The 263,149-nt window shown below is 42.0% G+C and overlaps 2 long non-coding RNA genes across 6 annotated transcripts; one reads left to right on the top strand and one right to left on the bottom strand.

Moving 5' to 3' along the window:
* Positions 1 to 92,309: 92,309 nt before the first annotated feature.
* LOC129058634 (uncharacterized) lies at positions 92,310 to 257,253 on the top strand. 3 transcript variants are annotated; one of them, XR_010139355.1, is made up of 3 exons: positions 92,310 to 94,540; positions 216,141 to 216,260; positions 255,865 to 257,253. It is a non-coding gene; the product is annotated as an uncharacterized LOC129058634 (long non-coding RNA). The 3 variants fall into 3 exon arrangements; XR_008523898.2 differs by lacking the exon at positions 92,310 to 94,540 and adding an exon at positions 212,280 to 212,491; XR_008523897.2 differs by lacking the exons at positions 92,310 to 94,540; positions 216,141 to 216,260 and adding exons at positions 219,270 to 219,969; positions 247,894 to 248,106.
* LOC129058633 (uncharacterized) lies at positions 242,089 to 261,549 on the bottom strand. 3 transcript variants are annotated; one of them, XR_008523896.2, is made up of 7 exons: positions 260,948 to 261,549; positions 259,629 to 259,951; positions 257,245 to 257,376; positions 251,505 to 251,639; positions 246,694 to 247,030; positions 243,006 to 243,122; positions 242,089 to 242,297 (listed from the first exon to the last, which is right to left on the bottom strand). It is a non-coding gene; the product is annotated as an uncharacterized LOC129058633 (long non-coding RNA). The 3 variants fall into 3 exon arrangements; XR_008523894.2 differs by lacking the exon at positions 251,505 to 251,639 and having other exon boundaries at positions 242,090 to 242,297; positions 260,948 to 261,410; XR_008523895.2 differs by lacking the exon at positions 246,694 to 247,030 and having other exon boundaries at positions 242,090 to 242,297; positions 260,948 to 261,403.
* Positions 261,550 to 263,149: the final 1,600 nt, after the last annotated feature.

The raw sequence follows: 263,149 nt of genomic DNA, 5'->3' as shown, positions 1-263,149 counted from the left end.
TTGTATTCTGTAAAAAGGCTTCTTTTAGAAAATTCCTCTATTAGCTCTTCTTCAGATAACAGGACAGATTTATTGGTCTGCTGCTTTTATATATGCCTTGCCAGCACCCCAGCAGATCCTAGATTTAATGAATTTATTTGTGTGACTCAAGTTTACAAGATCAGCCGTCCCTTCTCTCTGCTGCTGATCTTCCTGATCTCATTTGGCTGCCACTTTACATCCCAGTTAATTCCATTTCAGTTTCCTCAGGGACTGCAGGACCAGTTTTTCCCTGGGAAAAGGAAAGCTGATGACTGTGAGTCCATTTGGGGGCCCAAAAAAAGAATGCAAATGTCAAAGGTGCTAATTTCTGATTTTCTCACCAGGACTGCTTAGACTAAATCCTTTGTATAAGAAAGCCACAAGTACAAGCCTTTTTGGAGGGTTTCAGGATAGCTATGTATGTGCAGGTGCCAGGGAGTGGCTTCTGTTCTAGAAGGGCCCCACAGCTCAGCATTTCCTCCCACATGCTTTCCTGAATATGCAAGCTGCATATATATTTATAACTCTGCAGGAAAAATGTGAACTTTATTAGCAGAGATAACTGTCATAATTCAAGCAGTTGCACTCTATAGAGCAACCAGAGACTACAGTCATCAGGATTATGTATGTTCAGTCAAATTATATGCAAATGTAGGGGAATTATGAGATACTAACTAGGGATGAATGAGGAAAAAGGAAGGGCTAGAGTTGACCGTGCCTGTGGGGGACTGTAGGAGTCTAGAGAACATGTCTGAATGCTCTTCCAGGGAATATATGTCCTTGAGGGCAGTAAATTCATCATGCATTTTTGCATTCTCCCATCCTAGTAGCAACCCTCAATAAATATTTGTTAAGTGAAGGAGTGAATGAAATGTTGACCTTGGCAATGCACAATAACTTCTGAATTGCTCTATGTGTATGCACATTTCCTCCCCTTCCTATTTAAACATTTATTCTAAATCAGTGGAGCCACAGCTGTCCAAGTTAAGAGTCATACTTACAGTCACTATTAACCAAGTGAGGCTCCAAGCCAGTGGTTCTCAACATTGGCTACATGTTACAGTGACTTAGGGGTCATTTCAAAATTCCAGTGCTCAGGCTTCATCTCGGACTAGAAAAACAATCTCTGAGCTGAGGCGCAGGCATCAGAATTCCAAGGCTGAGTACCACTACTCTAAGCTAGCATGGAAACTGCCCTATCTGTGGAATTAGGAGACCTAGAAGAAATCCCACAGCACAAAAAAGTGCTAGTGCCACTTTCACTGATGTTCAAAGTGCAGAAAAGTTGGGGAAAAAATTCTGATGGGAGTTAGAAATGTGTTTTATTTATTTATTGTATTGTATTGTATTTTTTTTAAGATGGAATCTTGCTCTGTCACCCAGGCTGGAGTGCAGTGGCGTGATCTTGGCTCACTGCAGCCTCCGCTTCCTAGGTTCAAGCCATTCTCCTGACTCAGCCTCATGAGTAGCTGGGGTTACAGGCGTGCACCACCGTACCTGGCTAATTTTTGAATTTTTAGTAGAGATGGAGTTTCACCATGTTGGTCAGGCTGGTCTTGAACTCCTGACCTCGGGTAATCTGCCAGCCTCGGCCTCCCAAAGTGCTGGGATTACAGGCATGAGCCACCGTGCTTGGCCAGGAATGTGTTTTTGTGCTCATCTGGAACTTGAGGACTGGAAGGTGTGTCACATGTCTGGGAATACATAACACTACAAACAACAAAATGATGCCACACTGTGAAAAGAGATGGGAAGCTATTGAATATCCCTGTCCTGCCCTGGCTAGTGACCCCTCCCCAGCATTCAGGCTGCAGGAACACCTGAGCTCTGGGGCTCTCTGCCTGATACCCAGTGGTGGCCTTATTTATTCCACTGCCGAGTTCTCTCTGGCAAACTTGTACCATTCTTGGGAAAGGTTGGGGAAGCAATAGGTAAATGTTGTTTTGGTTTGTAGACATCTTTTGGTGGGGACGGGGGAGCAGCTGTGCTGGAACTGGGGGAAGGGGAGCTGTGACTCGGGAAATTCTAAGTTGCTACAAGCTGCAGCAAGTGTGTGTCAGTGGGAGGTGAGAAAGGCAAACAGAGGGCTGAAAACGGAGCCAGGAACCTGCCTAGTGGATAATCAAAACTTGACTATAAATAACTAATGGAACGATGAACGTGTTTAGTGAAGTTATTTTCTAAAGCAGCGTACAGGCAAAATGAGTGCATTCCTGGAGCAAATCCTCAAGCTGTTCCAGAAGGGTGAGTAAAAATATAGGAACACCTGTCTGGCAGTGGTGATTTTACAAAAATAATTTTTCCAGATAACTGAAAGCTGCCTTGTAAATGCCAAAACCCTGAAAATTTTAGTTGTGTAAGGGAAATTTTTCTAAAATGGGTTATGTTTTCTTCAGAGGTGGCGAACAGAGTACATTTCATTTACTGGCTTTTGGTGGTTCAGGATTTGGTAGCAGAACCTGGATTTCCTTCTTCACCACCCTTTTCACATACCCTCAGTTTCAGCTCCAGGCATGGAGCATGAGACATAGGCTTAAAGCCATCAATGTCTCCTTTTGCTTGGTTACAGATGATGAGCTCTAATGCATGGGCTTTGTGACAACTATTTCCCCTTGTTTTGAGCCCTCTTCTGGCTCCCATGCACTCAGATATGTTTTGGATAGATATAGTCACTGTGAGTCTGGCCTCTGTTTAGGAGAGTTACTGAAGTGAATGTATTTTATTTTATCTTATTTTTTAGCGCTCTTAAAATTCACTTTGGTTTTTGAATATTTTTAAAAGACTCATGAGACTGTTCATATTTCATGACCTGCGAGTATACTAAGGAGAAACAGCTCAGAAAAGTAATTTAAAATAATTCATACCTAATTTCGGTCTCATTTCTGAAAATATTTTGCGCACAATCCTACCCTGCCCTGGTACCCTAGACATCACAAAGAGTGGCACAAAGTAACATAAGATACCATACCGTGTATCCAGCAATCAGCTTTTATGAGACTTGCATCATTATAAACCTATAAGAAAAAAGCCTGTGCATAACGGAAACATTTGCACAAAACTCTGTGTACCTGACTCATTGTGAACACCCAATTCCTTGGTTTGAAATAGTGGGTGAAGCAAAGGCCAATGATGGGTCAAATTCCTGTACTTGTTTCATTGCTGAGGTAGTGAAGGGAGCAGGGATGCTGTCAGAAGCTACCACATCAAGATGTGAGAGAGAAGCAGCAGCCAAATCACACGCCAGCTGTAGAGATGCCAGTATGGGGAAGATTGCTCCATGAGCCCACCAGGTCCTGTTTTAAGGGCATCATTATTGTAACCCAGAATGACAAATAAAGTTCACAATTGCAACCTTGTGCCGTTAAGAGAAGTCTACAATGACGCCCACGTGGCTTTTTTCTAAGGTAGAGAAGTGTGTAATATCTTTTAGAAAACTTTACATTCTTTAATGATTAAGTATGGGCATTTATTATTTATTTATTTATTTACTTATTTTTACTTTTTATTTTAGAGATATGGCCTTGCTCTGTCACCCAGGCTGGAGTACAGTGGCACGATCACAGCTCAGTGCAGCCTCTACTTCCTGGGCTTAAGCAATCCTCCCACCTCCACCTCCTAAGTAATTGGGACTACAGATGTGCACTGCCATGCCTGGCTATTTTTAAAAATTGTTTATGGATGGGGTCTCACTATGCTGCCCAGGCTGGTCTAAAAGTACAGGCCTCAAATGGTCCTCCTGCCTTTGTCTCTTAAAGTGTTGAGATTACAGGCATGAGCCACTGCATCTAGCCAGGTATGGACATTTAAAGTGGCAAATTTGTCCAGACGCGATGGCTCACGCTTGTAATCCCAGCACTTTGAGGGGCCGAGGTGGGCAGATCACGAGGTCAGGAGTTCGAGACCAGCCTGGCCAACACAAAGAAACCCCGTCTCTACTAAAAATGCAAAAAAATTAGCTGGGTGTGGTGCGGGCGCCTGTAATCCCAACTGCTCAGGAGGCTGAGACAAGAGAATCGCTTGAACCCAGGAGGTGGAGGTTACTGCAAGCCAAGATCACGCCACTGCACTCCAGCCTGGGCGACAGAGCCAGACTCCATCTCAATAAATAAATAAATAAACAAAGTGGAAAATTTGAAGTATCTGGGAAAATCACTTATGCAGATTTCTTCAATTTGAATTAATAGAATGGAAAATGAAAAAGAGAAGAAATAAAGCTTTCAGTTGTAGTTGTGTTATTAACTAGCTATGCAATCTAGAAGCTCCGTTTTCTTATTTTTAAACTGGAAAGGCCTTGATTTATACTGCCTGCTATGGTAGTCATTTGCTACATATGGCTATTTAAATTGATTTCAAATAAATGAAAATTATGATCAAACACAGATATAGGAAAACTGAGGCAGGAAATTAACTGAAACAAAAGTTATCAGTTTGGGACCATAGGCAACAGCTATAAAAATGCTGAGGTAGGGCAAGATTACATAATTAGCCAGAGACAGCCCAGCCTGAACCAGTGGTTAGGAGACAAATGAGAAAGTGTCAAAATTCACACAATATGACAAGTCAGAAAGCAAGGCAATAGATCAAAATGGTTCCGTGCAGACACAGGAAACACCTTGCTTGCTTAAGACCAGCATGGTATGAATGAAAGAATTAGGAGTCCACGATGTCTCCTGTTAAAAGTCCTCCCTCCATAATCATTGTGGTAGACAGACTAGACGCTAGTGTGGTTTCATTTTCATGACTCTATAATCCCTTCCTCTGAGTGTGGGTGGGACCAAGAACTTGCTTCTAACCAATATAAAATGTGGTGGGAAAGTGATGGAAAGTCATTCTTATCATTACATTATTGTATTGATATATAACTCTGTGTAGCTGGCATGCATTAGAAAGACTCTTTACATTGCTGCCTTGAAGAAGTAAGCTGCCACATCATGAGAGGGCCTATAGAGGGGGCCAATGGCAAGGAACTGCAGGTGGCCTATATTTGCTGAGAGTGGCCCCCAACTGACATCCAGCAACAAAACAGGGCCTCAGTCCTACAACCACAAGGAGATGAATTCTGCCAATGACATGAAGAAGCTTGGAAGTTCTTTCCCCAGTCTAGCCTCTGATGAACCCACAGCCTTGACCAACATCTGGATTGCAGCCTTTTGAGACCCAGAGCAGAGGGCACTGCTAAGCTGAATCTGGACTTTTGACCTATGGAAACTGTGAGATAACGAGTATTGTTTTGAGGCTCTAAGTTTTTGGTAATTGGTTATGCAGCAATAAAAAACGAATATGTCCATTTACCATGGTCAATCACGGTAGTTTTCAAGGCTTTCTTTAGTTATGGAGACCTGTTTTTAAGCAAAAGCACACATGGAAGCCCAATATGTAAACAAAGAAAGGTAGAATGTCTCCATTTACAGCTGGATAGAAGGAATGGATCCCTTCCTACCTGGGTTCTCCTGAACTTATAGGGCCACAAGAGGAAACTCTGTGAACAGTCTGAAAACTTAAATAAATTGAAGAAGGACTAGAACATGCTGACCCAGACACACACTTCAGGCTGCAGGGAAGAGACACACTCAGGTGTCCTTCTGTGATGGAGCACAATGGATAATGTTGATGCACTTTGAGAATTCTCAAATCTCTTTACAGTTTCTGGTTACTCCTCCCCAGTTGCAGTATGCTTTTTTGCCTTCAAGAGTTACAGGTCTGTACCTGTAACTCTTCTTATGAGAACTCTCGTTGGGTTACTGGAACTGTTTTACCTACTATAGGTAACTACTGTAGTTACAGTAACTGCTGTATGACCTCCCTTACCTAGAGTTGGGACTACCTCTGGTGTGTAACTTATACTCCCTTCTAGCCATATCAGGTGGAAACCACCCCAGCCTCTCTCTGTCGGACTGCCTGAAATCACACCATACTTGGTTTTCTCCCTTTGCTGTCTTCCTTCCCCCACTTCCAACCCAGCTTCTGGGAACACTTCTTTAATTATTGCTTTGCACATTACTCCTCATTTCAGTGCCTATTTCAAAGAACCCAACGTGAAGCATAGAGACTTCCTGGGAAGATACATGGACACCTGAGACATCTCAGCATTTCTGGTGCCCAGTGTTTCCAAGTCCCTCATTGGTCACATTCAGTTTGGGCTCCAGTGCCCTACCTGCCCTTGTGGTTCTGGCATTTATCCTTTCCAAAGGATAATTTGATCGGCCTGATGCCACTATGCACCACAAAAATCCTCTAACGGGTAGAGCTTTACTCCAGGCCACCTCAAAGGCAGTTGACCCATTTCCACTTAATTGTCTTTAGCTCAGCTATTGACCCCCGTTCCTACCAAAGTGGAGTCAGGATATCCATGTGGGGTCATTCAAATCACATGGCAGGAGCCACAGGAGCATTTTGCTGAAAGAACAGCTCGGGGACATTTTCCTCAGAAGAGAGTGGTAGGTGAGGCAGGTACTTTCTTATCGACTCCCTGGAGAGTCCTCTTCAGGGCACACAGCTTTTATAACTCCAAAGAAGTGTGACACTCAGGTGTATCATTCAGGGTGGCTTGTGGAAGCAGAGAAAGAGTGAACAAGGCAAGGACACAGTGCAACAAGTCTCAATCTTGTTCCCGCAAGATTGAGGATATGGTAAATAGAAGTGGTTGGTATAAAACTGGATCTGTTCTGAGGACACAGAAATAATTTCAAATACTGTATATATATAAATGGGCTACCTGATATGCTAAAAAGAAGCTTATCAAAGATGATGTAAATTCAAGAGCATGAGTCAATTAGTCCATTAGGTTTTTAGGTTTTGTTTTGTTTTCTGAGACTAAGTCTTGCTCTGCCACCCAGGTTGGAGTGCAGTGGCACGATCTCAGTTCACTGCAACCTTGCCTCCCAGGTTCAAGCAATTCTTCTGCCTTAGCCTCCCAAGTAGCTGGAATTACAGGTGTGCACCACCACACTTGGCTAATTTTTGTATTTTTAGTAGAGACAAGGTTTCGTCATGTTGGCCAGGTTAGTCTTGAACTCCGGCCTCAAGTGATCTGCCTACCTCAGCCTCCCAAACTGCTGGGATTACAGGCATGAGCCACCGTGCCTGGCAGTCCATTAGGTTTTAAAAGGATGGGCAAAAGTCTTCAGAAACTTATATAGAAATTTGCCCTCAGAACCCTTAATGTTTCAGTTAATCTACTGCCATGTAGCCAACTACACCAAAATTTAGTGGCTCAAGGTAACAGCTATTTTATTTCCCATTTGTGATTCTGTAACTTAGGCAGGACTCAGCGGGGGAGGCTCATCTTTGCTCCATGCAGTGTCAGATGCGGTAGCTTGACTGAGGCTGGAGGATCCACTTCTAAGACGGTCTCAATCATATGCCTGGCAGTTTGGTGCGGCTATTGAGTGAGAACTCAGTGGGAGCTGATGGCCAGGAATATTAATTCCAAATTCTTACATGGTTGCTGGCTTAACACAAAAGCAGAAGCTGCCAGGCCTTCTTAAGCATCTGACTCAGCATCACTTCAAATGGTTGAAGTAGGTCACATGACCAGCTCAGCTTCATGGGGAATAGATTACAAGGGTGTGAATAGATTACAAGGTTGTGAATATATAGGGAGGCCTGAGTGATTGGGGGCTACCAACATAATAGTCTATCACATTTGACAATGCTGCAAAGACGTTGCTTTTGTTTATTCAGTCTAACCACTAACTGAAGAGAAATAGCTAAAAAGTTAAATGTAGATAAAGACTCATCTAAATTTAGATAAAGTGTTAGTCCTTAATGACTTAGTGGCTAGGGAATCTTAAGGCCCTCAACAGCTCACTGGTGTGGAGGGTACTGGAAGGCATGTGTCATTTACTTGGAGGTAAATGGAAGCTTATTTTTTCTTTACATCTGCCTGTTCAGGCTGAGGTTCTTTTTTTTTTTTTTTTTTTTTTTTTTTTTTGAGACAGACTTTGGCTCTGTTGCCCAGGCTGGAGTGTAGCGGCCTGATTATTGGCTCACTGCAGCCTCGACTTCCCGGACTTAACCGATCTTCCCACCTCAGCCACTGGAGTTAGCTGGAGCTATCGGCATGCACCAGCACACCTGGCTAATTCTTTTGTATTTTTTGTAGAGATGGGGTTTCACCATGTTGCCCAGGCTATTCTCAAACTCCTGGGCTCAAGTGATCCACCTGCCTTGGCCTCCCAAAGTGCTGGGATGATAGGTGTGAGCCACTGCGCCCATCCCAGGCTGAAGTTTTTGACAAGTGTTGTCAATGGAAATACTGACCAGGTGCAGTGGCTCACACCTATAATCCCAGCACTTTGGGAGGCTGAGGCAGGTGGATCACCTAAGGTTAGGAGATTGAGACCAGCCTGGCCAACATGGTAAAACCCCATCTCTACTAAAAATACAAAAAGTTAGCCAGGCGTGGTTGTGCGTGCTTGTAGTCCCGGCTACTCAGGAGACTGCAGCAGGAGAATCACTTGAGCCTGGGAGGCGGAGGTTGCAGTTAGCAAAGAGCATGCCATTGCACTCTAGCCTGGGTGACAGAGGGAGACTTTGTCTCAAAAAAAAAAAAAAGAAATATAATGTGAGCCACATATATAATGTAAAATTTTCTGGTAGCCATATTTTTAAAAATAATTTTTTAAAGTTATTAAATTAAATTAATTTTTTATTTTAATTTTAGCTTTTTCTGAGATAGGATCTTGCTCTGTTGCTCAAGCTGGAGTGCAGTGGCACAATCACAGGTCACTGCAGCCTCGACCTCCTGGGCTCAAGCGATCCTCCCACCTCATGCTCTCAAGTAGCTGGGTGCACAGGTGCATGCCACCACACTCAGCTAATTTGTTAATTTTTTGTCGAGACACAGTCTCACTGTATTGCCCAGGCTGGTCTCGAACTCCTGGGCTCGATGATCCTCCCACCTTGGCCTCCCAAAGTGCTGAAATTACAGGTGTGAGCCACTTCGCCCAGCCAAGTTAATTTTAATAACAATTTATTTAACAAAATAATTTCATAAGAAACCAACATTGAAAATGTTAATGATATCTTTTACATCATTTATGTATTTATTTATGAGACAGAGTCTCACTCTGTCGCCCAGGCTGGAGTACAGCGGCACAATCTGGGCTCACTGCAACCTCTGCCTCCCAGGTTAAAGAAATTCTCCTGCCTCAGCCTCCCAAGTAGCTGGGACTACAGGCACGTGCCACCATGCCTGGCTAATTTTTGTATTTTTAGTGGAGATGGGTTTTTGCCATGTTGGCCAGGTTGGTCTTGAATTCCTGGCCTCAAGTGATTCACCTGCCTTGGCCTCCCAAAGTGCTGGGATTACAGGCGTGAACCACAGTGCCTGGCCAGTATTTATTTATTTTTTTGAGACAGGGTCTTGCTCTGTTGCCCAGGAGTGCTGTGGCATGATCTTGGCTCACTGCAGTCCCCCAGGCTGAGGTGATCCTTTCACCTTAGTCTCCCGAGTAGCTGGGACTGAAGGCACGTGCCACCATACCCAGCTAATTTTTGTATTAATTTTTTTTTTTGTGGAGACAGGGTTTCACTGTGTTGCCCAGGCTAGTCTGGAACTCCTGGGCTCAAGTGATCTGCCCACCTTGGCCTCCCAAAGTGCTAGGATTACAGGCATGAGCCACGGTGCCCAGCCTACATTATTCTAAAATACTATATCTTTGGATTTCAGTGTATGTTTTATATACTTACAGCATATGTCAATGTAGACACTAAATTTTCACCAGAAATATTTGATCTGTATTAGGTCTTATAAAATTTACAATTGAAAAAGTAGATTACACACCCACATAGTTCCAAACATGTTTAGAAGTTTTTCAAGCCAGGCCCGGTGGCTCATGCCTGTAATCCCAGCACTTTGGGAGGCTGAGGCAGGCAGATCACCTGAGGTCAGGAGTTCGAGACCAGCTTGACTAACATGGTGAAACCCCGTCTCTACTAAAAACTACAAAAATTAGCCAGCCATGGTGGCACACGCCTGTAATCCCAGCTACTCGGGAGGCTGAGGCAGGAGAATCACTTGAACCCAGGAGGCTGAGGTTGCAGTGAGCCAAGATCGTGCCACTGCACTCCAGCCTGGGCAACAGAGCGAGACTCCGTCTCAAAAAAAAAAAAAAGTTTTCCAATAACTTGAGTATCAGTTTTAAAAAATTATAATTAAATGAAATCATTTACACTAGCCACGTTTCAGTTGCTCAGCAGCCACCTGTAACTAGTGGGCACAATTTTATTTATTTATTTAAGAGAGACAGGGTCTTGCTCTGTAGCCCAGGCTGGAGTACAGTGGTGCAATCATAGATCATTTTAACCTGGACTTCCTGGGCTCAAGTGATCCTCCAGCCTTAGCCTCCTAAGTAGCTAGGACTACAGGTGCACAGGTGCTTGCCACCATGTATAGCTAATTTTTTTTTTGGGGGGGATGGTGTCTCGCTCTGTTGCCCAGGCTGGAGTGCAGTGGCATGATGTCAGCTCCCTGCAACCTCCGCCTCCTGGGTTGAAACCATTCTCCTGCCTCAGCCTCCCGAGTAGTTGGGGGTACAGGTGTACACCACTATGTCCAGCTAATTTTTGTATTTTTAGTAGAGATGGGGTTTTGCCATGTTGGCCAGGCTGGTCATGAACTCCTGACCTCAAGTGATCCACCTGCCTTGGCCTCCCAATGTTCTGGGATTATAGGCGTGAGCCACCGCACCTGGCGCCTGGCTAATTTTTAAACATTTTTTTGTAGAGACAGGGTCTCATTATGTTGCTTAGGCTGGTGGGTACCATTTTAGACAGTGTAGCTCTAATCCTCATCCCTCACCTTTGGACTTGGCTCTGGTGCCCTGTAGGCTGATGAAAGTGGAGAGGAGACCCCAGTGTAAGTCATGTTGAGCTGGTGTTGACATCGTGCTTGGGATCCTGAAAATAGGAATTTTGTCCTGCCGCTCATTCATATATCCCAAGAGCACTGTCTCAGATTAGAAATAGAGCCTGAGACAAATTTCAGGCACACCAAATTTATTGAGGGATGCTCTGGAAAGAAGCTCTAAGGGAGTGAGAGAAGCAGGCGAGACAGGGAAAGGAGTCTAGCAGGGATGTGTTCTCAGGTAAATTCTAGCCTTGACTTGATCCATGGGGACTCTGGAGTGCAAATGCAAATTGTACTATGGAGTTGTCCCACCTTGAGGCAGGGGGACCATGCTTTTGTGCCCCTATATCTATCAGTCATTGGCTGCATACCAAGCTTTTCTAGGTAAGACAGCTCATTCAAGAGCAGTTGTCCAAAGAAGGTCACAGGTAGAAGCTTTTAGTCGTAGCACAGTGTGTATTGGCTAGTGAGGAGATTTTGGCAGGACATCAACAGCCTACAGTGACCTAAGCATAGAGGAACAGGCCAGGACCAGAACATTTTATTACTTCCTGGCAATATGTTCTCAAGCCTCAGTGTGGAATCATAGTGAGCAGGGCTGGACCCTGTGGGAACACAAGGCTCCCTGGCATAGAGGCTTCAGGCCTAGAATCTAAACAGGTCAGGCATTCTCCTTGGCTCTTTTTTCCTAGGTAAACATTAAATCTCAGACTTCTGTATCACACTTTTTGGATGCCAAAGAAAAGTGAAAATAAGGAAAAGCAAAGAGAATCCCCAAAGGGAGATACTAAACCCTAACAGCATGGCCCACTATGAAGCAAATCCTTGTTCTTCATTCATTCCACTAAAGAATATTTAGTTGAGTGCCTATGCTGGGCTGGGCACTGTGTGAGGCTATGAAGACAAATTCCAAGAAGCAGTTCCAAGGCCATTTTGAGCAATGGCAACATGACTAAAATAAGTGCTGCTGTGGGGTCTTAGGTATCCACAAGAAGGGACAGGCCAAAAAAGGTGGGGCTTGGGGAAGCTGTAGGTCAGTGGAGAGTACTGGAAAGTATAGCAACAGGGCACAGCCAGCCTGCCAGGGACTCTAAGGGAAAAGCTGAGGTCAGAATCTGGGGCACTGGCCAAGTCTGAGAAAGCAAGTTAAGGTCAGCATTCAGAGCCTAGGCCAGGACGAAGGGCTCAGGCAGAGGCATGGGCAGTGCCAGGTGCTGGCTGAAGGAAAATGATAACGTATTTGGCACCTACTATTTGCCAGGCACTTTGAATACATTTAATCCTCACAATAACCTTGCAAGATAAGTATGAGTTTCAGAAAGAAGAAAACAGTGCTTCTCAAACTTTAATGAGCGTATGAATCAGCCGTGGATCATGTTAAAATGCAGATTCTGATGCAACAGGTCTAGGGTGGGGCCCAAGATTGTACATTTCTGACAGGCTCCCAGGTGATACTGATACTGCTGGTCCACAAATCGTACTTGGAGTAGTAAGAGGTTAAAATCCTGACCATGATGTCAATGCTTTTATTAGGAAGGAAAAGGGAGAGAATGACGGGCAAGAAGACAAAAGTAGTCTAGTTTGAGAGACTAGTCTTCCAAACAAAGTCATGGCAATAGGCCCTGGACTGTGACTGTCTGCACTCATGAATGAAGGCAGGTGTGGGCAGTTGTGGACAGGGAGGTATGCTGCTCTGAAGGGTGGAGAGGCCCCCTCTGGATGCTTGGAAAGTAGGAGTGGGGACCTCTGGAAAGAGTTCTTCTGGGGTGACTATACCTATTTCAATGCATCTGATCCATTGTATTTTATAGTCATCATTCATACTTGGCTTAATGATCAGTTAATTTGGATAATATATTGTGGTGGAAATAACATTCCAGCAACTACTTAGCCTCAGAATGAAAACAAAACCCTTTTTCAGTAGTTCTCTTGACCTTTTTTTTTGTTTTTAAATGGTCTGTTCTTTAAGACCTTCTCATGACCTTATTATTAAATTTTCTCCTCTATCTTATTATGGATATTGGTGCTAAGGCTTATTGAGACATTGCTTTGGGGCCCTGGCTAGTTTTTAAATTAAGATAATTATGATTGTATATTTTTAAAAAAGACATTGCATTGATAAGATGCTTTATTGTTTCTAGAATACTTTCATTGACATTTTCTTCCTTTTGATTTTCATGCAACCCAGGAGGTCAGTGTTATCATTCCAGTTTATAGAGAAGGAAATGGTGGCATAGAAAGTTGAGTAAATTGCCCAGGGTCATGTGGCTATGTAAGTAGTGGAGATAACATCTTAAAAGTATTTGCTGGCATCATACACTGTGCTAAGAGCTTTATATGTAGCAGGACATTTACTTCTTGCCCCAATTCCATTATTATCCCCATTTTATAGATGAGAACACTGAGGCCTAGAGGAATTACCTACTTATTCAAAGTCACAGGGCTAGCCAGGCATGGAGCCATGGTCTGAACCAAGGCACTCTAGTTCTAGCACTAATACTTCTGACTACTACACTAGAAAGGGCATGCAGCAATGTTCGGGGCCATAGCAAAAGCAAAAACATTTGTGATAATTTTTCCAGTCCTGTTCCAGAATAATGGTGCCCTCACTGGCCACAGCAAGGACATTAAGAGGCTTGGACTTTTCATTCTCATATAAAAGGAGGGTTTTGTTATTCTTATATGGGAAGAAGAGGCTACTAAAATAGGTGGATGATACATAAGACCTCCTAAAATCATCTGTTGGGCTCAGCCAGCACCACAATTGGAAAATATCTGACACTTATATTTTGGTGCAGAGCCAGCTCCCAAATAATCCCACCCCAGTTTTCCTTGTACTAGGTCTTCTGACACACCCTTGCCCAGCCTCTTCAAGTACATGTGCATCATTTGGGTGCCTACAATCGCAGCATGAAACCAAGTTCACCCTAGATGGTACAAATGAAAACTCCTTAATGAAGGAACTGCTTATATAGAGATATAATCCAAGTTAAAGGAACAAGTGGGATTTGAGGCATCCAAAGACCAGCAGCTTGGAAAGTGCAAAGGGAAGGGAGAGTGTCACTAGAGCTTTTGTGAGCTAGAGCCTTGGAGGAACTGTAGCTTGACTTCCTGGGCTCAAGTAACCCCAGGAAGGACACAGACAAGGCCAGAGATGTGGTGCAAAGAGGGAGAGAGAGGGAAGAAATATCCCGAATTCTCTGTCTTCCTACATTCCATTTGCCTGCCAGGACATCTCATTGCTGTGTCCAGTCAGAAGCCAAACTGATTAGCAAGCCTGGGTGATGCAGTCTACTGAGGTCAGCCCCCTGAACACAGAAAAGGGCAGAGACATGTAGAGAGGGCATGGAAGAGGGCAGGGGGCACACAGAGAGTACAGCACAGGATCTTGTTGGTTCTTTCCTTCCATTCCAGCGGTACTAGGCACACCCTTCTCTCCAGCCTACTGTAATTCCCTTTGCGGGGCCACAATTCCTGATCCAGTGTAACTTGCCTAATTTATTTCCTTGGCTCTGGGTTTTCTGACCTAAAGTTCTTTTTCTAATGAGACTTCCTTGCTATAAGGAAAATGGAAGACGGGCCAACAGGAGGGTCCTGGTTTGCTTGCATGTCAACTTTCTGGATGTGTAAGCCAGTTTTCAGGATTTGCATTGCTCCAGTAGGAAGCTGAGTGTGAGCCACGCCTGAGTGATGGAGGACCAGAAGTTACAGACTGAGAGAGGCAGTGGTGAAGCAGATGTTGTACCAGCGTGCCTGTGGTGCCAGTGGCTTCATGGCCCCCTGGAAAAAAATACAGGCATGTGGTGGAAACTCAAATAACAGGAAATATCACGAATCAGATTGGTAAATCTATCTGGTATATCTATCTGCACCTTGCATTTCAGTTTCACCAAGAATCAGTCAGCTGTGGTCAAACTTGATATCTTTAAATTGGTGAAGATTTATTGACCACCTGATCTAGCTCTCTCCGGGAGAATGTCTAATGATTTAATGCCCCACCAAATTCACATCTAAAGCTTTTCCAAAAGCGATTTCAATTGACTTGGTGTTTGACTAAATATTTGAGAAGATGTTTTAAAAAACCAGTTTAAGAAAATTTCCTAAAATATTATTTTCTCCATTGGAAAAATTAGGAAATAATATTCCTGAATGACAAAATTATTCTGAAAAACAAACCCAAAGTGTCTGGCACATGGTGCTCAATAAATATAAGCTATCATTATTGTTACCTCTGATTTTACCTTTGAAAATTTTGACAGGGTTATATAAAAATGTATATTTAGTATTTCAGCTGCTTTGAGAAATCGGGTTCTAGTTTTGGATAATTAAACTGTAAGTCTGTTAATAAATATAGGGTTTATTTACTTTTTTCTTTATTTTTTTATTATTATTATACTTTAAGTTTTAGGGTACATGTGCACAACGTGCAGGTTTGTTACATATGTATACATGTGCCATGTTGATGTGCTGCAACCATTAACTCGTCATTTAGCATTAGGTATATCTCCTAATGCTATCCCTCCCCCCTCCCCCCACCCCACAACAGTCCCTGGTGTGTGATATTCCCCTTCCTGTCTCCATGTGTTCTCATTGTTCAATTCCCACCTATGAGTGAGAACATGCGGTGTTTGGTTTTTTGTCCTTGCAATAGTTTGCTGAGAATGATGGTTTCCAGCTTCATCCATGTCCTACAAAGGACATGAACTCATCATTTTTTATGGCTGCATAGTATTTCATGGTGTATATGTGCCACATTTTCTTAATCCAGTCTATCACTGTTGGACATTTGGGTTGGTTCCAAGTCTTTGCTATTGTGAATAGTGCCGCAATAAACATACGTGTGCATGTGTCTTTATAGCAGCATGATTTGTAATCCTTTGGGTATATACCCAGTACTGGGATTGCTGGGTCAAATGGTATTTCTAGTTCTAGATCCCTGAGGAATCCCCACACTGACTTCCACAATGGTTGAACTAGTTTACAGTCCCACCAACAGTGTAAAAGTGTTCCTTTTTCTCCACATCCTCTCCAGCACCTGTTGTTTCCTGACTTTTTAATGATTGCCATTCTAACTGGTGTGAGATGGTATCTCATTGTGGTTTTGATTTGCATTTCTCTGATGGCCAGTGATGGTGAGCATTTTTTCCTGTGTTTTTTGGCTGCATAAATGTCTTCTTTTGAGAAGTGTCTGTTCACATCCTTCGACCACTTTTTGATGGGGTTGTTTGTTTTTTTCTTGTAAATTTGTTGGAGTTCTTTGTAGATTCTGGATATTAGCCCTTTGTCAGATGAGTAGGTTGCAAAAATTTTCTCCCATTCTGTAGGTTGCCTGTTCACTCTGATGGTGGTTTCTTCTGCTGTGCAGAAGCTCTTTAGTTGAATTAGATCCCATTTGTCAATTTTGGCTTTTGTTGCCATTGCTTTTGGTGTTTTAGACATGAAGTCCTTGCCCATGCCTATGTCCTGAATGGTATTGCCTAGGTTTTCTTCTAGGGATTTTATGGTTTTAGGTCTAACATGTAAGTCTTTAATCGATCTTGAATTAATTTTTGTATAAGGTGTAAGGAAGGGATCCAGTTTCAGCTTTCTACATATAGCTAGCCAGTTTTCCCAGCACCATTTATTAAATAGCGAATCCTTTCCCCATTGCTTGTTTTTGTCAGGTTTGTCAAAGATCAGATAGTTGTAGATATGTGGCATTATTTCTGAGGGCTCTGTTCTGTTCCATTGATCTATATCTCTGTTTTGGTACCAGTACCATGCTGTTTTTGTTACTGTAGCCTTGTAGTATAGTTTGAAGTCAGGTAGCGTGATGCCTCCAGCTTTGTTCTTTTGGCTTAGGATTGACTTGGCGATGCGGGCTCTTTTTTGGTTCCATATGAACTTTAAAGTAGTTTTTTCCAATTCTATGAAGAAAGTCATTGGTCGCTTGATGGGGATGGCATTGAATCTATAAATTACCTTGGGCAGTATGGCCATTTTCACGATATTGATTCTTCCTACCTATGAGCAGGGAATGTTCTTGCATTTGTTTGTATCCTCTTTTATTTCCTTGAGCAGTGGTTTGTAGTTCTCCTTGAAGAGGTCCTTCACATCCCTTGTAAGTTGGATTCTTAGGTATTTTATTCTCTTTGAAGCAACTGTGAATGGGAGTTCGCTCATGATTTGGCTCTCTGTTTGTCTGTTATTGGTGTATAAGAATGCTTGTGATTTTTGCACATTGATTTTGTATCCTGAGACTTTGCTGAAGTTGCTTATCAGCTTAAGGAGATTTTGGGCTGAGACAATGGGGTTTTCTAGATATACAATCATGTCATCTGCAAACAGGGACAATTTGACTTCCTCTTTTCCTAATTGAATACCCTTTATTTCCTTCTCCTGCCTGATTGCCCTGGCCAGAACTTCCAACACTATGTTGAATAGGAGTGGTGAGAGAGGGCATCCCTGTCTTGTGCCAGTTTTCATCAATACCTAATTTATTGAGACTTTTTGGCATGAAGGGCTGTTGAATTTTGTCAAAGGCTTTTTCTGCATCTGTTGAGATAATCATGTGGTTTTTGTCTGTGGTTCTGTTTATATGCTGGATTACGTTCATTGATTTTCATATGTTGAACCAGCCTTGCATCCCAGGGATGAAGCCCACTTGATCATGGTGGATAAGCTTTTTGATGTGTTGCTGGATTCAGTTTGCCAGTATTTTATTGAGGATTTTTGCATCAATGTTCATCAAGGATATTGGTCTAAAATTCTCTTTTTTTATTGTGTCTCTGCCAGGCTTTGGTATCAGGATGATGCTGGCCTTATAAAATGAGTTAGGGAGGATTCCCTCTTTTTCTATTGATTGGAATAGTTTCAGAAGGAATGGTACCAGCTCCTCCTTGTACCTCTGGTAGAATTCGGCTGTGAATCCATCTGGTCCTGGACTTTTTTCGGTGGGTAAGCTATTAATTATTGCCTCAATTTCAGAGCCTGTTATTGGTCTATTCAGAGATTCAACTTCTTCCTGGTTCAGTCTTGGGAGAGTGTATGTGCCGAGGAATTTATCCATTTCTTCTAGATTTTCTAGCTTATTTGCGTACAGGTGTTTATAGTATTCTCAGAAGGTAGTTTGTATTTTTGTGGGATCGGTGGTGATCTCCCCTTTGTCATTTTTTATTGCGTCTATTTTATTCTTCTCTCTTTTCTTCTTTATTAGTCTTGCTAGCGGTCTGTGAATTTTGTTGATCTTTTCAAAAAACCAGCTCCTGGATTCATTGATTTTTTTGAAGGGTTTTTTGTGTCTCTATTTCCTTCAGTTCTGCTCTGATCTTAGTTATTTCTTGTCTTCTGCTAGCTTTTGAATGTGTTTGCTCTTGCTTCTCTAGCTCTTTTCATTGTGATGTTAGGGTGTCAATTTTAGGTCTTTCCTGCTTTCTCTTGTGGGCATTTAGTGTTATAAATTTCCCTCTACACACTGCTTTGAATGTGTCCCAGAGATTCTGGTATGTTGTGTCTTGGTTCTCATTGGTTTCAAAGAACATCTTTATTTCTGCCTTCATTTCGTTATGTACCCAGTAGTCATTCAGGAGCAGGTTGTTCAGTTTCCATGTAGTTGAGCGGTTTTGAGTGAGTTTCTTAATCCTGAGTTCTAGTTTGATTGCACTGTGGTCTGAGAGACAGTTTGTTATAATTTCTGTTCTTTTACATTTGCTGAGGAGTGCTTTACTTCCAACTATGTGGTCAATTTTGGAATAGGTGTGGTGTGGTGCTGAAAAGAATGTATAGTCTGTTGATTTGGGGTGGAGAGTTCTGTAGATGTTTATTAGGTCCGCTTGGTGCAGAGCTGAGTTCAATTCCTGGATATCCTTGTTAACTTTCTACCTTGTTGATCTATCTAATGTTGACAGTGGGGTGTTAAAGTCTCCCATTATTATTGTATGGGAGTCTAAGTCTCTTTGTAGGTCACTAAGGACTTGCTTTATGAATCTGGGTGCTCCTGTATTGGGTGCATATATATTTAGGATAGTTAGTTCTTGTTGCATTGATCCCTTTACCATTATGTAATGGCCTTCTTTGTCTCTTTTGATCTTTGTTGGTTCAAAGTCTGTTTTATCCGAGACTAGGATTGCAACTCCTGCCTTTTTTTGTTTTCAATTTGCCTGGTAGATCTTCCTCCATCCCTTTATTTTGAGCCTATGTGTGTCTCTGCTCGTGAGATGGGTTTCCTGAATATAGCACACTGATGGGTCTTGACTCTTTATCCAATTTACCAGTCTGTGCCTTTTAATTGGAGCATTTAGCCCATTTACATTTAAGGTTAGTATTGTTATGGGTGAATTTGATCCTGTCATTATGATGTTAGCTGGTTATTTTGCTTGTTAGTTGATGCAGTTTCTTCCTAGCGTTGATGGTCTTTACAATTTGGCATGTTTTTGCAGTGGCTGGTACCGGTTATTCCTTTCCATGTTTAGTGCTTCCTTCAGGAGCTCTTGTAAGGCAGGCCTGGTGGTGACAAAATATCTCAGCATTTGCTTGTCTGTAAAGGATTTTATTTGTCCTTCACTTATGAAGCTTAGTTTGGCTGGATATGAAATTCTGGGTTGAAAATTCTTTTCTTTAAGAATGTTGAATATTGGCCCCCATTCTCTTCTGGCTTGTAGAGTTTCTGCCGAGAGATCTGCTGTTAGTCTGATGGGCTTCCCTTTGTGGATAACCTGACCTTTCTCTCTGGCTGCCCTTAACATTTTTTCCTTCATTTCAACTTTGGTGAATCTGACAATTATGTGTCTTGGACTTGCTCTTCTCAAGGAGTATCTTTGTGGTGTTCTCTGTATTTCCTGAATCTGAATGTTGACCTGCCTTGCTAGATTGGGGAAGTTCTCCTGGATAATATCCTGCAGAGTGTTTTCCAACTTGTTTCCATTCTCCCCGTCACTTTCAGGTACACCAATCAGAGGCAGATTTGGTCTTTTCACATAGTCCCATATTTCTTGGAGGCTTTGTTCGTTTCTTTTTATTCTTTTTTCTCTAAACCTCTCTTCACGCTTCATTTCATTCATTTCATCTTCCATCACTGATACCCTTTCTTCCAGTTGATTGCATCAGTTACTGAGGCTTGTGCATTCGTCATGTAGTTCTCGTGCCGTGGTTTTCAGCTCCATCAGGTCCTTTAAGGACTTCTCTGCATTGGTTATTCTAGTTATCCATTCGTCTAATTTTTTTTCAAAGTTTTTAACTTCTTTGCCATTGGTTCGAACTTCCTCCTTTAGCTCGGAGTAGTTTGATCTTCTTAAGCCTTCCTCTCTCAATTCATCAAAGTCATTCTCCGTCCAGCTTTGTTCTGTTGCTGGTGAGGAGCTGTATTCCTTTGGAGGAGGAGAGGCACTCTGATTTTTAGAGTTTCTGGTTTTTCTGCTCTGTTTTTTCCCCATCTTTGTGGTTTTATCCACCTTTGGTCTTTGACGATGGTGACATACAGATGGGTTTTTGGTGTGGCTGTCCTTTCTGTTTGTTAGTTTTCCTTCTAACAGTCAGGACCCTCAGCTGCAGGTCTGTTGGAGTTTACTGGAGGTCCACTCCAGACCCTGTTTGCCTGGGTAACAGCAGCGGTGGCTGCAGAACAGCGGATATTGGTGAACCGCAAGTGCTGCTGCCTGATCATTCATCTGGAAGTTTTGTCTCAGAGGAGTACCTGGCCGTGTGAGGTGTCAGTCCACCCCTACTCAGGGGTGCCTCCCAGTTAGGCTACTCGGGGGTCAGGGACCCACTTCAGGAGGCAGTCTGCCCATTCTCAGATCTCAAGCTGCGTGCTGGGAGAACCACTACTCTCTCCAAAGCTGTCAGACAGGGACATTTAAGTCTGCAGAGGTTATTGCTGTCTTTTGTTTGTCTGTGCCCTGCCCCCAGCAGCGGAGCCTACAGAGGCAGGTAGGCCTCCTTGAGCTGTGGTGGGCTCCACCCAGTTCGAGCTTCCTGGCCACTTTGTTTACCTACTCAGGCCTGAGAAATGGCGGGCTCCCCTCACCCAGCCTCACTGCTGCCTTGCAGTTTGATCTCAGACTGCTGTGCTAGCAATGAGCGAGGCTCCGTGGGCGTAGGACCCTCCAAACCAGGTGCGGGATATAATTTCCTGGTGTGCCATTTGATAAGCCAGTTGGAAAAGCGCAGTATTAGGGTGGGAGTGACCCGATTTTCCAGGTGCCGTCTGTCACCCCTTTCTTTGACTAGGAAAGGGAATTCCCTGACCCCTTGAGCTTCCTGGGTGAGGCGATGCCTCACCCTGCTTCGGCTCATGCACGGTGCGCTGCACCCACTGTCCTGCACCCCCTGTCCGGCACTCCCCAGTGAGATGAACCCAGTACCTCAGTTGGAAATGCAGAAATCACCCGTCTTCTGAGTTGCTCACGCTGGGAGCTGTAGACTGGAGCTGTTCCTATTTGGCTCCACCCCCTGTTTACTTTTTTATTTAGTTTTGATACAGAATCTTGCTCTGTCCCTCAGGCTAGAGTGCAGTGGCATGACCTTGGCTCACTGCAACCTCTGCCTCCTGAGTTCAAGTGATTCTGGTGCTTCATCCTCCAAAGTAGCTTGGATTACAGGCATGTGCCACCAAGTGCAGCTAATTTTTTTATTTTTAGTAGAGACGGGGTTTTGCTGTGTTGCCCAGGCTGGTCTGGAACTCCTGGTTCAAGTGATCTGCCTGCCACAGCTTCCCAAAGTGCTGGGATTATAGGCATGAGCCACCTCACCTGGCCTGGGGTTTATGTATATAAATCAATATTACAGATGGAGGTATACAGTATTATTATGAAATCATTTTATCAAAACATTAAGTCTTAATTTTATCAAGTCACTAGCTCCAACTACCAAGATAAAGAAAATATAGAGGAGATAAGAACATGTTAAACAACACCATGGGGATGCAATCAACAAATCCAGACTGTAGATTTTATGAACTGAATTACATCCCTCAAAATTCATATATTAAAGCCCTAACCCCAAATGTGACTGTGTTTGGTGATAGGGCTCTTGTATTGGTCTGTTTTCACACTGCTATTATATAAGAACTACCAAGACTGGGTAATTTATGAAGAAAGAGGTTTGATTGACTCACAGTTCTGTAGGCTTAACAGGAAGTATGACTGGGAAGCCCCAGGAAACTTACAATCATGGTAGAAGGCAAAGGGGAAGCAGGCACGTCTTACCATGGTGGAGCGGGAGAGAGAGAATGAGAGTGAGAGGGTGAAGAGGGAGGTGCCACACACCTTCAAACAACCAGATTTCATGAGAACTCACTCACTATCAGGAGAACAGCAAGTGGGAGGTCCGTCCCCATGATTCAGTTACTTCCCACTGGGCCCCTGCCCCAACGTGTGGGGATTACGATTTGAGATGAGATTTGGATGGAGACATAGAGCCAAACCATATCAGCTTTTAAGAAGGTAATTAAGGTTAAATGGCATTGTAAGGATGGAGCCCTAAATCCAACAGGACTATTGTCTTTGTAAGAAGAGGGAGAGATATCAGAGCTTGCACCAGCCACCTCCCCCTTGCCTCACCAATCCCCCTTCTACCATGCACCCACAAAGAGAAGGCCATGTGAGAACACAGTAAGGAGGTGCTGTCTATAAGTCAGGAAGAGAGGCCTCACCAGAAAGCAACCCTGCTGGCACCTTGATCTTGGACTTTCAGCCTCCAGAGCTGTGGGAAAATACATTTCTGCAGTTTAGACTACCCATTAGGTGGTATGGTGGGCCCTCCATATCCATGGGTTCTGTTTCTGTGGATTCAACCAACAAAAGATGGAAAAATATTTGAAAAAGAAAATTGCATCTGAGGGTCAAGTCTGGTGGCTGATGCCTGTAATCCCAGCACGTTGGGAGGCCAAGGTGGGAAGATTGCTTCAGGCCAGGAGTTCGAGACCAGCCTGGGTGACAGTGAGACCCCAGTCTCTGTAAAAAAGAATTTTTTGGGCTGGGTGTGGGGGCTCACACCTGTAATCCCAGCACTTTGGGAGGCCGTGGCAGGTGGATCACCTGAGGTCAGGAGTTCAAGACCAGTCTGGCCAACATGGTAAAACCCCGTCTCTACTAAAAACACAAAAATTAGCTGGGTGCAGTAGTGTATGCCTATAATCCCAGCTACTGGGGAGGCTGAGGCAGGAGAATCACTTGAACCTGAGAGGCGGAGGTTGCATTGAGCCAAGATCATGCCACTGTACTCCAGCCTGGGTGACAGAGCAAAACTCTGTCTCAAAAAAAAAAATTTTTTTTTTTTAATTAGCTGAGGGTGGTGGCACACACCTGTAATCCCAGTTAGGAGGCTGAGGACGGAGGATTGCTTGAGCCCAGGGGATGAAGGCTACAGTGAGCTATGATTGTGCCACAGCACTCCAGCCTGGGTGACGGAGCAAGACCCCGACTCTAAAAAGAAAAAAAAATTGCATCTGTACTGGGCTTGCACAGACTTTTTTTCTTGTCATATGGTAAACAATATAGTATAACAACTATTTATAATATTTAAATTGTGTTATGTACTATAGAGATTACTAGACTAGATTACTCCAAGTAATCTAGAGATGATTTAAAGTGTACAGGTGGATGTGTGTAGCTTATAGGAAAATACTACATTATTTTATATAAGGGACTTGAGCATCTGCAGATTTTTGTATTCAAGAGAGGTCCTGGAACCAATCCCTTGTGAATAAGGAGAGACTACTGCGTTTTGTTATGGCTGCCCAAGCAAACTAATACAGTAGGAAACTTTACAGGACTATCTAGCTTCTTTAACAAGTAAGTTACACCTAGCACGGTGGCTCACGCCTGTAATCCCAGCACTTTGGGAGGCCAAGGTGGGCGGATCATGAGGTCAGGAGATCGAGACAATCCTGGCTACCACAGTGAAACCTCATCTCTACTAAAAATACAAAAAAATTAGCCGGGCTTGGTGGCGCGCGCCTGTAGTCCCAGCTACTCTGGAGGCTGAGGCAGGAGAATGGCGTGAACCTGGGAGGCGGAGCTTGCAGTAAGCCGAGATGACGCCACTGCACTCTAGCCTGGGCGACAGAGCAAGACTCCGTCTCAAAAAAAAAAAAACCAAGTAAGTTGCAACAAGAAAGTGCGCATGTGTGTGTGTGTGTGTGTGTGTGGGAGAGAGAGAGAGAGAGAGAGCTAGATTAGGGGGGACCTTACAGATTAAAGACACTTAAAAGATAGACAGATTAAAGATACTTAAAAGATACAACCACCGGTAACAATGTGTCGGCCTTATTTGGGTACTGATGCAAACAAACTGGAAGGAGGAAAAAGAGAGAAAGATGGAAAGAGACAACTATACTATGACATTTGTGAGACAATTGTAAATTTGAACACTGGATATGTTATAATATTAAGAAGGAATTTTTTATTTCTTTTAAGCATAATCAAGTTTATTCAGGTACACACAAAGTTTTACAGATAATATGATGTCTGGAACTGGCTTTAAAAATATAGGGGGATGTGGAAATTTAAAAAGTTGATCTCATAGAATAGAGAGTAGAATAGTGGTTACTAGAGGTGGGGAAGAGTAGAGAAGAGATAGGGAGAGGTTGTCTAAAAGATACACACAGCTAAATAGAAGTAAGTTCTAGTGTTCTATAGCATTGTAGGGTGATTATAGTTAACAATTTTTTGTGTATTTTCAAATAGCTAGAAGAGAGGATTTTGAATGTTCCCAACACAAATAAATGTTTGAGGTGATAGATTTGCTAATCACCCTGATTTGCCCATTACAGATTCCACCCGTGTATTGAAATATCACACTGTACCTCATAAATATGTATAATTATTATGTCAGTTAAAAATAATAAAATATTTAAAAATATCATGTAGCAGGTGATAGAATAAATGAAACAAGATTGGCTGTGAATTGATAGTTGTTAAAGCTGGTAAAGGGTTCATGTGGGTTCATTATACATTTTCTCTACTTTGGTACATGTTTAAATTATCCATAATAAAAAGTTTAAAAATGGTTTTATAAGAACTAGAAAAATTATTTTCTCTCAAACTCAGAAATATCTAGAAATACCACTTATTTATGATTTATTGACAATGAAAGGATTTTACAAACAAGGGAGACCTTGCTAGGAAGGTTTGCTGGATATATAAAAGCTTCCATGAAAGCACGTGCAAGAAGAGTTCTTGATATTAGCATTCAATAAATGTTTATTAAGCATCTACTACAGTGAGTTATATTCCTGGGTGCTACCAACAAGATGGACACAGTCCTTGACCTCTCAGGGCCTAAAGTCTAGCAGAGCTGATTGACTAAAAGCAAGTAAGCTGATAGATTTTTAAAATATTTTTGAGTTATCATAAGTGTTATACCACTGACAAGGACTGAGATAGGCTCGTTTAGATGGGGGCTGAAAAGAAAAACCTTTCCACAAGAGTGTCATTCAAGCAGAGAGACACCCACAAGATGAGATAAAAGAGCCAGTCCTGGGGGCAGTGTAGAGAGAACATTCAAGTGAGGAAACTGGACAAACTGATGGGGAGTTTGGTTTGTCGGAGGAACTGAAGAAAGCCAGTACGGCTGAGGTGTGATGACCTGAGGAAACATGAAGTAAAATATCTGAGATGAGGTGAGAGACCTAGGTAGGGGCTAAATCATGCATCACCTTTTAGGCCACAGTGAGGAGCCTGGATTTTATCCTAGGACCTATGAAATCCATTGGGGATTCTAAGAAAGGAGCTTGATTTGCCACAGGAGTAGAATGGAAGTTTGAGGAAGGTTGACCTGGAAGAGAGAGCTTGAAGGAGCAGGGGAAGAGGGCCATTAAGGCCCTGGAGCTCCCTCGAGGACTCATGAGACAGCAGTGGGATCTTCCAAGGTCACCCTGTGTCAGCAGCCTCAAGAGATGGGGTATCCCTGACTTGCCCAGTGCTCCGGCAGCTGGTTAAGTAGGAGGATATTCTTGTAATTTGTTGTTGTGTAACAGACCATCCCAAAATATAGTGGCTTAATGCCATAGACATTTCTCATGAATCTGCAATTTGGACCTGAAGGGATGATTTGTCCCTGCTCCATGCCACATCTGGGGCCTCAGCTGGGATGATGGAAATGGCTGAGGCTGGCACAGCCGAGGGCTAGTTGGGCCTCTCACTCTCTCTTCGTGTAGTCTCAGGGCCACTCTGTGAGGTTTCTTGTGTAGTCTTTCCAGTGCGATAGCCTCAGGTGAGTTGGACATCTTATGTCACAATTCAGAGCTGCAAAAGCAGGTGCTCCCACAGAACACAGTGGATTTTTCAAGGACATTTGGATCTAACTCTAGAGTTACACAGTCTATTTCTCCCTGATTCTATTTGTCACATGGGGTCAGCTCTAATTCTTTATGGAAAGGGACCACCTCAGGGCATGATCATTGATAGTGAGCAGCTTGGAAGCTGGCTAACAAAAGTTTCTACATTTGTATACACTGAATGTGGGGCTCCCAAAGGGACATGCTCAGAGAAACATAGATGATCATGGTTGTATTACCCCTGTGGGAGAGATCTGATTTACCCTGGTGGCGAATCTGTATGGGTCTGCAGCAACTTCAATTCTTGCCTACTCAGAATAAAGAATTCGACTGAGGGGCATAAGACAGAAAAAGAGACTGAGACAAGTTCCAGAGCAAAAGTGGAAGTTTATTTAAAAGGCCTTAGAACAGGAAAGAAAGGAAAGTTCACTTGGAAGAGATCTAAGAGGGCATGTAAAGGTTAAAGAGAAGTGTCTGTTCATGTCCTTCACCCACTTTTTGATGGGGTTGTTTGTTTTTTTCTTGTAAATTTGTTGGAGTTCATTGTAGATTCTGGATATTAGCCCTTTGTCAGATGAGTAGGTTGCAAAAATTTTCTCCCATTTTGTAGTTGCCTGTTCACTCTGATGGTAGTTTCTTTTGCTGTGCAGAAGCTCTTGAGTTTAATTAGATCCCATTTGTCAATTTTGGCTTTTGTTGCCATTGCTTTTGGTGTTTTAGACATGAAGTCCTTGCCCATGCCTATGTCCTGAATGGTAATGCCTAGGTTTTCTTCTAGGGTTTTTATGGTTTTAGGTCTAACATGTAAGTCTTTAATCCATCTTGAATTGATTTTTGTATAAGGTGTAAGGAAGGGATCCAGTTTCAGCTTTCTACATATGGCTAGCCAGTTTTCCCAGCACCATTTATTAAATAGGGAATCCTTTCCCCATTGCTTGTTTTTCTCAGGTTTGTCAAAGATCAGATAGTTGTAGATATGTAACGTTATTTCTGAGGGCTCTGTTCTGTTCCATTGATCTATATTTCTGTTTTGGTACCAGTACCATGCTGTTTTTGTTACTGTAGCCTTGTAGTATAGTTTGAAGTCGGGTAGCGTGATGCCTCCAGCTTTGTTCTTTTGGCTTAGGATTGACTTGGCAATGCGGGCTCTTTTTTGGTTCCATATGAACTTTAAAGTAGTTTTTTCCAATTCTGTGAAGAAAGTCATTGGTAGCTTGATGGGGATGGCATTGAATCTGTAAATTACCTTGGGCAATATGGCCATTTTCACAATATTGATTCTTCTTACCCATGAGCATGGAATGTTCTTCCATTTGTTTGTATCCTCTTTTATTTCCTTGAGCAGTGGTTTGTAGTTCTCCTTGAAGAGATCCTTCACGTCCCTTGTAAGTTAGATTCCTAGGTATTTTATTCTCTTTGAAGCAATTGTGAATGGGAGTTCACTCATGATTTGGCTCTCTGTTTGTCTGTTGTTGGTGTATAAGAATGCTTGTGATTTTTGTACATTGATCTTTTATCCTTAGACTTTGCTGAAGTTGCTTATCAGCTTAAGGAGATTTTGGGCTGAGACAGTGGGGTTTTCTAGATATACCATCATGTCGTCTGCAAACAGGGACAATTTGACTTCCTCTTTTCCTAATTGAATACCCATTATTTCCTTCTCCTGCCTAATTGCCCTGGCCAGAACTTCCAACACTATGTTGAATAGGAGTGGTGAGAGAGGGCATCCCTGTCTTGTGCCAGTTTTCAAAGGGAATGCTTCCAGTTTTTGTCCATTCAGTATGATATTGGCTGAGACACTTATCAAAAGAAGACATTTATGCAGCCAAAAAACACATGAAAAAATGCTCACCATCACTGGCCATCAGAGAAATGCAAATCAAAACCACAATGAGATACCATCTCACACCAGTTAGAATGGCAGTCATTAAAAAATCAGGAAACAACAGGTGCTGGAGAGGATGTGGAGAAATAGGAACACTTTTACACTGTTAGTGGGACTGTAAACTAGTTCAACCATAGTGGAAGTCAGTGTGGCGATTCCTCAGGGATCTAGAACTAGAAATACCATTTGACCCAGCCATCCCATTACTGGGTATATACCCAAAGGACTGTAAATCATGCTGCTATAAAGACACATGCACACGTATGTTTATTGTGGCATTATTCACAATAGCAAAGACTTGGAACCAACCCAAATGTCCAACAATGATAGACTGGATTAAGAAAATGTGGCACATATACACCATGGAATACTATGCAGCCATAAAAAATGATGAGTTCATATCCTTTGTAGGGACATGGATGAAATTGGAAACCATCATTCTCAGTAAACTATCGCAAGAACAAAAAACCAAACACCGCATATTCTCACTCATAGGTGGGAATTGAACAATGAGAACACATGGACACAGGAAGGGGAACATCACACTCTGGGGACTGTTGTGGGGTGGGGGGAGGGGGGAGGGATAGCATTGGGAGATATACCTAAAGTATAAAAAAAAAAAAAAAAATGGTGGTAGACACAGCCAAAAATCCAAGGTTGCAGTTTTCTGTTTAATAAATAACCACTACTACAAAAAAAAAAAAAAAAAAGTTTAAGGAGAGAGAGTAGGTCAAGTGCCCCCTTTAACCATGGTACTAGGACTTTTATAGGCTTGCCTCTTTCCCATGATTCTTCCCTCACGGTGGGCTGCTCACATGTGCAGAGCCCTCCTTACCCTAGGGAAGTGAGCATGTACAGTGAGTTTAGGAAGCTGTACATGTGCCCATCTGAGGCTTTCTTCCTTTTTCCTGTGGAGTGTACCCGGACAATCATACTTTGCCATTTTTGCCTGTTAATGTGCATGCACAGGAAATTTCTTCTCCCTGGGGTCTGCCTTTAATTAACCCTTTAATGTTAGCAGGTGTGGACCATCAAGAAATGGCACCTCCCTGGCACTGGCTACCAATTTATCACTTTTAGAGAGGCAATGTGATAATGGCCGAGCCATCACCTGACATTTCTAGTAGATCGGGGGAAAGCCCGCTCCTGCCTGGCTCAGCCTACCTATAACAGTTGGGCCAACTCTTAGCCTTCCATTTTGCAGAGTGGATTGTCACAATTTGAAAAGAGCTGAAGTATCTGGGACAGCAGACAGGATTTCAGAGGCTATTGGGGAAGACATGATAAGAGCTGAGAGGGCTGACTGAAGAGGATTCTGAAGGGAACCAAGATGACTAATGAGGAATTTGAGAAGTCTTTGCTTTGTGGTGTATGAAGTCAATCCCCTTTCCCTTCCCTTCACGAAAATCTTCAGTAAATTGCTATTTTGTTAACACACTGTGGATCTGTTTTGAGGGATCCGTCAAATGCTGAGTTCTGTTTTCAGGAAGGTTTGGGATGAGAACAGATACTGCCCAAGGGAGCCACACTTGGCATACTAGCGAACAAAGGAAAAGCTAAATAATGAATGGATGGATAAATGGATCCTAGAATTCCTATAACCTTCCACTGGCTAATTATAACCCCTGGCAAACCTGGAATCACTTCTACCTAGCCTCCAGACAAATTCTGGAACTGGCCATTTCTGATCTCTTTCTATCCCAACTTCCCTTTTGCTTGTTTTTTCCCACTATTGCATTGTGAATTTGGGAGTTGAAATAGTTTCTGTAGTATCAGCTCTCTGTTTACTTATTCTTTAACTCTTTGACGTGTATTGAGTGCTGTGTCAGATGCAGTGCTATGTGCAGTGAAGAATTCTGCGAAAAAGTGGAACTCATAGCCAGAGGTCAAACTGGAAGAAGCAGTGCCACAGAAAGGCAAGAATCAAATGCTATAACTGTTCAGAGTTGGGGTGTCACTGAGGACAGTGGAGGGTAGAAGGTTGTGAAAAGCTTCACAGAAATGGTGGGCATCTAAGCCAAACCTTAAATAAAGAGTGACATTTACACATGAAGAGATAAAGATTGGGGGTTTTGAGACGGAGTAAGGAAGTAATCCCTGGCCAACCCACTCAGTCTTCCCCATCAAGGTGCTGCTGACTTGTATCCATGCCCTCTTGGATCTTTCCTTAGTGCTTTCCTGGCCGCAAAGGCAGCTAGCTGCATTGGTATTTTAATAAAAATGGCTCCAGGCTTCTCCATCCACATATCTCTCAAGGTTCCTTATCAACTATAATCTGGGAACAGCTCTCCTGCTGAAACAGTGAGTAGAATGAATGGCACTAGTAGAGGCCTGGGCTATGAGAAGGGAAACTGAGGTCCAGAGAAAGAACACTGATGCTGTGTTTACTTATCTGTTCTCAACAAATAAATATATTCATGTGTATGTCTGTTTGTTTCCCCACCTAGACTATGAGCTCCTCAAGGGCATGAACTGAGTTTCACCCATCTCAGTACACTCAGCGTAGAGCGTGGTATATTGTAAGTGTTCATATTTGGTAGCTGAAATGGCATTCTAGAGCTTAAGGCAGTGATTCTGGAAGTATGATCCTTGGACCTATAGCATGAGCTGGGAACTTGGTGGAAATGCAAATTCATGGGCCCTCATCCCAGACCTACTAAATTAGAAATTATGGAGACAGAGTCCAGCAGCCTGTGTTTTAACAAGCCCTCCAGGAGATTCTGATGCAGGTTAAAGTTTGAGAATCATTGCTTTAGGATATTTGAGCCTAGACTAAGACTTGCTCTGGCCTCGTTTGGGACTTCAAGAACTAAGCTTCTCTTTATCTTATAACAGACACATCCTTATTTTCTTCTTTTACCCCCTGCCCCTTAACAAAAGAAAAGTGGTAGAAGGAGAAAAGAAAAAAAATACCATAAAGGTATTGCCAGTGACCAGGGAAAATAAGTAAGTAATGGCAAGTTGCTTTCCTTCCTGAAAAAAACAAAAACTTTGCCTGTAAAAAATATATTCAATGATTTTAAAAACAGATTTTTTATAGAATAGGAAGAGAGCAAATAAAAATTTATATATATATTAAAAAAGCACTTTGGTTTTATGTGAAAGTGCTATTCCTCCCAGACAAAACCACATGCTCATTCTCTTTGTCAATCTCCATTGTCATCCCTGATAATTCCCAGAAGCTGCCACGAGAATGTTTCTTTCTTGAGTGGAGAATCTTGTAAAATTCATTATTTTCTTGGGCACTCACAATGCTCCCAGACTGATGGGACAGTCAGAATTGATGGGATCCTCTGCCCTGTGCATGCTTGTACCTGGCAGATAAGGACAACAAAGAATATTTGTGTATATCCATACAAGATCAATCCCCATGTAACCTGGATCCTCACTATGTGGTCAATACTGAGGCTGGCTTTGTACCAGCATACATATATAGTTGTGATTTTATTCATATCCTCAAGGAACCCAAAATCTGTTGGGATGGTGTGATAAATACACACAAAATTGACTTCATCCTAAGATCAGGGCTTTTCGAGTTTACACAGTGTTTTCACATACAGTTTCATTTGATCCTTAGAGCAGTTCCTGGGAGCAGCACATGATGGCTGCAGCAAGGTGAGTCCCAAACTTGGATCTGTAGAATGAGCTTGTAATAATCTAAAAGGAACTCTTCCTGACTTATGATTGTTAATTGGGTGGCTAAAGAGTTGAGTGTAGTCTCAGGAAGGCAAGAGAGGATTGTGACTGTATCTAAGAGAGCTTAATCCAATCAGTTACACAAGACATGATTTGAAGGGGGAAAAAAAGAATGTTTATGAAATGTGTCCTTTTAACTGACCCCCACTTGGGGAATTATTACAATAGTGTTTAGTTTATAGGAGACAATATTTACTGCTTCTTCCAATGCTTCTAGTGAAAGCATACGTCAAAGAGGGTGGAAGGAATCTAACAGTGTTAGTATATCTGCCAATTTTCGAGTGTTGGCAACAGACTCAAAAAGTTTTAATACGCCACATTGTCCAAATGAAACCACCAATTTGCAAGCCATACTCTAGAATTGATAATGAAGAAGACATTCTGAAAGAAGACTAGCCAGTTTAGCAGATGTGCTGTTTTCTCTGTAAAATATACTGATGAATATCCACATCTCTAAAATCTTCTGATAGTCCATTTTCTTCTATGCTCAGCACTTCTGCTCTGACCAATTACGTTATGTGCTTTCTTCCTAGAGTCAGTTGAGTTCGTTCCCAAACCTGCTTATGCCAGTTGTACTATTTTATAATTATACAGCTAAATAAAATACTAGGCCAACCAATTAAATAATAGATACAAAAAATGAGTTCTTGCTTTTATGAAAATTAAGTTGGATGCTATGAAAAGACTTGACAAAAGTGTTTTGATTAAAATGAAGTTGCAGCCTGGGTGCCTTGGCTCAAGCCTGTAATCCTAGCACTTTGAGAAGCTGAGGCGGGAGGATCACTTTGAGCTCAGGAGTTTGAGACCAGCCTGGGCAACATGGTGAAACTCCATCTCTATAAAAAAAATATGAAAATTAGCTGGGTGTGGTGGCTTGCGCCTGTGGTCCCAGCTACTTGGGAGGCTGAGGTGGGAGGACTGCTTGAGCCCAGGAGGTGGAGGTTGCAGTAAGCCAAGATTGTGGTACTGCCCTCCAGCCTGGGTGACAGAGTGAGACCCTGCCTCAAAAAATAAATATATATATAAAATGAAGTTGCTATTGAATAATATGTAAGTGAGACAATGGTGATTGTGGCAAGAATTGTAAAAATCTGGAAGAATTCTGCTCTGAAGTTGTTTCACAAGGGTCTTTATATTCTTGATCCACTTTAAATAATTTCAATAACTGGAAATTTTAGATGATACCTTATTGGTGGGCTTTATGTAAGAGAAATGAGGTCAATTTTAAAGAAAAGGCCTTAGCCATATATTTAAAAATTGTCAATTAAGGCCGGGCACGGTGGCTTACGCCTATAATCCCAGCACTTTGGGAGGCCGAGGAGGGAGATCACCTGAGGTCAGGAGTTCGAGACCAGCCTGACCAACATGGAGAAACCCTGTCTCTACTAAAAATACAAAATTAGCCAGGTATGGTGGCGCATGCCTGTAATCCCAGCTACTCGGGAGGCTGAGGCAGGAGAATCGCTTGAACCCGAGAGGTAGACATTGCGGTGAGCTGAGATCACGCCATTGCACTCCAGCCTGGGCAACAAGAGCAAAACTCTGTCTCAGAAAAAAAAAAAAAAAAGGCAATTAAGGTACAGTTAAATGCTGCAGTCTAAAATGTTAAACATATTCTTTTTTATGATTTCCTCATTTTTTCCAATTATCTTTTTTTGAATTTAGTTTTAAAAATTCTGTTGACGGCTGGGCGCAGTGGCTCACTCCGGTAATCCCAGCACTTTGGGAGGCTGAGAGGGGCAGATCACAAGGTCAGGTGTTCCAGACCAGCCTGACCAACATGGTGAAACTCCGTCTTTACTAAAAATACAAACATTAGCCGGGTATGGTGGCATGCATCTGTAAGCCCAGCTACTCAGAAGGCTGAGGCAGGAAAATTGCCTGAACCCGGGAGGCGGAGGTTGCAGTGAGCTGAGATCACGCCACCGCACTCCAGCCTGGGCGACAGAGTGAGACTCCATCTCAAAAAAAAAAAAAAAAAATTCTTCTGACAAACTACATTTCTCCACTTTGTTAAACAAGAGGACTTGTACTGAACTACATCTGCATGGATCTTAGACAAATAAGAGACAAGGCTTCAAAAGAATAAAAAGTTGGTGGTGTTCTCCAGTGCTGACTTGAATAACTGTCCCTTGGAGCTCTCTCTAGTGCAGGGTATGGTTGTTTGAGTTCAATGACGTCATGCCATTGATGTCATTGGCCACAATGCTTTGTGTGAACCCTGAAATACGAGGTACTAACATCAGGTAGCACAGTAGGCAGCTGCACCAAGGGGAGTTAAGCATGCCTTCTATGATACTTCAACAGCTAACAGCAATGAAAATTATTGATTATTGGTGTTTATCATGTATGAGTTTAATTAATTGAATGCATTTAAAATGCATTTAATTTTTACAGCAAACATAAAGAAATTGAGGCTTGGAGATGTGAGGCAATTTACCCAAGGTCATATAATTAGTAAGTTGGAGAGACCAGGATTCAAAATCAGATTTAGCCTGGCTCCAAAGTCCTTGCCATTGACCACCTTGAGCATATATCTCTCAGTTATAGTAACCACCTGTTGAGTGTAGTAGCCACTTGTCTTGTATTCGGCGCAACACTAAATGCGTCATATACTTAAACACACTAACATGTGATTATATTTCATTAAGTGCGTATAGGGTGTTCTAGAACACTTTGAATATCTCTTGGTTACAGCTGGTTCATTTGTTGGTTAGAATAGCATGATGGAGATGCAAGGATTTGATCTTAGCCAATGTATTTTGTAAGTTACCAAATTTTAGAGAGACAATGTGATATGGGGCAAAAATGTGGTCTTTGTAGTAAGACTGTTCTGTTTGCATCCTGGCTTTGCCACTTTCTGGTGAAGTAGCCTTTATAATTCGTGTTACTTCTCTGGGCCTCAGAGCTCTCATCTGTAATAATGAGTATGATGGTATTTGTTTTGCAGAGTTCTTGTGGAAACAAAAGATGATACTTCTAAGGCCTAGTGAAGCTTTTGGAACATTATAGGAACTCAATAAATGAAAATTTCAGCCAGGCACAGTGGCTCACACCTGTAATCCCAACACTTTGGGAGGCCGGGGTGGGTGGATCATTTAAGGTCAGGAGTTCAAGACCAGCCTGGCCAACATGGCAAAACCCCGTCTCTACTAAAAATACAAAAATTAGCCAGGCATGGTGGTATGTGCCTGTAATTCCACCTACTGCGGAGGCTGAGGCACAAGAATCGCTTGAACCCGAGAGGCAGAGCTTGCAGTGAGCCGAGGTCATGCCACTGCACTCAAGCCTGAGTGATGGAGTGAGACTCTGTCTTAAATAAATAAATAAATGAAAATTTTAAATGTGTGATACACTGCATGGCTCATTGAGGGCATTTGAGAAATGGTAACCATTATGGTTGACACCTGTGTTGTAATTGTGTGTTGACTTTTTCCTTCACTTGGTTGATTGATTCATTCATTCAACAAATATTTATTCACCACCCACTGTATGCAGGCACAGAGGTAAGTGGGACATAAAATAGTGTGATTAGCTAAACATGTTTTTGTCCTCAAGGAGTTTACATTCCGTTGAGGAAGACAGAAAATAAAAAATGTATTAATATATAAAACACTGACAGTGCTGTAAGGAAACCCAGGATGTGCTGACATGGGAAAGTGGGTTGGGTAAGCGGACCCAACTGAAATAAGTGGTTGGAAAAGCCTCCCCTGAGAAGGTAACATTTAAGCTGATATCCAAAGGATGGGAAGCGTGGGATAAGCTTCCCAGGAAGAAGGCAGTCTGGAGTCCTGAGGACTGGAGAAGTGGTCTGTGTGGAGGGAGGAGGAGGGCAATGGAGCAGAAAGGAAAGTTGGAGACAGACAGGGACTAGATCTTGTGGGGCTTTGCAGGCCATGGTGAGAGGATAGGATTTTACTCTGAAACTCTACTCTGTAGAGTTGTGGGTGAGGAATGATGGTGCCTTGGACTAGAGTGACCAGCAGAGGTGGAGAAGTGGATAACTCTCAGGTACATTTTAAGATTGTGCACAACTCAAGGGCAGGAACTGACTCCGATTTAATTTGGGGTCACAATGAGTAGTGAGGTGCTTACATTGTGGCCATTCAATAAGTGTTCTTGAAATTAGATAGTAGGAATTAGTTATTCTATGATAAGACGAATTATCTCTGCTATCATATAAGCTTCCAGTATAATATAAACTTAAGAGTGTGGGCTTGGAGTTTAGCAGACTCCCACTTACTGGTTGTGTAACTCTATGTTTTATTTTCTTCATCTGTAAATTAAAGATATTTGTTGACAAAGATGAAATGACATGATGCACCTAAAATGCTTTAAAATGTGTCTGGTACATGTAAAATGTTCTTCACCTTAAGTGAAATTCAGGCAGGTCTCCCTTTCAGTACACACTAACTTGTAGCACTTGGGAGTACAATTTGCTCATTTTCCCTTTTCATATTTGCCATGGAGTCTAGGAGCATTTTATAAAAATCAGTCTCCTGTCAATTCTAAGTCATTGCTCCTCCTCCCTCATAAAAATAAGCAAGATAAACAAGTGAGAGAATACTTCTCCTTTCAAGCAAATACCATTTGAACATAGAAACCTCCACTCTTCCTGGCCATTTCATATTCTTCCTGATAATGCACAAACATTTTTTATGACCTAACTCCTCTTTTCTTTTAATTAGTTTTGCTGAATAAAGCAGGCAATTTATGCTACATGGCTGGCTTCTTCCTGAAGATGCTCAAATAATTTATTTTGAGGAATCTGTCCTCTGTAATGTTAAAGCAAGTAAATTATGAACACTGTAAGGTGTCATGATAATGATAATTACAGTTTATTGAGGCTACTCTGTGCCAGGCACTTTACTAAGCACTTTATATATCCTGTTTGATTACTTTACTTCAATTGTATGAGGTATATAAAGAGTTATCAGATATCCCTAAAAACTGTAAGCCAACATAGGAATAAAGGTATGACTTCCATACATTGATTGAAGCATAACTGGAAAGAAACTGTAGGAAAGAGGGATGAAAAAAAATTAAATCAGTGGAGCAGAATAGATTCCCAGAAGCAGCCCCATACATGGATGGGAACTTTATATGCAATAGATCTGGCATTGTAGATTGGTGGAAAAATAGGGCCCATTAAATAATTGATGTTAAGAAAATCAGATGTCCTTATGAAAAAAATTGGTCCTATCTTACACCTTACCAATAATCAATTCTAAGTAAATCAAATAATCTGAGTGTGAGAAACAAAACTTCAGAATTTTAGAAGAAAATATAAGAGACTATGTGTCTGACATCAGTGTAGGAAATAATTTCCTAAACGAAGAACAAAAAGTGCAAAACATGAAGGAAAGTATTGTCAAACTTAGCTCTATTAAAATCAAGAACTTGTGTTTATTGAAAGATGGCAGAAAGAATGTGAAAGTCAGGCTATGATCTGGGAGAAGAAATATGCAAAACATATAACAAAGGAATTTTACCCAGAAAAAATGTATATATTATATATATATATATATATATATATTTATTTATTTATTTATTTATTTTATTTTTTTTCTGAGATAAAGTCTCACTCTGTCACCCAGGCTGGAGTGCAGTGGCATGATCTCGGTACACTGCATCCTCCACCTCCTGGGTTCAAGCGATTCTCCTGTCTCGGCCTCCTGAGTAGCTGGGATTACAGGCACACACCACCTTGCCCGGCTAATTTTTTTTGTATTTTTAGTAGAGACGGGGTTTCACTATGTTGGCCAGGCTGGTATCAAACTCTCCTGACCTCAGGTGCTCCACCCACCTCAGCCTCCCAAAGTGTTGGAATTATAGGTGTGAGCAACCACACCCAGCTTATAATGTATATTTTTATACATGATACATAGATACATTTTATAACACGTGCATGTATCATATACAACAAATATATTAAAAATAAATAAGAAAAAGTCAGTAGAAAAAATACACAAAGGGTATTGCACAGAAGAGAACCAAGTATGTCCAATAAACAATAGGCAAACATGCTGAAGCTCATTTATAATTAGGACAATGCATATTAAACCAGAATGAGAGACTACTGTATATCCCCAAAATTGATAATTTTTTTTTCCTTTCTTGAGATTGAGTCTCACTCTGTCACCCAGGCTGGAGTGCAGTGGTGCGATCTCAGCTCACTGCAACCTCCATCTCCTGGGTTCAAGTGATTCTCCTGTTTCAGCCTCCTGAGTAGCTGAGATTACAGGTGTGTGCCACCACACCCAGCTAATTTTTGTATTTTTAGTAGAGACAGGGTTTCACCATGTTGGCCAGGCTGGTCTCGAATCCCTGACTTCAGGTGATCCATTGGCCTTGACCTCCCAAAGTGTTGGGATTACAATCATAAGACACCACACCAAGCCGTTAAGATATAAAAAAAAAATGTTGGTGAAGCTGTGGAATAACAGAAACTCTTATACACTGTTGGTGGGAGTATAAATTATTTCAACCACTTTTGAAAGTAATTTGACATTGTCTAATCAAGTTGAGTATAGGCATAAAATGTTCCATGAGCCAGCAATTCCTAGGGATGTGTGTGTACATGCACAAATGCATGCATACACACACACAGAGCCCTTAGACCAACTCTTGCCCATGTGTAACATGAGCCATGGGCAAAAATGTTCATAATAATTTCTTTTTGTAGTAACAAAACAATAAGAAACAATTTAAAAGGCTATTGATAGGAGAATGGATAATTTTTGCTATACTTATTCAATGAATACCTTGCTTCACTGAAAGTGAATGAACTTCAGCTATGTGTATCAATATGAATGAGTCTTCCAAATAAAATGCCAGGTGAAAAAATCCTTACAGAAAATATATACAATGTAACATTTATATAAGTGTAAAAACAGGTAAAATGGAACCATTTATTGTTTAAGGTGTGTGGCAAAAGTAATGGGATGATAAAACAAAATTACTTTTGGGAGAAGAGAAGGCAGGAGAATGGCACAGAGGAGGGGCATAGAGGGGATTTCAAAAGAACTAATATCATTATCGTTCTTGCTTATATCTAGGGGGGTTCATATTGTTATTGTTAATACTTTATATATTTTATACATTGTTGTAAGTATGAAATGAGGAAGAAAAATGGAGATAAGAGATGAGATGACTAGAATGAATGGCTATATAGGTAATAACCCAAAGAAGCAATATCTTTTGAAGATACCAGCCAAATATTCACTTTTATCTTCTCTATAACACTTTCTCTTTCCTTCTGCTTTCCTCTACCAAAAACAAAAACAAAAAAGGAAATCAAATAAATAAATAACATATAATAAGGGTAGAATCAATTATTTAAAAAGCAAATAAAATACTGATCTGTAAAATCAAGATAACCAAATAGAAGATGCCCTTCTGAAGGCTGAGGGAAATGTTCTGCTGTGACATTGACTCTTCATAGCCAGGTTGTATTGGGCCATTCTTGTGTTACTAAATACTTGGGCTAGGTAATTTATAAAGAAACAAGGTCTATGGCTGGGTGCAGTGGCTCATGCCTGTAATCCCAGCACTTTGGGAGGCTGAGGCGGGTGGATCACTTGAGGCCAGGAGTTTGAGACTAGCCTGGCCAACATGGTGAAACCCCGTCTCTACTAAAAATACAAAAATTAGCTGGGCATAGTGGAGCATGCCTGTAATCCCAGCTACTTGGGATGCTGAGGCAGGAGAATCACTTGAACCTGGGAGGCAGAGGTTGCAGTGAGCCGAGATCACACCACTGCATTCCAGACTGGGTGACAGAGCAAGACTTTGTCTTCCCCCAACCGCCTCCCCCCAAAAAAGTTTAATTGGTTCGCAGGCTGTGTAATAAGCTTGGCACTGGCATCTGCTCGGCTTCTGGGAAGGCCTCAGGGAGCTTTTACTCATGGCAGAAGGTGAAGCGGGAGCAGGCACTTCACATGGTAAAGGCAGGAGCAAGAGAGGAGAGTGGCAGGGAAGGGAGATGCCACACTTTACAACAAGATCTCATGAGAACTCACTCATGATCCCAGGACAGCACCAAGCCATGAGGGATCTGCCACCATGACCCAGACACCTCCCACCAGGCCCCACCTTCAGCACTGGGATTACAATCCAACATGAGATTTCGGTGGGGACAAATATCCAGACTATGTCACAAGTATACCCTGTACTGTATGATGTGAACATCAGGCGGTGATAATCTGGTGAAATGTAGTTATATAGAGAGAAACCTTGGAGTAAGAGTCTCAAAGAGCTTGTTGTTTAACCCTCAGAGTGTTTTTGCTCAGAATAACTCAATAGCTGGCTACAAAGTCTGGAGTATCTCTGTGCAGCATGCAGATACTTATGCATTCATCCATTTATCCATCCTTTATCTTTCCTCCAGCATTCATTGAGTTTGCCCTTTATGGCAGGGATAAGGAGATGCTAGAGATGACAAAAAGAAAAGGCAGAACTAATTACCCTGCAGGATGATGGTGTGAGATTGGAGTCAAGTCTCCAGCAGAGTTGGGGGCGTGAGGTCATAGGGGTTACCTCTGCCTGCTGAGAGGTAACAGAGGCCTTCATCACTGACCAGATGACTCTGTGCCCTGATGTGTCTTGAAAGACAGAGAAAAAGCTTTCAGACCTGAGGTCTTCAAATGTTTATGTTTTGCTCGTGGATTTCTACAGGAAATCTGAAATAGCTATGCACTGCTCACAGTTTTCATGCTGACATCTAAAATTTTTTTATCATAAGTTTAAGTAATTGTAAAGAAATTATCTGTTACAACAAGTATTGGCATTTCAAAACAAGCCCCTCATATTTTAAAAATGTTTCCAGTGGAATCTACATACTAATTTGATATATATTCATCCTTTTTTAAAAAAATACAACAAGCTCTTCTTAATATATTGACATTTTATATATCATGTAGGAAATGTTTCTAATGGAATCTATATACCAAATGATTTCATCATCTTTTTACAAGTAGCAGAACAAGCTCTTCTTAAATTTTACGTCATTCTTTCTTCTCCTTGGATTTGTATTTCCATTTCTTTAGCTTACAGAACTTTATCCTATGAAACATACCTTGTGTCATATTTCTCTGTAACAATGAACAAGGGTATACAGTCTATAAAGCTCTAAGTGTTAAAACATCTCTTCTGCATTGAGTCATTATGATGATTATTGGTATACAATTGGTCAAAACAACATAAATATATGTTTTGATGATTATGAAAGAAAATTTTTATTGGAAGTTGATCTCTTAATTAGATAGGTGGAGTTGTTTTTCTTTGCTCTCTCTTTTTTGGCAATTATATTTATTGTTGGCTATTATTGCTAGAATGAAGTAGTATTCAGCGTCAATATTCACCCTATTTTTTTCTTTTTTTAATTAGATATAAATGCTGAGAAATTTCATTCATATTTAAGCAGTGGAATTGGAAGTTTTGTTTAGAAATATCATTAAGGCCGGGCACTATGGCTCACGCCTGTAATCCTAGGACTTTGGGATGCCAAAGCAGGTGGATCACCTGAGGTCAGGAGTTCAAGACCAGCCTGGCCAACATGGCAAAACCCTGTCTCTACTAAGAATACAAAAATCAGCCAGGCATGGTGGCAGGTGCCTGTCATCCCAGCTACTTGGGAAGCTGAGGCAGGAAAATCTCTTGAACCCAGGGGGTGGAGGTTGCAGTGAGCCATGATGGTGTTGCTGCACTCCAGCCTGGGTGAAAGAGCAAGACTCCGTCTCAAAAAGAAAAGAAATGTCATTTAATTATTGAATTATTTTTGAGTTAAAAAGCAAAAATTATTTAGTGATTTTTCTCTTAAAATTATTTTTTAAACAGCTGTTATTATATAATTCGTATCTCTTGTAACTTTGTTGACAGCAATGACTCAATACCAGTTGACTTGTGAAAGTATTTGTAACCAGTTATGAGAGTTAGTAACTTTCTCAACAATAATACCAGTAGACCTAAAAGGAAGAAGCTAAGGCAAAATTACTATAGAGAGTTTATTTGGGCCAAGTTTGAAGACTGCACCCCAGGACATACTTCCAGGTTGCCTTGGAGAGTGCTGTGGGGAATACAGGAGAAGCTCAAGTTTTTACAGATAAAAGGAACAAATCAAAAGAGTGGGTAATTCTTCAGGAATTCTCATTGGTTTACAGAAATAACATTTGTTAGTGATTGGCTATACCTTGTTGGACTGTAGGATGTATGGCACTTTATGGCTACTTGGCATTAGTCTAGAGCCTGCATAGCAAATGGCTTCAAAAGGTAATTATCTAGCTCAAGGAGGAGTGAGACATGACTACTGTTACATCTTCAATGCCTCTCTGGGCCTGATAATTTAAAGGGCCCACATACCTCAGATAAAAAGCTTTTTTTTCCTCATATGAATATTTCAAATTGTTCCTTTGCTTGGGAACCTGGAGGTGTTTTCACCCTGAGGCAACAACACACCACTGTAAGATGTGGGATGTAAGAGAGAAGAGCCTTTCTTCTGTAAAGTGGGAAGAAATCCATTGTAAAAGGGCAACTTACAGCTTGACCTCACTGTCTCTTAGATTTTAGGAAAGAGTACGAATAGGCTTTGAGGATCTGGAAATTGATTTCCTTAAAACAACTCAAGATTCCACATGTAAAGTTTCCAGATTGTTGCTACTTTTAGCGTGGTCTGTGGGCCGGCAACATTGGCATACCTGGGAGCTGTTAGAAATGCAGAATCTCAGCCCCAGCCTAGACCTCCTGAAGCTGAATCTGCAAAATCCCAGGGCGATTCACTAGCACATTAAAGTCCAGATTGCTGCCACTTCCTTCCCCTCAAAACCGTGTAGTGCACACATTGGCTGTTATGCAGATTCCTTCCCAGTGTAGGAGTCATTTACATACCTCTTGAGCAGCCTCTGCTCATAATTTTGGCTTTGGTTCTCCAAGAAGTCACTTGGTTTAGTTTCCAGCAGTCTGTGAGGCCTACTGGGCTGGGCTTTCTGACTCTGCAAACAATTTAAACATGTTTATCATGGTCCCTAAGGAACCCTCAGTAAGTGGTAGCTGATAGTTATCATTTTCCTCTCACTAATGGTCAGATTTGAGTAAGAGATCCTTTTTCCTCCTTGAGTGTCACTCGAGCCTGTGATTTTGAATTACTGGATGTTAAGATTGGCAAGACCTGTGTGTGTCATGGAGAGGTTTCCTCCTATCATCCCAGTGAACATTGTGACCTTGTCATTAGGAGAGCTATAAATAGAAGAATTTTTTTTAAGGAAAATAAAAGCCTATTCAAACAGAGCATCAAAAGCTGCTGGTTCTAGCAAGAAGAAAATGGCTGATTGTATTTTTTGAAATGTCTTTGCCTTTCCCTGTATTTTTGCTGTGTTAACAGTTGTGCCATCCAGGCTTGACCTAGCCCTTGGCCCTCCCTCTTGGCTTTGCATTGACTTTTTGTATATGTGGGATTCCAGATTTGTAAACAAGGGGGCCCAGTGCCAAAGTCTCCCTCTTGGGTGCAAACACCCAAGTGTCAGTGGTGTTTGGAAGCAGAGTAGCAGTCCGTGGGAGGAAGCATTCCCTGACATTATTCTCACTTTGCACCCCCAACAGGAAATCCTGCAGTATCCTGGGAAGAACAAGGATGCTCAGTGTTCAAATCCTGCCTGGTTACCTAAACTGCCTGGACTTCTGTGTCTCTATCTCTAAAATGACCATCAACTCAAATGGCTATGGGAAAATTAAATGAGACTAAGCATATGTGTAGATAAGTGGATGCTCTAAAAAAGTGATTTTCCTCCTCCTTTCGAACAAACAGACAGTGCTTCTTAAAATCAATGCTTCATAAAATCATAGGCTCTTAGGCTGGAGAATATTATTTAAAATCATGACATTTGCTGTAGAAGAAACTAGAGGGAAAAAAATGAACCTACACTGATGACCCAAGTTTCAGATTTTACAATAGTGCCTGTGCACTAATGGTAATTTAAGATGATGGTGTCCAGGAAGGGACCCATTTCTCTACAGCTGATTAGCCACAGATCAGTGCTATGGGTTATAGAACTAGGAAGGCAGAACATGAATAGACAGACAGATAATATGTAGAGCAGAAGGAGCACAATACTGAGAGTCCTTGAATGCACTTTATTTGCTGCTTTGAGCAGCACTTTGAATAGCAAAATTATGCATTAATATCAGTGGTTCACAAAACGTGGTCCCTGATCAGCAGCATCAGCATCACCTGGGAACTTGTTAGAAATGCAAATTATCTGGCCTCACCCCAGATCTGCTGAATCAGAAACCCTGGGAGTGAGGCCAGCAATCAGTGTTTTAAGCAAGCTTTGCATGTGATTCAGATGAATGCTAGAGTTTGGGAATTACTGGTTTACATTTTAACAGCTTACAACCATCTTTTCCAATGCAAAGCAAAGTGGAATCATAAATGTCTTAGCATTTTAGATTCCTTACCTCCTTGACATATACTGTGAAAATTCCCAGATATTACTGTCTTCTGATTCTTGCAGATATATGCATGAGCACAGTCACCAGGTAGAACTTCCTCAGTTGCCTTGGGTGGCTGTTGTTTAATTATGAAGCAGTAATATAAAAGAAGGATTCTGAAAATTAAGCAAATGAATCTGCTGTCACTTCTGTTCTTTAGAAATACCTTTCCTAGTCTGGATGCAGTGGTTCATGCCTGTAATCCTAGCACTTTAGGAGGCTGAGGCAAGAGGATAACTTGAGACCAAAAGTTTGAGACCAGCCTGGGCAACATAGTGAGACCCCGTCTCTAACAAAAAACCCCAAAATTACCTTTCCTCTAGAGTTACAATACATTTATAACCTTATAACAAATTGTATACAAATCACTATGTTTTTATTTCTACACCTTCACAATCCTGTCTCTAGAAGCAGTTACACCAAAACCCTGTGTTGTCTGGAGGTGTGAAGACAGACACTCTGGGCCCCTCCAAAGGATGTCATCACTCAGGCCCAACTTCTGCTTAATTTGAATTTCCCATTTGATGGTTAAAAGTCAAGAAGGCCAGAAGTTAAAAGCTTGTACCACATTCTGCCTCTTATTCATATTCTGTATCATCATTGGTGTTTATGTGTCTGCCTCAGTCTCCCAGATTGGGGCTCATCAGGGGCAAGAGTCATCTGTCTCATTCCCCTTCTACAAAATAGGCATGCAGTAGATGTTCACGGACAGGACGACACCGAAGCCAGCAAGGCTGAGCAGCTGGTGGAAGGCTGGGGAGCTCTTCCGAGCATCCACAGCTACTCCCTCCTGCTCACTTTATTACACCATCTCTGTTTATCGGGTGTTTATTACTTACTTGATTTCCACGTGTCATTCTCTAGAGACTTTGTAAGTGACTGTGTTCACCCCTAAAACTTTGCAGAAGTCAGGCTTTGTAAATATAGTGGAAGAAAGGAGATTCACAGCTAAGAGCTTCCTAATGAGGACACTGTGAACATGTTATTTTCAACATTCAACTCCTAAGTTTGAATAATTCATGAAAAAAAATCTGTTGAACTAGAAGTGACTGGGCTATTTTAATGAAAGTAGAGATTTGGAATGTTTTAGAGCTGCAGATCAACACCCTCAGTTTTCATGAGAGAACTGAAGGCAGGGAGAGGAAATGACCAGCCCACAACTCAGTGAATTAGTGAGCTCAGGTCTTCTGTGTCCCTTGCCCTCAAGGTCACACAGTGGCTAGTGGTCAATCTGAAACTAGAACTCAGGCCTTGAGATTCACACACCCAGTTCTTTCCATGGAGCCACCACAACTTGTCACAGGGACACCAGAGAGTAGGCAGGTCCAAGGTCCCTCTCTCCTGCACTTCTGGGTCACAGAAGACACAGGGAGATCATATTTCCTTTCCTTTTCCATCTTCAATGATCAAGCCCAACTGCTTTCTGCTCTGGCTGCATATTAGACCCCCGGGGAGCTTTTTAAAAATTCTGATGCTCAAAACCCACCCTAGGTCAATTAAATCCATCTGGTGGTGGGGCCGAGGCTTCAGTGTTTTAAAGCCCCCTAGGTGGTTCCAATCTGCAGCTAAATTTGAGAAACATTGGGTCTAGATTGTCCCTCTCGTTTCTCCTATTCTCTTGAAGGCCAGCATCCTTCCCTTGCTCCCTGTGTTTCCTTTTTGCTAATCCTTGTGTTGTTTTTGTTTTGTTTTGTTTTGGAGAGGGAGTTTCACTCTTGTTGCCCAGGCTGAAGTGCAATGGTGTGATCTCAGTTCACCACAACCTCCATCTCCCAGGTTCAAGTGATTCTTCTGTCTCAGCCTCCCGAGTAGCTGGGACTACAGGTGCATGCCACCACGCCCGGCTAATTTTTGTATTTTTAGTAGAGATGGGGTTTCATCATATTTGTCAGGCTGCTCTCGAATTCCTGACCTCATGACCCACCCGCCTTGGCCTCCCAAAGTGCTGGGATTACAGGCGTGAGCCACCGCACCTGGCCTAATCCTCAGGGTTTAGCATTGCAATCACATGGTTAAGTTCAGGCTGCTGCCATTCCAAGCCATTTAAGACATTAGCCAAAAACTTAGCTTTGTGGTCCCCTTCTCATCTACTCCTCTCTGTCTCAGCTTGGCTGGGTCTTTGCTTCCTTTACCACTGCCTCCCCTCAGCCCCCACCCAGGCCTTACTCTCCCAGGAGGGGCTACCATTTGTAGCCCTTCTCTCAAAGCCTCTCTCCTCCTTGGCTTCATCCCCAGATTACTGTGAGGCTGGACTAGAGGAACTGGGAGCTCAGGCTGGATGGAAAGCTTTGGGGATGCTGTTCCTATGATTATTGGTCCCAGATGAATAATTCTTCCAGCAGCTCTTCTTTTTTTCTTGCTGGCTAAGTGTGTGGGTGTGCAGCAGGCATTTGCTAGGGAACGTCAGCAAAAAATAAAACTTTTCAAGCTTCAATTCTGCAGACAGATTGAGAGGCCTCCCAACAGTTCAGAATTGCTGAATCTGGCTCCATCCACCCACTTACCCCCCCAGGAAGTGGTAGGTCGAGTTCGATGTGTTTTGATTTGTTAACAGTGGCCTAGCTTATGGGAGTTTAACTCATAAGGGTGATGCTTTAAAATAAACTAGTCAACAAATAATTATTGAACATTCATTGCATGCAGGGCACTGTGCTAGGCACTGATAAAACCCAAATGGAAGGTCACCTCTGCTAAACGTATTTTGTGGGCAATGGAAGGAGACAGGAAGAGAGGGGAATAGGAATAGGAAGGAAATAAAAATCCATAAAAGGGAAAAGGGTTAGGAGTGGCAGGGTGACAGCTGTGTGTTTAACTTCCCAGGACTTAAAGTCCTGAACTATATGTCCAGTCCATTCTCACCAACCATATTGGAGCCACCATATTGTTTTAATCTTGCCATTTGACCTCCAAGATACTTTGGGGGCCCCTCAGGGAGCTTAACAAACATTATCCTAAGACAGCTGCAGCTTCTTTCTCAATCCGTCTCCATCTCCCTCGCGCGTGTGTCTTTTTGTCACTTTCTAACTCCCACACTTTATCTCCCTTGCTATCTCTTAGATACATAACATATTTTCATGAATACATAAAGAAATAAATCCAAGCTCTCAGCCATTTATCAAACTAATAATGAATATTACTGGTAGAAATGACCAGCACAAATTAACAGCTAAAACTACACATAGAAAAAAATGGTTATTGATGAAAAATTGCCTGAAGAATCAAATCTTCTTGACAAAATGTAGACATCCAAATATGATCAAGAAAAATTGGATTTGGTAGAAATAATGGCCACAAAGTAAAATCCATTAAGACAGATGTTATAATTGGTAAAATTTGACATGGACAAAAACTTGATAACGAATCCAATTTTGTCAGGAAATTTAAACAGAGGCAGGAGGATTGCTTGAGGCCAGGAGTTCAAAATCAGCCTGGGCAACATAGTGAGACTCCATCTCTATTTAAAAAAAAAAAAGAGGCTGTACGCAGTGGCTCATGCCTATAATCCCAGCACTTTGGGAGGCCGAGGTGGGTGGATCACTTGAGGTCAGGAGTTCAAGACCATCCTGGCCAATATGGTGAAACCCCATCTCTACTTAAAAAAAACACAAAAATTAGCCAGATGTGGTGGCGGTGCATGTAATCCAAGCTACTCGGGAGGCTGAGGCAAGAGAATCACTTAAACCCAGGAGGTGGAAGTTGCAGTGAGCCAAGATAGCCCCACTGCACTCCAGCCTGGGCGACGGAGCAAGACTGTCTCAAAAAAAAAAAAAAAAAATTGATGCCAATTAAGATAACATCAATTAAATATATATAAAATGGTAAAAACTAGAAACTGTACCGTATGAAAAATTGATCAGTGAATTTCATTACTAATGACATTTGTTCTAGAAACTCACTTTCTTGATGGAAGTCTGTCGATGTTGGCATAATTCTGATGAAAATATTTATAGTCAAATTTCCACTGAGGTAACAATAACAGTGAAAAAAATCATGACCCCACAGGAGCTGCCTGATGAACAGGCAGCAAGGCGAAAGCTAGATCACCACCCACAGAGTGGGGCTTAGGAATCTCTTTCTTTAAACAAACAAAAACGAAAACAAAAATCCTCCATCTTTTGAGCTATAATGTAAACGAACCAACTATTAACAAAATGTTTGGGGAACAACCAGAAAAATTTGAACACGGACAAGATGCTAGAGAGTATTAAGCCGTTATTATTATTATAGGCATGATGATGATGTTGTGGTCATATTTTTTATAGTCCTATTGTGGACTGAATATATTCCCCCAAAATTCACATATTGAAGCCTGAACCCCCATTGTGACTGTATTAGAAGAAGGACCTTTAAATAGGTTACTGGGGCTAAATGAGGACCTAATCTAGTGGGAGCGGGGTGGGGTCCTAAGTGTCCTTATAAGAAGAAGAGCCATGGGGTAGGGCACTAGCATAAAGAAAAGGCTATGTGGGGACACAGTGAAAAGGTGGCCATCTGCAAGGCAAGAAGGCCGACCTCAGGAGAAACCAACCCTGCCAGCACCTTCATCTGGACTTCTAGCCTCTAAAAATGAGAGGAAAATATTGTCTATTGTTTTAGCCACCGAGGCTATGGTATTTGTTATGGAAGCACTAGCAAACTAAGATGAATCCTTATATACTAGAGATACCCACTGAATTATTTATGAGTGGAATAATATGATGTCTAAAGTTTGCTTTAAAATACTCCAGAAATAAAAATTGAGGATAGCAGATAGATAAAACAAGACTGGCTAAGGTTGACAGTTGTTGGAGCTGGCTAACAAGTACTTGGAGGTACATTGTACTATTCTCTTCTACTGTGGACTATGTTTGAAAATATTCAAATAAGTTTTAACAAATTGACATGGACAATTGTACAGGTGATTTTTATGTATATTCAAATAGATAATTAACAAGAAAAGGTTTCCCATAATCTTGTATTGTAACCTGGGCTGCTGTGGCCTGGAATAAAATGTGTCACAAATATATATTTATAAATAAAACAGTCACTAAATATAATAAGAGAAAAGGATAAAAATGCCTACTGCAGACAGTGGAACTGTGGGCAAGGGGCAAGCAGTCAGAGAAGGAGGAATCAGCATTCACTGAGTGCCTAATACATACCAGGTGCTTTGTAAACATTGTCTTTGGATACTCACATAGGTCTATGAAGTAGACTTATAATTTTCAGTCCTTTAAAAACATTTTAATATGAAGAAACTAAGGCCCAGGGAGGAGGAATGAATTCCTAAGATCACACACTAGGAAGTGGCTGAGCTGGGATTTTAATCCTATCTGTCTGCTTCCAAAACTTGCATTCTTTTCTCTGTACAATACCTTTTCCCTAGATATTGCCAAATATCAGATCATAAAGGACAGAGGAATTCTGAAGAGGTAAAATCGTAGAGAGAACATTACCAAAGGAGTTGAACTTGGAGGTAAGTCCTGGAAGTGGAGAAAAGACATGCAAGCAACCTAGGAGTGAGGAGGGATGGCAAGATGCAGAAACTTGGTAGCAGGTGGAGAATGGGGTAAGAATGAGAGGCCACCACTGCAGGCTCATATTTCTTGAATGAAGGGATAGACCAGATGATCTTTCAAATCTAAAATTCTGTCAACCCTCATCTGAGCCTTTCTACTAGGATGTTCCACCTTCATCTCCAGTTCTACATTTTTAAAACTAGATTCATTACTTTCTCTCCTCCCCACCTGAAACAATTTCTTCCTGGATTCCCTCACCTGCTGATAGGATTACCTCACCCACCTACATTTAACACCCGTCATCTTTACCAATCTTGTCCAGGCCCAAGTCTTGGGACAGCACTGGTAAAAGAATCCTGTTAAAAGGTTGTGTCACTCCTTTGCTCAAAACTCTAGGAGCTCCCCTATCTGTTCCTTGAATACCTAAGCCATGTTCTGGCCTCAGAGCCTTTGCACTGGCAATTCTCTCTACCCAGAAGGCTCTTCTGCCGGATAGCCATCTTAGTCCCCTTTAAGATTATATTCAATGTCACCATCCCAATGAGACCTTCCTTGACCACCTGTTTTAAGTTGCACCTACCTCCATCTTCCCCTGCTGCATGCCTAATCTCTTATACCCTGATCTACTATTTTTCCCTCAGCACTTGTTTCTTTTTAACACACTATTTGTTTTTCTTTTCTCTTAAAAATTGTGTATCTCCCTTCATTAGAATAGAAGTCAGACAAGGGCAGGGCTTTTGTCCAATTTGTTCACTTCTCTAACCCTAAGAATTAACAACAATGCCTGGGCGCATAGAAATTTCTCAATGAATGAATGAATCCATGTTTTATAAATGAAGTACAGCATAACATAGAAACTAATAAATAAAGACATGGATAAAGTTCTGGGGAACAAAAATGGCTGTCAGTTCTACCCACCTGGGAGTGTCAGGAAAAGTTTCACACAAGAGGTGACAATTGAGCTGAGACTTAAAGGTAAGTGGGCCAAGGCAGATGGGGTAGGTGAATAATGGTCCCCAAAGAGATCAAGTCCTAATCCCTGGAGCCTGGGGTTATATGATGTATTAGTTCTTTCTCAGGCTGCTATAAGGGCATACCCAAGACAGGGTAACTTATAAAGAAAAGAGGTTTAATTGACTCATAATTCTGCAAGGCTGGGGAGACTTCAGGAAACCTTACAATCATGGTGGAAGGGGAAGCAAATATATCTTTCTTCACATGGTAGCAAGAGAGTGAAATGAGAGTTGAGTAAAGGAGGAAGCCCCTTGTAAAACCATCAGATCTCATGAGAACTCACTCACTATCATGAGAACAGTATGGGGGAAACTGCTCCCATGATTCAATTATGTCCACCTGGTCCTGCCCTTGACACGTGGGGATTATTACAATTCAAGATGAGATTTTGGGTGGGGATGTGTCTGGAATTTATTCCTTCCAGTGGGTTCTTGGTCTTGCTGACTTCAAGAATGAAGCCATGGACCCTCACTGTGAGTGTTACAGCTCTTAAAGATGGTGTGTCTGGAGTTCCTTCAGATGTTCAGATGTGTCTGGAGTTTCTTCCTTCTGGTGGGTTCGTGTTCTCGCTGACTTCAGGAATGAAGCTGCAGACCTTCACAGTGAGTGCTACAGCTCTTAAAGGTGGCACGTCCAGAGTTGTTTATTCCTCCTGGTGGGTTCATGGTCTTGCTGACTTCAGGAATGAAGCCACAGACCCTCGTGGTGAGTGTTACAGCTCATAAAGGTTGTGCGGACCCAAAGAGTGAGGAGCAGCAAGATTTATTGTGAAGAGTGAAAGAACAAAGCTTCCATGGCATGGAAGGGGACCTGAGCGGGTTGCTGCTGCTGGCTCAGGTGGCCAGCTTTTATTCCCTTATTTGGCCCCACCCACATCCTGCTGATTGGTCCATTTTACAGAGTGCTGATTGGTGCATTTTTACAGAGTGCTGATTGATGCATTTACAATCCTTTAGCTAGACACAGAGTGCTGATTGGTGCATTTTTACAGAGTGCTGATTGGTGTATTTACAATCCTTTAGCTAGACACAGAGCGCTGATTGGTGCGTTTTTAGAGTGCTGATTGGTGCATTTATAATCCTTTAGCTAGACACAGAGTGCTGAGTGGTGCATTTACAATCCTCTAGCTAGACAGAAAAGTTCTCCAAGTCCCCACCCAACCCAGAAGCCCAGCTGGCTTCACCTCTCAGGGACACAGCAAAACCATATAATGTGGCAAAAGAGACTTAACAGATGTGACTAAGCTAAGTAACTTGAGATGGAAATATTATTCTGTATTATTCAGCGGGACCATAAATGCAATCACAAGTATTCTTATAAGGGAGAGGCAAAGGTAGATTTAGCAGCAGCAGCATAAGCAGAAGTTGATGTGACACTAGAAGATGCTGTGCTTCTGGCTTTAAAGATGGAGGAAGGAGTCATGAGCCAAGGAATGCAAATAATGTGGCTCTAGAAGCTGGAAAGGGCAAGAAAACAGATTCTTCCCTCCAGCTTGTGGAGGGAGCACAGCCCTGCTGACAGCTTGATTTCAGCTCAGTAAAACTGATTTTGGACTCTGACCTCCAGGAATTGTAAAAGAATAAATGTGTATTGTTTTAAGCCACCAAGTTTGTGGTAATTGGTTACCGCAGCCATTAAAAACTAATACAGAAGGTGAGGGCATCCTATTAAGAGGGAATAGTATGTACAAATTGTGAAAGTGACAGCACTTTCAAGACACCTCTGGGAAACTTAATGTACTTGGGTTAAGCAGTAGGGAGTAGAGAAAGATGGGGTTGGAGACGTGGCAGGGGCTAGATTGTGAAGGGCCTTGCATGTCATGTAGAGGAGTTGGGTGGTATTCTATTGGTATAGGGAAATGTAATGACCTTCAGTCCTGAATGGCATATTTTCCTGGCTGCAGGGAGTGCTGCTGGTAGATGGCCCTTACTTGCAACTCTCTTCTGGAATCTCTTTTTTATGCATGCAGCTGTCTATCCCAAGCTCATACCAGCTTCCTGGGGCAACCAATCAGTGGTCTACACAGAAGTAGACTCTGTCATTTCACTCCAATTCAGAAGAACTCTGAAGGGCCATCCCAACTTCAGAGCTTCCCAGGAGGTTAGCTAAAGCTTTGTTGTGATGACTTTGGAGCTCAACTTCCCTGTGTGTCCAATCCTGCCTCCTTCTCTCTCTTCTACAGGTATTAATCCCAAGAGCCCTCCCTAATAAACACCCTGCCTGCTAATCTTTGTCTCATTTGGCCTCCTTGGGAACTCACCCTGCCAATGGGGGTTAAATGGTCTTTAAGTAAGAGAATGAAAGGTAAGATTGGTTTGGGTGGTGATAACTCAGACCAGTGTGAGGATGCGCTAGGCTGGGGAGAGACTGGAGGAGAGATCAGTTAGGAAACTGGAGCAAGATTCCAGGTGAGAGATGATGAAATCCTGGGCAAAGGTAGAGGCAAAAGCAACTCTATGCATGGTCATCAGCTTTCCTGTGAACAGCCTCTTGGAGCCTAGTCCATAGCATGTTAACTAAAAGAAGTTCTTCGTCATAGGCAACACAAGGGAAAATAGACAAATTAGATTATATCAAACTAAAAAGCTTCTGCACAACAAAAGAAAGAATCAACAGGGTGAAGAGACAACCTATGGAGTGGGAGAAAATTGGAAACCCATCTGATAAAGGGTTAATATCCAAAGTATATTAGGAGCCCAAACAACTCAATAGCAAGAAAACAACCTGATTTTTAAAATGGGCAAAGGACCTGAATAGACATTTCTCAAAAGAAGACATACAAGTGGCTAACAGATATATGAAAAGATACCCACATCACTAATCATCAGAGAAATGCTGGTTAAAACCACAATGAGATATCTCCTTACACCTGTTAGAATGGCTACTATCAAAGACAAAAGATGTTGGTGAGGATGTGGAGAAAAGAAACAATTGCACGCTGTTAGTGAAAAATTAAACTAGTACAGCTATTATGGAAAACAGTATAGAGGTTCCTCAAAAAAATAAAAACAGGACTACCATATGATTCAGCCATCCTACTACTGGGTATATGTTCAAAGGACATGATATCAGTATGTTGAAAATATATCTGAACTCCCATGTTAACTGCAGCACTGTTCACAACAGCCAGATATGGAAACAACCTAAGAGTCCATCAATGGATGAATGGATTTAGAAAATGTGACATATTTATAAGAAAGGCATGTTGAAAGCTGAGATGAGCCAAAAGCTAAGCCTCTTACACCAGTTAGTCAATTAGTAAATGCAAAGGAAAAGTTCTTGAAGAAAATTGCAAGTACTACTTCACTAAACACATGAATAATAAGAAAGTGAAACAGCCTTACTGTTGATGTGGAGAAAGTTTGAGTGGTCTGGATAGAAAACCAAACAGCTACAACATTCCCTTAAGCCAAAGCCTAATCCAGAGCAAATCCTAAGTTTCTTCAATTTTATGAAAGCTGAGAGAGGTGAGGAAGGTGCAGAAGAAAAGTTGAAAGCTGGCAGTGGTTGGTTTATAAAGTTTAAGGAAAGAAGCCATCTCCATAACATAAAAGTGCAAGGTGAAGCAGCAAGTGCTGATGTAAAAGCTGCAGCAAGTTATCCAGAAGATCAAGCTAAGATAATTGATAAAACTGGCTACACTAAACAACAGATTTTTAATGTAGACAAACAGGCTTCTATTGGAAAAAGATGCCATCTAGGACTTTCATAGCTAGAGAGAAGTCAATGCCTGCCTTCAAAGTTTCAAAAGATAGGCTGACTCTCTTGTTAGGGACTAATGTAGCCGATGACTTTACCCTTGACACCAATGCTCATGTCGCATTCCAAAAATCCTAGGATCCTTAAGAATCATGCTAAATCTACTCTGCCTGTGCTCTATAAATGAAACAGTAAAGCCTGGATGATGGCACATCTGTTTACAGCATGGTTTACTAAATATTTTAAGCCCACTGTTGAGACCTACTGTGCAGAAAAAAGATTCCTTTCAAAATACTAATGCTCATTGACAATGTACTTGGTCACCCAAGAACTCTTATAGAAATGTACAAGGTGATTAACATTGTTTTCAGGCCTGGTAACACAACATTTATTCTCTAGCCCAAGGATCAAGAAGTAATTTGGACTTTCAAGTCTTATTATTTAAGAAATACTTTTAGGCCAGGCGCAGTGGCTCATGCCTGTAATCCCAGCACTTTGGGAGGCCAAGGTGGGCAGATCACGAGATCAGGAGATTGAGACCATCCTGGCTAACACGGTGAAACCCCATCTCTACTAAAAATCCAAAAAAAAAAAAAAAAAAAAATTAGCCAGGCGTGATGGCAGGCGCCTATAGTCCCAGCTACTTGGGAGGCTGAGGCAGGAGAATGGCGTGAACCTGGGAGGCAGAGCTTGCAGTGAGCCGATACTGCACCACTGCACTCCAGCCTGGGTGACAGAGCGAGACTCCATCTCAAAAAAAAAGAAAAAGAAAAAGAAGTACTTTTAATAAGGCTATAGGTGCCATAGATAGTGAATCCTCTGATATATGTGGGCAAAATAAATTAAAAACCTTCTGGAAAAAATTCACCATACTAGATGCCATTAAGAACAGTTGTGATTCATTGGAGGAAGTCAAAATAACAGCATTAACAAGAGTTTGGAAGAAGTTGATTCCCCTCACAAATGATTCTAAGGTGTTTAAGATTTCAGTGGAGGAAGTAACTGCAGATGTGGTAGAAATACTAAGAGAACTAGAATTAAAAGTGGAACCTGAATATGTGACTGAATTCCTGCAATCTCATGATAAAACTTTAATGGATGAGGAGTTACTTCTTATGGATGAGCAAAGAAAGTGATTTCATGAGATGGAGTCTACTCCTGGTGAATATGCTGTGAACATTGTTGAAATGACAACAAAGGATTTAAAATATTACATAAACACAGTTGATACAGCAGCAACAGGATTTGAGAGCACTAACACCAATTTTGAAAGAAGTTCTGGCCCGGCGCCGTGTCTCATGCCTGCAATCCCAGCCTTTGGAAGGCTGAGGTGGGCAGATGGTGAGGTCAGGAGATTAAGACCATCCTGGCTAATAGGGTGAAACCCTGTTTCTACTAAAAATACAAAAAATTAGCCAGGTGTGGTGGCACGCCCCTGGAGTCCCAGTACTCGGGAGGCTGAGGCAGGAGAATTGCTTGAACCTGGGAGGCAAGCAGTGAGCCGAGACTGCACCACTGCACTCCAGCCTGGGCGACAGAGCAAGACTCTGTCAAAAAAAAAAAGGAAGGTCTACTGTGGGTGAAATCCTATCAAACAGCATCACATCTACAGAGAAATCTTTCATAAAAGGAAGAGTTCATTGATGTGGCAAACTTCATTGTTGTCTTCCTTTAAGAAATTACCACAGCCACCCCAACCTTCAGCAACCGCCACCCTGATCCAGTCATCAGCCATTAACATGGAGGCAAGACTCTACACCAGCAAAGATTACAACTCAATAAAGGCTCACATGATTGTTAGCATGTTTTTAGCAATAAAGTATTTTTAAGTTAAGCTATATACTTTTTTTAGAGATAAAACTATCGCACATTTAATAGACTATGGTATTATATATATATATACATGTATAGTGTAAACATAACTTTTATATGCACTGGGAAAATAACAAATTTGTATGACTCACTTTATTGTGATATTTGCTTTAATAGAGTGATCTGGACTTGAACCTTCACTATTTCCATGGTATACCTGTATTCTTGAAAACCCCTGACAGTAGATTTTAAGTGTTCTCACCCTAAAAAAATGATAAATCTGGGAGGTAGTACATTTGTTAATTAGCTCAATTTAGCCAGTCCACAATTTATACATATTTTAAAACTTCATGTTGTACAAAATAAATATATAAAGTTTTTACTTGTCAATTAAACAATAATTTAAAAAAGAAGTCTTTCTTTATTATGGCCCAAATCTGTTCATTTTGTCATTCATTTCTAATCCAGCTTTGTGGAACATGTCTACTTTCTTACCAAAAATATCTTCTCTGTTTCCCGGGCGAACAGTCAGCTTCAACAAGCAACAGGTTTGACCAACCATTCTTCTCAGAGCAAGAAACCTACTATACTGGAAAGTGTTCTTCTTTCCATTTCTCCTTGAATGTCTCCAGTGTCAGAAAGCTCATTGTCTTACAAGGCTGTGTATTCTCATTGATATGGTTTGGCTGTGTCCCTACCCAAATCTCATCTTGAATTGTAGTTCCCATAATCCCCATGTGTCATGGGAGGGACCGGGTGGGAGGTAATTGAGTTGTGGGGGTGGTTACCCCCCATGCTGCTGTTTTCATGATAGTGAGTGAGTTCTCACAAGATCTGATGGTTTTATAAGGGGCTTTTCCCTCTTTGTTCGGCATTTCTTCCTGCTATCATGTGAAGAAGGACGTGTTTGCTTCCCCTTCCACCATGATTGTAAGTTTCCTGAGGCCTCCCCAGTCTAGCAGAACTGTGAGTCAATTAAACCTCTTTCCTTTGTAAATTATCCAGTCTCAGGCAGCTCTCTATAGCAGTGTGAGAATGTACTAATATGCTCAGTCTCAGCTGAGAGCCTTATACTAAGCCTGAAACTACTCATAGCTTTCACTTGGTTCTAGTTGAGACATATCATCAGCATGGAATGTGTTTAGAGGTCCTAGTTTTGGAGTCAAACAGAAATTGGTTCAAATCCGGATTCTGCTACTTAAAGTGACCTTGGTCCTTTTATGTCAACTAGTTTGCTCAACTGTAAAATGGGGACAAAAATAGAATCTACCTCATAAAGTTACCGTTAAAAAAAATATGTTGGCTGGGCGCGGTGGCTCGCGCCTGTAATCCCAGCACTTTGGGAGGCCGAGGCTGGCGGATCACGAGGTCAGGAGATCAAGACCATCCTGGCTAACACGGTGAGACCCTGTCTCTACTAAAAATACAAAAAATTAGCCGGGCATGGTGGTGGGCACCTGTAGACCCAGCTACTCGGGAGGCTGAGGCAGGAGAATGGCGTGAACCCCAGGGGGTGGAGCCTGCAGTGAGCCGAGATCGCGCCACTGCACTCCAGCCTGGGCGACAGCGAGACTTCGTCTCAAAAAATAAAAAAATAAAAAAAAAAAATATATATATATATATATATATATATATATATATAAAGCATGATGCCTGGCATGCTGTAAATACTTAATAAGTGCTAGATATTATTATGGATGTTAGATGTCAGTTGAATATGTCTCTCCAAAATGCATTGCATTATGATATGTGCCCTCTTCAGGGGTGGCAGGGGAAGCAGCAAAAAGAAGTTCTGTCTCCTTATTGAGTTGTGAGTGGATGCATACCTGACCTCTTTGAATAAAATGCATGTTAAGCACAGTAATCCTGTGTAGACTCTCATTCAGGACATGAAGCTGTAATCAAGGTGCCTCCCATGGCCTATATCTGCCTACTTAGGAGGAAAAAAGAATTTGTTTTCCATTTACCAAACAGCAGCCCTGCATAATAAGAAGGGATTGATTTTCTCAGCATTCCATTAGCTCTGAGTATTTCAAGAGAGCATAATGCATTCCAGTGGGGGATATGAATTGCATCATCAGGGAGCTGGAAAGGGACCTGGAGAGGAATCAGGCTGGGGTAGCAGCTTTCAAAGGGAGTAATCTCACTCTTCTCCACATTTTCCTTATATGTTTTTTCAAAATCTTTGAAGTGTGGCATTTTGTATCCACATTTCTGATCCAGACACGTTTCATAACCAGCTCAACTGCTGACCCAGTTAAATAATAATGAGTGGATTCTCATAAATCTCAACTTTTTCTCTCAGAAGAACCCAGTGGAAGAGGCTACAGAGTGGTGGCTGTGGGAGAAGTCATCAGTGGTGATGTCAAAACCCATTGCTTGATTGGTGGTGCTAAAGATGAGCTGTCTGCACATCAAAATCACCAGTAGGAGAGAAAGAAAAATTTAGTTAATCTATTGGTTGTTTTGTCTACCTGGTATTCACACAAGTAGAAAAAACAGAGAGAAGAAAATACTGTCTTCCACAGAATGGAGTGATTTTTTTTCCTCATAGAAGAAAGGTTGCTTCCTGGAGGTTTTTTTGGGAAATATAGTATAACCAGTAGTGTGATGGCAAATGTTTAACACAGACGCTAGCAGGTGAAGGGAGCCTGAGCTGGTAGAAAGTGCTCATTTCTGTGGTGTATATGTTCTCACCATAGTCAATTTCAAGCTACCAACACAACATCACTGAGTGCGGTATTGGGAGAGATGAGCAGAAGCACACCATTCTGTAGTGTTTCCACCATCCCTAACCTGTGAGATCACTACTCACTCACACTCACTCAGTCATTCATCTCTTATTTATTCAACAAACATTTATTGAGCACCTGCTGGGCACTGGAAATACTGAAATGGACAAGAGGATCTCAAGATAGACAAGAGAGCTGATGACTACAGGGGAATGTAATAAATATACGACAGAGTTAGGAACGGGCAAGGTGACTGGGAGGAAGAGTGGCCTCTTGGACTGGCCATTCAGTCCTCCAGCTGCTTCATTGGAGAGTTTGACAGTAGATCCCTTTCCCCAGCTTGATACACTCTCTTTCCTTGGCCTCCAGGACACCATTCTCTCCTGGTTTTTCTCCTGTCTTGTTGGCAGCTCCTTCTCAGTCTCCTTTGTTGCTTCCTCCTTAGCTCTATGACCTCTAAATGTTGCAGTGTCTCAGATTCCAATCCTTGGATGTCTTCTCTTTTCTACCTCCTCACCCAATGGTAATTTATCCAGTGTCAAGATTGTAGATCATCCACGGCCCCCAACTGTAGATCCTTCTGCAACCCTGAACACCAGACTCATCTGTCCAGCGGCCTATTTGAAAACCCCCATATGGCTAACAAATGTCTCCAACTTAACATGCTCAAAGTTGAACCCCTGACCTCTGTCCTCTGAAACTTGCTCCTCCTCCATCTTCTCCACCCCAGGAAATGGCCACTCTACCCCTCCACTTGTTCAGGGGCTCAAAACCTATGAGTCATTCTTTCCTTCTCTAACGCCCCAAATTTAATCCATTGGCAAAGATTGTGGACTGTCTTCCAAACATCAAGGAAGCAACCGTGCCTCACCCCCTCCACCACCTTCACCATGGATCATGCCACCATCGCTCACTTGATTTATTGTATGACCTCCAAATACGTCTTCCTGCCTCCACTCTTGTCCACTGCTGCCCCACCCACAACACACACCTATATTCAATTCTCAACATAGCAGCCCAAGTGGTCCTGTTGAAAAATAGGTTAGATCATTTCATTAACCTCATAGGATTGTTGTGGGTATTGCAATGTCTGGCACATGACAAACATTCAGTTTTTGTTAGCTATTATTGTTGCATTTAAATTAAGAGGCTATTCATTATACTATGTGATTTCTTTTTGTTTGTTTGTTTTCGGAGACGGAGTCTCACTCTGTCGCCCAGCCTGGAGTGCAGTGGTGCGATCTCGGCTCACTGCAAGCTCCGCCTCCCGAGTTCACGCCATTCTCCTGCCTCAGCCTCCCGTGTAGTTGGGACTACAGGCACCCGCCACCACGCCTGGCTAATTTTCTTCTTCTTTTTTTTTTTTTTGGTACTTTTAGTAGAGACAGGGTTTCACCGTGTTAGCCAGGATGGTCTCGATCTCCTGACCTCGTGATCTGCCCACCTCAGACTCCCAAAGTGCTGGGATTACAGGCGTGAGCCACCACCCCTGGCCTATACTACGTGATTTCTAATATCCAATTTTGTTAGTTCTCACAGACAAGTAGCTTGTGCTTCGAACATAGCACCCACAATCATGAAGGTAGCAGGTCTTCAGTTCAGAGCAGAGGAGATGTTGAGCTGCAATACAAATGAGGCCCTCAGAAGGTCTATTTTAATAATGGAGACTAATTTAGTTTAGAAAGCAAAAAATTTCCAATTTGGCAAATTAAGGTATAATTAACATGCAGTAAAAATTATGCTTTTTTTTTTTTTTGGAGATAGGTCTCGCGCTGTCACCCAGGCTCAAGCCACCTCTGCCTCCCAGGTTCAAGCCATCCTCCCATTTCAGTCTCTTGAATAGCTGGGACTGTAGGTGCACATCACCACGCCCAGCTAATTTTTGTATTTTTTGTAAAGACAGGGTTTCACTATGTTGCCCAGGCTGGTCCTGAACTCCTGAGCTCAAAGGATCCCCCCGCCTCAGCCTCTCAAAGTGCTGGGATTACAGGTATGAGCCACTGCGCCTAGCCAATTTATCCTTTTTAGTGTACAGTTCCATGAGCTTTGACAAATGCATACAGTTAGGTAACTGTGTCACAGGTACTTTATCACAACTTGATAAAGTTTCCATTTCTCTTGAGTAAAATTGGGATTACTGGGTCTACCTGTGTTGTGGGAAAACTTACATTTTAGATTATTCTTGAATAAATGTAGAACTATTACTCTCGGATTCATGATGTGAAAATAAGTAATTCAAAATCTAAGCTGTTGGAACTATAAAATATTTTGAGCCTTAAGGGAATGTGATTATGGGACCTGAGTCACAAAAACAGGCAGCTATAACCTTTTGTGTCTCTGATTATAGATTAGCCTTTTTTCCTTACCTACATTATTTTGTAATATGTTGGAAATTACTAACGGGCACCAAGGTAGGAACCCCTTCTCTCTTAACTATTGATCTTTGTTGTAGGTTAACTTCCCTCTTTCTTCTCTCAAACAGACTTCTTGACTATCATATGGTCTAAGATGAAATGTTAAATATATTACTTTAAATTGGAAAGGAGAAAAAAAGCTGGATATAAAAGAAAAACTGTAATTAAATTGCTAACTCATAAACCAACCTTGTATAGAAAATGTTATAATCCTATTACATTTTTTTGTTTTCTGCCTATATAAGCAAGACCTTAATTTTTAACTTTGGAGTACTGACCCCATTCCTTTGAAGCCTGTGTTATCCAAATCCAAATGGCCATTCTCAGCTTTGCGCTTGAATAAACTTTTTTTTTGAGACAGGGTCTCACTCTGTCACCCAGACTGGAGTGCAGTGGCACAATCTCGGCTCACTGCAGCCTCCACCTCCCAGGCTCAAGTGATTCTCCTGCCTCAGTCTCCTGAATACCTGGGAATACAGGTGTGCGCCACTACCCCCCGGGCTAATTTTTGTATTTTTAGTGGAGATGAGGTTTCACCATGTTGGCTGGGCTGGTCTTGAACTCCTGACCTCAAATGATCCACACACCTCAGCCTCCCAAACTTCTGGGTTTACACGCCCAGCCAATAGACTTTTTTAAACTGAATTCTGGTCCTTTTGATTATTTCAGGTTGATGATGTAATGGTTGATTTTATACATCAACTTTACTGGGCTAAGGGATGCCAGATAGTTGGTAAAACATTATGTCTGGGTGTGTCTGGGAGAGTGTTTCTGGAAGAGGTCAGCGTTTGAATTGACGAACTGAGTAAAGCAGGTTATCCTCCTCAATGTGGGTGACCATCATCCAATCCTTTCAGAACCTGTATAGAATAAAAAGGCAGAGGAAGGGCAGTGAATTTTTGCTCTCTTTTTGAGCTGGGACATCCATCTTCTGCCTGTGAACGTCAGTGCTCCTGGTTCTCCAGCTTGCAGACAGCAGATATCTTGGCCTCCATAATTGCATGAGCCAATTCTTACACTCTCTCTCCCCGCAAACTCCTGTCTCTATATATATCATCTGAGTTCTGTTGCTCTGGAGAACCCTGACTAATACACATGACAAATACTGATGTAAAGGGTAAAATCAGTCTGTGCCTTGGAGGATCTTCTGTGTTTCAATCAGTAGGAGGAGTGATGTGTAAATTAGCAAAGTCATCATTTGCAAATGGCTCTTTTCAAAATAATTTTTTAAGTACTTAAAAATACTTTGTTGGCTTTCCTTCTTATGAAAGATAAACATTTCCTTTGTTTACACATATTGATTTGCTTTATAAGCAAATCTACTGAGTGCAATTTCTACTGAGAGTGCAAAAGTCCAGCCTGCTTAAACACTGTGATTACCTTGTAGTGCATGAGGTCTTGCCATGCTCTTCCAGGTCACTATTCCATAACCAAATTGGGCCTAATCCCGACTAAGGTGCTCTCTGCTCATTTTAATTTAATTTATTTTTTTAATTAGCAAAAAGTTTTTTTTAAAAAAATAACAAGCTTTTTAAAAAAGAAATTAGCAAAAAAATTTTAAAAAATAATTTAGCTATCTGCTTGTTAAACACATCGTTAAAAAAAGTTTTGGAGATCTTTCCTTGGAAGGGTGGGCAAAGCTGGAGGCGGCCTACTGTAGGAAGAAGATCCCAGGCCAGAAGTTAGAAGATATGTAGTAGTTCTAGCTCTGATCACAACTAGTTATGTTAACTTGGCCTCTTTGGCTATTAGTTTTGGATAGGACAAGGGTAAAGTGAGAGGGATACCTAGGCTGGAGAATTTAAGGATATACTCTCAGGACTGACTGCACTTACTTTATCCTGAAAATGAGTGCCTGCTTAAATATTGTGCCTTAGTTTCTCATTTGTCTTTCTCTAGCCCTAGGTTTACTCAGTTTCCTCATGTGTAAAATGAGGAGCCAGGCTTTGTTACCTCTGTAATCCTTCCCAGGGCTAACATTTTATGTCTCAAACCTAAAGCTTAGGCCAACATAGAACCAGTCAAAGTAAGACATGTGTAATTATCCAGTCGAACCTGGTCAATAGTCTAGCTGAATAATTCAGGGCAAAAGTACCCTGTTTTTGTGCAATAGGAGGGTGGATTTTCTTTGCTCTGCAGTTCAAGAAGGTTGTAGGAGCAGTCCTAAGTTACCCTCTATCTTAATTATATAAACAGTCCTAGCTCACTGGCTCCATTGCTTTTTTCTGACTTGTAGCCCAGGCCATCCACAAATTGCCATGCCATCTCTTGCCCTGTGATGATACATTCACTTGTGCAATCCAGAAATTCTCAAATGTGTGTGTTGGTGAGGGAGGGTAGTGTTAAGGTGTACAACTAGCTGTGCCCTAGGGGTGATATTTATTTTATTTTAAATTTCACGTAACTTGAAAGGAAGACCTGTCAGTGGCACGCAGAATCCACTCCTACTGGTTGGTGAGAGTGACTGTTAAAATTTCAAGAATTTAGCGAGCTGCTTGTTAAACACAACATCATTAAAAATTAGATAAACTTACAATTAAATAAATTATATTAAAAACGAAGGTAATAAATAGCAAAATTTCTTCACTTCCTAATTGTTTTACTACATTAACTATTACGTTCTTGAGGTTATTTACATCTATTATATATGTATAGTAGAAATACTAAATAACCATGTGCTACTGCACATCTCTTCTCAACTCTATATTCAGTCACATCATATGGTAGCTGGAAATCAGACACACTGGGAGCATTTACACCATGGAAATTGGCAGATGCTTTGCTAGGGCTTTGCCACGGGTTTTCACTTGCTTGGGTTAACTAAAAAGTTGAAAAATATGTTACTTGTGATTTATCCTTGCCCTATCTATATAAAGCAGCTTCATGTAGTGGAAAGAGTTCTGCATGGACTGGTTCTGCTAGTAGTTTGAGAATACCACCTCTGTCCTTCAACTTCCCCCCTCTCTGGGGCAGGCAAAAGTATAATATTTTCCCTTGTTATCTCATAAGATTATTAGGATAATAAATGATCATTTTTGAAACAAAACTTTATTTTTTAACTCTTAAAAATTGTTTGGTGGTTTATGATTTGTAGTTTAATAAAAAGGCTTAAAAAAAGTGAATACCTTTGTCTTAGTCCTTTTCGTGCTGCTATAATAGAATATCACAGCCACAGTAATTTATAAACAATTGATTTTTTGTGTGTGTGTGTGATGGAATCTTGCTCTGTCAGCCAGACTGGAGTGCAGTGAAATGATCATGACTCACTGCAGCCCCAACCACCCGGGCCCAAGTGATTCCCCCACCTCAGCATCCCGAGCAGCTGGGATAACAGGTGTGCGCCACCACGCCCAACTAATTTTTAAATTATTTGTAGATATGAGGTCTCGCTATGTTGCCCAGGCTGGTCTCAAACTCCAAGGCTCAAATGATCTTCTCACCTAGACCTCCCAAAGTGATGGGATTACAGGCATGAGCCACTGTCCCTGACCAACAATAGAAGTTTATTTGGCTCATTTTTCTGAAGGCCATGAAGGCCAAGATCAAGAGGCCACATCTTGTAAGGGGCTTCTTGCACCATAGTAACATGGCAGAAGGCATCGTATGGCAAGAGAGTGCATGTGAGAGAGGAAAGAGAGTCAAACTCACTCATTATAAGGATGCTGCTCCTATGGTAATGGCATAAATCCACTCATGAGGGCAGAGCCCTAATGACCTAATCCTTAAACGTCCTACCTCTCAACACTGTTGCTTTGTTGATTAAATTTCCAACACATGAACTTTGGAGGACACATTCAACCCATAGCAACCTTATATAAACACAACGCATTGTTGCAAAAGATCACACAGTTGCAAGAGAATGGTTAGTAGATATGAAGGCATAAAGCTAGAAAATAAAAAATTAAAAATGCATGGGTAAGACGAAAGGTTATTAATAACTCAGAATTTTATGTTAAAATTATTCATTTGTACGCATTTTTTTCTCCACACACAAAAAATGTGTGAACAAAATGTAAAGGGATTCATTTAGCACCTAATGCTGTGATTTATTTGTTGGAGCACAGTGGTAGAGTGCCACCTTACCTCCTTCCTCAAGTCTCACACTTGATCTGCTGTTGCAAACTGTAAGCTTGGGCCAGAGAGAGACAATGTCTACTCTCTATTTCTGCCCACTTGAGGCCATTAGACATAACCTTGAGTGGTTATGTCTGAACCCAGCTGTGGACTATAAACTCATCGTGTGGGGGTGGGGGTGGGTCACAAAGTTATGATACAATAATAAGAAGTCTGAATTCATTTCAATCCCAAAAGCTTTGTTTGTAGAATAAAGAATGATTGTTTTTTAAATGCATCTAGACACTGTTGTTATGAATCAAACACAATTTCACTTCAAAGCCCTACTGAATCCGTAGTGTCTTTCTGTTACCAGTGCTAAAGCTGAGCTCTAGCCAAGAGCACCCAGCTGAGGGGCCTCATACAAGGGCTGGAAGCAGTCACAACTCTCCTCCATGAGCCATTTGTCCTATTTTGGTGCTGAGTCATCCCTGAGAGAAAGCACTACCATTTTCTAATGGATCCATATAATTGATCCTCTTTTACTTCATTTCATAAAGCCATGCAAATAGTAGCAAGGACTCTGTAGGAATTATGTATGTTCTTAATCAACAGATATTAACAAACCACCACCAGAGTACAAGTGTTTTTGCTATCAGAAAAAGAGGTGTTTATGTCTAAATGGTTTGGAAAACCCTGGGTTGAGATTTTTGAGTCTGTCTGGACTAATATTTCCAATTCTCCTCCAAAATGTGTGTCTGTTTGTGTGTGTGTGTGAGAGAGAGAGAGACAGAGAGAGAGAGAGAGAAAGAGGGATCTATCTATCTATCTATCATCTATCTATCTATCTATCTATCTATCTATCTATCTATCTATCTATCGAGAGAATGAGATTGCAAAGCTCACCCCCAATATAGATCAGGGTAGCTGGATTTTACCAGTCTCTGTTCTTTCTCAGACTCTGGTGAAGATTCTGCTAATATGATGTTTGTCATAGATTCGTCCACAATCTACCAGTTAGCTTTTACTGCAGAGTAAGACACCTTAAAATGTATGTTAAAACAACAAACATTTATTATTTCTCACAAATTTGTGGGTCAGCTGGACCAGCTCATTTGGGGCTAGGTGGTCTAGAATGGCCTCACTTACATTATCTGATGGTTGGCTGGGGCAGTGGGGATACTTGGCCAGGTACTTTTCATCATCCAGCAGGCTAGTGTGGGCTTACTTACATGGTAATGGTCTCAAGGCTCCCAAGAGCAGCCAGAGAGCAAGCCCTGGTGTGTAAGTGTGCAAGTAGTGTGACATCCTCTGCCTGTATTCTGTTTGCTAAATTCCCATTGAAAAAGTAACGTGTCCAGCCCAGAGTCAGAGTGGGAGGACACAAAAAGAGCATGGATAGAAATTGTGATCATGATCGCAAATTATCACGCTCATTGATTTTAAAGACATTAGGGAACAAAATCCTATTTCCAATTTCCATTAGAGAAAAAGAACTGTTTTCTGCTTTGCCTAACATTATGGCTATGTAATTTTGAATTTTCTATAACAATAAAAAGGAAATAGCACTAATTTTTATAGTGTATTTTATATAATCCAATGTATTTATGTAATTCAATGTTATTATTTCAGTATGTAATCAATATAAAGACTTAGGAGGTCTTTTTCTTTTTTTAATGTGAGCCTCTCAAACCTAGTGTGTACTTCATACTTACAACATACCAGAATTTGGACTTGCAACATTTTAAATGCAATGGACCCATGTGGTTAATGGCTACCACACTAGATGGCACAACTTGATAATATAGACTTCATTTCTTTATTTACGTGAGAAAATTGAGGCTTAGAGAGGATAAGTAGCTTTCCCAAGGTCACATGGCTGTTCAGTGGTTGGGCTAGAATTCAGCTCCACACTGATTTGACATGGAAGGCTTTGCTCTTTCCACTATACCACATGGGCTGCATCAACAGGCTTTTGATGAGATGGGTAGAAAGCACTTGTGCCACAATCCTCCTTTTGAAATATAAACTACTCACCTTTCCCTTAGACTGCTGGATCTAATTCTTTGACTTCCAGGGCTTTCCACGATTTAGCCTTTATCCTATTCATTCATTTGTCTCCTTTCCCAAAATACATCATGTTAACCTGGGAATTGGAAGACATGTTTCACTCCTGTACTACCTCCCTTTGGGCCTCCGTTCATCAACACTTTGATATGTATGTGCTCTTCTTTCTTGGTGGTTCTCAGGAGCAAGAGCTATGTCAATGATTTCTCTTTTATTCTCCTACTCTGTATGCTTATTCTTGTACTTTGTAAGCTCTGATGTACAGCATTTTGTACAGTTCTTTTTTGGGAGTGGGAGCTCAATAAGTCAGTTACCCATCTGAGCTGACATCAGAGAAAGGACCAAGGCTGCTCCACAGAAGGATCTAATGTCCCAAGGGATGTAAATCTAGGGATGTTAGATGATGGCCTCCAAGGACCTGCTTCCTCTGGAAGGAAGGAAGGCAGCTGGCTGACACATGGCTATGCCATGAACCCGGGGTAGCCTGGCACATCACAGGCCCTCAATAGATGTTTGTTGGAAGAACAGATTCCATGTACTTCTAAGCTGATTTGAGCTCAAAGCAAGGAGGGATTGACACACTGTCCTCCATCCTCACAAAATTGATAAACATAGTATTTTTATAACATTAGGTAAATTCTGAACGTAAACTTAGTGGCAGAATACAACTGGATATTATTGATTGACAATTAAAATAGCAATTAAAAACTGCCCAGTATCTAACTGATCTTTTTCAACATTACATCTATTTTTCTATCTGAACAGAATATATATATTTTTCAACTTCTTTTATGTTCCCCTGATGAAAAAAATAGCAGTTATAACAGACTGCTTCACTCTGATTAATCCTTTCCAATATTTTATCTGTTTTTCTGTTTGAAGAGACTGTATTTTAAAGCTCCCTGTGTATTCCTTTGATGAAATATTGGAGCAGTTTTGGTTCCTGAGGTTTCTTTTTTTCTTTCCATTTAATTAAGCTGATTAGTATCCCATATGGAGTGGAAACAATTGTTTTCAGATATGCTAGTATACAGTTACCCAAGGAGCTGCAGTTGTTTACATGTTTCTAATTTCCTTATGGAAATTCTTAGACTTTGTTAGATAAAGATCTGGCAGACTCTAATTTTGAACATTACAGCCTTTGGTTATCAGACATGGCTATATCCTGTTCAGTGGCCTCTGGGATAAAATATTCTACAATTTTCGTTCCATAGAATGAACTTTCAAAAGCCTACCCAGCATCCATTTCCTCTTGCCTGTTTCTAACAGCACCCTGATTTTTGTTCAGGAATACCTCTATCTTCATGCAGAGCTGAGGTTTAGGGAAGCTGACCCTGCCTCCAGCTGCAGTGTGGGCCTCACTGTTCTATGGGTAATTCTACTCCTTTGCCACAGTGGAATCCAGACCTCAGATGATCTATAGGTGGCATTCTCAGGTCAAGGGGATTGGTTCAGGAATGGGCATGTGACCAAATTTTGACTAATAAGATAGAAGGTTTTGTAAGAGTTTCAGGATAGGAGGATTCCTAAAGAGTGGGGTTACTGGATAAGATGGTCCCTCTTCCTGTGGACGTTGTTATGGCTAGGAAATGCTATTGTCACTTCGCTGGTGGCCCGAGTACGTTGCCAAGCCACAGAAGAGGAAGGGGCCAAGCAAATCATAGAGAGGCAGTTTTGGAGGCTGATGGAGCCACACCTGACAGCTACCCAGCATCTGGACTCTTTCAGTTAAATGAACCAATAAATCCCCTTTAGGGTATGAGCCAGTTGGAATAGAGTTTTCTATTACTCACAGCCAAATGCATCCTTGCCAATATAGACAATTTCACCAAAGAATTGTGAATCATAAAATAAGAACTCAGTCCTAGGAAATAAAACATAAATGTGTGAGTGAATACAGAAAAGAAAATACAGAGCAGGCCTGGATGTAATACAGTCCTCCTTTCTTCTATCTTCCAAATGAAGAAACAAGTTCAGAGAGTTCTGACAAAGCTTGCAAGTTACAGAGCCAGAATTCCTGCTGGGCTTATAAGTCATACACACACACACACATATATATATACATATGTACACACACACACGTGTATATATATATGTATGTACACACACACACACACACACACACTGAGCTGTACTTTGACAAATTCCTTCAGAGAAACCCAATGGGCAATCTGGTACCAGACCCTACTTTGACCTAATCAAACAGCTAAGCCGAAGGCTTGCTACTCTTGCTATAGTTCTTATAAAATATTTGAACAGAAAATAGTTCTGTGTATCTTCTTATTTTTCTATACAAGTTTCTGTCTCAACAACCTCACCATTTTTCTTTAAGTGACTTGGCTTTTTTTTTTTTTAACAATTTATGTTCTGATTGCTTTATTCGTAATGCATAGAGCTGGTAAAAGGGGTCAATGAAAAGAAGATAAATAGAAACTGATTACAGCACAAATCAAATGTGTAAATAAACATCATAATCTCATTTTGACATCCCAGGCTTGTGGTCAGGTATCATGGTCACATGTCATCCATCTTTGGTAGGCAGTTCAGCAATCTCCAGTCATTCCCTAAGTGGGCTCAGTAGTGACCATCTGGCACTGGTGGACCACCAAGCAGATGCCTGGTTGATGAACATTCCCATCATGTCTCTTCCAGGCCCTGAGACCTACACTGCTCTCAGAGCAAATTTAAAAATTTCTGGCCTGGTATGCCAGGTTCTTGGTGTCCTCATTCCACTTTCCTCTCCAGCTTGTGGAAATGATTTTATTTTCTCTCTCTCTCTCTCACTCTGTTTCTCTCTCTCTCTCTCTCTACCTCTATTTCTAGCTCTATCTACCCTGTTATCCTTCTTCTCTTCTAAATGCCATGCTCTTATTTTCCTATGCTTCTTATTCTTTTTTTTCACTACTAAAAATCTATCCTTTCTTCTGTCTGTCATAATAAGACTACCTCTTATTGATTTCATAATGAGAACGTCCAACAATCTATTTGTCCCTTTATCTCAACCTTTTTGGTTAAACAATTCAATTTTTTTTTTTTTTGAGACAGTCTGGCTGTGTTGCCCACGCTGGAGTGCAGAGGCACAATCTCGGCTCACTGCAAGCTCTGCCTCTTGGGTTCACGCCATTCTCCTGCCTCAGCCTCCCGAGTAGCTGGGACTACAGGTTCCCGCCACCACGCCTGGCTAATTTTTTGTATTTTTAGTAGAGATGGGGTTTCACTGTATTAGCCAGGATGGTCTTGATCTCCTGACCTCGTGATCCACCTACCTCGGCCACCCAAAGTGCTGGGATTACAGGTGTGAGCCACTGTGCCTGGCCAACAATTCAATTTTTAATGTTAGAACATCTCAATATTTTCTTAAGATGATTCAGGTATTTAAAAATAATTTCCCTAAACAATTATAGAATTTTTAAAAGTCTCTCTTTTTCTATTTTCTAATACCTTCCAGAATTGGATAATTAGAAGATGTTTTTGAATTTTTTAAAAAATTCTTTTTATTTTCTTTTTTTAAAATTTTTATTTTTTTATTTCAATAGGTTTTTGGGGAACAGGTGGTGTTTGATTACATGAATAAGTTCTTTAGTGGTGATTTCTGAGATTTTGGTGCATCCCTCACCCAAGCAGTGTATACTATACCCAGTGTGTAGTCTGTTATCCCTTGTCACCCCCCCACCCTTTCCCCTGAGTCCCCAAAGTCCAAGGTATCACTCTTATGCCTTTGCGTCCTCATAGCTTAGCTCCCACTTATAAGTAGGACATATGATGTTTGGTTTTCCATTCCTGAGTTACTTCACTTAGAATAATAGTCTCCAATTCCATCCAGGTTGCTGCAAATACCATTATTTTGTTCCTTTTTATGGCTGAGTAGTATTCCAAGGTGTATATATACTAGATTTTCTTTATCCACTCATTGGTTGATGGGCATTTGGGTTGGTTCCATATTTTTGCAATTGCAAGTTGTGCCGCTATAAACCTGCATGTGCAAATGTCTTTTTCATATAATGACTTGTTTTCCTCTAGGTAGATACCTAGTAGGGGATTGCTGGATCAAATGGTAGATCCACTTTTAGTTCTTTAAGCAATTTCTCACACTGTTTTCCATAATGGTTGTACTAGTTTTCATTCCTACCAGCAGTGTAAAAGTGTTCCCTTTTCACCACATCCACACCAACATCTATTAAAAAAAATTTTTTTTGATTATGGCCATTCTTGCAGAAGTGAGATGGTATTGCATTCCACTTGTATATCTTCTTTTGAGAATTGTCTATTCATGTACTTAGCTCAATTTTTGGTGGGATTCTTTGTTTTTTTTCTTGCTGATTTGTTTGAGTTCTTTGTAGATTCTGGATATTAGTCCTTTGTCAGATGTATAGGTTGCAAAGATTTTCTCCCACTCTGTGGGTTGTCTGTTAATTCTGCTGATTATTTGTTTTGCTGTATAGTTTTTCAGTTTACTTAAGTTCCATCTATTTGTTTTTGTTGCATTTGCTTTTGGGTTCTTAGTCATGAAGTCTTTGCCTAAGCCAATGTCTAGAAGGGTTTTTCCAGTGTTATTATCTAGAATCTTTATGGTTTCAGGTCTCAGATTTAAGTCTTTGATCCATCTTGAATTGATTTTTGTATAAGGTGAGAGATGAGTATCCAGCTTCATTCTCCATGTGGCTTGCCAATTATCCCAGAAGCTTGTTTTTTTTTTTTTTTTTTTTTTTTTTTTTTAAATGAAGAAATGGTAAAGAAGGTAAGTCCTCCACTAGACTAAATATGAGCATGGCACCCTGATACAAATAATGTAGTCAAATTCTTACCTGGACTTCATTGTCTACCCCCAGGTAATTTGTCAAGTTATTTTCCTAAATACAGAGTTTTCCTGCCAAGAATTCTGGTGGCAGTTGTCAGGCAATAAAATTGTAATTTCCTGGCTATAAATGAATGGTCTTTCCACTGACAGATGACATCATATTGTATAGATTCATTCTTGAAGAATGTATTGCAGCCCTAAAGTACTACTACCTTTGCCTTTTAAAGGGGCTCTGAACTTTCTGAAGCTTAATAACTAAAAGGATATTTTAAAAACTTCAATAATGGGTATTATATCATTATTTACCATGCAAGTATTATTGTGGCACATTGCAAAGCACTGGTAATATGGCCATCGCAGAGTTATCTTGCCTAATCATTTAATCCTAAGGTTTCTTTTAAAAAAAATGGCTCATGATCCACAAAGACAGTAAGCACATAAGATTTCAGAGGAGAAAACAATCACTGTAGCCTAGAATAACTGAGGTTTCAGCAGTGAAATCAGAGTTGGCCAGGTAGGATTCAGCTGGGAGAGAGGAAGCAGAAAGCTACTCTTGTCTAAGTGAATAGTGCGGACAAATCTGCGGTGATGAGAACGCATAAAGCATGCTTCAGGGAACAGTCAGTTGAGTAGTCTAGCTGGGGTAGAGTATACTGTTGTAGAAAATCTTAAAACTCAAGCAAGATAGTTTGCATTTTTTTCCTTCTGTGAACATATGGGAACCTAGCACTGGAGGCTAGGAGGGAGTGATGAGAGCTTTAAGAAGGTGAACCTGATTGCAGAATGCGTGGCTCTGGAGGCTGGGGGTCCATTTTAGATGAAATGAAGTTGTCTATGTGCAACTGCAACAGCTTGACTGAAGGAGGGAAAGGGAGAGTGGAAATGATGAGTCAGAGGGGGAGATGTTAGGAAGAAAAAGAGTCAGCAGCTCTTGGGGACCAACTGGAAAAGGAAGTCCAGATGGAGAGGGTGTCCAAAATGATTCCAAAGTTTGCAGCCTTCATCATGGTGGAAGAAACTACCCTTGGAAAAATCAGGAAAGAAAAGGGAGCCAGGATTAGGAGGTAAAAAAAGGAATTTGTTCCCTAATAGACTGAGTTTGAGGTGACAGTAAGATAATGAGGTGGTGCTGTTCAGAAGGCAGTGGGGAAGAAATAACTGAGTTGAGAAAACCAGTCAGGGCTGGAAATAAGGATCTGGGAGTTGTTCCCTCCTCAGAATGGTCCTCTTTCCTTCCTAATAGAATCCCACCTGTGTTTGGGCTGCCATGTGCCCAGATGGAAAGGATAAGCCATGACTGGCCAAACCCCAAATATGGTATCTCATTTCCCTTTGGTTAAGTGGTGAGAGTGTGATTCAGTTCTGCCCAATGAGGCTAAAGGGCTCTAGGGGAGATTTTTTTTTTTTTTTTTTTTTTTTCCTCCTGGTAAAGAGACCACCATAGGGCGGAGCCCTGAGCTTCCATCTTCCTCCTTCCTGCTAGCGAGCTTGGCCAGGGGGGCTTGGACACTTTGGAGAGGGGCTGACACACGGATGATGACAAAACAGATAGATAGTAAGAGCCTCTGGTTCCTAGTGGCCTTGTGGATTTGCTGAACCAAGCCTTGATGTGCTGACCTCCAGACTCGTTACACATAACATTTATTAAATGTCTTTATTACTTAAGTCACTGTTGGTTGGTATTTTATGATTTTCAGCTGGTTATCTTAACTGATATGGATATAATTACTAATGCTTGTGAGAATGGATGAGCCCTGAGAAGGGGAAGAGAAAGACAAAGCCTGGAAACTTTTTTTAGGAGATGGAAACCTTTTGCTAATTAAACCTTAAGGTTTTTAATTTTAAAAGCTACATAGAAAACTTGTTTTAATTTTGAAAACATAATACTCCTCCTCCCCCAACACGCGCACCGGACAACCTCTCTCCTTAAACCACTCCGGGTGCATTTTCCAGAGAGCATGTGTTTCAAATGAAAGGTCAAAAAGGAGATCGGTTTCAGTTTGGAGCTAAGGGAGAGTGATTATTTCTCTAATGTGAGCTGCTTCCTGTTGCTAAAACACTGCCCCTTCAAACGAGATTGTTTGCTAAATGAGGCATCTCCTTCCTCTTTCTTCCTTGGATGAATTAGCAAGCAAGAAGAGTCAGTCTGAGGCTCCTCAGACGGACTGAGGAGCTTTATTTACTCTCTGTGGATAGTGGCCTGCCACCAGAGAGGCCACAGGCGATGGAGCTGACCCATAGGGTAAGGAGAAAATGGCCTGGATCGTTGACAGAGGTAAGCAGTGTCCAATTCCTCCTAGGCGGGGGAGGGAGAGGTTATGGCAAAGAAAGCCATTTCTATTCCACTGGGCAATTAATGCCACCATTTTTCTTGAAAAAGCATTTTTTTTTTCTTAAGCCGTTGAGGATAATTTAGCCCCCATCTTGACAGGATGTACTAATGACCGCTAATGGATACATTCTTTTAATAAATGAAGAGGCACAAGAAAATTGCCAGATATTAAACAGAGTCCCACATGTCTTATCTGAGACTATAATGGCCCTATCAAGTGACCCAAGTGAAAGAAATGTGACTCTTCAGAGGTTAGAGGAGTCTATTTTTTCTTAGTGCAATATAAATTCATGGCTAGAAAGAACAGTAATTCTTTGGTCTACCCTAGGAAATATTTAAAGGGGGCTGTCTCTCAAATGATGCATTTTCTATTGGTAGTAAAGGAAATATGAAATAGGTACCTCTGTGCACTGTGGATTTATGTAAATGGCTTTTTACCAGGTAATGTAGCTTAAAGCTCTGTCAAGTCTCTAACACTTGGAATTTTTGGCAAAGAAATGAAAGAACCTGTAAGTTATCATTATTTTATTTTATTTTTTTCAATACCTTCCAGGGTGGTCTTTTTGTTTGGTAATTTTAAACTACATTCTTGAAAAAGTTTCTCAAGATTCAAGCAATTCCTAGGACTGTACACTTGGGGAACATTTCTTAAAATACATAACAAATTCAAATTAATAAGAAAAAGACAACCCAGAAGAAAAATGGACACGTGAATTAATCAGAAACTCAAGAGGTAATGGCCAATAATCCTATGAAAAGGTGAATGATGCGTATGGTGGTCTTCTGCAACTTGCCTTTCTGCCTTTCTTTCTTTCCTTCCTTCCTCTCTCTTTCTTTCTCTCTCTCTCTCTCTTTTTTTTTTTTTTTTTTTGAGACAGAGTCTCACCGCTCTGTTGCCCAGGCTAGAGTGCGGTGGCGCAATCTCGGCTCACTTTAACCTCCGCGTCCGGGGTTCAAGTGATTCTTGTGCCTCAGCCTCCTGAGTAGCTGGGACCACCAGCCTGCACCACCACGCCGGCTAATTTAAGAAGGTGAACCTGATTGCAGAGTGTGTGGCTCTGGAGGCTGGGGACCCATTTTAGATGAAATGAAGTCGTTCATGTGCAACTGCAACAGTTTGACTGAAGGAGTGAAAGGAAGAGTGGAAATGATGAGTCAGAATGGCAGACTTTTGACAAGGTTTTGACGTGTTGGCCAGGCTTGTCTCAAAACGCCCGACCTCAAGTGATCCGCTCGCCTTGGCCTCCCGAAGTGCTGGGATTACAGTTGTGAGCCACCGCGCCTGGCCCAACTGCCATTTTCTTTTTCTTTCTTTCTTTTTTTATCCTGAGACGGAGTCTCACTCTGTCACCAGGCTGGAGTGCTGTGGCGCGATTTCGGCTCTCTGAAACCTCCACCTCCTGGGTTAGAGGGATTTTCCTGCCACAGCCTTCTGGGTAGCTGGGACTACAGGTGCACACCACCATGCCCGGCTAATTTTTTGTATTTTTAGTAGAGACGGGGTTTCGCCATGTTGGTCAGGTTGGTCTCGATCTCCTGACCTCGTGATCCACCCGCCTGGGCCTCCGAAAGTGCCAGGATTACAAGCGTGAGCCACCGCACCCGGCCCCAACTGCCATTTTCAATATAACACTATGCCTCTGCACTTGGTCCATCCATGGTATCGTGTGTAGCAACATCATTTTCACTATGGTAATTATTCAGTGGAGGAATATTCCACAATTTTGTTCTCCCTACATGCAGCATGGTTCTGTGTCTGGAATTGGTGGGTTCTTGGTCTCACTGACTTCAAGAATGAAGCCATGGACCCTAGCGGTGAGTGTTAACAGCTCTTAAGGCAGTGCCTCTGGAGTTGTTCCTTCCTCCCAGTGGGCTCGTGGTCTTGCTGGCTTCAGGAGTGAAGCTGCAGATCTTCGCGGTGAGTGTTACAGCTCATAAAAGCAGTGTGGACCCGAAGAGTGAGCAGTAGCAAGATTTATTGCAAAGAGTGAAAGAACAAATCTTCCACAGTGTGGAAGGGGACCCGAGCGGGTTGCCACTGCTGGCTGGGGCAGCCTGCTTTTATTCTCTTATTTGGCCCCACCCACATCCTGCTGATTGGTGGAGCTGAGTGGTCTGTTTTGACAGGGTGCTGATTGGTGTGTTTGCAATCCCTGAGCTAGACACAAAGGTTCTCCACCTCCCCACTAGATTAGCTAGATACAGAGTGTGGACACAAAGGTTCTCCAAGTCCCCATCAGAGAAGCTAGATACAGAGTGTTGATTGGTGCATTTGCAAACCCTGAGCTAGACACAGGGTGCTGATTGGTGTGTTTACAAACCTCGAGCTAGATACAGAGTGCCAGTTGGTGTATTTACAATCCCTGAGCTAGACATAAAGGTTCTCCAAGTCCCCACCAGACTCAGGAGCCCCAGCTGGCTTCACCCAGTGGATCCCCCCACGGGGGCTGCAGGTGGAGCTGCCTGCCAGTCCCACGCCATGTGCCCACACTCCTCAGCCCTTGGGTGGTCGATGGGACTGGGCACCATGGAGCAGGGGGCAGCGCTCACTGGGGAGGCTGGGGCAGCACAGGAGCCCACGGAGGGGGTGGGAGGCTCAGGCATGGTGGGCTGCAGGTCCCGAGCCTGCCCCACGGGAAGGCAGCTAAGGCCCGGTGAGAAATCGAGTGCAGCGCTGGTGGGCTGGCACTGCTGGGGTACCCAGTACACCCTCGGCAGCCGCTGGCCTGGGTGCTAAGCCCCTCATTGCCCGGGGCCGGCAGGGCCAGCCAGCTGCTCCGAGTGCGGGGCCCACCAAGCCCACGCCCACCCGGAACTCCAGCTGGCCCGCAAGCGCAGCGTGCAGCCCCGGTTCCCGCTGGCGCCTCTCCCTCCACACCTCCCTGCAAGCTGAGGGAGCCGGCTCTGGCCTTGGCCAGCCCAGAAAGGGGCTCCCACAGTGCAGCGGTGGGCTGAAGGGCTCCTCAAGTGCCACCAAAGTGGGAGCCCAGGCAGAGGAGGCACCGAGAGTGAGCGAGGGCTGTGAGGACTGCCAGCACGCTGTCACCTCTCAGTTCCATATTTAGAAAGCTCAAAAACAGCTTAAAATTATAAAATGGATTATGTATGGATATATACATACCTGACAAAACTGCTTAAAACAAGCAAAATCACAATAAAAACAATCTTCAAGATAATATTTTCTTCATGGAGAGGGAGACTGACACTGAGGAGAGGATGGGAAATGTATCAGTTATCTATAGCTATGTAAAGACCCACCCTAAAATAGTGGCTTAAAACAACCAGTTATTGTTCATGATTCTCTGGGTCAAGACTTCAGGCAAGGCTTGGTGGGGATGGCTTGTCTCTGGCTCACTCATGTGTCTGTGTTCAGCTGGGCTGGTAGGTCCAAGATGGCCTCACCCTCAAGGCTGGGGCCTTGGTGCTGTGTGTTGGCTGGAGTTCCTCAGACTTCCTCCATGTGGCTTCTCTCTTCATGTAGAGTTTCATCTTTTGTTCCATGTTCTTTTCCCTCCAAGAGGTTAGCCTGGAGTTCTTTACAAGGAGAAATCATCCACTAATATTTGTATAACTAAAACTTGATGGCAATTTAAATATATTAGCAAAGGTGTGCTCTGTGGTCCAATATTGTCGGGAAATGTTGCATATGGCTTCTCCTTGTGGAGCTTCCACTGCAAACAAAACAGAAAGCTTACTAAAGTCTCTGAGAGGTCTTGCATGGAGCAAAGAAAGACAAAAGGCGAGATGCTATGTCTTTTTTCCAGGGATATATAAAGGAAGGGCTGGGTTAGATAAAGCCAGAAGGCTTTGGCTTGCCTTATGAGAACATCATCATCATCTTAACTCTGCTATTCCTGTGCCCATCAGAGTCCCAGTATAACTGCAGGTGGCTCCAACTGCCAAGGCGTCTGAACACTCCTAAAACCTGTAGGGAGTAGCGACAAGGCCAAAGGGTCAACAGTGCTTTTCCAGGAGTCAGGTCATTTATGTTTCTGCCTCTGTCCACCGTCCTGCCAGTGACCTTGTCTTGAATTAGTTCACCTACTTAACTCCTGTCTCTTGTTTGCTTTAACCCCCATGACCTGCTTTGATCAATTACCAGCTTGTCCCTGATGCTTGATGACCATAAGTTCCTTGGATTCTTTCCTTTGAAAGTTAGTCCATGTTAGTTGTGACAAACTCAAATAATACCAAAAAGCGAAAGCCTTCCCTTATCTGTTTCAATCCCCCAGTCCCACCATTAACAGTTGAGCAGTTCAGTTTCCTCCTAGATGATTTTCCATGTTTATGTAAACACATGTGCATATATATTTGAACAAAATGGGTATCAACATGTTCATATAGTTCTGTAATCTTTTTCATTTAATATATCATGCATATTATTACATGTCAGTACATATAGATTGATCTCTTTTTAATAGTGTCAGTGGGTGGACTCACGTCTATAATCCCAACAGTTTCGGAGGCCGAGCGGGGAGGATTGCTTGAATCCAGGAATAAGTACAAGACCAGCCTGGGAAACATAGTGAGACTCCTTTCTACAAAACCATAACTAAAAAATTAGGTGGGCATGGTGGCACATGCCTGTAGTCCCAGTTACTCAGGAGGCTGAAGCAGGAGGATGGCTTGAGCCCATGAGTTTGAAGCTGCAGTGAGCTGTGATTGTGCCACTGTACTCCAGCCTGGGCAACAGAATGAGTGTCAAAAAAAAAGTGTCATTACACCGAAGTATGGAAGTTCCTTTGTTTATTCAGCTCTTTTCCTCTGGATCAATGTTCATGTTGCTCCTTATTATTATTATTATTAGGCTATTATAAACAATGTGGCTGTGACTGCCTCCCCACCCACTCCATGTATCTGAATCTTTGTACATTCACACCAGCTAATGTTCTGAGGAATACGTTTCCAGAAGGGCAGTGCTGGATCTTAAGGCATGCCTGGCCTCCTCTCTCTCATTATCCTTTTGACCCTGATATCCTAGAGACCTCTGTTGTTACTTGTCTGCCTGCCCAGATCAGTCTGTGGTTCCCTTGTTCCAGGGCTCCTCAGAGAGTCAGTCGCTTATACATGCTCTCTGAAGCTTTGTCCAGGCAGCCTAGGTTGCTCACATCAGTTGACAGCTATGCTCAATTACAGCACTTGCCACGTTGTGTTATAATTGTTTTTCTACTTGTCTAATTTCTCCACTAGATTGGAACTTTCCAAAGGCATCCTCAGTGTCTGGCACAAGACTTAGCACTCAGACCAAATTCGTTAGCAAATTTTATTGAACTCACACTGTGTGCTAAACACTAGCACTGTGTACATAGAGCTATGGACAAAATCAAATTCCCTGCTTGAGTGGGCAGAGACACACAATCCACAAACAATCATAAATAATTTGTTAGATGGAAAGTGCTATATAAAGAAAAATAAGGCACAGTACAGCCTTAGAGAATGCTGCTGTTCACAGGTGGCATATATTTGAGCATGGATCTAAATGAGGTGAAGGATTGAGATGGCTGCTTGGGGAAGAACTTTCCAGGCATGAATGAATGCCTGAATTGAGCATCTCCACTCCCTGATATGAGAGAAGAGACGTAACAAAGATTCCCCCAGAACCAAAAGGATCCGAGATAAGGTTAACTTGATTAAGGAGCTTAATGTGAATGCCACACCTTGGGTTTCCCAGGAAGAAGACTCCCAGATGAAGACCAGTGTTTAGGAAGCTTATTAGGAATGCTTGCGGGATCAACACCTGTTGGGGAAGAAAGGCAGCAAGATTGGGCAGAGGACAGAGTTGGGCTATGGTGCAGTCTCAGTGGAGGTTTCCATCAGCCATTGGGAGTTCTGAAGCTGGGCTGGCCCTTCGGGGTGGTCCCAAGTTGGGGGCTGGATCTTTATGCCTCGACTTAGTCCATCATTAGATGTTGGCCACCCCAGGAAGGAGTATGACCTTGGGTGAGGTGGCTCCCCTCTGCCACAGTAGTCCTTGGCAGCTGAGGGCTACTTAAATGATTTCAACTTCTTCCTTTTGTTCCCCCAGCACCAGGAGTGGAGGGAGGGAGTCCTTCCTTCCTGAAAGGGTTCTGGGTGGGCCAGTTCAGTGTTCATCACCATGAGACAAGGTGGCACATGGTGATGGGGAGCACAACATGCTGGGGTGGGTGGGGGAGGGCAGTCAATAGATGCAGGTCTAAACCTTGCTGCATTGGAGAGAAGATAAGAGAAAAAGTTGCTGAGACGGTTTCCTGGGCCTTTGTGCTCTCAGAGTCCTTTCCTTTTCTTAGCTTGCCCAGTCGTGCTGACACCTGCAGGCTGCATCTCTCAAACTCCCCATCAGTTGGTTTCTGGCAGGTTTGACCAGGAGAAACCACTGATCAGACATAAGCAGGAGGAAACCAGAGAAACCAGAGTATTTCCATCCTTCCTCTTTGCCTTGGGCAGGAACTGCATTAGCAGCTTGTCTTCTCTCTTGTTCTAACTCTCCTATGCAGGCTCACTGTGGTTCCAGCTCCCATAAAGGAATCTCTCAGTTCCTGGCTCTGGCCACACTACTGTGGTAGATGTGAGGTACTCAGGTCCTCTTTAAGGAAGGACTTGCTGCCCAGCGGCAGGTGGTGCAGCCAGCATCCAGCTGTCAGCTCCTACAGGGTCAGCCTTACTTGCAGAGAACCACCTTGCTCGAGGTCATGCCCTTCCTGAAGCAGCTGGCATCCAGTAAGTGGAAGAGGCGGGGTGTTGAATGCCCTGCCATTCTGGCTTGTTGGAGGACACGGGTGGGCTGAGGTTTCATTGGGTCTGCATAACTGTGTGGCTTCTGCCTCTGCCCATTCTGTTGCTTCTCCTTCCCCTTCCCAGGTGTTGACCACTCATGAACACCTTGCACTCCAGTATATTTCTAAGTGCTTCTGAGAACCCAACCTGCAACACCACTTCTCCCCTCTGCCTCCAGCCTAGAGATGGGAATGGCTTCCTGCTGGTGCTAATCTTTAGGTGGCCTCACCATGTCCCATTTGGACACTCTGCTCTTGCATCATCCATGTAATCAATTAACTGCATTAAATCCCCATCTCTTTAAATAAAGTAGGTTCTGACACAGCCAACGTTATACTGAATGGCGAAAAGTTGAAAGCGTTCCCCCTGAGAACTGGAACAAGACAAGGATGCTCCCTTTCACCACTTCTATTCAACGTAGAACTGGAAGTCCTAGCCAGAGCAATCAGACAAGAGAAGGCAATAAAGGACATCCAAATAAGTAAAGAGGAAGTCAAACTGTCACTGTTTGCTGATGATATGATTGTATACCTAGAAAACCCTAAGAACTTATCCAAAAAGCTCCTAGAACTGGTAAATGAATTCAGTAAAGTTTCAGGATACAGAATTAATGTACACAAGTCAGTAGCACTGCTATACACCAACAGTAACCAAGCTGAGACTCAAATCAAGAACTTAGCCTCTTTTACAATAGCTGCAAAAAATAAAATAAAATACTTAGGAATATACCTGTTACCAAGGAGGTGAAAGACCTCTACAATGAAAACTATAAAACACTGCTGAAAGAAATCATAGATGACACAAACAAATGGGAACACATCCCATGCTCATGGATGGGTAGAATCAATATTGTGAAAATGACCACACTGCCAAAAGCAATCTACAAATTCAGTGCAATTCCTATCACGGTATCACCAACATTCTTCACAAAGCTGGAAAAAGCAATCCTAAAATTCATATGGAACAAAAAAAGAGCCCACATAGCCAAAGCAATACTAAGCAAAAAGAACAAATCTGGAGGCAGCACATTACCTGACTTCAAACTATACTATAAGGCCATAGTCACCAAAACAGCATGGTACTGGTATAAAATAGGTACATAAACCAATGGAACAGAATAGAGAACCCAGAAATAAAGCCGGATACTTATAGCTAACGAGTCTTCAACAAAGCAAACAAAATAAAGTGGGGAAAGGACACCCCATTCAACAAATGGTGCTGGGATAATTGTCAAGCCACATGTAGAAAAAATGAAACTGGATCCTCATCTCTCATTTTATACAAAAATCAACTCAAGATGGATCAAAGACTTAAGTCTAAGACCTGAAACCATAAAAATTCTAGAAGATAACATTGGAAAAACCCTTCTAGACATTGGTATACGCAAAGACTTCACAACCAAGAACCCAAAAGAAAATGCAACAAAAACAAAGATAGATAGGTAGGATTTAATTAAACTAAATTACTTCTACACAGCAAAAGAAATTATCAGTATAGACCACCCACAGAGTAGGAGAAAATCTTTGCAATCTATACATCTGACAAAGGATTAATATCCAGAATCTACAAGGAACTCAGATCAGCAAGAAAAAAAACAAAGAATCCCATCAAAACATGGGCTAAGGACATGAATAAACAATTCTCAAAAGATGTACAAAGGGCCAACAAACATATGAAAAAATGTTCAACATCACTAATTATCAGGGAAATGCAGATCAAAACCACAATGAGATGCTACCTCACTCCTACAAGAATGGCCATAATCAAAAGATCAAAAATAATAGATGTTGGCATGGATGTGAAGAAAAGGGAACACTTTTACACTGCTAGTGGGAATGTAAACTAGTACAACCACTATGGAAAACAGTGTGGAGATTCCTTAAAGAACGAAAAATAGATGTACCATTTGATCCAGTGATCCCACTACTAGGTATCCACCCAGAGGAAAAGAAGTTACTATACGAAAAAGATACTTGCACATGGATGTTTATAGCAGCACAATTCTCAATTGCAAAAATATGGAACCAGCCCACATGCCCATCAGTCAATGAGTGGATAAAGAAAATGTGAGGGATAAAAGACTACACATTGGGTACAGTGTATACTGCTTGTGTGAAGGGTGCACCAAAATCCCAGAAGTCACCACTGAAGGACTTATTCATGTAACCGAACACCACCTGCTCCCCAAAAATCTATTGAAATGGAAAATAAATAAATAAAGTAGGTTCTGTTTTCCTGGCTAGACACTGCCTAATATACTGAGTTTTACATCTACACTTCAGTTTATATTCTCATTTCCCTTGCTAATCTAGTATTTTACAAGGGGGCCCTCAACTCACAAATATATATTAATATATATATGTTTGTGTGTATATATTCCTCATCTGCAACCAAACGCAGATCGAAAATACAGTATTCCTGGAATGTGAAACCCACGTATATCAATGGCCGGCTTTTCATATATGCATGTTCCTCAGGGCTCAACTGCAGGACTTAAGTATATGGAAATCTGGATATGTGAGGGGGTCCTGGAACCAATCCCTTGTGGATACCAAGAGATGACTGTATATATTTGCTCCAACAGTGAAGATGCAGCATACATAAGTGTTTTGCCGTGACTATGCCAAATGTCATACTTGGGGTCAGGATGAAGCCCATGCTGAGGTCCAAGGGGAGTGGGTGGATGGGCACATAGCTGTAAGAACACTTGGAGGGCCTTAAGCAGGTGAAAAATAGGTTTATTCAGCAGCTCTCCCATCAGCAGCTCTCTCACCCTGTCTGCCTTTATCTTGGTTGTGTGCTGTGACTCTGTGGCTCCTCTCAGCAGTCGGCTCTGCACCTCTGGCTGCTTCCACACACAGGTGTATGGCCAGCTTTCCCTTCCTTCAGGGTCAGCAGCTTAACTCTTTCCCTCTGGGCACAAACTGGTTTCTGGCTCCCCTCTGCCCGCTTTCAAGGTGACTGGCTCTCCCTTACAGGGATCAGAAGCGTTACTCTTCGGGCCCCAGTATGCATGCTGTGTTGAGCCATGTTTAGCCATGCCCCAGAGTGCCTGTATGGTGTCAGCAGGGCAGTTATACCTTTTCCAAACAATAGTGGCTTTGAGCCAAATATGAGCTTACACAAACAGGTTATATAACAAGTAGAGTATGCACCTGCACCCTAAACTTGCCGAGTCATGCAGGCCTGGATGTCTGCCTCGGCCTAATTCTTGACCAAAGCACATTGATGTACCTTACAGTAAGTAAGCCCAGCAAGCAGCAGATGATCCATAACCCATATGATCCTCAGGCGGGTCCTCAGCCAGCACTGCTCCTCACCACCACTTGCTCTCAGCTATATCCCTGTGACCCCAGCTAAAGTTGGACATGTTTGGCACCAGCAATCCCCAAGCTGGCCTCTGGCTGTTTTGCACTGACCTTCCTCCTTCTCCTCTTCTTCCATTATCTTTGTGTCTGGCTCTGGCATCACTTCCCTGGATTTCTCCTGAGGGCAGAGCTCGGAGTAGGCTGAGGCAAGACAGGAGCCAAGGGCACACAAGTTAAGGACACATTCACTTCTTAGGTTGTGCAAGTGCAGGCCGGGCAGTTCTTCTCTTTGGAGGGTTAAGATGGGAAGCTGTTACACAGGAGGCTGAGTCAGGAGGATTGCTTGAGCCCAGGAATTTGAGGTTGCAGTGAATTATGATTGCACCACTGCACTCCAGAGTGAGACCCTGTATCTGTCTCAAAAAAAAAAAAGGAAACTGGGACTGAGCTTGAGGCTTCCTGGCCAGAAGCAGAGGTAGAGGGTAACCCTTGTATGTCAGGGTACAATCAGGAGACACATCACACCATGTTTTTTGTTGTTGTTGGTTTTTCTTTTGTTTTGTTTTTTAACAGGATTTAATAGAATTAATTGTTAATTAGGTAACTGAAAAGGCAAACTTGATAGAACTCTAGAACTCGAAGGTATCATGGAAGTAGCAACTGCAAGAAGTAGCCACCACTCCTTGGGCTAGGGGAGCAAAAGGAGGAGGTGGGAAATATTAAAACGTATAGAGGGTCCTGAGGGCTGAGACCCAAACCTCTGAGGAGCAGGTGCTACTCTTCTGGTGCCAGTGTCTCAAGGAGCACCATGAGGCTGGTTCTACAAGTGTTGAAATTGCAAGCTAGACTCAGCAGCTGCTACAGGAGCTGCCGCAGCTGGGGTCAATGTTGCTGGGGTAAAGCTCATAGAAATGGGAAGAAATGGAGACAGACAAGGAGGAAGTCCCTGCCTCCCCCGTCCAGTCCCGCGGTCTCCCTCTAACGCCCCCTATCGGCATAGCCTACCAAGGAGTCACAGAGAAAGCAGGAATTTGGTTTGCAGAGTCCCAGCCCCAGTAGGACAAAGCTGAGCACAGAAGGATAGGTTTGGAGCCCGCCCTACACTGAAGTGGAGGGGATTGGACAGAGGCACGAATACAAGGATTTGGGGCGGATTGGGAGCCATTTTAGAGGCTGCCTGCTACAGTTGCCTTTCTCACTATGACCCCTGGAGATAGTTGCATTGACTTTTTTAAGAGTAGTAGATAGCCGTTCTGCCCGAATGACAAACTACGAAGGCTCAATTCATCTTGAGACTTCTGTTCTAACCAAATTACACTTTATAACAGAGTTAATTTAAGGCACATATAATGATACACATAAGTATTATGGCACCATATGGTAATTAGGCATCCGTGTGGTGGAAAGCTCACAGAAATGACTGTAATTATTATTACTTCTATGCGGCCAAACCCATTTAACTTTTTATAGTCCCATTTGTTTGGGTCGCCAGTATGTATCAACAGCCTCCACGTTGATAGTTTTCTCCAGTACCACCTACCATTTAATTATCACCCCACATGCAAACTCTGACACTCACATAAACTAAATGACAAAGATCCAAACTAGTATCATGCAATCGTTGGGTGCTCTGCCTCTGCCTCCTTCTTTCCAGTGTTTTCCATTTCTCCCTATTCCCCAAATGAAAACCGAGCAGGAGGAGGCTTGAGGTAGTAACAACTGGATCAGGAGGCTGTGACCTGAATTTCTTAAGAAAGGTGCTGATATATTAAAAGACCTGGTGAGAACAGCTTAAACTATTCTCATTTCAGAATGGTGTACTTGAATTATTAAAGCAGGCAGCCCATAGATCTCCCCTCACAAGTTGCAGATTGCTTGAGGGTAATTTTAGTAGGGAATAAAGTCTTTCAACTTTCAATAACAACAAAAAAGTTGGCTGGGTGCAGTGGCTCACGCCTGTAATTCCAGTACTGTGTGAGGCTGAGGCGGGTGGATCACGATGTCAGGAGATTGAGACCATCCTGGCCAACATGGTGAAACCTCATCTCCACTAAAAATACAAAAATTAGCTTGGGTGTGGTGGCGCATGCCTGTAATCCTAGCTACGCGGGAGGCTGAGTCACGAGAATTGCTTGAATCCAGGAGGCGGAGGTTGCAGTGAGCCGAGATCACGCCACTGCACCCCAGCCTGGCGACAGGGAGATAGTCTGTCTCAAAAAAAAAAAAAAAAGTAAATATGCAAATCGAGGCAAGAGAACATATTAGTATTTAATGAGCTCCAATTCTTTGGAAATTGTTGTTGGATCCTTTCTTGTATTGATGAGGAAGAATGAGGGCCAGAAGAGGGGGAAAGGGGAAAGCAAATCACCAGGGGCAGGGATGGGATGGGACATATTGGGGAACTGTGAACTAGAAACCTACAAGGTAGGGTTGCCAGATAAAATACAGGATATCCAGTTAAATTTGAATGACCAGATTTAGCAAATAAAAAATATGGGACTCAGTTAAATTTGAATTTTAGATACACAGTGAAAAATATTTTAGCATAAATATATCCCATACAATACTTGGGACATACTTATTCTAAACATTATTGTTGTGTATCTGCAATGCAAATTAATCGAGAGTCCTTTATTTTTATGTGCTAAAGCTGGCAACATTACTACAAGGCTAACTTCTCACTTTCATCCTGGAAGTTGTTTTGTCATTATCTCTGAGGGTCATGTTGCTGTGGGGCCAAAGCGACTTCATGCCCTTTTGGATAGCCATGGGTCTGACATTCATCCTGCCTTCCCCTGCTGCTCTCTGCCTCCTGCCTCTGGTCCCTCAGGCCTCAAAGCCCCTATGCCAGCAGACACAGGGCAGCATGTGGAGGGAGAAGATTCTGCACACTCATTTGAGGCCCACCTGACCCTGTCTCCCTCACATGTTCAATAGCACTTGGACCCACCCTCAGCTTCTGGAATGTTGTGCCTCCAAGTCTCTAAGCACCACAATGTGTGTGTAAATCTAGCAAGATAGACAGATTTTGAGACTAAATGGGGACTCTGGGTATGGATTTACACATGGGCAAAATTTTTATTGCTGAGCAGTTTGTGTTAAATGGGATGTAGTTTGCTCCTTGGTGATCAGTCTGGGAGGGTAGTTGGAAATCTACCCCTGTACGGGCTTCTCCTGAAGTTGCTCTTTCAGATTTTACAGTATCATGGATCCTTTTTTAGTGGCCAAGTTTTGGGGCTAGCAAAGCAGATAAAGCTACACGGAATATTCACATTTTCATTGTGGAAGGAGAAAACAAAATATGTGTCTCCAAGATTTCTAATAAACCAGAAAAAAACAAAATGGGTTCCATTCAATGCTAATCTCTTCTTCTGCTTTTCTCTCTATCCTTCTATCTAATTGCAGTATGGGTGAAACTATTGCCCACTACTGGGAGAAGACTATTTTCTTTGCCAATTGTCCAAACAATGGAAATTTCCTGCATTCTTTGCTGTAGTTTCTCAAAGTTAATGGGCATATGCTGACTTTTAAAAAACTAGCTGTTACTAGGAGTGAAAAGAGTTACAAGAGAAAAAATGCTTACCTTCAGACTCTCCAGTGTTGGCAAAAAATTCTTTCTAAAGAAATGAATACCAATGACAAAAATGTCCATGCTGTTCTTCATAAATTTGGACCCTGGTTCTCATACTGCGACTTACCAGATCCCAGATGTAATGCCAGGACAGGGAGGATAAAAGGAGAAAGGCAGGATCTAATTATTAGAGGTTCAATGTTGTACCAAATGGTTCCTGCTACAAGGCTAACCTCATTCTCCATTCTTCCTCCTTTTCCCTCTGCTCTGACAACCTGAGCTGTTCATTGCCCTCTGAGTACTGCAGCTGTTTCTCCCCTCTGTGCTCATACCTTTGCTGCCCTCCCGCCTTTTTTTTTTTTTTTTTTTCTTGAGACGGAGTCTCACTCTGTTGCCCAGACTGGAGTGCAGTGGCAAGTGCTGGGATTACAGGTGTGAGCCACAGCACCTGGCCCCTTGCTGCCCCGTCTGTCCAGCTATTCCCATTTCATTTAGCTGACTACTTCCTATCCTTTAACATTCAACATGGGAAATGTCTCGTCCAGCCAATGCCCCATCGTGGCCCTTCCAAGTTGAGTAATGTGTCCTTCCAATGTGTCCTCCATAGAGGTTGCTGTGTGTTCCCATAGCAACCTCTGCCAAGCTCCATCATTGTGTGAACCACAGTATAAGTACTTGTTGGTTTTGGTCTCCGTCTCCTCTGCCTGGTTCACATCAGACTGGTGGGTGCTCAGTGGATAGCTGAGGTACAATGACTTTGAAATCCTTGATAATAAATTCTAACATGCTGGCTGGAGGACCTCAACTTAATCAAGCCCATCTGAGGCTTGTGACAATAGTAACATGGGCCTGTGCACTATTTTCAAGATTTTCAAATGCCCACTGGATATCACACATTTACCTGGGGTAAGAAACTTTCTTGTCAAAAATGCCCTCTTGCATTATTTCTGGGTGGAGTTCTATTAACCCTCTCTGACGACCCCATTTTTTTTTTCATGAAGAACAATAGATGTAAGTGGCTGCTAGTATATACTTGTCCTTTAAAAAAAAAAGTCCAAATGATCACTTAAATGCAATTTTGGGGGGAATGGGGAACAGTAAGTAAAATCACCACTAGGTTGCACATAACAAATAAATGTTTTCTTTGGTGGTGAAAAGGTGAGATGCCAACTTTATGTCATTATTCATTACTTACTCAAATTTACTGAACACCTGTTACATACCAGGCATGGCTTTAGGAGCTCCAGAAATGTATGGGCTCCATATATGTTATTGCATAGTGAGTGATCCTCTGCCCACCATTCTTCTTGCGTAAGGTCGGGGCAGTTCCTGCCAGTGTGGATCACAGGGCCCCAGCTGGGGAGAACAGAGAGAGGCCACTGATTTCCTTGCAGAGTCTGGCATTGAGAGAGGGTTCAGGGCCTCAGGGACTGGGTGAGTGAGCATCATGCCTCAGCCATCCCTTTCAAGGCTTCATGTTTGGGCTGCTTATTTTCTGTGCTTATGGGAATCTGAGAACAGACTTGGTTGAATTCATTCTTATCACTCAGCTGCACAATAATTTCTGGGCAAAAGGAAGCTTCTAATTAAGAGTTCAAATCCCCCAGAAGCCATATGCCAAGCCACATATGTGACAAAATCCCTGGCTGCCTTCTCTGGTATAGGGACGATAACAGCTAACTGGCGTGCTGCTCCGGGCCAGCTGGGCCTTTAACTCAAACAAAACAACATTCACAACTACAAAAATCTGCTGCAGCTGCTGGTTTAAGGGATAGGTTATTCAAGGGCCCATCTCCCACCAGCTACTTTGCATCTTCTCTTTTGTTAGGACCTGAGATACTTGAGGTCATTGAAGACTCTGGGCCTGCTTTATATCAAATATCTAAAATTCTGCTCACATTCCACATTAGGTATAGTATATTTTGCTCTTGCTCTAAAACATTTGAGAGAGTTTTGTTTCAGTTAGCTAATGCTGTGTAACAAATGACTTCAAAAACATAGCGGCTTAAAGCAACAATGTATTCTATTTCATGGCCTGGTTTTCTTTGGTTTCAAGTGGTATTAGCTGGGAACAGTGGGTGACTGCAGTCATCCCAAGTTTTGATTAACAGCTCAGCTGAGGTTGAAATGTCTGAAATACCTGGGCTTTAGGAGTCAGATGGAGCTTGACTGGAATTTCAGCTGCGGGCCTTGATTCTTCTCCATATGAGCCTCCCCATGTGGCTGCCTGGGCCACCTCACAGCATGGTGGCTGATGTCCAACAAGAACTGTTCCAAGAGCAAGCATTCTAAGAGGGAGGAAGCAGAAGCTGCCAGGTCAGTTAAGGACTAGTCCTGGAATTGGCATAGTACCACTTCCTCTATATTAGTCAAGGGAGTGGCAAGCCCGGCTCACAGTCAGCGTGGGAGGGAACTATACAAGGGCATGAATACTGGGGAACGTGTTCATCTGGATCATCAAAATAACAGTCTATGGCAAGTTTTGATTATTTTGGTACTTAAAAAAAAAAACCCAGAATTACCATATGCCCCAGCAGTTCCACTTCTGGGTGCATACCCAAAAGAACTGAAAGCAGGGACGTGAAAAGATATTTGTATACCCATGTTCATAGCAGCATTTTCACAATAGCCAAAAGGTAGAAACAACCCAAGTGTCCATTGCCGGATGAATGGATAAAGAAAACATGTATTGTCTTAGCCCATTCAGGCTGCTGTAACAATGTCATAGACTGGGTGGTTTATAAACAACAGACATTTGTTTCCCACAGTCTAGAGGCAGGGAAGTCCAATATCAAGGCACCAGCAGATTCAGTGACTGGTGAGATCCCTCTTTATAGAGAGCCATCTTTTCTCTGTGTCCTCACATGGTCAAAGGGGTAAGCAATCTCTCTGGTGTCTCTTATATTAATATGAGGGTCCTAATCCCATTCATGGCCCTTACGATCCAATAACTGCCCAAAGGCCCCACCTTCTAATACCATCACCTTAGGGGTTAGGATTTCAACATAGGGATTTGTGAGGGAGGCAAGCATTCAGACCATAGTAGGCACATACATACAATGGAATATTGGTCAGCCTTTAAAAGGAATCCAATTTGGACACATGCTACAACATGAGTGACCCTTGAAGATATTATGTTAAGTAAAATAAGCCAGGCACAAAAAGACAAATATTGCATGATTCTACTTATATGAGGCACCTAGAGGAGTCAAATTCATAGACACAGAGTGGAATAGTGCTTGCTAGGGGCTGGGGAGAGAAGGAAATAGGGAATTATTGTTTAATGGGCCCAGAGTTTCATTTTGAAGAGATGGAAAAGTTCTGGAGATGAATAGTGATGATGGTTGCACAACAGTGTGAATGTGTTTAATGCCTCTGAACTATATGCTCAAAATTGGGTAAAATGGTAAATTTTATGCATATTTTTATCACCATAAAATTTTTATTTTGAATTTTATAAAAGTAAAATGTTCATTTTATTTTGAGATGGAGTCTCTCTCTGTCACCCAGGCTAGAGTGCAGTGGTGCAATCTTGGCTCACTGCAACCTCCGCCTCCTGGGTTCACGCCATTCTCCTGTCTCAGCCTCCTGAGTAGCTGAGACTACAGGCGCCTGCCACCATGCCCGGCTAATTTTTGTATTTTTAGTAGAGACAGGGTTTTGCCACATTGCCCAGGCTAGTCTCGAACTCCTGACTTCAAATGATCCACCCATCTCGGCCTCCCAAAGTGCTGGGATTACAGGCGTGAGGCACTGAGCCTGGCCATTCATTTTATTTTCTTGTTGTTTTTTTTTTTTTAAATTATATTTATAACTATGTAAGAGTTCAGTTGAGCTGCAATTAACTATTTCTTTGCTATTCAAAGTCAAGGGACTAGAAAGCATTGGCATTACCTGGGAGCTTGTTAGAAATGTAGACTCTCAGGCCTCACCCCAGATCTACTAAATCATAATCTGCAGTCGGACAAGATCCCCAAGTGTTTTGTACGCTTATTAATGTTTAAGAAATGCTGAATTACTTGACATAATCCTTGTTTTGTAAACATTTAATTAAACATTTATTGATTTTAATTATGTAATTTTCTGTTTTGCATTTTGGAATCATCATACATTTTTCAAGCCCTCAAAAAATTTTATAGGATTTTGAGATGCTCTCAGGCCCTAGACCCCATGTCTAGAATGCCCTGGAGATGAATCTGGTAAATTTTGCACATAGTCACGTCCCTTTTGTCTCTAATTCCTGACTTTCTCTTCCATAGTTACAGTTCTTCAGATCATCTATCTGGTTTTTACATGAGTTCTTCTCTGAGATGCTGCTAAGATGGCTCTCTAGGCTTTCAGAACCACAGGCCATGGAAAAGAAAGCCCTACCCTCAATGCAGACACAGGTTTCTCTCTAGGATACCATATCCCAGGCCCATATAACCTTATTGCTGCAATTACTAAATTATTAAAATCAACCGTAAAGCTTCCTACTGAAGAAAACTTCCTAGTTCATTTTTTCTTTAACTATTTACTGAAGCATAATATACATGCAGAAAAGTGCAAAAATAAGTTTACAACCAATACATTTTAATACATTAGCACTCTCTTATGACAAACCTTCAAATCAAGGAATAGAATATTAACAGTACCCAGGAAATCCTCTGTGTCACTACTACCCCATCTCCCACAAATTAACCACTATTTGAACTAATAGCATAGATTACTTTTAACCAGTTTTTTTCTTTGTATAAACACAATGCCATAATATATTCTCTTTTGTGTCTAACTTCTTTTGTTCGACTTTACATTTATGAGGCTCATCCATATTGTTGTAATTGTAGTTTGTATTCTTATTGTTGTGCAGTGTTCCATTGCATGAATGTACTACAATTTAAATTCATTATATTATTGATGGGTATTAGGGCAATTTCCAGTTTGGGGCTATTACAAATAGTGCAGCTAGGTACATCTTAATACTTTTGTCAGGGAAACACATGCCACATTTCTGTGGGAATTAGGAGTGAGATTGCTGGGTCATAGGGTGTGTCTATGTTTAGCTTTAGTGATACTGTCAAGCAGTTTTCCAAACTGTAAGCCCCATTCTTAATGTAAAAGTGAATGCTTCTGCCCCTGTTCTATCCCTTCCTAAGAGTTGTGACAAATCTCAAACAGGACATTACTTTCACATAGAAGGTTTATGAATTTCTGCCAAAACGTTGGTGCTCACATTTCAAAATAAATAAATGCATCCATGAAATCCTCACCAGCGGCAGACTGAAAAAGCAAAGAATCCAGATGACAGCCATAATGCTGAGATGCTAAGATGGTTTTCTTTGTTGCCTAGAGCGCTGGGAGTCTTTTGCAAAAGCTGCTGCCAATCAGGCTTGCCTATCTTTGCAGGGCTAATTAACAGCACTTGGGCAAGCAAGAGGGCGGACGCCTGCACGATGATGCGAATGGAGCCATCCCAAGGCTTATGACTAATTATAAACACAAAGCACTTAAGGGCCGAGATTAATAATGAAAAAAAAAAAAAAACCGAAACACAAAGCTGAAAAACCTCTTCAGAATTCTAATGCCAGCATGTTTGTGGTTGCGTGGCTTAGGGCAGGGGTGCTGGCAGAAATCTCCGGACTAAATCACACAGCGCCTATGTCATGCAGCCAGCCTCCCAGTCATGTGCTACAGAAGGGCTTCCTTTGTGTCACGCAGGATTTCAGGGGAGTGTGTCAGCTCCATTTCCAGGGTGCCCTGGGCCCTAGCATGATAAATCTGTTATTCTCTTGCCCTCCTTCAGCATGGAAGAGCAGACTGGGGTAATTCAGGCCCCTACAGGAGTGGGTGGGGTGGGGTTGTGTGTGCAAGCTCTGATCCCCTTAGCTACAAACCAGAAATAATCCATAAAGTATGCAAATTAGCTCCCAATTAATAGCACTTATTAACATCTTGAACTGTGTAAGGAGAAGCTGTGTTTGCCAGAGAGGAAAGCAACACTCATGAACCTCGTTGCAAAACACGTCGGTCAGGCGAAAAACCTGGACTTGCTGGGAGGCAGAGAAGAATGAAGTTGAAACTGAAAGACTGCTTTGGTGCCCTCAGGTCATCTGGAAAAGTGTCCACACAGTTCAGGCTTGAGGAGTAATTTGATGTGAGATGAGGAATCAGATGAGAATGAGTTTCCCTGCTTCCCCTTTCCTTGGGGCACTGCTTGGTCCAGGCCCTAATGAGTTCTGAATGTTCAACTACAGGTCCTCCCACCAACCTCTGAGAAGAGAACAGGACAACCCAATACCCCCAGAAAACTGGAAGTAAGGGTCAAGGGTTGAGGCGAGGGTGGTGGGGGAAGGGAGGAGAAAACAAACTATTACTTTAAAAAAGTGGTGAAAAATTGTTTGCCATTATCTGTTATTTTTTTCCTATAATAGCCATTCTGACTGGTGTGAGATAGTATCTCATTGTCATTTTGATTTGCAGTCTCTCTGATGATGACTTATTTTGAGCATTTTTTAACGTTTGTTGGCCAATTGTATGTCCTCTTTTGAGAAGTGTTGGTTCATGTCTTTTGCCTACTTTTTGATGTTTTTTTTTTTTCTTGTTGGTTTGTTTAAATTCCTTATATATTCTGGGTATTAGTCCTTCATTAGATACATAGTTTACAAACATTTTCTCCCATTCTGTTTGTGTCTGTTTACTCTGCTGATAGTTTCTTTTACTGTGTGGAAGCTCTTTAGTTTAATCAGGTCTCACTTGTCAATTTTTGTTTTTGTTTCATTTGCTTTTAAGGTCATCATAATTTTTTTTGCCTAAGCCAGTGTCTGGAAGAATATTTCCTAGATTTTCTCCTAGAATTTTTGTAGTTTGAGGTTTTACATTTAAGTCTTTAATCTATTTTGAGTTAATTTTTGTATATGGTAAATGGTCCAGTTTCATTCTTCTGCGTATGGTTAGCCAGTTTTCCCAGCACCATTTATTGAATAGGGTGTCCTTCCTCATTGCTTATTTTTGTTGACTTTGTTGAAGATGAGTTGGTTGTAAGTGTGCAGCTTTATTTCAGGGGTCTCTATTCTCTTCCTTTGGTCTATGTGTCTATTTTTGTAGCAGTACCATGCTGTTTTGCTTACTGTGGCCTTGTATATCATTTGAAGCTGGGTAATGTGGTGCTTCTGGCTTTGGTTTTTTTTTTTTTTTTTTTTTTGCTTAGGATTGCTTTGGACTTTTTTTTGGGTTCTATATGAATTTTAGAATAGTCTTTTTCTAATTCTGTGAAAAATGACATTGGTAGTTTGACAGGAACAGCATTAAATCTTGCAGATTGCTTTGGGCAATATTGGCATTTTAATAATATTGATTCTTCCAACACATGACCATAGGATGCTTTTCCATTTGTTTCCGTTTGTGTAGTCTATAATTTCTTTTAGCAGTGTTTTGTAGTCCTCCTCATAGAGCTCTTTCACCTCCTTAGTTAGATGTATTCCTAGATATTTTATTTTATTTTTGTGTGTGGCTATTGTAAATGGAATTGCATTCTTGCTTTGGTTCTCAGCTTAAGTGTTATTAATGTATAGAAATGCTACTGATTTTTGCACATTGATTTTGTATCCTGAGACTTTGCTGAAGTCACTTATCAGGTCTAGGAGCTTTTTTGGCAGACTATGGGGTTTTCTAGGTATCGAATCATACTGTCAGTGAAGAGAAATGACGTTCTCTTTTTCTATTTGGATGCCTTTTATTTCTTTCTCTTGCCTGATTGCTCTGGCTAGGACTTCTAGTACTATAATATGTTTAATAGAAGTAGTGAAAGTGGGCATTCTTGTCTTGTTCCAGTTCTTAAAGGGAATGCTTCCAGCTTTTGCCCATTCAGTATAATGTTGGCTGTGAGGTTGTCATAGATAGTTCTTATTATTTTGAGGTATGTTCCTTTGATGTCTAGTTTGTTGAGGGTTTTTTAACATGAAAGGATATTGGATTTTATCAAATGCTTTTTCAGAATCTATTAATACAATCATATGTTTTTTGTTTTTAAATCTGTTTATGTGGTTAATCACATTGATTTGCATATGTTGAAGCAACCTTGCATCCCAGGAATAAAGCCCACTTGATCATGGTAAGTTAACTTTTTGATGTGCTGCTGTATTTAGTTTGCTAGTATTTTGTTAAGGATTTTTGTGTCTTTGTTCATCAGGAATATTAGACTGTAGTTTTCTTTTTTGTTGTTGTGTCTTTGTCAGATTTTGGTATCAGGATGATACTGGTTTCATAGAATGAGTTAGGGAGGAGTCCCTCCTCAATTTTTTGAGAATAGATTCAGTAGGACTAGTACCAGGTCTTCATTGTATGTCTGGTAAAATTTGGCTATTAGTCCATCTGCTCCAGGGCTTTTTTGGTTGGTAGGCATTTTTATAACGGATTCAATTTTGTTACTCATCATTAGTCTATTTAGAATTTCTGTTTCTTCCTGGTTTGATCTTTGGAGGTTGTGTTTCCAGGAATTTATCCATTTCCTGTGGATTATCTGTGCATATAGAGATGTTCATAATAGTCTCTGAAGATCTTTTGTATTTCTGTGGGATTGGTTGTGATGTCATCTTTATTATTTCTGATTGTGTTTATTTGGATCTTCTCTCTTTTTTCTTTGTTAATCTAGCTAGTAAAACCCCATCTCTACTAAAACTATAAAAATTAGCTGGGCATGGTGGTGGGTGCCTATAATCCCAGCTACTCGGGAGGCTGAGGCAGAAAATCACCTGAACATACTAGGTAGAGGCTGCAGTGAGTCGAGATCGTGCCATTGCACTCCAGCCTGGGTGACAAGAGTGAAACTCTGTCTCAAAAAAAAAAAAAAAAATTGAATTGAGATGAAGCCAAGATTCATTCATTCATCCATTTATCTATTATGAATTTACTGAGCACAGAAGCACCATGTTAGGGGTGAAACCATCTGTAACGATTCTGTGGTTTGCTGATGGCAGATAGTTGTCCACCAAGGATTTGTTCTCTCCTTCCATATAGTAGAGTGGTTTCTGGTAGGTTGCTGCCAAGTCAGGGATCACATGTGCCTCCCCCTTGTATCTTGTAAAGTGGGGTGTGATATTGTGAATCCTCATCAATACAATGTGAGTAGAAGTGAAGTGTCCCGGCCAAGACTTTAAAAAAAAAAGTGTTTTAGAGCAGTTTTAGAGTCAGGCAAAATTGAGAGGGAGGTACAGAGATTTCCCATATACACCATGCTCCTCCATACACAGCCTCCTCTGCTATCAACATCCACCACCAGAAGGGTAAATTTGTTACAACTGATGAACCCACAATGACAATTGTTATCACCCAAAGTCCATAGTTTACATTAGGATTCACTATTGGTGTATATCCTATGGGTTTTGACAAATGTGTAATGACATTATCTGTCATTATCATATCATACAGAGTAGTTTAACAACCGTAAAATTCCTCTGTACATCACCTATTCATCCTTCCCTCCCCCTAGCCCCTAGGAACCACTGATCCTTTTACTGTCTTCATAGTTTTGACTTTTCCAGAATGTTACGAATTTGGAATCATATGATATGTAGCCTTTTCAGATTGGGTTTCTTTCACTTAACTATGCTTTTTAGTTTCCTCCATGTTTCTTCATAGCTTGATAGCTCATTTCTTTTTTGCTCTGAGTAATAGTCTATTGTCTGGATGTATCACCATTTATTTATCCATTCATTTACTGTATTAGTACATTTTCATGCTGCTGATAAAGACATACCTGAGACTGGGAAGAAAAAGAGGTTTAATGGACTTACAGTTCACATGGCTGGGGAGGCCTCCCAATCATGGTGGAAGGCAAGGAGGAGCAAGTTACATCTTACATGGATGGCAAGCAGGTAAAGAGAGAGCTTGTGCAGGGAAACTCCTGTTTTCAAATCCATTAGATCTCGTGAGACTCATTCACTATCCTGAGAACAGTGCAGGAAAGACCTGCCCCCATAATTCAGTCACCTCCTACTGGGTTCCTCCCACAACATGTAGGAATTGTGGGAGTTACAATTCAAGATGAGATTTAGGTGGGGACACAGCCAAACTATATCATCGCACCCTTGGCTCCTCCCAAATCTCATGTCCTTACATTTCAAAACCAATCATGCCTTCCTAACAGTTCTCCAAAGCTTTAAGTCATTTCAGCATTAATTCAAAAGTCCACAGTTCATCATCTCATCTGAGACAAGTCAAGTCCCTTCTGTGTCCAGAATTAGTGGGTTCTTGGTCTCACTGACTTCAAGAATGAAGCCGCGGACCGTCGCGGTGAGCGTTACAGCTCTTAAGGTGGCGCGTCTGGAGTTTGTTCCTTCTGATGTTCGGATGTGTTCGGAGTTTCTTCTTTCTGGTGAGTTCACGGTCTCGCTGGCTCAGGAGTGAAGCTGCAGACCTTCGCGGTGAGTGTTACAGCTCTTAAGTGGCACGTCTGGAGTTGTTCATTCCTCCCGGTGGGCTCGTGGTCTCGCTGGCTTCAGGAGTGAAGCTGCAGACCTTTGCGGTGAGTGTTACAGCTCATAAAAGCAGTGTGGACCCAAAGAGTGAGCAGTAGCAAGATTTATTGCAAAGAGCGAAAGAACAAAGCTTCCACAGTGTGGAAGGGGACCCGAGCGGGTTGCCACTGCTGGCTCGGGCAGCCTGCTTTTATTCTCTTATCTGGCCCCACCCACATCCTGCTGATTGGTAGAGCCGAGTGGTCTGTTTTGACAGGGCGCTGATTGGCGCATTTACAATCCCTGAGCTAGACATAAAGGTTCTCCACGTCCCCAACAGATCAGTTAGATACAGAGTTTCGACACACAGGTTCTCCAAGGCCCCACCAGAGCAGCTAGATACAGAGTGTCGATTGGTGCACTCACAAACCCTGAGCTAGACACAGGGTGCTGATTGGTGTGTTTACAAACCTTGAGCTAGATACAGAGTGCCGATTGGTGTATTTACAATCCCTGAGCTAGACATAAAGGTTCTCCAATGCCCCACCAGAGCAGCTAGTTACAGAGTGTCGATTGGTGCACTCACAAACCCTGCGCTAGACACAGGGTGCTGACTGGTGTGTTTACAATCCCTGAGCTAGACATAAAGACTCTCCACGTCCCCACCAGAGTCAGGAGCCCAGCTGGCTTCACCCAGTGGATCACGCACTGGGGTGCAGGTGGAGCTACCTGCCAGTCCTGCGCCATGTGCTCACACTCCTCAGCCCTTGGGCGGTCGATGGGACTGGGCACCGTGGAGCAGGGGGTGGCACTCATTGGGGAGGCTTGGGCTGCACAGGAACTCATGGAGGCGGGGGAAGGCTCAGGCATGGCGGGCTGCAGTCCCAAGGCCTGCCCCGTGGGAAGGCAGCTAAGGCCCGGTGAGAAATCGAATGCAGCGCTGGTGGGCTGGCACCGCTGGGGGACCCAGTACACCCTCCGCAGCCGCTGGCCCAGGTGCTAAGTCCCTCATTGCCTGGGGCCAGCAGGGCCAGCCGGCTGCTCTGAGTGCGGGGTCCACCAAGCCCACTCCCACCCGGAACTCCAGCTGGCCCACAAGAACCACACGCAGCCCCGGTTCCCGCTCAGGCCTCTCCCTCCACACCTCCCTGCAAGCTGAGGGAGCCGGCTCTGGCCTTGGCCAGCCCAGAAATGGGCTCCCACAGTGCAGCGGTGGGCTGAAGAGCTCCTTAAGTGCTGCCAAAGTGGGAGCCCAGGCAGAGGAGGTGCCGAGAGCGAGCGAGGGCTGTGAGGACTGCCAGCAGGCTGTCACCTCTCACTTCCACCTATGAGCCTGTAAAATCAAAAGCAAGTTAGTTACTTCCTAGATATAATGGGGGTAGTGGCATTGGGTAAATACAGTCATTCCAAATAGGAGAAATTGGCCAAAACAAAGGGGCTACAGGCCCCATGCAAGTCCAAAATCCAGTGGGGCAGTCAAATCTTAAAGCTCCAAAATGATCTCCTTTGACTCCATGTCTCATATCCAGGTCACACTGATGCAAGAGGTAGGTTCCTATGGTCTTGGGCAGCTCCACTCCTGTGGCTTTGCAGGGTACAGCTTCCCTCCTGGCTGCTTTCATGGGCTGGCGTTGAGTGTCTGCGGCTTTTCCAGGTGCATGGTGCAAGCTGTCAGTGGATCTGCCATCTAGGGCCTGGAGGATACTTGCCCTCCACTCACAGCTCCACTAGGCAGTGCCCCAATAGGGACTCTGTGTGGGGGCTCCAACCGCACATTTCTCTTCCACACTGCTTTAGCAGAGGTTCTCCATGAGAGCCCTACCCCTGCAGCAAACTTCTGCCTGGACATTCAGGTGTTTCCATACATCCTCTGAAATCTAGGCAGAGATTCCCAAACCTCAATTCTTGACTTTTGTGCACTCATAGGCTCAACACCATGTGGAAGTTGCCAAGGCTTGAGGCTTGCACCCTCTGAAGCCATGGCCCTGAGCTCTACGTTGGCCGTAGCTGGAGTGGCTGGGACGCAGTGAACCAAGTCCCTAGACTGCACACAGCACGTGGACTCTGGGCCTGGCCCACAGAACCACTTTTTCCTCCTAGGCCTCTGGGCCTGTGATGGGAGGGGCTGCTGTGAAGACCTCTGACATGCCCTACAGACATTTTACCCATTGTCTTGGGGATTAACATTTAGCTCCTCGTTACTTATGCAAATTTCTGCAGCTGGCTTGAATTTCTCCTCAGAAAATGGGATTTTCATTTCTGTCATATTATCAGGCTGCAAATTTTCCGAACTTTTATGCTCTGCTTCCCTTATAAAACTTAATACCTTTAGCAGCACCCAAGTCACCTCTTGAATGCTTTGCTGCTTAACAATTTCTTCCACCAGATACCCTAAATCATCTCTTTCAAGTTCAAAGGTCCACAAATCTCTAGGGCAGGGGAAAAATGCATCAGTCTTTTTGCTAAAACAACAAGAGTCACCTTTGCTCCAGTTCCCAAGTTCCTCTTTCCATCTTAGACCATCTCAACCAATACTTTATTGTCCATATCACTATCAGCATTTTTGTGAATGCCATTCAACAAGTCTCTAGGAGGTTCCAAGCTTTCCCACATTTTCCTGTCTTCTTCTGAGCTCTCCAAACTGTTCCAACCCCTGCCTGTTACCCAGTTCCAAAGTTGCTTCCACATTTTCAGGTATCTACAGCAGTGCCCAACTCTACTGGTACCAATTTACTGTATTAGTCTGTTTTCATGCTGCTGATAAAGGCATACCTGAGACCGGAAAGAAAAAGAGGTTTAATGGACTTACAGTTCCACATGGCTGGGGAGGCTTCACAATCATGACAGAAGGCAAGGAGGAGCAAGTCACATCTTACATGGATGGCAAGCAGGCAAAGAGAGATTTTTGCAGGGAAACTCCCATTTTTAAAACCATCACCTCATGAGACTCTTTCACTATCACAAGAACAGTGTAGGAAAGACCCACTCCCATAATTCAATCACCTCCCACCAGGTTCCCCCCATGACATGTGGGAATTGTGGCAGTTACAATTCAAGATGAGATTTGGGTGAGGACACAGAGCCAAACCATATCACATACTGAAAGACATCTTGGTTGCTTCCAGGTTTTAGCAATTATGAGTAAAACTCTATAAACATTCATGTGCAGGTTTTTGCAGGAATGTAAGTTTCGACTCTTTTGGGTAAATACCAAGGAGTGCAATTGCTGGATCTTATTGTAAGAGTATGTTTAGTTTTGTCTTCCAAAGTAGCTGTGTTTATTTTGCATTCCTACCACAATCAATGAGAGTTCCTGTTGTTCCACATCTTCACCAGTAGTTGGTGTTGTCAGTGTTCTGGATTTTGCTCAAATAGGTATGTAGTAGTATTTCATTTTTCTTTTAATTTGTGTTTCTCTGATGACATATAATATGGAGCATCTTTTCATATGCTTAATTTGTCATTAGTATATCTTCTTTGATGAAGTGTCTGCTGAGGTCTTTGGTTCATTTTTTAATTGAATTATTTTTAATTTTTATTTTTTAGGCAGAGCCTCACTTTGTCACCCAGTCTGGAGTGCAGTGGTATTATCTTGGCTCACTGCAACCTCTGCCTCCTGGGCTTAAGTGATCCTCCCACCTCAGCCTCCAGAGTAGCTGGGACTATAGGTGTGTACCACAATGCCCGGCTAATTTTTGTATTTTTTGTAGAGACAAAGGGTTTTGTCATGTTTTATCATGTTGCGCAGGCTGGTCTTGAACTCTTGAACTCAAGCAATCTGCCTGCCTTAGCCTCCCAAAGTGCTGTTATTACAGGCTTGAGCCACCATGCCTGGCTGATTTTTTAAAAGAAAATCATTGAATTTTCTAATTCCTTGAATAGTTTAGATGACAGTCCTTTATCAGATACATCTTTTGCAGATATTTTTTCCAGTCTGTGGGAGAAAATATATCTTTCTTCTCAAGCCTGTTGCTTGATTTCTATTTCTCTTGACAATGTCTTTCACAGAGCAGAAACATTTAATTTTACTGAATACTAGTTTGTTCTTTCTTTTGTGTGTCATGCCTTTGATGTTGTATCTAAAAAGTCATTGCCATACCCAAGGTCATCTAAGTGTTCTCCTATATCATCTGTTCACTTTTTCTAGCACCATTTGTTAAAAATACTATTTTTGCTCAATTATATTTCCTTTGCTCCTCTGTCAAAGATCAGTAGACTATATCTATATGAGTCTTTCTGGGCTCTCTATTCTGTTCCATTGATTTATATGTCTGTTCTTTCACCAATACCACACTGTCTTGATTACTGTAGCTTTATAGTAAGTCTTAAAGTTGGATATTGTCAGTCCTCTGATGTTGTTCTTCTCCTTCATTATTGTATTGACTATTCTGGGTCTTTTGCTTCTCCATATAAACTTTCTAATCAGTTTGTCTACATCTATAAAATAACTTGCTGGGGTTTTGACAGGGCTTGGATTGAATCTATAGATCAATTTGGGAAGAACTGACATCTTGACAATATCGAGTCTTCCTATCCATGATCATGGAATATCTCTCCATTTATTTAGTTTTCCTTTGATTTCTTTTATCAGAGTTATGTAGTTTTTCTCATTTATATCTTCTACATACCAATATCCCCAACTTATGATGGTTTGACTTACAATTTTTCAACTTTATAATGGTGAGAAAATGGTACACGCTCAATAGAAGCCGTACTTCAAATTTTGAATTTCGACCTTTCCTTGGATTAGTGATATGACATTCTGCTTCAGTGCTCCACAGTGCAGTGGCTTGCAGTCAGCCACATGATCACCAGGGTAAACAACTGATACAATCATTCTGCTTTTCACTTTCAGTATGGTAGTCAATAAATTACATGAGATATTTAACACTTTATTATAAAATAGGGTTTGTATTAGATAATTTTGCCCAACTGTAGGCTAGTGTAAGTATTCTGAGCACATTTAGGGTAGGCTAGGCTAAGCTATGATGTTTGGTAGGTTAGATTAAATGCACTTTCAACTTAACGATATTTTCAACTTAGGTTGGAGTTGTTGGAACATAACCTCATTCTAAGTCAAGAAGCATCTGTACTTTGTAAGATTTATAACTAAATGCTTCATTTTTTTGAGTGCTAATGTAAATGTTATTGTGTTTTAGTTTTAAATTTTGCTTGTTCATTGCTGGTGTACAGGAAAAGGATTGATTTTGGTATATTAACTTTGTCTCTTGCAAATCTTGCTATAATCACTTAATAGTTCCAGGAGTTTTTTAAGATTCTTTCAGATTTTCTACATAGATGATTATGTCATCTGTGAACAAAGATAGTTTTAATTTTTTCTTCCTAATAAGTATACCTTTCCTATTGCATTAGCTAATATTTCCAGTACAATGTTGAAAAGAAGTTGTAAGAGGGAACATCCTTGATTGTTTCTGATCTTAGTAGGAAAGCTTGGAGTTTCTTACCATTAAGTATAACGTTAACTGTTTTCTATAGATGTTCTTTATCAATTTGAGGAAATTTCCCTCTATTCTTAGTTTGCTGAGAATTTTGTTTTTTTTTAAATGATCAATGGGTGTTACATTTTGTCAAGTGCTTTTTCTACAGCTATTATTATGATCATGTAATTTTTCTTCTTTAGCCTCTTGATATGATGGTTTACATAATTTGATATTTGAATATTGAACCAGCCTTGCATACCTGGGATAGATCCCACTTAGTTGTGGTATATAATTCTTTTTATACATTGTTGGTTCAATTTGCCAATATTTTGTTGAGGATTTATGCATCTATGTTCATGAAGGATATTGGTCTGTAGTTTTCTTTTCTTCAAACACATTTGTTTGGTTTTGGTATTAGGGTAGTGGTGGCCTCAAGGAATGAGTTAGGAAGTATTTCCTCTGCTTCTATCTCCTGGAAGAGAATTGGTGTGATTTCTTCTTTGAATGTTTGATGGAATTTACCAGTGGACCCACCTGAGCCTGCCTGGTGCTTTCTGTTTTAGAATGTTGTTAATTATCTATTCCATTTTTTTAAATAGATGTAGGCCTATTCAGACTGTTGATTTCTTCATGTGTGAGTTTTGGCACATTGTGTCTTTCAAGGAATTGGTCCATTTCATCAAGGTGATCAAATTTGTGGACATATCATTGCTCATAATATTCTTTTTTTTTTTTGAGGCAGGATCTGGCTCTGTCATCCAGGCTGGAGTGCAGTGGTATGATCAAAGCTCAAGCAATCTTTCTACCTCACCCTCCTGAGTAGCTGGGACTACATGCGTGTGCTGCTATGTCTGGCTAATTTTTAATTTTTTTGTAGTGATGGAGTCTCACTAGGTTGCCCAGGCTGTTCTCCAACTCCTGGGCTCAAGCAATCCTCTTGCCGTGGCCTCTCAAAATGCTGGCATTACAGGTGTGAGCCACTATGCTTGCCCTTGTATTATTCTTTTAATGTCTGTAGGTTCTGCAGTAATATTCCCTCTTTCATTTATGATATTAGTAATTTGTGCCCTCTTTTTTCTTAGCCTAGCTAGAGAATTATTGATTTCACTGATGTATTCTAAGAACCAGCTTTTGTTTTTTTTATTCTCTATCAATTTCCTGTTTTCAATTTCATTGATCTCTCTTCTAATTTTTGTCATTCCTTTTCCTTTGTTTACTTTGGAATTAATTTGCTCTTTTTCTAGTTTTCTGAGAGGGAAACAAATTTTCATACATTGTATTAGTCAAAATATTTAAAAATATCTCCTCAGATATCTTCTTGACCCATGTGTTATTCAGAAGTGTGTTGTTCAATCTCCAAATATTTTGGGATTTTTCAGCTATCTTTCTGTTATTGATTTCTAGTTTAATTCCATTGTGGTCCAAGAGTAGACATCATATGATTTTTATCCTTTTAAATTTGTTAAGTTGTGTTTGATGGCCTAGAATGCAGTCTACTTTGATGAATGTTCCATGCAAGTTTGAGAACACTGTGTATTCTGCTGCTGTTGAATAAAATAGCTTATACATGTTCATTATATCCAGTTGATTGATGGTGTTAAGTTCAATTATGTTCTTACTGATATTCTGCCTGCTAGATCTGTTTATTTATGATAGAGGGGTGTTGTAGTCTCCAATTATGAGAGTGGATTCATTTATTTGTCCTTGTATATATATATTTGCATCTAATATATTGATGCAGTGTTATTAGGTACCTACACATTAAGGATTGTTATGTCTTCTTGAAGAATTGACCCATTTATCATTATGTGATGCTTCTTCTTCTTTTTTTTTTTTTTTTTTTTTTTTTGAGATGGAGTCTCGCTCTGTCACCCAGGCTGGAGTGCAGTGGCGCTATCTTGGCTCACTGAAAGCTCTGCCTCCCAGGTTCACGCCATTCTCCTGCCTCAGCCTCCCTCAGCCTCCCGAATAGCTGGGACTACAGGCATCTGCCACCATGCCTGGCTAATTTTTTGTACTTTTAGTAGAGATGGGGTTTCACCGTGTTAGCCAGGATGGTCTGGATCTCCTGATTTTGTGATCCGCCTGCCTTAGCCTCCCAAAATGCTGGGATTACAGGTGTTGAGTCACCGCGCCTGGCCTATGTGATGCTTCTTTTTATCTCTGATAACTTCTCTTACTCTGAAGAGTATTCTGTATGAAATTAATATAAGTATGCCTACTTTTTTTGGATTAGTGTTAGCATAGTATAGCTTTCTCCATCCCTTCACTTTTCATCTACATGTGTCCTTATAGTTAAAATAGATTTCTTGTAGACAATGTATAGTTGGGTTTCTTGTTTTTGATCCACTGTTGCAATTTTTGTGTATTAATTGGTGTACTTAGACAACTGAGGTTTAAAGTGATTATTATTATAGTTGGATTCATATCTACCATATTAATTCCTGTTTTCTACTTGTTGCCATTGTCCTTTGTTCCTATTTTTGTCTTCTACTCTTTTTGTCCCTTTTTTTCATTTTATAGGAGTCTACTTTCTCTCCTTTCTTAGTGTATCTGTTATACTTTTTGTTTTAGTGGTTGCTCTAGAGTTTATAATGTACATTTACAACTAATCCAAGTCTACTTTTATAAAATACAATACCATTTCATGGATAGTGGGAGTATCTTATAATAATAAAACAATTCCAATTCTTCTTTTTGTTTCTTATATCATTGCTGTCATTTATTTTATTTATACATAAACATACATAAGCGCACACACATGCACACAAATATACAGCATACAATCAAATACATAGTTGCTATTATTATTCTCAACAAACTGTTGTCTTTTGGATCAATTAATTTTTTTTAAAAGATTTTATTTTACCTTCACTTGTTCCTTCTTAGATACTCTTCCTTTCTTTAAGAAGTTCCAAGTTTCCTACCTATGTAATTTACTTGTCTCTGAAGAACTTCTTTTAACATTTCTTGCAAAGCAGATCTAATGGCAACAGATTCTCTCAGTGTTTTTTTGTCTGAGAAAGTCCTTATTTCTCCTTCACGTTTGAAGGATAGTTTTGCAGGGTGCAGAATTTTAGGTTGGTGGTATTTTTCTCTCAACACTTTAAATATTCCACTTCACTGTTTTTTGTTTGTTTGTTTGTTTGTTTGTGTGGTTTCTGGGGGAAGCCAGATAGAATTCTCATCTTTGCTTCTGTATAGGGAAGATTTTTTTCCCCTTTGTCCTCATTAAATATTTATTTTTATTTTTTATTTTCTGCAGTTTGAATATGATATATCTACATGTGAGAGGTTTTTTATTTGTTTTTGTTTGTTTGTTGTTGTTGTTGGTATTTATCATGCTTGGAGTTCTCTTCCTGGATTTTTGGTGTCTGACATTAATTTGGGGATAATTCTCAGTCATTATTGCTTCAAATATTTCTTTGGTTCCCTTCTCTCTTTCTTCTCCTCTGATATTCCTATTACACATATTTTATATCTTTTGTTGCTGTCTAGTCATGGATTTTTGCCATGTCTAGTCTACTAATATGCCCATCAAAGGCATTCTTCATTTCTGTTATTGTGTTTTTGATTTTTTCTTATAATTTCATCTATCTGCTTACATTGACCAACCTTTATTGCATGCTGTCTTCTTTGTCTATTAGAACACTTAGCATATTAATCATAATTGTTTTAAATTCCTGGCTTGATAATTCCAACATCTCTGCCATGTCTGATTCTGGTTCTGATTTTTTCTTTGTCTCTTCAGACTGTATTTTTTGGCTTTTAGTTTGGCTTTTAGTATGCCTTGTAATTTTTTCTTGATAGCCAGACATGATGTACTAGGTAAAAAGAACTACTGTAAATAGGCCTCTAGTAACGTGGTGGTGAGGTGTTGGTGGAGGGGAAGTGTTCTGTACCCTATGATTTGGTCTCAGTCTTGTAGTGAGCCTGTGCCTCTGGACTGTGAACTTCACAAGTGCTTCTTAGATGCCCCCTCCCCTTACTTGGGACAGGATGGCTAGAATGGGCTGAGGTTGGGCATTTCCGTTCCCCTAGGTTAGTTAGACTCTGAAAAAGCTCCAGTCATTTAGGCTCTAGTAAAATAGTTTCTCTTTAGGGCAGGTCTTTTTAAGAACAGCGTGTATTTCAGAATGGTTCCTTTTCTCCTCTCCTTGTTGAAAACATGAGGGGATTACAAAAAAATATTATTGTGAGAACCTGGTTGAGCTCTTACGGGTAAAACTTGCAAGAGTGTGGGGCTTCCCCTATGACTGAGTCCCCTTGGAGCTTTTAACTCTTAGTGTCCACACTGAGCCTCCAGCAGTTCATCAATTACAGTTTAGGTGTTCCTATCCTGGCGCTGGTTCCTGAGATTCCTGCTTGTGGATTTCTACTACAGCAAGTTATGCTTCTTATGTTCTCGTTTCTGTTGCTTCCATTTTAGGGGCAGCAGTTTGCCCTGTGACCATGCTTCTCTAAGAAGAGTTGTTGATTTTTAGTTTATTCAGCTTTTTACTTGTTAGGATGGAGTGATTATTTCTAAGCTTTTTACAGGAATAACTGTTGGTTATTACTTTTAATAGGAATCATGGCCATTTACATACTCATGAACCTTCAGGCCACGACTTTTAAGAAGTGGACATTCCTTTTTCACTCTTTTTCTTCTCCTATCTACCAGTTGAATTTTAAAGAAGTCAGCCTGGTTCTCAGAGTGACTACAGAGAATATATCATTCCCATCCCCCTTCCAGTATTACCAAGATCCATTTTGGCTTTTACAGGATTAAGTAATAAGCTCTCATTGTGCTAAACCATTGAGATTTTGGGGTTTGTCTGTTACAGCAGCTAGTGTGTTATGTGAACTAATGTGACAGGCAGTGCTTGGGGATGCTCCCTGGGGATCTCCATTTCTCTACTCATCATGGATGTTATGGCAGATATTGCAGACTGGCTCACTCGCCTCCATTCCAAACCTTTTGTAGTATGCAAGGTAAATTGTAGAAAGGCAAAGATATTTCCTTATTTCCCCAGACACCCATTTTTAGTTCAGGTTTCACAGGAGACAGATTTTGCCAAGCAGATGTACTTGTGTGAAATTTGAGAAACAGCAATGAACATAGTGAGGTGGAGGTTGTGCTTTCACTATTACTACTGTTTCTTCTGGCAAGCATGTTTGTGAAATTGAAAGTAGTAGGAAACCCACCTACAGTGGTGTAAGCAAATAGAAGCCTATTTTTCTCAGATAGCAAGAAGTTTGGATGTAGGCAATCATTGGATTTGTTCATGAGTTTACCAATATCAGGATCAGTATCTGTGCAGTTTTTTCGAATTTTCCTTCATGGTTACAAGACCATTGTTGGAGCTGCTTTATTCAAGGCAAAACAAACAAACAAAAAAACAATAGAAAAGGAAAACAGTAACATCAACTATGTCTGCCTGTTTTATCAGAAGACAGGTTTTCCCAGAAGCCCTCAAAACCAGCTTACCCAAGGTCTCACTGTCCAAATTTGGGCATGTTACCACCTGAAGATTAGGATTCTACTGGCAAGGAAAAAGGAGGGAAAGTTATGGGAGTGCCATAATGCATAGAACTCATAGTCTCTGCTCTCAAGGATCTAATGATGGCTTCTAGAGCAAAACATATGCATGGATATTTGAATAATAGTATGAGAGTTAAGAAAAAATATAAGGTAATAATAACATAAGTAATAGAGCAGACATTTTAGAGGAAGTGGACACTTTAGCATTCAAATGCAGCCTATCTCCATTTTAAGGAGGGCTGACATGAAGGGATTCTGTGTTTTAGTTGGACCTGCAGGCAGCTTCTTCCTTGCTGCACGGTGTCATGCTGATGTCACCTGCCAGAGCAAAAGAGTGTTCTGAGAAAATGTCCAAATGAAGTGCCTTCTACAGTGTTGACGGGCAGGAAGTGAGTGAACTTAGCCTCATCCCAGGTGGATTAAAGGGCACTGTAGGAATTGAGGAAAGTTTCCAAACACAAGTCTAGAAGTTTATTTTGTGAGTAGAATGTTTCTCTGGATGCTGGAAACAATAAAGCCAACCACTTGCCTGTAATTAGCCTGGGCCCCGTAAGTCACACAGACATAATACCAAGCTCTAAAATTGCCTTCAGAGTAAGGGGCCAGCACCCTGGAGTTACCGGCACCTGCTTTTTTGGCACCAGATTTATTGACATTAATGATCCCAATCCCATATGGAGTTCCCTGGACTGTTTAGATAATGAATTTGCCTTATGACAGCAGTGCTCCTTCTAATGAAGAATGAGTATTTTCTATAAGTTTTTATTTTAATGTGGTGACTCTTGTGATATTGATCCCTGGATCATGTTCTGTTCAAGCTGAGCTTTAATTTTCTCGATAACATGGTTCACCAATCCGTTGGGATGCTGGTTTAAACAAGGACAGAATTCTACACAACTGCCTCTCCCATATCCCTAGGGCCCTCATTGTGCCTCAGGTCAAATTCCAACTGCCAGTATATGCATCTCTTGCCTGAGGGCTTTCTTTGAAATTATGTGAGGACTTTGTCTGCCCACTCTGCAGGCCGGAAGTGTCAAAAGATTAATGTCACCCTTCCTCTGGAATAGCTCTCAACCAAAGATTGATGGGATTTGATGGCTCCTCTAGTGGGAGATTGCTAAGGCTTGTATTCTCCACTTTTCCCAGAGTGTCTTCCTAGCATTAAGCTACAGTAGCCCATGATGGTTGCTGGTTTACTAATACACCCTTGATTGAAGATGCCCCTTCCCTGTTTCACTTTCCCCTGCTCCTCTGCACTGATTTCCTCTGAGCAGGCTCACATTTCAAGCAAGGAACGTCAATGTTATTAATTGACTGTGAAAAAGAAAAAGCCCTGGCAACCCCAAGAAGACCAAAAGAAAGAAACACGGCTATTTCCAAGTTTTATCGATGACACAGGGAAGGTTCCCCCAGAGAGAGTCTGCCAGAGGGAGAAATGCAAAGGGCTGATGGGTAACAATCTATGAATGGTATTATAATAAGTATTAATAATTCTGCTCCTTTGCCACCCCAATAACAACTTTCACTCAAATCCTTGTCTCGGAGTCTGCTTCTTAGGGACCCAAGTTAATTCATGAAGATTGCTCAGATTTTTTTTTCTTGCAGACTGTTTTTTTTTTACTACAACTGTCTCTTCTGTGATGAACATCCAAGTGTTTCAGAGGAAACATAACCTAAAGTGAGCCCCAGTATACTAGTCATGAAGAAAGGACATTTGATTGGCTTCTCTGATTTACCCAAAGGAGAAACATGCACAAGGGACAAAATCAGAAAAATGAACATAGCATGTTGATTCCAAGCTCTTTCTGGAGACCTCTATGCCTGGTAAACTAGTTTATACCATGTGATATCCCTGGACCATGTCTACAGTATACACAGATCACATGGCCTCTTTGTGTCCTTTACAAAGGACACTCAAAGCAGGAAGCAGCCACAGGTCTTTTTTGGCTTCCTGACTCCAGGGGGAATAAGATGACAACATTCTGAAGAGACAAAGTCAAGAGAGACATGTCCTAGTGGAAGCCCAAATATTTATTTAAACTTTTAGCTCATCACCCCTAAACACTGTGACTTGACTCATTTATATTTGTTCTCTTTCCTTGGTGTACACTTGAAGATGGTGACTTTATTGGTTTGCAGGAGTTGCCATAACAAAGTACCACAAACTGGGTGCCTTAAATGACAGAAATTTGTTGTCTCCTAGTTCAAGAGTAAGGCGTTAACAAGGTTGGTTCCTTCTGATGGCTGTGAGGAAAGATCTCTTCCATGTCTCTCTCCTAGCTTCTGGAAGTTTGTTGGCAATCTTTGGTGTTCCTTGGTTTATAGATGCATGACCCAGATCTCTGCCTTTATGTTCCCATGGTGCTCTCCCAGTGTGTGTGTTTATGTCCAAATTTCCCCTTTGTATAAGGACAACAGTCATAATGGATTAGGAGCCCACCCTACTCCAATATGACCTTGTCATAACTTATTAATTATGTCTACAATGACCCTATTTCTAAATAAGGTCACATTCGAGATACTGGAGGTTAAGACCTCAAAATATGATTTTTTGGGGGGACACAATTCAGTGAATAACAGTGACCCAAGCAGGGAGTACAGTATAATGGTTAAGAAGTAGGACTTGGAGATGAAACTGACTTGGTTGAAATTTTAACTGTACTACTTACTTGCTCAATGATTTTGAGCAACCTATTTAATCTTTCTGAATTTTAGTTTCCTCATCTATACAACGGAGATGATAATAGCTACCTCAGAGAATTCTTGAAAGAATTAAATTCAATAAGATTGTAAATGCAGAGTAAGTGAGAATAAATAACAATTCTTATTACTATTCATAGCCCCTTGCCCACCAGCCCTTTGCACTTTCGTCTCTGGCAGAGTCTATCAGAGAAGCTCTTTGGGTCAGAGCTCTCTTTTCATCATCAATAAAACTTGGAAATGGCAGTGTTTCTCCCCCTTGATCTGTTTGGGGTTACCAGAACTTTTCCATTTTTAGAGTCAATTGATAACATTGATGTTCCTCACACAATGTGTGGGCCTGCTGGGGGAAGGTAGTGCAGGCCCAGATAGGAGAGATGGTCTTTATAAACCAAAAAAACATACTCTACTACCTAACCTTTTGAATTTTCCCTAGTACATCCTGCTGGAAAAGAGAAACCAGTTCTTAAATTTTAGTGCTGTTCTTTGGTCAACTTTAACCTGAAAGAGATTATAAATTTTCATTATTTCATAGTACTTTTATTAACACAGGTGAACACTGTTTTTCATAGGCAGTCTTTTACTCTATGATACACAGAAATACCCAGAATTTGCTGAATTGGATAAACTGGCTGTCTAAAGACTTGGGCAAAACTGATGATCAGTAGACTTAGAGGGTCAGAGAGACAGAAAATTCCTTGAATATTAGGAGTCAAGACGGAGATTCTTAGGCACTCAGAAAAATTGTAGAGGGGTAGAGATTTAGGGGGAAAAAAAGGAAACATTTGTTAACTATCTACTCTAAACAGAACACTTGGCAACGTACAGTGGCTAATGCCTGTAGTCCCAGCACTTTGAGAGGCCAAGGCGGGCTGATTGCTTGAGCCCAGGAGTTTGAGAACAGCTTGGGCAACATGAAGAGACATCATCTCTACAAAAAATACAAAAATTAGCCGAGTGTGGTGGCACACACCTGTAGTCCCAGCTACTTGGGAGTCTGAGGTGGGAGGATCATTTGAGCCTCAGGGGTGGAGGTTGCAGTGAACAGAGAATGGAGATCATGCCACTGCACTCCAGCCTGGGTGACAGAGCAAGACTCCATCTCAAAAACAAAACAAAACAAAACAAAAACAAACCCAAGAACACTTAGTGTTTTTTTTCTTTTTTCTTTTTTTTACCAGTTTTGCCACTGTCTTAATTGGCTATCCCCTCCCCTGTCTCTCAGAGCCTGGGTTTCCTGCCTCTAGGGAAAGCCATTCACATCTTCATGAGGAGAATGGAAAGCACAGTCTCCTGGAATTTCCCCGTTTTTTGGAATTTTTGCAGACCACCTTCCATTCACCCATGATGACCCACTGCTCCTTGCCTCTGCATTCTTAGCTCTTGGGCCTTCATTTGTCTCTTTCAGTTTCTGATAAAGGGACCTTCACCACCATTTCTTTTGATGACCCATTTTGGGCATAGTTCTTTGACTTAACTGTCCTTTCCCTCAGCTGCAAGCCTGGCCCCATCCCCAGCGATCACCCTGCTTCCTGTTCCTGCTTTAAATAACTATCTGGGATTCTCACTGGGGGGATCAGTCAGACATAGCTTTACAACCATGCTTATGTTTAGTCCTCAAAGATATTGGGCAGTGTGCTCTAGAAAGGAGTCTATCACTGTACAAATGGGAAGATACTCTGGGTTTGGAGTCTTTTAACTAATATTTTCATGTTCACCAGAACTTCTGAAGTTGGCATGTACCTTTGTCTAGTGAGGTCATGCTGGGCCATCTCCATTTGTTTCTTCTCTGGACACGCTTTGGATAGATCCTGCAAGATGGGGAAGGTTATCAACTTAGAAAGACAACAAGGATATTTGTTCACACCAAACAACTTTATTGAATAAACCCCTTGTTGTGCATTCTTCTTCTTAAGATGGTTGGATTCAGTGGTTTTACTGTAGCAGAAATGCTGTGGAAAAGGGGGTGACAGATATATATTGATGAGATATTACCAAAATAATGCTGTGTAACAAACCATTCCAAGAATCAATGGCTTAAAACAATATTTTAAAAAATATTTATGACTTGGCAGGCCAACTACGACTTAGCTGGGCTGGCATTCTGTTCCAGTCTCCAGGCTGCAGATTGGATTCAGGCAAGCTCTATGTGTTTTAATCTGGGGCCCAGGCCAAAGAGGCAGCAGCTATCTGGAGTAATCGTTCTCATCATAAATAACTAGAGTGCAAAAGAGCAGCCCAGCAATACAAACATATTTCAAGCCTCTGTTCATTTCATATGATCCAGCCCGAAGTGAAGAGGGAGGTATCTACTCTTCATGAAGCTATAGCAAGATGGTGGATGATTCCACTACAGGAGAATGATATATTTGGACATGTATCTTCAAATAAAATTTATTTTATTTATGTTATCTTCAAATATGTATATGTATCTTCAAATACATATATGTATTTTATTTATATGTATCTTCAAATATGTATATGTATCTTAAAATAAATTTATTTATATTTATCCAAAGTAGCCAAAATAAATGTCTATGTCAAGAATAGCAGCTTTACATCCTCAGGATACTAGGTATCTACAACTCTGTGTAGCTGTGTTGCTGTATGTGTCTATGTGTTGGATTAGGAAATGCAAAAAGGACTTAAAAGTTGTAAAACTGCTTTAGAGTTCATTCATTAACTTCTGAAAAGACAGGCAAATGCTAAAAGTGTGTAAAAGGAGTACAAGGTACACAGAATTTTTTTTCATTTTGTTTGCCTAAGCAGTGTTTTTGAGGAAAAAGTAGGCATCATTAGCTAAGATGTTGCAAAAACTCAACTAGAAATTTCACTTACAGCTGATCAGTCTTTTGGGTAATTAACAAAATGGGGTAGGAGGAGAAATTAATGGTTGTGCCAATATTTGCTGGCAATTTTGACTTATTTTTCAGTAGCCCCCAATTGATAAAATTATCACTATTCCAAAAAAACTTACAAATAGTCCCTATCAATGGGAAAAAAGAAAACCTGAGAGTGTCAGAGACCCTGAGAGTGTCAGAGACAACTACAAAAAGAAGTGCTTGGGTTTTTAATTTTTGTTTTTGTTTTAAATATAGCAACTTCATGTGGTTCAGTGCTCTGGGATACTTTTCTTCTGTCAGCATCCCTTCTGCATTCAGACTCTGCTTCTGTTTGTCATACCAACCACTCTGATTGTGTAGTTCACATGAGCAACAGCATAGTCTTGAGACCCTCTGCTATACAACCTTCGTCATTTATTGTCTCAAGCCAAGATAAATTACACACTTTAGAACAGGGCCTTAACCATAAATACTTAATGATTTTCACCTTCAAAGCACTGTGCAAGCATATGTAGCCTCGTTTGGGGGTGATGATTTGCATCTGTAATCTTTTATGACATAATTTCTTTGTTTTTAAAATACTGTCATACCCTTTATTATTAATCTTAATACAAAGCTGAGTTGTTTTCTATAATAGTTTTACTGATATATAATTCACATAACCATAAAATTCACCCTTTCGAAGTATGCCATTCAGTGTTTTTTTTTAGTATATTCAGAGTTGTGCAACCATCATCACTATCTAATTTTAGAACATCATAACTCCAAAAAGAAACCCCATATCCATTAGGAGTCACTCCCCATTCCGCCTCCCTCATCCTATCTCTGGCCAAACTGTATAGCCTTTGGCAATCACTCATCTATTTTCTGCCTCTATGCTTTTGCCTATTCTGAACACATCGTATAAATGGAATCATATAATACATGGGCTTTTGTGGCTGACTTCTTTCATATAGCATTATGTTTTTGAGTTTCATCCATAGTGTAACATGCATCAGTACCTCATTCTTTTTTATTGTTAAATTACATTCCATTGTATGGATATACCAAATTTTGGTTATTGATTCATCAGTAGATGAATATTTGGGTACATGCTATGAACATGCATGTATAAGTTTTTGTGTGAACATATTTTTCCAATCCTTTTGGGTATGTTTCCAAGAGTGAAATTACTAGATCATGTGATAACTCTATATTTAACATTAAAAAAAACTCCCAAATGTTTTTCTAAAGTGGCTGCACTATTGTACATTCCACCAGAAATGTGTGAATGTTCCAGTTTCTCCACATCGTTGCCAACACTTGTTATTGCCTATCCTTTCAATTTTAGAAATCTCTAAAATGTGAAATAGTATTTCATTGTGATTTTGCTTTGCATTTCCTTGATGACTAATGATGGCAAATATCTTTTCATGTCTTTATAAGTGATTTGAATATCTTATTTGAAAAAGGGCCTATTGAAATCATCTACCCACTTAAAAATCCATTTTGAGTTAATTTTTTATAAATGGTGTGAGGTAGCTGTATTAGTCCGTTTTTGTGCTGCTGATAAAGACATACCTGAGACTGGAAAGAAAAAGTCGTTTTAATGGACTGACAGTTCCACGTGGCTAGGGAAGCCTCACAATCATGGCAAAGGCAAGGAGAGCAAGTCTTGTCTTACATGGATGATAGCAGGCAAAAAGAGAGAGTGTGTGGGCCGGGCATGGTGGCTCATGCCTGTAATCCCAGCACTCTGGGGGGCCTGGCGAGCGGATCACCTGAGGTCAGGAGTTCAAGACCAGCCTGGCCAACATGGCAAAAACCCATCTCTACTAAACATACAAAAAATTAGCTGAGTGTGGTGGTGGGTGCCTGTAATCCCAGCTGCTAGGGAGGCTGAGGCAGGAGAATCACTTGAACCTGGGAGGTGGGGGCTTGCAGTAAGCTGAGATTGCACCACTGCACTCCAGCCTGGGTGACAACATCGAAACTCTGTCTCAAAAAAAAAAAAAAAAAAGAGAGAGAGCATGTGAAGGGAAACTCCTGTTTTTAAAACTGTCAGATCTTGTGAGACTTATTTACTATCATAACAACATGGGAAAGACCCTCCCTCATGATTCAATTATCTCCCACTGGGCTCCTCCCACAACACGTGGGAATTATGGGAACTACAAGATGAGATTTGGGTGGGGACCCAGAGCCAAACCATATCAGTAGGGGTCTGTCTTTATTCTTTTGCATATTGATATCCTGTGTCTCAGCACAATTTGTTGGAAAGACTGTTGTTTCCCCATCGAATTGTGTTGGCACCTGTGTCAAAAATCAATTAATCATAAATATGATGGTTTATTTTTAGACTCTCAATTCTATTTCAATGATCTGTATGTTTATTCTTATGCCAGTACCACACCATTTTGATTACTATAATTTTATAGCTTTGAAATTGGGAAATGTGAGTCCTCCCACTCTAAGAATGGAACTTTTACAGGGAGCTTCCAGATAGGTCAAATAGTGACAATTATCTGAGGATAGACCTTCTGGAGGAACCCCAAACCCGTTCTGTACCCTCCAGTGTCTATTAGGCTGCTGGTTTTCACGGCTATTATGATTGTGAGGCTATTGGTTTTCACAGTAATTGTGGAACCAGGGAGAAGGGAATGGGAAGAGATCAAACCACAAAGCTTCTAATTCTTACCAAGATTCAGCCATTTTTTCTTGAAATTTTCCTTGAATTTTTGCAAGCTTTTGATTAATTTCCAGAGTTCTGAAAAAGTTGATTTTGCCAGTTTTTGCCAGTGTTCTGATTGCTTTATGGAAGAGTAGATTTTTGGAGGTCCTTATCCATCATCCTGGAAGTGCTACTTTTATGTTATTTTTAAAGAGATCCATGTGATAGATGGGAGTAGGAGACTAGGAAACTATAGGGTAACTACAATTCCAAGTTATCTTGTCAGTGTTACATGTAATAGATAAATATGTTGATACAGGGTGTACATGATGTCAGAAACTACTTAGGTGTTTACACTTAGTTGTACAACAAAAGCCAAAGTCAATCAAATAATCATTTCTTGAGTAGCTGCTATGATGGGATAAGCACTGTACCATAGAGAATAACAAAGATGAGTAAAAGTGTGTTATTTAAGATTCTCTCTGCAGAAGCAAACATAAACCTAGCTTGAACTTGTGTAGGCAAATGAAAGACCTTTATAGGGAGAATTTTGGGGTGCCTTTTGTAATCAAAGCCAAGGTTGGACAACCAATCTTTGGGTAGTATGGCAATAAGGCTTTGAGATGGAGCCTCATATACTGGAACCAGGGCTTTGAAACCTCCAATGCTCTCTGCCTTCCTCTCATCTCTATTCTCTCTCTGAAGCTTCATTCTCTGTCCTCATGGGACAGCCTCCTCCATCTGACAGGAATGATGGCAGTGGCAGATTTTATCATTGATCCCAATTCTTCGTCCCTTCGTGGATCCACATCCTTTGCCATGTGACTTTGCAGTTCCTCCCACTGAAGGGGTAGAATGTATTCTCCATCCTTGACTTTGGGAACAGTCAAGTGACTTGCTTTAGCCAGTTGAATTAGGTATAAGTGACAGAGTTCTATTAAGAACTGTAAAGGTTATGAGATTTTATCCTACTTATAAATATTCAGTTAGCATGCCACCATTTTATTGATGTAGGCAGAAGACAAGAGATTCCTGTGACAGAAACAAAGGACTTTATTACTCATGACACAGCAAGCAGCATGAGCTTCATGTTCGCATCAGTTCTCCTTGCCTCCCACGAAATTGCATTAGGATGATGTGGAGGGACCTAGGTGGATGATGCATTTGCAGTAGGTGTGTCAAGCTGAAGAACCCTGAGGTTAGGGAACCCAAATCTTTTATAATGGACAGTAAGCCTGTCTGATCTTTGTCCAAGAGGGAGACATTATTATACTAACAATAAGCTTGTCTGCCTTTTGCTTTAGGGGGAGACACTATCTTTATCCTCCAAGACTGTAAGTATATCTGCTTCTTGATCTGGAGGGTGACAATATCTCTATCTTCCAGGGCCATTTGCTATACAAAGTTTGGAACAAGGTGCAGTCAATGCCTTGCTAGCAGGATGTACAGAAATGTGAGAGACCCATGGAGAATTGTCTAACAACAAGTTCAAGTGTCTAAGCTTAGATCTTGAGACGCCTCACATGCTTCCACTTGCTTTCTTTCTCTTCCACCTGCCTCCATGGGAAAAACATTCCATGGCTAGCACGTTTATCCCAGGAGGAGGATAAAAGACACGTGGAACAGAACTTCCCGCATGAGCCTAGTCAGAAGCAACTGATTCTTAAATGACTCAAGGAAGCATGAACTAAATGAATGCTTCTGGTACAAAGGTCTTGTGGTTGTTTGTTATGCAGCAGTATCTACTGATGCAATGACCATTGATGGCAGCTCAGTTTTCCATTTTGTGTCTTCCGTCACCCAAGAAGGACTGTCACAAGTAGTTTCTGGTCTGGTAAAGACCTCTGATTGGCTCATCCCTAATTGTAAATTAACAAGTTAGCAGCCAGGCATAGTGGCACACGCCTGTAATCCCAGAACTTTGGGAGGCCACGGCGGGTGGATCACCTGAGGTCAGGAGTTCAAGACCAGCCTGGCCGACAGGGAGAAACCCCGTCTCTACTAAAAAATGCAAGAAAAAAAATTAGCCAGGCATGGTGGCACACACCTGTAATCCCAGCTACTTGGGAGACTGAGGCAGGAGACTCACTAGAACTCGGGAAGCGGAGGTTTCAGCGAGCTGAGATCACGCCACTGCACTCCAGCCTGGGCAACAGAGTAAGACTTCATCTCAAAAAACAAAAACAAAAACAAAAACAAACAAGTTAGGCTGGTTGGGCATGGTTGCTCATATCTGTAATCCTAGCACTTTGGGAGGCCCACTGGGATCACTTGAGGCCAGAAATTTGAGACCAGCCTGGGCAACATAGTGAAACCTCATCTCTACCAAAAAAAAAAAAAAAAAAAAATTAATGTAAAAAAATCAGTAGCATATCTATACACCAATAATGTTCAAGCCAAGAGCCAGCCAAATCCTATTTAAAATGAGAACACAGTCCCACAATACAATAACAGCACACACTCAAAATACCTAGGAATACATCTCTAACAAAGGAGGTGAAATATCTCTACAAGAAGAACTATAAAAAATCACTGAAAAAAACATAGATGATGCAAACGAGTAGAAAAGAATTCCATGCTCATTGATTGGAAGAATCAATATTGTTAAAATGGCTATATTGCCCAAAGCAATCTATAAAATTTAATGCTATTCTTATCAAACTACCAATGTCATTTTTCACAGAATTAGAACTATTCTAAAATTAATATGGAACCAAACAAGATCCTGAATAGCCAAAGCAATCCTAAGCAAAAAGAACAAAGCCGGAGACATCACATTATCTGACTTCAAACTATACCATAAGGCTATAGTAACCAAAATAGCATGGTAGTGGTACAAAAACAGACACAAAGACCAATGGAACAGAATGTAGAACCCAGAAATAAAGCCACACACCTATGGCCATCTGATCTTTGACAAAGTTGACAGACGTAAACAATGGAGAGAGGGCTCCCTATTCAATAAATGGTGCTGGGGAAACTGGTCAGCAATATGCAAAAGAATGAAACTGGACCCTACCATTCACCATATACAAAAATTAACTCAAGATGGATTAAATATTTAAATGTAAGACTTCAAACTATAAGAATCCTAGAAGAAAGTCTAGGAAACACCATTGTGGACATCAGGCTTGGGAAAGAACTTATGACTAAGTCCTCAAAAGCAATTGCAACAAAAACAAAAATTGACAAGTGGGACCTAAATAAACTAAAGAGCTTCTGCACAGCAAAGGTAACTATCAACAGAGTAAATGGACAACCTATAGAATGGGAGAAAATATCAGCAAACTATGCATCTGACAGAGGTCTAATACCCAGACTCTATAAGGAACTTAACCAATTCAACAAGCAAAAAAACAAGTAATCCCATTAAAAAGTGGGCAAAAGACGTGGACAGTTCTCCAAAGAAGTATGCAATTGGCCAAAAAACATGAAAAAATGCTCAACATCAGTAATCATTAGACAGATGCAAATTAAAACCACAATGAGATACCATCTCACGCCAGTCAGAATGGCCATTACTAAAAAGTCAAAAAACAGATGCTGGCAAGGCTGCAGAGAAAAGGAAATGCTTATACCCTGCTGGTGGGAATGCAAATTAGTTCAGCCACTGTGGAAAGCCATTTGAAGATTTCTCAAATAACTTCAGACAGGAGTACCATTTGACCCAGCAATTCCATTACTAGGTATATACCCAAAGGAAAATTGATCATTTTACCAAAAGACACATGCACTTGTACGTTCATTGCAGCACTATTCACAATAGCAAAAACACGGAATCAGCCTAGGTGCTCATCAGTGGTGGACTGGGTAAAGAAAATGTATACACCATAGAATACTATGCAGCCATAAAAAGAATGTAATCATGTCATTTGCACAACATGGATACAGCTAGAGGCCATTATCCTAAGCAAGTAAATGCAGGAAAAGAAAATCAGATACCACAGATTCTCACTTATAAGTGGAAGCTAAACATTGGGTACTCATGGACATAAAGATGGCAACAATAGATACTGGAAACTACTAGAAGGCGGGGGAGGAGGTAAGTGCTGAAAAACTGGTACTATGCTTGCTACTTGGGGGACGGGATCATTCATATCCCAAACCTCAGCCCCACGCAATATGCCCTTGTAACAAATCTGTCCCTGTACCCCCGCTTCTAAACGAAAGTTGAATTATAAAAATGAATAAATGAATAAATAAATAGAAAAAATATTAGCTAGGCATGGTGGGGTATGCCTGAAGTCCCAGCTACTAGAGAGAGTGAGGTGGGAGGATTACTTGAAGCCAGGAGTTTGAGGCTGCAGTGAGCTAAGATTGCCCCACTGCACTCCAGCCTGGGTGATACAGCAAGACCCTGTCTGTTAAAACAAACAAACAAACGAACAAACAAACAAAGCTCAGCCTGCCACAGTTTCATGGCAGTAAGCCAATAAAATGTGCTAATGTAGTCATGGGAAAACATAGTCAATACTGTCATCACTATCACCATGTAAATGAGTAAGGGACAATTCCTAGGGAAGGAAAGAGGTGCTGGGCATCTAGTACAGGCATTCGTGGTGTAGGAGGGACAATGAGGTCCTATTTAAATAGAGTGCAGTTGAGTTCTAGACATGTTTTACTTATGCTAATTCAATCATTCCTGTGTATTTGTGTGTGTGGGGGTCGGGGGGTGGTATGAAAGGCATGAATCTGCGGTTGACTCAGCCTCAATTCCAAGTCATCACTCCAAAGTTTAAGTCATTTGCTACACTAAGTATGATTCTAGGTATTTTTGGAATATCTATTTTATAGTATATAATGGCGTACATTATACAATATATTTACTCATGCTTCTTCCTGTATAGGGTTGGATTTCAAAATCATATATACTGTACTTTATGGAAAATTTTGGAAATTTTTAAGTGTAATTGGCTTGTTCCTTTTCATATCCTCATAAGCTCCTTCTCCAGAAATTAGATGTTTCTTAGAAAAGGAGAGGGGGCTGGTCATAGTGGCTCATATCTGTAATCCCAACTACACTGGAGGTTGAGATGGGAGGATTACTTGAGGCCAGGAATTTCAGACCAGCCTGGGCAACATAACGAGATCCCATCTCTGAAAGAAAAAAAAGAAAAAAGAAAGAAAGATGAAAGGAAGGAAGGATAAAAGGAGGGAAGAAAGGAAGGAAGGAAGGAAAAGAAAGAGGGAGGGAGGGGAAAGAACCTGAATAGGCAAAAATTGTTTTATCATCTCATAGAATAGATGCTTGAAGTAGAAATTAGGTACAGTTTTTGAAAAAATAAGTCATGGTTTTTTTTTTTTAAATGCAGTTGAATTGGTAGATGGAGACACATGCTTGTGACTCTAGCCTTCCTCATCAGTCTGGTATGCTATTATAGAAATAAAATATCATGGAGGTACAAAGGAATGCTATTAGTAATGACAAAGGATAAATTACTGTATATGGAACAACATGGATGGGCCTTACAAACACAATGTTGAATGAAAGAAACAAAATTTATGAGAGTATTTATTTTATATTTCATTTATAGTAAGTTCAAAACCATGGAAAACTAATCAATAAAGTTAGAAATCAGGAGTCACATGAGGAAGCAAAGAGAGCTTAGGCCCTGGCAGAATGCCTGAAATGTAGTCTTGCCTCCTGGGTTCTCCTTCACTAGATTGAGGCCCTAGGGAAGACAATGATGGAAACACCAAAACACAGGGGAGTCTGTGTGCCGTGTCCTGGGGACAGTCTGGAAATTCAGCAAGGGTTTGGGGATTTTCTTTCACAGATCAGAGGAAATATCTGAGTAGATGAATGTTATATGTTGCCAGTAAAGCTTCTGTGCTTCAGAGGTGGAGAGGAGGAGCAGAATATTCTGGCACAGGTAGGAGTGGTGTGGATATGGTTCAGAGAGTTGATGGTGTTGGATTGTTCTTGTTGCCTGGACAAGGATGGCCCAGCAGTGTCCTGCTTGGATCAATAATTAAAGGTTGTGTGGAAATGAGGCTATCTGAACCAATGCCAGTGTGGAGAGAAGATGAGATCTAGAGAGGGATTCTTCCCTGCGCTTCTGTCAACCCCTATGCCTTGGCATCTTTGGCAGCAAATGGGGATTCTGGAACTCTGGGTGATTCAGTTTCTACCACTTGAAAGTTCTTTTAAAAAATAAGGAAGTATTTTTTTGCAGACTTGAATTTGTAGCCTGAAATTTGTTCCTACATTCCTTAAATTTGCATAAAGTTAGTGTTACGACAATTCCATTTTATTCATAAAAATATTTTGTGGGTATTTTCCAAGGTCTTTAATCTGATTTTGTGGTATATTTCATCAAATGCATGTGCCATAATTTATTTTGGCTATTCATGTGGGACATAGATTTTGTTTCTAATTTTTATTATTAACCATGCTGCTGTGATACATGTCCTTCACATTAAACTCCCTGTCATGTTTTTGCTGTATCATCATCACTCCTGCACTCATCATATCTTATTCTCATTTTGTCTTTGTCCCAGTGGAGAATTCAATTAAATTTGTTATTTGTACTGTATTATATATATATTTTAAAAGATTTTATTTGTAAGAGCAGGTTTAGGTTCACACCAATATTGAGCAGAAGGTTCAGAGATTTCCCATTTACTTCTTGCTCCCACACATGAATAACCTCTGTCATCATCCACATCCCATACCAGAGTGGTACAATTGTTATAATTCATGAACCTATAATTGACACATCATTATCACCTAGAGTCCATCATTTACATTACAGTTCACTCTTGCTGTTGTAAGTTCTACGGGTTTTAACAAATTCATAATGACGTATACTTAATTGCAGTATCATATACAATAGTTCAGTTCTTTTTTTCATGAGTCATGCCTTTGTGTTATATCTAAAAAGTCATGGCCAAACCCAAGGTCCAAGGTCATCTAGGTTTTTCCTGTTATTTTCTAGGAGCTTCATAGTTTTGTGTTTTACATCTTAGGTCTGTGATTCATTTTGAGTTAATTTTTGTGAAAGGCTATAAGGTCTGTGTGTAGATTCATTTTTGTGTGTGTGTGCATGTGGGTGTCCAGTTGCTGCAGCACCATTTGTTGAGAAGACTCTTTGACTCTTTTCTCCATTGTATTGCCTTTGCTCCTTTGACAAAGATCAGTTGACTGTTTTCATGTAAGCATCATATATGTTTTTAATGAGGTGCTCCTCAATTTTTCTGGAATAAGATAAAACATAAATAAGTAAAACAACCATATTTATGAAACAAAAGTCAGAATGTTTAGTATAACAAATGTGAGTTCACAAGTGATGAAACTGCCTAGATACTCTATGGACACATGAGATACAGAAACTTAACCAGGTAAATCCCAATACTCAATGCTACTCATCTGTAAAACTGGATAATAACAATACATTCTTTATAGGATTGTTGAGAGGATTAAATAAACTAATTCATGTATAGCGCTTGAGGCAGTATTTGGCTTCTTTTAAATGCTCCATAAATGTTATTATTATGATATTATCATCATTAGTGGCAGTCAAAAATAACCATTTTTCATAGTGACACACAGGAAGCAATATGGTGGACTAGTTAACTGACAAGAGAATGCTGCTGGCGACCACAGAATTTTCAGGAGAAGCCAGCTCTTTATTTCCTCCTTTCTTCAGGGCTTTAAAAGCTTCTTAAAAAAGATATGGACCTAGAGCAGCAATGCACTGGGGCTTAGGATCCCAATGGAACCACAGACTTGAAAATGGTTGGAACTTCTTGCCATCGCTTGCCTCTACTTGTCTCTGTGGCCTTGCTCTCTTGCTGTCTTCTGATGACTGGTTTTGTCTTCTACTTAATCTGCACAAGCAATATGGCCACCGACTGGACCAAAGTTTTATGTGTAGGAGGTTCAGTAGCCTGGAGAGAGACCCATCCCTTTTCCAAAGACTAAAGTCACATTTTCCCAGGGGATAAGATTAATTAGGCTAAATTGTGATGGTGCTTACCTCTGAATTGGCAACTTGGAGCTGAGGGAACAGGATAATATTAAACAAACCACTCTCATGGAAACCATGTGGCTTGAGGAAATGGGAAGGCAAGATCCAGAGAAGCAGGGACAGTGGTAGGACAAACAGTGTATAGATGTCCACTGTGGCTGGTTCTCCCTGCCATCGTCTTCTTCTTCTTCTTTTTTTTTTTTTGAGACAGGGTCTTGCTCTATCGCCCAGGCTGGAGTGCAGTGGCGCAATCTCAGCTTACTGCAGCCTCCGCCTCCTGGGTTCAAGCGATTCTCCCACCTCAGCCTCTTGAATAGCTGGAACTGCAGGCACACACCACCATGCCTGGCTAATTTTTGTATTTTAGTAGAGATGGAGTTTTGCCATGTTGCCCAGGCTGGTCTCAAACTCCTGAGCTCAAGTGATCCACTTGCCTCAGCCTCTCAAAGTGCTATGATTTACAGGCGCGAGCCACCTCATCCAGCCTCCCTGACATCTTCTTGTGGCCCTCGAGAAAGGAAATGGAGCAGCCTCCTCTGAACACTCATTCAGGGAAGTGGGAATTGATTACTAGCTTGGCTAGTACTTCACCTATGTTATATATAAAGTTTCGGTGCTGCAAAAGAAATAGCACTCCAATATAAAATTTTGTTTTAATTCTCAGCAAGGCCAGGTACTTCTATAGAAGGGTGCACCCTTACAGATGGAGCAATGATAAGCACACACCTGGACAAGGGAGGGAAAGGGTTTCTTATCCCTGACGCATGTGACCCTTGCTGCTGTGTTGTTCCCCTATTGGCTAGGGTTAGACCGCATAGGCTAAACTAATTCCGATTGGCTAATTTAAAGAGAATGACAGGTAAGTGCTTTGGCGGGAAAAAAATGGTTATGCAGGGTGGAGAATGAGTTAGGGCAGAGCAGGTAGCAGGTAATCGGAATGTGTTAGGGTGGAGCAGGTGATCCGAATGAGCTAGGGTGGAGCAGGTGATCGGAATGAGTCAGGGTGGAGTAGGTAATCAGCATGAGTCAGGGTGGAGTAGGTAATCGAAAAAGGTTGCTTTATGAAAGTTAAGTTTAAAAGTAGAAGGCAAAGAATTGAACATACTAACATATTAATTCTTTGAAGAGAAATTTAGAATTCATATTTAACAACTTCCTCCTCTTGCATTTTTCGTACAGCTTTCTCTTCAAACTTATTTAACATGTCTTGAGTTAGTTGTTCTGCTTGATATTCTAAAAGAAAAAGCTTCTCTGGATAAGGTGGAGGACAGTTAAGGGAGGTTTTAGTAAGTGCCATTTTTATGAGCCTCTGCATCTACTTACGGACGCATGGTATGACATAGCTCCTGACAAGAATAAGTACACCTATTACGGCTACAAGGGAGGTAAGAATTGAGGCGATTATTCCTTTCCATTTACTGAACCACTTCTCTAGCCATCTTGTAAAGGGGTCATTTACCCTTGAGTTGCTGGCTCATTGGATAGAGCAGTCAGACCTTGCAATGCCTTTGTTATACTTCCATTAGGGGTGGTGGTGTTTGGGATGAAGGTGCAACATTGAGTTTTAATCATGATGCAAACTCCTCCTTTTTCTGCTAATATCGTGTCTAAGGCTATCCTATTTTCCCAAGCCATCTGGCTAGCAGTAGCCCCTAACTGCTCAGCTATTCTTTTAACAGCATCTCTAGTGTAGTTAATAAATCACTGTTGGTTGTAACAGATGTAGTTTATCCAATCTACATTTTTATTAATTGTCTCCCACCAAAATATTGACTCAAATCCTGCAGCTATTTGATTTCTGGCTTTAAATTGATCTGGTAACCCCCATGGGACTCCAATTGTGTCTAAATAGATGTGAGAGTCGAAAGATCCATAAGAGGCTTCTCTCGCTTTACGATGTCTAATTTTTCCTTCTTCTGGTTGATGAAATGCCAGGGTGAAAGGGATAGCCAATTGGATTAAAGCACAAGTGCCACTCCAGTTATTCGGCAGAGTGTCCAGTAAAGGTCCACCACAATACCACCACACATCCGCTTGGGGATGAACAAGGGCTGACTGATTGGTAAGCTCTTGAAAGTTCTTAAGCTCACTGCATCCCTTAGGTCTCCAAAGAATGCTAAGTTTCCTCCCTGTCGTGAGAGACACAAAGTGAACTTAGTGTTGGGAGACGGAAGCTGGATGGCCCTCTGGGGCTGACCCGCAGGGTGCCGGACTTCGGGATATAGCAGAGAGAACTTGGCATGACTTGTTACCCCAGGCTGTAGAATCCTGGAAAAGAGCTACCATGCAGCCCATCCTCAGTCGACCAGAGGACCACCCTAGTGGAAAAGGGACAATCTGGGCCTCTGGCCTGCCGTGCGCAGAAGCAAAACAGCTGCTTTTGTTTACATGCGGATGGAATATTTGATCCATTCGGACCAGGCATTTACATCTTGGTATCCTGCCTCAATTGCCAAAGTTTGTTTTAAGTCTTTAACTTCTACCATCGCTATCTTGGCCTTGTTGTTAGATGGAGGAGGAACAATGGTTCCGTTGTAAGAGGTTTTGGAAAAAGGCTTAGAGGCAGGTGCATGTGGCAGGGGATCAAAGGAAGGCATTTCAAATAATCCAATAGGGTCTGTCCCTGAAACCTCAGCCCCCATACCATAAAACCAGCTTGAAGAAGGTAACTGGCTTAGAAAAGGGGAAGAATTTTGAGGGCTCAAAATAATAACCTGTATAGGATTGCACTGGTTTAACTGACAGTTGTGGGGGACTATTCCTTTAGTAAAATGAATGTATGGTTTTAGGAAATTACAAACACTAGTTGGGGCAGTCCGTCCTCACTCTTTAGTGGTCCACTGAACACTGGACCAAGTACGGCATAAAAGCTCTACATCAGGGGCAAGACTCCTGGTTGACCCTGGTCTTTATCGAAACCTCCCCAGATTAGGTGGTCCCAATTCACTAATGCCCAGTTTGAGGAGAGCCAGGAGGGACAGAGGTACTTTTCTGAAGTAGAGAGCTGTCTTTCACTTGACAAATCCCCACAGGGTATAACAAGGCAAGCATCAAACGCAATAGTTTGAGGCAAAATTGACTAGGTTATGTTAATAACTAGATGGTCAGCGATAGAGCGCGGAAAGAAGAAACAGTAATAGAATAGACGAAAGAGAGTTAAATTCTTCTTAGCTTTAGTTTGGTAGGGTTTTCCCCTGGGACTATGGCCCACGACTCTGGAGGGGGCGGTGCTTTCTTGACTCGGATATGGTGAGTCCATCCTCTCTCTGCTGTGCGGACTGTGGTTTCAGTAGTTAGGAGCACTAAATAAGGACATTCCCAGGCTGGCTCAAGCTTCTCCTCTTTCCAGCTCTTGATGAAGGCATAATCCCCAGGCTGATGTTGATGCACTGGGAACTCCAAGGGCGGTGCTTGTGCTAATAGACCTTTAGTTTTGAGAGAAGAGAAAGTAGAAGATAGACCAAGTATATAATTTTTAAGGAATTGATCTTTTGTTTCAAAGGTAGGAATATCAGCAGGGGAGTGCAAATAAGGTAATCCATAGTGCATCTCATAAGGAGAAAGACTAATATCTTTCCCTAGTGCAGTTCGAATTCTCAGCAGGGCAATAGGAAGACACTTGGTCCATGGCAATCGAGTATCTAAGACTAATTTGGTTAAGTGGTTCTTTAGAGTCTGATTCATTCTTTCTACTCTCCCTGATGAGGGTGGGTGCCAGGGAGTATGGTGTTCCCATCTAATGTCTAAAGTTTGGGATAGCTTTTTAATAATGTGTGCGGTGAAATGAGTTCCATTGTCTGAGTCAATATTTTCTATTAGTCCAAACCTGGATGCTATATTTTCAATTAGGGTCTTAACTACATTATTTGCTGTTGCATTTGAAAAGGGAGTAGCTTCAACCCAGTGAGTGAGGTGGTCTGCTATCACTAGTAAATATTTTAGACGACCTATTAGAGGCATTTCTCTGTAATCAACTTGGATACTTTGGGATGGCCTTAAGCCTGGATTCCTTCCCTCTAGAGGTAATCTTTTTATAGTATGTCTATTAGTTTTCTTACATACTAAGCAACTATCTGTAACCTGTTTGGTCAGGGTATAAATTCCTATACAATCATAAACTCTGAGAACTGCATCACACATGGCCTGGGGCCCCCCAGTGGGTCCCCTGATGTAGTTGGGAGAAGAGTTCCCTCATAAGGGATTTAGATAACATTTCTCTCTGGTCTGGCAGTATCCACTTTCCTTCTGAATTCTCTTTAGTGCCTATTTTTATTAGTTTCTCTACTAAATGGGGATTATGGTAGGAGGAGGGAGGTAGGGAGTTAAGTGAAAAATACACATTTCAGAAGACACAGCAGCCTGGTTGGCTACCTGATCTGCTAGGTTATTTCCTCGACTTTCAATAGAAAGGCTTTTCTGGTGTCTGGGAACATGGACAATAGCTATTCTTCCTGCAACTGAAGATTATTCAGTACTTGGGTGATCAGCTCCTTGTGAACAAAGTCTTGACCTTTACTATTAATGAGACCTCGTTCAGTCTAAATTTTCCCAAACGTGTGGGCCACTCCAAAGGCATACCTGGAATCTGTATAGATAGTTCCTTCCTGGTTCTGTACGTACTTTAAGTCTTGGCTGAGTGCAAACAGCTCACACGTTTGAGCAGATCAACTGTTGGTCAATTTTCCTGACCCTATTTCTATGAGAGTTTCTCCATCAATCACTGAATACCCGTTGTGTCTTTTTCCCTCAATCACCCGGGAGGAACCATCTATGAATAAGTGCTGTCCAGTCCAGAAGGGGGTTTCTCCTAGGTCTGGTTGAACCTTTGTATGGTAATCAATTAAATCTAAACATGTGTGTTCTCTCCTTAGATTTGGATTCCCTGTTAGGAAACCTGCTGAGTTGAGTGAATTATCAGTGGTCAATGTTAAATCATCCTTTTCTAACAGAATGGCCTCATTCTTTAAGATTCTTGAGTCAGTAAGCCATCTCCTTGCTCTTTGGATTAAGATAGTTCTAACTTGGTGAGGCGTGCTTACTGTTAATTTCCCTCCAAAGGTTAACTTTCTGTTTCCTCGACTAGTATTGCCGTAGCCGTGATGGACTGGATGCGTTGAGGCCATCCACAAGTGACTGGGTCTAAGACCTCTGATAGGAAGGCTACGGGCTGCTGGCTGCCTCCATGTTCTTGAGTTAGCACTCCTAAAGCTACCTCACTGTCCACATTAACAAAAAGGTGGAATGGCTTTTCTAGGGAGGGTAAGGCTAAAACAGGGGCAGTTATGAGCCTTTCCTTCAGCCTCTCGACTTGGTCAGCTTCCTCAGAAGTCCACAGGGGACAGTTAGGCTTCTCCTGGGCAAGCTTTTTATATAACAGTTTACTGTGTAGTGCATATGAGTGAATCCATAAGTGGCAGTATCCAACTAACCTTAAAAATTTCCTGAGTTCTTGTTTAGTTTGAGGCAAGAGTAGGGACACGATTCCCTTGATTTGTTCAGGCCCTATTCTTCGCTTGCCTGTGCTTATTAAGTGGCCTAAATATTTAACTTCAGGCTCTACATACTGAAGCTTTCTTTTTGAGACTTGTAGCCCCTCAAACTGAAGATGGTTAAGAATATGTGTAGAGAAGTCAGTTACCTTCTCTATATCTTCACCAGATACAAGAATGTTGTCCACGTATTGAAGAAGGCATATTTGTTCTGGAATGACAACTTTTTCTAGTACTTGTTCTAAAATTTGGCCAAAAAGATTAGGGGAGTCTGTGAACCCTTGGGGCAAGACTGTCCATCGATATTGTTGTTTCTGCCCTGAGTAGGGATCCTCCCACTCAAAAGCAAATATATCTCAGCTTTCTTCAGCCAGGGGACACGCCTGAAAAGCATCCTTGAAATCTACTACAGTAAACCATTGATGATTATATGGAATCTTGCTAAGAATGGTGTAACGATTGGGGACAACGGGGTGGGTAGTCTGGACTATTTGGTTGATAGCTCTAAGGTCCTGTACTAGACGGTATGACCTGTCTGATTTCTTGACTGGCAGTATTGGGGTATTATAAGGGGACATACAGGGCTTCAGAAGCCCATCCTTAATAAGGCCTTTGATTATAGGTTTCAACCCTATCCTACCTTCTAGGGGAAAAGGGTATTGCTTCCTTCCTACTACTTCTCCCGGGGTTTTTAGCTTGATGTGGATAGGAGGAACTTGGAGTTTCCCTCGGTTTCCTTCTTTGAGCCAGACATTAGTATTAATATATTTTTCATCTGTAGTGGTGAGTAGGTTTAATGAGGTAAGGAATCGTCTTGGGCTGACTTGTATACCTATGCCGAACTTTAACATTAAATCCCTCCCCAGTAAATTAGTTCCTGCTTCAGAGATTAACAAGAACTGAATATGACCTGAGCGTTCCTAGTATCTAACTTCTGTGCTTTGTAAAATTTTTGCTCTAAATCCTTCCCCTTTTACCCTGGAGACTAAAAGTTCCTCTGAGAAGGACACAACATTAGATGGGGGGAAGCAAACAGAGGAGCAAGCAGCCCCTGAATTGACTAAAAAGGTGATAAGCTCATGTTTAGGTCCCACCTCCAAATTTATCAAGGGCTCCTGGTGGGACTCAAGATAAAAGAGACAGAGCCCCTGACCCCCCTATTCTTCCTCAAAAGTCATGAGTGGAAGGACTTCTTTCTCCTTTCTTAGTTCAGGACATCCTCTCTTGAAGTGGCCTATTCTTCCACATCTCTAGCACCTATCTTGTCCTTTCTCCTTCTTAGTTCTGGGATTCTTTAACCTTGCTCTGCTATGCTCTTTAGGGGGCCTGGTAGACAAGGACCTTTGTCCTCCAGATGGAGGCTGGGGTCCTTTAAAAGAGGGTTCAGACCCTTTATAGTTTCTGGCTCTCTGGAAGCTCTGTCTAGAAGTACCTGGGTTTGGAGCCATCTGTTGGAAGGTGGAAAACATAAGTTTTGTCTTTTGTTTCTGTTTTTCTTCAACCCTTTTCATGTATACTTTCTGAGCTTCCCTGAGAAGCTCACTTAGAGGATGGTCTGTATATCTTTTGTAACTTTTTTGAAACGTCTGGCCAACTTTTAGTGACAAATTGGAGTTTCAACATTCCTTGCCCAAGGGCATCATCCAAATTGAGGCTTGCATATTGCCTCATTTGCTCCCTCAGTCTGTCTAGGAATCTTATAGGCCCTTCATCCTTTTCCTGTTGTATATCAAGTGCTTTAGAAAGATTTCGGGTTCGAGGTACTGATTCCCGAATTCCTTTTATTATCATCTCCCTTAGGTCCTGCATATATGCCCAGTGATCTGTGTTGTTATTGTCCCACCTGGGGTCTCAGGCGGGGAATTTCTGGTCTGCATAGGAACATTTTCACCGGGAGGGTGCTCATGTTCCCACACTACCATAGCAGCCCTACAAATCATATTCCTTTCTTCCCCTGAAAAGAGGATGACCAAGATGGACATTAACTCGACCTAAGTGTATAACTGAGGTCCTAAGAATTGGTCAATTTGGTCTGCCACTCTGTAAGAGTCATCTAGTTGTGGTTCAAACTCCTTTTTAAAATTCTGGACTCTGAACTGGTTAGGGGAGCATTTACAAAGCCAATGCCCCCCCCTCCTTGTGGTACCTCTTTCAAAGGGAAGAGCATTGGGGCTCACCTGTTAGGTATGGAGGGAAATGGGAAATTCTGAATATCTTTTTTATATTGTTCTACCTCATGCTGGAGTCCTTTTAGAGAGGAGTATTTAAGTTGGGAGGGAACAGGCTGGTGGGGTGGTAATTCCCAAGAGTCAGGGTTATAAGGAGAGGGATAACGTGAGTAGAGGGGGAATTTGGAATGGAATCTGAGGCAGCAGTGGCTGTCTGAGGGGAAACATTGGGGATACTGAACAGAGGAAGATAGTCTAGGGGATCCCATGTGCTGGAATCTTTAGGCATGAGAGCTGGCTCCTCTGACTTTTCATTTTGAGATGCCAGATTGGGTTCTTCCCTATTTGTTTTTAAGGGAAAAAGGAGGGCAGGTCCTTGTCTCCAACAAAGGACATAACCTAGTTCTTCTTGAGACACTGGACTTTTTTCATTAACATATCGGATTAGAAGCTGACACATTACATCCTCATTCGACCCAAACTTTGGCCCGAAGATTGAGGGTTTGAGGATGGGTCCCTGAGTCCAAATAAAACAACAATATATTATCATTTGTTGTCTTTTCCTACTTTTAGTCCTTTCATTATCCTTCCAGTGTTTTAGCATGAGACCTAGGGGGCTATCCGAGGGGATATCTTTGTTACCATCTTTATCCCCTTTGCTCCCTGTCTTGCTTGGGGTATTTCCCATCTTGATGGTTTTGGGGTAAGTTTCAAGGTTCAATTTCCCTTACTGGAAATTTCTCGCCTTTTGGGGTGAGGCTCAGTTTCCCCACTGGAAATTTCTTGCCTTTTGGGGTGAGGCTTAATTTCCCCACTGGAAACTTATTGCCTTTTCTACTACTGGAGGTTTGTGTGAGGTTCAGCGCCCCCCCCAGTGGGGATGTCTTACCGCTTTTAAACCTCTAAGCCACCCTGACCAAGGAATACTTCTCCGCCCCCGCCACAGCTTTCTTATCTTGGTCCTGACCACTAAGGAAATACTTTACTGGCTCTCGTGGCTTCTCCTTCCTTGGTCTGTGCACAGAGTCGTTGCAGCAGTATGTGAGGATCCTTTAAGCTAGGTTGCTGGCCAGTTTTTTTTTTGTTTTTTTTTCATTGCTGAGAGCTCAGATTATTCCTGGCACTGGGTGGGTTCTGATTTCTCCCTGCTGAGGCTGCCACAAGGGGTGGGGCGTGCACCAGAGAGAACCAGAGACTGCCCCCGGAGGGGAACATAATCCTGAATGAGCCCCCAAATTTTGGTGCCACAAAAGAAATAGCACTCGAATATAAAATTTTCTTTTAATTCTCAGCAAGGCCAGGTACTTCTATAGAGGGGTGGGCCCTTACAGATGGAGCAATGGTGAGCATGCTCCTGGACAAGGGAGGGAAAGGGGTTCTTATCCCTGAGGCACGTGGCCCTTGCTGCTGTGTTTTTCCCCTATTGGCTAGGGTTAGACTGCACAGGCTAAACTAATTCCGATTGGCTAATTTGAAGAGAATGACAGGGTGAGTGCTTTGGCAGGAAAAAAATGGTTATGCAGAGTGGAGAATGAGTTAGGGCAGAGCAGGTAGCAGGTAATCAGAATGAGTCAGGGTGGAGTAGGTAATTGAAAAAGGTTGCTTTACAAGGAAGTTAAGTTTAAAAGTAGAAGGCAAAGAATTGAACATACTGACATATTAATTCTTTGAAGAGAAATTTAGAATTCATATTTAACAACCTAGCTTGTGGACATGCCTTCTCCTGAACTCTCTCTCTTTCTCTTTACCTGTTCCCATCATCCAGCTTGTAGGCAAAGGAAGTCTTGCTGAGGCTTCCAAGTGAAAGATATTGGCACATTTTACAAAGACCATTGGACCATCACTTGAAACACTTTGCTCCTTTGCTGTCCTGAGAGCAAGCACATTGGTGCTTGGGGGAAATGTCTTGGGGAGTTAAGCACCAGCTCACAGAGATGGTGAGGTGTATTTCAGAACCCAAGCTTCTGCCAGGGAGCATATAGATTTTGTGATTTCAGTATTAGCAGCTTACTCTCCATGGGTTTTATCGCATAAATTTCAGGAGGGAGTGTTTTCTTGACTGACACCTTAGAAGCACTCTTTGTGGCAAAGTCACAAACATTTCCAGATCTTGCTGGGCATGGAGATGGCTGCACCACTGGAGACAATCTATTGGTGTCACTTGACACAGTGTGAGAGGTCAGGTAGGGGTGAACAGCATTGTCTGCACACAAAGTGGGAACATTATCTGCTCTGTGGGGAGGCCCATCATGCTCAGCTTGCTCAGGAGGGAGAGTGACACATGTGGGTCATTCCGTGGTGCCTTTTCTGCTTCACAGTGAAAAGAAGGCCTGACACTTCCAGAGGAAAATGACACTGAAAGCACTCAGGCGAAGGAGGGGCAAACATGACCATGCTTTCTGGAAAACTCTTTCTTCATGCACTCATGCCAATCATTGTTTTATCCAACTTAGCTAATCCATTTCTAATTTTTTGTTCCTTAATAAAAGAAAAAAAGTCAACTGTCACTTACTGAATTCTTTTTAAAAAACTTTTATTTTAGGTTGAGGGTTACACATGCAGGTTTGTTATATAGGTAAACTGCATGTCACGGGGGTTTGGTGTACAGATTATTTCATCACCCAAGTAATAAGCATAATACCCAATAGTATGTGTTATTTATCGAATTCTCACTGTGTGCTAGGACCAGTAGTGTGCTGAAGATGGCTTGGACAGGCTCATGAGAGCTTAATTGTTCAATTTGTAGTAATTTTGCAAGACAGCTGTTAAACACAGCCATTATTAAAATTCAATTATATTACCTTATACTTAAAAACAAAGGCAATAAATTCAACTTATCATATTCTAATTATTTTACTCTTATTTATGCTCTTGAAGTTATTCGTGTCTATTTTGTCTGTATGTTGGAGCTACTGAATGATAACTAGCTACTGTGTATCTCCTGTCACATTAGTGGCTTGAAATTGTTCATGTTGGGAGTATTTACACCACAGAAATCAGCAAATGCTACAAATTCAAGCTTGGTTTATTGTTTTGTTGATTGTTTAGACTTAAAAAATGATGGAGAAAATGTCAGTAATTAAAAGTAATGGCAAAAACCGCAATAACTTGCACCAACCTAATATGAACAGCACAAAAGTTTGAGAAAATATTCTTCCAGTATTTAAGATGACTACATGATTCAGCAAACTAGTTGTAGTTACTCGTGTCATTGACCAATGAGTGAAGTTCTGATGTACATTTTTGTCTCATTTTTATCTTATTAATGTGAACAAAAATATCAACCAACATATCTGTCACAGCTACACTCCTTTGTCAGTTGCAACCATAGATTGGCTATGGATAGAAGAGTTCAGCAAAATCATTGAAAGCATTTTGTGAGAATTAATTGGCTAAATGGAATTTACAATAATAAGTATTATATATTTTATTATTTTTTGTAAATTGTGTACACATTCTATCAGTATAATTTATATAAATATATATACATATGCACACATTTTGGGAGGGAGAGCCAATTGTAACTATTAGCTGTTATTTACTCTGCCATGAATATACTTCCCTCTTTATCTCACCCTCCAAGACCCAATTCAGGGACAAATCTATCCCTTCTTTGGGGTTCTTTGTCATAGCCCTTGTTCACAATGCATTAGGGTTCTGTGAAGTTCCCTCTCCTTCCTAGAACAAATACAGTTGAAGGGCAGGAGCTTTCAGTTACTCAGTTCTGAACATCTGGAGCTGAGTTCCTTGCTTGGTACATAGGAGGTACCCAAAAGGTATTGGTTAAAAGAAACAGTGAGAGTCTGAGAGTCTTGAAGGCAGTGGGTGGGGAAGAAAAAAAGAAAAGGAGGACGTCACATACTTAGAAAAGGCACAGTGTTCAGTACTATACATCATCTTTTAAAATTTAAATCTTCTTAAGGTTCCTAAAGGTCTGTATAAAATACAGCAAGCTTTGATTTCCAAAATCACAACCTATAAAAGCCCTTGACTGAGTAGATTTGTCTGAGGGTTCCATGTGTTTAGAGGAACAAGACAAGTCACCTGGTAATCATATCATTCCCGGTATTTGACGTGTGTCTTGGGTGATGCACAGTGGCCAATCCTTCCTGTTTCCTTTATAACATTTATTGAATACTTTCTTGAATGTGGCAGGCACTGGATTTTCCATGCATCATATGTGAGGGAAGTGACAATGGAACATCAAAAGCCCAGGAGAACTTACTCTCCTTCCAGCCCATGCATCCTTCTGTGTGCCTTGGCTGCATGCTCCTCCCCACATCCTTTTGGAGGGACCTGGATACCAATCCTCTAGTTGGGAAGTATTTTCAGTCTTAAAACCCAGTCATTATTGACTGGCTGGCTGAGTTTCCTGTTCAAAAAGTGCACAATCACCCATCTCCCCAAAATGTACGTCCAGCCAAGGATCAGATTTCCCTCAGCTGGCCAGCCACTTCTCTAAGATGAGCAGTTGCCAACAAACAAGCTTGGAAGCAAGCAAACAGTCATCTTTTCTCCCTCACTACCTCTGTCCCATCAGTCATAACCTCCAAGAAAGGTCAGGTGGGACCTGTCCAGCCTCCAGGCATAGCCTATCACAGGGTAGACATATCAAACAAAACAGGAAAAATAATTTACCTTGCCCTTGTCCTTTCCCTCAAGTTTTATTTTTATTTGCCATTGACTTAAGAGAGCCCACAATAAGAAAAAGAAATCAAGCCTAGATCATTGTCTCTTCCCTGGACTGTTGAACTAGACTCTGCTTTTGTCCTTGCCCCCTGCAAATCTATTTATTTATTTATTTATTTATTTTTTGAGCCTCGCTCTTTTGCCCAGGCTGGAGTGCAGTGGCGTGATCTCAGCTCACTGCAACCTTCCGCCTCCCAGATTCAAGCAATTCTCCTGCCTCAGCCTCCTGAGTAGCTGGGATTACAGGTGCATACCACCATGCCTGGCTAATTTTTGTATTTTTTGTAGAGACGGGGTTTCACCATATTGGTCAGGCTGGTCTTGAACTCCTGACCTTGTGATCTGCCTGCCTTGGCCTCCCAAAGTGCTGGGATTACAGGCGTGAGCCACTGCACCCGGCCTCAAATCTATTCTTAATTCAGAGGCTAGAGGGATTCTGTTAAAAGGTACTTCAAAAAATGCCATTCTTTTGCTCAGAACTCTCCAGTGGCTCTCCCTTCCACCAGATGAAAAGCCAAAGCCTTCCAATGGCTAAAGGCTCTACATGATCAGCTCCTATCCCCCCAGCCCTTTATATATCTCATTTCCTACTATTCACTCCCTCCCTCATTCCTCAGCAGACGCAATAATCTTGTTCTTTGAACTTATCAGGCACCTCTCGCCTCAAGGCCTTTCTCCTCATTGTTCTATCTGCCAAAGACACTTTCCCCCAGATATCCATGTGGCTCACTCGCTCATCTCCTTTATGTCTGTGCAAACATCACCTTCTCAGCGAGGTCCACCCTGGCATGTATGGTACTATGCAGTCCTGTAAACTGCCTTCTTCCTCTCTATTGCTGTTCCTCGTCATCCTGTTCTATTATTTCCATAGAATGCATCATCTTCTAGCATAGCATATAATCTATATATTTATCATATTTATAGTTTGTCCCTCCCAAGTAGAAATGTAAGCAGTAAGAGGACATAGATTTTTGTCTTTTGTGCCTATTTTGTCTAGAATAGTGCATGGCATATAATAGGAACTCAATAAATATTTGCTTGATAAAGTATATTCCATTTAAGACAAAGAATCCGAGGCTGACTCTAAGTCACAAACATTATTGAGGCATTTTGGAGTAGACATCAGTTTCCTCCATGCTAGAAGCCACATTCATCACCTAATCCTTGCTTCCCTTTCATTGACAGTGGGACTTAGGGGAGACAGTTCCAGGGAGTTCACTGCAGAGTCAAGTAGATAGATAGCATTGGAATTTTCCTGCATTTACTTTTTCATCAAGGTCAAGAAGGCCACGTGAAAACTCTAAAATGTGGTTTTTCAGTTAAATGCATTGTTTTGAAAATGTCCTTTTGTTTGCATGATACGATATTCATGTGTCAAAACTTACAGAACAACTCTCAAGCAAGGAATTGGTGGTGGTGGTGGAGAGAGGGAGGTGGTGGGGGAGAGGGAGGTGCAGTTGAAGAGAAGGAATTTAGAAACATTGGCTTATTCATGTGAGCTGCTCTATTAATAAAGCCAGTGCCCCCTTTATAACAGGGAGCCCTGGGAAACCAAATAGAAAACTCCTGTTTTTAAAAGAGACAGACTAATTGAGTCATCGTCTCTGAATTCCCTCTCTGCTAGTTCTCACTCAGACTGCTGATGATTTTATTTTTAATTTATCTAAGGGGCCTATGAGTCATTATTGAGATTAGTTTCCATAAGGTCCTCTATCACTAAACACTATAATAACCTGCAGTAGTTATCTATTGCATAATAAATTACCCCAAAACTTATTTGGTTAAGACAACAACCATTTAATTTGCCTGCGATTCCATGGGTCAGGACTTTAGAATCCATTTAATCGGCTTACAATTCTGTAGGTCACAAATTCAGGGCTTGGCTGGGTGGTCTTTCTGCTCCAGGTGATGTCAGCTGGGATCATTCATTCGGCTGCATTCAGCTGGTGGCTGGGCTCAGCTCTAAGTTTGGCCTCATGCACATCTCTGCTGCTTCTGCGTTCTTGGGTTCCTCCGTATGGCCTCGCTTTCTCCAGGGACTTGGGCTCCCTCACAGCATGGTGGTCTTAAGGTGCAGCCATGGAACTTGCACAGCAGTAACATTTCTACCATATTCGATTGGTCAAAACCAGACCAAAGCCAGCCGATATTCAAGGGGAGGGGATTCTACCTCTCGCTGAAAGGAGGGGCAAAGAATTGATGACTGTATTTAATCCATTACATAATCAAATACAGGCAGTCAGTCTCCACTTTCAGTTGTGCTTTATCTCACTTCTCTGCTTAATAAAAAATGCAAATAAAAGGTGTAAAAAAAGTTGTATTCAAGGAACCTTGAGCATATAAGTGCCCAAAATATGCACTTCACTATAAACGCTCCCACTTTAGTCAAGCATTCACTGGAGGAATTTCTCTGCATCCAGCTCTGTCCCAGAAGAGGTATTATTTCTGCTTGGAACCAGTCTGTCTTACCACAGAAGTTGCTCCCCAAATTCTAGGTTCTTATCATCATAAATCCCTTATCGCCAAACTTCCGCCATCCTCATTGTTTCTGCTTCTTCTGGGAGCTTGGAGCCCTGGTACACCTTTTAAAATGCTATAATTATTATAAATGCAAAGAAGGAGAAAATCTGGTTCTCACTGAGTAGCTCCTATGGGCTCTGATTGTGACATGGAATTAAGTTTCCTGTAGAAAACTGTTAGATCTGGGTAAGCCAAGTAGCAATCCATTGTAAGATGGAAAAGGTACAACTGGAACTGAGCCCAAGCAAGACTAGAGGGCATGAGAAGCTGCATGGGCAGGGAGCAACGGTCCCCATGTCGCCCATCACAACTGCATCAGCACCCCTCCCTCAGCTCACATCTGTGGCCATATGTGGGATCCCATAGGACCAGCTAAGGAAAAGAAAAAAGCCTTAGCTTGGTTTATATTTGGGTTGGCTCAGTATACAAATACAGGGTGAAAATGAACAGCTACTATATTAACCACCACACTCAGGGTAGGCTCTAAATAAAGTAGAGAAGAAAAATATTGTTGATGGGTAGAGCTGCAAGTAATGCATCTGGTCATCTACTTTGCATGGAAAGACAAGTGGCCAAGATAAGAACATATATATACTCATGGGAAATGGCCAATGATTTAATGGACCAGTTAGAGGTCTAGAAAGAAAAGGACTGGGTACTTGGAGACAAGGAGATCTGGAGTAGAGGCATATGGACAGACCTGTGGAAATGGGCATAAAGTGTAAAGATTTTTGTGTGACATGTTAATGTCCATTATAAAGCATCTGTCACAGAAATGACATTGGATGTCCAAATAGATAAAATGCTCAGCCAGTTTACATTAGTCAGCATTCATCATTGGTTCCTCCAGAACTGGCATGATAGATTGTCAAATGGACCCATGAATAGAGTGGTCATGGTAGCAGAGATGGAGGTCCCACATGAACGTAACTGCATGGACCACCACTTAAAAAGACTGACATAGCTATTGCCCCTTCTGAATGTCTAACCTGCCAGTACCAGAGATCAATGCTGAGCCCCAAATATGGCACTACTTTTTGGGGAGACCAATTGATCACTTGGTGGCAATTTGTTCTCATAGCAGTAGACACATGTTTTGGGTGTGGGTCTGCCTTTCGTACCTGCAGAGCCTCATCCAGCACATTATCCAGTGGCATATGGAGAAACTGGCCCACAGGCGTGGGATCCCACAACACTTAGTATCTGATCAGGATAACCATTTCACAGTGAAGGAGCTGCAGCATGGGCCCATGATCATGGTATCCATTGGTTGTATCACTTACCATATGGCCCAGAAGCTGGCATTTGATAGAACATTGAAATGTTCTGGTGGAGCTTGAGGCAATACTCTGTGAGAACGGGGTGTGGGTGCCTTCCTCTAAGACATGAGTTAAGCACTGAATCAGAGAACCCTACTTGACTCTGTGTCCCCTGCAGGGAAAAATACATGGATAATCAAGGGGTAGAAGCAGGAGTGGTCCTAAGTAGCATCAATCCCAGTGACCTATTGTGTGGCTTTATGCTTCCCTAACCCACAACATTGGGGTCTGCAGTGTGAGTGGTACTGGTCCCAAAGGTAAAATACTCTCTCCAGAGGACATGTCGAAGGAGAATTGAACTACACACTAAAATACAGGCATTTTTGAATTCCTTGTGATTAGGGACCAACAGGCAAGAAAAGGAGTCATTGTGTTGGTAGGGCTAATTGACTTAATAAAAAGGAGGAGGTAGGGCTATGTTATACAATGGGGACGGGGAAATATATGTGGAAGTGAGGTGGCATCACCTGGTGAATTATGACTACAGAAGGACAAGCGCCACTAGCCCAGCTTCATAAGGGTGTGATTACCAGGGACTCAGACTCCTCAAGAGTGAGGATTTGGTTCATGTTACCAGGTGAGTCACACAGACCAGCTGGAGTAGTAGCTGAGAATGAGAGAAGTTGAGAATGGATAGTGGACAAAGGAGTTGATGAATACTAGTTGTGACTCCAGGACCAACAGGGAGTGGGCTGTAGGTCATCCCATGAACCTCCCTCTTCTAAGTTTTCCCTAAGAAGTGAGGCCCTTTGGAACCCAGGAAGAGCTGCTCTGTGAACATGTATGAAAGTGGAAACACATGGCACAAGGGGAGCACTGTGGCAGTCATGGAGGTGTGGTGCCGAGATCTTCCTTCATGAAAGAACTTGCCCATCCAGCTGTCAGGAGGTCAGTTAGCTGACAGCCTCCAGCTGTCAATACCTTCAGATTTGCTTCTGTTAAGTCTAGACAACAATCTTCTTGGAAGGTCCTAGCCAATGACTAAATAGGGCAGGAGGTTTTAGGGTCTTGCCATTTCTGCCCAACATAAGATTCCTTTAATAGGCAATCTTAGTTTCCATTGGGTTGGCTAAGATGTTGGCAGATGTGCGCTATGATCTGAGACTCCTTCTGCCCAATTTTGCTTCCTCTCTTCTTTCTTTTAAGGTCTGCGTCACAGTCTAAAGACTTTCCTTCCCGATCTTTCTTTCTTTCCTTTTAAAAATCTTTTACAGGCATTACCCTCCAGTTAATCTCTTACACTTTTAAACTCTGTCTCAGCACCTGCTTCCCAAAGACCCAACTTACACAATAACCTAGCTACTTTTGGAATGTAGGTAACTCAATTTCTTTGAAGCAAGTACTATGTTTATTCAAATCTAAGTTGTAGTTCAAGGATGTGGAGTTCAAGTGCACTATACCTCGTAGGTATGCCAATTGGTACAATTAGTTCAGAAAAGTATTTGAGAATATTTATTAAAGGTGAACATTTGAATTCCCTATGACCCAGCCATTTACTTCTAGGTATGTATCCATCAGAAAGTTGCTCATAGCAGCTCACGCTGTGGACTGTATTGTGTCCTGAAATTCATATGCTCAATGTGATGGTATTTGGAGATGGGGCCTTTGAGAGGTAATCAGGCTTAGGTGAAGTTGTGGGGGTAGGGCCTTCGTAATGGGACTAGTGCCCTTATAAAGAGACATAGAGAGCTTGCTCTCACTCTTTCTACCCTGTGAGGACACAGTGAGAAAGTGGCCACCTGCAAGCGAGGAAGAGAGCCTTCACTAGAACCCAATCATGCTGACACCCTCCTCTTGAACTTCTAGCCTCCAAAACAATGAAAAATAAATTCCTGTTGTTCAAGCCACCCAATCTATGGTATTTTGTTATGGTAGCCAAAGCAGACTAAGACACAGCACTATTCATGATACAGTTGACCCCTGAACAACATGGGGGTTAGGAGTGCCAACCCCCCATGCAGTTCAAAATCCATGTATAACCTTTGATTCTCCAGAACATAGCTACTAATAGCCTACTGTTGACTAGAAGCCTTAACAACAACATAAATAGTTGATTAGCCCATATTTTGTATGCTATGTGTATCATACACTGTATTCTTACAATAAAGTAAGCTAGAGGAAAGATAATGTTGTTAAGAAAATCATAAGGAAAAGAAAATGGTTCCTGTTCATTAAATGTAAGGTCACCATCAGAAAGGCCTTCATCTTTATTCTCTGAGGAAGAGGAGAAAGAAGAGGGATTGGTCTTGCTGTCTCAGGGGAGGCAAAGGTGGAACAGGTGGAGGAGGTGGAATGGGAGGCAGGCACACTGTGTAAAATTTATTGGGAAAAAAATGAGTCTGTGCAGTTTAAACGTGTATTGTTTAAGGATCAACTGTAGTAAAAAAACTGCAAAGTATCCAAATGTCTACCAATAGTGGAATGGATAAATTGTGGTATAGTCACAGAACGGAATACATTAAAACAACCAGAACAAACAAGCTACAAACATATGCAAAAATGTGGCTGAATCTCACATGCAATGTTGACCCCCAAATTAAACCAGACTCGAAAGAGTACATATTGTACAACTCCATTACCATAAAGTTTTAATCCAGGAAAAATGAATCCATGCTGTGAGGAGCCAGGAGAATGGTTATGGGAACGTTGTGATTAAAAGTGGCCATGATGAGGATTCCGGGTGCTGCTTATGTTCTGTTTCTTGATCTGAGTGTTGATTACATGGGGGGTTGAATTTTGAAAGTTTGTTGATCCACATGCTTATGATATGTACAATTTTCTGTATGCACAAAGTTTATACTTCATGAAAAAGTTTACAGAAATCTAAGGTTGTCATTAATTTTAAGGTGGAACTTTGTATAGGTTGCTATATAGGTACTGTGTTTCATTAATGTATAAGACACACATTCTTTTCACATTTTAATATCCTAAATATGGTGATGTGAATTGCGATGGGTGGTGGTCATAATGTGGTTGCCATCATGATGTAGTTGTTGTTGCCTGTACATGTGTGAACATCAAGCCTCGGAACTTGCAAAAGGGGTAGGTATCAGAAGCTTGGAAGAAAATCTCAGATTCCTTGTGCTTTTTAAAATCACTTATAATTTTTATATTTATTGAAATAACTCTTTTAGGCACCGTTAGATTTTTTTCATATAGAGCTCTCACACATATGGACAAAGAGAAATATAAGCAAAATAAATTGGTTAAGGATTTCTAAGACTCCTCCACATTCAGAGTCCCATTGTTCTGTAATACCTTTTTACTGAGTCATTCATGTTGTCTTTTCTACATAATGTTATACTCCTTGCCATCAGAAGCTTTGGTGGCTCAGCATTTCTTTAAAAAAAATCCATTAAAAAAGCTAAAAAGCCATTGGTTCTGTGTTCTTACTAAGCTGGATTTTCAGTGAGGTGCTGCCTACCTTCTGTGGTGGGAGCTATCATGTGCCACCCAGATTCTCCTTCAGCAATGAAGCATACATTCTCTCTGATGCTGGGAGTGCTGCTGGCAGAGAGCCTTTACCTGTCAGTCCCCTTTGGAGACTGGGCCTTTGAAGAGGGCCCTTTAAAGAGGGCCACCTCATCCAAGGTTGTGCTTCCTTCCCCAAACTGGCCAACACATGGGTATAAAGGCCTGGTCCCTTGTCCCAAACAGGAACTAGTAGAAAGGATCATCCCAGCTTCAGAGTTCCTCATGGATTGGGCTGAGGCCTTTATTGTGACTGTGTCACAACTCAGTTTTTTCCTCTGTCCAATCCTGCTTCCTTCCACCAGTGGTGAACCTAAGAGCATCCCCTAATAAACCTCTGGCATAATTATATCCATTTCAGAGTCTGCTTCCTGGGAAGCCCAATCGGCAACACCTACTTTTGACTCCTGTTTGGGGAATGTTTGATTGACTGCTTCTCTCACCCCTCCCTACAACCATTTTATTCCTAAAGGTAATGACTGCTTCTTCATTGCCTTGGGATTTTATCCAAAGTTGCCAACACCTGCTCATTTTGCAAGTTTTGAAGCTGGTATGTTTGACCTTCCACATTAAATAGACAATGGCCAATTAAATGCTACTGTAAGAGGCCATTGATTATAACTCTCAGCCCCGTTTCAGAGGTATGAAAAATGTGAAGAAAATTTGCATCTTTCAGGGTTGTTCTCCTATTCCTCTGGGTTTCTTTTGGGTTTAAGAGGTTCAGATGACCTCATGGCTTTAGGGATGGGTATTTTGTCTGTGGGCTGCATGAAACAAGGCTGGCCTCTGCTAAACTGCCTTGTCCTGCTTGGCCTTTGGTAGTGGCCTCTTTCCTTGGTTGCCAAAGGTCACAGCTGGTCCATTTTCTTGGCTTGACCTGTGCCTAAGGGTCTCTGGGAGTTTTGGGCCTCTCCTCAGTTCTGGCAGATCTCTTGAGATCTGTCTGTGACTTGGGCCCTCCAATTCAGGTCGCTGTGCCCCTTGCCCTGGTGAACTCTTCTACTCCCTCTCAGCTGTCATCTGAGAAACAGTGGGTCCTCTCTCTGTCTAGGTCAGCCCTGCCACTATTTCTACTCCATGCTGGTTATTTCATGTTGGCATAGGACACTTGGAGGGTTTTGTTCCTCCTAGCACTCCAGGGGAGAGGCAGGGCTTTCTTCAGACCCTCAAACCTAAGTCCTTCCTTCCTGCTTCAGGGTTTCAACATTAGGAGGGGGCAGGACCACAGCCCCCATTCAGAAACACTCATCTGCATCTAAACTTCTTACCTTTCTCCAAGCCTTCTTCCTGCCTTAAGCACTTATTTCTTTGAGTATGAAAATGGCTTTTACATCATTTTTTGGGTCCTCTCAAGTCTGTGGTTCATAGTACAAATCTCTGTGGTTAGTCCTCTAAGATTGGCTGATGATATTTAAACCCTGTTTCTGGAATTCTAAGCAAACTGACTTCCTTACTTTCTTCTTTCTCTCTGCCTCCTCTTCCTCCCCCTTGTCTTTCTCCTTTGCCTTCTGCTAAAATCTCAACAAAGTCTGGCCCTTTCAATAAAAAATGCTTTACGTGTGCTGTGAGTTAAAAATTCCATTCAGCAATTGACTTACTTGAATCAGTTTGTATCAAAATATTTTTCCCAACTCCAGATACCTATCACACTTTGTTCTCCGCAATGAATTCATCTTCTGTCTCAGGTCCATGAAATGTTTAATAAGAGTGATCAGTTATTAAGCCACAAGAAAAATTTTAATACGTTCCAAGGACAAGAAATCATGCAGGCCATAATCTTGGAACACAGTGCAGAGAAACTGAGCATTAATGCCAAAACTTTAAAAATAATAAAAACCCAACACACTCCTACATAACTTTTAGATTAAAGAGAAATCAAAACTATAATTACAGATTATACAGAAACAATGACAACAAGAACATGATATAAATGAGAAGGCCAAGGTACACATAGAACAACTAGAGGTTTTAAGGGCTTTTATAATTAGACAAGCAAGAAGAATAGAAATAAATTTTTCAACTAGAAGTTAAAAAGAGAGCCAAGAGAATATGACCGGGAAAATAGAAAGAAGAAATTGATAAAGACTAAAGCAGAAATGAGTGGTTAGAGGAGAGAAAATAAATGAATTTGAAAAATAAACCAGAGATAGTTCTTTAAAACACCAGAAAAAAAAGAGAGAAACGTCTGCAAAGCTAGTCAAGATAAATAAGAGGAAAAAACAAACAATTGGGATGAGAACAGAATATAATGACAAGTAAAGGGAAGATTTAGAGGTTTTATTTTGTAGATTATGTTGAGCTCTGTGCTAAAAGTTGTGAAATCTGTGTAAAATGAATGATTTCCTAATAAAACATAAACAAACAAAATTTATTAGAGTAGGAGAGAATATAAATATACTCATGATCTTAGAAGAAAATTTAAAAGTTGTCAAAGCTCTCCCAAAATGTGTCTAGATTTTACAAGCTAATTCCATGAGAACTTCATGGAGCACATAATTGCCATGTGGTTTAGACTGTTCCAGGGCATAGGAAAAAATGGAGCATGATTCACTTAATTTTGCCAAAGTAGCATAATCTTGTTATCAAAACTTGTGGCAGAAATCTACTAAAATCGCAGATGTGAATATGGTTCCAAGAATCCCAAGTAAAATACTAACAAATCAAATTCAATAGAACAACAAAAGAACAATGTGGTATCAGGATTTTTCTAAGAATGCAGGCATAGTTCAATAATAGAAAAATCTCAAACATTGTAGGTGGGGAAATAAATTGATACAGCTTTTGGGGAGGATAATTTGGTACAATCTATCAAATTTAGAAATGCATCTAATGTGTGACTTAGCAATTCCTCTTACAGTTATCTGTATCCTAAAAAATTATGGATACAAGATGTTAGTACAAGAATGTTTTCACTGCAACATTTTTTCTTGGTAATACAAAAAAAGAGAAACAGTCTAAATATTCATCAGTAAGAGAATGATTAAATCACAGCGTTACCACCATACTTAAGAATACATGGTAGCAGTTTAAAAAGACTGTTACTTTCTATGTACTGAAACAGGAAAAGCTCTCATACATTAAGTTTTTTTTTAGAGCAATAAAACAAACAAAAAACTAAATTTGTGAGCTAAATCATATTATAGAATGATCCCATTAAAGTTAAAAAATAGAGCTATATATTTATATATCTACACATGTAAATGTAACTGAATATAAAGAAGGTCTACAAAAGATAACTTGAGAGATGAGAATGGGATCAATGGAGATAGTAGTGGGGGCCAAAGAGATGGGACTTTTTTAAAAAATACAATGCTACTTTTTTTTCTTTCCAACTTTTATTTTAGGTTTAAGAGGTACATGTTCAGGTTTGTTACATGGGTGAATTGCATGTTGTGAGGGTGTGGTGTACAGATGATTTCATCACCCAGGTAATGAGTATAGCACCTGATAGGTAGTTTTTTGATCCTCACCCTCCTCGCACTTTCCACCCTCAAGTAGGCTCCAGTGTTTGTCGTTCCCCTCTTTGTGTCCATGTGTACTCAATGTTTAGCTCCCATTTACAAGTGAGAACAGGTGGTATTTGGTTTTCTGTTCCTGCATTAATTTGCTTAGGATAATGGCCTCCAGCTCCATCCATGTTGCTGTAAAGGACGTGATTTCATTCTTTTTTTTTAATGGCCACGTAATATTTCAAGGTATATATGTACCACATTTTCTTTATCCAGTCCACCATTGATGGACACCTAGGTTGATTCCATGTCTTTGCTATTGTGAATAGTGTTGGCAATGAACATACATGTGCATGTGTCTTTATATCAGAATGATTTATATGCCTTTGGGTATATGCCTTTGGGTATATACTCAGTAAGGAGATTACTGGGTCGAATGGTAGATCTGTTTTAAGTTCTTTGAGAAGTCTCCAAACTGCTTTCAACAGGGGTTGAACTAATTTAGATTTCCACCAGTAGTGTATAAGCATTCCCTTTTCTCTGCAACCTCACCAGTGTCTGTTATTTTTGGACTCTTTAATAATAGCCAATCTGATTGATGTGAGATGGTATCTCATTGTGGTTTTGATTTGCTCTTCTCTAATGATTAGTGATGTTGAGCATTTTTTCATATGCTCATTGGCTGTATGTATATCTTCTTTTGAGAGGTATCTGTTCACGTCCTTTGCCGATGTTTAAATGAGGTTGTTTTTTTGCATGTTAATTTGTTTAAGTTTCTTATAGATTCTGGATATTAGACATTTGTAAGATCCATAGTTTGCAAATATTTTCTCCCATTCTGTAGGTTGTCTGTTTGCTCTGTTGAGAGTTTCTTTTGCTGTGAAGAAACTCTTTAGTTTAATTAGATTCCATTTGTCTATTTTTTATTTCATTACATTGCTTTTGGGGTCTTCATCATAAATTTTTTTTTTCTTAAGCCAATGTCTAGAAGAGTATTTCCTACATTTTCTTCTAGGAGTTTTACAGTTTTAGGTTTTACATTTAAGTCTTTAATCTACCTTCAGTTGATTTTTGTATATGGTGAATGGTAGGGGGTCCAGTATTTATATTGTGTTTGTGGATAGCCAGCTATCCCAGCACTATTTATTGAAAAGGGAGTCTTTTCCTCATTGCTTTTGTTGACTTTGTCAAAGATCAGATAATTGTAGGTATGCAGCTTTATTTCTGGGTTCTCTATTCTGTTCCCTTGGTCTATGTGTCTGGTTTTGTACCAGTACCATGCTGTTTTGGTTACTGTAGCCTGGTAGTATAGTCTGAAGTTGGGTAGTGTGATACCTCCAGCTTTGTTCTTTTTGGTTAGAATTGCTTTGGTTATTCAGGCTATTTTTGGTTCCATACGAATTTTAGAATAGTTTTTTTTTCTAATTCTGTCTAAAATGTTGTTGGTAGTTTGATAGGAATAGCATTAAATCTGTTAATTGCTTTGGGCAGTATGGCCATTTTAACAATATTGATTCTTCCTATCCATGGGCATGGAATGTCTTTCCATTTGTTTGTGTCATCTGTGATTTCTTTCAGCTGTGTTTTGTAATTCTCACTGTAGAGATCTTATGCCTCCCTGGTTAGCTATATTCCTAGGTATTTTATTTTATTTTTTGAGGCTATTGTGAATGATATTGCATTCTTGATTTGGGTCTCAGCTTCGATGTTATTGGTGTGTAGAAATGCTAGTGATTTTTGTACATAGATTTTATATCCTGAAACTTTGCTGAAGGTGTTTATCAGATCTGGGAGCCTTTGGGCAGAGACTATGGGATTTTCTAGGTATAAAATTGTATCATCTTCGAAGAAAGATAGTTTCACTTTCTCATTTTCTATTTAGATGTGTTTTATTTCTTTCCCTTGCTTCATTGCTCTGACTAGGACTTCCAATACTACGTTAAATTGGAGTGGTGAAAGAGGGCATTTTTGTCTTGTTCTGGTTTTCAAGGGGAATGCCTCCAGCTTTTGTCTGTTCAGTGTGATGTTGACGGTAAATTTGTCATGGATGGCTCTTATTATATTGCAGTATGTTCCTTGATGCCTACTTTGTTGAAGGTTTTTAACCTGAAGGGCTGTTGAATTTTATTGAAAGCCTTTTCTGCATCTATTGAGATATCATGTGATTTTTGTTTTTAGTTCAGTTTATGTGATGAGTTACATTTATTGGTTTGCATATGTCGAACCAACCTTGTATCCCAGGAATAAAGCGTATTTGATTGTACTGGATTAGCTTTTTGATGTGCTGCTGGATTTGGTTTGCTAATATTTTGTTAAGGATTTCCACATGTATCTTCATCAGAAATATTGGCCTATAGTTTTCTTTTTTCATTGTGTCTCTGCCAGATTTTAATATCAGAATGATGCCCGCCTCATAGAATGAGTTAGGGAGGAGTCCATTCTCCTTGATTTTTGGGGGAATAGTTTCAGTAGGATTGGTACCAGCTCTTCTTTATACAACTGGTAGAATTTGGCTGTGAATCCATCTGCTCCAGGGCTTTTTCTGGTTGGTAGGCTTTTTATTACTGATTCAATATTAGAACTCATTATTTATCTATTCACGGTTTCAGTTCTTCCTGGTTCAATTTGGGAAGACTGTATGTCTATCTATTTATTCTGGATTTTCCAGTTTGTATGCATAGAGATATTCATGATAGTCTGAGGGCTTTTTTGTATTTCTGTGGGATTGACGGTAATGTTTTCTTTATCATTTCTAATTACATTTATTTGGATCTTCTCTTTTTTTCTTTATTAGTCTAGCTAGTGGTCTATCTTATTTATTCTTTCAAAAAACTAACTTTTGGTTTGATTAATCTTTTGTATGATTTTTCACATGTCAATTTTATTTGTTCAGCTCTGATTTTGGTTATTTCCTTTCTTCTGTTAGCTTTGGGGTTGGTTTGCACATGTTTTGCTAGTTCCTCTGGCTGTGGTGTTAGGTTGTTAATTCAAGATCTTTCTAACTTTTCCGTGTGGGTGTTCAATGCTATAAACTTTCCTGTTAATACTGTTTTACCTACGGCCAAGATTCTGGTGTGTTGTAACTTTGTTTTCATTAGTTTCAAAGAATTTATTTCTGCCTTAATTTTATTGTTTACCCAAAACTCATTGAGGAGCAGGTTGTTTAATTTCCATGTAATTGTGTGGTTTTGAGAGATCTTCTTAGGATTTGTTTCTGTTTTTATTGCATTGTGGTTCAAGAGTGTGTTTGGTATGAGGATTGTTTTATGTCTGATTGTGTGGTCAGTTTTAGATTATGTGCTGTGTGCAGTTGAAAAGAATGTATATTCTGTTGTTTTGGGGTGGAGAGTTCTGTAGATGTCTGTTAGGCCTATTTGGTCAAATGTTAAGTTCAGGCCCTAAATATATCTGCTAGTTTCTTGCCTCAATGATTTGTCTAATACTGTCGGTAAGGTGTTGAAGTCTTCCACTATTACTGTGTGGTTATCTAAGTCTCTTCATAGGTCTCTAAGAATTTTCTTTATGAATCTAGGTGCTCCTGTGTTGGGTGCATATATATTTAGGATAGTTAGGTCTTCTTACTGAATTGAACCCTTTACCATCAGGCAATGCCCTTCTTTGTCTTTTTGGATAATTGCTGATTTAAAGTCTGCTTTGTCTGAAATTAGAATAGCAACCCTTGTTTTTTTCTGTTTTCCATTGGCTGAATAGATTTTTCTCCATCCCTTTACTTTGAGCCTATGAGTGTCATAGTATGTGAGATGGATCTCTTGTAGATATCACAGAATTGGGTCTTGCTTCTTTCTCCAACTTGCCACTCTGTGCCTTTTAAGTGGGGGTGTTTAGCACATTTACATTCAAGGTTAATACTGATATGTATGGATTTGATCCTGTCACTGTGTTGTTGGCTGTTTGTTATGCAGACTTGATTATGTAATTGCTTTATAGTGTCAATGGTTCATGTACTTAACTATGTTTTTGTGGTGGTCAGTAACAATCTTTTGTTTCCATATTTACCACTCTCTTAAGGACCTCTTATATGACAGGCCTGGTGGTGACAAATTCCCTTAGCATTTGCTTGTCTGAAAAAGATTTTATTTTTCCTTTGCTTATGAAGCTTAGTTTGGGTGGAAATGAAATTCTTGGTTGGAATTTCTTTTCTTTAGAGTGCTGAATATAGACCCTTAGTCTCTTCTGGCTTTCAGAGTTTCTGCTGAAAGGTTTACTGTTAGCCCGATGGGGTTCTCTTTGTACACGAACTGCCCCTTCTCTTTAACTATCTTTAATATTTTTTCTTTGGCATTGACCTTGGAGAATCTGATGACTGTGTCTTGGGTATGGTTATCTTGTATAGTATCTCACAGGGGTTCTCTGAATTTCCTAAATTGGAACGTTGACATCTCTAGCAAGGCTGGGGAAATTATTGTGGACAATATCCTCAAATATGTTTTCCAATTTGCTTGCTCTCTCTTCTCTTTCAGGTACACCAATGAGTTGTAGATTTGCTCTCTTTACATAATGCCATATTTCTCAGAGGTTTTTTGGTCATTCTATTTATTTATTTATTTTGAGATGGAATTTTGCCCTTGTTGCCCAGGCTGGAGTGCAGTGGCATGATCTCTGCTCACTGCAACTTTTGCCTCTCGGATTCAAGTGATTCTCCCGCCTCAGCCTCCCAAGTAGCTGGGATTACAGGTGTGCACCACCACGCCCAGCTAATTTTTGTATTTTTCGTAGAAACAGGCTTTCACCATGTTGGCTAGGCTGATCTCAAACTCCCAACCTCAGGTGATCCACCCACCTTGACCTTCCAAAGTGTTGGGATTACATGTGTGAGCCACTGCACCCAGCCTGGTCATTTTTTAAAATTATTTTTTCTTCATTTTTGTCTGACTGAGTTGATTTGAAGAACTGGATTTTGAGCTCTGCAATTCTTTCCTCAGCTTGGCCTATTCTGCTGTTAATACTTCTCATTGTATTATGAAATTCTTGTAGGGAGTTTTTCAGCTCAAATCAGTTTGGTTCTTTCTTAAAATGGCTATTTTATCTTTCAGCTCTTGCATCATTTTGCTGGATTCCTTAGATTCCTTGGATTGGGTTTCAACTTTCTCCTGAATCTCAATGATCTTCATTGTCATCTAGATTCTGAATTCTATGTCTGTCATTTCAGCCATTTCAGCCTTAGGAACCATTGCTAGGAAGCAAGGGCAATTGTTTGGAGGTAAGAAGACATTCTGGCTTTTTGAGTTGCCAGAGTTCTTGGACTGGTTCTTTCTCGTTGGCATGGGCTGATGTTCCTTTAATCTTTGAAATTGCTATCCTTTGGATGGGGCTTTTTACTTTTATATTATTTGATGCCCTTGAGGGTTTGACTGTGATATAAGTTGGGTTTAGTCAACTGGCTTCATTTCTGGATGAATTTAGGGGGCTAAGATTCAGCTCAGCACTCCTGAGCTGCATGCTGTAACCCTTGGGGACTGGGTCCAGGCCCATAGCTTTATTCTCTGGCACCTCAAGGTTTTAAACCTATTGCACTGGAGGCACTGAGATATTCCTGGTCTGCTGGCAACAACACTGATCAGGGATGCCAGAAAAAGCACTTTGTTGGGGCAGTAACAGTGGGGCCTGTGCTTGCACATGCACACCAGTGGCAGCAGTGCACTGGGGTCTGTGCATGTGTGTGTACTGGTGGTGGTGGGTTGACAGTGTGGTGGGGTCCATGAGTGTGCACATGCACTGGTGGTGGCAGTGTGGTGGGGTTTACACACATGTATGTCAGTGGTGGTGGGGCAGCAGTGGCAAGGTCCACATGCGTGTGTACACTGGAAATGCAGTGGCAGGAGGCTGTGGACAAGTTCACACCAGCAAAGTAGTGAGGGGAGGCTGTAGGCAAGTGCGTGCTGGTGGGGGCCTGTCTGAGGAGATGTTCTCCAATGGTTAGGCAGAGTCTGCTGACGAAGGAGCTATGGCGGTGGCTGCCAGGAAGTGCCCAGATTGGGCAGCTAAGGCTGTGCTGCAAAAGGGCATGGCCACGTAGGGATCCCAGGAGAGGCCAGTAGACAGGGGGGTGCTAAGAGCAGACTGGCCCAGTTCCATGGGCAAGATAGCCCTGCTCTGTCCAGGTCCAGCATCCAATAAAGGGCAAAGCCCACTCAGGAGTGTGGCGAGCATTGGGGCATCCCTGGCCATGCTCCACTGCAGCTGTTCCCACACCAAATTCTCTGGGCTCCACCTAGGCAGGAGTTCCATCCCTGCCACCTCTCCAAGCAGCTCTCCCTGCCAGCTCAAATGTCTCTGAGCATGGCGGGGTCTCCTGCAGCTAGGATTCCAGAGGCCCATGGCAAGAGTGGGCCATGCCTCACCTATTTAACTCAGAGTGGGCCAGTCTTCTTGATGGTCTGCACTCTCAGTGAGAGATGCTCTTTTGTCTGCATCTAGTCGACCATCTTAGATCTAGAACTTTTATCTTTTATATCTAGCTCTGTATTGTTTAACATTTTTACAAGTAGGATATCCTCAAATAATATTTGTGTAACTAAATGGTAAAGAACCATGTAAAACATATTATAATAACTCATCCCATCAATAATCAAAAGAGAAAAAAACTTACCCTTGATGGATTCCAGAAAATTTTCTACCTTCTACTTATTCCTTGAAAAACATCTTAGTAAATAAGGAAGATAAAAAACTTTTAAAGCAAATAGTATCAGGAATACCTTTCTTAAAATGATGATGGTCATCATATTTCACAGAGAAAGGGTAAAGCATTATCTAATAAAGTCACAGGCATAAGGCTTGGCAGTCAATGACATGATTATTATTATTTAACACTCTTCAAAATTTTGGCCACTTCAGTTCAACAGGAAAAGAAAAAGAACCCACTAATCTTAGTTGAGAGAGAGAGAGAGAGAGAGAGAGAGAGAGAGAGAGAGAGAGAGGAGATGTCAATGTTGTTAAGAAGGATTATAAAATTTACAGATGTGATAATCTACATGACAAGCCCAAGAGGCTCAACAATAAAAAATTACTTGCATATGCCAGTGCTTCCTGCCTGCCAGGCCCTCTGCTAAGTGCTTCATAGGCATGATCTCATTTCACCCTCACAAGAATCCTGTGAGGTCCACTTATCATTGTTTCTATTTTATAGAAAAGGAAATTAAGTTCCAGAAAGGTGAAGAAGGCAGTGACTGGTGAGGTGTGGAGCCAGGATCCAACCTGAGCCATCTGACTCTGGAGCTGCTTGAGTTTCTCCAGCCCTGCTACACACTTCAAAAGCCAAAAAATATCTTCCAGTAAGCTGTCAACATATAATAAATATATTTTTAAAAGCAATAAGCCATGGACCCAGGAGGCAGAGGTTGCAGTGAGCCGAGATCGTGCCACTGCACTCCAGCCTGGGTGACAGAGTGACACTCAGTTCCTCACCCCACCCGCCCCAAAAAAAACCCAGTAACATTTATATATAAGATCAATGGCCAATCTGGAAATATCTGGGAAAAAATACATTGTATTTGCCATGGGAACAAGAATTATGTATTATGCAGCAGCATACTTAAAAAGGACCAGCATAAAACTTTATTGAGAGGTAAAGAGAAAACTTGAATACATGGAAAGACATGCTCATTTGTAGCTTGGAAGTCAGTATTAAAAAGATATTGATTATTCTGAAAATTTACAAATATCTGACAAATTCCAAATAAATTATCAACATTTTTGTCAGAGCTTGACTGACTTATTCTTTTAAGAAAAATATTTTATTTCAAAAACTCATTATATTAAAAAAAAGTCATTAAAAAGTGTGTCTAAAAAACATTTTCTTCAGAAGTAAGCATTGTTTGTAATGCTCTCTAACACATAAGCGGACACACATGGCTCTGCTATTTTAGCAAAATAATGTCAAAGTGGCATGTGCAGCTGGCTCAACTGGGTCATGAGAATATATTACTACATTTTTAGGAAGTTTGTGAGCTGATTGATAAACATAGCCATTATTAAAAATCAAATTACATAAACTCACAATTAAATTATTTTAAAAACACATGTAATACTTTCTTAAAACTTCTAATCACTCCCTAATTATTTTGTTACATTTTGCTATTGTGTATGCTTTTGAGGTCATTTACATTTATTGTTTCTGCATCATGGGCATGTTATATAATGGTGCGCTGCTGTGTATATCTTCCCAACTCTGTGATCAGTGACATCATGTTAGTAGCTTGAAATTGACCGTGGTGGGAATATTTGGACCATGGAAGTTAGCAAATGCTACAATTCAAGACCTTGTCTTCTTTTCAGATAGTTGGTTTTTAACATAACAGCACACTGCCGGATTAAAGTTATGCTAGCAGGAGTGATATGTATTTCAACTGTATGTGTGTATGTATATGTGTGGTGTGGTGGTGGTGGTGGTGTGTGTGTGCGTGCATGTGCGTGTGGTGTATGTGTATGTATTTTTTCAGCAAAATGTGGAGAAAAGCAAATTATAGCTCCCTAGTTAGAAAAAGGATAAATGAGGATGAGAAATACAGCTTGTCTCATCAATACTAGATGGGGCAAAAAGGGTTTCCTATGACAAAATACTTAAAAGAGTTATCAAACTTAAACATGTCATGAATTTTTCTTTTATAAATAGAAAATGTTCCAGGTTTGCTGACCGTTTTTGTGATGAAAGTGGTGTCGATAAAATGTACCTAAAAGATATTTGGAAAAACGAAATACGCTTGTCTTTTCAAGGCCAAGGGTATGTTGTAACAAGTGTGCAAAAACAACAGCCTTTTAAGTAAATTCGTGCTTTGGGGAGAGTATACTGAAAATGGAGAGTGAAAGTGTCTCCAGAGTTATGTGATTTTGAGGCTGAAAATGACGTAAGCAGGCCATCTATAAAAACTGTCGTATCTGTTTACTTTAAAAACTTGGAAACAGGATATTCTAACCTTATAAAAAAATCTTCTAAAATAAACTAGTTTTGTAGTAATATGAAAAGATAAATCTTCTAATTATTTTGTAAGTACAACTGATTGACATCAGGAAAAATGGAAATTATTAGCTGAATTTTAACAAAGACCTCTACAAAATTGGTGAATGAGGCTGAAAATGATTTTCGCTATTTTTAGGCATAGCCCATGAAGCACTTCTTTCATTTGCTATCTATGCATATTGGCGAAGCCCCATTTCAGTTATTTCAAAGCCAAGTACTGGAATAATCTGAATTTAGACCTAGGACTGCACACAGCAACATCACGGTGTTAAAGATTATTAAAAAAAATCAAGCATATTTACCTTTGCTAAAACACGTTTTTTAAAAAGTGAGAACACAAATATGCTGTGCCCTAATAATTAAAATGAACATGAAAACATTTTTATGATAGGTTCACGGGGCACATTCACAGGTTTGTTACAAAGGTATATTGCATGACGCTGAGGTTTGGAGTACAGTTGAACCTGTCACCCAGGTACTGTGCATAGTACCCAGTAGGATATTTTTCAACCCTTACCCCTCCCTGACCCCCCTTGAATTTCTCAGTGTCTATTGTAAAATAACATGTTCTAAAAAACAGTTTATTAGATATTTATATTTTCTAATTTTGTGGAATTTGGGCTGGCAGCATCGGCATCCCCTGGGAGCTTATTAGGAATGCAGATTCTGAAGCCCCACCCCAGGCCTCACCGTATTGCTTTGAGTTAAATGGAGGAATCCTCTGTGCGGATGAGTTTTGCCATAAGTACAATCAGGAGATGACAGAGCTACTTTGCTCTTTGGTGGGTGGGTAGGTGAGAGGGTTGAGAGTTATCTGTTCTTCTGGTTGAGATTTTGAAGACTAGAGTAGTTCTTGATATTCTGAAGTATATTTATATTAAGATAGACTTTCTGGGAGTAGATGAAGCCACTACATGGTGTAATTCCCAACCCTACCTTTATGATAGCACCAAATAGGATAATTCTGCAATAATACTAGCTAACATGTAACACTTACTATGTACCAGGCATTGTCCTAAGTTCTTCTTCAAGAAGAATTTGGGCCTGGTCAGTCTAGCTCCAGAGCCCATGAATAAACCATTATGCTATACTGCCTGGGTATAAAACATATAAAGGAATAAATGCCCACAAATTAGGGATGCATCTGCAGATATTTTTACTGATGGAGAACAAGATAAAAAAAAGTTTGGGGACACTAAGCTAGTGGATACCAGCTCAAATGCTACTGTGACATAAAAAATCTTTCCTAATCTGGCCCAGCCAATGTCCCTGACCTCACTTCTTGCTCTGCCCCCTTAAAATCTGTGCTCTAAATTCCACCATCTTGAACTGGCATCCTGGCAGCTCCCTAAATTCCTAATGCTTCCTTCCATCCCTGACTCCTATCTCTCCTTCAGAACTCAGCCTGGGTACCGCCTGCCTTTCCTAACTATTTAATATCTGCCCTTCCCCCACAAGGCCAGTCCAGGCATCCTTTGTACACTCTCAGCATTGTCTGCATATTCTGCATGACATTTGTCCTACTATTTTATAATCATCTATTTACTTGTTTGTCTACCAGCCTTGAGGGCAGCACTCTATCTTGTTTATTTGTGTATGTCCTCATGCAGAGCCTGGAACATATTAGGTGCTGTTTGCATGAATGAATGATTGACGAAAGAGAAAGCAACCATTGCCCTAGGAGTTGTTCTAGGATCTGTTATTTGTTTAATGGCCACCAGATGGGGGCAGACGAACAGGGTCCAGTGCACAGCACCCATCTAGAACTCTGGGCAGAGAATTTAAATACTTATTCTAGGGCTGGAAGGGAAGTTCAATGGTCATGTAAAGCGTTCCTCTGTTTTAGACAAAAATTAAACAAACCTTTCCAGGTAAGCACAGTGATATTTAAAGTTTTAAGTCAAAAAGAATTGTTTGAATCTAGGCAGACTTTAAATCTGAAGAGTTGGATTCTGGTTCCAATTCTAACATTATTTAGTTTGTCTGATCTCAGATGAGACCCTTGGATTTTGGAGACTTAGTTTCTGAATCTGACAAATGGGCAACATACTCATTTTTTCTACCTCCTGGGAGTGTTTTGTGACCCACAGGTAATAATGCACACAAGCACCCTAAAAATGACAAGTAACAAATAAAGTATAATAAAAAGCAGGGGCTAAATAAAAATAATTTAAATCTCCCTTGTTCAAAATTAGTTTTCTGAAATGTGAGTTGAAAGCCAAAGTATAAGCATGGAGTTGAAATGAGCATGGACTTGTGTTGAGAGCACAAATGCATCAAGATTTCAAGCTGTGCATTATTTAGGCCATTTTATTCATTTGGCTCCCATTTGACACCTCAGCTGCACTGCCAGAGCTAATCCCTCTGCATCTAGCATCATCTATGCCTGGATAATTCACATATCTCACCACACGTTTATATATCTTTTCTTTCTTTTATAAATGTGCATGAGTGTTGTTACAATGAATAAAACACAAATTCATAGAAAAACTTTCCTGAGTTTCCGTCACATTTACCATAATCTATTTTTTCTTAAGAGATGGGGTCTAGCTTTGTAGCCCAGGCTGGAGTGCAATGTCACAATCATAGTTCACTGCAGCCTTGAACTCCTGGACTCAAGCAATCCTCCTGCCTCAGCCTTGTGAGTAGCTGGGACTATAGGTGTGCACCAGCATGCCCAGCTATTTTTTTTGTAGAGATGGGGGTCTCACTATGTGGCCCAGGCCAGTCTCCAACTCCTGGTCTCAAGCAATCCTCCCACCTCGGCCTCCCAAAGTGCTGGGATTGTAGGCAAGAGCCACTGCAGCTGGACCCATAATATATTTTAAAAATCAACATATATTTAAAAATATATTTAGGATTGAGTTGCATTATATGCATATTGAACCTATGCAAACATGACTCTGTGGGCTTAGCAAAACAAAGACAAAGAAAAGAAAAAGAGAAAAAAGAAATTCTCACAAACAGCAAAACAAAAATTAAACCCACAATCTTTTTTTTTGAGACAGAGTCTCACTCTGTCACCCAGGCTGGAGTGCAATGGTGCAATCTCGACTCACCATAACCTCTGCCTCCTGGGTTCAAGGGATTCTCCTGCCTCAGCCTCCCGAGTAGCTGGGACTATAGGCATGTGCCAACACGCCTGGCTAATTTTGTATTTTTAGTAGAGATGGGGTTTCACCACGTTGATCAGGCTAGTCTTGCGCTCCTGACCTCAGGTGATCTGCCCACTTCGGCCTCCCAAAGTGCTGGGATCCCACAGTCTTTTAATAGAGTTTGTGATTTGGCTCCATGAAGGGATGGATGCCCAGGCTGAGCACAGATTGGTGAATGTGACTGCTTCCCCTCAGTGGGTTTCAGCTCTTGCCCAAACCTCTCATAATAGAGTGTATTTATGTATTTGTCACTAATTTAAGAAGTTTTAAAGGGAAACTTTTACATGAGCAATCATTTTGTCTTATATTTATCTTTTGAAGCCAGCTCACCATAGAAGATGCTACTCCACGTGTGGAGGGAACATGACATTTTGGGGCACAAAATAGGAATCCATCAGTGGAAACACTGATCTAGCCTAGAAAACAGGCTCCCAGCGCCTTCCCAGATATTGGGGTGGAACCCAGACCTTTCTCGTTAAGATCAGTACTCTTTCTACCCACAGCTGTGCTAGTTAACATGACTTGCACTCTGGAGCCCATCCTCCCCGCAGGCCTGAGCAAATCCGTGAATGCCTAAATTGTGCATACAGCCGAGGCTACTCTTTCAGTACAGGCAGTCTATCCCCACACAGACAGTTTTTACTCACAAATGTTTGTTTTTCAGGGTCCTGCCTGGTCATCATTTCCACTGTCTTTCATGTGTTACCTTTATATTGGAATCAGAATGTGAGCTGGAAGTGATTTTCAAGCCGGTTTTGAACCTCAGTCAGGGCAATCAGAGGCACGTGTGAAGAAATCTCCGAGGCTGGGCAGCCTTCAGGCCACCAGCACTTGGTTTCCTTTTCTCCCTTCCTCCCTCAGTAATGTGAAGGCCAGATGCATCCTATGCCCCAGCACCACCTCACCCTCTGGCCTGGTTTTTGAGCTTCCTTTTCCTCTTGGGTGAGGCCATGTTTCCTTGACACTTCTGGCCTCTATTCCTTGAAGGCCGGAAGGCAGTCTTGGGGCGGGGGAGGGCCAGTCCCTCGACATGGAGGGGAGGGTGCTGAGTGGGGTGGGGGCAGCAACAGCAGCTGGCAGCCCCAGGGTGTGAGTGGGCAGGCCTCCGTGGGCACCGGGACAATGGCTCGCTCACCCCCTCACCCTCTAAACTCAGCAAGGCTGAAGCGCTGTTTGGTGCTGGCTTCCCTCCTCTCTGGTGGGTGAAGAGGTCTCCCTATGAGGGGAAGTTCAGCATTGAGCTTCCACAGCAAACTCTCCAAAAGCCAAAGGAGGCTGTGGAAATTAGGATTATCATGGCTCCAAAGGTTTATGGACCATCTTGAAAATCTGAGGTAGCTTTTATCTGGGGTGGTGGAAGTTTCCTCTGGCTCCCATGGCTGGCTGGCTGGCCTGAGCTTCTATGGACAGAATTTTGTTAGATCTCAAGGAAAACTTGCCAATGCTGAGAGCTCGTAGACACCAGAATAGGTTGTGAAGACAGCAGAATCTACTTTGGCGGTCTTTAAAAACAGAATAACTTCTCTTTGCTCTGTAATGGTCTGAAATGACAGTCTGTTAAAAAAAAAAAAAAAAAGGAAAACGTGACAACCACAAAGCTCTTAATTTTCAACAACTCTTGATTTCAAGCTGTTTCAGATTTGCCGCAAGTCCTCCATCCTTTGATTGCCTGTACAATATTAAACACATATTGAAGACGCTTTGCAACACGCCCAGATACTAGAGCTCCAACGCAGAGGAAGGAAATTAATATTTGGCAGGAAATCCCAGGGACACAACTTTGTTTGGAAAATTGTGTCTACCACACAAATGGAAATTAAAATTCACCCCTGAGGGGCTGATAGGATTTTTCCCCATTAAGTAACCTCCTACCTCTGTTTAATTGTGTAAGGAAGTTTGTAACCTTTGCATCCTCTCGCCAGGCTCTGTCCTCATTTCCTCACCTCTTTTGTAATCTAGGTCCCAAGACTTCTAGAAGACTGTCTTGATGGGTCTTTATTCCCCTATTGCTACTTTAACAGAGACATGTGGAGGCAGGAGAGCAGGATGAAGGAGGCAGCTGAGAGGCAGTTAAGGGATCACTGACCTGAGACTCTCCTTCACTCCCTCTGCCTTCTCCAGCCATACCCTCAGACCTTTGTCCTCTATACTTGGCTATGTTTTCCGAACCCAAGCAATGACATGGGATCTGACAAGGGCAAGTGTACTTATGGGCAAAGCAGGATGCAGTGTACTTGAGCCTGTTCTGTCCCAGGGAATTGGGAATCCTAGTGATGGATCACACACGAATCCCCTAACTAAAAAATCAGGTACATGCCAGTTCACTTCTTTAGACCTTGTTTGTGTGGCAAGGATGTCACATATAAACGAATTCATGCATAGATGAGGCCATGTCAGTCATGACTTAGGGACATCAAATAGTGTGAGAGCCATTTTAGGATGTTGGGCAGCCCTGGGCATGCGATCTTTGGTAGCGTCTGCACCATCCCAAATGCAGTAAAAGGTCCTTCCACCTCCTTGGGAAGTACATGGATGTGGCAGTTGACATCATATAATGTTCAACGTGCACTTAAACATTTATTGAATTATATTTATTCTATTTGAGAGACAATATAATTTTTTTTAGGTCTCAAATATTTCTTAGGGCATTCAAAATTACTGTGCCTATAGAGCCCGTGGATAAAATGTCCTAAGCATGGAACACTGGCTTAGAGGACTAGACATGAAAAATAAAGTATGCATACCCCTTTAGCATATGCCCTGCAAATCCAAACATAAGCATGACCTTAAAATGTATGTTCATGGTGAGGAGAGGGCAGTGGTGCTGTTGAGAGAAAGAAAAGTCTCAAAATTTCCAGTGAGCAGAAATTACTTGACTCATCCTGACTGTCTTCTCATCCTTACTGTCTTCTCATTCTGACTGTCTTCCTTGGGAGTGAATGGAAAGTAATAATGTTAATTAAAGGGGAGCAAATGTCCTTAGGTTTGCCTTTATTTGGGGGAATAGTTTTTGTTTTATTTTTGGGAAACTTCAGGCTGCTTCCCATTGATGGGGCCTATGACTTTGGCACTATGGTTCCCTCATCACAAAATCTTCCACCATGAAGGTCTCTAGGACCCCCACCGTAGGTATGAGACTCTTTCCATTTGTAAGGAATGGAGGGGAATACTCAGTTGAACTTTGACAATGGGCATTCACATTCATTGTAAGGATACACAAGAAACATGGGAGTGCTGTTTTGTCTCAGCAAGTGCACTGTTATCCACACAACAAACATTTGTTGAGCACTGACTGTGTGATGACTGTGTTCTAGGCTGTAAGAACTCCAGCGGTGAACAAGACAGATAAGGTTCCTACTTGCACGGAGCTTGCATGTTTGATAGATAAGAAACAAAGGGCATAAATGAATGAGGTGATTTCAGATGGTGGTAAGTGCTATGAAGAAAAGAATCTGGTGATATGGTAAAGAGGGATAGGGAGAAGGGTGTGAGGCTACTTTAGATTGCATGGTCCGAAAGATTTCTTAGGAAGTAGCATTGTAACCAAGCCTTGAGAGTTCCGAAGGAGCCAGCTGGGAGTAGGTCTGGGGGCAGAATTTTCCATGCATAGGAAGGTACTGTTGCAATGCCCCTAAAACTTTGGCAAGTTTTAGGAACACAAAGAAGGCCAGTGGGGCAGAAGCATAGGGAGTAAGAGTGAGTGCTGGGAGATGAAGTCAGACCCAGAGAAAACCACAATGTGTTCAACACTAGGCCCAACGGTTGCTCTGGTGCCCCAAACATCTTGTCCCCACAGAATTGAAGTCAATTTTTTTCTACTCCATTAACTGTGTCACCCTCATGACTCAGTAGCTTTTTGAATGGGCTTCTCTCTCTCAATGCCTCATCATGAACATCTTTCTGCTTCTCTATCCCTCTCTTAATTCATTTTGCATTAAAAATTCCCAAGGGTGAGGATCTGGGTATGTTGGTTAATACTATCTAATAAGAAGTGGTCCTATTGGTCAGAGTCTCACACTAGGCTTTCTCATTGGCTGCCGGTCTCCCTTAGGTCCAGCTTCCCTGGCTTGGACTCCTGGTTCAATCAGCTGTGGCCAGGGTCTTATGACCTAGAGCTTGGCAACTTATTTTGAAGGAAACTGTAATAACTACTTTCATCAGGATCAAGTTGTGTATTGTGTACTGGGCCAAAATTAGAGAGACTGACAGAATTCTTAGAGAAAGGATATATATGATCATCTCACAGGCTATGAACCTAATGGGGCTTTTTACAAAGGGCTTAGTTCTTAGCTACTCACTGAATCTTCCCCAGGGACCACTGAGTCTGATCCTGTACCATCCAGATCTAAACACTTAGAAGTTAGCTGTTCAATGTAACCTCTTCCTATTGGCTTTTTCTTTCCGCCAATTATATCTCTCATTCCCACATGCATTTATGGTGTGTCCCTGCCATTTTCTTTCTCCTTTATCTGGACTGACTATGTGTATGGCTTTAACATACAGAACAGAGCAGAAGTACTTTATATAAGAGAACCGCAGCATCCACCTGTTGGAACACCCCGTCATGGAACGCAGCTACTGTGCTGCAAGGAAGCCCAATTAGCCATGTGAGAAACCAAAGTGGATAACTGAGGCCTCCAACCAGCAGCTCCAGCTGAGCTCCCAGCTGACAGCCAGCACTAATTGCCATTTATGTGAGTGAAGCCATTTAGGGCCTTCTAACAATCCCAATGCCCCCAGCCAACCTTAGTTTAGTATACACACACCTTACCCCAGCCAAACCCGGTGAAGTATTCACACACCGTATCAACCCACAGAATTGTGAGAAATAGCGAACTGTTTTGTTCAAAGTCCCTAAGCTTTAGAGTGGTTTTATTCAGTAATAGTTAACCTTGTAAGGGACAGCAAATAGATTACACTGAATGCATCATATTCGGCCTTATAGAACTTCAGAATCAGATACAGATAGCAAGGGCTGTAGGCCTATGAAAATTGAAAATGAAATTTTCATTTTACTTGATAATTGCTTATTTGGAGAATCAATAGAAGAGAACTCCTTTCTATCCTAGTGACAGGCAGCCAAGGCCACACTTGACCCTATTGTGGTGGTGGTGATTTAGGGATAGACTGCAGGCATAGCAAGGCGGGGAAGGGAGGGAGCCGGAGTCAATTCATGTTTCGATAGGGAATATTGAGTCTGTGACATTTTGCTCAGAAGGTTCAGAATTTGGCATTGTTGTTTCCTATAGAATGAGGGAAGTTCACATGGATATTATTTATTATTCAGATGTTAATTCTTTGAATGGTGAAATGAAAAACCTCCTGCTTTCTCTCTCCCCTTTCCTTTCACTTTCTGCTTCTCTTTCCTTTGCTCACACTTTTCCTTTTTTCCTTCTTTTCAAAGAGAAGAAACAACAACAATGTCCAAACCTGTTTTTGTGCTCCAGCCTGAAATTCAGATTTGGTCTTTACCCAAAGTCAATATTTTGGGAGAAGTTTGAACTAAGTCATTCATGCAATCTTGGGTTTCAAGTATGAAAAATCCCCAGTTTTCTACTTAAAAGGAAATAAAAAGTCTGAAAACTACGTACGAAAAATCTATCAAACATTGGAAGCTGTCAACTTCAAACTTGGCAGGAAAAAATAATTACCAAAGGAGGAAATTCAAGTCAAGTGTGAGTAGAGTGGCCAAAGCTTGTAATGTGTTAAAGGCACGTAGACCAGAGCTCATGCAGGGTACTGGCAGGTGAAACCCTGCACTGCAACTGACCTGTCACTGTGCAGGAACCTCTAGACAGGGGCCTCTTGTTTGGATAACTGTGGCGATCTCAGTTAATTTGTCTCCCTGATTCAAGTCTATATCTTTTTAAAATCACGAATCTGATCAGGTCATTTTTCTGTTTACAAACTTTCAGTGACTGCCCATTGTCCTCAGGATGAATCAATACTTCTCAGTAGGCCTTAAGAGTTGACAGGCATGATCCAGCTATGATTCCCTCTCTGGCCACATCTCTGGTCACACCCAAACTCACACCCCTTTCCCCAGTCATGCTGAGTTCCATGGTGTTCCAAGAATGTTCATTGCTCTCCAGCTTAAGTCTTTGTACATGCTGTTCTTTCTCCTGGAACCGCACCTCATTCTCAACTCTTATTTGTCCAGCAAGAATCATTTCAGATGTCACCTCTTCCAGGAAGGACTAGGAATATCCCATCTGAATTCCCACAGTATCTGGGAATTTGTCATGTTGTGTAATAATAGGCAGCTTACATGTATATATCTGTCACTAAACTATTAACTCCCTAAGGGCAGTCACCATGCTATATTTAATTTTTTAATTCTTAAAACCTAACACATAGTGCTTGGCATATAATAGATGCTCAATAAACCAATGTGAATAAAAAAATAAATGAATGTCCCTGAACCCTACCTACATTTTTGCATCATGGGAAGAAACCAGAGGGATATAGGGTAGCAGGGCTTTGAGGCGACCACAGAGTTGAGACGCTGAGACCTGAAGACAATTTTATGTCCATGTCATAATTTTGCCAATAGTTAATTCTTCCCTAAAAAATGTCTCCTATGAGAACCTACATCCACAGCCATGCAACATGACAGTGTTCTTGTTTTCTGAAGTCTTGTTACAATGGACTCTGTCACAGAGGACTGGAATTTAGTCATTTAATTAACAAAGATATTTTGAGCTCCAACTGTGCCAGGCCCTGTACGTATAGAAACGTGAAGACAACATGACTTGTTTTCCTCAAGGAGCTTATAGTGTAGTGGACAATGGGTAACAGGGTTTGGTTTTGATTTGATGCTACTCTGGGGGAGGGCTGCCTCATTTACTGGGAACTCAGTGGACCAATGTTAATTCTGCTCTAAAAAATGCTTAAATTTTTTTTCTAGGAGAAAAAAAATGAATAAAGTTCACCCAAGAGAATAAATGTAGATGACATATCTCATCATGGAAACAAAACCTTTTTTTTTTTTTAAATGATACATTAACAAATAAATAACACACCGGATGCAGATACTTGGAAATCAGGAAATTCAAGCTGTGTGCTTCCGATGTAACTCAGTCACAAGGATGGAACAGCCTTTTCTCCCTAGAGGCCCAGTCTGTCCCTAAAATCCTTTAGAATTGTGGTCCAAATTCTGTTGGTGAGATAAAAATTTTTTTTTTTTTTTGAGATGGAGTCTCACTGTCGCCCAGGCTGGAGTGCAGTGGCGCGATCTTGGCTCACTGCAAGCTCCGACTCCTGGGTTCACACCATTCTCCTGCCTCAGCCTCCCGAGTAGCTGGGACTACAGGCGCCCTCTGCCACGCCCGGCTAATTTTTTGTATTTTTAATAGAGACGGGGTTTCACCGTGTTAGCCAGGATAGTCTCAATCTACTGACCTCGTGATCCGCCTGCCTCAGCCTCCCAAAGTGCTGGGATTACAGGCGTGAGCCACTGCGCCCGGACAAAATGTCCTTGAGTGAGACGTTTAGTAAGGGAATGGGAGATGGTGAGAGCCTAAAATGGGTCTTTGGTTCTCTAGGCCAAACCCAGAACTGAAGCTGGGAAGGATTTCAATATGTAAACAACATCAATAACTGGACCTATATCAGTGGATCACAGGAATATAGGATGGATATCACAGGGCAGAATGTGACCTAAAGTCATTGCAAGGAGAGCAGGAAAACATGCTTCAAATTCTCCTCTGAATGCCATCCACCTAGTCAACTATCCAATCTGAAATATCCACTCACTTTTGCATTTCTTCTCAAAGTTAAGCTTCTGATATCTAGAAATATACTTAAAAGGGGAATCTCAGGAGAGCTATTTGCTTTTTAATAATATTGTAAATTATTGACTCTAATTATTTCCTCCATCTGTCCACACCCTTTGTCATCTATATTTACTGTCTATATTTGTACTTCCCTGACCTAGACTTGTGCTTTAGCCAATGGAATGTGAGTGAAAGTGATAATATGGCAGAGTTTTGGGTCTGTCTTAAGTGACAGTACTTGATTCTGTTTGCCTGTCTTGTATCTCTACCATTACCATGAGAAGAGCTTGTCCTGGGAAGGTGCTGCCTCCTAGCAATGATGAACACACATGGAGTAGACACGAGCCCCAAATCAATGAGGAGCCAAGCCCAGCTGTACCTTCAACTTGATTCAGAGATACCTAGCTGATGCTAGACTAGATTAACAGAACCACACCCAACCTTTGAACACACATGCAAAAATTAATGATTGTTGTTTAAGTCAACGAGTTTTGGGTTGATTTGTTACCCAGCAATAAATGGCTGCTACAAATAATAGTAATAATAATAATAATAATAGCCAATTTGCCTAAAACTTGACCAAGATCATTCAGCTAGTGACCAGTGCAAATGGAATTCAAATCTGGCTCTAAATTCCATACTCTTAATCACTTCCTTATATGATCTTGAGAAATAAACCTAGTTAATACTTAGGTGAGTTATTTTCAGGCAGAGATTTTTATCCTGGAATGAAGACAATATGAGAAAAGACATACATTTCTTTTCACATGGATTACAGGGAAGAGGAGAGCTATAGTCATACCAGAATAATTCACTCATAAGAAAATTCAGTCAGGGCCCCCAGATCTGACAGAGAGGGAACAGCATATTAAAATAGAAAACTAGAAGAAAGCAGGATTCAGGATTTAAAAATAGCAGGCCATAAAAAATACAGATGAAGGGCTGCCCAGTGTGACCACTATCATGCCAGAATTTGTCTGCCTCTTACTATCTTTGTGGTCTTCTCTGTGCCTTAGCTTTTCATCTATGAAATAAGAATAATGAAAGTAACTACTTCATCAGACTGTTGAGAGTACTGAATGAGTTGGTGTGTGTCAAGTGCTGGGAAGAGTGTCTGGCACATTATAAGCAGTGTATGCGTGTTAGCTTAGTGGTGCCTCTAGAGGGGAGCACCATACTTACTATCTGCCTGGTATTTCTGACTCCACCACTGTGATGGTTTTGTATTGTGTCAACTTAGCTACTAGAACTACATTTCCCAGAATTCCTTCCCCTATATGGTCTAGATTAGGAGTGCCATATCAGGAATCTTCATGAGATTTGGAAGGTGAACGTGGAGCATCAGCCATCACTGTCTGGAGGTCAGTGTCGGGCACAAGGGGCTGCTGCAGTTTTCACTCATCACGGACCTATACAGGGCAGCAGCTGGGCTCATACCTCCTCTCCTCCTTCTGGACCTCCTCCTGTAGCTGCTCTGGCCAGGTGTGTGTGTCACTCCATGATGGAGGATCCCAGCTTGTGGGTCACCGATGTGGTCGAGATTGAGATGGTAGAAGACAGATATGACTTGCAGTTGGTCCCTATGGATTTCATTTGGTCCTCATGTATTCCTCTTTGTCTTCACAGATTTTAGTTTTCCTTGCTTTTCTGCACTTCATGTCCAGCTTTCCATCCAAACAGCCTGGCCTGCTGACCCATAGCAACTTCAGTATTGGCCCACCAAATGCAGAGGGAATAGCCTTGCACAGACATCTCCACCAGCTCCCATCATGACTCAAGGTCCAATCTCTATTGCAAATCTGTGTTTTTCTACATCACTCATTGTGGTCATGCTTCCTTGATTGAACTTTGCCTGATACATCCCCCACTGCATTACTTTGTGAGTTGGATATAAGACAGTGGTACCATTGAAAGCTCAAGGTTCTTTTTAACACATTTTGCATTTACCATAACTCTAAGCATTTTGGCTCCCAACTGCCACCCTTTGCCTTCTCACTATTTCCCCAGAACTTCTCTGTGGGAGGACTTTGAGCAATAAGGAAAGAGTATTGACTGTTGAAATCTCCACAGAAAAAATATCCAATTTCTTTCTTCAGCACAGTGATGGGTGGGGTTAACCACAGATTTGTCATCAGATTTTAAAATCAAAGCAGTAAGATTTTCCTAAAAATAAATGAAAAAAAAAGAATTCTATTTACCTCAATATTGCTATTTTCACAATTTCCTAGAACAAGTTGTACAGAGTAATACAAATGCTAAGAAGGTGGGTCCAAATGAAATACAGAATTCATAATAAAAGGGTGTTGTTACTCAAAGGAAGGGCAAGCCAGTGTGCTTCGAGATGGTATTACAGCAATGAAAACAAGCTCAATGTTCATGTCAGATAAACAATTGTCATCACAGCTCTGGAAGTTTGGGAAGTGACTCATCTTCAGGAATGGGCACTGAGTGAAGACAGCTGTTTACCTCAGCCCTTTGGTGGTTGACACAAACATTCTTTTCTTCCCCTGTGACTTGGCCACCGGGAGATGCTGTTGCAGCCATGTGCATCGGCACCCCAGCTTCCACCACATAGACGCTCACCTCTCCTGCCCCGTGATGCCTTACACTCTCTGCCCTCAGCCTCTCACTGTCCTTAGGGGTGGAAATTCTTTAAAATCAGTGGCTTTCCTGGTAAATCGGGGAGAAAATACTTCAGGAAGCCTCTCCTTGCAAGGAGGGACCATTGTTAGGAACTTTTGGTCTGAGATGCTATGGCTGAGTCCAGGGGGGCAACAAAGAACAGACCAGTTCCAAACTCGATCAGCTAGCAAAAAAGAAAAAAAGAAAGGGACTAAAGGGAGTGTAGAGACACTGGTGGAGGCAGGGCAGAGCCAAAGTCACGGAGAGGATCCTCCCCTGTCAGTGGGAGGTAGTGATTGCTGGAGTCAGGGCCACAGCAAGGTCAGGGATGGAGGAATGGAGGAGAATTCATGCAGGAGAAGCTTGGCTGGAGCTGCAGTGAATGAGAGGGTGCATCACCATCAGGGCTCTGGCTAGTTGCACTATTGTCTTTTTCTGCTTTATCTGAGTTGTTTCGTTACCAGGACCCAGAGTTTCTACTGCTATAGCCGTAGAGGGCTGACTGCTCAGGAAGCAGGGTGGCAGTGGAGGCATGTCATCCAGAGAAGTGCACATCCTTGCACCGGGTCACATGAACAACAATGTTCACGGTGGCATTGCTCATAATAGCTCCAAATGAGAAACTAACCAAATGACATCATTGTCGGAATGGATCAAGAAATGGTCGTGTATTTATGAGTAAACTGCAGCTGTTTATACAGTGGAATACTATATTCATTTCCTAGGGCTGCCATAACAAATTAGTACAAACCATGTGGCTTAAAATAACAGGAATTTATCATTTCACAATTGAGGAGGCTAGAAGTGTAAAATCAAGGTGTCAGGAGGGTTGGTTCCTTCTGGAGGCTGTAGGGGAGAATCTGCTCCATGGCTGTCTCCCAGCTTCTGGTCTTTGCCTGCAATCCTTGGCATTCCCTGGCTTGTAGCTGTCATCACTCCCATCTCTGCCCCCATCTTCACATAGTATTCTCCCTGTTTCTCTCAGTGTCTTCACATGAACATCTTATAAAGACAACAGTCATCAGATTAAGGCCACCCCCAATCTGGTATAAATAATTTTAACTGATTACATCTGCAAAGGTCCTGTTTCCAAATGAGGTCACATTCTAAGGTTCTATGTGGATGTGAATTTTTTGGGGGACACAATTCAACGAGTGCAAATACTATACAGCCATGAAAATGAATGAACTACGGCTGCATGCAACATGGCTGAAACACAGACAAAATATTCAGGAAAAAGTTACACACAAAAGAGTATGTACTGTGGTGTTACACTGTAAAACTCAAAGTCAGGAAAAGTTAAACCACAGTGCTTAGGAATGCATAGTTTGGTGATATATAGGATATATGTATCATATTACAATGAAAAGCAAGTAAATGATTCCCATAAAAGTCAGGATATTGGTTACCTTTAGGAGGGAAAGGAGTATGAGAGGGGGTTCCTGGGATGCTGGAATGTTCTCTTTTTTGACATGGCTGGTGGTTGCAAGACTGTTTTTTGATATTCCATGAAGCAATTTTATTTTCTGTATGCCTGCTGTTTTTCACAATAGAGCATGGGGTTGTCAGAACTGGAACCTGCTGTTTCAGGTTCTGGCACCAGCTGCTGGGTCTTGGGTAAGTTGCCTCCCTGGACCTCGGTTTCCTCATCTATAAAATGAGGTGGTTGGAGATGATGCTCTCCAAGCTCCTTAAAATATAACTCATTTAATTCTCCAGGCATTTCTCGAGGAGAGGAGACCCCCAACATTATGTTTACAAAAAAGGAAACTCTTGAGAGAGGCTCCATAGCATCAGAGTTAGACTTTGAAACCAGAACTTGGAGTTGAGTCTTAGCTCTGCCTTCTTTCTAGAAGGGACCATGGACAGATTACTTTAACATTCTGGGCTGCAGTTTTCTTAGGCACAAAATGGGTGTAATGAAAGAACCTTCCTTACAGGATTGATGAGAAGATGAAAAGGAATGATGTACACAAAATGCCTGGCTCAGCACCTGGGATCTAGTAAGCCACTGGTTACTGGCATCTTGCTAACTGACAAAAGCCAAACAAATCAGATGAATTCAACAAATTGTTCTTGAATACCTATTGTGGAGCCAAGGGTATTCACAGAATATGATCTCCTTTTATCTTTACCTCAATGCTGTGATGTTGCTTATCCTTCTGAGTTTTTATAGATAACACATTTGGACTAAGAAAGAGGGAGGAAGTAATATGATCAAAGCAGCTCCTTAGAAAGATTTCTCTGGCAGCTGTGGGGACAGAGTAGAGGGAAGACAGAATGATGGTGAGGAGATCTGTCAATGGCAACAGTTCAGGCAAGTTGTGGGGAGGGCTTGAACAAGGGCAGAAGCCAGGCTGCAGGTGGCATGAAGCTGTGTCACATCAGTCTCACTCACTACTGTGGCCAAGTCTCCTTAAATGTTTGCTGAGTGAATGGATGACTGAATGGTGTCTCTGACAGAGACATATGGATGAAAGAGATAGAGGTAAAGTGCAGGGAGGACCCATTGATGACAAAGGGGTTTCCAGATCAGTCTGTCACAGGGAGAAATTCAAGAGAAGAGGTGGGGCCGGGCATGGGGTCTCATGCCTGTAATTTCAGCACTTTGGGAGGCTAAGGTGGGCGGATCACCTGAGGTTGGGAGTTCAAGACCAGCCTGACCAACATGGAGAAACCCCATCCCTACTAAAAAATACAAAAAATTAGCCAGGCCAGGCGTAATCCCAGCTACTCCAGAGGCTGAGGCAGGAGAATCGCTTGAACCCGGGAGACGGAGGTTGTGGTGAGCCGAGATGGCGCCGTTGTACTCCAGCCTGGACAACAGGAGCAAAACTCTGTCTCAATGTGAGTTGTAGAGCCTGGACTAGAACCAGCCCCACGTTCCCTTTACCACTTGCTCTTGGAGGGAAAGATGCACAGGTTAAGAGCATCTTATTCCCTCCTCTCTTTCTTTTCTGGGCCAGCACCCTTGAAGCAGCAGGAAGAGTGTCTAGAGCCAGGATGTGCAGTTCCAGATGCCTGCCTTACCCTTCAGTCCCCAGTTCTGCCTTGGTGTGAAAGGAAAGGCCAGCTGGCACCATCAATAGCTAGCTTGTCAGCAGCAAAACAACCATCCCATTGATCAAGGAGGCTGATTTTCTGCCAAACACTGGGAAGGCTTCAGTGCACATTCTGGTCAATCCCAACTGGATTCTGGGATAGCAGTTCCTGCTAGCTTCTTCCCTCCCTGTTTATTTGGTTCTATAAATGTAGAGGGCATCCATCTGAAATCTGGGTACCCAGATCTGGATGGGCTGTCAGGCTGGACTGAAGGAGTCCACTTCAAAGATTATCCTCCATGGCTGGAAGGAAACTGAATAAAAAAGTTGAGGTCTGTCTGGGTGCAGTGGCTCACACCTGTAATCCCAGCACTTTGGGTGGCCAGGGCAGGGGGGATCACCTGAGGTCAGGAGTTCAAGACCAGCCTGGCCAACATGGTGAAACCTCATCTCTACTAAGAATACAAAAATTAGCTGGGCATGGTGGTGCATGCCTGTAATCCCAGCTACTCAGGAGACTGAGGCAGGAGAATCACTTGAACCTGGGAGGTGGAGGTTGCAGTGAGCCGAGATCAGCCGCTGTCTTCCAGCCTGGGTGACAGAGCAAGACTCCATGTCAAAAAAAAAAAAAAAAAAAGTTGAGGTCTAGCCTCTGATGGAGGCTTTGGGGCACAAGACAGGGCTCATGTGGTTGGCTGACCCTCCTTCTCAGCCCCCATACTTCCTAGGCATGTTGCTTCTGCTTGGATGTCCAGAAATTTGTAAAGCACTCTTTCAGGACTGTGTTCAGATACGCTGGGGAGGCCTGTGGGATGCTGCTTTCATGTGTGCTCTTGGGGTGCAGCAATGAGTTGGAGGGCGGTGCTGACACTTCCCCTGATAAAATGGTCCCCTTGCCTGGAGAGAGCTCCTTTGCTTAGCTCTGGCAGGGGTATGTTTTTCCATCCTCCTTGGTGTGAACTCCTGGAGTTAGTTTTGTGTCACTTTGGATCTTAGTGAAGCAATGTGCAAGGGGAAGATTAATGGAAAAACTCTCCTCCCAACTGCCTGGAAAATATTTTCCCCTTTTCAGCATGAAAACTAAGAGGAGTGTCAGCTGAATGGTCTGAAGAGAAGAGGAAGTTACTGTTTCCTGTGTTAGCTCAGGCCCCTGCTCTGCCCTTTTTGCTGAGTCTCTCTCATGAGTAGGACTTTACTTTTTTTTCTCTAAGGATCTCTATTGGACCTCAGAGGTAAGAAATCTGTCAGCAACTGACTTCTTCTGTTCAGCACCCATCCTGTGCAGGTCCTAGGCAGGCTGCTCTCTTGACATCTGATATGTGGGACAACCCTGCAAGGAAGATTAAAGTAACTCTACAGATAAGGAAATTGAGGCTGAAGGAATTAATTATCTTCCTGGAGGTCACATAGCAGCTAAATGATGAAGCTGAAATTCAGATCTATTCTCCGTGGGTTCTTCCTGTAATGCTGCATGATGTCAGTTCCTGGCATAGTGCCTGGCACACTGCAAAGCTCACATGTGTTGAGAGAATGAAAGAAGAAAGGAGCCAGTGAATGGAGGCCTCTTCAGGCTCCCATGAGCTGAGTTGACTTCATTTTAACATTTTTACTTCTTGTGAGGCCTTCTCCTCACAATGCCTTCATTTCCCAATCAGGAGAACCGATGGGAAAATGCTTGTTCCTGCCTGTGACTTTGGTTGGTGATCTAGGGAAGGTTGTGAGGGAACAAGGAGGGCTTATAAGATAGGATAGTGAAACAACTTAGCTGATAGTGTGACCTCATGAAGGATATCTAACATCTCTGAACCAACACAAAAGGCAAGAGTAGTCTCTTCACCTTGGTATTTTTGTAAAGATTAAATGAATGTATGAATGGATGCATATAGTAAATAAATAATTAAATGCAAAGATTCGATACTAGAGGTATTTAGTAAAGCCTCTGGTACATGGTGGCGCTTATTCATCATTTTGTTTTGGTTTATTTTAAAAACTTTAATTCAGGGAGTCTTGTGCCTGGGGGATGGGAGGCATCTTGTGTATGGACATTTTGCTTGGCGGTGCATTTGTCTGGGAATTGGTCCACAGCATTTATTTGATTCTCAAAAAAGGGTTCATGACCCCAAAATGTTTAAGAACCACTGCAGTTGAATTTGATTTTTGACCCATGGTTAAAAGCCACTGAACTAAGAATATATTGTGTCTGCATGTTCTTGGAATTATGCTGGGGGCTATTCGAAGCAAAACAAAGAGAACATGAGGAATCTTTGCCTTTTCACAATTTAAATATGGTCAAACTTGTAAGTGGATGCACTGACAGAGTTATGCTGTTTGAAAGAAGATGATGCATTGGCTGAATTAGGTACATATGTAGATAAATATCAGAAATGATGTGTGAGGGGAGAATGCAGAAAAATAGTTAAATATTCACTAATAGTGTTAAAGCAATAGATATTAGTTTTTCTATTTTAACTTTTCTTCTAAGAGTATATCTAATAGCCAGCTATTATTGCACACTTACTAGCATCAGGTAGTGGGTTGTTTGTTCTAAATGTTTGATGCTGTTTAATTCTTATGACCACACTATGAAGTAGATACAAGCACAGCCATCCCTCCATATCCATGGGGAATTTGTTCCAGAATTCCCCATGGATACCAAAATGTATGAACACCCAAGTCTCTTATGTAAAATAACATAGTATTTGCATACAACCTACACACATCCTCCTGTGTACTTTAAATCATCTCTAGATTACTTATAATACCTAAAACAATGCTTACATGAACTCAGCATAGTATTCAACATGCAGCAAACTCAAGTTTTGCTCTTAGAACTTTGCAGAATTTTTTTTCCATAATATTTTCCATCTGTGGTTGATTGAATCCATGGATGTAAAACCCATGGATACAGATGGCCAACTGTATTATCGCTATTTTATTTCTGAGGAAGCTGTGATTCAGAGAGGTTAGATGACTTGCCCAGGGTTACACAGCTAGTCAATGGCAATTCTCAAAATCATGAGTTGTCCTGGGACTTATCTTTGAAAATGTCTTTATTCCTTTGGCATCTTTCTCAACCCAGAGTAGTGAGTGCATCAGTTAAGATGCTTTTGGCTAAAAGTAACAGAAATCCTCAGCTCGAGCTGTATCTTAAAAACAGTGAATTTTATTTTGCCATATAACAGAGATCAGAGGTTCAGCGGACTTCAGATAGGACATACGTAAGCTCTGCTTCATTTCTTTCTCGATTCTGTCCACCAATTTGTGCTAGCATTGACCACAGGGGTGAGCAAGATGTCTGAGGCACACTTAGCAATGTCTAGAGGAAGAGTTGGGGATGGTCTCATCTTGTGTCTCCATAGGAAGAAGAAGATAGTTCCCAGATGGCTCAGGAAAATTTTCCTCATATTCTCTTGCCAGGACATGGACACATACCCATTCCTGAACCAATAACTGATGAGTATGTGCAGTGGTTTGAATGTGTTTCTCAAAAAGCGTATGTTGAAAACATAATTCCCAGTGTGACAGTGTTGGGAAGTGGGGCCTAGAAAGAGATGATTAGGCCATGAGGGTGGAGTGAGTGGATTAATGTAGTCATTACAGGAGTGGGTTTGTTATAGAAAGGGAAGTTCAGCCCCTTTTTACTCTCTCTCTCTCTCTTTGCTTTTATACCATATGATGATTTCTGCCATGTTATGACACAGCAAGAAGGCCCTTGTCAGATGTCTTCCCTTTGATCTTGGACTTTCAAGTCTCCAGAACAGTGAGAAATAAATTTGTGTTCATTATAGCTATACCAGTCTATGGTATTCTCTTGCAGCAGCACTAAACAGACTAAATAGGCTTTGTATTTCCATGACAGGTTTATTAACCAAGTAGGGGTTGAATGAATGTCGGAGAGTCAACCCTACAAAGTAGGAGATCTTCAAAACAAGAAATTTGGGGGGTGCTGATCTAGTTCCTTGGCCTTTCCTAAATTGTGCCTCAGTTTCTTCATTTGTATAACAACTATAATAGCATCTACCTCATGAGCTGTCCTAAGGATTGAATGAGATGATATTTGTCCAGATGATATTTGTTTTTCTTTTTGGTAAGGTACCCAAATGTTACCACAAGGAAACTGGATAGTTTGACAGGATGGTTGAAAGAGGTGCCCTGTCCTCTCTCTGTGCTAAGGTGTGTATGTGACTCAGGATAAGTCAGTTAGACTCTTTTTATGGAAATTTAAATGTTCAGTAGCAAGGAAAAAACATTGAAAATGGTTGGAGTTGATTCATCCTGTGGGGGGCAGACTGAAGAGGCCAGAGGCCAGAGGCCAGTGCTCAATTTCTTCTCCTGAGAGTCCCAGTACTACTGTGAGTCCCGTCCTCTCTCCATTCTGTGGGCCTTAGCTTGGGTTCCCTAGAAACAGAGCCTGAGGGAAATTCTTGTCACATGATTTATTGATGCCCTTGAAAGAAATCATATAAAAGTGAGGGAAACAGAATAGGATGGGGGAAAGAGCTAAGATGTTATCTCAGCTGCAGTCTGGCCTTAGCCTAAGAGTCTGTGAGTTATGAATTGCACACCAGAGTAAGTTCTGCCTTCAGGCAAAGTGGTTGGCTTTTTAAATCTCCCATATCAATCCAATGGGAAGTGGAGGGTAATCCCCCAGATGAGTGGACTCTTGTTGGCAGAGGGCAATTTTCTGGAGAAGAGGGCAGTTATGCACTGTTTGTAACCAATGCTCACAGCAGCTGGTGGGTGAGTGCACCAAAGGTAAGAAAGATCTTGGTGGAGCACCAATAGCAACTATTAAAATTCCCAGTGTCTCCTTTCCTGCTTACATTAGCCAGAATCAGTTTCTGTGGCTTGTGATCAAAGTGCCCTGACTAATGCATTCTGTAAAGTGTTGGTAATTATTATTATTGATACGATTGCATTATTATTATTAGCCACTACTCCCCAGATCTGCTGAGAAAGTATGTAGCTTCTAAAGAATGAGGGATGAAAAGCCTGCTATAAATCTTGTGTAAAATATATAATTGGTTCAGCATCAGACTACTCTTTTTAAGGGAAAAATTACAGAGAAAGTATGAAGTGTTTGGAGTTGGTTTCTCAAAATTCCACTGATTTTTAATTAGAAAGAAAAATAGAACTGTGAAAGGAGACTGAGTAAGCGTTGACTCTGAAACAACCCCCCTCAAGTCCCCTCTCATACATAATTTAATTAAATGACAGAATTTATTCTTTTAAGTGGAGAGTTAGTATCTGTTTGGATTCTGATCAAACAGCGGTACCCTGGACCTCATGCCCAAGGAAGACAGAAATTGAAATATACATTTTATTTTATTTGATGCCTGAGGTACATAATCTACTCTGCAAATATGTTATTTGAAATTTCCAAAGTTTCCCTTATCAGATATTGCTTTTTTCCCCTGTCTGTGTAAGTGCATTTCATTCAAAAACACCCTACATGCCAGGTTCTCTGCTAAGCAAATTTGAAGATGCATAGTTGAATCACTGATTCAGCCTTTCATGAGCTAACAGACTAGAAAAGAAAGTGTGAACATAAATACATATCTCACAGAAGAATGCATTACATCTACTACTGAAGAGGGATACAGACAGAAAACCTACACAGGTTCAGAGGAGGTTTGGAAGACTTCCAGTGAGGTTCTTATGAAGACATCAAGTGGTATCTGCATGGTACTGTGCATGGACAAATGGCTGGAGTTTAGGCCTTCAGAGATGGGCCATTCACAGGGGCGAGAACAGCATCAACAAAGACATCAAGGCAGGAAATTGTGAATGTGTTTGGGAAGAATCAAGTGGCTTGGCTCAGCATGTACCCCTCTGAATATAAACATGACACCCCTGAGACACCTGTGAGAATGGCTTGCTCATCAATTGCAGGTAGAGCTGAGAGACACCCATGTCCACTGCCTGCTGTCTGTTATGACAGAGGACAAGCAAACATCAGGCAAGGAAGAACACAGGAGTGTAATCTCTAGGAGCAGTGGGAGGGTGGAAGAGTCATCAGAGTTTTTTCTGAGGAGGTCATGAATTGGGCCTATGATGCAGGAGCAAAGTCAGGGGTGCTTTTAACAGGAGATTTTAAGACCCAGGCAAAGTGGACAGAAAGATGCTGGGTATTGGAAACTAGTGAGCATGATTTGGCATCCTGATAAACTGTCCCAGGGCCCTTTGTGGGAGATCATACCCCCAGGTGTCAAGGTCTAGGGTAGGCATGTAGCTACAGAACAGATTTTAATCCATTAAAGCTAAGAGAGCTCTGTGGGACTGAGACCCATCAAGGCAGCTCCTCCTGCAACCAACCCAGCTGACCAGCCCAGCCTTACCTAAAGATCTGTGGAGTATCCCAGGGACTTTTCTGTTGTCAGTTGCTTAAATGGCACACTTTACTGTCTGAGCAGGCTATACAGCCTCTCTATATCTCAGTTTCTCACCTGTAACACAGGATGAATAACAAGATCTACTTCACAGAGTTGTGTGGGTGAGGCGAGTTAATACATAGACACCACTTAGCACCATGTGTGTCGATCCTTCTATTTATATATCAACTCCAAATTCCAGTGGGGCAGCTGCAAGCCAGATTGTCAAGAGCAGGGAGTCAGAGCGATGGGACACATCTCCCAGGAACGGAGCATCCTGGTACCATTGGAGACACCCAGTACCACAGGCGAGCCTGCCACCTGGTGCTGGAGAGCAGAGGGCCCCTCCCCAGCAGAGATCTCAGGCCACACCATGATCATCACATGGAAACTCCCATCTTGAATCCAGGGATGGAATTAATATGTGCACAGGGGAGGAAAAAAATGTGAGTCTCTTGCCCCCCTTTTCAGTACCATCACATCCAGGGGGCTCTTCCCTGCAGCACCAGCTCCTTTTCAACCATGCGAGGAAATGGAATGGTTTTCTTGAAAGATTTTCTTGAAGAGGAAAACCTCTTTAGAAGAGAGATGATAAAACAATAGATGGGGAAGTATCTGAAGTGGAAAGGCTTTGGGTAGTAAAGGATCCAGGTTTCCAGATGTTATCCTTGGGGCTGCTGGGACCAACAGAGAGGATATGAATGTGCTGTCAAAGGAGGTTTTTCTGTTTGAGCAGCTACAAAGAGGAAGGCACTGGCATCACTAATGGGAAGTGAGAGGAGGCAAGAAGGGGGGCCCAGCGATGCTTTCAGATGACTGTCTTATTGATTACAGTTGACAGGATTGCTTGTGTCCCCGAGCCTCGAATCCCAGGATTTCAGAAATGCATGAGCTGGGCTGGACACTGACCTACTTCTTATGGTCCATTCTCCTCCTGTGATATTTGTCTGCTCTTGAGCTGACATATTCGTTTCCAGAGCCCTCGAGGTAATACTGCATAAGGCAAAAATGCTCACTAAATAAAAGACTCTCTGTTATTTGCTCTCTGTTATTATAAGGAATTGGTATTTAAATTTTACGTCTCTTCTGGCCCACTCCATCTTCTCAAAGGAGAGGCATATAACGAGGAAGGCCATACCTTCAGGTGTGGAAAGCCTGTCTTTGTGCCAGTTGTCCTGGCATAATTATTAACAGTGTCCGCTCCGTTTTCTCTCCCACAGGTGTCCTAGTTCAGTCCATAAATTAAATGATCACCTGTCTTAGTTTGGGTTCCCTCAGCAGCCGACAGTGAGACAAAGATTAACCACAAGTACAGTCATGAGCTGCGTAACTACCTTAGGTCAACAATGGAGCATGTATTGTTGTAGCCGCCGTAAGGTTGTAGCACAATGCATTACACATGTGTTTGTGGTGGTGCATATGTAAACCTACTGAGCCGCCAGTCATACAAAAGCTTAGCGCATATAATTACGTACAAAACATAATACTGGATAATGATAATAAGTGACTATGTTACTGGCTTATGTATTTACTATGCTATACTTTTTATTGTTATTTTAGAGTGTACACTTTCTACTTACTGAAAAAAAAAATCTAACTGTAAAACATTCTCAGGCAGGTCCTTCAGGAGCTATTCTAGAAAAAGGCATTGTTATCACCAGAGATGACAGCTCCATGCATGCTATTGCCCCTAAAGATCTTCCAGTGGGACAAGATGTGGAGGTGGAAGACAGTGACATTGATAATTCTGACCCTGTTGTAGGCCTAAGCTAATGTGTCTGTGTGTCTGAGTTTTTAACAAAAAAGCTTTAAAAATGAAAATAAAATAAAAATAGAAAAAGCTTGTAAATTAAGCTATTATATTAGTCAGTTTTCACAATCCTATAAAGAACTTCCCTGAGACTGGGTAATGTATAAAGGAAGGAGGTTTAATTGACTCACAGTTCTGCATGGCTGGGGAGGCCTCAGGAAACTTAAAATCATGGCAGAAGGGAAAGCAGGCACCTTCTTCACAAGACAGCAGGAGAGAGAAGAATGAAGCAAAGGGGGAAAAGCCCCTTATAAAGCCATCAGATCTCATGTTCACTATCACAAGAACAGCATGGGGGAAACCGCCCCCATTATCCAATCACCTCCCTCCCTCGACACATGGGGATTACATGTCCGTCCCTGCACACATGGGGATTACAATTTGAGATGAGATTTGGGTGGGAACAAGAGCCAAACCATATCAGATATAAAGAAATAAAACATTTTTGTGCAACTGTACAAGACGTTTGTTTTAAGCTAGTTATTACAAGAATCAGAGAGTTAAGAAAAGTAAAAAGTTTATAAAATAAAAAAGTTATAATCAGCTAAGGTTAATTTATTATTAGAGAACAAAAAATATTTTAAAATAAATTTAGTGTAGCCTGAGAGTACAGTGTTTATAAAGCCTGCAGTGGTGTACAGTAATGGCCTAGGCCTTTACATTCACTCACTTGCTGACTCACCCAGAATCACTTCCAGTCCTGGGAGCTCCATTCATCATGAGTACCATATACAGGTGTAGGATTTTTAATTTTTTATACTATATTTTTACTGTACCTTTTCTATGCTTAGATATGTTTAGATATACAAATACCACTGTGTTACAATTGTCTACAGTATTCAGTACAGTAACATGCTGTACAGGGTTGTAGCCTAGGAGCAATAGGCTATACCATATAACCTAGGTATGTAGCAGGCTACATCACCTAAGTTTGTGTAAGTATACTTCTTGATGTTTGCACAATGACAAAATTGCCTGATTACACATTTCTCAGACCATATCCCCATGATTAATGGATTTCATGGCTGTAGTTTATTTGGGAAGTGCGGTGAATATACTACTTGGAGACTAGAGAAATAAGACAGGGAAAGAAACACAGCTAATAAAGAGTATGCTATTAAACCAGCTACCCCAGTGCACAATGGAAGCTTAATCTGGGGGAAAATTCTGGGAAATGATATGAAATGCATGCCTAGAATTGTCTTACTTCAGGGACAGGGCAAATGAGTTGGGGTATTTCTCCACCAACTCATGAGTGAAAGAGCTGCTCCTGAGAGCTGTTAGTTCCCTACAACTTCTAACCTGCCTCATGAACAGAATGGTCTTTTGTGGTTCTGAGAAAAAACTCTGTCAAACACAGAGAGGCAGATTCCACACTGGAAAATCAGCAGGGGCCCATTGGAAAGTCTGAGGAATATGGATGGGCACTGACACCATCTGCCACATCAGCATGTCTTTAACTATCCTTCTCTGTATCACTTGGCTGGCATTCTGCCATCTCCAAGTTCACCAGTAAAGCCTCGCTCTGTAAGTGCAATAAACTTTCTCTTCAACTTTCTCAATGGCGTTCTTGGTTCTTTTCACCACTACTCAAGCTTTCCCTCTTCAAACTCTACATACCTGACTTGTGACCCTGTTTTTTCCGTAATTCCTTGGTGCTCCTATTGTCTTTGACTAATTGTGAGCATTTATCAAAGGCTTTTTCTCTTTTCCCCTTGGTAATTTTCTATATCCATGACATCAATAGTAACCTGCATGTAGATGGTTCCCAAGTTAATATTTCTCAAATCCATGAACTTATTTAATCTGTATAAAAGCTCTTTCACACTGAAGTCTTTTTTAACTCTGAGTCTAGTGCTCTTTTCACTACAGTTTTATCAGCTGTGATTTCTCTCTGGAGATCTATCTTCCACATCTTGGTTGCCTGCTCAGTGTCTCTATTGGTTTGTTCTGCTGTGGTGTTAAATTCAGTGTGCTCAAAACTTGCTATTTCAGTTTGAGGATTTAGGTGTACTAGTCCTCAGATCTAAAAACACTGGTTTCAAATTTACAAGAAAAAAAAAACTCCATTAAAAAGTGGGCAAAGGACATGAACAGACACTTCAAAAGAAGACATACATGTGGCCAAAAATCTTATGAAAAAAAGATCAACATCACTGACCGCTAGAGACATGCAAATCAAAACCTCAAAGAGGCATCATCTCACACCAGTCAGAATGATGTTATTAAAATACGCTGGTGAGGTTGAAGAGAAAAAGGAATGCTTATACACTGTTGGTGGGAGTGTAAGTTAACTATTGTGGAAGAGAGTGTGGTGACTTCTTAAAGACCTAAAATCAGAAATACCATTTGACCCAGCAATCCCATTACTGGGTATACCCAAAGGAATATAAATTGTTCAATTATAAAGACACATGCTCACATATGTTCACTGCAACACTATTCACAATAGCAAAGACATGGAATCAACCCAAATGTCCATCAATGATAGACTGGGTAAAGGAAGTTGGTGCATATACACAATGGAATGCTGTGCAACCATAAAAAGAATGAGATCATATCCTTTGCAGAAGCATGGATGGAGCTGGAGGCCATTATCCTTAGCAAACTAACACAGGAACAGACAACCAAATACCACATATTCTCACTTATAAGTGGGAGCTAAATGATAAGAACACATGGACACATAGAGGGGAACAACACACACTGGGGCCTATCAGAGGGTAGAAGGTGGGAGGACGGAGAAGATCAGGAAAAATAATGGGGACTAGGATTAATATCTGGGTGACAAAATAATCTTACAACAAACCCCCATGATGCAAGTTTACCTATATAACAAACCTGCGCATGTACCCTTGAACTTAAAAAAAAAGAGAACATAATTTTTAAAAGTTGTCCCTTAAAGAAGTCTTTTGCCTCATGCCTTCCTGTTTTGATTCATTTAGTAGCTTCTTCCTGAGCAGCTTCCCCTCTCCTCTTCACCTATTCCCATAGTCAAGACTATGTTTGCAAGTGGCGTGAGCCTTACTTGACCACCATTAGGGAAAAGAAGAAAATAATTGGCTCAGTGGAGTAACTTGTAGGGAAAGCAGAGGTTCACTGAGCTTCTCAGACAACTGGAACCAAGTTCTCCAATGTCATCAGCACTGTCTTGCTCTATTTCTAATCTCAGCCTCCTTTTCTCAGCCCAATCTCCTCTTAAAGCAGGATTCATGGCCGCCAGTAGCTTTTCCTAACATCTCACGCAAGCAGGACTTGTTCCTGTTAGTTCCAAGTTGGGTGTGTGTCTTGTTTTTGAGAACTCTAATTGTCTAGAATTGGATTCTATGTCTACTCTAGTAGCTAAAGTGCAGAATGCTAACTTTGGCAGCCTCACCCAGAATAATCCCCAATGGTTGGAATGGGAAGGGGCAATTTCCAAAAGAAAGGGGGATACATTTCCAAAAGGGTAAGGGAGAAGTGCTGAGCTGATATGGCAATTTGTGTTACATAATTTTACCTTTTTCTGAAATCCCAATTCCTCCATGAAGCCTTTTCTGGTATCCTAGCCCTATATATTCTTTCCCTTGTCTGAATACCATCGCATTTCTTGGCTGTGATGCTTATTTGTCATTTAGTCTTATCTTGTCTTACCCCATCACTTCTGTTATTAAAAGGCATTGCTAGTTTATGATTTATTTCTTTATTTTTAATGATTCACCTATTTAGATTATTTTCTCATTAGCTTGGCTATTGTCAGGCTGTAGGATTGTGTCTTAGTTTACTTTTTATCCTGTAAGTGACCCAAGCATGAGACTTTTCCCAGACTGGGCTTGAAAAGAGTTCATCTGTTTGATTTGGTTCCTACTGGGCTGTCATCCATGTTGAACACATATCAACCTGGGAGGTCTGGTAGAGAAAAAGTCCTGTGCTGAGAGTCAGGAGACCTGGTTTCTGATTCTCACATGAGTCATGAGACATAGGCCAAATCACAACTCTCTCTGTTTTATAGATTTTTCCATCTGTGAAATGATGACAAAAAAATATGCCCTAACTCTTAGGATTCTTGTCAGAACACACTGGGAGCAATAAAAAGAAAAGTGCTATATACATGCAAGGTATGTTTATTCATATTGATAATTGAAAGAGAAAACTCAGATGTTCCCAGTAAGGTATCATTTTCAAGTACAATTCTTGCTACCAAGTTTGCATTTACACAATTGTTTCCCTCCCTAGATAAAACCACCTAACCTGCTGGAAACATGAACCACTGGTTAAGCCAACCATTTAATTAACTTATAAAAGCTTTGTGGAACTTTAAAGAAAATATAATAGTAAATTGGTTTCTAAAACTTTCTAATAGGAAACCTCATTTCTTTGGTCCCACGTGGCATCAAAGTGCCAAATTGGCAAATTATGACTTTACTGTTAGAATGGCTTTTTTTTTTTGGTTGTTTGTTTAATTTCAGTAATGAAGTGTTGATGTAATGTTCTTTTTAAACATCAACCTTTGCTTTCTCCTACTGCTAAAGAGTCCAGATTCTAATTCTCTTCTTTTAGTCAAGCTGCAGAAAACCAATTCAAAAAATTTACTCACTACTTTGTGTGTACCGGACACATGTAAGGGACTGGTCAATAGGGTTTATAGTGGCAATAGGGGTCAACTGGGTCAAAAGGATCTTAAGGAGTATCCAGTCAAATAGGGAAGACAAATGGTAAACAACCCATTCTAATTATATCTACAATTATGCATATAACAATTCTATAAAGCAGTATATGAGTCAGGGTGGGTTAGCTGATGTAACAAACAGCCCCAATTTTTTGTGTCTTAACATAGTAAAAGGTTATTTCTTACTCATACAAATTCTAATATACTTGTTTCTGGTTGGATGGCTCTCTTCGAAGTGGGGACACAACGGTCCAGGCATATTCTGTCCTGTGATGTCACTGTCTTCAACTTGGGGCATGTAAAGTCACCATGAAAGGAGATAATAGCCTGGGCAAAGCACACAGGATACTTAGCCATCTTAATCTGATAGCGACACACATGACCTCTGCTCATATTCCATGGCCACATAGGTCCATCTAGTTGCATGGAACAACTGAGATCCTGGGCAGCTGCTTCTCAGCCACAATAGCACTATTCAAAAGGGACACATCTCTTAGGTGGATGACTAGCTGCCTCTGCCACAAGTAGTACTGAGAGGTGAAGCCAGCTGGACTACCTGGGTTGAGCGGGGACTTGGAGAACTTTTCTGTCTAGCTAGAGGATTGAAAATGCACAAATCAGTGCTCTGTGTCTAGCTAAAGGATTGTAAATACACCAATCAGCGCTCTGTAAAAACACACCAATCAGTACTCTGTGTCTAGCTAAAGGATTGTAATCGCACCAATCAGCACTCTGTAAAAATGCACCAATCAGCACTCTGTGTCTAGCTAAAGGATTGTAAACGCACCAATCAGCACTCTGTAAAATGGACCAATCAGTGCTCTGTAAAATGGACCAATCAGCAGGACATGGGCGGGGCCAAATAAGGGAATAAAAGCTGGCCACCCCAGCCAGCAGCGCCAACCTGCTCGGGTCTCTTTCCACGCTGTGGAAGCTTTGTTCTTTTGCTCTTCATGATAAATCTTGCTGCTGCTCACTCTTTGGGTCCACACTACCTTTATGAGCTATAACACTCACTGTGAGGGTCTGTGGCTTCATTCTTAAAGTCAGTGAGACCACGAGACCACCTGGAGGAACAAACAACTCCAGATGTGCCACCTTTAAGAGCTGTAACACTCACTGAGAAAGTCTGTGGCTTCACTCCTGAAGTCAGTGAGACCACGAACCCACAGGAAGGAAGAAACTCCAGACACATCTGAACATCTGAAGGAAAAAATTCCAGACATACCATCTTTAAGAGCTGTAACACTCACTGTGAGGGTCCACGGCTTCATTCTTGAAATCAGCAAGACCAAGAACCCACCGGAAGGAATAAATTCCAGAAACAGTACTATTTTTACAAGTCACAAAATTGAGGGTTTAAGTAACTTACCCAAGGTCATACAGCTGGTGTGTTGAAAAACCAGATTTGAACCCAGTTTGTTTGCCCCAAAGCTCATGTTCTCCTCACTCCATCACACTAGCTTCCTTACCATGGCCGTGTGACAGGCTCCAGGCCACAGCTGGGCTCTATCTGCATGATCTGCCCATTGAACCCATTTTTCCTGGTTTGAGCCAGTCTGGAAAGCTGGTCCTGCTGCTGCCTTAACTTCTGGCCTGATTTTCTTCACAGCTCTTGGCTGTGACTTGGGGTCTTGCTTAGTTTTCCTCAACTCTCTCCTCCAGATGCACTCTTAGCACTGGACAAAGTTTCCATCATTTTGACACAGAAAATCAAGAAATAGGATTAGAGCTTTTACAACTGCTGTTTGAAGAAGGTAGCGGAAATTTGCCTATATAATTTGAGGCACTTTTAGCAATAAAAATTAGTTGTATCATTTTATGGTTCCATTTCTTCCAGGCTAGTAAATGGTCAGTTTCAAAGAACAGACAGGGCTCTAGGAATTTAGATGTAAGAGACAATTCTGGGTTTGAAAAATGGAGCCAATTCATTTTGTGAGTATAAATATGTACATGGGGCTCCAACAGAAGCAACAGGACAGATTTGTATAATGAACTCTCCAGCTAGCCCATCCTGACTCATACACTGTTTTAAGTTTTGGATGGACCACAGCAAAGGGCTGTGCTCACATTTACCCTGCCTATTTCAGATGTATGAAACATCAGCCCCATCCATGAAACCCTGATTACTTTGAATTCCAGTCCCTATGGCTGCAAAACAAATTAACTGCAAACTTAGTTTAAATAATCATGTATTATGCTCATAGATGTGTGGACCAATAATTCAAACTGGTAGGGATGGTTTGTATTATTTTTTCTAATTTCTGGGGTCTCATTGAAAGACTCAACGGCTGAGGGTTGAGATCATCTGAAAGCTTATTCACTCACAAGTCTGATGACTAATAATGGCATTGGTTGGGGGTCTCACTTCCCCTTCACATGGGCCTTTGGATATATCTTTCTATGTGAGCTAGTTGGGCTTTCTTACAAACGTGGTGGCTGGATTCCCACTATGGACATCTTGCGAGAAAAAAGAGAGAGCCAAGCACAGGTAGCTTGTCTTTTTTCAGCTGTCCTCAGAATTCTGGAGCATTGATTCTGCCACATTTTATTCATTGAGGCAGTCACAAAATTCTCCCCAGGTTTAAGGGGAGGGAAGATAGATGCTGCTTCTTGATGGGGAGTAGCAATGTCTGGAAGAACGGGTAGGACTTGAAACATTGCTGTGGCCATATTTGGAAAATCTAATTTGCCATACCTTACTTTCATTTTGATCCTTAGATCTGGCTTAAATATTAGTTGTCACATATTTGGTGCCCATGTGCCAGGTACCTTATTAAATCTAATCCTGACCTCAACTCTGCAAAGTAGGTCATGCTATCCCTTTTATAAATTAGGAAACTGAGACCCAGAGAAGTTAACTAACTTACCCAAAGACACAGAGCTAGCAAATGATAAAGTTAAGTTGCAAGACCAAACCTGACCCACTCCACATCTCATACTTTCCCCCACAGTTCCTATGTGATTCCCATTGGGAATGACTCATCCCTTTAATGAAAGGAAAGTTTGGCAGGGGAAGATTGGAGTGGTGGAGATGGGGTAAAGAGAAGTTCAGACAGTTTGAATTAATGGTAATTTCCATGAAGGTGCCTGTTCCAATAATTTCCACCTTCCCGAGTCCACATATCCTTAGAGCCCATCAAGTCAAGCTGATGTAATTTAAAACCCTCCCTGGTTTCCAAACAGCTGTAATATATTTACTTTGATTCTCTGGTAAGTATAAAATATTACTCAAAGACCACAGGACTGTATAATGTTAATGGGCAATGAAATCCACCCTTCTTCAGGTGGGTCAAGGAGAAACCATGGAAAGATATTATTAGGATGACTAAAGTAACTCTTTATCATCTTGATCATTCAAATCAAGATACTTTTTCTTTTACTGTTTTTTTTTTTTTTTTTTTTGAGACAGAGTCTTGCTCTGTTGCCCAGACTGGAGTGCAGTGGCGCGATCTCGGCTCATTGCAACACCTCCTGGGTTCAAGTGATTCTCTTGCCTTAGCCTCCCGAGTAGCTGGGATTACAGACATGTGCCACCACGCTCGGCTAATTTTTGTGTTTTTAGTAGAGACAGGGTTTCACCACATTGGCCAGGATGGTCTTGAACTTGTGACCTTGTGATCCACCCACCTCGGCCTTCCAAAGTGCTGGGATTACAGGTGTGAGCCACTGTGCCCAGCCTAAATCAAGAATTTTTGAGAGTGAAAAGTGATGCTTTAATAATTATGCTGAAGAAGGGGTGTGGTGAAGTGTTCTATATCTTGATCTGGAGAATAGTTACATAAGTGTGTACATATTTTAAAAATCATTGTGCTGTACTCTTAAAAGGTATATACTTTACTGATGTAAGGTATACCTCAACCACAATATCAATATAGTTTTAAAAAATGATAATTATGCCAGGACAATGAGTGTAAACAAGTTCTGTCTCAGGCAAATAGGGACATATAGTCATCCTAGTCATGACCAATTCCCAAGCTGGCCTCACTGGGGGTGAACAAGAAGGTGTTTATGGTCAAAAATGATTGAATTTCAAAATCAATATCCAATAAAGTTTTATCTTAGCCGAAGCCAACATCCCCCTTTCTAGACTTACAGTCTAAATTTTGTGGGATGGAGTGATGGTGAAGGTGGGGAGGAAATGGTGGTGGTGACATGTTGTGAATAGAGGTGGGGAGGGTGATGCTGTTGTTAGTGGTTGTATTAGTTTGTTCTCATGCTGCTAATAAAGACGTACCTGAGACTGGGCAATTTATAAAGGAAAGAGGTTTAATGGACTCACAGTTCCACATGGCTGGAGAGGCCTCACAATCATCTCAGAAGGCAAAGGAGAAGCAAAGGCATGTCTTACATGGTGGCAGCCAAGAGAGCTTGTGCAAGAGAACTCTCATTTATAAAACCATCAGATCTTGTGAGACTTATTTGCTACCATGAGAACAGTGTGGGGGAATGAATGATTTCATTCAATCATGAAATTGAATCTTTCATGATTCAATTACCTCCACCTGGCCCTGCCCTTGACACATGGGGATTATTACAATTCAAAGTGAGATTTGAGTGGGAACACAGCCAAACCATATCATTCCGCCCCTCATCTTCCCCAAATCTCATGTCCTCACATTTCAAAACCAATCTTGCCTTCCCAACAGTCCCCCAAAGTCCTAACTCATTTCAGCATTAACTCAAAAGTCCACAGTCCAAAGTCTTATCTGAGTCAAGGCAAGTCCCTTCCATCTATGAGCTAAAATCAAAAGCAAGTTAGTTACTTCCTACATACAATGGGGGAACAGGCATTGGGTAAATACACATGTTCCAAATGGGAGAAAATGGCCAAAAGCAAGGGGCTACAGGCCCCATGCAAGTCCAAAATCCAATAGGGCAGTCATTAAACCTCAGATTTCCAAAATGATCTCCTTTGACTTCATGTCTCACATCCAGGACACACTGATGCAAGAGGTGTGCTCCCACAGCCTTGGGCAGCTCTGCCCCTGTGGCTTTGCATACATCCTGTGAAATTTAGGCAAAGGTTCCCAAACCTTAATTCTTGACTTCTCTGCACCATGTGGAAGCTGCCAAGGCTTGGGGCTTGCACCCTCTGAAGCCACAGCCCAAGCTGTACCTTGGCCCCTTTTAGCCATGGCTGAAGCGGCTGGGAGGCAGGGCACCAAGTCTCTAAGTTGCACAGAGCAGGGGGGCCCTGGACCTGGCCCATGAAACCATTTTTTTCCTCCTAGGCCTCCGGGCCTGTGATGGGAGGGGCTGCTGTGAAGGTCTCTGACATGCCCTGGAGACATTTCCCCCACTGTCTTGGCAACTAACATTTGGGTCCCTGTAATTATGCAAATTTCTGCAACTGGCTTCAATTTCTCATCAGAAAAAGGGTTTTTCTCTTTCTATCACATTGTCAGGCTGCAATTTTTCGAACTTTAATTTCTGCTTCCATTTTAAAAACAAGTTCCAATGAAGAAGCCAAGATGGCCGAATAGGAACAGCTCTGGTCTACAGCTCCCAGCATGAGCGACGCAGAAGACGAGTGATTTCTGCATTTCCATCTGAGGTACCGGGTTCATCTCACTAGGGAGTGCCAGACAGTGAGCGCAGGACAGTGGGTGCAGCGCACTGTGCGCCAGCTGAAGCAGGGCGAGGCATTGCCTCACTCAGGAAGCACAAGGGGTCAGGGAGTTCCCTTTCCTGGTCAAGGAAAGGGGTGACAGATGGCACCTGGAAAATCGGGCCACTCCCACCCGAATACTGCACTTTTCCGACGGGCTTAGGAAACGGTGCACCAGGAGATTATATCCTGCACCTGGCTCTGAGGGTCTTACGCACACGGAGTCTCGCTGATAGCTAGCACAGCAGTCTGAGATCAAACTGCAAGGCGGCAGCGAGGCTGGGGGAGGGGCACCCGCCATTGCCCAGGCTTGCTTAGGTAAACAAAGCAGCCGGGAAGCTCGAACTGGGTGGAGCCCACCACAGCTCAAGGAGGCCTGCCTGCCTCTGTAGACTCCACCTCTGGGGGCAGGGCACAGACAAACTAAAAGATAGCAGTAACCTCTGCAGACTTAAATGTCCCTGTCTGACAGCTTTGAGGAGAGCAGTGGTTCTCCCAGCATGCAGCTGGAGATCTGAGAACGGGCAGACTGTCTCCTCAAGTGGGTCCCTGACCCCTGACCCCTGAGCAGCCTAACTGGGAGGCACCCCCCAGTAGGGGCAGACTGACACCTCACATAGCCGAGTACTCCTCTGAGACAAAACTTCCAGAGGAACGATCAGACAGCAGCATTCGCAGATCACGAAAATCTGCAGTTCTGCAGACACCGCTGCTGATACCCAGGCAAACAGGGTTTGGAGTGGACCTCCAGCAACCTCCAACAGACCTGCAGCTGAGGGTCCTGTCTGTTAGAAGGAAAACTAACAAACAGAAAGGACTTCCACACCAAAACCCCATCTGTACAACACCATCATCAAAGACCAAAAGTAGTTAAAACCACAAAGATGGGGAAAAAACAGAGCAGAAAAAGTGGAAACTCTAAAAAGCAGAGTGCCTCTCCTCCTCCAAAGGAACACAGTTCCTCACCAGCAACAGAACAAAGCTGGACGGAGAATGACTTTGACGAGCTGAGAGAAGAAGGCTTCAGGCGATCAAACTACTCTGAGCTACAGGAGGAAATTCAAACCAAAGGCAAAGAAGTTGAAAACTTTGAAAAAACTTTAGATGAATGTATAACTAGAATAACCAATACAGAGAAGTTCTTAAAGGAGCTGAGGGAGCTGAAAGCCAAGGCTCGAGAACTATGCGAAGAATGCAGAAGCCTCAGGAGCTGATGTGACCAACTGGAAGAAAGGGTATCAGTGATGGAAGATGAAATGAATGAAATGAAGCGAGAAGGGAAGTTTAGAGAAAAAAGAATAAAAAGAAATGAGCAAAGCCTCCAAGAAATATGGGACTATGTAAAAAGACCAAATCTGCATCTGATTGGTGTACCTGAAAGTGACGGGGAGAATGGAACCAAGTTGGAAAACACTCTGCAGGATATTATCCAGGAGAACTTCCCCAATCTAGCAAGGCAGGCCAACATTCAGGTTCAGGAAATACAGAGAACACCACAAAGATACTCCTTGAGAAGAGCAAGTCCAAGACACATAATTGTCAGATTCACCAAAGTTGAAATGAAGGAAAAAATGTTAAGGGCGGCCAGAGAGAAAGGTCGGGTTACCCACAAAGGGAAGCCCATCAGACTAACAGCGGATCTCTCGGCAGAAACTCTACAAGCCAGAAGAGAGTGGGGGCCAATATTCAACATTCTTAAAGAAAAGAATTTTCAACCCAGAATTTCATATCCAGCCAAACTAAGCTTCATAAGTGAAGGAGAAATAAAATCCTTTACAGACAAGCAAATGCTGAGATATTTTGTCACCACCAGGCCTGCCCTAAAAGAGCTCCTGAAGGAAGCACTAAACATGGAAAGGCACAACTGGTACCAGCCGCTGCAAAATCATGCCAAAATGTAAAGACCATCAAGACTAGGAAGAAACTGCATCAACTAACGAGCAAAATAACCCGCTAACATCGTAATGACAGGATCAAATTCACACATAACAATATTAACTTTAAATGTAAATAGACTAAATGCTCCAATTAAAAGACAAAGACTGGCAAATTGGATAAAGAGTCAAGACCCATCAGTGTGCTGTATTCAGGAAACCCATCTCACATGCAGAGACACACATAGGCTCAAAATAAAAGGATGGAGGAAGATCTACCGAGCAAATGGAAAACAAAAATAGGAAGGGGTTGCAATCCTAGTCTCTGATAAAACAGACTTTAAACCAACAAAGATCAAAAGAGACAAAGAAGGCCATTACATAATGGTAAAGGGATCAACTCAACAAGAAGAGCTAACTATCCTAAATATATATGCACCCAATACAGGAGCACCCAGATTCATAAAGCAAGTCCTGAGTGACCTACAAAGAGACTTAGACTCCCACACAATAATAATGGGAGACTTTAACACCCCACTGTCAACATTAGACAGATTAACGAGACAGAAAGTTAACAAGGATATCCAGGAATTGAACTCAGCTCTGCACTAAGCGGACCTAATAGACATCTACAGAACTCTCCACCCCAAATCAACAGAATATACATTCCTTTCAGCACCACACCACACCTATTCCAAAACTGACCACATAGTTGGAAGTAAAGCTCTCTTCAGCAAATGTAAAAGAACAGAAATTATAACAAACTGTCTCTCAGACCACAGTGCAATCAAACTAGAACTCAGGATTAAGAAACTCACTCCAAACCGCTCAACTACATGGAAACTGAACAACCTCCTCCTGAATGACTACTGGGTATATAACAAAATGAAGGCAGAAATAAAGATGTTCTTTGAAACCAATGAGAACCAAGACACAACATACCAGAATCTCTGGGACACATTCAAAGCAGTGTGTAGAGGGAAATTTATAACACTAAATGCCCACAAGAGAAAGCAGGAAAGATCCAAAATTGACACCCTAACATCACAATTAAAAGAACTAGAAACGCAAGAGCAAACACATTCAAAAGCTAGCAGAAGGCAAGAAATAACTAAAATCAGAGCAGAACTGAAGGAAATAGAGACACAAAAAACCCTTCAAAAAGTCAATGAATCCAGGAGCTGGTTTTTTGAAAGGATCAACAAAATTCATAGACTGCTAGCAAGACTAATAAAGACAAAAAGAGAGAAGAATCAAATAGATGTAATAAAAAATGATAAAGGGGATATCACCACCGATCCCACAGAAATACAAACTACCATCAGAGAATACTACAAACACCTCTACGCAAATAAACTAGAAAGTCTAGAAGAAATGGATAAATTCCTCGACACATACACTCTCCCAAGACTAAACCAGGAAGAAGTTGAATCTCTGAATAGACCAATAACAGGATCTGAAATTGTGGCAATAATCAATAGCTTACCAACCAAAAAGAGTCCAGGATGTGATGGATTCACAGCTGAATTCTACCAGAAGTACAAGGAGGAACTGGTACCATTCTTTCTGAAACTATTCCAATGAATAGAAAAAGAGGGAATCCTCCCTAACTCATTTTATGAGGCCAGCATCATCCTGATACCAAAGCCTGGCAGAGACACAACCAAAAAAGAGAATTTTAGACCAATATCCTTGATGAACATTGATGCAAAAATCCTTAATAAAATACTGGCAAACCAAATCCAGCAGCACATCAAAAAGCTTATCCACCATGATTAAGTGGGCTTCATCCCTGGGATGCAAGGCTGGTTCAATATACACGAATCAATAAATGTAATCCAGCATATAAACAGAACCAAAGACAAAAACCACGATTATCTCCATAGATGCAGAAAAGGCCTTTGACAAAATTCAACAACACTTCATGCTAAAAACTCTCAATAAATTAGGTATTGATGGACGTATCTCAAAATAATAAGAGCTATCTATGACAAACCCACTGCCAATATCATACTGAATGGGCAAAAACTGGAAGCGTTCCCTTTGAAAACTGGCACAAGACAGGGATGCCCTCTCTCACCACTCCTATTCAACATAGTGTTGGAAGTTCTGGCCAGGGCAATCAGGCAGGAGAAGGAAATAAAGGGTATTCAATTAGGAAAAGAGGAAATCAAATTGTCCCTGTTTGCAGATGACATGATTGTATATCTAGAAAACCCCATTGTCTCAGCCCAAAATCTCCTTAAGCTGATAAGCAACTTCAGCAAAGTCTCAGGATACAAAATCAATGTACAAAAATCACAAGCATTCTTATACACCAATAACAGACAGAGAGCCAAATCATGAGTGAACTCCCATTCACAATTGCTTCAAAGAGAATAAAATACTTAGGAATCCAACTTACAAGGGATGTGAAGGACCTCTTCAAGGAGAACTACAAACCACTGCTCAATGAAATAAAAGAGGATACAAACAAATGGAAGAACATTCCATGCTCATGGATAGGAAGAATCAATATCATGAAAATGGCCATACAGCCCAAGGTAATTTATAGATTCAAAGCCATCCCTGTCAAGCTACCAATGACTTTCTTCATGGAATTGGAAAAAACTACTTTAAAGTTCATATGGAACCAAAAAAGAACCTGCATCGCCAAGCTAATCCTAAGCCAAAAGAACAAAGCTGGAGGCATCACACTACCTGACTTCAAACTATACTACAAGGCTACAGTAACCAAAACAGCATGGTACTGGTACCAAAACAGAGATATAGACCAATGGAACAGAACACAGCCCTCAGAAATAACGCCACATATCTACAACTATCTGATCTTTGACAAACCTGAGAAAAACAAGCAATGGGGAAAGGATTCCCTATTTAATAAATGGTGCTGGGAAAACTGGCTAGCCATATGTAGAAAGCTGAAACTGGATCCTTCCTTACACCTTATACAAAAATTAATTCAAGATGGATTAAAGACTTAAACGTTAGACCTAAAACCATAAAAACCCTAGAAGAAAACCTAGGCATTACCATTCAGGACATAGGCATGGGCAAGGACTTCATGTCTAAAACAGCAAAAGCAATGGCAACAAAAGCCAAAATTGACAAATGGGATCTAACTAAACTCAAGAGCTTCTGCACAGCAAAAGAAACTACCATCAGAGTGAACAGGCAACCTACAAAATGGGAGAAAATTTTTGCAACCTACTCATCTGACAAAGGGCTAATATCCAGAATCTACAATGAACTCAAACAAATTTACAAGAAAAAAACAACCCCATCAAAAAGTGGGTGAAGGATATGAACAGACACTTCTCAAAAGAAGACATTTATGCAGTCAAAAGACACATGAAAAAATGCTCATCATCACTGGCCATCAGAGAAATGCAAATCAAAACCACAATGAGATACCATCTCACACCAGTTAGAATGGCAATCATTAAAAAGTCAGGAAACAACAGGTGCTGGAGAAGATGTGGAGAAATAGGAACATTTTACACTGTTGGTGGGACTGTAAACTAGTTCAACCATTGTGGAAGTCAGTGTGGCGATTCCTCAGGGATCTAGAACTAGAAATACCATTTGACCCAGCCATCCCATTAGTGGGTATATACCCAAAGGACTATAAATCATGCTGCTGTAAAGACACATGCACAGGTATGTTTATTGCGGCACTATTCACAATAGCAAAGACTTGGAACCAACCCAAATGTCCAACAATGATAGACTGGATTAAGAAAATGTGGCACATATACACCATGGAATACTATGCAGCCATAAAAATGATGAGTTCATGTCCTTTGTAGTGATGAAATTGGAAATCATCATTCTCAGTAAACTATCACAAGGACAAAAAAACAAACACTGCATGTTCTCACTCATAGATGGGCACTGAACAATGAGAACACATGGACACAGGAAGGGGAACATCACACTCTGGGGACTGTTGTGGGGTGGGGGGAGGGGAGAGGGATAGCATTAGGAGAGCTACCTAATGGTAAATGTCGAGTTAATGGGTGCAGCACACCAGCATGGCACATGTACACATATGTAACTAACATGCACATTGTGCACATGTACCCTAAAACTTAAAGTATAATAATAATAAAAAAGTAAAATAAATATATAAATAAATAAAATAAAAATAAGTTCCAATTCCAAACTATATCTTTGTGAATACATAAAACTGAATTCTTTAACAGCACCCAAGTTACCTCTTGAACATTTTTACTGTTTAGAAATTTCTCCACCAGATGCCCTAAATTGTCTCTCTCAAGTTCAAAGTTCCACAAACCTCTAGGGCAGGAGCAAAATGCTGTCAGTCTCTTTGCTGAAACATAGCAAGAGTCACCTTTGCTCCAGTTCCCAACAAGTTCCTCATCTTCATCTGAGACCACCTCAACATGGACTTCATTGTCAGCATTTTGGTTAAAGCCATTCAACAAGTCTCTAGGAAGTTCCACACTTTCCCACATCTTCCTGTCCTCTTCTGAGCCCTCCAAACTGTTCTAGCCTCTGGCAGTTACCCAGTTCCAAAGTTGCTTCCACATTTTTGGGTACCCCACTCTACCAGTACCAATTTACTGTATTAGTCTGTTCTCATGCTTCTCATAAAGACATATCTAAGACTGGGTAATTTATAAAGAAAAGAGATTTAATGGATTCACAGTTCCATATGGCTGGGGAGGCCTCACAATCATGGTGGAAGGAAAAGGAGATACAAAGGCACGTCTTACATGGTGAGAAGAGTATGGGAGAAACTGCTCCCATTATTCAATTATCTTCACCTGGCCCTGCCCTTGACCCATGGGGATTATTACATTTTGAGGTGAGATTTGGGTGGGGACATAGCCAAAGCATATCAGTGTGATGTTGCTGTTTAGAGTGATGGTGGCAATGGCAGCAGTGGTGGCTGGTGGTGTTAATGATCGTGGTAATATATGTATATTTTTTTTAGAGACAGGGTCTTGCTCTGTTGCCCAGGTTGAAGTGCAGTGTCACAATCATAGCTTGCTGTAGCCTCCAACTCCTGGACTCAAATGATCCCCCTGCCTCAGCCTCCCAAATGCTGGGATTACAGGCGTGAGCCACTTAACCTGGCTGATGGTGATAGTACTGATGGTGAGAGTGATGTGATGGTGGTTCTGGCAATGATGAGCTGTGTGATGGAGGTGGTGATGGTGGTGGTGGTGATGGTAGGTGGTATGATTGTGGTGGAGGGGAGTGAAGATGGTGGTGGTGATTAGTGGTGTTGCAGTGGTGATATTAGGAACACTATATGGTACGGCAATGGTGGTGGAAGTGGTGGTGGTAGGTTGTGTGATGGAAGTGGAGGTGGTGGTGGTGGTGCTGATCATGGCTGGTGGTGAGATGGTGTGGTGGAGGTGGTAGTTTTGGTGGTGGTGATGGTTGGTGCTGATGTTGGCCATGGTTGGTAGTGGTGAAATGCAATCAATCCTTTCTCTTCTAGGGGATCCCTGGGATTCTTTTATAAATTATGCAGATCTTCCTCAGACCTTTGCATGCCACAGGAGAAACAACTTCCTTAGTCAAATAAATGTATTTTTCCCCATGGCAGGGGCTTCCCAAGCTTACATCTTCCTAGCAAGGAGTTGCCCTGAAGATGTGCTAAATTGTGACTTGACAGCTTCTTTTGCTAAAGAAGAAGGGGAAAAAAATCCCTGGTTGCTGCTTCACTACCCCATTTTTGGTTCACTACAATCAAGTATATAAAGTTTTCATTCTACTTTATGGACTCAGACATCCCTTGTCAAACCCATACTTGTCCTAATAAAGTCCCTAGTGAGTGAACCTCTTCAGGTATTAAAGATAGGGGGCCCAGGCAGGATGAAACTAATAGACAACTATGTTGTAAGGAGTCTGGTGCCTTATCAACCTCCCTCAGCACCCCCAGATTGAACCTGCATAACAGACTGTCTTTTGTATCTCTGGCTGTAACTCCCATTCGCTATGTGCTAGGCACCATGCTAAGTGCTTCACATAAATGATCCCAATGTAATTCTTAGCAAAAATGGTGTGAGGGAAGCAATATTATTCCTACTATAAATTTGAAGAGGCCAAAACTCAGAGAGGGGAAGTCCTCACAGCTGACAAGTGTGTAAGTAATGAGTGTGTGTAAGGAACCGCCATACACATACTTATCGTGGCCCACCTCATTGTTACAATTCAGTAGATCACAGACTGAAACGCCTAACAAAGAAATCTTCTTTTTCTTTTTCGTTCTCTTCTTCTTCTTTTTTTTTTTTTTTTTTTTTTTGAGACATGGTCTCACTCTTGCCGCCCACGCTGGAGTGCAGTGGCATGATCTCGGCTCACTGCAGCCTCAACTTCCTGTGATCAGGTCTCCCACCTCAGAATCCTGAGTAGCTGGAACCACAGGCACACACCACCACACCTGGATACTTTTTTGTAATTTTTTAGTGGAGATGGGGTTTCATCATGTTGCCCAGGCTGGTCTTGAACTCCTGGGCTCAAGTGATCCACCCACCTTGGCCTCCCAAATTGTTGGGATTATAGGCGTGAGTCACCACACCTGGACTTTTTTTTTTTTTTAATTAACTTTTAAGTTCAGGGGTACATATGCAGGTTGGTTATATAGGTAAACTTGTGTTGTGGGGTTTGTTGTACAGATTATTTTGTCACCCAGGTATTCAGCCTAGTACCCATCAGTTAATTTTCCTGAACTTCTCCCTCCTCCCACCCTTCACCCTTTGATAGGCCCCAGTGTGTATTTTTCTCCTCTATGTGTCCATGTGTTCTCCTCATTTAGCTCCCAGTTATAAGTAAGAACATGTGGTATTTGGTTTTCTGTTCCTGCATTAGTTTGCTAAGGATAATGACCTCCAGTTCCATCCATGTTCCTGCAAAGGACATAATCTTGCGGTTTTTTTATGGCTGCATAGTATTCCGTGGTATATATATGTACCACACTTTTTTTGTCTGTCTACCATTGATGGGCATTTAGGTTGATTTTATGTCTTTGCTATTGTGAATAGTGTGCTACAATGAATATGAGCATGCATGTTTCTTTGTGATAGAATGATTTATATCCCTTTGAGTATATACCCAGTAATGGAATTGCTGAGTCAAGTGGTATTTCCGTTTTTAGGTCTTTGAGGAATTGCCACATTGTCTTCCACATGGCTGAACTATTTATACTCCCACCAACAGTGTATAAGCGTTTCTTTTTCTCCACAACCTCGCCAGCACCTGTTATTTTTTAACATTTTAATAATAGCCATTCTGACTGGTGAGAGATGGTATCTCATTGTTGTTTTGATTTACATTTCTCCAATGATCAGTCATGTTGAGCATTTTTTCATATGATTGTTAGCCACATGTATGTCTTCTTTTGAAATGTGTCTATTCATGTCCTTTGCCCAATTTTTAATGAGGTTTTTTTTTTGTACACTTAAAGTTCCTTATAAATGCTGGATATTAGACCTTTGTCAGATGCCTAGTTTGCAAAAATGTTCTCCCATTCTGTAGGTTGTCTTTCACTCTTGATAGTTTCTTTTGCTGTGCAGAAGCTCTTTGGCTTAATTAGATCTCATTTGTCAATCTTTGCTTTTGTTGCAATTACTTTTGGTGTCTTCGTCATGTAATCTTTGCCTGTTCCCATGTCCAGAATTGTATTGCAACAAGGACATTTTTAACCTAGCCATGGTGCCGGAGCAATAATCGATTTCATTTTTCCAAAGGCCCAGTGTGCTTGCAGGGGCCCCTTAGAAAGGAAAAACACAGAAAGACAAGGAGCTACCACTATTAATGTGAGTTTTCAATGTCCTGTTAAAGCCAACACTGAATTTCTGACCAAAAAATAAAGGGGATATTTCTGTAACTGAAATCAAGTCGTTCAGGAACTGTTCCCAATAAAAAGCTCCTATTCCTTTTGATCTGAGATTGTCCCTCCAGAATAATACAGAGGAAATGCTGGTTTGGAAAAAGTATGTTTTTCTATGAATCTTATTTTAAAACAAATATTTAAAGAGCTTTCTTTTTGCAACATATTTTGTTAAAAGAGCTTCTCTCTCATAACAAAGCCACAGGTCTTCCTCTGGGAGCTGAGAAAAGGAGGCGTCTGCCAAGTCTGGTGGCTTGGAGCCAATTCATCTCGAAGCAAGGGCTGATGGGTAGAGCAAGACACACAATGGGCCAGTTTTAGAAAGCTGGGAAACAGGGGGCTGTTTCGCCCACTCCCAGGTTAGCAGCCGTGTGGGTTTGGTTCACGCTTCAAGGCAGGGGAACAGGGATGGCCCTAGCACCTTTGGGGTGAAACCAAATATTAGACAGCCTGACCCCAAAGGAAACCTGAAGCAAGTTGCAAATTATATTGGGAAACAGTGGGTGATGGGGAGCAATAAAAGGAAAGAGCTCTTGCAGATGCAGCCACAGGACCTGAGGGTGATGCTGAACCGACTCCTGCAAGCCCTGTAATCCAGGCCGCCAAGCTAAGAAAAATCGCAGCCAGAGACCAAGGAGTTGCCTCTAAATGCCACTTGCTGTATATGTGCCACATTTTCTTAATCCAGTCTATCATTGTTGGACATTTGGGTTGGTTCCAAGTCTTTGCTATTGTGAATAATGCCGCAATAAACATACGTGTGCATGTGTCTTTATAGCAGCATGATTTATAGTCCTTTGGGTATATACCCAGTAATGGGATGGCTGGGTCGAATGGAATTTCTAGTTCTAGATCCCTGAGGAATCGCCACACTGACTTCCACAAGGGTTGAACTAGTTTACAGTCCCACCAACAGTGTAAAAGTGTTCCTATTTCTCCACATCCTCTCCAGCACCTGTTGTTTCCTGACTTTTTAATGATTGCCATTCTAACTGGTGTGAGATGGTATCTCATTGTGGTTTTGATTTGCATTTCTCTGATGGCCAGTGATGGTGAGCATTTTTTCATGTGTTTTTTGGCTGCATAAATGTCTTCTTTTGAGAAGTGTCTGTTCATGTCCTTCGCCCACTTTTTGATGGGGTTGTTTGTTTTTTTCTTGTAAATTTGTTTGAGTTCATTGTAGATTCTGGATATTAGCCCTTTGTCAGATGAGTAGGTTGCGAAAATTTTCTCCCATTTTGTAGGTTGCCTGTTCACTCTGATGGTAGTTTCTTTTGCTGTGCAGAAGCTCTTGAGTTTAATTAGATCCCATTTGTCAATTTTGGCTTTTGTTGCCATTGCTTTTGCTGTTTTAGACATGAAGTCCTTGCCCATGCCTATGTCCTGAATGGTAATGCCTAGGTTTTCTTCTAGGGTTTTTATGGTTTTAGGTCTAACATTTAAGTCTTTAATCCATCTTGAATTGATTTTTGTATAAGGTGTAAGGAAGGGGTCCAGTTTCAGCTTTCTACATATGGCTAGCCAGTTTTCCCAGCACCATTTATTAAGAAAATGTGGCACATATACACCATGGAATACTATGCAGCCATAAAAAATGATGAGTTCACGTCCTTTGTAGGGACATGGATGAAATTGGAAATCATCATTCTCAGTAAACTATCGCAAGAACAAAAAACCAAACACCGCATATTCTCACTCATAGGTGGGAATTAAACAATGAGAACACATGGACACAGGAAGGGGAACATCACACTCTGGGGACTGTTGTGGGGTGGGGGGAGGGGGGAGGGATAGCACTGGGAGATATACCTAATGCTAGATGACGAGTTGGTGGGTGCAGCGCACCAGCATGGCACATGTATACATATGTAACTTACCTGCACATTGTGCACATGTACCATAAAACCTAAAGTATAATAATAATAATAATAAAAGAAAAAAAAAAAAAAAAAAAAAGAATTCACACAGTTTAAACAAGAGGGAACATTTGGGGACTATTTCCAAACAGGGAACATTTATTGTTCTGTAAGCAAACCGAACCTAAAGAACTTTCAGGAACATTTGTTGTGGTAGCATGTTATCAGAGCCTTCTTATGCCATGGTGAGATTGTTCTTAATTAATAAAACTAAATCACTAGATTTTAAAACTGACTTGGATGAAAAAAAAAAGCTCAAATTTACCTACTTCAATATCTAGAGTTTTTAAAAATATACAATTATAATAAAAAATATTTAAATATTTCAAAAAAAAAAATAAATAAATGCCACTTGCTTTCTGGTACTACAAGCAAGTTGTAGCTATTATTATCCTCCGGGCGAACGCCAGGGGAAGCTGTAATAGTCCCTGCAGGGCTATGCAAATGCCTGCACCTTAGCATTTTCTGGTGGTCATGCCTGCCAATGGTTTTATGAGGAGGAAAGTGGAGAGGGGAAGGTGCAGGAAGGGATTGGCTCTGAACCCCAAGGCCTCTGAAAGCAGACGGCCAGGAGGGACCCAGAGTCTTGGAGGCTTTCTGCAAGGCCTCCATGGGTCTCTTCTGCCTGTGAGCACTTGGTGCCTCCTTCTCCCTCTCAAGGAGAGGAAGGAGACAGTGGAGACAGAGTTCTAAGGACCTGCTCAAGTCTTGTTGGCCCTGGGAGAATTGAGAAGGTCCCGAGGAGCCAGGAATCCGAGAGGGGGCAGGGGCTGTTTCCTTAGTAACCCCTCTGTTGTGGCAACAGCAGGACAGTCTCTTTGCCTTTATGTTTCCCTGTAGACCTGTGGCAAGCCCTTCCCAGTGTGCCAGTGGAAACTGCACTAATGATTTGGTTTTCCCAAAGATTTCACCATCAGTCTCTCTTGGGCTGGGAAGCAAAGGGCAGGTTGAACCTGACTTGATGATAGGCATCTTAGGCGCCAGAATGAAGGTACCAAAAACATGGGAGAGGAAGATATGGAGTACATTTCACTGCCACCAAAACATGGCAGGGAGCCTTGCATCCTTAGGCCATTTTACTGCCACTTTTTCACACCGTACTATACTTTATGGCAGAAAAGTATTCAACCCTGTTGATCTTCCTCCATATGTCAGTCCTGGAATATGTCAGTCCTGGAATTATTCTTTCACTTATTGATTCATTCAACAATTATTGATGAATCGATTGCCTGGGAACTTGCTAGATGCTAGGGATATTGTATCATAAAAACCAATATTTATTGGGTACATTATTATCCTTATGCTGCAGATAGGAAAACTGAGGAACAGAGAGGCGCTATGGTGGGGACCTTGTAGATCTGTCCCCTGTTCTTGGGAGCTTATATTTTGGTAGCAAAGATGGACATCAAACAAATGATTACACAATTATTTAATTGTCATTGTGATGAATGTTATAAAGGAGATGGGCGTTTGCCACGGTCTTGGGAAAAGATGTGAAAAGGGACTGGGAGACAGCAAGAAGAACTGAAGACAAGTCTTTTGAGGAGTTTTTTTCTGAAGAATCCAGAGACAAGGCCATGAATGGGGGAAAGCATGAGAGGCGGTGAGGGCTTGAAGTTCCAGGACCACTCACAGGTGCCCGAGGTACCTCTCTTGCTCCAGCCTAGTCCTGGCCTTGCCCAAGAATGATGAAATAAAGAAGTTTTCCTGGGAACACTTGAGTGTATGAGTTTGATGTTAAGATTGTCCAAAGTGTTAAGGAGAAGAAATAATTGCAGTGGTGACTACCTTGAGAAGGTGAGGGGGAGTTATTGGCTCTATATGGGAGCAGCAATACTTCATCATTTTAATGGAGGGAAAATGGAAGAGACAGATGCAGACAAATTAGGAGATTTGGTGGTGGAAAGATGGAAGAGTTGCTGTCTGATTGCTTTTTCTATTTTCTCAGTAAAATATCAGGCAAGATACTCATCTGGGAGCGAAGCAAGAGGAAGGGATGTGGGCAGTTTGAGGACAGAAAAGAAAGCTCGCAATTGTTGCATTGAGGAGTGGTGGGGCATGCCTTGGCAGTGTAGCAGGCTCTCCAGGCAGGGCCCCCTTAAGACTTGTGGTCATCATGAATTAAATGTGAGACCAGCTGGCATTTTTTGTGAGACCAGTTATGCATTTTTCTCCAACAGGAATCTGCTACTCAGGTGGAGGTATGGAGTGGGTGGATGGTTGGGCTTAATCTGAACTGAGATTGAATCAAGTGAGCATATGAGAGAAAGAGAGAGGGGTAAGGGGATGGGGAGATTGCTGGGCAGTGAGTGGAACGATGAGGGGAAAAGGAGGGTTAGGACTGAAGGTGGCTGATGGATAAGGAAACCGTGGCTTCTGGATTGAAGTTCTCTGTGAAGATGCAGGCTTATTGGGTTGGAATGGGCTGTCTGAGTAGGGTTAGCCGAAAGTTTTCTGAATTAGTGCTTTTATTAGTGGTGACAAGGTCAGGAGAATGACAATGGTGAGGATAGCTGGGGGGCATTGGAAGGAAAGTGAAATGGAGATGAAGAAGTGAAAGAACAGAGGAGCCAAGTGTTGCATAAGTTATTGCCAAGAAGGGTTTCAGAGCCAGGGTGAAGAGAAAAATAGGGAGTCAGGTGCCAGAAACTTCCATGATTCAGGGGATCACTTAAGGGTTGTTAGAGGACAGGAACAGAAATGAGTTGGAGTGGTCTAGTTCAGAAGCATGAACTTCAGAGTAGCTGGGGATTTTGAAGAGAGAAGGTTGGAAAATGTCTTGGAAGTAGCAATGGGAAGCAAGGAGGCCATCTGTGAGAGAATAAAAGAGGTGCCACTTGGTGGGCTGAAGGGAGGTGGTGTCTTCAGGGCAGACTAAAGCTCCAGAGTTAGGGCAAGAGGCTCAGAGAAGATGGCAGGGCTCCAGAAACTTTTGGTGATGGCTGAACATGGGCTCCAAGGGGCCCAGTGGAAGGACTTGAGGGCAGAGAGGGATAGAAGATTGAGTTGGTGTACACACAGAGCAGAAAAGGGAAAGTGGCCTCGGAAGGGATAAGAGTTGATCTGAGAGACTGAGACATCTGATAGTCTGAAAAATGGAGGCAGACTTTTTTGGAGGTGGATGGGGAAGATTGCTAATAACTCTGCCAGTCATAACTTGTATATTAAAAAATAATCATTTGATCACAAATGCTGTTAGAAAACATCATGTCTCAAACTCACCTTGGGTTATAGCTCTCTTAAATTGTTCAGCTGCGCCCTTTTTGCGGACTTCACCAAATTGTCATTTGGTTCCTTGACCTCTGCCCCTCCCAATCTGACACCATCAAGGTAAGCATCAGAAATGAGCAGAGAGCATTGGATTTGTGGCTCTGTGTTGAAGTTGCTTCATCCAGGGCATGACTCTCTCTCAACACCCACTAGACACATCAGCCTGGATCTTCTGGTCATGTTGCTAACCAGAAGTAGAGTTGGAGTTCCAGAGGAAGAGCTGGTGGAAATTCATCTGATCAGAGCAGTCAAGGCCATGCCCCACTTCTCCTTACTCAGCCATTCCCCTCCTCCCACCCAAGTTCATTCTTCCAAAATATCTTTCCCTAATAAGAAAGAGAGGAAGAAGTGGAGGAATTTTAATTCAAGATCCCAAGCACATTTTTATGATTTTATAATTCTTCCTCCTTGTCTCAAATCAGCCCATTTGTCTTGGGGGCAGGGAGCTCTGTCCTGCAGTGAAAAGATTCATGTTGGGAGTGTGAGGGGAAGAGACCTGACACAAACCACAGTGAGGTTTTCCGGGGCAGCAGCAGGTATACTATGGCAGACAGCTTTGTGAGGCACTCTGCACTACTGCCAACTTAGTAACAAAAATAATGCATATGAAGGAAAATAGGTAAAGTCATGGAAACTCTAAGTGCAATAAAAACACAAGGATCCAACAAGCTGGGTCCAGAAGTAGCACCCAAGGCCATCTTAGCACCCTCAGAGCCTTCCACTAGCAGCTATTTGTTGAGAGTCCCTAAGAAGGAGAGTACAAAGATGAGTGCAGTATGCATGTTCCTTGAATGAATGTCTTGAAGGGACACATTTGCAGAGTCCCTCAATTTTTTAAATGCCATCAACTAGAGTGACCCTAGTGAGTGGTTACCCCTGGTATCTAAGAGTACACACACGTGTTCATGCACACACACCCCTGCCCCCATACATATTTTCTTGTCAAAGCACTAGAGGAAAAGCCTGCCAAATCTGTGACTCATTTAGCCTGAGCTCTTGGTCTAATCATAACTTGGTTTTTGGATGAAATGTAAACTTATTTGCTGGAAGATGATCAAACCCTTCTAGGTTTGATATTCTGTAACTTTAACAGCAAATTCTGAGTTTAGTGTGTGTGGAAGGAGGAGGGAGAATCTGAAAGGAGGGAAACTGGTTTTAATAATCTTACTTATATTTAGCAACTTTCAGCTTACAAAGGTCTTTCATCCAGGGTTGTCATTTGACCCTCCGAACATCCCTATTGGGTAGGTAATTTCACATCATCTTTATGGACAAAGAAACTGAGATGCCAAGAGTGTAAATCCCGGCAGATCCAGGGCAAGGCTGAGGTCTTTAGGCTCATTGACTTTCTCCTTCTTTACCCTTAATAATGAAAAAGTCAGGTACAATGAATTCTTTAAAAACAGTAACCAAAACTTGTACCTGGAGAAATGCCACAGAAGGGTATGCCTGAGTCAATGAATTTTACCTAAGCCATTTTACACAAGTGTCATTGCCCGTTGCTGGAGACTCTCATTTGATTCTAGAAAGCATGTAAACAACAGGCTGTGGATCTGAGCCAGATGCTCAGCAGATCCTATAAGAGACTTCATTTTCCAGAGCATTCTAAGAAGGTGTCAATTGCTAAGTGCATGAAGAAACCAACTTAAATCAGCAGAAACAGACTCTAAATCTTAAGTCTTCCAATCAAGTGGCTGTTTCTGCTAATTGTGCCCGTACCACCACTCTTCAGATGAACCCATGTGCCTCTTCACAGAGCCCATCCTTCGGAGTTGTCCCCAGTTCTCAGGGTGAGGAGGTAGCATGCCAGTTCCTCCCCATGGCTAAGGGCACATCTGAGTGCTCTCAGCTGTCCATTTGGCTTCCCAAGACAGTTCAACCTTTTGGCTGCACAGACCTTGCCACGGGCCATCCTGGAACTGACCGATCGTGGATACAGGCAAGTCTTGCTATGGATTGGAAGTAATTTAAATTAAAAGCTGCCCTGTGGGGGAAAACCCTATGATTCCTCCCAGAATGAAAAACATCTTTTAAATCTGTGATTTCATTCTCAGTGACTGGCTTTATACTTTTCTTCATTCTCTTTGATCTGAGATCTAGGGAATAGCACACCATCATATCTGCATTCTAATGACAGGAAGTGTGGAAGGGGTAAAGAGGAGACAAGGAAGGACTAGGCAGATGGCTCCAGACAAATGGTTGGGTTTTGGGGGAGCTGGAGTGGAGATCAGGACCTGAGGCTGAGGCCCATGATGGAGGCTCATTGCTGGAGGAAGCCCCACAGAGGCAAGGGTGGCACTCAGATGCCCAGGGCTCACACCAACACCAGGCCAGGGAGTGAGCAGCAATACTGCTGGGACTCACCTGGTGGTCGTTGGGAAGCTGCTGACACCCTGGTTCCCGTGGCTGGATGGGAGTTGGCCTGCTGATGGTTGGTCTGGAATTCTAGTGGCTGAATGGGGCTGGGTAGAGGAAGGGGCTGAGAAATATAGAAGATAAAATAACCATCTCACTTGTCTAGAAGTACCTGGTGGTGTTATAATAGCAGGCCCTGCCTGGCCCTGCTTTCTCAAAGAGTGCAGGGTAAAGTTGTCTTCCAGGGATGGGGCTGACAGAGCCGCCTGGAAGAATGACTGCAGGAGTAGGGAAGGAGGCAGCTGGGTGGTACAGATAGGGCAGGGAATCTAGGTTAGACAGGGACAGACAGTAGCTTTTCCTCTCCAGCAATTGTTATGCTCATTGGCTATGATCAACTCTGGGGCAGGAAAAATGTAATATGGAGTTGCCGAAATGCAGAGCTCATGGAACAGACAGACAGCAATGAAATCTTCTGGGGTATAGGGAGGAACATGGTAGCCGAATTTCCATGGTAACTGCTTCCATATGGGAGGGGGTTCAGAAGGCCAACATCCAGATTTTTAAGCAATTCAGGCCACCTAGATGCTCCTTCCGTTAAAATAGCTAGGAGCCCAGCAGTCCTGGCTCTTTGCTCTCAATCCACTCCACTCAGGCTGGTGACCACATGACACCACAACCCGTCTGTCTTCAGACCTGCCTCCAGCTCCACCTGCCGCTGCCTGCCTTTTTCTCATTCCATCGCCATCTCCAGGGTGGCCCATCTAAAAGGCTCAGCTTGAGCCCCATCTCCTTTTACAAACTATCTGCCTCAGTTTCACATTTTTACCCATCATTATGTGGGTAAAAATTCTTATGTACTTTATTGGGAGAGGAAAAATGAGGCAAAGTGTATGAAAATGCCCATTAAACACCAAAGGGCTATAAAATATGAGAAAGTTACATTTTATTAATAGTCATTATCACAACAAGAATATATTCTATTTTATGTAATAATATGAATAATCTAGATTGTATATTATTTTGTAACAATGTTTCACTTGCATTAACCTTGTCTTCTCAGCCAGCTGGTGAACTCCTTGAGGGAAGGGATTCTGTCTTGTGTTAGCAAACATTGTTACTTCTACCAACACATTGCTGACTAAAGGTAAATGCCAGATTGGTTGATTGAATGATTTCTGCTTGATCAGAATAGCCCACTTTTCAGATAAGAGAGAGAACAGGAGCCCAGGAAATTCCTAACAATATTATTCAGGAGGCTGGTTTGTTCTCCTAACAATGTAACTACTGGTAACGTGATTATCCTCTGATTCCCCTACTTAAGAAATCCCATCCTGGAATCTAGTGTGGAGGCTTGGTTCCAGAAGCCAGTGTCTCAAAAGAGCAAGGTGGAACATTATGATCTTTTATGACCTAACTTCAGAAGTCACATAGCATCACTCTGCATAGTCTATTGGCTGAGGTGGTCACAAAGTTCCACCTGGCCTGATGCAAGGGAACATAGACCCCCCGCTCCCCACCCACATTTCTTGTTGAAGGTGGGAAGTGGCAAGGCTCTAGAAAATAGTTTGGCAAACTGTTTCTTAAAGAGAAGGTCAGTAAATATTTTAGACTTCCATGCCATACAGTCTCTTGCAAACTATTCAACTCTGCTGTTATAGCATGAAAGAAGCCACAGACAAAATAGGCATGGCCATGTTCCAATAAAACTTTAATTCTAAAAACAGGCAGCTGGTTCCCAGACCATAGTTTGCCAGCCCCTGTTATAGAAGAATATGTACAATGAAATATGTTGTATTTTAAAAAATACAATCTACCCTCTGCTCAGAGAGAAATAATTCTTTTATAACATATGAATGCCACAGGTATTAAAAAATTCCTCTAAGTCAGAGATGCGGCTGCCTCACAGAACCTTGGGATGCTTAAATGACTTCTCACCATTTTACCAGGTCAAGGAGTCATCACAAGTCCAGCTGAAAGCCTTTTAAGCCAATGAAACCCTTCTCCCATTCCATTTCCCACTCCCTTCCTGTCACCAGATTATCCTAGAACATTATCAGGTGAGAATGAAGAAGCCTATGCCACCTGTCACTCCCAGTGTGGCAACCTTTGTCTTTAGGCACCCCAGGAGTCTGCTCTTTCTCTCTGGGGCTTCTAGCATCCTATGACCTTCATCTGCCAGCCAAGAACCCTGGTTCTGGAATTTGCTCAACATCTTGGCACCAGCAGGATTGCTTACGTCCTCCCATGAGTATAGAATCAGACAAATACCAAAACTGCAGAAAGGTAAAAGTTAAAAATATATATACATACACACACATATATATGTATATTATATATTATATATGTATATTATATATTTTATATATGTATATTATATGTTATATACGTATATTATATATAATATACGTATATTATATATATTATATATGCATATTGTATATATTATATATTTATATATATATATTTTATTTATATATTTTTTGTTTGTTTGTTTTTTTGAGACAGAGTCTCACTCTTGTTGCCCAGGCTGGAGTGCAGTGGTGTGATCTTGGCTCACTGCAACCTCTGCCTCCCAAGCTCAAGTGATTAACCTGCCTCGGCCTCTCCAGTAGCTGGGATTACAGGCACATGCCACCATGCCTGGCTAATTTTTGTATTTTTAGTAGAGATGGGGTTTCTCCATGTTGGCGAGGCTGGTCTTGAGCTTCTGACCTCAAGTGATCTGCCTGCCTCGGCCTCCCAAAGTGCTGGGATTACAGGCGTGAGACACCGCGCCCAGCTGTAAAAGTTAAATATTTAAAGGCTAAAAAGCAATACTGGCTGTCACTAGCTTATCAGGGAATGTAAGGTGTTAGTTGCAGGTCATCTTGTCTAACTTAGAAAAGTGGCAAGACAGTGGCCAATGCAGGAGCCTTCAGGATCCTCTGCTAAGTTTCTGGCTGGATTGCTATAGCTCCCTGTGGTTTGCCAGTGCTGAATGCTCAGCTCTGACCGTCGCTTCAGTTCCCTCCATCTGTTTAAAATGCTGCTTCATTCTGTTTTCCATATTCTTATTCTCGCATCCTTTCTCTCTTTTATCTCAGTGTGTGCACACGTACACACAAACACACACTTTCTCTTTTAACACATCTCTTACACAGAATGAATAGAGCCAGAGGCCTTATGACTACAGTTAAACCCACATGAACAGGCAGGAACTGCCTGATTTTTTTTTTTTAAGCCCTGAGGTTGAGATTGTTTTATTGCTTAACACAGACCTTCAGTGATGCAGTGTGGGCAGGGGTCCTGGAAAACCCTCTGACCACTGTATGTTTGAGATGGGCACAGGAGAAGGAATGTTGGAACTACAACTCCCCTACAAACTTGGGAGTTTATCTTCTTTCCTGTGATTTGTCTTTTCCCCTCCCGCAGAAGTTTTCTGTGACAAACTGATTTCCTTATTGAATTAAATACATTTTTCTCCATCTGATTTTGCTGGAAAATTATATGCAGAATGGAAAATATCATGCAGTTCCTTCCTACATAAGCCTGTGTGTGAATGGATCCAGCAAGAATACAAACGTTTAGCTTTTTTTCCTGTGGGCTCTTGGTTCAGTTTTTTTTTTTTTTTAATTTTATTTATTTATTTTTTTTATAGGTACTGGGGTTTGGATCTAGAACACAAATCAATTGCAAACCAGTGTACCATGGCTTCCTTGTAGCAACCATGCCCCATATCCTGTCTGTGGCCTATTTCCCCCTGTTAGATTTCACTTTTAGATAGCAATGACTTATTGAAGCATTTGACTCAAGCCTGAGAAGCAGGCAGTGTTGTTGGACTGGAAGGAAAGGCACCATTGTTTGGGGGCACAATGACTGGGATCTGGCATGATGTGGAAGAAGGTCAGAACGATAGTTCCTCTTCCACTCCGTTCTGTGCCCTCGATACTGTTACCTGGTGCAGCGGGAGGGCCGGTCACAATGACGCTCTGCTCTAATGGCTGGAGGAAGGCCCCAAAGGCTCCATGCTGTGCCATCAACTCTTTAATTACCAAATTAAAGGAGGAGTGGTCCAGGGTGTCTTAGGGGAGAACTGAGGTTTCCTGGATGGTGGTGGGGATCTTAGCAAATGGGGTTAGTGATGACTTACCAACCAATATAGAAGCATTTCAATATTTTAACAACTAGTTTGGCTGTATTATTGTGTTTCGCCTGAATAATAGTTCTGCTTGGACATGCCTTGTGTATCAGGCCAGGGTCAGTGGTTATGAATTTTCCTGCTCACCATGTGGTAATCCTCAGATCATCCTGAAAGCGCCAACAAATCACTTAGGCTCAGTTACTAAGATGCACCCAAAGCCAAACCAAGAAGTGCAAAACACAAAGATGGTGGAAAATTGATCTGGACAGCAGTGGCAAGAACTGCCCATTTCCCTGAGCACAGTGGTGGCATCTAGTAGTAGAGGGGGCAGCTGTGTTGAGTGTCTACCATGTGACAGATGTGGTTCTAACCATTCTCACATCTGTTATGTCTTCAGGACCTGCAGTTAGTGGAACTAAGTCTGAATCCTTGAAGTTCCTCAGTGTCTATAAGCCTCTGAAATTTTAACACAATAATAGTACTTACTGCATGGAAAGTCACAAGTAGAAATGAAAATTTTATCCAAAGGAAAAGCTGAGTCTGGGTCCTTCCACTGGGTAGTCAAAATGTCCCACAGGACTTATCAGGGCTCTGATTTGATTGTAGTTGATATGGTTTGGCTGTGTCCCCACCCAAATCTCAACTAGAATTGTATCTCCCGGAATTCCTACATATTGGGGAGGGACCCAGGAGGAGGTAATTGAATTATGGGGGCCAGTCTTTCCCCTGCTATTCTCGTGATAGTGAATAAGTCCCACGAGATCTGATGAGTTTATCAGGGTTTCTGCTTTTGTGTCTTCCTCATTTTCTCTTGCTGCTGCCATGTAAGAAGTGCCTTTGGGGCCGGATGCAGTGGCTCACACCTGTAATCCCAGAACTTTGGGAGACTGAGGTGGGTGGATCACCTGAGGTCAGGAGTTCGAGACCAGCCTGGCCAACATGGTGAAACCCCATCTCTACTAAAAATATAAAAATTAGCCAGGCATGGTGGTGTGCGCCTGTAATCCCAGCTACTTGGGAGGCTGAGGCAGGAGAACTGCTTGAACCTGGGAGGTGGAGGTTGCAGTGAGCCGAGCTCCCACCATTGCACTCCAGCCTGGGCAACAAGAGTGAGACTCTATCTCAAAAAAAAAAAAAGAAGTGCCTTTGGCCTCCTGACATGATTCTGAGGCCTCCCCAGCCATGTGGAACTCTAAGTCCAATTAAACCTCTTTTTCTTCCCAGTCTTGAGTATGTCTTTATCAGCTGTGTGAAAACAAACTAATACACTAGTTATGTAATCTAAGTCCAGGAACAGGGAGTTCAGGAGAGGAGACATCAATCTGCAAGTACTGGAAAGGAGTGTTATCTTTAAGATAATGAAGTAGCGTTCTGGAGTTTATCAATATCCTTTGAGTTTGATTAGTGATATGGTTTGAATGTGTCTCCCAAAGTTCATGTGTTGAAGACTTGATCCCCAGTGTGGTACCGTTGGGAGGTGGGGCCTAATGGAAGGTGTTTGGGATATGGGAACATCACCCTCATAAATGGATTAATGCTATTATCTCAGGAGTAGGTTCCCCATAAAAGGACACGTTTGGCACCTCTTGTTTTCTCTCTCTCTCCCCAACTCTTTTTGCTTTTCCACCATGGGATGATACAGCAAGAAAGCTTTCACCAGATGCCAGCCCTTTGACTTGGACTTCCCAGCCTCCTGAATCATGAGCCAATAAATTTTTGCTCATTATAAATTACCCAGTATGTGGTATTCTGTTGTAACAGCATAAAACACACGAAGTAAGAACCAATTTCCTAACCCATGATTATCTCCAGGTGTTTCAACAAAATTACATTTCTGAACGTGCAAAGTTTGGAACCAATGCCACAGGGTAACTTTGTGAAGGTGTGGACCATTTTCTGAAACCAACTTAAGGCACCAGCTCATATTGGAAGGTATGTCTCTACCTCTCTCTTCCCTCTTCCTCCACTCTTGTTCCATTTGTGCTTTTTCTTCTTTCTTCTTCATTTTCACAATGGACTGTTTTTATCCCCTTCAAATTCGTATGTTGAAATCCTAACCCTCAGTGTGATGATATTTGGAGGGGGTGCCTTTGGGAGGCACTTAGGTCATGAAAGTAGAGCTCTCATGAATAGGATCTTATAAAAGAGACCCCAGAGAGTTATCTTGTCCTCTGTCTGCCTTATGAGGTGATATGGTTTGGTTCTGTGTCCCCACCCAAATCTCATCTTGTAGCTCCCATAATTCCCACATGTTGTGGGAGGGACCCGATGGGAGATGATTGAATCATGGGGGCAGGTCTTTCCTGTGCTGTTCTCGTGATAGGGAATGGGTCTCATGAGATCTGATGGTTTTGAAAACAGGAGTTTCTGTGCACAAGCTCTCTCTTTGCCAGCTGCCATCCACGTAAGATGTGACTTGCTCCTCCTTGCCTTCCACCATGATTGTGAGGCCTTCCCAGCCATGTGGAACTGTAAGTCCAATAAACCTCTTTCTTTTTTAAATTGCCCAGTCTTGGGTATGTCTTTATCAGCAGTGTGAAAACGAACTAATACATAAGGATACAATAAGAAGTCAGCAGTCTGCAACCTGGAGGAGGGCTCTTACCAGAACCTCACCATGCTGGCACCCTGATATTGGATTTCTCACCTCCAGGACTGTGAGAAATAAATTTCTGTTGTTTATATGTCACTCAATCTATGGTACTTTGTTAGAGCAGCTATAACAGACTAAGACAATCCTCTTTATTGCGCCATCCTTTTTCCCCTTTTGCTCTGTTTTATTTATCACTGTGAACCTTTATTAATATCTTCTCTTTCTCTGCCTCATCCTTCTATTCACTCTCTTTTTCCTTCTTCTTTTTCTTTTTTTTTGAGGCAGGGTCTCATTCTGTCACCCAGGCTGGAGTGCAGTGGCACGATCTTGGCTCACCACACCCTCGACCTCCAGGGCTCAAGTGATCTCTCTACCTCAGATAATTTTTGTATGTTTTGTAGAGATGAAATTTCACCATGTTGCTCAGGCTGGTCTCGAACTCCTGAGCTCAAGTGATCCACTCACCTCAGCCTCCCACAGTGCTGGGATTACTTCTTCAAGTGTTTTATTACTTTAGATGAGCTCAAATGTAATATCTCAAGTGGTGGCAATCATATTTAAGCTACACAGAAGCAATTTGATAAGGGGAATTCACCCCAACTCCACCAGCTGAGGCCCTCTGATTCCTCTGGAGACAATGTAGAAACACCATGGCATCAGAGAGTAAGAAACTCAATAAGCATCCAGCACAGGCCTGAGGAGAGACCTGGGTCTCAAGCACCACACTGCATTATCACTCATTAGATCTCCCTCCCAGGCTGGATGAAATAGCCGTCAACAGTTTTCATTTCCTTCTGATTCCAAATTTGCCAATCTTACAACAAATGTAATTGCTGAAGGACATCAGTATTGGGAAAGTAGAAGCCCTGGTCCTGGGATAGTAATCATCCAATCCTTGGCATAGGGAGATTCTCTCTGCTGAAAATGTCCAGGTTTCGTTTACATCGTTGTCTCCCTGCATCTGTTCATCTTGGAGCACCAACCTATTTGGGTTCTTGAAATTCAGCAAGATCAAAGACCACTCACTGATCAGCTAGGTCATCCTGGAAGCCTCATGGTAGCCAACAGGCAGGCCTGCAGGCAGTGTGTCCCCCTTCCCTTTTGTGTTCAGCACCCCAATGAGGATGTGTATAATTGCAACAATCTGGAGGCAGTAAAAATACTCAGGATTAAGCAAACTGTGCTAGGGATGGCCTGAGTTCACAGGTTGTCCCCAAAGAAGAGCAGATGGAGAGGTGTTTTGTGAACAAGAAATTTGACTGTTATGACAACTGCATAGCAGCATGAAAGTGTCTGACATGGTGTTAACAGACAAAATGATAATGACACATAATTAAATATCACTAAATTGTATGTAGGCATCAGGATCAAGATTGGAAGAATGGAGATGTGAAAACATAGACAGTTGATTATTACATTCTGAGTGAAAATGTTTTAAAAACTTTAAATTTTGTATTACCCAGTTTTCACTATTATAATGCTGCGTGACAAATAACCCCCAGTCTCTTAACAGCTTATAACAACCAATGTTTATTTCTTGCCAACTGGTAGGCAGGTTGATGGTAGGCCAGATGTGGGTCAGCATGACTAGACTGTATCCAAGACTTTAAGTTAGATTCAGGTCTGCTCCATGTATCTTCCTTCTGAGACTGACTACAGAGACCAAAATGACCTGGGGCATAACTTTCTATTAGCAGAGATCCCAAGATTAAGAGGGGCAAATGAAGACATGTGATATCTCTTAAAGTGTCATCCTGGAACTGGAGTGTGTCACTTCTGCTCACATTCCACTGGCCAAAGCCAGATATGACCAAGCCCATTGTCACTGGGATAAGGAAGAGTACTCCACTCAGGGAAATTGTTGAATTGTGTCCCCTAAACTTCACATGTTGAAGTCCTTACCCCTAGTACCTCATGATATGACCTTGTTTGGAGATAGAATCTTTACAGAGATAATCAACTTAAAAAGAAGTTATCAAAGTAGGCCCTAATCCAACATGACTGGTGTCCTTATAAAATGAAGAAATTTGGACATAGAGACACAAAGGCAAGACAATGTGAAGACTTAAGGAGGAGATGGCCATTTACAAGTCAAAGAGAGGCCTGGATTCTCTTCTCACAGCCCTCAGGAGAAACCAACCCCATCAACATCTTGATCTCAGACTTCCAGCCTTTAAAGCTGTGAGAAAATAAATTTCTTTTGTTTAAGTCACTATAGCAAAGTAATACTGAAGGTTGTCAAGAGCAGGAAGGGAAGGAAGAACTAAGGATAGATAATGCAATCTATGCTGATGTTTTTCTGCTAATCATTTTTAAAATTAACATAGTGGGCCGGGCATGGTGGCTCACGCCTGTAATCCCAGCACTTTGGAAGGCTGAGGCAGGCAGATCACCTGAGGTCGGGAGTTTGAGACCAGCTTGACCAACATGGAGAAACCCCGTCTCTACTAAAAATACAAAATTAGCCGAGCGAGGTGGTGCATGCCTGTAATCCCAGCTACTCGGGAGGCTGAAACTCTGTCTCAATAAAAAATAAATAAATTTAACATAGTGAAGAATCCATTGCAAGTTCTTTTCTCATTAATAATAAGTCCATAACAATCACAACAGTAACAATTAATCAAATAAAACTCAAGCACTACTGTATTCCAGGCAGTGTTCTAAGCTCTTTATATATGAAAATTTATTTAATACTTAAAATAGTGTCTATGCGGTAGAACTATTGTTATGTCCAACTTAAAAGCTGAAGAAGTTGAGACCCTGTTACTGGTAGTTAGGCATGAGTGGGGCAGGACAGGGCTCTCCCCCTACCACCCGCTAGAAATGTCAGGTGATGGTTCGGCAATTATCTCATTACCTCTCTAAAAATGACAGTTCACCAGCACCATTGACAGGCCATTTCCTGATGCTCCACACCTGTTAACATCAAAATGTCAGTTGAATGCAGGCCCAGGGAGAAATAGCACTCGAATATAAAATTTTCTTTTTTTCTTCGCAACAAGGCAATGTACTTCTATAGAAGGGTGCACCCTCACAGATGGAGCAATGGTGAGTTCACACCTGGACAAGGGAGGGGAAGGGATTCTTATTCCTGACGCACGTGGCATCTGCTGCCCTGTCCTTCCCCTATTGGTTAGGGTTAGACTGCACAGGCTAAACTAATTCCAATTGGCTAATTTAAAGAAAGTGATGGGGTGAGTGGTTTGGCAGGGAAAATGGTTATGGCGGAGCAGGAAATGGAAATGAGTCAGGGTGGAGAATGAGTCAGGGAGAAGCACGTAACTGGAATGAGTCAGAGTGGAGCAGGTAATTGGAATGATTCAGGGTGGGGCAGGTGATCAGAATGAGTCAGGGCGGAGCAGGTAATCGGAGTGAGTCAGGGTGGAGCAGGTGATCAAAAAAGGTTGCTTTATGAGGAAGTTAAGTTTAAAAATAGGCAAAGAACTGAACATACTGACATATTGAGTCTTTGAAGAGAAATTTAGAACTCATATCTAACAGCATGCATGTTAAGAGACAAAAACGGTGAAGTATGATCTTTCGGGGGCACATGCCACCAGAAAAGGAAAGAAAGCTTCAGATGGACACATGGGTAACTCCTTAAGCACTGCGGGTGCTCAATTCCCAAGGGTAAGAAAGCACTGGGCATGCGGAAAATTCACTCTAAGGGAGGGATCATGGGAAAGAGGCGAGACTAGGATCAAGGTTAAAGGCCCCTTTTTTGCTGTCTTCTTTTGCTCTCTTTTCTCTCTTTGACCTTCAGGTACCTGCTTCGGTCTCTTTCAAGCAAATTTTCCTTTCTTTCCTGTTCTAAAGCTTTTTAAATAAACTTTCGCTCCTGCTCTGAAACTTGGCTTGGTCTCTTTTTCTGCTTTATGCCCCTCAGTCGAATTCTTTCTTTGGAGGAGGCAAGGACTGAAGTTGCTGTGGATGCATATGGATTCACTGCCAGTAATTTGGGGTAACTCAGATCTCTTTCACTGGTAAATGCCCGGAGAGGCTAAGCCATTTGTCAAAGCTCACACAGCACAGTGGCAGAGCAGGGATATATCCCAAAAGAGTTCCATTTGCAGAGCCTGAGCCCCTAATCATTATGCTGTACACCGTCTCTCATACTCAATACTGTATTTTCTCCAATACCTTTGAATGATTGTCCACATCAGGCAGACAAGTTTTATTTCTTATAGTCTGCAATCTTATGTGATTTGGCCCCTGCAGACCTGCTTGGCCTCATCTCAAATCACTCTATTCTTCACTCTGGCACATTGACCTTTTTCTTGAACACGCCAAGCTTGTCCCTGCCTTTTCTTAAAGCCTTTGCATTTGTTGTTCCTTATTCCTGGAATACCCTTCCCCCAGATCTTTGCTGGATGCATCTTTTTGTTATTCAAGTCTCAGCTTAAATGGGATATTCCCTAGAGAGGTCTTTTCCAACCACTTATCCAAGCAACTAACTCCCACCCTAGCTACTCTTTATCTTGTCTCATTGTTTCCTTTTTTGCCATGGCTGTTATTAATATCTGGAATTCTTTTAAAATTTACTGTTTACTTGTTCATTTTCTATCTCCCTCCCTCTGGAATGTAAACCCCATGAAAGAAGAACTTTCTTGTTCATGACTAGTCTCAGTACATAGAGTGGTTGATGTCAGAGAATAAACATTTGTTGAGTAAATGGATAAAGTTCTCACTCTTTCATGACATTAAGTGAACTTTCCAGAAGTACCCAGTCTCCAAGCCTCCCTCTGTCTTCCAGACAGTACAAGGAAATCTGAAGATATATAATCCACATAGAGGCAGAAAGATTTTAGTGAAGCCAAATTTATTTCCAACAAGAAATAGTCTTTGAGTCTTAGTCATTGTGGTTGAATGCAAGTGAGGTCATCCATTCCATTAAAGAAGAAAGATCAGATGGAAATAGGCATACAAGACGCATGGAGAACAGCTAGAGTAGAGCTTCCATAACTTTGGCTTCACAATAATTATTTACTGTATTGGATGAGGTTGGATAAACCTGAGCTTGTCTAGAGAAGATGCTACTTGAGTTATCTGTGTTTGGATTAGTTTTGGGCAGCCAAACCATCTGGAGAGGTTTAGGGCTCAGTCCCAAGGCTCTGATCTTTACTTGGCTGCAAACGCCTCATTGCCCTGCCACCTCTGCTTCATGGGCTGGAGGTCTGTCCTCTTGCAGTCATGTGGGAAGAATTGGACTCTGAGTTGGTTTCTATTTTCTTATGAAACCATCCAGGGGAATGAACTGGGGGATAAATAACCAAACTTCTGAAGTGCAGCTTTGACTACAATCCAGTGTCTGGGCTGACTCTGAAACATCTCAGACTGTGTGTCCTGAGACTGTGCTGGCTGATGACCTGGCCACAAGCATTCCATCTCACATCCCAGGCATCTGAGCAACGCTGCTTCCCGTATGGGAGGTAGAGGATTTGGTGGGTTAATTGAAACTAAAATGTCTGCAACCCTAGATCCTGCCTCTGTTTTGGAGTGACTTGTTAGGAAAGTCACCAGTGATTTATACATTCAGGGTATCATTCCTCAAAGAACTCAAGATCCACATATTCTCAGTCATAGGTGGGAATTGAACAATGAGAACACATGGACACAGGAAGGGGAACATCACAATTCAGGGACTGTTGTGGGTTGGGGGGAGGGGGGAGGGATAACATTGGGAGATATACCTAATGCTAGATGACGAGTTGGTGGGTGCAGTGCACCAGCATGGCACATGTATACATATGTAACTTACCTGCACATTGGGCACATGTACCATAAAACCTAAAGTATAATAATAATAATAATAATAATAATTACAATAAAAGAAAAAAAAAGAAAAAAAAAAAGAAAAAAAAAATAAAAAAATTAAAAAACCTGAAAAAAAAAAAAAAAAAAAAAAGATTCATGGCAGAATTTGATAAATGTTGAGGTTTGATCTTGATGGAAGACTAGAGATTGAAAATTGGAAGATGATCTACTTAACTTTATACAGAGAACAGATGCATCCACATTTTTTCTTTATTTTAGTTTATTAAGTTCTGAGATATGTATGCAGGATGTGCAGGTTTGTTACATAGATAAACATGTGCTATGGTGGTTTACTGCACTTATCAACCCATCACCTAGGTATTAAGCCCAGCATGCATTAGCTATTTTTCCCGAATTGTGTTCACTTTTTAAGATGGCTAGGATCAGGCATGGAGAAGGGAAGGTGAGAGTTTTGGTCTCCAGTCTTTGTCAGTGTGGAAGGCTCCCCTCTGGTAGAAGGGGCTTAGGAATCACGGACTGTTCCCCCAGCCTAGAGAAACTCACTCAAGATTTCTTAAGTCCAAAAAAGGAAATTTTGGGCCAGAGTGAAATTTCTCATTCTGTAAGGAATGCTACTGACATTAGCAGGCAACCATCTCTCTGTACCTACACTCATTTTTACATCTTTAATGAAATTTCATGTGCTTAAAACTTTTTATTGAACTACACATACAGAAAAGTGCATATATCACAAGTGTATAGGTTGACAGGTTTTCACAAACTAAACACACATAATTGGCATCAGACCAAGAAACAGAATATTGTCACATCTCAGAAGTCTTGCTTACCCATGCTTCCACTTACTGTCCCCAGTACTAACTACTATCCTGACATCTAACAGCATGGATTAATTTCACCTATTTTTACTTTGGCTTCTTTCATTCAATATTTTAGTCGTGAGATTCATCCATGTTGCTGTATATAGCAGTAATTTACTCATTGTCATTGCTATAGAGTATTCCATTGTGTGACTATACCACAATTTATTTATCCGTGCTACTATTGATGGACAGTTGGGTTATTTCCAGTCTGAGACTATTACAATCATAGTTCTGTAAATATCCAAGTATGCATTTCTTGATGCACACACATATATGGAATATATGAGGAGTAGTATTGTTTGGTCATATGATAAATGCGAGTTTAATTTTATAGGAAACTGCCAAACTGTTTTCCAAAGCAGTTGTACCATTTTATATTCCCACTAGCAGTGGATGTGAGTTCCACTTGCTCCATATCACCACTAACACTTGGTATTGTCTATGTTTTCATTTTAGCAATTACTGTGGATAGGTAGTAGAAACTAGACTCACTTTTTTATTCTACCTGTCTTTTACTCTTACTTTATCTGTCTCTATTTTTCTGTAAACTGTCCTTCTCTGCTTTCCACTCCACCTGGAGGAAACCATGGTTTCACCCCCACTTCCTAATAGTTTACATCATTGGTCCACCTTAGATCAGCTTAGCCAGAAATAGACATTTCTTAGTGTCAATTCCAAAATGAGTGAAAGGGAATCTGATCCATTTGGGTTATGTTACAGATTGAATTGTGAACGCCCAACCCCCCGCAACCATATATTGAAGGCTTAACCTCCAAAGTGACATTTTTAAAGATGGGTCCTTTTGGGTAGATGGGGTTGGTATCCTTATAAGAAGAGGAGGAGACACCTGAGAGCTCTTTCTCCACACACACATAGAGTAAAGCAATGTGAGGACATGGCAAGAAGGTGGAAGTCAACAAGCTAGGAAAGGAGGTCTTACCAGAAACCAATTATGATGGCATCTTGATCTGGGACTTCTAATATCCAGCACTGTGAGAAAATAAATTTCTGTTGTTTAAGCTGCCCAGCCTGTGGTATTTTGTTGTGACAACCAGAGTAAGTATATTCATACAGGTCAGGTGGTTGCACATGAGCCAGTCAGTTGCAGTGGGGGTGGGTCAAGGTCTACAAATATGACTCCTGGGAGAGTATACCTGGGACCAGGTAGATGGCTGGTTCCTTAAGCAGGGACCAGGAAAATATCCCAATGGTCATCTTTTATAGAAACCTTTAAAAGAGACTACCCCACTAAATGGCCCATGAGCTAATTCACGGACCTCAGTAATCAAAGGGACATTTTACTCAGTCATTTAACCAGTATTTATTAGACTTCACTGTGTGTTAGGCACCGTACTCAGTGCTCAAGATACTGCAAGATTGAGTCTGAAAAGCGTTTGCACTCAAGGAACAAAGGGTGGCTGGTGAGCAGATGTCTGATGTTTCAAAGTCATTCATGTCAAGATAAATGTGTTCTGCCATCTGGTTACACTACTATTAATTGTATTTATTATTAGCCTTCCATATGATGATAAATAATGTACTTCAACTGAAATCTTAACCATTGCTTAATTTCTGCTGAATTAACAAATCTCTTCCTTTCTACTACTAATAATAATGGTTAAGATTTCTGTAAGGTGTTATTACTACATGGCAAGCATTGTTCTGATTGCTTTATATACACTGACTCATTTAATTTTCATAAAAGCTTAATATAGTAAGTACTTTTATTATTATCCCCATTTTATAGCTATGAACTTCAAATATGCCCTTATTGTTACTGCCAAGCACACTATATTTTCTAATCCACTTACTTTCCTACACAATGACTTCACATCCTTCCTACACAATGACTTCACATCCTTTCCTGTCCCCTCAGACCTCCAATTCCACCCCGCTATGTCCTAACCCTTAGGTGATGACCTTGTTTCCAGCTTCATAGTCCAAGAAGAACTTCCATGAACTCCCACCACTACATCTATCTACCCACCTGCCAGCATCTGCCTTCCTGCCTAATAATGAGACGGATTATCTGTGCTCCTGTGGAAAGAAGTCTCTCCATTCATATAGGAATTCCCAATCATTTTCTTCTACTCAAGAACCTTATCCCAACCGTTTGTCACTTTCTCCTCTATATCATTAACTTTTCACTAGCTTATGGATTATTCCCATTTATAAAAATATGCATATTAATCTGTTCTCATGCTGCTACGAAGAAATACCAGAGACTGGGTAATTTATAAAAAAAAAAGAGGTTTAATTGACTCACAGTTCCGCATGGCTGGAGAGGCCTCAAGAAACTTACAATCATGGCAGAAGGCACCTCTTCACAGGGTGGCAGGAGAGAGAATGAGTGCCGAGTAAAGGGGGAAGCCTCTTATAAAGCCATCAAATCTCATAAGAACTCACTATCATGAGAATAGCATGGGGGATTCAATTATAATAAATGCCATCATATAATATATATAATTATAATATACGCCATCATAATTGATTTCTGGTAAGACCTCGTTTCCTGGCTTGTTGACTGCCACCTTCTTGCCATGTCCTTGCATTGCTTTCCTCTGTGTGTGTGTGTGGAGAAAGAGCTCTCAGGTGTCTCCTCCTCTTCTCATAAGAATACCAACCCCATCTACCCCCGTGATTCCATTATCTCTACCTGGTGCCACCCTTGACACATGGGGATTATTACAATTCAAGGTGAGATTTGGGTGGGGACACAACCAAATCATATCATATGCTGTTGTTCTTCCACATTAAAAAAAAAATCCTTCAACTATATTTTCTTTGTTTCCCTTTGCAGCAGAATTTGAAAGATTTTTCTAAACTCACAGTATCAAACTCTCCTTCTCCCATTCTCCCTCACGACCACTCCAATCAGGATGTCGCCCCTACCACTAAACTAAAAGTGTGCTTGTTGAGGAAAACAACAACCTCCATGTTGCTAAATACAATCCTTTGTTCTCCATCCTCTATGAGACTTAACCCATTGGCAGCATTGGCACAGCTGAGAATTCCTTCCCACCCTCTTGATATCATTTCTATATGTGGATTCCAGGCCTTTCACTCTTCTGGTTTCTTCCTATCTCTCTACTTGTTCTTTTTCATTCTCCCTTGCTGGTTCTGCCTCTTCTCTCTCACCTTTGAACATGGAGTGCCTTAAGGATCCATCTTTGGTCCTTTCTTCTCTCTACATTCATGCTCTTGGTGATCTCATGCAATCTCATAGGCTCTGAAAACCACCTATACATCAACATCTCAATAGTTTATGTATCCAAACCAAACCGCCAACCATCTCTCTCCCAAACTTTAGAGGTATATATAACACGTCTTATCAACTTCTCCGCTTGGATATCTAATAGACATCTTAGACATAACATGTATGAGACTGATTTCTGAGGCCATGGCAGTAATATATGGTCACAACCATCTTGTGACTATGAGGAGGGCTGGCATGAAGTCAATGTCAATATGTTGAGAATGGCAGAGTAGAAGATGAAAGAGTCAGTGTTCTTGAAGACACATTTGAGCCACTCTAATAAGCAACGTAATGGCTGTTCTAATTCTGGACTTCTTGGTTTTTGAGATCACAAATTCTTTTTCATTTGGGTTTTCTGTTACTCGTGGTTACAGTCAGCCTAATTATATAGCACAAACTGGAGGACAATCTAATGGAGAAATCAATATTTTTCCCTGATTGTCTTCTTTAGTCTTTTGCCCATCAAGAGACTAGAGACAATGAAAATAATGGGAACATTTTAAAAAATTATCTGTAGGAAAAATTATCTCTTTCCCCATCAAGAGGCTAGAGATAATGAAAATAATGGTGGAGACATTTAAAAAAATATCTGTAGGAAGCACCCTGAGATTTCCTAGGGAGATTTTTTTTTCTTGAGGAAAGATATCTTTTCCTTTATTTCCTTTACTAACACAATGCTGCCACTTAATGGAATGAGTTCGTGTCAAGGGTGTGGCTAGCATAGTGGGTGTGTAATGCGACTGGTGTAATTCTGGAGTGGGAATTTCATATATGAATAAATATTTATTCCAAACTCAATTTTCAAATTCTCCCACTCTGTAGAGTGAGTGAGTACACAAGGAGTTCTAAGTATCAAAGTTAGGGTTAAGTTCTGAGGATGGAGGTCAGTGGTATGATTCAGGAAAATGGTATAGCCACTAGCTTTGGGACTAGACATTGCTGAGGGACTATAGTATGAAAAATAGTTCAAGACAGCAATGCCTGGACACTGTTACAACTTTTCTGGAAGGCAGTTTGGCAATGTGTATTAAAGTCATTAACAATAATCACATCTTTTAACTCAATAATTTCACTTTATTGGAATCTAGAACAAGGAAATAATCCTAATGAGGAAGAGTTACATCATACCTACCCCGGTCTCTTTGGTTCCACTTCTCTGTGATGCTAAGTTAAAGCCATTCTATGCTAATTTGACAGCACACGTTACCACAGTAGGCTGAAGATGAACAGTAAGAGGGCCTCAGGAAGCTGATAGGAAGAAAATCCATTTCTTATTTGAATCCACATTTTGTTTTCTTGGGAAAACATGATTGTTTGCTGTGGTGAAGTGTGCTTTCCATTAGGTAGCTCAGAGGAAGCTGGCTGGAACTCTTATCCCTGGAAAGGCTGAACTAGACTGTGAACATTCTCTTCTGCAGGGTTACAAGACCAGAACCCTCCCAACCTTACTTTGGGATCTTTGACCCCAGGGCCATAGCAACTTCTATTAATATCTGACAAATCTGAGGCAGCAGGGTCTGGAAGACACAAGAAGAGACTGAGGGCTGGGTGGGTGTGAGAGACAGGATGCCTTTCTTCTCCAAGCCACCTCCCCAGTCATGCTGCTTGATGGCTCCAGGGGCTTTCCATTGTTTTCTGTGCAGCTTCCTCACATCTTAACTGGAATATTTATATGGCCAGATAGGTTCCTACTTCACCCTCTCCATTTTTCTTCAACTTCCTGGAAAAGTGTGGGAAGTTCTTGCCACTTACTTTAGGTCCATATACAACATTGCAGTTTATCACAAGCTTCAAGGAGAATTGGAGCTTTCAAGTCTCTCCTTCCATGTCACTTTCTATTCCCTGCCTGAGAGTCCCACCAGTAGGATGACACAACATTAGAGATTGGCATTGACTAGGGTGAGTGTTGAATTAAAGACACACAAGTAGAAACATCTGGGAGACCAAGAAACCTTAGCTCAGGAGACACAAGGAATGAAAAAGAACTCTTGTTGACTCAAGAAAGAAGAACTCAAGAAAGAAGAACACATTAGGAAGGGCATCTTTCCCCACCAGTTCCCAAAGAAGAAGGTATGTGGAAGACACTGGATGTCTGTGCACTGGACAGAGCCTCCAAAGCAGCCCACTCACCCTCTGTACGGCATTCTCCAGACTCATCTATGTGGGAAAGCACCCAGCATTTAGGCCACCACGAAGCTGTGCTGGTCAGGACTGCACCCCCCCCCGCCAAAAGTCTCAGGCTTTTGCTGGAAAGTGACAGGCTTCCTTCTTTCCCTGCCCTAGCCAGCTTCCCATCTACCACAGAACCCACAACCTGGGATATACACAACACCCCCAGGATTTCCCCCTAGGATGTTCTACCCCACAGATTTAACACATATATCTCCTCTGAAGGATTGCCAGTGAGTGCTGAAAAACAGGATTTGAAGAAATGCATTGTGGAGCTACAATAAGTTGCCTCCACAATTGGAGACTGATTCAGGAAAAGAGAAGACACTCAGAAAAGAACTAGTGTAAATTAATATAAGTGGAGGACAGTGGCCTCTTTAGAAGGATGTAGGATGTAGCCTCACCAATCTAGCAAATTTTAGTTGGAAAGAATGAAGTGTGTGAAAGTGCCTGAGTAGTGTCTGGCACATCATACATGCTCAATACATGCTACCACTTTGGATCTCTTATTCTAGTCCAAAATGCATCTGAGGTGTAAATAATTTTGGGCCTCTCTGATAGGATCTTCTTTTGTTATAATGAACGTAAATGTATTTCCCTGTGGCTTCCTCTTATTATATCTATTTCTGGAGCTTTGACAGAATAAACCTTATCTCCTTTCACCATAACATACTTTAAAACATTTGAAGGCAGAAGTTTTCTTTCCCAAATGTTCTCTTCAAGATAAAATTCCTCAAGGCCTTCAACCATTCTGCTTATGACCTGCTTTTGAGGGCTTCATCAGCTTATTCACTCCTTCTGAATACACTTGTGTTTGTCACTGTTCTCCTGAAAGGTGACCATGAATTGGCCACTATCCTGGAGGAAAGGGAGGGTTAAACAGCATAGACAAAGCAGGCCTACCACATTTTCTCATTGTCATTCATGCAAGCTGGTATCAAATTTATTTCCTTGTCTAGTTTTTCAGAAACAATGTTACTGTGATAATTTGCACTATCTTGCTATCTATGAAAATCTCTGCAGATTTTTAAACTATTTTTTTGCCATCCGTAAGTGGAGATTGCATATTGTTCACCAAAAGCTGCTCTCCCTTCTTCCATAGTAGTTGGATACATGGCTGGCCAGCTAGAAATTACATTTGCCAGCTTTCCTTGCAGCCAGGTGTGGTCATATGACTACACTCTTGCTGGTTGAACATAAGTGAAAATGACACATGAAATTTCAATTAGGCCTTTAAATATAGCCTGTGTACTCCTCCATGTGCTTTTCCTCTTTCAAAGGCTGTAACCTGAACAGGCCTGTAACCAGGCTCCAAACACACAGATGAAGACAATATATTAGGGGTTGGTAGGACCACAAGATGAAGGAGATTAAAGCCCTGACTGGTCAGTGGAATGAAGCATTGGCCAACCAGGACCTTCCACACTAAGATTTGTATTGATCAGCTCATGGTATAATAAGGTTGTGTAACAAACAACTTCAAATATCAATGACATACAAAACCCACCATTTATCCTCATGCTGATGGGTCTGCCGGTCAGCTGCAGTTTGGCTAATCAGGCTGGGTTCTGCTGGTGTCTCTCCAGGCTCTGCTCCACAGTCTTTTCTCTCTGGGCCAACAGCTGCAGAGGGCAGAGTCTTCTTCTGGCAGATCATTGGAGTCAAAGAGGATGAGCAAATGTATGATATCTGCTAGTGAACAGCTTATAGATTTTATTTTCTCCAGTCCTCTACCACCTTATTACTTGTCATTGGTCCTTAAAAATTATTCAATGTGGTTTAGCAGTCTCATTTTTCAGTCTTCTCAGGAGTCTGGGACATACTTCAGAAGACATTACTCATTTTAGAGAATCCATGAGCTTTTTTGTAAGTTCTTCACCAATTTAGATCTTAGTCTCTCAGCATCCCAATTCCAGAGTCATAAGAAAGAATCTTATTGGGCCAGCCCAGTGAATAGATTAATTTCTGCCTAGGCCAGGTATTTACTCTGGTCCAATCATCTGTGGCCAAGAAAATAGGGTCCTGAGGGCTGGGCGTGGTGGCTCACGCCTGTAATCCCAGCACTTTGGGAGGCCGAGGCGGGCAGATCACGCGAGGTCAGGAGATTGAGACCATCCTGGTTAACAAGGTGAAACCCCGTCTCTATTAAAAATACAAAAAAATTAGCCGGGCGTGGTGGTGGGCGCCTGTAGTCCCATCTACTTGGGAGGCTGAGGCAGGAGAATGGCGTGAACCCAGGAGGCAGAGCTTGCAGTGAGCTGAGATCGCACCACTGCACTCCAGCCTGGGCGAAAGAGCTAGACTCTGTCTCAGAAAAAAAAAAAAGAAAGAAAATAGGGTCCTGAAATAAAAACATGATATATTAGTCTGTTCTCACGCTGCTAATAAAGACATACCTGAGACTGGCTAATTTATAAAGAAAAAGAGGTTTAATGGACTCTAAGTTCCACATGGCTGAGGAGGCCCCACAACCATGGCAGAAGGCAAAGGAGGAGCAAACTCACATCTTACATGCTGGCAGGCGAGAGAGAGCATGTGCAGGGGAACTCCCCTTTATAAAACCATCAGATCCTGTGAGACTTATTCACTATCATGATAACAGCATGAGAAAGGCCTGCACTCATGATTTAACTACTTCCCACCAGGTTTCTCCCATTACATGCAGGAATTATGGGAGCTACAATTCAAGATTTGTGTGGGGACACAGCCAAACCATATCACATGACAACCTAAACTCATTTATTCAGCAAGGTCTGTGGATGAGTGGCAATTTCAAAGAATAGGATGGGGCTAGCTATGTACCCCAATCATGCGGAGTTTCTGCAACTGCAAGTCAAGGACCAGATATTGGGTTACATATCCCTACCTAAGCACTGACAACTAGGAAGACAGCCTGAAAGATACCATGCTCTCTTGTGGTAGATTGCTACATTGGTGGCCTCCAGTGAACCACATCTCTTGGTATTTATACACTGTATACTCATTTCCCACACTGACTCTGTACTTGACCATGGAACTTGCTTTGCCTAATGAGACATTAGCCAATGATGCCAATGGAGGCTTGATATAGGATTGTATATTGGGGATTGCTCTCTTGAGATGCTTCTTCTTGGAAGCCAACTGCTATGCTCTAAAAAAGCTTAGACTAAACTCCTGAATGGTGACAGGTCCTGGAGGATGAGAGGCTCTCTCAATGTCTTAGACCCAGCCAAGCTCCGGCTGAATGTAGCTCATGAGTGACCTCAGCTATGCCATGTGGAACAGAAGGATGAGTCAGCTGATACAAGTGAGTTCACAGACTCATGAGGAAAAATAAATTGCTGCTGTCTTAAGTCACTATATTTTGGGGTAATTTAAAAGGCCATAATAGATAATTGAAATACTTCCCCTCTCTAAAATGTCCGTGGTGCCAAAACTCATCTGGAAATGCAGATGTCTGGCCCAGAATCCTTGGAGAAAATTTTTTGGCACTGAGAATAGATCCAAAGGACCCCAGAAATGGAATCTGGAGAGGTCTTCTTCCTCTCCTCTTCTGGAAATTAAAATTATTTTCACAAATGCTGAAAACAAAAGGGAATCCTTAAACCATGAGGCATAAGAATGTTCTATTACCTAGTCAGATAAGGCCAGACTCTCACACAGTGCCCCGCACTCTTCTCTTCCATACCCTGTCTCCTTCTCGATAAAATACATCAACATCAAGGGAAAGCCATAGATTCTTCTGGTCCTCCTTAGACACCAAGAGAGAAGACTCTCATTAAGTACCTCCTGTTGCATTGCCCAATCTCCTGTGAGGTGGTCCAATGTGTGATGGGTTGTATGTCCTTAAAGACTGAAGGGAAAATGTTTCTGATTAATGCCAGAGATTACTCAGAGAAGTAAAAATTACCATCTTCTGAGGTCATGAAAATAGTAGTTGGTATGACATCTCAGAATTATTTTGGGTTTGTCCCTGGCTGAAAGCAATATGACCCCTTAGGAGCCTCAGTTCCTTACTAATTCCATAACACTAATTCAGAATGTGTTGTTCCAAGAATTGTCTACATGTACCAAGAGATTTATATTCTAAAGCACCAAGATCATCAGCATTTACAATCTCTTCTCTTTCAGCATATGTCACTGAGAAAACCCTAAATTTTGCCAAGCAAGTTTTCAACAAATGCATTCAACAAATATTTTACTGAATGGCTACCCTGACTGGGTATCCAGCAGGGTATTGTCTATACAGTGGCCTAGTGGCTACCTTGTTTGGGACTATCTAGCATTCATTCCCACGAACCACCCCCCACTCCCCGCCGACCAGCTGCTCTCCTTTGAAGAGTGAACTAAGCAACTCTTTTTTTTTTTTTGAGAGTGAGTACTACTTTCCTTTCGGATCCATTCTAATGAGGCTTCTCTACCTCCTCAAACCAAGAATGCTCACTGTGATACAAGCCAGGCCAGTTGAATGTTCTCACTGTGGATTTTAAATCAAAACAGATTGATAAAGACTGTGAAAACAAGTTGCTATTTGGGAATTCTCATGCCCAGTGAGACGGTTTTTTACTAGAACATTTTCTGTTGTTTTAGCTTCCTAGATTTTAGAGTTTCCTTGTTCCTGTTTGTTTCCAAGCACTCTTCTCTGGCCTGACTATAAACTCCAGATGTCCTTCCAAAGAAGTCATTTTTCATTAGATTACCCAGACAGATTGCTGTTACTGGCATCCAAAACACCCGAAATAATATAAGAGATGAATGAAACAGACATGATCCCAGCTTACAGAGCCTGTCAATTTGGTTGGGTAGACAGACACTAAACAAAGAAAAAATATGTAATTACAAATTGTTGTAAAATAAATGAACAGAGTACTATGAAAGAGAATAACAGGGTAATCTAATTGAGATTACGGGGCCACTGGACACCTCAACTGAGATCTGAAGGATGAGCAGACAAAGAGTGGAGGGAAAGAGCCTTTCTGGCAGAGGGCAGAGAACAAACGAAGGCCTTGAGATAGGGAGGAGATTGTTGCATTCCAGGAACTGGTGGAGGCTGGAGTCCTCGGGAGGAGTGGCGTGAGCTGAGGCAGGAGGGGTGGGCTTGGGCCTGATCATGCAGTTTGGTCGTTCATGGAGATATTTTAAATTTGATTTCAAAATAATAGGAATAAACCATCAGAAAGTTATAAGTCTGGCGATGGCATAACCTAATTAGATTTTAAAACAGCCCCTCTTGCTACCATATAAAGAATTGGCTTGCGGGGCAGACATAGAAAGTAATTGAGTGGTCTGGGAAGGAGATGATGTGGCTTAGGCTAGGGTGGTAGCAAAGGAGAGGAGAAAGCAAAGCCCTATTGGGATTTAGAGGCACGAGTGGGCAAAACCCACTGCTTTGGAGCATGCCTGCCTTGTGGGCAAGGACGTGGTCCTGCTCATTTCTACATCCCATGAAATACCTAAATAACTTGTGCTTCTATAGAATCACACAATTTACAAAGTGCTTCTGTGTCCAGATCTCACTTGATCCTTGCAGCAGTCCTGAGGGTTGCTAAAAACAAAGTAGTCAAGGCTGGAGGAAGAAGTGAAATGGCCATTGCATACAGTTGGTAACAACCATGCCAGGACTTGCGTCCTACTCCTCTCATAGCTTGCTGCCCGGCTCGTATCCACCCCCAGAAATGTTTGCAGATCTGAAGATGAACTGAGGGCCTCTCCACTGCTCTTTGGTGTCCATTTCTTGTCCCACTGAACCTGGGCTCTCTAAGATGGTCCTGGAAGCTCATTTGCATCCAGTTCCATCTCTTACCCTGTGGCGTATTTAACCAATAGCAGGCTTTGGCCGGCACATGCTGAAGGCAATATGACCCCTGGGGCTCCTAAAAGGTCATATTGCCTTCAGCCAGGGACAAACCCAAACTATTTCTGAGATGTCATACCCAGTGCTATTTGGCCAAATCATACATTCTTATCACCTTTTATCTCTCTCTGCCTGGATCTCCTTGAACATTCTTTTAATCATTTCTGTTGCCTTCCCTGGAATGCCTACTCCCTTCTGGGTAAGTGTTGTCTGGACTGGCAGCATCAGTATCACTTGGCAACTTGTTTGAAATATAAAGTCTCAGGCCCCACCCCAGACCTACTGAAAGAAAATCTGGGGGTGGCCCTGCCATCTGTGCTTTAATAAGCCTGCCAGGTGATTTTGATGCAGACAAAACTTTGGGAAACACCAGCCTAAGTCTTTCCAGGAACAACCTCTCAAGCTGCAGACAGCTGGGCTCAGATAAAGATGTGTTTTATATGAACCCATGTCAGGGGCTGAAGTCTCTGATGGTTCTTACCCAAGCTCTGGGTCCACATGGCTGAAAGACAGTGACAGCTCATGAAGCTGTATAGGGTCTTTGCAAGACCATCCTCTGCTGATCTTTAACCCACTGCTTGTGTGGACTGAATCAGATCTTTAAGGAGGAAACCTGGAAGAAGGTACTAAAGGGGAGTTGCCCAGCCCTTCCTGACTTTGCCCTTTGCAGTCATGTCTCTATTGCCCATCAAACATGAGAACTGTCTAGACCCAGATTGGCTCAGGTTAACCGAACCCTTCTTGGAGACAGGGATCAGTCAGATAGGTAAATGCTTACAGGTAGCCCTGATAAGTACCACAGTGGGGGCTGCGTATTAGTTTGCTTTACTGCCATAACACAATACCATAGGCTGAGTGGCTTAAACAACAGAAATTTATTTTCTCACAGTTCTGGAGGCCAGAAATCCAAAATCAAGATGTAGAAAGGGTTAGTTTCTCCTGAAGCCCTTCTCCTTGGCTTGTGAATGGCCACTTTCTGTCTATGTCTTCTTCATGTGGTCTTTTCACTGTGCATATATACCCCTGGTGTCTCTTTTTGTGACACCTCTCCTAATCTCCTCTGCTTGTAAGGACACCAGTCATATTGAATTAGGGCCCCCACATATGACCTCATTTAACTTTAATCACCTCTTTAAAGGTCTGCAAGTATAGTCACATTTTATACAAATTTATTTATTTATTTATTTGGAGACAGGGTATCGCTCTGTCACCCAGGCTAGAATGCAGTGCTGTGATCACGGCTCATTGCAGCTTTGACCTCCCAGGCTCAAGGGATCCTCCTGCCTCAGCCTCTCGATTTGCTGGGACCACAGGTGTGCACCACCACACCTGGCTAATTTTTTAAAATTTTAGTAAAGATGAGGTCTCAGTATGTTGCCCAGGCTAACCTCAAACTTCTGGGCTCAAGAGATCTTCCTGCCTTGGCCTCCCAAAGGGCTGGGATTACAGGCGTGAGCCACCGTGCCCAGCCTCTATGCAAGTTTATAATCTATGTGAGCTATGTATGTGCGTGCATGTATATATATACGTGTGTATGTGTATGCATATATACACATATGTACATACATACATCATATAGATTGTGATCTTACATCCTAAAACAACTCATTCTGACAGAGTTTATATATATATACGTATATATATACATATATACACATATACATATACATATATACATATATACATATACATATATATACACATATATATACATATATATATATATTTTTTTTTTTTTTGAGACAGAGTCTCCCTCCGTTGCCCAGGCTGGAGTACAGTGGCACGATCTTGGCCCACTGCAACCTCCGCCTCCCAGGTTCTGATTCTCCTGCCTCAGTCTCCGGAGTAGCTGGGATTACAGGCGCACACCACCAGGCCGGGCTAATTTTTGTATTTTTAGTGAAGGTGGGGGTTTTGCCATGTTGGCCAGGCTGGTCTCGAACTCCTGACCTCAGGTGATCCACCCACCTTGGCCTCCCAAAGTGCTGGGATTACAGGCGTGAGCCACTGCACCTGGCCAGATTATATATTTTTTATTTTGCAAAAGAGACACGAGTTTCAGAAGTGATAAGTGACTCTCCTGAGGCCACCCCACTAACTGGTGCTAGAGCTGGGATTCAGACTCCATCCAGCTGGCCCAGAGCTGAGCTTCTCACCCTGCACTGCCCCACCCCCACCACCCCCACCCTCTGATCACCTCCCATCAGCACTGACACAAGAAGGCAGAGCGCAGCTTGCCTGACCTCAGCTGGGAATGTGGGCATTCAGTGACTCTAATGTCTTGGTTCCCTGCATATGTCCATGAATGACCATAAAAGTGCTATAAATACTGATTCGGGGGTTACAAATAAATGTTAGGGAGTAGGTGAATTTGCAAATACAGAACCTGTGAATAATTAAGATCAGCTGTACATTTTTCCCGTTCTTCATGAGAACTAGCCTCCCCTTCTTCCCATCCTTGCCCTTTTCTCCCACAATTTATGTTATCAGGGCTCTGAATTTTTCCAGAGTCGCTAATTAAAAAGCCTCTCCACGGGTGGATCATGAGGTCAGGAGATCGAGACCATCCTGGCTAACATGGTGAAACCCCGTCTCTACTAAAAATACAAAAAAAATTAGCCGGGCATGGTGGAGGGCGCCTGTAGTCCCAGCTACTTGGGAGGCTGAGGCAGGAGAATGGCGTGAACCCGGGAGGCGGAGCTTGCAGTGAGCCGAGATTGCGCCACTGCACTCCAGCCTGGGCGACAGAGCCAGACTCCATCAAAAAAAAAAAAAAAAAAAAAAAGCCTCTCCAAAAACATCATCAAAATATACATCTATGCAGGCTAATGACAGCCCTAAAGAGCCAGATGGACATGCGTGTGTGGACATATGGAGACACATTTGATCTTTGTGGGCCCAGCCAGCACCATTCCTCATGGCTTTGTGAGGACCTGGAAGACAAGGCAGATCATGGGAATGTCTCTGGCCCACATTTTATAGGGTTTCAGAATAAATAGGAAAAAGGGAGTACTAATTTATGGCAAGGGAATTAGGCTGTAAGGAAGATGAATAAAGGTGATCTGCTCAAAATGGACAGGATATTCTGCTAGGGCAGGATAATTTTTGTGGAATTTGAGGAAATAAAAAAGTGTGCAAGTACCTATATCTTGAAAAATTGTATCGTAATTCTTATACCATTATCTCATATCCTGCTCCTTCAATCCCAATCTTTTCACAATAGAATATTATTTTTTCCTATTTTATGGGGATTAAAATGTCTTTTTGCCATGTCTTTTTCACCTAGACTCAGACCATCATTTCTCCAATATTATTGGTTATACATATTGGGCCTATTCAGTGTGGGAGGGGACCACACCAAGCATGAAAACCAGGATGAGAGAATCATGGGGGGTCATCCTGGAGGCTTGACTGCCATGTTGAGTTACTCCCTTGCTCAAGAACTGTCAGTGGTTCCTTATTGCCTGGCTCTAAGGTACAAATTCAGAACTCAACTGATCCTCTTTCATTAACTCCACTTCTCTAAGCCCCATTTCTCTGTCTTATAAGGTTTGCAGGCTGCTGATCCCCACACACAATATGTCCCTCCCCACCTTTGACTATGCCACTGCCCCCAGCTTAAAGCATTCTTCCTACTCATTTCACCATGTCAAGATCATCTTTCTCTGGATAGCATTCTGGACAGGAATAGGAACATCTGGAAGCCTTCCAAGAGATAATAATCTAATGAAAGAGGAAGCCAGGCTCCCAGGTGTCTTCCACTGATGATTTTCAGAGGTCTAAGAAAAGGGACAGTCCAGAGAGCCACTGTAGGGGACAGAGGAAGGAGACTTCTGTCACTCAGATTTGTCCTCAGCTAAGTCACTTATGGGTTTATATTGGAGTCCTGGAGGAGAATGAGAAGCTGGGAGCGAGGAAGCATTCCAAAAGCTGCTCTCCCACTTACTCTGTGAGCCATAAAGCTAAAAGCCATATGAGGTTGGCCCTCATGTGACAAAGTATGATGAAAACAGAGAGAGAGTGAGAATGATAGGGATTCTCAGGGCATCAGAGGCACCAGCAAGGAGATCCTAGCCCAGTGCAGACCCCTGGAAACACCCTCACAGACATCATGGACACTACCAACACGAGTTGGAGCAGGATTGGGGAACATGGTGGCTGCCACAGATGGCCAAGAGAACTTTTCCAAGAGCATATCTGAGCCACTCACTGTGCGCTCCCAGAAGTGATTGCCTTGCAAGAGGCTGGGGGTCCTGCAACAGCAAGCCTGGGTGAGAGCTAAATAAATGTGGGTCTTTGTTACTTACGCGACTCCACTGTACTCCCCAGAGCAGCCCACGTCATTTCTCCTGTGGGGCTGAGAGTGAGTGCAACTCATCCCCTTGGTGGAGCTTCCAAAGGCTTCAGAAAAACAGGTGAATTGTGAGTGGCCCATTTAATTTCAGTAAACAGAGAAACTCATCCCCCTGCAACGTCCCCTAACAAAACCCCTCAGATTGGATCCCTGTGTTGACTGGGAGGAAGAAATGTTTGCATGGTAAAAGGAATTCTTTCTCAAGGTGTCCAACAATGATAGACTGGATTAAGAAAATGTGGCACATATACACCATGGAATACTATGCAGCCATAAAAAATGATGAGTTCATTCCTTTGTAGGGACATGGATGAAATTGGAAATCATCATTCTCAGTAAACTATCGCAAGAACAGAAAACCAAACACCGCACATTCTCACTCATAGGTGGGAATTGAACAATGAGAACACATGGACACAGGAAGGGGAACATCACACTTCGGGGACTGTTGTGGGGTGGGGGGAGCGGGGAGGGATAGCATTGGGAGATATACCTAATGCTAGATGACGAGTTGGTGGGTGCAGCACACCAGCATGGCACATGTATACATATGTAACTTACCTGCACGTTGTGCACATGTACCCTACAGCCTAAAGTATAATAATAATAATAAGAAGAAGAAGAAGAAGAAGAAGAAGAAGAAGAAGAAGAAGAAAAAAACCGTAGGTATTCCACTCCTAGGTATTTGCTCAAGAGAAATAAGATGGCATCATATATCCACACAGAGACTTCTGCATGAATGTTCATAGCAGCCATGTTTGTATCAGGCAAAAATGTAAAACAATCTAAATGTTCATCAACAGGTGAATGAATAAACAAATTCTGGTATATGCATTCAAGGAAATTCCATTCAGCAATCAAAAAGAACTAATGATGCACGCAACAACATGGATAAATCCCAAGATAATTATGCTAAATAAAGCCAAACAAAGATGAGTTAATGCTTTTGATTCAATTTGTGTAAAATTGTAAAAAATGCAGAGTGATTGATAGTGACACAAAGCAGATAAGTGTTTGTACGGAAATGGAGCATGGGAGAGAGATGGATTACCAAGGTGCATGAAGAAACTTTTTGGAGTGATGGATATGTCCTTTATGTTGATTATGGTAATTGTGCATATATGTGGCAAAACTCTTTATATCAATTAAATCTCAATAAAGCTAACTAAAAAAAAAAAAAAAAACAAAAAAAAAAAGGAGGAGGAAAAACTAACTATACCTTTACCTCTGTAAGCAACGGTGGAAAATAGGGGGTGTGGCATTTCTTTGTATCACTGAAGACAAAATCAGCATCTTAATTTATCATCACTCTCATAGCCATTGACAAGGCTGTGATAACATTGAGTCCTTGGCCTCTAAGAGATTTTAATCTGGCAGGGGAATTCTTAAAACAGCATTAGCTGAGTGAGAGCCAAAGTGGGGTCAGGAGAGAGGATGGGGAAGGAAGTGCTGAGGCCTCAGACAACAAAGATGTCAGAGTTCCCAAGAGGGGCCATCTCTGAGGGCCGGATTCAGGGGACCTTGGGGGAAGGGTCACAGGAGCTACATCTCAGGGGCTAGGTTTGGCACGTGGGGTTTAATGCAAAGGAGAGGAAGCCAGGGAAAGGCATTCTGGACCTCATGGGTAAAGTTATAAAAGTTTCCCTAGAATCTCTGCTGGTGTCTGGGACATGTTCAGCCAAGGCCTTTCTTTTGCTGTGAGGGTGCAAATACCAGGTCCAGCCCTGAATGAAAACAGCTGTGTGTCTCTCATGTGCCCCCTACCCCGTGTGTTTCCATTAACTCATCTGCACATTGTTCAATGACAATTATGCTTTCTGGCTACTCACCTATTTAAACCCTCAGACTGTAATGGCAAATACAATAAATCTCCACAGTGGCAACTAAATATTGTTCTGCAGAAACTGTGGCATTTTGAGTCATGATGCTGAGGATGTGAGGTTTGTTGGGTAGATCTCCTAGTGCAGGCCAGGAATGGGTCAGAAACCTGCCCTAGAAAGAACATGTTCTTCAGATGTTACAGGGCAGTGTGGTGACCAGGAGAAACTCCAGACATGTTGAGTGGCACATGGGACCGGTAGACAGCACTAGGTGGAGTCTTGGGAGGACAGCAAGGACCAGGCATGAGGAAACGGTGTCATCTTTACCAGTTCCTGATTTTCCAGTGGCACTTGCAGGCTTAGAGGTGGAGTCACTGCTCTTGGTTAACCAGCCCCAGGGTCCTGCATTATGCCTGTGTTTTCCCTACACATTAAAAAAAAAAGTACCTGTATTAATTCTCCTCATAGTAGGGGGAAAAATAGCCAGGTTTTTGAAAGACTTAGGAGGAGCAGTAGAAAACTGCCTTCCAGTGGCAGTCAAAGAAAGAATGGTTGATCCTCAGTCTGGACTCGTTGCTTTGAGGACAAAGATGGCTTTAGTTTTCTCTTCATAAGATCAAGGGCTAGCAGCCAAACCAACCAGCCAACCCACCAAATACTCTATTTAGTATCCAAACTCTGGCTGCAAATTCATAACTAACCAGCCAAGGGAAAGGCAGAGGGGAATGAATGTTTGTCCAGGCTCAGCAGGCAATAGGCAAGTAATGCTGTGTGCTCTAGGAGAGGTGCAGGCCTTGCTACTGAGGACACGTGACTCTAAGGTTTGCTTTATTACCCCAACCTTTCAGTTGTTAAACATCTTGTGAATTATAAAAGTATGATCCTTATCACATCCCACAAGCCTTGCTGGTTTGGCCATGGTTCCTTATTCCTGCTTGGGGTCTTTACCATTGTCCCTCTACTTGGAATGCTTTTCCCCTGTTCTTCACTTGCATAGCATCTACTTAGCCTTTGGGTCTCAGGCAAATGTTACTCCCTCAGTGAGTCCTATTGGGCTGATCAATTGGGACTGTGTTTGATTGCAATGAGAGAAAACTCAACTTCTGAAGCTTAAACAAGTGGGGTTTATTTTCCTAACTTAAGAGGTAGGCAGAGGTATGGAGTGCAGGCTGATGCTGCAGCTTGATGATGTTGTCAAGAGCCAGGCTTTTCCTGTCTTTCCATCCCTCTGTCCTTACAGTACTTGGCATGCTGCCTCATGGTTGCAAGATAGCTGCCATGCCTCCAGGCATCACCTCTACACTTCAGTCTGGAAGAAGAGGAAAGGACAAAGAAGAAAGGATAAAGAACAAGGGCTGTTACAACTAGGTCTATTTTTTTATCAGAAAAGCAAAATATTTTAGGAAGGCCTAATTAACAGACTTTGGCTTTCATTTTATTGGCCAGAAATAGATTACATGGCCTCTCCACAACCAATCACTGGTCAAGGGAAATAAGAATTCAAAGACTGCTTAGAACGACTTCAAGTCATCCCTTGGGCTGGGTGAAGGCCTGTACTCTCCAAGAAAAAAGGATCCCTAGGTACCTGAAATAATCAGGGTTGTGTTAGCAACAAATGTTGTCTGTTATGTCGTCACTAGCTATCCGATGAAATGAGCCCCTTATACTCTCAATGCCCTTGCTGCAATTTGCCATTATATGTTCATTTGTGTTTACTTGTATAATGCCTAAATGCAGCACTAGACTTAAAGCTGCAGGAGGGAAGATACTATAAATGCTTTGTTCCCTATTCAACACCTAGCATAGCACTGAGCATATGGTAAGCTCTATAGGCATCTTTATTGAACCAATAAAAGAAACAGGCTAGGTGTGGTGGCTCACACCTGTAATCCTAGCACTTTGGGAGGCCAAGGTAGGAAGATCGCTTGAGGCCGGGAGTTAGAGACTGGCTTGGGCACACAGTGAGATCCCATCTCTACAAAAAATACAAAAACTGGTTGGGCATGTTGGTACGCACCTGTAGTCCTAGCTACTCGAGAGACTGAGGCAGAAGGATGGCTTGAACCCAGGAGTTGAGGCTGCAGTGAGCCGTGATTACACCACTGCACTCCAGCCTGGGCAACAGAGTGAGACCCTGTTTCAAAAAAAAAAAAAAAATCCTTGCTAAAGAGGTCATCCAATATGCACAGAAATAGCTGAAATAGCTCCTGTAACAGGGACCTGCTTCTCTACTTTGGCAGCACTTGATGTTTCTGGTTAGAGAATTCTTCCTAATGTTGATCTGACTCTCTGTGATTTCCACCCTTATCATGGACTGAATTGTGTCCCCACGAAATTCATATTTTGAATTCCTAACTCCCAGCGCTTTAGCTTCAGAAGATGACTGTATTTGGAGATGGGGGTCTTTAAAGAGGTAATTAAGGTTAAATGAGGTCACTGGTGTGGGCCCCACTCCAATTTGACTGATGTCAAAGAAGAGATGAAGACAGAGACTTCATGAAGGGAAGACCTAGAGGCCTAGAGGGAAGACCACATGAAGACACATGCGGAAGACAGCCATGGCAAACCAGGGAGAGAAGCCTCAGAAGAAACCAGCTCTGCCGAGACCTTCATCTATGATGTCTAGCTTCCAGAAAAGCAAGAAAATAAATGTCTGTTGTTGAAGTCACCCCATCTGGAATACTTTGTTGTGGCAGCCCTTGAAGACAAGTACAGCCCCTCTCCGTTGCAGACCATCACAATCTTCAAGACACCCATCATATCAGCTCTGCAAAGTCTGTTTTTGTAAATACATTTTGTAGCAGGGCACCAAGTCAGCTCCCCTCTAACTCCAAAACTTGTGTCGTTTTTCTTTATCAAAGCAGCCAAATGGAAGATAGGCAGGGGATTTAATTTGCTTGTGTGCTAGTTTCTTTCCCTGAGGCAATAGTGACACTTTGCATTCTTGATCTTTGCTTGGATTGGTGATAGTAGAACAGTTCTCCCTTGGGTTTTCTTCCAGAGCATTCATGGGTTAACATCCTTTCTCCAATTCTTATAAGCAAATAATAGCCAAATGTGATTCATTCTTGCCCGAAAATGTTGATCCTTAGAATGGATTTATGTAAGTGTCCTGAATACAACAAATTTTCCTTTGTTAGTGATTTGTGGTAGCTAATGTCGTAACAGTGATCTCACTTCAGCAAGATATTGGCTCTCCCCTCATGAGTGGTATGTTGGTCAGCAACCACTACAATATGCTGCATGACAAACTACTTAAATCTTGTTTTAATGCCTATTGGTTGACCAAGGCAGCTCTGCTTCAAGCTGAGGCTCAAGTTCATATTTTCTCTGCATCTCTCATTCTTGACCCAAGATTTGGGGCAGTGGTGACCTGGAGCATAATCATCTAATGATGGAGGTTAGAGTCTCTTGGAGGGGGAGGCAGAAATATGATGGCCCTGAAAATGTAGGCTTGGAGTAAGCATATTTTCACTTCCACTCACATTTCATTGGCTAAGCAGTCACAAGAACAAGCCCAACATGAATGTGTCTGGGGATATCCCTCCTCCAGGGAGGGGATGAAAGGAGTGAATATTTGTTCAACAGTAATCTAATCTACCGCAGGTGGTCAGGGGAGTCTTGGGTAGAGGCCATCAGCCTGGGAAAGCCCTGGAAGCTAGGCTTCCATCAAGTAGTGGGGAGACCCCAGGGAAATTGGGAGTGGATAGATCTAAAGAATGAGGCAATTCTTGACCTTGGGAGGGTACAGAGTTAGAGCCTGAGTATTCAGAACTGTGGTGAAGTCCAAAAGGCCAATGGTGTATCCAAGAGCAGGACTGTGGTCTGGGGAGCCTGCAGCATTTTGGAAGGTACCTGCTGGTGTGAGGATGTATATACCTGTTGGAAGATCCCAGGTCAGGAGGTTATAAAAAATACTCTCGAGGTGCTTCCCTACTTCTCTCTCCATATAGTCCTCTTCACATTTACCCTCCTCTCTGGGGCCCACTTTTTCTCCCTCTTGCTCAACCCTGCTTTCAGACCATATCCCTTCTTCACTTATCCATGCCTCTTCCAACAAAAATGTCCACAAGGCCTTCCATACTGACACCTGTGCATCCTTTGGAGAAACGGATCAACTTGCAATTTGCATGAATGAAACTACATGGGTGGCTGATTTGTAACTCTATCCTGACTTGGAAGCTAAGGATGCAGAGACCCTCAGAGTAACTAGCTTGCTGAGGCTCTCTGAGGTCCTCATATCAGTTAGAGCGAGGCTGGGACCACCACTGTGCTTTGGGGGTTTATCATTTCTACTACTGATGACACACTGTTTTAAAGTTCACTGACTTAAAACAACTATGTATTATTTCTCATGGGTATGCGAGTCAGCTTGGGGTCAGGGACTCTAGGTTGGGCTCAGCTGTGTGGCTCTGCTAGTCTCTGTTGGGCTCACTCATGCACGACTAGCTGGGGCTAGACAGATCTAAGATGGAGCTGGAAAGTGGCCCTGCTCCGCACATCTCTCTTTCCCTTCCTGTACTGATGGGCTAGCCCAAGTGTGCCTTTCTCAAGGCAATCACAGAAGTGCAAGAGAACAAACAGAAGTGCTTTCAAGGCCTCTTGAGGCCTAGACTCAGAATTGTCATACTATCTGTCATTCAGAGGTCCCCAAGACCACCTGTAAATTCACTGATTCACTGGAGGGACTCACAGAACGCAGCAAAGCTGTTATACTCATAGTTACATTTTACTATAGGAAAAGGATACATATTAAATAAGCCATGGAGAAAAGGTGCATAGGAGACAGCAGGTGCAAACTTCCAGCTGTCCTCTCCCAGTGGAGTTGCACAGACAGGGCTTAATTCTCCCAGCCAGGATGTATGGCAACGTACATGGAACATGGCCACCCAGGGAAGCTCACTCCAACCTTAGTGTCCAGGGTTCTTATTGGGGTCTGGTCACATAGGCATGGCTGACTGCCCATGTGGTGGGCCTTAGTTTCCAACTTCTCCAGAGGTCACCTGAATACTATGTGGCTCACAGCCCCCGCCATAAATCTCATTTAGTGTAGACTATGTGACATGACCCACGGGCTCCAGCTAAACAATGACATTCTTATCAGGCTGACACAGGCCAAAACTTGCTTTGGAATGGGCAGGTTTGGACCACCCAGGTGTGCTGAGTTAATCCTTCATTGCACAGCATCCTTCTGCCTCCTTCTATTGGCTAAAGCACCGCTGACACAGCTGAATCCAGGCAGATTGGGAGGGCACTACAGTCACATAGCAAAGGGCATGGATTCAGAGAGAGGTGGCGATCTGGGGCCATTAATGCAATTCACCGTGAAGGCCCCACCTGGGCTGAGGCGTGGGCTAGCACATGGGCAGCCACAGGTGGCTCATCCTAGTCTTATCGTTGCTGGGACATAATACATACTCACATCTCTGTGCTGTGCTGTTCTCCACCTTCTCACAACCTCTCATCTATCCAGAAAGTTCCAACTCAAATTTCAAGACTTTCCTCCTCCATGAAGCCCTCCCTGGCTACCCCAGCTGACAGGGGCCTCCTCGTGAACAGATGATGATGAAACTAATGATCATGGTTTTACCTTGTCTAATGCTTTGAGATGGGGAGACCGCTCCTTTGTCACACTTTCTGATTCTTTGTCTGTCCCCTTCTCCTGATCATCCTCAAACTCAATTTCACCCAAGATAATGACTTACTCAGTTCCAGGTTTGCTTCGGAGACTCCCAGGCCCAGCCGTCTGGTTGTATTCCTGACTGAGGCCTGTTCTCTGCCAGGAGTGGAAAGTGCAGATCCATTCTTCTGACTGCGGTTTCCAGTCCTCAGTTGGCGCATTCCCCACTTGATTCTTCTCCTCCCCCATGCGGAGGCTATTTCCATTGCAGCGCTAAAGTAGTTCGAACCCCTTACAATCCAAGCTCCATTTCCCAGGCTTGCAAAATGCTTTATGAGCAAAGATATTGCCTTCTCCTTGGTGCCCAGGGTGTGCAGGTGGGGGAACAATTCATATGGCCTGAATCACAGCAACTCCTGGGCCTGTCCCAAAGCAAAACCAAGACACCTGATTGTTTTATTGGACCTTGAAGATGTCCACTGCCTCTTCCTAAATGCCACCTCCTCCATGAAACCTACCTTAATCCCTTAGTGGGAAGGATTTCTCCCCAATCTAAAAAATTACGTCTCACAACACATTCTTCTTAAGTGCCCCATCTCCCCCACCATGTTGTAGGTAATCTAAGGCCAGGGACCATATCTGTTCCCTCCATGAGACCCAAGGCTTAGGGCACTGTTCAGTGATAGCTGGTAAATGGCCTCAAACAGCCTCAGTCTCTAAAAGTCAAACTGGGTAGAGAAAGAAGAGGTCAGACGATCTCTATGTCCAACCCATCCTTGCAGGTCCACAGCCAAGGAGCAGGTGAGGCCACTCGATGGGGATACTGAGGCTGAGAAGGGGCCTCACGGTGCCAGGAGAGTGGCCAGTTGGGCAATAGGGAACTCGACTCCCTGACAGTGGGGATTTGTTTTAGTCACCTTTGTATCTCAGGACTTAGTAAAACGCCACCCACCAAGAAATACCAAGACTAAACAAAGCCATGAGTGAGGAGCAGGCAGCAAGTTGGAAGCCAGAGGAGCAGGTAAAATCAGGCACTAAAATTATAGATGGGACCAAAGCAAGTGGTTTCTTTAATTTTTTTTTTTATTTTTCATTATTATGGGTGCATAATAGTGTATATATTTATAGGGTAAATGTGATGTTTTGAAACAGACATGCAATGTGTAATGTAATCACATCAGAGTAATTGTGGGCATTAATAAAAAGATCTTGAAAGGCTGAAGTTGGGGGTGGGATAGAAGAAGCCTACAGAATGAATCTGGTAGGCTTCATTTTCTTCCTCCAGGGTCTGGGCTGTGGCCCTTAAGCAGCAGCTCACCCACCATCACCCCCAGGCTGTACCTACGTCGGAGACTTCGATAGCGTTTAGGAAGGAAGCTCTGGCTTGCCCCCATCGATACTCAGGCATCAACTCATCCATGGTGGCACCATGTTTACAGGGCCACCAGTGGCCGGGGGTGTCTTGGGAAGACCAGACCAGTGGAAGCCTCAGTTAAAGGTAAGAGAAGCTCCCGGGTGCTCTAGAGAAGTGCTTCTCAAACCTGAATGTGAGCACGAGCCACTTGTGGATTTTGCTAAAATGCTGATTCTGGTTTGATAGGTCTGGAGTAGGGCCTGAGATTCTACCTTCCTCACAAGGTACCTGGATGTTGCTGACGCTGCTGGCTCGAGGACTTTATTTGAGTAGTGAGGGGCCAGACTAGCAATGGATCTTAATGCTGGCTGCAAACAATCACCTGGGGGAGCTTTAAAAAATACCAATATCTGTTGCCAATGGTGGGATGGCCTGCCATCGTGTGGGTGGTTCTCCAAGTGTGGTCCCTGGACCCACTGCATCAGCATCACCTGCAAACTTTCGAGAAATGCAAATCTCAGGCCTCACTCCACACCTCCCAAATCAGAAACTGTGGAGTAGGACCCAGCAACGTGGGTTGTAACCAGCCCTCCAAGTGCACGCTGTAGTTTGTGAACCTCTGCATTTTTTTTGCATTCTAATCTTATGCAATGGGAGGTATACAACATCACACAAAATCATTTATGTGAGGTTCTTACTGGACATATTTGACTGAATCTAGTCATGAGGAAATTATGACTTTCTCAGGCTTAATAATGCTGTGTGGTTTTGCAGGAGAATGTCCGTAGTCTTACGGGAGGTGTGCTGCAACATTTAGGGGTGAAATGTGTATTTTCTTCAGCGACTTTTGAATGGTTAAAGGGAAATATGTGTGTGTGTGCGTGTGTGTGTGTGTGTGTGTGTGTAATAAGAGAGATGGAGTAAAATTTCACTTTGTTGATTCAAATGTGTACCCGGTATTCAGGGCCTTGATTCTATGGTAGCTTGTCTTAAACTGTGGTCATAAAACCACCTGCATCAGAACCTCTAGGTTGCTGGTTTAAAATGTAAATCCTGAACCTCATTTATACATAGGAATCGGGGTCTCTGGGGTAGGGCCTCAGGTAGGCACCATAGAGGGTTCAGAGCTAATATTTGAGAGTCATTGTTTGACACTCTTTGTCGGAGAGTATTAGGTCACCAATCCAGACTGCTACAGGGTCCAGGAGGTAAACTGAACAAGTGAAGCAGCAGCTGGTGTAAGGCAGTCGACGCTGGTGGGGACTGCAGCAAATGACAGAATGTATGCCCAGTTTAAAGCTCCAGCTTCCAGCTGACTGGGATAGAATGTCTTGCTAGTGCTGCTCAGTGTTGCTAGATCTTTCTCTCTTTTTTCTCAAGATACATCAGAAATCTGGAGTTTTTAATGTGAAACCCCTCAATTTTAAAATGTTGGTGACTTACTTAAAAAGTATTGAAACACCACTGAAGTGAAACAAAACATTTCTGGAGATAGTATTCAGCCTACTGACCACTCGTTTGCAATCTCTGGCATGGACTTAGCTAAGCAACCAGAGTACTATGAGGGCCATGGTTCAAGGGTTCCCTAGCTCATCAGAGAAGAATTCCACAGCTTGTACTCTGATCATGTTGCCATGTCCTTGAACAATGACTTCCTCTGCAGGAATCTTCCCGAAGTTCCCCTACTGTTCATTAATGGTGTGATCTGTCCACAGTTTCCCTTCTAGGCTGTTAGTTGGCGGAGACAGGACTGTTTAGTGGCTGAAGCTGGGTGGCACAGCATACCAAGTGTTCCTTGGCCTGCAGCCCAGAAGCCCCTGGTGCTCGATTTTCCTGGACCACAGTGCGTCTTGCTCACTGAAACCCTTATAGAACAAACAGCTGGAAAGTTGTTTGCTGAGCCCAACCTGGGATTGGGACAGCAAGAGAACTTGTGTGGACAGCCCTTTCATTCTAAAGGGTTTTTCTTCCCATGTTGGGCACTTCCTGCAGCTCCCAATCCAATAACCATGTCAACTGTCCACAGATCCCAGGATACCGAGTCTCTGGTCCCATCAGTTCCATTAATCTATTGTATGAACTTGAACCAGTCACACCCTCTCTGCACTATCAGCTCCTCTCCTGTGGAAGGAGCCTATTGTCAGTGATTTTTCAGCAGCAGAGCTCTTTTTAAATAATTCTACTGAAGTTTTCCAGCAAAACCCCAAAATAAAATCAATGCAATAAAGGCTTTCCTCAGGAAGTTTAATTCTTCCAAGGTTGACTGGTACATGTCAATGTTTGCCAAACCCCACATGCATCTATAAGGTCCTAGGGAACAGAGTTTGAAAATTATGGGGCCTGCTCAAAGTCTTTTTTTAAAATTTGGAAATGCCATATCTAAGATGTTTTCGAGCAATTTCCTCTAGGTCTCCCATTAGTTCACACATTAACTGCAACTGCAAGGAAGTCCACCTCTCTGAGGCATTTATTGAAGCCTCCTGCTTACACAGAACAGTACTAGATGCTGCAAAGGGAAATAGCCATGGCCTCCAATTTCCATGGCCTCCAATTTAGGGTTATGGTTGACCTGGGGTGTCAAAGAGGAAAGGAACCTTGGACATATTCTAATCCTGTATTTATAACCTATTCTAACCCATGGCCTCTTTCTGATACATATAAAAATCTCACAGGCTCAGAGCTTTTGATGTAATCCCCACCAATGGTTTGAGAAAGCTTTTGTACAGCTTTGCCTTCTGTAAATTATATTATGAAAACAATAGATATTGTTTTTTTATGTTCCATACAAAAATTATGTAACAGTGTATTATTGACTTGGCGCGGTGGCTCACGCCTGTAATCCCAGCACTTTGGGAGGCCAAGGCGGGTCGATCAGGAGGTCAAGAGATCAAGACCATCCTAGCCAACATGGTGAAACCCCATCTCTACTAAAAAGACAAATAATTAGCTGGACGTGGTGGCACACACCTGTAGTCCCAGCTACTCAGCAGGCTGAGGCAGGAGGATGGCTTGAACCTGGGAGGTGGGGCTTGCAGTGAGCCGAGATTGCGCCATTGCACTCCAGCCTGGGGACAGAGCGAGACTCTGTCTCAAAAAATATAAATAAATAAGTAAAATAAAGAGTGTATTATTGACCTTGCATTTTCCAAAATATGTACGTGCTACCCCAAAGAATGTGATACACTTCCTTCATCCCCTGCTTTCCACCTTTACCCCACCGTCATCTATTGACAATAACTGACTCCGTTCATTCTTTTTCATTTATACTTGCACCTTGGTTTCCTCAACTATAAAATGTGAGGACATACTATGGGGAGTTGGAGCAGGGGATTGGTGAGGATACAGGTGAAACAAGGTTGGCCTTGAGTAGATAACTGTTGAAACTGGGTGATGGGCACATAGGGATTCATTAACTCTTCTTTCCATTTTTATGTTATGAAATTTTCTATAATAAAAAGGTTAACATGATGGTAATTTATATAATAAAAACATTAAAATGGAGATAATGTTATTGATTTGCAGGTTGATATTGAGTATTTTACCCAGTTGCAAGCCAAGAAGTACTTTGAACAGCATCTTCATTTGCTGCAGCCACATCTGACCTTGGTTCCAATACCAAGTTGCCACTTCCTGACTGTAAACATTTGCGGCTATACCGGAATCTCACAATGTGCCCCCTGAAAAAAGACAAGGAAATGCAGCAGTCCAAGCCCCTAACTGGAGGAAGCTCCCAACTCTGGGGACTTACTCCTTCACTCATCTCCTGCCAGCAGCAAATGGAGCTGGTCTGGGCTATGGAAAGGCCCTGAGCGCAAAGGGTTAACACGCTGCCCCTGGAATGACTGGGCTTTCCCTCAATTGGTGCTGCCTTTCAGGCCCACGCCTGCCTGATGATTCTTGGTGTAGGTTAAAGGACCATGAATTTGTGGCTCCTGAGTGCATGGTAATGAGCTCAAGCACCAAAAATTGAGAAGTGGTTATGCTTGGCTTCTCCATCCAGGTTGAAATAGCTCACCTGTATCCTGAGTGGTGAAGAAAGGGCTTTGGGAACACTGGATACCTGAGGATGGGCAGTATAGCCTCCAAGAAAAAAAGGAATCAGAGGCTGGTACTAACTAAAGAATCTGTGAGGCTGGGCACGGTGGCTCATGCCTGTAATCCCAGCTACTTGTTAGGCTAAAGCAGGAGAACTGCTTGAACCTGGGAGGCAGAGGTTGCAGTGAGCCAAGATTGCACCATTGCACTCTAGCCTGGGCGACAGAGCAAGACTCTGTCAAAAAAAAAAAAAAAAAAAAAAAAATCTGTGAGGCTCAAACATGGGGGTGAGGGGTGAGAAAAGGGCACCAAAAGGACTGACATCTAAATAATCTGTCAGTGACAAAATGGCTTCCAACTAATTAAACATAGAAAAACCTCCTTTAGGGAAGATAATCCTATTGGATCTGCTTGGAAGATTTTTCCAGCCAGCCTCTGCCTCTTGGAGCTTCAATTAAAAGCTGTTTAGCAGATGGCAAATTCTGAGTTACAAAGTTAGACTTTTTGGCAACGATATGTGCTTTTGCTTTCCCAGGGGATCCTGGCCACATATGGCCCTGGAAGAGGCGCGAGAGCTCTTTCTTGGCACACAGTAGAGAGCTCCTCTCCCAGCTTAACACACAGATGACAGGCATTTCAACATAACCATCAAGGGTGGTGAGCAAGAAGGGATTTTCAGTTAATTCAGAAATATTGGGTCCCTGGAAATCATAATATATCAGGGCTGGAAGGGAACTCGAATAGCGTCTAGTACAACCTCTTCTTCTTACAGAATGAGGGCACTGAGCCTTGGAAGAGGTTATGCAATTTATCTAAAGTTGCCCAGCAGGGGAGAAGCAGAGTCAGGATCGGGCTTGTGCTTATTTACCATAGAAGCACTTCTCTATTCACTTGGAGGACTGTGTTCATTGCCTGACCCTTTCCTTATAATCACGAGGCTCCTGAAGAGATATTTTACCAATGACCTGACAAATTTGCCAGGAGAAGGCCTTTGAAAGGGTCATTCATCCACATGTCCACCTCCTGCTTTATTGCAGGACAAAACCAGCACCCTCTGAAATGGAACTTCATTACTCTTCAAAGCTTTCTACTATAGTTGAAGTCACGGTTTCTCTTGGGTGCTGTCAAAGAGAAACAGAACCGGACACTAAATTAAAGATCGGGGGACAGGTTTTATTCAGTAAAATTACAGTAGAGGAGGGAACTCAGTATAACCTGAGCTCAAAGAGTATAACTCTATCAAAACAAAAAGTAGGAGGCTTTTTAAATGCTGGGGTGTGCTAAAGGAAAAGTGCTGAAGGACGTTAAGGGGGATGTTGACGTGATTGGGCACCTGTGTTTGCTAACTGATGCTGATTGAAGGGATGCTCCTAGTCTCCCACAGAGACTGGGAAACAAGAAGACAAGAGACTTATCTTTCTCTTATTTTCATTTTTAATTTCATTAGAGACAGGATCTTGCTCTGTGGCCCGGGCTGGAGTGCAGTGAGCTCACTATAACCTTGAACTCTTGGGCTCAAGTGATCATCCTGCCTCAGCCTCTTGAGTGGCTAGGACTACAGACATAGTTCACCATGGCTGGCTAATTTTTAAATTCTTTTTATAGAGACAAGGTCTCACTATGTTGTCCAGGCTGATCTTGAACACCTGGCTTCAATGGAGCCTCCATTCTTGGCCTCCCAAAGCACTGGGATTACAGGTGTGAGCCACTGTGCCTGGCCCCCTCTCTTTCTTACATTGCAAAGTGATGGCTCCCAGGTCCTTGAAAAATACATGGGTTGTAAGAGATACACCACAAAAGGACTGAAGTAGGATTTACAACGGCAAGTTTTTCAAAGTAAGTTTTTTGTTGTTGTTGTTGTTGTTGTTTTTTGAGATGGAGTTTCACTCTTGTAGCCCAGGCTGGAGTACAATAGCACGATCTCAGCTCACTACAACCTCCACCTCCCAAGTTCAGGTGATTCTCCTGCCTCAGCCTCCTGAGTAGCTGGGATTACAGGGGTGTGCCACCACACCCGGCTAATTTTGTATTTTTAGTAGAGACAGGGTTTCTCCGTGTTGGTCAGGCTGGTCTTGAACTCCTAACCTCAGGTGATCCACTCGCCTTGGCTTCCCAAAGTGTTGGGATTACAGACGTGAGCCACCGCGCCTGGCCCAAAGTAAGTGTTTTAAGAAATAAAGGTCAGGGGCCTATAGTCAGGCATTGGAACAAATACTAAATTCTTTTGGCAGCAACAAGCTTTCTCAGGCAGGAACTTAAGAGAGCTGGGGTTCTCATCCTAGGGACGTGACCTGGAGCTGTTAGAAACTACATCAGTGTTAGTTTGTGCTGAGAGTCTGCAGTTCTCATAGGTCAAAGTAGAGGCCTAGCTGAAAGGAGGGCTCAGTGGAGCCAGACTCAAGTTCGGTCAAGGATAGAGTCATTATCAGTGCTGATGACACTTCCACTGCTCTGTTAGGAAGTTGATTAAAATATTTTTCCAAATTTGTCACTAGAGTTTAAGCCTATTTCTGTCCATTCCTTACGGTGGCTGGAAGTTGGTTCACATTCTATTTGTTACCGCTCTTCATCTATTTACAATCGACCTTTCTCAAACTGGATTTTAAGTTGTTTGAAGGCAGGGCCCACCCATGTATTACATCTTTTGAAAATTTTCCATTGTACTAGTAAGCAGCTGACTTGATAATCATTAATCGACCACAATCCCAGATTATATTCCATTTTCAATTGTCCTAAGCAACATTCTATGGTAAGCCCGTAGCCTATTTCTATAACAATCTCTGTGACTGTTTTCCCCTGAACCCTCTTTAATATGAGGGCTAAAATAAGGCTCATTCACACACCTCTGTATATTTCATGAGTACACTGTCTTCACAAAGATCCCCAAGAATTCAATTCATCAAAATTTTACTGAACAGCAGCTATAGGTCCCAGGTGCTGGGGAGAGAGAGATCAATAGGTCAAGGTTCCTGCTCTCAAATAGACTAGTGGGGGAGACTGACAATTAAATCAATGATTCCGGTACTTAGTGAGAAGCTCTATGATGGAAGTGTGTGCACATAACAGGGACTCTGATTTAGTTTGGGTGGCAAATGGTTAAAGAAAGTCTCCCAGAAAAGACAATATCGGCCTGAGTTGGGTTCCCTAGAAGCAGAGCCTGAGAAGCGAAATCCTGTATAAGTGATTTATCAAGGGACAACTCTCGGAAGAAACCTGTAAATAAATGACGGAAGCAAGAGAGAAGCGGGCGAAGCTAGGCAAAGATGTGGCTTCTGTTAGTCTAGCTGCAGTTTGACCGAAGGGGACACGTGGAGTGTGTGGCTGCACAACAGAGCTGTCCCACTTTGAGTCAAAAAGGCCAGACCTGACTATTCCTCATCAGTCAGTCATTGGCTGCAGGCTGCTCCTGGGGGAGAGCGCCTAATATCCTACCTAATTCTGGGAGAGAAGGCGCCTGTTGATGATAGAGGGTGAGTCTCTGAAGAAGGATGTCCCTTGGAGCTGTTAGAAGCCAACACTCACAGACAGCTGGAAGGATAGGTGTGCCTGCCCAGCTAACAGAGATCTGAGCAGCATGGCACCAGCCTCTGATACAACACCTGAACTCACTCTTGAAAGGGCAAGGCAGTGAAAATTAATTATATGAGGTATCTGGGAGCTGGCACGGTAGGGCATTCCAGGGCAAAGTTATAGAGGGAAGAGAGAACGTGATGCATTTGGAAAGAGCAAGTGGTTTGGGATAGATGGGGTGGATTCAATACTGGATTTTTTGAAGGCTGTGTGTGTGTGGCAGCAGTGAATATCAGTGGGCAAAGACCCCATGCCCCATCATAAGTAATTGATGTCTACCCTTTCCCCACCTTGCAGGAGATGGAGCTATAGTCACTGGAGAAACTGAACTGAGGATGGATGAGAACTCCAACCAGGACACACAAGAGGATGACCAGCTGAAGTTAAGTGACACTGAGTGGCTCCAATACACAAGGTTGTGTGAGTTTCTTCTCTAGTAGTAGGAGATATTTATCAAATCTTCTCAGGCCCATTTCTTTAAAGAGGAACTTGATTTGTTCACCTGTAGTCAAATGCCCCGAGAAGCCCAAATACAGTCATCTGCTACTCTGTGATTATTTCCACAGCCTGTGACTCTCACCAGAGGTCATCTAGCCAGACTGGTTGCACAGGATCTTGAGCTCTGCCTGGTGTTCACAAATTGATAAATTGGTATTTTGTTCTGTTTTTCTCTTTTCTTGAGAAGTTGCTTTCTTTTGAAAAGATGGACACTGTTGTAGTCTCTCCCACTCCCAACTCCTCTGGGACCTCGGTCTTCCACACGTTCTCAAAAATAATAGCTAAGTGTTTTGCAACAACACTTATCAACTCTTTAAGTCTCCCACTTTGCTAGTTTGAATCTACACATCTTCAAACAATTTTTCCTCTATGGAGTGTAATTTGACACATACTTTTCCACCCAAGGGAGGTGATAATTGTCTTGGTCTGTGATTATGGTTAATTCTTTTATAAATATAAATGAATAAAGTTGCATGAACTAAGAATCTACTCTGAAACTAACACTTAAAGCTGCCAAAAGATTATAAAAGGCTTTTGTTGCAATAGTGTGTTAGTGTAGACTCAAATGTGATTGGATGTGACCAAACTAATATTGATACACGGTTGAAAGGTATAAAATAGGTTGACAAATGCAAAATTACAAATCAGCTTCTGAACTCCACAGATGTCATGATGAGCAGTCTATCCTTCAACCAAAATAGTTTTTCATATCCTCAGGAACTTTTTGGCTTTCATTTTTACTTTGTTGGTATTCCCATGTACTTTTTAGGCCATTGTATCCATTCATTCACTCATTCTTCCATTCCACAATTCTATTTTGAAGCTCCTCTTTTGTAGTAGACATGGTCATGTGCTGGACATACAACAGTGGACAAGGCATTCAGGGTCCCAGCTCTCATGGATCTCACAATTCAGAAGGAGAAACAGACATCGAGCATATCATTTTAATAATATTTACATAATCACAGTTGGGGCAGTTTTAAGAAATAAAAACACAGTAGTGCTCTGATGATCTATTACTGCATAACAAACCATCCTAAAACTTAGTCTTACAACAATGACAATAGATTGCATAGTATTGAGCAGTCAACAGAGATAGCTCATTCCTGCTCTACTTGGCATTAGCTAGCATGGCTCAAAAGCAGGGTACTGCTATCATTTGAAGGAAAACACACTCACCTGTCTGGCAGTTAATGATGGCTGGCAGCTGGGACCTCAGCTGGAGCTGTCAGATGGAATACATACACGTGGCCTCTCCATGTGGCCTGGGCTTCCCCACAGTATGGTGGCTGAGTTCCCACGGTGTGTATCCTGAGAAGGATCGTGGTAGAAACCACATTCCTTTATGACCTAGACTCAAAGTCACACATCGTTGCTTCTGCCCCATTCTAGTCAATATTGCAAACAGAAAGTATTGCACCATTTCAAAGGGAGGGGAAATAGACACCACCTCTTGATAAGGGAATGGCAAAATTTTGGAATAGCATGTAGGATCAAAAGTATAGCTGTGGTGATTTTTTCAAAATACAATTTCTCTCAAGTGCCTATGAGAAAGCTAAGAACCTATCAGAAGGAATCAAGAAGGTGTTTTTAAGCTGGGACCTGGAGGGTGAATAAGACTAAGACAGATAAAAAGGGAAGGAGTAGGGGAGAGGAGAGAAATGTTCCAGACAGTGGATCCTGGCACAGAATGAGCTTGGCTATAAGAAGAACTGAAAGGAAGCCAATGCGGCTGCAACATTCATAATAAAATGAATGAGGAAAAGTTCATAATAAAAAAGTTGCAGCAACTTGAAAGTGCTTAGTAGGGACCCTCCAGCTACCATCAGGTAATGTCATGCTTAACCAACCTACACCTAGTCTCTTGGTTACCTCTGCCTGCATAACAAACTATCTCGAACTTACTGGCATACAGGAACGACATCATTTATTTTTATTATTTTCTCTCATGGTTCTGGAGGTTGACTGGGTTCAGCCAGATACCTTTCACTTGGGGCCTCTCACGTTGCTGTAGTCAGGTGGTGGCTGGGCCTGGAGTGACCTCAAAGCCTTTCTCACTCACATGTTTGGTACCTGGACTGGGAACACTCAAATAGCTGGAGCTAGACCAGGTGTTGCTGAGCATGCATCTGTTATTCCCACTCTCTCACTCTCTGGTCTTTCCATGTGGTCCCTCCAGCACAGCAGCTCCTGAGTAGTCAAACTTCTTAGAGGGTGGCAGATGACTCCCAGTACAAGTATCCCAAGAAAAACCAGGAGAAGTTGCATGGCCTTTTCTAACCTAGACTTGGAAATCAGGTAGTGTCACTGCTGTCCCATGCTATTCACTCAGGTGATCACAAAAGCCTGGCCACTGTCAAGGGGAAGGGACAAAGATTTTTTTTTTTTTTTTTAAAGATGGAGTTTTGCTTTTTGCCCATGCTGGAGTGCAACAGCACGATCTTGGCTCACTGCAACCTCCGCCTCCCACGTTCAAGTGATTCTCCTGCCTCAGCTTCCCAAGTAGCTGGGATTACAGGCACTCAGCCAACAGGCCCAGCTAATTTTGTATTTTAGTAGAAACAGGTTTTTACCATGTTGGCCAGGCTGGTCTCGAACTCCCGACCTCAGGTGATCCACCCGCCTTGGCCTCCCAAAGTGCTGGGATTACAGGCGTGAGCCACTGTGCCCAGCCGGGACATCAACTTTTTGATGATAGGAGTGTCAAAGAATTTGCAGACATGTTTTAAAACTACAACACTTAGGGTAACCATATAACTCACTGTCCAAAGCAAGATACTTTTGAGAGTCAAAGTGGGCACTTTTCAGGCATGAGCTAGGACTGTCCTTGGGAAACCAAGACATGTGGTCACCCCACTGCCATGCCCGCACAGTGAGAGCACAAGCTCTCTTAAATTCTTTTGTCTTTCTGACATTCATCATGTCATTTTTAAACATATGCTTTACTCATTGAAATTGGTTTTAAATTTTATTTTCTGTTTCTTTATTTTCTGTTTCTTGCTTTTAGATGATGAATGTTATGTTGAGGTCACCTTTTCATAATGAAACTGGAACTTGAGAGCTACAAATCTTGCCCAACAATATCTTTCATGCAAGCTGGGACAGCTGCTGGCACTGTGGATATAAGTGCTTAGGATGCCTTCTCTCTTAGATGAGAGAACCCCAAGCAATGGAAGAATTTGCTTCAAGAAATGCTTTTTAAAAATCTCACTTTTTGGCTAAGTGGTAAAAAACACACACACACACAGTGATGACTCATCAATTGACATCAAATCCTTCATCCCAAAAAAGTGTTTTTATAAGAAGTGGGTGTTTTTTTCTTTCCCCAAAGGCAGACTGCATAATATTTGGTGCCTCTCTTTTCTGAATAATTTATTCCGTTTCAGTGGAAATTGACAGTTTCAGACTGGAGCCAATAACATTTTGTTTTCAGAGCTATGCATGGTACCCCCATTATCCAGGGATCTGCTTTTGCCTACAACCCTAAGGGGAGTTCAGCCATCACACCATTTCACACCAACACAATTCCCCTCTTCCTCCCTTCCCTTTGACCAGCTACTAACCTGTTCTTCTGAAGACCCTGGAGCAGAATAAATGCCTAGAGAGAGCATTTGGAGACAGCATCCAGGTATAAAAAAGCATGGCAAGTTTATTGTTTTTCAGGTGCCCAATCACAGAATCAATCCATATCTCCTGACCCAGGTACTCCACTCAGAAGTCTGTTCTTTTCACAGCTCTCCTCCACAAAACATTTTCTTTCTGTTGTTTCTTTCCTAAGACTCTACAACTCTGAAAGAAAGCAACGTGATTCATTTCCGATCCATGAAAGTAAATATCCTATTCCATTCCATTTGTCTTCTTGGAAGCTTCCACAAATGTCTCCTTGCTAGAAAACAAAAATACAAAACTTGTACTCATTTCTGTTCCAGACTGAAATACATGGGAAACTTTTATGGGTCCTGGACTATAGTCTGGCCTTCATGAATTAAGAATGTATTTAAGAGAGATACAATAGAGTTAAGACTAGGAAAATAGTTTAAAAAACTTCTCAGGTTGAAAACAGCAGCATCCAACAGCTGCTCAGATCAAGAGCAGGACTGGACTTAGGGTGACCAACTGCTATGGACTGAACTAAAATACATATCTTGAAGCCCTAACCTCTGATGTAATGGTATTATGAGACAGAGCCTTTGGAAGATGATGAGGTTTAGACGAGGTCATAAGGGTGAGGCCCTCATGATGGGATTAGTGTCCTTATAAGAAGAGACACCAAATACCAGATCTCTCTCTCTCTCCCCCCCATACCCCACTGTCTAGCACATGAGGACACAAGAAGAAGGCATCTGTTTACACACCAGGAGGAGAGACCTCACAAGAACCCAGTCATGATGGCACCTTGATCTTAGACCTCCAGCCTCCAGAACAGTGAGAAAATAAATTTCTGTTGTTTATGCCGTCCGGTTTAATGGTATTCTGTTACGGCAACCTGAGCTGACTGAGACATCAACGGTCCCAGTTTTCCTGGAACTGAGTGGGGATCCTGGGATGTGAAACTTCCAGTTTTCTAACCTAGAAAGTCCTGGGGGCACCGGGGCAAGTTGGACTGTAGTCCTCTACCCCTGCTGCTCTGTCTCAAAGAGCCAGGGTCTGCCCAGGAACAGGAAGAGGAGGCAAAGATGCCTCAGCCAGGCCTAAAGGTGAAAGCACAAAGCCAGAGGGGCTGTCAGGCAATTAGACTTACAGGTTCAGAGGTGCTAAGGAGTGCGTGGGACAAAAGGCTCACGGTGATTAAGGTGAACAATATTCTTAACAGTGAAACATATTAAGGCGAAACTCCAATCTACAATGAAGTAATCGTTTAACTTCGTAAAACAAATTCCACCTGAACTTCTGGAGTCTCTTTCAGGTCCTTCCCAGTGAGAATCCTTGGGAGTTAGGGGTGGTCTGGGCTTCTAGTCAAATCCTGGGCTTCATTCCTGTTCCTCTCATAGGCTCCAGGACCTCTCTCTCCATCCATCTCAGGGATAGGACGTTAATTGTTCAAGCTTCCTTTTTGTCCTCGCTGACCTTCCGTACCCCTACACGGCTTCAGACCAAGACGACATGCTCCCTGTGCTACCTTGTACTGAAATGCCTGGCGGGTAGAGTGGGTGGGATATGGGGGATGGGCAGTTAATAGCATCATGGAGTCTCCTCCCCAGGTCTGTCTTCAAGAAAAAAAATACCCAAAAGTTGGGAAAAAGGCAAAAAGATGCATGACCTTCACTGTCAAGCCTGCATATGGGCCATGCGACTTTCTAGTAGAATTATTATTTATTCTTGATTTATGATTTTACAGTTCTAACAGTTCTCAAAGGTTAGCTGTTAGTTTGTCGAGAAGCACTAAGATACAAAGAGGTGTTTTTTTTTTTTTTTTCAGACGGAGTCTCGCTCTGTCGCCCCGGCTGGAGTGCAGTGGCATGATCTCAGCTCACTGCAATCTCCACCTCCGGGGTTCACGCCATTCTTCTGCCTCAGCCTCCCAAGTAGCTGGGACCATAGGCGCCCGCCACCACGCCCGAGTAATTTTTTGTATTTTTAGTAGAGAGGGGGTTTCACCGTGTCAGCCAGGATGGTCTCTATCTCCTGACCTCGTGATCTGCCCGCCTCGGCCTCCCAAAGTGCTGGGATTGCAGGCGTGAGCCACCGTTCCCAGCTGATACAAAGAGTTTTTATGCAATAACAGTGCAAATAATTTTTTGTCCTACAGAAATAAAAATGTCTTCTGTTTAGTAGAGAAGATAATCCTAAAGTTTACAGTTTTATTGCTCTGAAGAAAAACAGTCAGCTTAGTATCTAACTTTGAGATCTTATTCTACAGTTTTTTCTTTTACTAACCACATTTACATCTGTTTTTCTTATATACTTGGTTCTCCCATTAATGAGTTAAAATAGAACCTTGACATGTACTCATTATGTATTTATAAGAGAATCATGCTTTTTTTTTTTTTTTTTTTACATTTTGGAAATTAGACTTTTTGAAGTTCCCCTCACTGCACACCCATTTTTCTTTCCCTTTGAACCTACAATGATGTAGTTCTAAGTCACAAGTCCTCTTCATCCTTCTGCCCCACAAACAGAAAACCTGGCTCTCCGTCAGGGCTGTGCTGAGTGGCACCTTTGGGTAAAAATTCTTTTAAAAGAGGAATTACAGGCCGAGCACGGTGGTTCACGCGTGTAATCTCAGCACTTTGGGAGGCCGGGGAGGGTGGATCATTTGAGGCCAGGAGTTCGAGACCAGCCTGACCAACATGGTGAAACCCTGTCTCTACTAAAAATACAAAAATTAGCTGGGCTTGGTGGTGGGCGCCAGTAATCCCAGCTACTTGGGAGAATGAGGCAGGAGAATCACTTGAGCCCGGGAGGTGGAGGTTGCAGTGAGCAGAGATCGCGCCATTGCACTCCAGCCTGGGTGAAACAGTGAGACTCAATCTCAAAAAAAAAAAAAAAAAAAGGAATTACTGGTTGGCAGAGTTATACATAAGAGCAAAATCTGAACACTTAAATGGCCAGAAATAGAAAATAGAAAATTATGATACATCAGCAGTTAATATTACACAGCTATAAGCATAATTATCATAAAGACTATTGCAGCAACGTGGCAAATGCTCAAGCTAACATGTTGTGAAAAAAGCAATATGTAAAATATGAACTGGAAGGAAAACAAACATGAAAATATCTATTAGGAAACTTTATTTTTTTTCCAAGTTATATTTAATGTAGTTTTTGTATTTTCAGTGAAAAAATAAGTAAAAGAGAAAGTTTAAAACCAGAGGAAACAGAAAATTCATGTGATATTGATATTCCATGAATAGTTATAACTGACATGGTCATGAAATTCTGGTTGGAAACTTTCGTTGAGTAACTGTCCTGAAATCTCCCCAAACTCCCCCATTCCATCACCCCTCACCTCTGAAAACTTAGGAGCTCTGAGGTCACAACTCTATCATCCTATATCATCACGGCAAGGAAAGACCAAGTCCTGTGGCCATAGATGGAGCTTGATAGGATAGAACTTGAGGGTTGGGCTTCCAAAGGTTTGTGA

This window comes from Pongo abelii, chromosome 2 (genome assembly GCF_028885655.2).
Source record: "Pongo abelii isolate AG06213 chromosome 2, NHGRI_mPonAbe1-v2.0_pri, whole genome shotgun sequence".
Lineage (NCBI taxonomy): Eukaryota > Metazoa > Chordata > Mammalia > Primates > Hominidae > Pongo > Pongo abelii.
The sequence above is the reverse complement of the archived record's forward strand: the minus strand, read 5'-3'. Positions and strand labels throughout refer to the sequence as shown.